Source organism: Globicephala melas, chromosome 5, assembly GCF_963455315.2.
Source record: "Globicephala melas chromosome 5, mGloMel1.2, whole genome shotgun sequence".
NCBI classification, from domain to species: domain Eukaryota; kingdom Metazoa; phylum Chordata; class Mammalia; order Artiodactyla; family Delphinidae; genus Globicephala; species Globicephala melas.
In genome coordinates, this window is record NC_083318.1 from 31,816,696 (window position 1) to 32,105,053 (window position 288,358).

Consider the following 288,358-nt stretch of genomic DNA (forward strand, 5'->3'; position numbering starts at 1 on the left):
GAATCCACCTGCCAATGCAGGGGACATGGGTTTGAGCCCTGGTCCGGGAAGATCCCACATGCCGCAGAACAACTAAGCCCGTGCATCACAACTACTGAAGCCTGTGTTCTAGAGCCCGTGAGCCACAACTACTGAAGCCCGCGCACCTAGAGCCCATGTTCCGCAACAAGAGAAGCCACCGCAATGAGAAGCCCGTGCACCTTAACAAAGAGTAGCCCCCGCTCGCCACAACTAGAGAAAGCCCATGCGCAGCAACGAAGACCCAATGCAGCCAAAATAAAAATTTAAAAAAAAAAAAAAGAATGTATGACTGTCAGCATAACTGATGGCAACTTGGGCCTGTAGAAGTTCCTCCTGTCCTTCCACTGGCCCTACCCAGGACTGTACTCTGCAGTAAATCACTTCTCTTGTCGTCAAGGGCTTTGAAGTTAATAGATATTGTTTAATAATCATTAGGACCCAGTGGCTTCTATGCTATCTTAGTCCCCAGACAATGATGAAGACCTTTGTTGACATATTCCCAGCGCCCAGGAGACTACTTACCCATCCATAAACCTTGACTTAGGAATGCACTTCCTGTTTCTAAGCACTACTCCAATACCCTAGGTTAGCTATACAACTGTCCCAATGTCCCCTCAGCAGTGCGGATGCAGCTGTAAATGCTTCTGGATCACAGTCCTCCATGATCTCACCCTGTAAGTTACTGTATAATAAACAGATCCATTGATTACATGGAGCCACCTGCTTCATTTTCTCAGTCTCGAGATACCTTCTTAGTTTGGTGGGCATTTTTCATTCCCTCTTGTCCTCCAGCAAAGAGGCAGTAATGTCAGGTCTTTGGGATTGGTGTGTATTTGTAGGGTAGGGCTTTGGGTTATGGAGGAGAAGCACTTCAAACAACTATCTTGGTGCCAGGGACAAGCTATGGAAAGTCCCTTAGGGTACTGGGGGTGGAAGGGGAGATAACTCCTAGAGCAGGCTCCCCTCCATCCCCAGCCCATCCTCCCGTGAAGTAGCTGTGGTATACTTCGGTGAATTTGAAAATGTCCTTCACACATGGACATTCTACTCTGTGGTAACCAAGGGCCCTCCTGCAGCCTGGATTTCATTCCTCTAAGGATTTCCTGAGAAGCTAATAAAATAGAGGTCTTTTTCTGGCTTACCGGGTGAGAAGTATCCGACAGAAATCTCCTGAAGAGACATCTGCAAGTGGGGAAGGAGGCACCTTGCAGATAACCACTAAAACCTGAGAGATATTAATTACTGATGTCCCGGGATGGGGTACTGACTTTTTTTTTTTTTTGAAACTGTGCGTTGAGCAGAATTTTAAAGCTAAGTGGAACGTGTGGAGAATGAGCTGTTTAGCACATCTTCCCTCCGCGAAGCTGGAAAATTCCTTTTTAAATGTGGCCAGGGAGAGGAGGGCACAGATATGGAGGATAGGAAACTGGTGGACGGGTTTACGGAGTAAAAACCAGAGGGCCGGGAGACCACCTCAATGTCTTCTGCCATCTAGTAAACAGCAGCACACACCCAAACCCGCAAAGAGGTGGGGAGCTAGTATCTTTCTTGTCCTTCCAAGCCGAGGCCTGGGACGCGTTTCCAGCCTCTGCGCATGCGCAGCGCAAGGCGGCGAGCGGGGGAGGGACCCTGGAAGTTCCACGACTACCTTCTCAGGCCCCGCCCCTACTTCAGAATCAAGAGGGAGGAGCGTCGTGCGCGCTCGCGTCGGTGCGCGCCCTGAAGGCCCGCTCCCACCCCCTGCGTCCGGTTCTCGTCCGGTGCTTCGCCCCACCCCACACACCTCTGTCCCGGACCCATTTAGGAGGCGGGGCCGAGGCGCCGCTCAGTCGGAGCCGCGAGCACGAGCGCGTGCCTACGACAGCGCGTGCCAGCCCGGTCGCGAGGAGACCCCGCCCTCCCGTCCCGCCCACGCCGGCCTCCAGTCCTCCGACTACTCACTGGGCGCTGAGAACGCGGGCACCCGCGCGCTGAGCAGCCATGGAGGTTCCCGGTAGCCTGTGCAAGAAAGTCAAGCTGAGCAATAACGCGCAGAACTGGGTGAGTCGGAGTAGAAGTGCGGAGGAGGCTCTGGGAGGCTCCGGCTGCAGCTTATTTCGTAGCCGCTACCTCCCTTCCGTCTCCTCTGTATCCTCCCTGGAGAATTGGGGGTGGTACCCGAGGCCGCGGCGCCTTCCACCTGGGGCGGTGGGTTGTGCCGGGTGGAGTGGCGCGGCGGGGGCGGGGGTCCGATCCAGGGTCCGTGGGAAGAACTCCCCCTTCTCCAGCTCCTCGCCTCAGAGGAGACCTTGAGGACGCTCTTTCGGCAGTGAGCTGGCGGCTGCTGAAACCTGCATCCCCCTCCAGTGGCCTGAAGGTCTGCGGAGGAGGCAGAGGCAGGCGTCTTTGGTACGTTTCCTGGTTTTTCTTGGCTTTGCCAGTGCAGTGAGCCCAGGTTTGGGTCCATCTCCACGTCTTTCCATTTCTGACTTTCAGCGTGAAGGGAGAGTACTCAACAATGCGGCCATTCATGAGCTGAGACTGCCCTGAACTGAGGTTCTTTGTGATTCGGTGCTAAATCGGAATATCCAGCAAATAACATGGAAACAGTGAAGTGTGGGGAAACTAATGGTTTATAACGTTTAGCAAGGACTGCCAGTTTGCTTTGATGGTTAAGCAACCTCGGAAGGTTGCTTGCTTCCTTAATTATTCTTGGTAAGAAACAGCCTTAAGCTAAGATTTTGTAAGTGTAGAGGGGGTGGGGTGGAGCAGGTGATGTCCAGCTCTGGAGGCCGGAAAGATACTGGTTTTAAGTTTGGGTGGAAATTTTTATTTCACAGTACAGCAAGATCATGAGGTTTAAATGCAGCCTTGTAAATCGTCATTACCCTTGGTGAGTCAAAGAAAAAAAAAGCCATTTCAGACAAATGTTCAAGTCATTAATTTACCACATCTGTTGTTACCAAGTATTCTCACCCGATTCCTTTCCCCTCTTAGTTATTTAACTCTTCCTTAGGTGATAAGGACGGAGAAGAGATAAAAGGGGAATTAGACCATTGGAAAGAGCGCTGGACTAGCGGCCTGGTCTCTGGTTCCAGCTTTGCCGTATAGTAGTTGTGTGATCCTGAGTAAAAACCCTCGACTTCTTTAAACCTCAGCTGACTTAAAGGTATAGTAGTGGTACTTCACTGGAGAGTTTTGAGGAGTAAAGAAGATAATGACTTGGAGGGTGCAGTGATAACACTGCTCTGAAACTATTGATACTGCTCCTGTTACCTTGAGGTGTTTCCTGGTTAGGGAAATACGGTTGGCTGAATTAGGGTATTTACATGTCATTTCAGCTACACTGTAACTCATTTACTGTTCCATTTGCCACATAGTGCGTGTTCTTTGTAGAGGCATGTGCTACTCATGGGGAAGGTGAGAAATGAGGGACTCAGTGCTTGCCTTCCAGTTGCTCAGGGCCTGGTTGGGGTTGTGATTGGCATTTGCCGGATGATGAATATATCATTATAGACCCCAGTGAGTGGGGTAAGACAGCTGTTTTATCACAGTTTAGAGGGGAGATTAGTTTAGTCTGGGCGTGATGGAGGTGAAGTGTGCTCAGATTTTTGAGGCAGAGGGGAACTGTATGAATAAGGTCTAATATTAATAATAATTTATATTATTTATAATAATATATAATATTATTATTATAAATAATATAAATAATAATAATTACCATTATTTACTCCAGGAACAATGAAGAGACCTGTTTAACCACTCTGGAGGGCTTTTGTTGACTGGAGATAAGATTGAATGAGCGGGATGGGGCTAGGTTGTATAGTTGTTAATGTTTGGTTGCTGAGTTGAGACTAGATTCTGTGAGAGATTTTGGATGAGGCTAGAATTTTTAATTTTCAGGGCCTTGTAAATCTTTCTTTGCCCCAGTAGGGAACACCCATCATCTTTTCCTCTCACATACATCAACTGATAGGGACACATGTAGCGAATCCAGACACCTTTAAAGTTCCCATCATATGATGAAATTGGTATTCCAGGAAGACAGGTCTGCTAAAGAAATTAGACACTGTTAGAGCCCAGGTATAGAAGTCCTGGAGAACAAACAGGGTTATAGTAAGGTTTAAATGAATTAATAGACTTGAGGAATGCCTGGTACGTGAGCACCAGTTAAGGTCTTTGTCTTGTTACTGCTATTAATTCATACAGTTGTGAGGGTGCAGAGTACTGGGCTAAGGTGGTAGTGGAAAAGCAGCATAGATCCGTTAAGAGCGTTCAAGGTTGAGTAAGAAGGACCTGACAAGAGTTAGGGAATGAAAGAGGGAGACGTATTAAAAGAGGATCCTGAGGTTTTAATCCTGGGAAATGAGGAGAAAAGTCGCGGCATGCAGGGAATTTGGGAAGTAGGTTGAGGGCTGGAGTGATGGTGATAATAGTTAAACACTGAAGGAAAGTTTACTATGTGCTGGAGGCAGTTTGAAATTTTTTACCTAAATTAACTTATTGAATTTCTGTACCATTTTTGAGGTGGGTATCATGAGAGACAGTGGTTTAAAGCAAGGACCCTGGAACTGACTGCCTGGACTCGAACCTGGGCTTCACTATTTACTAACCGTGTAACCTTTAGGTAGTCACTTAATTTCTCTGTGCCAGTTTGCTCATCTGTAAAATGGGGGTGATGGCCTCACAGGGATATTGTGAAGATTAAAGGAGTTAATATATGAAAAATGCTTAGAACAGTGTCTGGCATATTGTAAGTGTTGTGTGTGTGTTAGCTGTTACAGTCTGAGTATTATGTGTGTTAGCTGTTATTGTTAGTTATCCTCTTTATTCCAATTAGTATCTCCATTTTATTGATGAAGAAGCTGAGGCACAGAGATGTCATAGAGCTTGTAAAAGGTGGACCCGATATTAAGTATGCTGCACGTAAGGGACAGATGGCCTTAGTAGAGATAGTCTGTAGAACAAGGCTATCCAGTAGAAATATAACGTGAGCCACATAATGCAATTTAAATTTTTCTAGAGGTCATAGTAAAAAAAAAAGTAAAAGGAAGAGGTTGAAATAAATTTTAGTATTTATTTAACCCAGTATAGCTAAAGTACTGTCATCTCAATATAAAAATGAGTTTAATACTATCATAATCAATATCAAATTATTAAAAGATATATATAAGTATATATTTTAACTTAGCACACGTCTCACTTCAGACTAACCACATTTTATTTATTTTTAATTAACAACTTTATTGTAGTATAATTGCTTTAAATGTTGTGTTTCTGCTGTATAACAGTGAATCAGCTGTATGTATACATATATCCCCATGTCCCCTCCCTCTTGCGTCTCCCTCCCACCCTCCCTATCCCACCCCTCTAGGTGGTCACAAAGCACCGAGCTGATCTCCTTGTGCTATGCAGCTGCTTCCCACTAGCTATCTATTTTACATTTACTAACCACATTTTAAAAACTCAGTCGGGACCTGTGGACAGCACAACTATAGGGATTGAGTTAGGTTAAGGTCGAAAATAAAGATTTGATGGTTAAATTCGAGTTAGAGAATATACTAGAGAGAAGGGAGGTGTCTCCATGTACCTACAAGAATAGTAAAGAAAATCAAGAATGAGCATGCCCCTTTAGCCTCCTCTTGTCTCAGTCTGACGAAGCATTAGGTGTAATGAGTATCATTTAACATCTGATTGAACCTTTCTCTATTGGGACCGGTTTTCATCTGCCTTCCATAAAACATTTCAAACTGTGTGTTAGCTGGCCCTCAGTTCAGACCCAGGTGTCACTCCCTATTTTGTAGACTCATGTTGGGCCAAATCCCTTGCTTGGACCCGCTTTACAGTGGAGCTGGACCCTACTACCCACAGAGTAGTCTGAGATCTAGCATTGCCGTTTGGAAGCACATACGACAATCTCGTTCTGGTTTGCCGTTCCATTCCCCTCTCTCCTCCATGCCCTAAATTCCCATAGCTCCATATCTCCAGCACCAACTCTCTTTCTTTCTTTCTTTTTTTTTTTTTTTGCGGTACGCGGGCCTCTCACTGTTGTGGCCTCTCCCGTTGCGGAGCACAGGCTCCGGACGCACAGGCTCAGCGGCCATGGCTCACGAGCCTAGCCACTCCGCGGCATGTATGTGGGATCTTCCCGGACTGGGGCACGAACCCGTGTCCCCTGCATTGGCAGGCGGACTCTCAACCACTGCGCCATCAGGGAAGCCCCAACTCTCTTTCTATACCTTGCATCCTCAGGGTTTTACACAAGCCTTTCCTTCTGCCCTGATGCGTGTTGACCTTTATCACTTGTGGAAATCTTAAGAGCCTCGGGCTCCTGTACTGAAACTGTGGCCTCCTGTGTCCACACACTGTTGCACATAGGCTGAATTCTTTGTGCACCTCTGTGTTATGTTGCAGTCTGCTATTATCGTGTATCATGTAATCATATTTCGTTATAGAGGTTTTGCGTCTACACGGAGCTTTTCCTTATATAACAGGATGGGGATAAGGGTTAGGGTGCCGAGTAGGCCTCGGTACTTCTGTTATTAAAAGTCTTAGATAACTTACTAGTAACTTAGCACAGCTTAAGTAAGAGAATAAGCTCCATACGTGGTAGAATTAAAATTATAGCTTTGTCACTTACTACCCGTGTGATCTTGGGCATGTTGCCTAACTCCTCTGTGCCTCAATGTCTTCAAATGTAATAATGTGGATAATGAAACACAGCTTGTAGTGGAGCTAATAGGGCATATCTCATAGGGTTATAATGAGGTTTCAGTTATTTAATACATTTAGAGCACTCTAGTGCTGGCACATGGGCACTGTTTAAGGTGTTCTTATTTATTAAGTCATCGAATATTTGACACCTGCTTTGTGTGTGCCTGTGTTCCAGGTTCTGGGGCTGCAGTGGTAAAAAGACAGCCAACGGTCCTGCTCTCATGGATATTACATTCTACCTGGGAGAGGGTTAATCGAAAAGCAAATAAATGAATAAGATATTTTTCCTTTTTATCAGTTCTACCTTTTCTGAACAATGTGTCCCTCATACTGTTCGATGCCTTTCATAGAAGGCCAGCAGCCCGTTCTGGATTTGGGGGAAGACTGAGGTGGTCCAAAAATGAAGCAAGCATGGAAATGGAACACACAGCATACGGAAAGCCATGTATTCCTCCTTCAGAGCATTGGCCTGGCTGTGTGCAGGGGCAGCTACTGAGTTTCCTTCCCTGGAAGTAGGGAGATACTGCTGGAAGAGTTGCCTAAAGGAGAAGGAGAACTGGACTTTACCAAGAATGCCCTCCGTGTTGACTGAAAACAAGAACGGGAAGAATGACAGCAGGGTCTGGATCCGCATGGTCCAATCTGGTAGCCACTAGCCACCTGTGGCAACTTAAATTTAGTTAAACTAAGATGAAACGTTCCATGTTTCAAGTGCTACATTTCCATAGGAAGCTCGTGGCCACTGTATTGGACTGTGCCGTGTAGAGCATTTTCATCATCTCAGAAAGTTATACTGGACAGTTCTAGATCGTAACTTTGGGATGGCTGCTGACATTTTTTCCTACTTATGTGTGTATTTCTGTACTCGTGTATTTCTTCTTACTTTCTTCCCTGGGGAAGGAAATTTCGAGAGATGGTAGCAACTTTGGAATCACGGTTTTGGGCAATTCTGTAGTCCTGGCTGCAGCAGGGTACCCAGCTGTCAGTTAGCCTCCCCTTTAGCATAGTGGCTTCTCTAAAGTTGAAATATGAAATAAGCTTCCCCAGCTTGGCTCTATTACATTGACCTTTGAGGAGTAGTTTTCTTCTCCAGTGATTTTCAACCAGGTAAAAATTTACTTCCCCCCAGGGGGTGTGTTTGGAAAATATCTGGAGACATTTTTGGTTGTTATATTTGTGTGTGTGTGTAGGGGGGTGTTGCTTCTGACATCTGTTGGGTAGAGGCCAGGGATGCTGCTACAAACCCTGCAGTGCACAGGACAGTCCCCACAGCAAAGCATTATCATTAATGCTGAGGCCCAAAAGTCACTAATGCTGAGGTTGAGAAACCCTGTTCTATTCTTCGCTTTGAGTAAGAAAAAGGGGAAATAAATTAGGTAACTCTGAAATGCAAAACTAGTAATTTAAAATAAAATCCAATACTAGCATTTTCTCCTCCACCAGCTAGGATGTTACCATCTTTTGCTCTGAGATGGATCAATTACTCATAGCATACCAACAGCAAAACAGTAAAATCCAACCCTGAATTGTTTTGAAAGCGAATTACTAAGTAATTAGTTCAAATGAAGAGACTGGGTTTTTTTTTGGTTTTGTTTTTGCTTGTTGTTTTTATTTTGGTATTTACCTAAGTGGTAATTATTTCCGTGAAATATCCTTTCCTAAGGACACAGTTCTCTACCAAGTAAGTTTTAGCTGAGTAAACAGTGGAAAAATTGGACAGTACGTATAGAAATCCCGTTAGATGACTGCAGCCATTGTTCTTATTCTTCTCTGTAGTTTCTTTGATGGTTGCATCCCTTCCCTCTGTCTTTATCTCTCATATGTTTAAGTGTTCAGTTCATTGTTTTTTTAGTATATTTACAGTTTCATAACCATCACCAATATCTACTTTTAACATTTTCATCACCCCAAAAAGAAACCCTGTACCCATTAGCAATCATTCCCTATCCTTCCCCTTTCCCTCTCTGTAGCACCTGCCAACCAATAATCTACTTTCTGTCTTTGGATTTCTTTATGCTAGACTCTCCTATAAATGTAATGATATAATATATGGCCTTTAGTGTCTAACTTCTTTAACTTAGAATAATGTTTTCAAGGTTCATCCATGTTGTAGCATGTATCAATACTTCATTCCTTTACATGCTTGAATAATATTATGTTTTATGGATGTATCACATTTTGCTTTTCCTTTCATTAGTTGATGAACATTTGAGTTGTTTCTCCTCTTCAGTTGCTATGAATAAGGCTGCTGTGAACATTCATGTACAGTAAGTCTCCTACATATGAATGAGTTCCGTTCCGAGAGAGAATTTATAAGTCCAATTTGTTCGTAAGTCCAACAAAGTTAGCCTAGGTACTCAACTAACACAGCCGGCTATATGGTACTGTACCGTAATAGGTTTATACACTTTTCACAAAAATAATAAATAAAAAACAAACAAACACAAAAAATAAAACATTTTCAATCTTACAATACATACCTTGAAAAGTACAGTGCGGTACTGGCTACATCACTGCTGCTTTTATGCTTGCTTCTGGACATCCTGGGCTTGAAATAAAGATACTGTACTACTGTACTCTATACAGTATTGTGCAGTAAAGTACACGAAAGCACAACCACCTGTAGAGGACACATCCCCATCATGTATGTAGGGAAAGCCCCGCTGTCACCGTAGTGGGAGGCAGGGGCCTGTCATAGTGTAAAGGTGTCTTTCTCTCTTTATTGTTTGTCTCCTCCCCTGAAATGTTTTTGATCCGTTTTACTCCCCGTATCTAGGAGGGATCCATCAACAAATGATGAATGAACAGGTCGTCTCAGGCTCATTTCTGACTTCTAAGAATCTCTTCTGGCTGGACTTCCCACCTGGAGGCCATTCAGGGCCCCTTCCATTAAAAGTATTGACAGTTTAAAATATCCATTAAGTAAATATTTAAGTGTTCTTTAATCTTTAAAACAGAATAGTCGGAGAGCCATAATGGATATGCGGAGTGTATGCGTGACAATCGGTGATCGAATAGGCATGCCAGTATCTTAGCTCTGATTCGGGAGATCTGGGGTAGGGCCTGAGATTCACTTTCTGAGAAGCAGCTGGGTCATTGCCAGTGTTGCTGTGCCCCGTGCTTTGTAGCAGCAGGGTTTTAAGTGTAGCCTTTTCAAGTTGTTTTCTTAACCTCCAGGAATGCATGAGCCTCGGTTTTGCTGTTTGTCTTTGGCTTGTTAACGTTAATGTTCAAAAGATTAACTTCAGTTATCAATAACTCAGTGAACGAAAGCTTTCTTCTCACTGTATTCTTTTCAGTTTTATCCACATGGTACTCTACCATCTCTCCAGTTTACTCACAGTATGTCTTGGGTTATAAAAGACACATCCGTGTTACCATTTCAGGTATTCTCTTTGGAAGAATATACTGTTTGGCAGTCAGTTTAAGATGGGTGGTGGGGTGAGTGATCGATGTTGAAGTCCAGAATTATGCTTCATATTGGGTATATTTTCTGTGCCTTTACAAATTTCACTGAAAAATGCAGAGTTCTTCATAAAATCATCATAAACTCACAGACCATGAAATTCTCTAAGTAGCATCATAGGAGAAGTTAATTTGTCCCATACGGAAGCGGATAAAATAACAAAACAGCCCATGTGGAAGTTAAGGTGGGTCAGAAAGGGACACAGGGCCACTCGTGTGGGTGCTGAGGACAGCAGTTTGTAGAATGTGTAGGAAATGTACACCACACATCATGAGAGGCCACCTGGCGTTAGCTTAGTAGCAGGACTGGTAGTCATTTAGTCCCAATCGTAGAAAGAGAAGGAATTCTTTTGAAATGAATTGTCCCAGTTCCGCTATTCTTAAGACTTCTGAATGTCAATCATCATTTCATTTGCAGGTTATACAGAGAACACAAATCACGCTTTAAAATAAATGCCTTATATCTAACTTTTACTGAGCACTGACAAGGCACAAGAAAAGAGGTTGGGTGTTGTGAAAAACACAAAGAACTATAACTCATAGTGCTTGACCTATTCTCCCAAGGAAGTAAAAATTATACACAAAAAGACATCGTATGAAACGGTCCATAAATAACAGACAAATCCTATGGGCAGTAAATGTTACAGGGACTGCCTTGGGTATATGTACAACAAGCCAAATATTACTATCAACCACCCAGACTCTTAGAAAAGAATAAGCCTGATTTCATTGTTCTGTGAATAGAAACTAGGGCATTGAAGACTCTGAGAACAGGAATGGAGAGTTGGAAGGAAATAACTCACTGATGCACCCACTAATGTCATGTTTTCCTGGCGGGATTATAGGAAGGCTTTGGCTAGAGTGGGTGGAAAAGGAAAAGAGGGGAAGGGGAACTAGAAGATTACGTATGGAAGTGAGCTTTAGATTTTTAGTAAAGTTCAGGCATACACCCACCACCTTGCAATTCTAAGAGTTTTAAAAAGTGCTCTTTGATTTATTCTGAAAAACCAGGAGGTAGGAGATTGTGGCAGATCTTTTTTTAAGTTTGTGTTTTAATATGGAAAATATCAAGCATACATAAACAGTAAGCCTCCTTGTACCCAGGCTGCCATATTTACTGCCAGAATTCTTTTAAATGTAGGCGGCAGGAAGCCCGGAGGGAGCATACTTTTCTAGTGATTAAAACAATCTCTTATCCTATATTTGCTCTCAACCACAGCCTCAGCATTTTGTAGCTTCTCAGTTTTTATACATTCTACTCAGTTTAAAAAGAAAAGCGGAAGATATTTTATGGTGCCAAAATGAATTAAAACTCATTAAATACATGTTTCTTCTTGCCCCAAAGCAAAGTAACTTGGAAAAAAATCGCGAAACAAAATGACGAAGTCAAACAGGTTCTGCCAGTGTAGGCAGCTAATGTGTATAGCACCCTCCTTGTCCCCCTATCCCTGTCCTGTCCCCTTCCAGCAGACCCAGCTCCTGTCTCCTCTCCTCCCAGGCTGCCTGCCTGGGAGCTAAAACTGGATACCTCAGGAAAGAGGGGCCGCTGCTTCCCGGGAGACACAGATGTCTGGGTCAGACACCCCGGGTTTTGTTTAAAATCCTGAAAATGCAGAGCTGGAAAGTTATGTTTGCTTCATCAGTTTAATTGAAAGGAAATGGTTTGGGAGACCCATAGTAGAATTCTTTGTGATTATTGGAACTATGGATACATCTGCTAATGAGATGGTTAGTGGGGGAGGGGTGCAGCTTTTGTGGTGGGCCTATTAAAAGAATTGTCCAATTGTCCCTTTGGCTCCCGAGGACACCCCCAGGGCAGTGAGTGAGAGTAAGATGCAGATGGGCAGAGATGCTTTCTCCTGTACACTAGGGGAATTGTGCAGGGAGAGGGGGAAAGAGATCCTGAACCTCAGGCACCTTCTCAGGCCAACCAGTTTTAGAAAAGAACACATCTGGAAGTTGAAGATCTGGATAGAAATGGTCCCTTGACAAAGTCCATGTTCATGTACCTATCAGGGTGTTTGTTCCCCATTTTGAAGACCTCTGGGTCAAGGGTGAATCAGTCTATTTTGTGCCTCAACCTGAGCCACGCACGTGGCTGCAGAAAACATGGTCACTGCTCTTGTTTTAGATGTATGACCGTTGCCTCCAGACGGCTTGTTTGGACTGCCCAGGAATCATTCTGGATTTCCCCAGTTACTTTTTCACTTTTCTTTGCACTTGCTGTTCCCTGTCTGGAAGGTGCTTCCCTCAGAGGTCATCAGAGATCTTAAATATCCTCTTTTTGCTGAAGCCTTCTCTGGCCACCCTGTCTAAATATCATACTTCGTATGATATTTCTTCACTTTTTTTGCTTTATTTACTTTTTCCCCCTCTTTGATACTTATTTCTAACTTACATAATTTCCTTCTTTATCTTGGTGTTTTCTTTTCTCGCCTCTATTTTTCCTCTTAGTCCAGTGGTTCTCAAACTTGAACTGGCATCCGAGTCACTTGGAGGCTTTAAAATGCAGATTGTCAGGCCCCACGCCAGAGTTTCTGACTTAGTCTGTTTGGAGCAGGTCCTGATAGTTTGCATTTCTGGCAGTTCCCAGGAGATGCCAAAGCTGCTGGTTAGGGACCACGCTTTGAGAACCGCTTCCCTGGGAGGGAAGACTAGAGAAGCCCCAGGAGGATGGTGATTTTATTGGTATTGTGCACTTCTGTTTCATCAGCACCTAGAAGAATATCAAGCATGTAGTGTGCATTCAGTAGATATCTTTGAGTGAATGATGAATAAAACTGTCTTAAAAAATATAAGAGCTATACGCAGTATGAAATACAAACACCCTATTAAAAGAATGCTGACACTTACCTATTTCATAAAGGCATAACTTGTTGAAAAGAATCTAAATTATGTTTTTGCTCCATAGGAGGAGAAAATAGAGGCTGTGTGATTCATTTTTTTAATTTTAGAAAACAGCTTTATTGAGATAATTTGCCTACCGTTCAATTTACCCACTTAAAAATGTACAATTTGATAGTTTTGATTATATTTACACAGTTTTGCAACCATCAGCACAGTCAATTTTAGAGCATTTTAATTACCCCAGAAAAGAACCCCATATCCATCAGAAGTCACTCCACATTCCTCTCCCAACATCCCAGCCTGAGGTAACTGCTAATCTGCTTTCTATCTCTTTAGATTTTCCTATTCTGGATGGTTCATATAAATGGAATTATGCAATATGTGGTCTTTGTGACTGGCATCTTTAACTTAGCATAATTTTTGTTTGTTTGTTTTGTTTTGTTTGTTTTTTTTGCGGTACGCGGGCCTCTCACTGTTGTGGCCTCTCCCGTTGCGGAGCACAGGCTCCGGACGCGCAGGCCCAGCGGCCATGGCTCACGGGCCCAGCCGCTTCGCGGCACGTGGGATCTTCCCAGACCGGGTCACGAACCCGTGTCCCCTGCATCGGCAGGTGGCCTCTCAACCACTGCGCCACCAGGGAAGCCCAGCATAATGTTTTTGAGGTTTGTCTGTATTGTAGGTTGTATTAGTACTTCATTCCTTTTTATTACCAAATAATATTCCACTGTATGTATATACCATACAATTAAACAGTTTTATCTGATTATTAATTGATGGACAGATGGGATGTTTTCACCTTTTGGCTTTTATGAATCATGCTGCTAGAACATACGTGTACAGGTTTTGTGTGGACATGTTTTCATTTCTTGTGAGCATCAATCTAGGAGGGGGAATCATTTGGACATATGATAATTATAATTAATGTTTTGTAGAACTTCACTTTTCCAGAGTGACTGTACACTCCCATCAGCAAACGTATGAGGATTCTAATTTCTCCATATCCTCACTAGCACTTGTTATTTCCTGTCTTTTTGATTATAGCCGTCGAGTGAGTGTGCAGTGGTATCTCGTGGTTTTGATTTGCATTTCTTGGGTGGCTAATGATGTCGAGCATCTTTTAATGTGCTTATTCACCGTTTGTATCGTTTTCTTTGGAGAAACGTCTATTAAGATCCTTTGAGAACTATGTAATTTTATGCCCTTTTTGTTTAAGGAGAAGAAAATTTGAGAGAACAACAATTACCTTCCATTTTTTTCATCATGCATTTCATGATACCTGCAGACATCCCTTCCACACTTCATTCAGGAATCTGCTCAGATGCCACCTTCTCAGAGGTTTTTCCTGATCATCCTGTCTAAAGAGGCACTCATCCCCTATCTCTCTTTCCATTCTTACCCTGTTTTATTTTCAGAGTGCACTTGTCACTCTCTGATTTAATAATTAAGTGTTATTGGTCTGTCTCCTGCCAGTGGAATGAGCTCAGTGAGAGTAGGGACCCTGTTTTGTTCACTTGGTGTACTAGTAGGGCCTCAGGAAACAATGGTTGAACGAATGAATGAGTGAGAAGACTGGGCTCTGGAGTCTGCCACTTACCAGTTAGGGGAACTGGGGCAAGTTATTTAACTTTCCTCAGGTTTAACACCTTCATCTGGAAAACCACAGTAGTAGGAGTTTGTGCATCCTTGAGGGGCTTTGCAGACGAATTAATTGGTGTTTGTAAAGAACTGAACACCGTGCCAGGTACTCTAAAGAAAGAAAAAGCTGTTAGTTTTCACCTTTTTCCTTTCTTTTGGCATGTTACATAGGGCAGTTACTGTATGTTTGCAAGGAATATATGTTTACCTTTTAAGGGACTCAGGTAAACCAGAATTCTTTCTTTTTTTTTCTTTTTTCCAGGGGATGCAGAGGGCCACTAATGTCACCTATCAAGCTCACCACGTCAGCAGGAACAAGAGAGGTCAGGTGGTGGGGACCAGAGGTGGCTTTCGTGGTTGCACGGTTTGGCTAACAGGTATGGTCTGGAGAGACAAGCCAGTCTGTTTTGAAAGCAGTGGTATAGACAGCCTTGAGCCAGGAGTAAGGATACTTACATTTTGAGCTCTGTTCTTGTATCTGGAGCACCATAATATGTAACTGACAAAGTTGCTTAATAATAACATATTTTCTTTTGGTGATTCCTTTTGTTCTTTACAAAATTGCTGTTAAAGAGGAAAAATCAGAATGCAGCTTAAAACTACTTTCTAGTTGGTAACTACCGTACATTCTATAAAATTCTGCATGCAAATAGGACCTGGATTCTGCCTTCAAGATGCTAATAATGTAGACCATATGAAGAGAAAGAATGAGTGGTAAAGAATTTCACACAATCAGTTTCTAATGATTCTTCTTTTGCTTTGGCTTCTGATTGATTCTTGTGTTGATTTTCCCAGAATCTCTCTTTGAGAGGGTAAATTGATCCAGGTTTTGGAGGTGGTTTTAAAAATGATGGATCTTTTTTCACTTCTAGGAGTTTTAAATAAAATTTTGTTGCATCTCGCCAATTTACCCATGCTGGAGGACAGAGGGAATGAAAAGTGTCCACTGAATTGAGAAGGAACCTTGAGACTGAAAAGCAAGGCAGGCAGCTTCATATAATCAGTGGATCAGTTTATGTTATAGGGTAACTTATTCACAGGGTGGGAGCTGGCAAACAGTGATCTGGAAACATTCACCGCTGCACTCTGCGCTGCTGAGGGGCCACTGGGACAATTTCATAGTTAACCTAGTGTACGGGGGTACGTGCTTGGAAACAGGAAGTGTATTCCCAAGTCAGGATTTATGAATGGGTAACTATTCTTCTGGGCACCAGGAATATATTAGCAAAGGTCTTCATCATTGTTTGGGGACTAACAGAGCATAGAGGCCACCTGGACCTAACGAACATTAATCTGTTAACTACAAAGCCTTGATGACAGAGAAGCGCCAAGTTGGCATCAGTTATGCCGACAGCCATACAACCCACTAAAATTTATACCTATTTATTTTCCAGAGGTGGATGAGGGTCCATTTTCCAGTGTCTTTGTCAACATGGATATTACCCATCCTTAAAACTTTTGCTGATTGCCAAAAAAACAGCATTCCCATTTTCTGTTTTTATAAATTGAGAATTTCAACTGTAGATAGGTCTGTGTATTTCTGTATGAAAGAAGAGAGCATTTTTGAGTTCTTCCCATCTCCTCATTCTTAAGTCTAGATTGATGTTAAATTGTTATATTTATATTGTCTAGGCTTGTGACACATTCTGTTCCAAATCTTAAATTTCCATAGGTGTTTGTATTTGAGTTCTGTAAGTCAATTGATTCAACCTTATCACCTTCCCATCAGTTCTTTTATTATGGCATGCCCACTCATGAGCTCTTTCTTTGAGTCAGGTTTTTATGGTCTGTATTTTTTTGTTCAGTGGTTTTTATAAGATGGCTTTCCGTTGGATTCTGAATTCCCTGAGTTTTTGTGTTGGAGTAATGTTTTAAGAATTCCAGGACAAAGAAAGTATGAACCAAATATATATTTCACCCAGCCAAGTTGTCATAAGAGGCAGACATTTCTTCTATTAAATGTGGTGACTAATCCAATTTTTTTTTCTTCTTCTAAGGAGCTTTCCTTTTTTCATCTGCATGCCTGAAGAATTACTTCTTTTCGTATATTTTCTTTCGGAAGTTTTGCTTTTCTCGTTTAGGCCCTTTTCCTTCTGCAATTGGTTTTTGTGTGTAGTGTGAGGGGCGGATCCATTTTCTTTTCTTTCCATACGGATAATCAGTTGTCCCAAGATGAGGGTATCCTTTTTCTCTGATCTGCTGTGCCAGCTGTCATAGATCAGGTTTCCACTTATGTGTGGATTTGTTTCTGGGAGCTCTGATCTATTCCACTGGTATACTTACCTATTGCTCTGTTACTGCCACACTGTCTTAATTACTATATATTTGTAGAGTCTTGAAATCTAGTGGAGTAAATCCTCTTACCTTCTTCATTAGGAATGTCTTGACTGTTTTTTTTTTTTTTTTTTGGCTCTTTGTATTGTATAAATTTTGTAATAGGTTTAACTAATTCCACCAAAATCCAGTTGGGATTTGATTTGGGATTACATTGTATCTAAAGGTCAATTTGGGAGGAAATTGATCTTTAGAATATTGGGTACTCCTTTTCTTAAACATGGTATATTCCATTTATTTTACCACTAATGATGCTTATAAATACTTTTATCAGATTTTTTTGGTACTTGCTTTACAGTGTAGGATGTAATCAGTTTCATAAATGTGTATTTGTAAAGAAAATGTGTTCCCCTGATGTGGGCAATATTCTATATACGTCCATCAGATCAAGGTTGTTAATTATGTTGTCAAATTTATAGCCTTCACTTTTTTTTTTTGATATTGTTGGAAACGGAAGTCATGATTTCTTTCTTTTTCTTGCAATTCAGTAGCTTAACCAGATCTGTCCAGGTATGGAGTGGTTTGTATGTCATTTTCTTGGAACACTGTTTTTTCTTACATCTTATTTCGGATAAACTTTCTGGTTTTGTATTTTTACATTGATTGGTATATGAGTTTCCCAGGGCCACTGTAACAAATCACTACAAACCGAGTGGCTTCAAACAACAGAAGTTTATTCTCTCACAGTTTGGGAACCTGAAATCAAGGATGGTTCCTTCTGTCAGCTCTGGGGAAGAATCTGTTCCATGCCTCTCTCCTAGCGTCTGGTTCTGCTGGCAATCCTTAGCATTCCTTGGCTTGTATGGGTACCACTCCAGTCTCTGCTTTCGCCTTCAGATGGCCTTGTTATAAAGATTTCAGTCACTGGATTTAGTGCCCACCGGAGTCCTGTGTGACCTCATTTTAATTTAACTAATTACATGCACAGAGACCCTGTTTCCAAATAAGGTCACATTCTGAGGTTCCAGCTGTATGTGAATTTTGGGGAGGACGCTCTTCAATCTAGTACATTTGGTTTCTCTTTGGTATACCAGTTTTCTTTATCTTAGTTTTGGATTATCTGTCTTGCGTTATCTATTAATTTTCTCTAACCACTTTGATATCCTAGCCTTTTTGTCTACGTTCACTATAATCATCTCAGTGAAATTTTCTGTGTCATTAGTTCAGTTTTCAGCAGTGTCTGTTCTTTGTTTCAAATTAAATATATACATAAAATACGTACATGTACACACGTATGTATAAACAGACACTTTAATTGTAGTTCAGGTTATCTGTGTTTTTTTTTAATTTTTATTTTATATTGGAGTATAGTTGATTAGGTTGTCTTTGGTGTATAAGAAGCTGATGTTTTCAGTGTTTTTTCCCCCTGATTCCTAGTGTTCAACTGGTAGTTAAAAACAACAATAACAAAGAACAGAAAAACCTAGTCCCCCCAACATCCATCTCTTTGTTCAGTCATTGTTGCTATGTAACAAGTTACCCAAAACCTAGTGGTGTGAAACAACCATTTTAACTTGCTCACTGTTTTGTGGGTAAGGAATTCAGGAGTGCTCTGCTGGGCGGTTCCCCCCTGGGTCTTGCTTGGTTGCAGTCATGCTGGCTTGGGCTCCAGTCATCTAAAGCCACAACTGGCTGGGTGTCCACAGTGACTCCCCAGTGGACGCTGCTGGTCAGCTGGGAGCTTAGCTGGCTAAAGCTATCGACAGGAACACCTACTTGTGATTTCTCTAGCACGGTGGTCTCAGAGTATTTGACAGCTGGCTTCTCCACAGTTAAATAGCCAAAGAGAAGCTGAAGAGCCTTTTCTGACAGTCTTGGAAGTCATGTTCATCATTTTCACTATATTGTTTCGGCTACAGGCGACTCCTAAGTCCAGCCCAGATTCAAGGGCTGAGAAATACTCTGCCTCTGGGTGTGACAGTGGCAGTGTCACATTGTAAACAAGCTTTCAGTCAATCTTTGGAAAATACTACCTGCTGTACTCACGTTAATATACATTTTTAATGTAGAAACCATATAACACTATATTGATCCTCTTAACATATCATCCTTTTTAAAATTGATTTTTCAGTTAGCCCTCTATACTAGCATGTCAAAGTATCAGTACATTAGGTTTCAGTGTTTTATCTCTTGTCTCATAACTATCTTAATTTTTTTTTTGAAATACCTATCTGTGTATTTATATATCTGGCTGCGTTGGGTCTTAGTTGCGGCACGCGGGATCTTCGTCGTGGCATGTGGGATCTTTAGTTGCGGCATGCGAACTCTTAGTTGTGGCATGTGGGCTCTAGTTCCCTGACCAGGGATTGAACCTGGGCCCCCTGCATTGGGAGTGCAGAGTTTTAGCCACTGGACCACCAGGGAAGTACCTGTCTTAGTTGTGAATTCTGATACACTCACCAAGGTGGCAAGTATTAGTGCATAAATGTACTCTTTCCTTTTCCTTTATTCCTCATCGTTTAGTGACTAAACATTGGTAGAGGAAGGTGAAATGAGGATATTCTTTTAAGGTTAATTATATTATAAATTGGATTCCCAGGTGCTTTTATCATGGTTGCCTTTGGGAGGTGTTGATCCTGGGATATAGAGGTAACTTTCTAGTATTTATTTCACTTACTTTTGTCCTTTCTTTTTCTTCCCTCACCAGAAATAATTTGGTCATACAACTTTCTTTTAAAATTGGCATGCAGCTTTAGAATAGTGGTAACAAGAGGACAAAGTGAATATCTACCCAGCCATGTGTAATATTAAAATTGGTTAAGCCTTTGTAGCTCGGTGATTTCTAGGATACCTTTGGGGTTAGACAGAAGTTACTAAAAAGATAAATGCTTATTATATTTAAACTACAGATGTTTTTTCTAGCTAAGATGTAGTAAAATTTTACAGAGAAACATTAGACAAGAATGTTGCTAAGAGACTGCTCTGAATAACGAATATAATTAAGCCTGTGGTTAAAATTCTTTATTATTTATCCCCCTAACTTTATATATGGAATCTGTTTGGACTGTTCACTTCTAGGCTTATCGGGAGCAGGAAAGACCACAGTAAGCATGGCTTTGGAGGAGTACTTGGTTTGCCATGGTATTCCATGCTACACTTTGGATGGTGACAACATTCGTCAAGGTCTCAATAAAAATCTTGGCTTTAGTCCTGAAGACAGAGAAGAGAATGTTCGACGCATCGCAGAAGTTGCTAAGTTGTTTGCAGATGCTGGCTTAGTATGCATCACAAGTTTTATATCACCTTATACTCAGGTATGTGGCTTTTGCGCCATTGCTGTTCTAATTACATGTATTGAGAGTATGGTGTCAGGCAAAGTGAATAATTTAAACACTGACATGTACTTTGAGGCTAAGTCCAAATTAAAACAATTAACCTACAACATTTTTGTGCCGCAACTTCCTGAGTAAATTCATTTTTGAAAAGCTTGCTATAACCCACACACCCACCGCCCCCCTCAAAAGTATAATCAAAGTTGTTGAACAAGTCAATGGCCAAATTATTTCAAGTTTGACTTTTCAGTTCAAAAATCCTATAATAAATACTCAACATGTGTCAAACACCAGGGAGAATCTTAGGTTTCTTAACACGTGTCCTGTCGTGGCTTCTTTGCTCACAATCCTTGAGTTTCATCTTTCATCACACTCTTTCTTATTTTAGAGACCATAGAGCACTAATTCACTTTTTTGTATTTCTCTGAAAAAAATCACATTGTTTCTTACCACGAGAATTTTGTTTCCCTCTGCCTCGAAGGCCCTCTTCTCCTTCCTCTTAGCCTCCCCTCAGCATCAGTTGACACCTGTTCATGCTCTGAGACTCAGGTTGGGTATTTCTTCCTCCTAAGTCTCTCAGGCTTTGTTGGGTACCTGTCTTTGGTGCCCTTGTTATTGTACCATAGCACATTGTTTTATTATAAATACCGGTTCTTTGGTTGGTGGTGCTGATAGCAGCAGTAATAATAATAATAATGATAATAATAGCAGCTAACGTTGATTGAACACTTTACTGTGTACTGGTAACGGTTTTAAAGTGCTTTTATGTGAATTAGCTCACTTAGTTCTCATCACCCAGTGAGGAGGGTGGAGGTGAGGAAACAGGTGTCAATCACCCCACCTCACACACTCTACGTGGCAGAGCAAGGATTTGCACCCAGACAGTGTCAGTGGAACCTGTGCTCTTGCCCACTGTGCTCTGCTGTCTCTAAACCCCACTGGCTCTTTGAAGGCTGGGACTACCTCTGATTTATCCTTATAATCTTGATGCCAAGCCCAGATCCTGGAACACGGTAGATATTTAGTGTTTGTTAAATGGTAGCATAGCCCTTAGGAAGCCCAGATATGAAAGAACAGGTGAGTTAGTGTAGTAGTTAAACACAGCGGCTTTGAAGCCAGAAACAGGAGACTGAAATCTCGGCTCTGCCAGTTACTGTTAGGACCTTGGCCGATTTGCTTAACCTTCCAAGCTCAGATAATACCTACCTCGTAGGGTTGCTCTGAGGATTAGGTAAATCGTGCATTCACAGCTTTCAGCATAGTGCCTGATGTGTAATAAATATTCAGTAAGTGTAGTAAATAATAGTGCAATTCTAGTACTGTATCATAAATCTGTCTGGTTACTTAGACTTTTTTTTAAAACAAAAACTAAATTTGAGCGGTAAGGGTTATAGATAAGTGTGAGACTGACTGTTAATCATACAGGTTCACTCATGGCAGGAGTCCTAAAAGGTTCTTTGAGGACTAGGTACTTTTCATTTTCCTGAAACCCTGGGATCGGTGTCAATATGTCAGTTTAAGGTATCCTGAATAATGAAGTGTATGAGAGTTGTTAGAGTTCCTGAATTCTAGGATATAAACAGTTTTCATAGTAATATAGTAACAGTGATTTTCTTGCACTTTCTGGGAAGCTCTGCAACTCTTGGAAAAAGAGAAAGTTAGTAACACCTAATTTGGAGAGCGACCAGCTGAGACCTGGGTATCGAAAAGTATACGCTGATCTGTTTTTTTGGCTCCCTTGTTTCCATAACACGGAGCAACACTTTTCTTGATCTCACCCCCAAAAGCACTAAGAATGAAAATGAGGTTCGGACTATGCTTAGGTCATGTCAAAATTCATGATAGGGCTTCCCTGCTGGCGCAGTGGTTGAGAGTCTGCCTGCCGATGCAGGGGACACAGGTTCGTGCCCCGGTCTGGGAAGATCCCACATGCCGCAGAGCGGCTGGACCCATGAGCCATGGCCGCTGAGCCTGCGTGTCCGGAGCCTGTGCTCCGCAACGGGAGAGGCCACAACAGTGAGAGGCCTGCGTACCGCAAAAAAAAAAAAAAAAAAAAAAAAATTCATGATAATATTTGGACCAAATCATATATTATAGGATATGTGTATTCTCTGTCACCACTAACCTTGGGCATCTTGGTTGTAAAAATAAACCTGATAGTTCTTATCCTTGAGGAGTCAGTAGGTAGTGGGAGCATAGAGATGCGAACAGTTGCAGTATCGTGAGGCAAGTGATTAGGTACATGTATATAAAGGTGCTGTGGAAGATTCGCAGAGGAAGTGCTGCTTGAAATGCGTCATGAAAGATGAGTCAGTTTTCTCGCAGGAGAAAACTGTTTCACAGAGGAGATGCTACAGGATTTGCAAAAGCATGGAAATGTGAGGGACTTAGGTCTTTGGGGAACTGTAGGTTGTTTTGGCTGCTCTGCCGGATGAACGTGAGGGGAGATGAAGCTCGAGCGATTAGCAGAGGTCTGACGGTGAACTCCGGACTGCTCGGGACTTTGCCCCACAGGTGGTCGAGAGTTTGAGATTGTACTGGGGAATAGTGTCTCTGGTGCCTTTGTATTTTAGTGAGGTCACCCTTAAGGCCTGGAATGGGGAGGGTCTGGAGGTAGGAGACTAGTCAGGAGGCTTTTGGAGTGAATTGAGGTATCGGCCATGGGAATAGAAAAGATGGGGCATATTTGAGGGCTCTTGAGCCTGTAGCATCAGTGGAACGTGGTGTCCGGGTTGATTGCTGAATTTGGGGGTGAACATGAAGGATGGTGCTTTCAGAAGAGAAGATGGTATGATTGAGTTAGAAAATATAGGGTAGGAAGGGAGAAGATGACTGTTTGATTTTAGCTGGGTTAGGTTTGAAATGCTGGTGGCGTATCTAGGTGAAGATGACCACTGGGTCATTGGGAAATTGGTTCTGGAGCTCAGGAACGTTGTGTAGAATTAAGATAAAGATTTGGGAATCAAGGGCTTCCCTGGTGGTGCAGTGGTTAAAGAATCCGCCTGCCAGTGCAGAGGACACGGGTTCGAACCCTGGTCGGGGAAGATCCCACATGCGGCGGAGCAACTGAGCCCATGCGCCACAACTACTGAGCCTGTGCTCTAGAGCCTGCAAGCCACAACTACTGAAGCCTGTGCACCTAGAGCCCATGCTCCGCAACAAGAGAAGCCACCACAATGACAAGCCCGCGCACCGCAACGAAGAGTAGCCCTCGCTCGCCCGAGCTAGAGAAAGCCCACGCACAGCAACAAAGACCCAGTGCAGCCAAAAATAAATTTTAAAAAAAAATTGGGGAATCATTAACTTTATCGTTGAAACCTTGATGAAGTTGAGTGTACAAAAGAGTATATAGAATGAGAAGCGAGTCACAGATGGAAACTTGGGGAACACCTTCATTTAAAAGGACAGTTGGAATAGTAGGATCACGACTTAATCACTCTGCCAGATACTAAGGCTATAAAGCTACTGAAATTATTTCAGTATATTGGAATGAGATCTGTGACAGAGGTATATGGTGGGTACTCTGAGAACCCAGCAGAAGTGAGGCCTCAGTCAGCCTGGACATGAGGGTAGGCTTCCTGGAGGACTTAGCATGGAGCTGTGCTGTGGGGGACACATTGCTGTAGCCAGAGGAGAGAGGTGGAGTGTTTTTGGCAGGGGGGATGGCAAAGGCATTAGGCCCAAACGGCCTGGTAGACCAGGCAGGTGTTAATTATCAATAGAACATCAGGTGCAAGACTGAGAATGGTGGGGCCAGGTGGAGAAGGCCTGACGATTCACACTGAGAAGCTTGGGTTTTACCCTGATGGTGCTGGGCAGTCTCTGAAGAGTTTAGTGACGTGGTTGAATTTGCATCCTCTGTCATCCTGGGGACAGTGTAGAGTGTGGCTTTGAGCAGGTCAAAGCTGGAAGCCAGCAGACGTATTAAAAGGGTGTTGTCCAGGCAGGAAAAATGAGGTTGAACCAGGAGCTAGGGAAGAAGTGCAGACTGGGTTAGTGTAATGTCTAGAGGTAAAATCTGAAGGACTTTGTGACAAAATGCAGGGGGTGGGACGGCAAAGGGAAGAAACCAGAACAACTCTGGGGATTCTGGGTGAGTAGTGTCGTCATCCCTTGATTTGGGCAGTATAGGTGGGAATGCAAGCTTGGGAGAAAAGAGAGTGGGTTCAGTTTTGGACGTGTTAAGTTTGAGGTACCTGGGAGATCTCCAGGTGGGTGTATTTTGGAGGAAGTTGGAAAGGTGTGTTTAATTTCGGGAGAGGTCAGAGTTCAGGCTTGAGTGTTGGTTTATATGCTGTAGTTTACACAGTGAAAGCAGTTGAGAAAAGTGCTCAGGGACTGTGCAGTGTGAGCAGTGGTCTCCTGGTAGAATGTGGGCAACACCAGTGCCGCAGGGGAGCATAGGAACGACCGGGGAGTAGCATGACTGCAGTACACAGGGTTAGTAGTATGACATGTGGCAGAATGGCCTGGAAAGTGCCAGGATTGAGGGAATTTTTGTATGATTTGTTAGCTCATCTCTTTTTAATGGAAGAGAGTGACTTTTACTTGTTTGTTGCCAGTGGAGAAGGGGGAGGTTGAAAATTCCAGATGCAGCAGCCATAATGGATTGAGCAAGGTTCATTAGCAGGAAGGGGATTTTTTTTTCTTATGTACAATTTTTAAAAGTTACTTTCCATTTACAGTTATTACAAAATATTGGCTCTACTCGCCATGTTGTACGCTACATCCTTTAGCTCATCTTACACCTAATAGTTTGTACCTCTGACTCCCCACCCCTATGTTGCCCCTTCCCCCTCTCCTACTGGTAACCACTAGTTTGTTCTCCATCTCTGTGAGTCTGCTTCTTTTTTGTTATATTCACTAGTTTGTTGTACTTTTTAAAATTTATTTATTTTATTTATTATTTTTGGCTGCATTGGGTCTTCATTGCCGTGCGTGGGCTTTCTCTAGTTGCGACGAGTAGGGGCTACTCTTCGTTACTGTGTGCGGGCTTCTCATTGCAGTGGCTTCTCTTGTTGCAGAGCACGAGCTCTAGGCACGCAGGCTTCATTAGTTGTGGCTTGCGGGCTCTAGAACACAGGCTCAGTAGTAGTGGCGCACGGGCTTAGTTGCTCCACGGCATGCGGGATCTTCCCAGACCAGGGCTCGAACCTGTGTACCCTGCATTGGCAGGCGGATTCTTAACCACTGCACCACCAGGGAAGTCCTGTTGTATTTGTTTAGATTCCACATACAAGTGATATCATACAGTATTTGTCTTTCTCTGTCAAACTTATTTCACTTAGTATAATGCCCTCCAAGCCCATCCGTGTTACTACAAATGGCAAAAATCTCATTCTTTTTTATGGCTGAATAGTATTCCATTGCAGAGTAGGGGATTTTGAATCCGTGAAGGGAGGAGCGGCAGGAGGGAAGGAGATAAAGGTGGGGGATATAGGTAAATTATATGGCAGAGGGGAGATTGAGAGCGTTCGTGTCTGGGGATTTCCTTTTCTTTTCTTTCTTTCTTTTTTTTGGCCATGCTACACGGCATGTGGGATCTTAGTTCCCCGACCAGGGATTGAACCCACGCCCCCTGCACTGGAAGCACGGAGTCCTAACCACTGGACTGTCAGGGAAGTCCCTGGGGATTTTCTTTTTGAAATGAGAAGTGTGGCCATCTGATAAGAGTGGAAGTAGGCATGGGTTGAGGGGCCGTAAGAAAGGTGGTAAATGATAACATGAGCCGTGTGGGGATAGACTGGAGGAAGGTGCAGGGGCTGGCTTTGAAAATGGTGGCGCTGCCTTGTCTATAGAATATGAACGTGGAGCCTGCGTTTGAGAACAGGAAGATGAGTGAATCCTCAAGGGAGAACTTGGTTTCAGTTAAGACCAGGAAGAAGAAGAGTTTCACTTACAAAGGAAGCAGTGTTCCAGAGAGAGTTGAGGCCGAGCAGTGAAGGTGTTAGCAGAGTTGGGGGTTAGGAGCCATGCAGAAAAGTGAAGTTTTGGGAATGCTAGAGATGTGTAGCGGCTGCAGGGGTTTGTGTTTGGCAAGTGAATAAACTAGCCTCGGGGTTCTGAATGGATCCCTTGTGAAGTTACTTTCACGCTAGCTCAGGCTGAGGTGGAGCCTGTTGTTAAGAGAGAGGCCTGATGACTGACATCTGCATTTAAGCTGGACTTTGGCTCAGCTTCCTCGTAAAATTTAGGTGAAAGTTTTAATGGGGCATCCATTGTTCTCCCTCCTGGAACTTGCCAGTATCTCAGAATAGCAGACCTTTTGAGGATCCGGGGAGGGGGAAGGGTAAGCTGGGACAAAGCGAGAGAGTGGCATGGACATATATACACTACCAAACGTAAAATAGATAGCTAGTGGGAAGCAGCCGCATAGCACAGGGAGATCAGCTTGGTGCTTTGTGACCCCCTAGAGGGGTGGGATAGGGAGGGTGGGAGGGAGGGAGACGCAAGAGGGAGGGGATATGGGTACATATGTATATGTATAACTGATTCACTTTGTTATAAAGCAGAAACTAACACATCATTGTAAAGCAATTATACTCCAATAAAGATGTAAAAAAAAATAAATTAAAAAAATCCTTAATGAAGAATGGGTGTGTTAATCTAATAATTTCTTGGGTTTACTTTTTTTCAGTTTATATTTTCAAAATATAAATTAAACTTTGTCTGTTTTCCACTAACACAGCTGAAAAGCACTTTTACTTGTCCTTGACATTAATACAGTACCCTTGATTCACATGAGCACTCTTCATTACGTTTCTGTATGTGCCTTTTTTCTAAGGATCGCAACAATGCAAGGCAAATTCATGAGGGTGCAAGTTTACCTTTTTTTGAAGTGTTTGTTGATGCTCCCCTGCATGTTTGTGAACAGAGGGATGTCAAAGGACTCTACAAAAAAGCACGGGCTGGAGAAATTAAAGGTAAGCAATATTGTTTTCCCAGTTTGTCTTTCCTTAGATGTTTCATCTTACCGTATCTGAGACTGATAATCTTTTCTAAGAGATGGAAGTTTTCAAACAACTTGGAGCTACTTGAGAAGAGAAAGCAGGTCTTGTTACACTGTTGTATCTCTCAGGCCTACCAGTAGTACCTGGCACCGTGTACCCTCAGTATCATCGATCAGGTTGAAATCCTACTCACAAGGCAGTTTTAGAGGATTGGGACTTTGGGAAGCCTATTTGGTATAATTAGGTACCTAGCATTAGATTGGCTATTAGTCGGATAGTTGCTGCCACTTCTGTTCTCTTTGTTCCAGTGAAGATGTAGGACATTCCATAGCTGCTGGGAAAAATGCCTGAATTACAAGCATCTTGAGAGCAAGGAAAATGTCTCATTCTTATTTACATCATAGTGCCTGGAATGGTCTGAAATTCATTCTATGTATGATTGTTGCAGTAGATTAAATTAACATATCTGTGATTTTATCAGAGTACATACAGCTTGTATTTTCGATTTTATGGTCTGCTCCCAGAGTTTCAACTATGATGAAAATTTGGACATAGAAAGAGACATTTAGAACCCGTTCTGCTGTCGCCCTTGATACCAGTCATTCTGTTTATCTTTTAGACATCCTTTGACATTAGCCCTGGTCTGTTACCGGTATTATTATTAACAGTAACAGAGGGCACGTAGGTTCAGCATTGTTTGGAATCAATTCATGCCCCTAACTTTTGTTTGCCTTCCCAGCAGGGAGTGTGATAGCCTCGGACTCCAGGAGCTCCCAGGAGCTCTAGGAAGTGTAGATTTTAGCACCAGCTTCTGGCCCTAGAAAGGAAAAGGTGGAACAGGAAGGAAAATGCTTGTTATTCTGGGCTCTTCTGTTTGGACCTGGGAGCCCATTAGCAGTTGGGGCAAGTTCCACTGGCCGTGATGAATCTGGTTCCTTGGGCAGGGCTCGTATCCAGTCTTGCCATCATGGAGACTCAAGTTTCACCCATTAAGCCTGTACTTTCTTGACTCAGTGAGAATAGGCTGCCTGACCTGAATAATATATGACAACAGGAGGGAAAACAGTTTATCCATTTAATTTCTAGGTCACCCTCTCTCTGTTGACGGCCAGTGTGCACTTCTGCAAAGAGAAGCAGAACAGTGTGTCCAGGATCCTGAAGTCTGAATCTTTTACTTATTTTAACTGTAGTTGCTTTTGTTGTTTTTGCAAGGATGGATTGGTGAGGGAGGTAGATTTGTTTGCTCAGCTGGAGTAAGCACCCTGTGAGCCAGGACAACATCTTTACCATTTTTGTATTTTTAGAATTTAGCACAGAGCGTGGCCCAAAGCATAATACTTGGTGCACACACACAGTAAATGCTTCTCGAATGGATTAGAAGGTGGAGTGGAAATTGGATGTTCAACACTTTGATCAATGCTTTCTATTTGCAAGGTTTATATCTGGTGCTGGGGATGCAAAGATGAATAATAAGACTGAATCCAAAATACCTTGAGTCACTTACAGTTTGCATTCTGTATCTGGGAATGTGCTTGTATTAGTTCAGTTTTCTATGTTTTACTTGTTTACCAGGTGTTTCGTAACTCCTTTGAATAGACATTGTTAAAATGTTCTTAGGTTAATGTATACTTGTGTGCATGTGTGTACACACGTTTATTTATTTTAGGTTTGCCATGGTTCTAGAGTTCCTGACTGGACAGTTTTCAAAATCATTTACTCATTGTAAGAATGGTGCTTAAAAAGTTTCCTACCAATGCTATTTCGGAGCCTTGATGGTAAACATTTCAGGGACAGGTGAGATTGCATACATTCAGCAGACTTCAGGCTTTTATAGGCCTTTATATGACATTTACTAAACTGTAAATATATGCCTGTGTCAGCTACTCTTAAATACCTAGATTATTTTCATGAGTAACGCTCAAGTAGTTATTATTTACTTAAATATAAACGTTTTTCTCACAGTATACATTTACTGTAATCACTTATGGGCTAAATTAACTAGGAAGAGACTTCCTGGGCTTTTAAAATGTTAAACCAAGTCTTCTAACACAGTGATCCTCAAAGCTTTGCTGCACATAAGCATTATCTGATGGGACTTAAAAGATCTAGTGCCAAGGCTGTACCGCAGACCATTGAAATCAGAATCTCTTAAGGGTGGGACCCAGTGATTCCAGCGTGTAGCCACATTTGAGAATCAGAGCTTAAGAACTAGTGTTTTAACCAGGTTTGTTTTTTCCCCACGTATTTTACTGTGACTCACCACTAATACTGTCGGGAACATTGGTAATGCAAAAATTTCTTCTTGGGTTCAGAACTTCATGTGATACTTAAAAATATGAAATAGAAAAAAAAAAAAAAGAAATAGATGGGCTGTAGACTGGTAGTGTTTATTTTAAAGCTTTTTAGTAATGATTTTAAGTTCATGTTGACCATTCTAACCCAAGAATGACTTGGCATTCCAAGGCAGACAGATCTCGAATGACTTAGGTATGGAATAATATGAAAGATAGGAATAGCATATCTTCAGCTCAGCCGGCCCATTCTGTGGTTAACATCATGCGTTCTTTCTCTTCTAGGCAGTTACACGGTAGCACATGTACAGATAGGGAAAATCTAAATAGTGGTTAATATCTAAATGGGTTACATTTGATTGTGGAACATTTTTGGTGATATAACAGGATTCCTTACTTACGTTCTGCTTAAGCTAATAGTAGTTCATCTGTCTTGCCTGAACACTTCATGTGATGGCAGAAGAACCCTGCAGAGCTTCAATTCGGCTGTAGATAATCCTGGTGAATATAATGGACAGATTGGCTTGGCGTTGGTTTTTGCACTGAGAGGGAAAAAAATCTTGTCGAGTTTGGTTTTCTGCCCAGGGTTTCGGCACTATATCCTGTGTTCCCGTGGAGAAATGGGATGCTCTGGATTACTTGGTATTCATTCCTGTTTTCTTCACAGGCAATGTAGGCATTTACTTAACAGAAAAAAGGAAGGGTGATAGAAATATCATCAATCTTCATTATTGGAAGATTCCAAATTTGCAAGTGTGCCTACTCACTAAAATTTGTTACCCCACATCCATATACCCACAGTACTTTGGCTGTCACTTGTAGACACACACAGAGCAGCAGAATTTTAGTCACCTGGAATATACATTCCCAGCTGAAGTTGAACAAAGCTTTTGTGTATCAGCTCTCATACTGTAAAGAAGTGTCCTTTTCTGTTTTGTTTTGTTTTTTTGGTACGCAGGCCTCTCACTGTTGTGGCCTCTCCCGTTGCGGAGCACAGGCTCCGGACGCGCAGGCTCAGTGGCCATGGCTCACGGGCCCAGCCGCTCCGCGGCATGTGGGATCTTCCCGGACCGGGGCACGAACCCATGTCCCCTGCATGGGCAGGCGGACTCTCAACAACTGTGCCACGAGGGAAGCCCAAGAAGTGTCCTTTTGATGGCCTGTTTAGTGCCATGTGTTTTAACTTTTTTTTTTCTTTTTGTTGGTGATTTTGCTGTTTAAAATGACCCCCCGGCACAGTGCTGAAGTACTGTCCAGTGTTCTCAAGGGCAGGAAGACTGACCTGCCTTGTGGAGAAAATACATGTGTTAGATAAGCTTTGTTCAGACATGAGTTCTGGTGCTGTTGGCCATGAGTTCGGTGTTAATGAATCAGCACTATATATGAAATAAGCTGTCTTTAAACAGAAACACTCATAAAACAAATATATTAATTGGTTGACAAAAATTTGGTGACTAGAGGCCCACAGGAAACCAAACCCACACTTCTCCTAGAAGCAGTGGTTCAGTATTCACTAATTTTGTATGTGTGGCAACTTATTGAAGAGAACTACTGCGAATAAGAAGGATCGACTGTTTTGTGTTCAAAGAAGAAACAAAAGTTTAATTAGAAATCTTCTCCCAGGAAAGAAGTTTCAATATTATAACCCCGTAACTTAGAAGGGGCAGCATAAATATGAACTTCAGCATAGCAGAGACTTACACTGAGGAAACAAACCTATTTTAATTTCCACTCCCTCTATTATCTTTTACCTTTTATAGGTTTCACTGGGATTGATTCTGAATATGAAAAACCAGAGGCCCCGGAATTGGTGCTGAAAACTGACTCCTGTGATGTAAATGACTGTGTCCAGCAGGTTGTGGAACTTCTACAGGAACGGGTAAGAGGAGGTCCAAGAGGGAATCCCCAGAGAATAATTATATCCATCTCATAACATTCCCCCTCCAAAAAAAGGGTGCTGGTAATGTGGAGTAACATTTGTATTTTATATTCTTTTTTTTCTTCCAATTTTATTGAGATATAATTGACATACAGCATTGTATAAGTTTACAGTGTACAGCATAATGATTTGACTTATGTACATCACGAAATGATAATCACAATAAGTTTAGTGAACATCCATCATCTCACATAGGTACAGAATTTAAGAAATAGAAAAAATTTTTTTGTGTGTGTGATAAGAACTCTTAGGATTTACTTTCTTAGAAACTTTCATATATGGCATACAGCAGTGTTAATTATATTTATAATGTTGTACCTTACATCCCTAGTACTTATTTACCTTATAACTGGAAGATTGTACCTTTTGACTGCCTTCATCCAGTTCCCTCTCCCCCCACCCCCTGCCTCTGGTAACTACAAATCTGATCTCTTTTTTTGTGAGTTTGTTTGTATGTTCATTTGTTTTTGAAGTATAATTTATAACACTGTGTTAGTTTCTGTTACACAACATACTGATGTTTTATATACATTTCAAAATGATTACCATAATAAGTCTAGTTACGTTGCCACAAAGATATTACTTAGTTATTAACTGTATTTCCCACACTATATATTTCATACTCATGACTCATTTATTTTGCAACTGTAAGGTTGTACCTCTTAATCACCCTCACCTATTTCTTTCTTCCTCCCCCAGTCCCCTCTCTTCTGGTAATCTTTTTGCTCTCTATCAATAACTCTGTTTCTGTTTTGTTAAGTTTGTTCATTTGTTTTGTTCTTTAGATTCCACATAAAAGTGAAATCACACAATATTTGTCTTTCTCTGTCTGACTTATTTCACTTAGTATAGTATCCTGTGGGTCCATCCATATTGTCATAAATGGCAAGATTTCATTCTCTTTTATGGCTGAGTAATATTTCATTATATACATGTACCACAACTTTATCCATTCATCTATTGATGGGTACTTGGGTTGCATCCATTTCTTGGCTGTTGTAAATAATGCTGCATAGGGGTGTGTATAGCTTTTCTAATTAGTGTTTTTATTTTCTTTGGATAAATACCTAGGAGAGGTATTGCTGGATCCTATGATAGTTCTATTTGTAATTTTTTGAGGACTCTCCATACTGTTCTCCATAGTGGCTGCACCAATTTACATTCCCACCAATAGTGTATGAGGGTTCCCTTTTCCACACATCGTCGACGATACTTGTCATTTGTTGTGTTTTTGTTAATAGCCATTCTGACAGGTGTGAGGTGTTATCTCTATAGTGGTTTTGATTTGTATTTCCCTGATCATTAGTGATGTTGAGCATCTTTTCATGTGCCTGTTCACCAACTGCATGTCTTCTTTAGAAAAACAGATCCTCAGATCCTCTGCCCATTTTTTAATCAGATTGTTTGGTTTTTGTTTTTTTTTTTGCGGTACGCAGGCCTCTCACTGCTGTGGCCTCTCCCATTGTCGAGCACAGGCTCCGGACGTGCAGGCTCAGCAGCCATGGCTCACGGGCCTAGCCGCTCCGCGGCATGTGGGATCCTCCCTGACCGGGGCATGAACCTGTGTCCCCTGCATCGGCAGGCAGACTCTCAACCACTGTGCCACCAGGGAAGCCCTGTTTGGTTTTTTTGATCTTGGTTGTGTGAGTTCTTTGTATATTTTGGATATAAACCCCTTACCAGCTATATCATTTGCGAATATCTTCTCCCATTCAGTACGTGGCCTTTTTGTTTTGTTGATCGTTTCCTTTGCTGTGCAAAAGCTTTTTAGTTTGATGTAGTCCCATTTGTTTACTTTTGCATTTGTTTCCCTTGCCTGAGGAGACATAGCCAAAAAAAAATACTATTAAGACCAAAGAGCATACTGCCCATGTTTTCTTGTAGAAGTTTTATGGTTTCAGGCCTTACATTTAAGTCTTTAACCCATTTTGAATTTATTTTTGTGTATGGCGTGAGAAAGTAGTCCCAGTGTGATTCTTTTTTTAAAATAATTATTTTTTCACCCACACACACACCCACACACAGACACACACACGATGTATTTTATTTTTACAAGAGATAGACTGACACCAAGCATTGTAAATGGATGACCACAACAAAAACAACAATGAATGTAATTACCAAACACGAAACACACTCATACTATGTCATAATATTGACATTCAGTCCAGTAATCCTCCACTGTAACAGCTCCTTTACTTTGCAGTGAAAATTGATTTGTATATTTTTTGCCTCTGAGTCCTTGTGGGATTTTTTTTTTTTTAATTCAGACAGAAAGTCACAAAAATTATAATCATCCTCATCAGTTCACTCAGTCCCATGTAATTAATTTTTTTTTCATGTTGATCTTTTGTTAGCACTTTTATGAGTTCATCAGTTTTCCATTAGAGTTCTGAAAATGCTTATTCATTCAGTTCAGCAGTATAGTCAGTTACCAGAAACCTGTACTTGTCAGAGTCTTTTCCATGAATTCCTTGAAGATGAAACCCTTTTATAGGAACATTTTTGCAAAAGCCTCAGAGTACACCCAGAACTGTCTGTGAATGACAAAAGACTTAAGAATGACCATGGTTAAAGATTTGATGAAAGTTCATAATAATGCAAGTGACAAGGAAATTTAGTTATTTCTGAGATATACATTTTAAAGTAATAACTAGAATTATGACTTATAACATTATACCAGAACATATAAGATTTTTAGAAATTTCATGTAATGTCTGAAACATTTATATTAACATATTTCCATACAAATAACCCAATGAAAGTTTAGTATTAGTTGTTTTGTTTGTTTTTTTATACTGCAGGTTCTTATTAATCATCAATTTTATACACATCAGTGTATACATGTCAATCCCAATCGCCCAATTCAGCACACCACCATCCCTACCCCAATGCAGTTTTCCCCCATTGGTGTCCATATGTCTGTTCTCTATATCTGTATCTCAACTTCTGCCCTGCTCATCTGTACCATTTTTCTAGGTTCCACCTACATGCGTTAATATATGATATTTGTTTTGCTCTTCCTGACTTACTTCACTCTGTATGACAGTCTGTAGATCCATCCACATCTCAACAAATGACTCAATTTCGTTCCTTTTTTATGTCTGAGTAATATTCCATTGTATATATATACACCACAACTTTTTTATCCATTCGTCTGTCATTGGGCATTTAGGTTGCTTCCATGACCTGGCTATTGTAAATAGTGCTGCCATGAACATTGGGGTGCATGTGTCTTTTTGTAATATGGTTTTCTCTGGGTATATGCCCAGTAGTGGGATGCTGGATCATATGGTAAATCTGTTTTTAGTTTTTTAAGGAAGCTCCCTACTGTTCTCCATAGTGGCCGTATCAGTTTACATTCCCATCAATAGTGCAAGAGGTTTCCCTTTTCTCTGCACCCTCTCCAGCATTCGTTGTTTGTACATTTTCTGATGATGCTCATTCTAACTGGTGTGAGGTGATACCTCATTGTAGTTTTTTTTTTTTTTTTGTGGTACGCGGGACTCTCACTGTTGTGGCCTCTCCCGCTGCGGAGCACAGGCTCCAGACGCGCAGGCTCAGCGGCCATGGTTCATGGGCCTAGCCGCACCATGGCATGTGGGATCTTCCCGGACCAGGGCACGAACCCACGTCCCCTGCATCGGCAGGTGGACTCCCAACCACTGCGCCACCAGGGAAGCCCCTCATTGTAGTTTTGATTTGCATTTCTCTAATAATTAGTGATGTTGAGCAGCTTTTCATGTGCTTCTTTGCCATCTGTATGTCTTCTTTGGAGAAATGGCTATTTAGGTCTTCTGCCCATTTTTGGATTGGGTTGTTTGTTTCTTTAATATTGAGCTGCATGAGCTGTTTATATATTTTGGAGATTAATCCTTTGTCCGTTGATTCGTTTGCAAATATTTTCTCCCATTCTGAGGGTTGTCTTTTCGTCTTGTTTATGGTTTCCTTTGCTGTGCAAAAGCTTTGAAGTTTCATTAGGTCCCATTTGTTTATTTTTGTTTTTATTTCCATTACTCTAGGAGGTGGATCAAAAAAGATCTTCCTGTAATTTATGTCAAAGAGTGTTCTTGCTATGTTTTCCTCTAAGAGTTTTATAGTGTCTGGTCTTACATTTAGGTCTCGAATCCATTTTGACTTTATTTTTGTGTATGGTGTTAGGGAGTGTTCTAATTTCATTCTTTTACATGTAGCTGTCCAGTTTTCCCAGCACTACTTACTGAACAGACTGTCTTTTCTCCATTGTATATCTTTGCCTCCTTTGTCATAGATTAGTTGACCATAGGTGTGTGGGTTTATCTCTGGGCTTTCTATCTTGTTCCATTGATCTCTGTTTCTGTTTTTGTGCCAGTACCATATTGTCTTGATTACTGTAGCTTTGTAGTATAGTCTTTGTAGTATAGTCTGTAGAAGTCAGGGAGTCTGATTCCTCCAGCTCCGTTTTTTTCCCTCAAGACTGCTTTGGCTATTTGGGGTCTTCTGTGTCTCCATACAAATTTTAAGATGATTTGTTCTAGTTCCATAAAAAATGCCATTGGTAATTAGATAGGGATTGCATTGAATCTGTAGATTGCTTTGGGTAGTACAGTCATTTTCACAATACTGATTCTTCCAATCCAGTAACGTGGTATATCTCTCCATCTGTTGGTATCATCTTTAATTTCTTTCATCAGTGTCTTATAGTTTTCTGCATACAGATCTTTTGTCTCCCTAGGTAGGTTTATTCCTAGGTATTTTATTCTTTTTGTTGCAATGGTAAATGGGAGTGTTTCCATAATTTCTCCTTCAGATTTTTCATCATTAGTGTATAGGACTGCAAGAGATTTCTGTGCATTTTGTATCCTGCAAGTTTACCAAATTCATTGATTAGCTCTAGTAGTTTTCTGGTGGCATATATAGGATTCTCTATGTATAGTAACATGTCATCTGCAAACAGTGACAGTTTTACTTCTTCTTTTCCAATTTGTATTCCTTTTATTTCTTTTTCTTCTCTGATTGCTGTGGCTAGAACTTCCAAAACTGTGTTGAATAATAGTGGTGAGAGTGGACATCCTTGTCTCATTCCTGATCTTAGAGAAAATGCTTTCAGTTTTTCACCATTGAGAATGATGTTTGCTGTGGGTTTGTCATATATGGCCTTTATTATGTTGAGGTAGCTTCCCTGTATGCCCACTTTCTGGAGAGTTTTTATCATAAATGGGTGTTGAATTTTGTCAGAACCTTTTTCTGCATCTATTGAGATGATCATGTGGTTTTTATTCTTCAGTTTGTTAATATGGTGTATCACATTGATTGATTTGCATATATTGAAGAATCCTTGCATCCCTGGGATAATTCCCACTTGATCATGGTGTATGATCCTTTTAATGTGTTGTTGGATTCTGTTTGCTAGTATTTTGTTGAGGATTTTTGCATCTATGTTCATCAGTGATATTGGCCTGTATTTTTCTTTGTTTGTGACATCCTTGTCTGCTTTTGGTATCAGGGTGATGGTGGCCTTATAGAATGAGTTTGGGAGTGTTCCTCCCTCTGCAACTTTTTGGAAGAGTTTGAGAAGGATGGGTGTTAGCTCTTCTCTAAATGTTTTATAGAATTCACCTGTGAAGCCATCTGGTCCTGGACTTTTGTTTGTTGGAAGATTTTTTTTTTTTTGGTACGTGGGCCTCTCACTCTTGTGGCCTCTCCCGTTGCAGAGCACAGGCTCCAGATGCGCAGGCTCAGTGGCCATGGCTCACGGGCCTAGCTGCTCCGCGGCATGTGGGATCTTCCTGAACCGGGGCACGATCCTGTGTCCGCTGCATCGGCAGGCAGACTCTCAACCACTGCGCCACCAGGGAAGCCCTGTTGGAAGATTTTTAATCACAGTCTCAATTTCATTACTTGTGATTGGTCTGTTCATATTTTCTGTTTCTTCCTGGTTCAGTCTTGGAAGGTTATCCCTTTCTAAGAATTTGTCCATTTCTTCCAGGTTGTCCATTTTATTGGCATAGAGTTGCTTGTAGTAGTCTCTTAGGATGCTTTGTATTTCTGTGGTGTCTGTTGTAACTTCTCCTTTTTCATTTCTAATTTTATTGATTTGAGTCCTCTCCCTATTTTTCTTGATGATTTTGGCTAATGGTTTATCAATTTTGTTTGTCTTCTCAAAGAACCAGCTTTTAGTTTTATTGAACTTTGCTATTGTTTTCTTTGTTTCTATTTCATTTATTTCTGCTCTGATCTTTATGATTTCTTTCCTTCTGCTAACTTTGAGTTTTGTTTGTTCTTCTTTCTCTAGTTGCTTTAGGTGTAATGTTAGATTGTTTACTTGAGATTTTTCTTGTTTCTTGAGGTAGGCTTGTATAGCTATAAACCTCCCTCTTAGAACTGCTTTTGCTGCATCCCATAGGTTTTGGATCGTTGTGTTTTCATTGTCATTTGTCTCTAGGTATTTTTTGATTTCCTCTTTGATTTCTTTAGTGATCTCTTGGTTAGTTAGTAACGTATTGTTTAGCCTCCATGTCTTTGTGTTTTTTACATTTTTTCCCTGTAATTCATTTCTAATCTCATAGCGTTGTGGTCCAAAAAGATGCTTGATATGATTCCAATTTTCTTAAATTTACTGAGGCTTGATTTGTGACCCAAGATGTGATCTATCCTGGAGAATAATCCGTGCGCACATGAGAAGAAAATGTAATCTGCTGTTTTTGGATGGAATGTCCTATAAATATCAGTTAAATCTATCTGGTCTGTTGTGTCATTTAAAGCTTATGTTTACTTATTTATTTTCATTTTGGATGATCTGTCCATTGGTGTAAGTGAGGTGTTAAAGTCCCTCACTATTATTGTGTTACTGTCGATTTCCTCTTTTATAGCTGTTAGCAGTTGCCTTATGTATTGAGGTGCTCCTATGTTGGGTGCACATATATTTATAATTGTTATATCTTCTTCTTGGATTGATCCCTTGATCATTATGTAGTGTCCTTCCTTGTCTCTTGTAACATTCTTTATTTTAAAGTCTGTTTTATTTTATATGAGTATTGCTACTCCAGCTTTCTTTTGATTTCCATTTGCATCAAATATCTTTTTTCATCCCCTCACTTTCAGTCTGTAAGTGTCCCTAGGTCTGAAGTGGGTCTCTTGTAGACAGCATATATACGGGTCTTGTTTTTGTATGCATTCATCAAGCCTGTGTCTTTTGGTTTGAGCATTTAATCCATTCATGTTTAAGGTAATTATCGATATGTATGTTCCTATGACCATTTTCTTAAGTGTTTTGGGTTTGTTTTTGTAGGTTGTTTTATTCTCTTGTGTTTCCCACTTAGAGAAGTTCCTTTAGCATTTGTTTTAGAGCTGGTGTGGTGGTGCTGAATTCTCTTAGCTTTAGCTTGTCTGTAAAGCTTTTGATTTCTCCATCGAATCTGAACGAGATCTTTGCTGGGTAGCGTAATCTTCGTTGTAGGTTCTTCCCTTTCATCACTTTAAGTATATCATGCCACTCCCTTCTGGCTTGTAGAGTTTCTGCTGAGAAATCAGCTGTTAACCTTATGGGAGTTCCTTGTGTATTATTTGTCTTTTTTCCCTTGCTGCTTTCAATAATTTTTCTTTAATTTTTGCCCATTTGATTACTGTGTGTCTCGGCGTGTTTCTCCTTGGGTTTATCCTGTATGGGACTCTCTGCGCTTCCTGGACTTGGGTGGCTATTTTTCCCATGTTAGGGAAGTTTTCGACTATAATCTCTTCAAATATTTTCTCGGGTCCTTTCTCTTCTCTGTTCTCCTTCTGGAACCCCTATAATGCGAATGTTGTTGTGTTTAACCTTGTCCCAGAGGTCTCTTAGGCTGTCTTCATTTCTTTTTATTCTTTTTTCTTTAGTCTGTTCTGCAGCAGTGAATTCCACCATTCTGTCTTCCAGGTCACTTATCCGTTCTTCTGCCTCAGTTATTCTGCTATTGATTCCTTCTGGTGTAGTTTTTATTTCAGTTATTGTATTGTTCATCTCTGTTTGTTTGTTCTTTAATTCTTCTAGTTCTTCGTTAAACATTTATTGCATCTTCTTGATCTTTGCCTCCATTCTTTTTCCGAGGTCCTGGATCATCACTATCATTATTCTGAATTCTTTTTCTGGAAGGTTCCCTCTCTCCACTTCATTTAGTTGTTTTTCTGGGGTTTTATCTTGTTCCTTCATCTGGTATATAGCCCTCTGCCTTTTCATCTTGTCTGTCTTTCTGTGAATGTGGTTTTTGTTCCACAGGCTGCAGGATTGTAGTTCTTCTTGCTTCTGCTCCCGTTTAATTCTTTTGCAAGTAGCTGTCCACTTTTCCCAAAATCATTTATTGAAGAGGCTGTCTTTTTCCCCATTGTATATTCTTGGCTCCTTTGTCATTGATTAATTGCCCATATAAGTGTGGGTTCATTTCTGGGCTCTCTGTTCTGTTCCTTTGATCTATGTCTGTTTTTGTACCAGTACCATACTGTTTTGATGACAGTAGCTTTATAGTGTAGTTTGAAATCAGGGAGCATGATAACTCCAGCTTTGTTCTTCTTTCTCAAGATTGTTTTGGTTGTTTGGGGTCTTTTGTGTTTCCATACAAATTTTACAATTATTTTTTCCAGTTCTGTAAAAAATGCCATTAGTATTTTGTTAGGAATTGAAGTGAATCTGTAGATTGCCTTGGGTAGTGTGGTCATTTTAACAATATTAATTCTAGTCCATGACCAAGGTATATCTTTGCATGTTCGTGTCATCTTCAGTTTCTTTCATCAGTGTCTTATAGTTTTCTGAGAAGAAGTCTTTTACTTCCTTAGTTAGATTTATTCCTATTTTATTCTTTTTGATGTGATCGTAAATGGAATTATCTTCTTAATTTCTCTTTCTTATAGCTCATTTTTACTGTATAGAAATGCAACAGATTTCTATATATTAATTTTGTGTCCTCCACCTTTACGAGATTCGTTGATTAGCTATAGTAGTTTTTGGTAGTGTCTTGAGGATTTTCTGTGTAAAGTGTCATGTTATCTGCAGTGACAGTGTTACTTCTTCCTTTCCAGTTTGGTTGCCTTTTATTTATTTTTCTTGTCTGATTGCTGTGACTAAGACTTCCATTACTATGTTGAATAAAAATGGTGAGAGTAGACAACTTTGTCTTGTTCCTGATCTTAGAGGAAATGCTTTAACCATTGAGTATGCTGTTAGCTGTGGGCTTATCATATATGGCCTTTATCATATTGAGGTGTGTTCTCTCTATAACCACTTTGTTGAGAGTTTTTACCGTAAATGGATGTTGAACTTCGTCAGAAGCTTTTTCTGCCTCTATCCAGATGATCATATAATTTTTATTGTTCATCTTGGTAATGTGGCATATCACATCGATTGATTTGTGGATATCGAACCATCCTTGCATCCCTGGGATTAATCCCACTTGATCAAGGTTTATGATCCTTTTAATGTGTTGTTGAATACACTAAGTGCTGAATACGTGCATTTTAAATTCTTTATAGCACTGACGGTTTTCTGTGCATGTGTGTCACTGTGTTAGGTGCTGTGGGGGGCACCATATATGTATCACATGTGAAATATTCCAGTCAGTCTAAACCACAGGAGGCTTGAGAGACAAACAATCTTTTATTTTACCTGTAATTTTAACACACAAATGCCTTATAGAGGAAATTCAGCCTTGGTTATTCAGCTCTACAACTTGGCATCAGTATATTTTTAAGTTGAGTTACATAGTGTATTTAACTTTTCCTAAACATTTAGAGAGTCCAGATTTCCCCTGTAATAACTTGATGACATCTTATGGTTGAATTTTAGGTAGGTGAAGGTTCCAGGACATAACGACCTTTGTCTCGTTCCTGAACATATGGAAACGTAAAGAGGTTTGATGTTATCAGGCCCACTAGGTGCGTGATTCTCTGAGTTTAGTTTAATCTCAGATTTTAGAAGTTATTTTTCTTCCCTTCTCTGCTCCTTTCTCCATACTTCCCCTTTCCTAGTGGAGGGTCACAGTTCATTTAGCTGAAGAGGATCTGGCCTTCATGTGGGGGTCAGTAGTTCCTTTCTCCCCAGCCATGGGGTTCCTGCCTTTGCTGTTCAGTGCTGCACAGGAACTCCTGATATGGTGGTACACAGTTGGCGTTGTATCATTGCTCCTCATTCTGTCCTAACTGTGGCTTGTGATTTCTCAACCCACTCTTGATTTTTAAAATCCTATTACCATAAAACTCTTTCATCTAGTATTTCTTACTGGATATACTAGGCATACAACTTCTAAATAAAAATTACCTGTATCTGAATATACTATGAATGTTTAGCCTTTGAATTTTTCCATATTATAAAATGTTTACCAGATGATTAGTCTGGGATTTGCTTTCCTAATTTATTTCCCTTACATAAGCATTTTAGCTGAATAGATAGAAATAAAATGAATTGCTAACTGCCCTGCTCTGTTGTTTTTCTTCATATGTATTGGTGTACTCTCTGCAGGTCAATGAGACCTAATCCCAGAAGGTTTCGTACTTCATCTTTCTGCTCTTCTTCATTTTTCTGTTGGTTAACCAACTTCTGAGCTCTTGAGCTAGTCCTGTTGCTCTGCTTCTGGCTTCCCTCTCATCCCTTCATTATTCATTCTTTCATTATCCATCATCAATCCGATATCTGTTAAAAGCCTGCTGCTGTAGTTAGTCACATTCTAGGGCACTGGCACTACAGAGCTTAACCAGCTGTGTTTCTGTCCTTGAGGAATTTACATTGTAGGTGATAGAAATTAGAGTATGTAACTCCTAGAAAGTGTCCTAGAAACCATAGTTTCAATGTATACATAGCATACTGGGAGGCACAGATGACTGAGTTTGGAAAGGCTTTATATCAGATCTTTCTCATCTGTTTGTTCATTTTAAAAAGATGTTTGGGGGAGGGCATAGGATACATTTTAAAAAATTTTATTGAAGTATAGTTGATTTACAATGTTGTGTTTAATTTCTGCTGTGCAGCAAAGTGACTCAGTTATACATATATATGTTCTTTTTCATATTCTTTTCCATTATGGTTTATCACAGGATATTGAATATAGTTCCCTGTGCTATACAATAGGACCTTGTTATTTATCCATCCTATATATAATAGTTTGCATTTGCTAATCCCAAACTCCCAGTCCTTTCCTCCCCCACCCCCCTCCCCCTTGGCAACCACAAGTCTGTTCTCTGTATCTGTAAATCTGTTTTTGTTTCGTAGATATGTTCATTTGTGTCGTATTTTAGATTCCACATATAAGTGATGTAAGGTGGTATTTGTCTTTCTCTTTCGGACTTAACTTTGCTTAGTATGATAATCTCTAGGTCCGTCCATGCTGCTGCAAATGGCATTATTTCATTCCTTTTTATGGCTGAGTGATATTCCATTGTATGTATATACCATATCTTGTTTATCCATTCATCTGTCGATGGACATTTAGGTTGTTTCCATGTCTTGGCTATTGCAGATAGTGGTGCTGTGAACATTGGGCTGCGTATATCTTTTTGAGTTATAGTTTTGGCTGGGTGTATGCCCAGGAGTGGCATTGCTGGATCATATGGCAACTCTATTTTTAGTTTTTGGAGGCACCTCTATACTATTTTCCATAGTGGTTGCACCAGTTTACATTCCCACCAACAGCATAAGAGGGTTCCTTTTCCTCCACACCCTCTCCAGCGTTTTATTATTTGTAGACTTTTTAATAAAAGGCATTCCATCTGGTGTGAGGTGGTACCTCACTGTAGTTTTGATTTGTATTTTTCTAATAATTAGTGATGATGAACATCTTTTCATGTGTTTGTTGGGCAGAGTTCTGGGTTGACAGGTGTTTTTCTTTTAGTACTTTAAAGATGTTGTTCCATGGTCCTCTTGTTTGCATTGTTTCTGATGAAAGTCTGATGTGATTCTTTTCTTTTTTCCCCCTCTCTTTATAATGTTTCTTTTTTTTTCTGCCTAAATTCAACATTTGCTCTTAATCTTTTTGGTTTTCAGCAGTTTTAGTATGAAGTTTATAGGTCTTTCAGTATATTTAGGTCGATTTCTCTCAGTTCAGAGTTCTTTTACTTTCTTGGGTTGGTAGTTTATTCTTTTATTGGTTTTTGAAAACTCTTGACCATTGTGTCTTCAAATATTTCTCTTGTCCTATTCTCTCTCCTCCTTCTGGGACTCCAGTTACGCATATGTTAGACAATATAATATTTTCCCGCAGCCTAAAGATGCTCTGTTCTTTCACCCTTTTTTGTCTTAACTTTTCAGCTTTATTAATTTCTATTCACTTATTTTCAAGGTTACTGATTCCTTAGCTGTATCCAATATATTGATTTGCCCATAGGAGGAATTTTTAAACTCTGATCATTAAAAAATTCTATCATCATTTGGCTATCTTTTTTGTTTTTAGTATAGTGTACATCTCTCTGTTGAAATCCTTTATCTTTTTAGGCATGCTGTCCACTTTTGCACTAGATCTTTTAACATAGTAATTTTAATTATTTTAAAGTCCTGCCTGGTGGTTCTAACCTCTGGGTCATTTCTGGATCTTGCTGTATTTCTTAACAGTGGGTGTTTTTTCTTGCTTTTTTTGATGTGTCCTAATTTTTTATTGAATGCTGGGTGTTGTGTCTGGAAGAACCGTAGAGATTGAGGTAAGTGGTATTTATGCTTTGGGCATTTATGCTTCTTCTGTCACACTGTTAGTGTAGTGAGTTGAGTTAGTTTAATAAGTAGTTCAGCTGGGTTAGGGTTTCCTTATTCTATAGTTATTCTTCATGCAGCACCCGCTTCACATTTCTCCAGGGGTGAACTGTTTTCCTTGTGCTTAGTGTGGGATCTGGCCTGCTGGAGGGTTTTCCCCAGTGTTTCTGCTCCGTCCTCAGCTTTTAGCATTCCCTATATGCCTGTACCACAGAAGGGGTCCCCTTCCAGGCTCTTGCTCCTCTCTCACAGCAGTAAGCTACTCTTGCTTATTACTTAGTGCTAAGCTCATGGTGGAGGAGCAGTGGTGGTTTTCAGTTCTGCTGGTCCAGATTCAGCTTTAAGCAGGACCTCTGCTTCTGGATCTTGGAGTGGGTCTTCCTCAGTGTTGCTTCCCCTCTCTGCGTGGTAGCCAGCCTCTCTTTGAACCTGGGAGGTCTTGGAGGGTGAGTTTTCTGCTCCTCACGTGCAGATCCCTGGTTTGTATCGGTTCAGGATCCTGGGCCAAGAGAGTTTCTTCCACCTCCTTTTGGCAGACCATACTTGCTTCTACCCCTCCCCCAAAACAGCAGACCCTGGGAGGCTAGGGGTCGGGTGGGGAGCGGTTTCCTGCCCTCCCCCATCAGCCTAAGGCTTTTGTCTTGGATGAGACAGTGCTGCAGGGAGTGGGCAGAGCTTTGTGCTGCGCGCCACCGAGGGAGCGTCCTCTGGTCTCCAGACCTGCTCTTCACGTTCCTTCTGCATACCTCCCGTAGGCCTGCTTGTGAGTGAGCACAGAGCTCCTCACGTCTGGGTTCCCAGGGATACTCACCTGTCACACTAGTCCACACTCAGCCTTGAAGAATTTTCAAAACTTTAAAGCTGTTTTCTTCTTCCTGCTTTTCTTGCAGCCATCTCTTCCTCCCAGGCTTTACTAAAGGGAGATAATTCACGTGTCTTGACTTTTCTTGGTGGGACTTGTCACACTTTGGAAGCAGCTCATGTTACTGCTTTAGGACCTCAGCTCTGTGATGGGCTCAAGAAAGTTTGATTTTATAGATTAGCTGGCCTTTCTGCTTGTTAGGTGTGGTCTATTGTGTAATCTCTGTTTCGTTTTCAGTGAATTGTCTATCCTTACTCTACTTTTACTCTGTTGGGGTTGTTTATAGTTTTCTTATAAATTTGTATGAAATCAATAAATATTAATTCTATGCCATTTTCATTGAAACTATGTTTTCAGTATTTTTCCTTTAGATTGTAGTTTTGCTTGCATTTTTTATATGTTGAACCTATCTTTTTTTTTAACTTGAGATTTGTCATATCAATGTTAGAAAGTTATACTTAGTTCTATTTTCTTTTTTATTTTTCTGCTTTTGGCCATGCCATGCGGCTTGCAGGATCTTAGTTCCCTGACCAGGGATCAAACCCTGGCCCATGGCAGTGAAAGTGCAGAGTCCCAACCACTGGACTGCCAGGGAATTCCCGATAGTTCTATTTTCTGTTAGTTTGGATTGTCTGTTTTTTATATCTAATTACTGATTCTTAAGTGTTTTACAAAACTTCAGAAAAATACACATAGATATTCTCATAAAATTTTAGGGGGCTCATGCATCTCAGAAGCCATTTTATGGGCTATAGATAATTCCAGATAGTTCAGACACTTAAGGGATTATTAAACTTAGAGAGTGATGGCTACCCTCCTTCCATTCTTTCCTTCCTTCAATTCCTGAATACTTCTTTGGGGCCCTACTCAGAGTTGTGTCCTTTGAGTTTGACACTTTTACCTACATAGAGACTTTTTTCTTTCTTTCTTTCTTTCTTTTTTTGTAGTGGGAAGATGATTTGCTGTTTTTCAAGAAAAATTTATCTTGAGAAAATTTGGCAGTTCTTCTGTAAATCTAAAAATATTACAGAGCGTTCTTGTATATCCTTCACGCAGCTTCCTCTTAGGTTAATAACTAACATGATCATAGACCATTTCTCAAAACTGAGAAATTAAGCTTGGTACTTTGTACTAAAGCACAAACTTATTTGGATTTCACAAGCTTTTCTACTATTATCCTTTCCTATCCTTGGATTTAATCCAAGATCCTCACTGTATTTAGACTTAAATTATTTTTAACCATGATTCTGTAAAATGAAAATGCAGGCTCATGTGGTGTCTGTTATGCACAGGACTTTGCCTTTTTTTCCCACCTGTAACGGTAAAAAATTGAGTGTTGACTGCCACTGTACAATTGGTCACCCCACCTCCAGTCCTGTCTGCCTTTTATTCCATTTTATATTGTTGGCAGAATCATCTTTCTAAAGTGTAGTCTAATCCCTTCCGTTTTTTACTCTAAAATATATATTGATTTTTTTCCCCATTGTTTATAGATTTAAGGTAATTTGTGTTCAAGCTTCTCCATAGTTTGGTTCCAAGCTGATTTTTAAAAAATTATTGTCCTTATGCCTTTCACCACAGTGTTTACTTTTTTTCTTTTTTTGATGCCATTGCTTGCCTTAGTCTCTGTGGCCTTAATGCCTTGCTCCCAATTTGTTTGTTCCTAATTAATGATTATACCTATTATTCTTCCTTTTATACAGATATTAGTCTCTATTATTCTTGCTAGACAGTCTGATAATTGGACAGTTTCACTCAAGGTTTTGAAAAAGAGGGATAGATAAACTAACATCTAGTGAATACTTATTGTAAGGGACATGTATGTGGGGCTTTGTGTCTTTTAAAATATTTGCTTTGATTGTTAGAATCTCAGGGGAAGTGGTCTTCTGTCCTACTTTAGCTTCTAACCACCTCTCCCTTGAATTACTTTGGTGGTTTCCTGCTTGGTCTTTGCACTGAGTACTTTGTGTATGTTGTCTAATTTTATTCACAGAGTAAACCTATGAAGTATTTCAGAGATATTAACTAACTTGTTCATGAACTTATTAGACTCCATACCTAGGATTCCAGGTACATGAATTCCTAGAATTCATTTTCATATGCCTCTGGCTTTTACTTTCAAGAGTGTTCTTATTACAACTCAAGTACAATATAATTAAATTTACGGCCAGAAAGGTATTCTGGTTATATTAGTTTAAGACAGGGAAATTTTCTTTTGAAAATTACTCATTTTTATTCTAAAGCTGGGTGGTGACAAAAGAATAAATGTAAATGCCTCCTTAATGCAATTGCTTTTTTTGGGAACCACCTTCTTTTGGGGAAAAGATTTCAGTTGTGTGCTTTCCTAAGTAAATGACTTCACTTCCCATTGAAAGTATGTATTTCTGTTTGTACTGGTTGATCCTGTGAGTTAATTTAACAAATACCTAGTGCCATACATGCTAGGCACTGTTGTAAACCACTGTGGATGTGGCAGTGAATTAGACAGTACAGATTCCTGCCCCATGGACCGTAATTTTTGGTCCTTGCTACCATTATTTATAAACTAGAATGACTATATAAATTCTTCTTTTTCTTTTATACCATGATACAGAATTTAAAAGTACAATTGAAGGAAGAAATACGCACACATACCAACTACTTCTGTTCCGGCATATTGTCCTTTGATTTTCTCACAAAGTTGAATCTCAGATGAACATTAGGATACATGGGGAAACCGGTTCATACCTGACGTTCAGCTCAGACTTTATGGTCAGTTGGTGATACAAGGAGTTTCTTTGCCTGCTGCACCCTTATCGCAAGGTGACTTAGCGTAATGTGCTTTTCCTAACAAGCTCCTTCTCCCGGGTGGTCCAGGGGTAGCCAGTGCAATTCAACTTCATTGTCATCACAAAGACATTAAAAAAATATTTTATTTATTTATTTGTTTATTTATTTTGGTTGTGCCGGGTCTTAGTTGTGGCAGGCAGGCTCGTTTAGTTGCGGCTCGTAGGCTCCTTAGTTGCGGCATGCGAACTCTTGGTTGTGGCATGCATGGGGCATCTAGCTCCCTGAGCAGAGATCGAACCCGGGCCCCCTGTATTGGGAGCTTGGAGTCCTAACCACTGCACCACCAGGGAAGTTCCTCAAAGATTATCTGTTAGGTTTTCCAAGGGTGGGTTATGTGAGCTCACATGGTAGAGCTAATATCACAAATACAGATTGCGGGTGGAGGGGATGAAGATGTCGAGTGCAATGGTGTTTTCAGGGAATTGTAACTAAATTTCCATAGCTTTCTAGTGTGTGCTTTGAGTGGGGATGTGAAGATTAGAGGTTCTTCATTGACTAGCATTATAAGAATATAATTGTGAGTGCTGGCAGGGAATGGCACAGGTAGAGATGGAAGAGCAGAACTCTTAGCATGTGCAAAGCCTTTGGTAGTCCCTTCAGTAGCATTATTGCATTTAATCTTTGTTAAAACTCTGAGAAGTAGTTATAATTTTCCTCATTTTACTGATGAGGAAACAGAGTCAGGGAGGTGAAGTTGTTTGTCTCAGGATAGTTCAGGTGTTTGACAAGTGCTGCCTCCTCTGGTGATAAGTGGAATTTTTTCTGTCTGATGCTCCGTATTACTTTGGAGAGACTCTTCTGAAATGAATTCTACCAGGTATTGTTTCTTTAACATTCTTTACCGTCGAGAAAAAATTAATCCATCTAAGAAAGAAATGGAAGGCTTTATTCGAGTCAAATAGAGGATTTTAACCCAGGAACAGGCCCTCAGCAAGCTGAGGACTGTTCTGCCCTTAAAGGTCAAAGCACAGTTATATAGGTTTTTGAGACAGAGGGCTGTACATTAAATGACGTAGATAGTTTGCACAATCCAGATCTGTGAGTACAAAGTGGGGGTCATTGTGGCCCCTTACAAGATCATGAAGGAATGTTATCTTCTTTTTTAAATTAATTAATATATTTATTTTTGGCTGCGTTGGGTCTTCGTTGCTGCGCGTGGGCTTTCTCTCGTTGCGGCGAGTGGGGGCTACTCTTCGTTGTGATGCACAGACTTCTCATTGTGGTGGCTTTTCTTGTTGCGGAGCACAGGCTATAGGCGCACGGGCTTCAGCAGTTGTGGCTCGCGGGCTCTAGAGCGCAGGCTCAGTAGTTGTGGCACATGGGCTTAGTTGCTCTGTGGCATGTGGGATCTTCCCAGACCAGGGCTCGAACCCGTGTCCCCTGCATTGCAGGCGGATTCTTAACCACTGCGCCAACCAGGGAAGTCCCCAAGAAGGAATATTATCTTTTAAGGAGTTGTCTTGTTGGTGCTAGGAGAACATTGCTCTTTATGAGTGAACATGAATTTCTGCCAGTGGGGAAGGTTAGGCCAATGCATAATGCGGATACACAATGCACAGTAGAGGGGAGCGAGGTCAAAGGGCAGTGAAAAATTTTCATGTTTTAATTTTCCTTGATTTGCCTTAGAATATGAAATTTTATCATTATTAAGATATGGAATTGATTTTCACTGTCCAAGAAAAAAATTTTTTTTTTTTGCGGTACACGAGCCTGTCACTGCTGTGGCCTCTCCCGTTGCGGAGCACAGGCTCCGGACACGCAGGCTCAGCGGCCATGGCTCACGGGCCCAGCCGCTCCGCAACATGTGGGATCTTCCCGGACCGGAGCACGAACCCGTGTCCCCTGCATCGGCAGGCGGACTCTCAACCACTGCGCCACCAGGGAAGCCCAAGAAAAAATATTTTTAGTGTGGTCTACAGTGGGTATTTTAGGATGGTGGGTATTTTGGTTCTGTCCTCTCTGGATTGTCTTATTTCTCTTTTGATCTGGCTTACGTAGTATAATTGGTATAGGCAGTGTGGTCATTTAAATAAATACCTAATTTCTCAGTATTTTGTCAGAGCATCTTTATTTCCTCAGTATGCTTCAGTTGGCACATTTTTATCCAAGAAGATAGAAGACACTGGAAAATACTGAGGGTTTTTTATTTAAGTTTTTTCCTAACCCTTGAATGGTCACTAGATGGCCTGCTGGTATTGCATTTTAACTTGGCGGGTTATGACATAAAGAAGTAGGCTTCTTGCTGATGGTTTTAATCTAAAGTGATATTTTAAATACTGTTTTTAAATCTACTAGGAACTCTAGATTTAGTAGTGCTATAAATTATTTAAGGGTTTATCTTCCTATGAAATGGTGGTTTAGTGCTCTAAATGGGTTTTATACTGCATGTAAAACCAGACTTTGCAGCTCAGTTTTAAAGTGATGCCAGTATGCCGTTGGTGTTCATGCTTTGGAGGCATGTAGCTTAGATAATAGAAATTTAATAGTTTCATAAAAAGATGATTGAGCTCTCGTGTTCAAATCTGTTGAGATTTGGCTCAAGAAAAAGTTCAGAAAGTACCTAAAGGAAAAATTTTAAATGTGAAGTCACTGTCTTTATTAACTTATTCACAGTTCTTTAGGAAGATTAAAAAGAGAAGGCAAGAACTACTCTTTTCAGGTAGTGAATGTTGTTTGTTCTGCTGGCCAGTGTCCAGGAAAAAAACAATTTTCTCTTTGAACAAAGATACGGATACAACATATGTTAGGTCTTAGATTGTATTTAGTCAGTCAAGCAAAAAAAAAAAAAAGAAAAAGTTTTGAGTATCCATGTTACATTTTAAAATTAAATTTTAAAGTATTTCTAGACCTCCCTCATTAACGGTAGCATGTGAATTGTTTACTGACCCCCTACTCAGGAGAACTCCTAGGAGCACCCCTGTTTCCTCTCTACCCTTAAATACTTGGCGACTCTGGCGCTCTTAAAACTGGAAGTAAGGGGTTAGGTACATGAACACTTGTTCCTGACCTGGCTTGTGATCTATTTCTGTTTTAAAGGAAATTTCCTGAAATAAAGGGTTTCATTTGTACAGGTTTCAGAAGAACACATGATTTTCTAACAGCTGACTGTTTCTCTGGGAATCCGAATGAATCCCAACTAAAATGGGTAGCTCATGTGGCAGGGACTTCATGTTCTGTTGTCCAGATCTCTTGTCTCACTTTGAGGTGGTTTTGACTCTTTTAGATGTTCAGTAGTGGTTTTGGAAACGAAAACTATTTGTCAGTAGAATGTGCTAGGAACTGACTGTGTCTGCATTTTAAAACCTTTTTGTCTTCCTGATAGTTGTCCAGTCCACAGAGAACTCGCTTCCTCTGAGTATGTGTTCCATGTTCCTGTTGGCTCCTGCTATGTTTGTGTTAATTCCAAAAGTGCTCACTTTATGTACCTTTTTAGAAGAGAAAAACAGTAGCAACCTCTTGAACCTTTATTTTGCCATTGGTTAGATATCAGAAGAATTTTCTAAGTTGTGAGGTTAAAATTCAGTTTAAAATAATTGCAGGGTGTGAATTTTGAAAATGGAAGAATTTTGTGACATGCTTGTAATGAAAACAGTTTTATACTTAAATTTTTTTTTTTTTTTTTGCGGTACGCGGGCTTCTCACTGTTGTGGCCTCTCCCGTTGCGGAGCACAGGCTCCAAACGCGCAGGCTCAGCGGCCATGGCTCACGGGACCAGCCGCTCCGCGGCATGTGGGATCTTCCCGGACCGGGGTTACGAACCCGTGTCCCCTGCATCGGCAGGCGGACTCTCAACCACTGCGCCACCAGGGAAGCCCTTTAAATAATTTTAATTATAAATATTAAGCAATAAAATTTTATGTAATTTAAAATTATTTTCTCGAACGACTTCCCTCCTTTTTGAAAAGCAAGTGATTATAGGGGAATTCCCTGGCGGTCCAGTTGTTTGGACTCCACACTTCCACTGCAGGGGGCACGGGTTTGAACCCTGGTTGGGGAACAAAGATCCTGCAAGCCATGTGGCATGGCCAATAAAAATTAAAAAAAAAAAAGTGATTATAGCCTCTAAGTTCATGCCTACAAAGCAGCACATTACTAACATGCATTACTAAAGCTGTGGCATTGTTAGCGTACAGAACATAAAAAAATAATTTGGTTGGATTTATAATATAGATACCACTCTTTTGTGTTCAAACTAGTTCTCTTGGATTTGCTCACAAACTGTAATTTGTTTTTTAACTTAGGGTGTGGTTGGAAGGAAATAGACACGACATATAGAAAGAAACATTTGTTGGTTCTCAGTTCTTACTTTGAACAGAGTCTCTTCAGAGGGAGCAGATTCACATACCTGAGTGTACACTCCAGTGTCCTGGCGTTCTACAGAAGGGGGGATTCCAGGGTGGAGGCAAGGCGGAGACACACCCAGCCTCGTGCTGGGAGCATTACAGTGCGCAGTGTGCACTGCTGCTATTCATTAGTATTTGTGAGCTGACTCTGGTGATGATGGCTTAGGAAACCAGCTAAAAATGCCCTGTTGCGTCCAACAGAGATGAAAAGATTTAGTCTATTGGATGCGCTCCTCTGACCCTCCAAGATTGTTGACAGCTATTAGTGGTAAATGGGGGGTGGGGGAGAGTAGTCAACACACATCGCAAAAAAGGCATCTCATCCTTACAAAATAATATAGGCTTCAGAGATGGCAAAGAAAGCTTTACGTAGAGTTGTTTGTATCAGTGAAATTCTTCTCTTCCCTGGAGTTCCTGTGTCATTTATTCCCAGACTGTGATTCTGGTTTTCAAAGTTCTAAGGGGTCTCAAGTGGTGGAAGTGGAGGTTTTCAATTTATTCACAGTGATGGAGTTTGAGAAAGTTGGTTGAACATCGTTCACTTGTTATTAATAGAAATGTTTAGATGTAACTGAAATGTTGAATATCTTTACTTTTTGTCTAGGACTTTATTAACACAGAAAGATCACACACTGACCAGAAACCCTGGGAACTGTAAATGTTTAATAAAATCATGAAAGTAAACTAAGAACAATTTATGTGGCAAAATGTTTCATAACTTAGTTTTATGGGAAAAACAGTAAAGGTTTTTCTTTTAATTTTTATTTTTTAAAATTTGTTTTCTTATCTGGAGGAGAATAGTGTTGGGACCTGAGTTGGAATCCCAGTTCCAACACTTATCAATTAACTGTACGACCTTGGAAAAAATAACCTGATTTCTCTGGCTTCAATTCTCTCATCTGTGAAATGGGAAATAAAAATAGTACCTGTCTCAGAATTGTACTGAGGATTCTATTAATAAATGTAGAGTGCTTAGGACAGTTCCTGGCATGTAGCAAGCACACTATAACTATTATTTATTGAGTATTTATTTGTGTGGTAAGCACGTTGGAACACAGTACAACAGGGATTTGGGGCACGTTATTAACGTCTCCTGAGCCTTAATTTCCTCATCTGTAAAAGGAGGATAGCAATAGCTTCTTCTATTTTCATAGGTAGGATTGCATGAAAATTAAATGAATTAGTTCACGTGAAGCCCTTAGAACATTGCTGGTATTGTTGTTAGCATCCAGTAAATGTGAGCCCCGCAGTTTACATACTTTAAGTCATTTGTCACAGCAGCCCTGTAACTACACACACACACACACACACACACACACACACACACACACACACACACAGTTTTTGGTGGCAGTGTTGTTAAACAGCTGAGACGGAGACAAGGTGAGAAATGTTAGATAACCTGCTCAAGGTTGCACTGTTAGAATCTGAACTCAGGTCTTAAGTACAAAAATCAGAAATAACTGACCTATAGACCTGTGTTGCGTTCTTGTAGCTCTTTTTGGTTTTGAAAATGTTGTGTGTCTAATGTTTTGTGATTAATGCAGATATTTAATTTCAAGTGTGTTTTGTGAAACTACCGTACTCTTTCTCACAAAAGCCCTAATGAATGCCTGACTTTTTGTGTAATTTAATTTAGCATTTGTTCCTAGTGTGGAGGACTTAAATTCTTTATTTTACAAAAATGTGTGTTCCTCAAGGTACCTTTCAGAGCTTTACATGTCCAAGAAGCTAATTGAACATATAGGGAGTGTGTGCAGTTCCCTTAATGCACATCATACTGTTCTGGGAAAAGTTGATTCTGAATTTTTGTTTTCTGGTTGAGGGAGTAATAGCCTTTGTAGAAAATGCTGAAACTACCAGTTGCCCTGTAATGCCCATGGGTGAAAAACGCTTGGCGGGGAACATATATAGGGTGATGGGTTTTTCTCCTTTCCACATTCTCTTTATTGCTGTTTTATAATTTAAAATAAATGTATTAAAAATAATTCCTGGAGTTAGAAGGTACAGAATGGACTACCTTAAGCTATTTCTCTCGCTAGATTTAAAAAAGAGTCTTTACAAGGTTGTACGGTATTTACATCTACAAAGAGAAAATTGAGGCTGTCTCTCTTCTTCATCATTATTCTTTGATGCCCTCATGTCGTGTTTACCTTTAGTAAATACAATAAGTAGCCGTCTGCTGTGGGTACCTGCTGCAGGCTTAATTGCAGAAGGCGGTCTGGAAGGTTTATGAAGTGCCCTGTGCTGTGCGGAGTTTGTGCTTAACACACACTTTCTACTTTGCCGTGAGTGGTGGGATGCTCAAAGGACACAGGGCTTCCAGAGACCTAGCTGAACGTGGTGTGGTAGTAAGCAGTGCTTCTTTATTTATGTCTTTTAATTTTATTCTTTCTTTCTTTTTTCCTTCATGTTTACTCTTCTTATTCATTCTTGGGTTTTTCATGAGAAAGATCAGAGGCCTTGAATTTACTGGTAGGAGGAGCTTGATTTTGGTACATGATTTAGCCAGTGCTCTTCCATCTTTGAGGGAACAGAATATCAGAAAAATGTAGTAGAATAATTCTTTCTAGATTCTCAGAACCCGTACGGACTGCTTGAGTGGTAGCACTCAGGCTTTCATGAGATCGTCTAGCTTTGAGACACATATCTGACTCTGCTTTTTTCTACTACTGAAGATATTAATGAAAGTCCAAATGTAAGTTGAAGTTTCTTCCCAAACATTTTCTTTCTAAAAGTAGTAGGTATTGTCCTTAAACACCTGGTTCTTCCATTAATATTCATTTTGAATTACTTTTTCTGTTGTTATGCATTTTTTAAAATGGGTTTTATTTTTTAGAGCAGTTTCAGGTTCACAGCAGAGCTTGAGTGGAAAGTATAGAGAATGAACTCCCATGGCTCCCTTCCCTGCCACACACAGCTTATCCTGCTACCAGTATCCCTCACCAGAGTGGTACCTTTGTTATAATTGAAGAACCTACATTGACACATTGTTATCATCCATAGTTCATAGTTTACATTAGCATTGAACCTTCTGTGGGTTTTGACAAATGTGTAATGACATTTATACACCATTGTAGTATCATAGAGAATAGTTGCACTGCCCTAGAAAATCCCCTGTGTTCTTCCTATTCGTCCCTTCTCCCCTCCCCTGTAACCCTGGGCAACCACTGATGTTTTTACTGTCTCCATAGTTTTGCCTTTTCAGAATGTCACATAGTTGAAATCATACAATATGTAGCCTTTTCAGACGGGCTTCTTTCACTTAATAGTCTGCATTTAAGTTTTCTCCATGTCTTTTCATGGCTTGATAGCTCATTTCTTCTTAGTGCTGAATAATTAATATTCCATTGTCTGGATGTACCACAGTTTATCCATTCATCTACCAAAGGACTTCTTGGTTGTTTTCAAGTTTTGGCAATTATGAGTAAGGCTGCTATAAACATCTGTGTGCAGGTGGATGTAAGTTTTCACCTCATTTGGATAAATACCAGGGGGCATGATGGCTGGATTATTTGGTGAGAGTATGTTTAGCTTTGTAAGAAGTCACCAGATTGTCTTCTAAAGCAGCTGTACCATTTTGCATTCACACCACCAGGGAATGAGAGTTCCTGTTGCTCCGCATCCTTGTCAGCATTCGATGTGGTCAGTGTTTTGGATTTTGGTCATTCTGATAAGTATATTCTAATAGTGGTATCTCATTGTTGTTTTAAATTGCATTTCCTTGATGATATATGATGTAGAGTATCGTTTCATATACTTATTTGTCATCTGTATATCTTTTCTGTGAGTTGTCTGTTCAGGTCTCTGGCCCATTTTCTAATAGGATTCTTTTCTTACTGTTGAGTTTTAAGAGTTCTTTGTATATTTTGGGTAACAGTCCTTTTTCAGATATGCCTTTTCCAGCTATTTTGTCTCAGTCTGTGGCTTGTCTTCTCATTCTCTTGAGAATTAATTTATTTTGCATAAGAAATTATTGCTTGGATACATATGGAAAACCCTTAATCAGTGCCAGTTTTGGATGCTTATAGAGATTACTTGATTGATTTGACTGGAAAGTTTTAAAGTAATTAAACACATTTGGTAGGATTTCCCAGGTGGTCCAGTGGTTAAGACTCTGCCCTTCATATGTATAGCTGCTTCACTTTGTTATACAGCAGAAACTAACACAGCATTGTAAAGCAATTATATCCCAATAAAGATGTTAAAAAAAGAAGAAAAAAGAAAAGACTCTGCTCTTCACTGCAGGGGGCGCCGCTTTGATTCCTGGTCAGGGAACTAAGATCCTGCATGCTGTGCAGTGTGGCCAAAAAAGAAAAAAGGAAAAAAAAGGAAAACCCCCCAAAACACATTTACTAATTATTCCTAGGTATATGACAAGTGTGAATAGGCCTTGTAAAGGTCACTGGATGAGCCGTGTATAAGAGCAGTATATAAGTTTGTGGTAATTACAGACAGGTACTTGTGGGACAGATGAGATAGAGCACTGTCCCAATGTGATATAAATGAATACTAGGACGTTTTGTTAAAATTTCCGGACTACATTTCGTAAGACATCAGAGACTGCTGTTTCTCAAACTGCAGTGGTGGGAGTAGAGCTGACGTGCTCTGGAATACTGTGTTACATGACTAAGAAGGTGACTTTAGTGACAATGGTGACAAAGATGCATGTGGAAGCTGGACTGAAATGGTTTTATAATATGTTACAGAAAATAATGATTATGTTTAGAGTGCTTTTTTTGTTTATTTCTTTGTTTCCAAATTATTTTTATCATTACCCCTTACTTGAGGTTACCTCTTCTTTGCCGTTGCATGATCTTGACTTATATGGCATATTCCAGGAATTTGTCTCACTAGATAGTGGGAGATTAGATTAATGAAGTCTTGCATGTGGGATGTTACCTGCTTGCAAGTAGACCAGCTGTCACTAGGAAAATTGATTGGGAGGTACAGCATTAAATCCCTGTCTTACACGTCGTTTTTTAAGTGTCATTTTGAAATGTTAATTTTCTTCATTAAGATACCCTTTGGGGAAAGCTAAATTGTTGAATCAAACATTTAACTGTACTTTTGTGGATGTATAGGATATTGTACCTGTGGATGCCTCTTATGAAGTGAAAGAACTGTATGTGCCAGAAAATAAACTTCATTTGGCAAAAACAGATGCAGAAACATTACCAGCATTGAAAATTAATAAAGTGAGTGCTTTGTTCCTTTTCCTACTGAGTGATTTAACCTTATGTATAGTGGTTAGTCTATAGAATTTGTGATTTTATTTTTGTGTTTGAGGGTGTGGGTGATAGTGGTAGTTGTGTATATCACAATTCCCCAGGGATGGGAAATATGTTTTATTTGTAAAACCGTATTTCCAAATTACCATGGCTTTGATTTCATTTTAGTCATAACATTTATTTATTATGAAATATCAAAGAACAAAGATTATGTAAGATTTTTAGGCTTATCAGAAGGAATGGATTCTAAAAAGTTAAAAACCTTTAATAATTAAATAATTAAAATGAACAGTTTTTCCCTTTAAACATGTTTCCTAATCCCTTGTCAAAACCCTGACTTTCCCTTTCTTATATCGTGAAGAATAATTCTGTTGTGTATGTTAGCTCTAATAATAGCATTAGGTGTTTTTCCCAATAAAAAATTGCTTAGTTAAACTAGATATGACAATGGTGACTATAATTTATCACTTTCAAATCTTAGAGAATTTTAAATTGTGTCATTCAGATATACTTTAAAAATGGAGAGATTTAGGAATAAGAACGTGGACCGGGACTAGAATTTCCCAGCCTTTCTTTTAATATAGTTAAAATCCCGAACACCCAGGGAGGTGCCAAATGTGCAAGTAGGAGAAAGAAAAATAACCCCCCAAGCCTTCTGAGGTCGGAGGAAGACTCTTCAAAGACTTACCCACATTCCTGATAGGAGTATATTATCTAGGTGATTTGTGTGATTGGGTTTCTGACCAGAAGCTAAGACATGCTGCAGGGGAGCAGAGAGAGGGAGAGTTGGAGAGCAGAGGCACTCAAAGCTGACTTTGCAAAGGCACAATAGATTTTGTCACTGACAGACTGTGCATCAAATGAACGAACACACACACACACACACACACAGGGCAGGGAGGAGGGAACGGGAGAGAGAGAGAACGAAACTGAGAATGAATGCATATGAATCCAGGTCAGTTAGACTCAATAACCCAGAAAAACAGCTGCCTTTTCTAAATGTGATCTTTTTTTCAATACGGTAGTTTGTTCTTTGCACAGCAGTATGCAAAGTAATTAATTAAAAAAATTAGGTTACATCATATAATGTATGCTAGGCTGCCATAACAAATACCATACCCTGGATGGCTTAAACAACAGAAATTTATTTTCCCATAGTTCAGTAAGTTAGAAAGTCCAAGGTCCAGGTGCTGGCTGATTTGTTTCCTGGCGAGGCTCCCTTGCTGACTTGCTGTCAGACGCCTTCTCACCTTATCCTCACAGTGTGTCCGTGGGAGCTCTGGTGTCTCTTTCTCTTATGAGGGCACCAGACCTGTTGGGTTGGGACCCACCCTTTAGACCTCATTTATTCTTTATCACCTCTTCAGGGCCCTATCTTCAAATACATTCACATTGGGGGTTAGGGCTTCAACATATTTTCAGGGGGACATAAACATTCAGTCCATAATAGATACCATCTAGAATTAGATTCCAATAGAGAAGAATAGTGGCCATTGTCAAAGGTTTAGGAAAAATTAGTAAGAGGAGAACTTGAAAGTGAAACAATTTGGTGCACGAATATAATTTTTTCCTGTGAATTGAAGGAGGGGAATGCTTTACCATTATTTGGTTTTTCAGTGGAACATGCCAACCTAATACTTTGGGTATACATGGTAAGTCACATCATAATGCACACCTCTTGGCCAGGTGCTTTATCTTTTCTCATATGAGAATCACTGCTCCGTGTGTATATATATACACACACACACAGTTAAAAAATGAGCATATCCAGCTTGCGTTAATTCATCAATTCTTTAATATTCTGATGGGATCTACTAGAAATCTTAAAGTTCAAGAAATAATATAGTGTTTGTAAAATGAAGGGTACTCTGTCATTGGTGAGGGATTTTGTTTTGGTAAATATTTTATCTAAAGTTTGTTTTAGTTCAGGACAGTGGTTGTTAGAGTGTAGTTTCCAGACCATCATTGTTAGCATTTTCTGGGCACCTGTTAAAAATACAAATCCTTGTGCCACAGCAAACTAGCTAAATCAGAAACTGGGGGGTGGAGCAGTCTTCATTTAACAAGCCTTCCAGAGGTTTCTTAATACATATTAAAGTTTGAGGACCACTGGTTTAGGAGATGCTATTCTTATGGGAAGCCTAATGTTATTCAGATTTATTAAGAAAAATACATACTTTCCTAGTGACCTTATTGTTTATTAGATTTGTAAAATCTATAAACATTCTCGAGAAGTTCGTTTCCATTGCTTTCAAAATTAAACTCCAAAAAGCCATTAATGCTTTTGTTCATAAGTACATGAAATAAAGCATTTTTCTTTACTGTCTCGTTTACTAGGTGGATATGCAGTGGGTGCAGGTTTTGGCAGAAGGTTGGGCAACCCCGCTGAATGGCTTTATGAGAGAGAGGGAGTACTTGCAGTGTCTTCATTTCGATTGTCTTCTGGATGGTAAGACATTTAAAAATATTCAAGTACATTGAGTATGGAAAAGAAAGCACACAGTTGCAGGGATTCGTCACTATTTATAGAGAGTACTGGTAACATCTTAACGGAGATAGTACTTAAAGACTAAATTATATCAGTACTGAATATTTTAAACGTATCATGAGATCTTTCCATTTTTAGTTTTCTTGATTGTGACTTATTGCAGGGGGAGAAGGACAACCTGGGGATTAAGGCTGAAAATGGATTTAAAAAACAAATACAGTTTCCCTATGCCATATCTACCTGATCACGGTAAAAAGCCTCTCCCCAGAAAGTGTACATACTTACTAATTGTGCTGTGCTGAAGCCCATGCTTGCTTAAGCTGGGTGTTCTAACAAGGAATCAGGGAGTCCCAAGTTAAGGAGTCCTGAAATAGGTGGTTAAAAGGATGGTTCTTCCTACTCTTTTAAAACACTAAAAAAAAAAAAATTGCCAAAGAAATTGATATTTAGGGTATTGTAATTACATTCCAGCTACCTTAAACTTTGTATATTGTTGGTAAGATTAATGTACTACAATAAAGAAAATATTGCTGAATGTTAAAGAACTATGCCGTATGATCCGGCAATTCCACTTCTGGGTATTTATGTGAAGAAAACAAAAACACTAACTAGAGAAGATAGATGTTCACATATGTTCATTGCAACATTATTTACAATTGCCAAGATATGGAAGCAACCTAAGTGCCCATCAGTAGGTGAATGGATAAAAAAGATGTGGTGTATGTATATATATATATATATATATACATACACGCACACACACACACACACACACACACACACACACACACACAATGGAATACTATGCAGCCATAAAAAACAATGAACTTTTGCCATTTGCTGCAACATGGATGGACCTGAAGAGTATTATGCTAAGTGGAATAAGTCAAACAGAGAAAGATAGATACCATATGATTTCACTTATATGTGGAATTTAAAAAACAAAACAAAAGAACAAACAAAACAAAAACAGACTTGTAGATACAGGAAACAAACTGGTGGTTGCCAGAAGGGGGTGGGGGTAGGCTAAATAGGTGAAGGGGGTTAAGAGGTGTATAAACTTCCAGTTATAAAATAAATAAATAAGTCACAGGTATATAATATACAGCATAAGGAATAATATGGTAATAATTTTGTATGGTGACAGATGGTTACTAGACTTATTATGGTGATCATTTCTTAATATGTTTAAATGTTGAATCACTATGCTGTACATCTGAAATGAACATAATATTGTACGTCCACTATAATACTTAACTTTTAAAAAAAAGTCATAGAACGCTGCAAAGTTGCGACCACGTTCTTCTGTGTTATAACTTCTTTTGACTGGGGAGTAAAATAGATACTAGAAGATGTAATTCCTACTCATTGTTCTCAAGAACCTTTAACATAAGAATTAAATTATACTTCTTGATTTTCTTCCTTGGAAATAATGGTAAAGTCTTTGTGAACTGCCTTCTTAGTTATGACTTAGTCTTGGGTGTGGTGTAAATCTACCTATTAATTTTCCATTTTGAACTCCACCTTACGGTGGTAATTTTAAAACAACCAAACTGTTATCATGGATTTTGTTGACGTTTTTTGCCCAAAGAAGGCATGCCATGATTTCCCAAAAAGTGTGGTTTCTCTTTGATAACGTAAATAATATCCACATATGAATCTGAGAGTGTATTTTATTTTTCTAACTTGCGCATAACGAATAGGAAAGAAAAAAACACTTTCAGAGCTTGAAAGGTTGGGAACTGAGAATGTGCTTTTGGGCTCACTGGCAACATATTTTGGTTTAAATGGAGCCACTGATTATTTACTGCCTTTGTTTCCTGACCAGTATTGCTGGCATCAGTTCCATTCTGATTAAAAAACAAAAAACGTTTTGAGTGTTTTCGTCTTCCTCTCTCAAGGATATCCAGGTATACCAAGTATACTCAAGTTACTTAACCAACTTGCCACTCAAAATGTAGTTGTCAGCGGTATCAGTTATAATATTTTTCCTGTAAAGGCCCTGAAGCATAATTCTTTGTCTTACTCATGTATTTCTGGTGATGTTAGGCTTAACCCGCTGATTCTTCCTTACTCAACAGTTGCTTAAACTTCTGCGCTTCTTCCCCCTAAAGACAGTTTCATGAGTGGTTGTGAGGAGGATTGCTGCACACAGTGTTGATGTTCTTAATTTTTGCTGTTTTGTTTTGTTTTCAACTCTGGGTTTGTTGCTTGTTCTCTCCCTGCTTTTCTGTGCCAGGTACCAGTGGAACACTGTCACTGGAGCAAGAAATCTTTTATTATTTGAAGAGTGTCTACTGAAGTGTGAAAGGTAGATGTCAGGCCCGCTGAGTAATGCAAGCTGTGTGCTTTATGTTCTTTTGTGCCCTGCAGGGGGTGTCATTAACTTGTCAGTACCGATAGTTCTGACAGCTACTCAGGAAGATAAAGAGAGGCTGGACGGCTGCACGGCTTTTGCTCTGATGTACGAGGGCCGCCGCGTGGCTATTCTTCGCAATCCAGAGTTTTTTGAGCACAGGAAGGAGGAGCGCTGTGCCAGGCAGTGGGGAACAACATGCAAGAACCACCCCTACATCAAGGTCCTGAGTAAACCTTGCCGCATTTTATCTTGATTTGCCAGTAATGTTTGTGCTGAAATGTGAGGCATTACCTCTATATCAACTATGCCATTGGAACTGGTAATATTCTGCAGAATCAAGGCTGGAACTTAGTGTGAACTTTTAAAGAAACTAAGCGAAGGGGTTCCCTGGCAGTCCAGTAGTTAGACTCAGCGCTTTCACTGCCAGGGCCCTGATTGGACCCCTGGTCGGGGAACTAAGATCCTTCAAGCTGCATGGTGCAGCCAAAAAAAAAAAGAAAAGAAACTAAGTGAAATTTTAGTAGCTTTACCTAGAAACTTTATATAGCAGCTGTTTAGATCATGGAAGTGTGTTCAATTTCATTTCATTGTCTTATGTAGGACAAAAAAGCGATAAACTTAAAAAACAGGCAAATATATTGTTTTATAAAATAAAGAGGTTGAACTAACGGTGTCAGACATTCCTTCAGCATTAAAATTCTACAGTTATTAATAACAAATAACATAGTTTACAAACCATGCTTATGTAAATTTTTTGAACCACATAGCAGACCTATAGGATGGGTGGCATTTCCATCTTACACATGGAGAAATTGAGACTTTATGGGGGCCAAAGTTAGGCAGCTTATGGTTGGGATGAGGGTCTGATTTGAATCCAGGACCTTGGGCTTTAAAGCCATCTTCCATAATCCTTAGCAGAAAGTCATTATTGGCTTATGTAGAGCTTCCCGTACTCTGTAATCCCTACCACTAGAGAGTACTTTTTGTGTGAATTCATTGGAGGAGACATTTTTTAATCACTGAACATATGTGAATGCTGTTTATATTGTGTGCCACTTTTATTTAGAGCAGTCTGTAAGACTTCTTAGGTTAGTTAGGACTTGGTGTGCAGCCTTGAGGAGCCAATAGGATTTGGAGAGGAGGGAGCTGTAAGAAACGGCTTCCCAGGTTTCTGCGGCAGGGCGAGCAAAGACTCGGTGTGTTTGAGAGAGGGTTGGTGGTTCGAGTGGGAGAGAGGACCTTGGGCTTCAGTTTCTACTCCAAGGTGTTAAAATTTTGTTCAGTCATAATAACAGTTTACATGTATTTATGCTTTTCAGCCACGTTTCTGCTTTTCAGTCCTTACAGTGACCCTTAGAAGTAGACAGGGTTATTTTCTTTATTCTGAGGAGTCTTAGAGTGGGTTCAACTTGCCCAGAGCTGCAGAGGTACCTGTGAGGTGTCAGGATTAGAGTCTGTCTTAGGTCTTCTGTGCTCTTTCCCCTATGCTGCTCTGCCTTCCTAGGAACAGAGAGGTGGCAGGCAGATTTGACAGGGTCACAAACGACGTGGTGATTTGGGAAGCCAGCTGGGTGGTCTAGAGCAGGGTGTCCCTCCTCCAGCCCCATGCCCCCCGGTACCAGCCATGCCCTCCCGGTCTCCTGGCTGGAGTCCAGCTTCCTGTCATACTCATTGAAATCCATTCTCCTTAGTGCAGCCAGAGTGAGTCTTTTAAAATATAGATCTGAACGTATCACTGCTCCCTTTAAAACTCTCCAGTGGCCGCTCATTGTAATCAGAATAAAACCTGTGAGGCCCTGTGGGACCCGGCCCTGGCCTTCTTCCACCATCTCTTCCACTACCGCTGCCCCTCTCCTTGCTTTGGCCTTTCTGACCTTCTAGCCACATTAGCTTTCTTTCTGTTCCTCAAAGACAGAAATGTGTTTCTCGCCAGGACTTTGCAGTTGGTGTCCCTCTGCATGAACTACTTTACCTCTGTGACGAGTTCCTTTTCATCATCTCCGGTTAAATGTCACCTTCCTCAGAGAGGCATTTACTAACTCCTTTCTCTTAAATGCCATTCACTCTACTCCCTGGACACTGTGTTCCAGTGCCCTGTTTGTTTTCTCTGCAACATTTATTTATCACTAGCTGATAGTTCTCTGGTTTCTCCTCTGTCTTGCCCACTAAAATATAAGCTCCATTGGAGTAAGATCTTTCTCTCTCGTTTTCTGCTGTATTTCCCATTGCCTAGCACAGGCCCTGACACATACCAGTGCTCAGTGAATATTTGTTGAATGAGTGGTTTGGTGGATGGGTAGAGACCTACTAGTGAGGGAGACCAGGCAGGAAGTGACTACGCAGTTGAGGTGCATTGTTAGCAGGTAAGTTGAAGCCGTGGGGGAAGAGCTTGAGCTGCATTGCAAAAATGGTTGGGTCCTAGAGGGTATATCTTCTCCTCTCAGATGCAGAGAAAGGACACGAGTGGAGCCGAAAGAAATTTGAGGTGGTGTGGAGATAGGAAGGCAAGAATTTGTGTTCAGCTCCATCATCAATACTTTAATTGCTCAAAAGTTTAGGATTGGAGAACACAAGAGGGCGGGATGACCCAGGCTCACACACTTTTCTGTTAATCGACATACAACAGCAATGAAAAGAATGTTTAGGTTGCTTAAAAAAGTCGTAATTATTCATTTTGATTTTGTTTGCGTTTCATATGCAAATATAATAGCTGCGTCACAAATCCTTTGCAAAATTATAGAATATATTCTAATTCTACAGCATCTCTAATGCCAGTTCAGTTGATAAACCAAACAGATTTACCATTGACCTTAAGATGAGAGTAGTTTACAGGTATATTTAGCTTGTATGAGAGAAATGTTCTTACTTATTTTGATATTGGTTCCTGTTAAAAAAAAATTATCTCCTTTCTCTTGCCATTAGATGGTTATGGAACAAGGAGATTGGCTGATTGGAGGAGATCTTCAAGTCTTGGACCGAATTTATTGGAATGATGGTCTTGATCAGTACCGTCTTACTCCTACTGAGCTAAAGCAGAAGTTTAAAGATATGAATGCAGGTAAGACATGGACCTAATTATCTAACATGGGATTACTTGGAGTTTCTCCTTGATGGGGAGGTTCTCGAAGATTTTTTCCAATGCTTGCTAAAATGTAAGGCAGAATGAGGAGTAAAGATAAATTTAGCAATGGAATATGTAAGGAAAGGTAGTCAATCTGAATCACCCTACGTAGTTCACTCATATCAATGTGCTTTATATCCCAGAATGTCTTATTGGAGTGGAATGTACCACTGCAGAAAATAATAGAACAACAGTATCACATTTGCTATTCATTCAGCAAGTGTCTGTTTTGCATCTTGATATGCCAGAGTACCAAGTGCTGAGGATTCATAAATAAATAAGACAGGAGTTTATGGTGTAGAAGAGAGAGACTGTCAACAAATAACAGAAAAAGTTGTTGAAGAGTAGGTTAATAATGATTTCAGATTTCTGGATTAGGAGGAAATGGAGCAGTAAATATAGAGAGTTTGTAGAAACTGTTCTTTATAGTACTGTCTTAGAAAGTGCCCCAGGACAGGGATTTTTATATTAGACATCTGTGATTAGCAGATGTTTTACACAGAAGTAGGTAAATGATGTGTTTACACGGGTGCGCCCACACTTGCAAATTCCGGGGGCCTGCCACAGCATTCGCTGTAGATTTTAGGAGGCTGTTTTTTAAGGTCTGAAGAATTTGAAGCCTCCTACAATCATGCTGCTAGTGAATTCTCACCCACTACAGAAATGGTTAAACACTAAGCCTTGGTGCTGCTTTTTAAAATACCTTCTGTGTACAAATTGAGGAGATGTGGCCGAGAAAAGTCAGGTGGGTATGGATGCCTTTTAAGGGACTACCCGGCCACCCAGCCGTATTTATTAAGCAGAAGCCCGCCTTCCCAAGTGACTCCAGAATCTGGGCAAGAGCTCCCATTTCATCAGTTGTGTTTAGGTCCTGTGACCTCTCAGATCCTTGGTAGTCATTCAGAGTCCTGTGTGCACACTGCCCCCTACTTTACCACTTAGAAGTTACGTGGTTGTGGGGAAAGGGGTTTCCTCTCTACGGCTCAGTTCCCTAGTTGTACAAATGAGGACAGTGATGGTACCCGACACATAGGTTTTTATTTTTAAAAAGTGAAATGAGCTAAGATGCTTAGGCACCGTAACAGTACCTGGCACACAGCAAGAGGTTAAGGTGTCATTATTTCTGTTACGTGAGTTGGAAGCTAGTTTTACCAGTAAGTAAAGGGCATACAAGTAAAGGGAAGAGAAAGAGTATCTGTTTTTTCTTAAGCTGTGTCGTAATTAGCTGATACTTGAAATGATGTGAAAGGGATCAAGCACTGGAGGCCCGAGATGGACACACACTCTTCAGACCTCCACAGTCCCCACCAGCCTGCCTCGTTCATGCACATCTTTTGCTTGGCCCCCTTACGGTATTTGATCGTGTGGTGCCCCGTTCTTCCTTCCGAATTTTATTCCTCTCCTCTGAATTTGAAGCACATATTTGGCTTAAACTACTTGTGCAGGAATTTCTCCGAATATTACACTCGGCGCTTGCTAATACAGCAGCTTGTTTTCTTCTCTTGCTAACACGTTTTGGGCCCAGTCGTAGAGGACTGTGTCATGAACTGTATTATGACTGCTGTAAGTCAGTGACGGTGCCGTATTCTCTTTTGTCACTGTGTGACTTAAAGGTCCGTGTGTAAGTCAGTTTTGACCTTTGAGATGTAAGCAAGTGGGGCTTCTGGGAAAGGTTTTCCTTCCTGAAAAGAAACTGGCTTAGGACAAAAGTTATCCTTTCCCATCCTTCCTCTTCCTCCTGCTTTGGATGCTGTCATGTAAGGGTGCAGTGTTTGGAGCTCTGGTAGCCATTTTGTACCGTGAGGATCCATAAGAATCTTATACTGTTTGAGTTTCTGATCCAGCCCTTGGGTCATCTGTATCCAGATTTGTTATTCAAAGACCTAATGCATGTTTGAGTTGTATAAGACACTTCTAGTTGGGTCTTTGTTTATTTCCATCCAGAAGCATCTGATAGTTTAATATGTGTAGACTTCTCTCTTTTTTTCTGGTGAACAGGACATGTTTCACTGAGGACTTGCTGAGACCGCCTTGCTTACTTTAATTTGTTTTCAAAATAATTTATATCTGGAATTCGTGTTACTAAATAAATTTTTTGCACTGTTGAGGGGTCTTATCAAGAAATTATCATTCATAATCCAAGACTTTATATTACGTCTGTTTTACATTCTTCCTTGTGTACCAAACATTTTAAATCATTTAGAGGATTTGTTGCATAATGAGTGATTGCAACTTTGTTTAAAGTAGCTGAGAGCTGGTTATTAGCCTTAAATCCAGCAAAAAAGATGATGGAGTGTTATTTTGTTTACTTTTCCATTTTAGACTAAGGCAAATAAGCAACAGACTGAGGAGGTCCCTTTATAGTTCTTATTCAACTCTTTCTGGAAGCCAATAACAAGTCATCTACTCTTGTGTACAAATCATAGTTCAAGGGGAATATTTTTTTTTCTTTTACTTAGGGTTTCTATTCTTACCTCTCCCTCCTTCTCCTTCCCTCGTCTTAGGGAATATTAGGTAATCTTTGATTACCCTGTGTGGGTTGTTATCCTGTGCACATTGATATGATCAGTTTTGCTGTTTCTAGACCATTCTGTAGCTGGAAGGATTGAGAGGTCTTTAATACCCACGTCAGTGATTGCAAGGTGACACGGTTCCAGATGGCAAGTTCTTTGAACCACCGATGGTTGACCACTATCCTGGGAAGAAAGACTGAATTTCACTTAAGCCAAGTAAGAGCCAGTCAGTGTTTATTACCCACAGGGTACTGGTGTCCTGCTGGGTTACAAAGGGAAACGCTGACATCATTTCTCTCAAGCTAGTATGTGGTAGCACAGTGTTGAATACATCTGAGAAAGCTTTGTCAAGTTGTTGAACCACAGACTGTATTTTAAATGAATGGATAGAGACGGTAGATGGATATATTAGGCTAAGTGGGGAACAACAGATGCCTGAGAAAGCTGAGGTAGAAGCAGATAGTTTGCCTCTGAAGGCACTGGGCTTTCTTGCCTGTATGTGGCAGTGGGCTGGAGATGCTGTAATCTGAGATTGGGTGACGGAGCCTCTTGTCAGTCAGGTCAAGGCCCACTCAGATGAGGCTGTGAACATTATCTGACAACGTGAGTGATTAAAGGTGGGCGGTCAGGGCTGAGGGAACCGCCAAAGAATGATGAGGCATCCGGGGACTAGCAATTTGGGGTAGTATGACCATTCCTGCAGGGCATCGGAAGGCAGCATTGTTTCTGAAGTGGGATAAGAGGAGCTGGAGCTGTGGCAAGGGGCTGCCGGGCAGGAGCTAGTTGTCCGGGGTATAGACCCCGCTGGGATCCCAGCGCTGAAGCAGGATGCTACTGGGGCGAGACTTCTGTCCTCCGTCCTCTGGTTGCCTACTGGTGTCTCCCGTATGGAGGCAGGAGTACAGCACTCCCACCCCCAAACACGCACACACATGCACATGTACACACATGCACATGTGCACTCGCGCACAGAGGCACGAGACAGGACTGGACAGGAAGGGGAGTGGAGAACAGGCAGTACAGTGTCCAGCTGGCAAAAAAGCTTTATTTCCAACATTATTTTTCACTCTAATTTGAAAGCATTTCTAGTCCTGAGAAAGAGAAACAACTTGCTGCCGTATTATGGGGTATGAGAGTGCCTGTTGGTGAAAAATTCTAGTCTATTCATATTTACTCAAGTAGCCTAGCCCTGTCGTGTTGATTTCTTTTCCCCCCTCATGAGCAGTTTAAGTAAAAGAAATGACAGTCCCGAGGGAGGAGGGGGATCAAACTCTTTCTCATTTCCAGCTCTCTTCAAAAAACTCCCACAGAAACATAGCGTGCGTGCACCCCAGCCTGCCTCCCAGCAACGCTGGAGTGATTGTCAGGACCCTCTTGTTCAGCTACTGTATTGATTTGGGGAAAATCAGAAATGCCTGTACTTAGAGCTTTGGGGTAAAGTGGCAGATAATAGAGCTTGCGTAGGACTGCAAGAGAAGACTTATCAATTACTGCTGTATGCAGGCCAGTTTTCAGAGAAGTTGAAAGGAAGACAGCAGGCGGATGTTGTAATTCTGGGTCTAGTGGTTGGGATGCAGGCCGGGGCTCTGCCTGTGGGCTGGGCAGCGAAGCGCAGGTCTGAGAAATCTGGGGGAAGGAGTTAGCAGCGCTCCCCTGCTGACCAGCTCATTCGTTGCCCACAGCTGCCCTGCTGGGGAGCTGCAGTTGTCCCCGGACCCCTCGCTGAGAAAGTGCAGCACAGGGGTCCAGCCCAGTGTTTGTACTGTGCCACATCAAGGTTCCGTGGCCGTGGCGCTAGATTAGGCAGCCTGTGTCCTGCACGTATTCTGGGGGTCAGGGCCCAGCCCCCTCCCACCACCAGAAAACACTCACGGTTGCCGTTCTTCCCCTGTCAGAAATCAGCGCATCCTGAGAAGAACCTTCTTCACTGTCTTCTTCCCCTTCCGTCTGCTGGAGGGAAAGGGATCAGACCGTACTTGTTAACATGGTGTGTTGGCTCCTGGACTGGATGGTGTCGAATCCGGAGGAGAGGGAGAGAAACTGTAGTCCGGGGCTCTTCCTTTACTTAGACATGAGGTATAGGAGAAGGTGCAGGTTTCAGCAGCTGGACCTGCTTTTGGCTTGAGATGTGAGGGTGGTAAGTGAAGGTGAAGGAGTTGAGGGGTGGGGTGGTAATGAGCAGCGTCTATTGAAACATTGTTAGTAAGTCTCTGTAACTGATGAGTTGGAAGCTCAGGACTTAGGGATGCAGCTAACAGAAGCCATCTGTATGCACGTGGTAATTGAATCCAGGCGAAGTGGGGTAAGTTTCCTGAATGAGTACGTAAAGAAAGAATTTCCTAGGACCCAGCAATGAACTCTGTGGCTCTGAGAGGACTACAGGATGTCAGAAACAGGTGACTAGACCAAAATGGGCCAGGCAGAATATAAAATGTCATGTACATTTGATCACATCTATGTAAAAACGTGTGCGTAAGGAGAAAAACTAGGAGGCTATGCAAAACCCCCAAAACAGTTATATTAAGATAGTGCATTTGGGGTGGTTTTTCCCCTCCAAGTTTTCTTCAGTGTTTCATGGTTTTTACTAAAGAAAAAGCATAAAGAGGCAGATGAAATAGAAAAGGTTGGTGCCACGGTTAACAGGCCTTGAGGCTATGAAGACAGTGGCATAGTCTTTTTTTTTTTTTTTTATGTCAGAGGCAGCAGAGAGGTCAGGACTTTAAAACAGGAAAGTACCTTTTGGGTTTGCCAGGGGTTTCATACTCACCGTGTGGCAGAGCAGGAAGGAATTAGTTGAAGGAGTGACTCCATTCCCGTTCTTTTCTTCCATCACTTTATCCTTCACATTGTCACCAGACTTAGCTTCTGAAAACAAAGATCTAATCATGTCCTCTTGGAGCTGAAGGAAGTATATTCCTTCTAACATGGATTTATTCTCTGATAAGTGAATGTTTGCTTCTCCTCCGCTGACTAGATTGTAAGCTCCTGGGGGCAGGACCAGTTTCACTGTCCCCCCAGGACAGCGTATCTAAAACAGAATTTTCATCCTGTCCCAACTCCTTTCTTCCCTGCCCCCCTGCCTGCTTTGGCTGCTGGATGGAGGCTAGATGGGGTTGCGGGGGGGACCAGTTGCCTCATGAAGCAGGGATGAAGGGCTGATGTGGGCACGGGGAGTGAAGAAAGCAGGGTTTAGTGAGGTTTAGGGAGCAGAGCGATGTGGTGCGTGTGGAGGATGGCAGTGGTCCTCCAGAGTCTGAGGCTCTGCAGTGGGTAGTGGTGCCTGCGCTCAGAGGTCGTGGAGGAGGACCAGAGGTGCAGGAGGAGGCTGGCGGGAGTGCTATGAGGCAGGTGGAGAGACGGTCTGGAGCTTAGAGGAGTTTCGGTCAGATGACGTAGACCTGTGAGTCAGTAACACGTAGAGCGCTGCTCAGTGACCTCAGCACCGGGGAGGGGTTTGAGGGAGCGGGCAGCGCCAGTCTCTGCTGTTGTGACCCCATTCCCACTGTGTAGGTTGTCATTGGTCAGACGAGCCTGTCTGTATCCTGGGGGAGGAATAGATTGAGTGAGTGGGGAGAATGAAAGAGTTGGTGGATGGTTTATTTTATATGGAAAATATGGGAGCACGTTTCTGCGCCACAGTCTTCTGACTTTGCTGTCTCCCCACTCCACCCACTGACCCTCCCCCAGCTCAGTCCCGCACAGTCTACTAGCCTAATTTTCTGGGCAACATTACTGATTAACTCACAGTCTCTGTTTGGAACACAGTATCCCTCCTAACCTATCATTCAAAATTCTGCGCGATCTCACGTGCTAGGCTTCGTATCCATGTTTGACAAGATGGACGATTCTGTGTCCTCAGACGCATCTGCTTTCCTGCCTCCACACTTCTGCTCACACCAGGCGTCTTGGTCGCAGTGCTCTTACTTCCATCACCCGAATTTCATTTGTCTTTCAGAGGTTGGTAAACCACAGCCTGCACGCCAAATCTGGCCCACTGCCAGTTCTTGTAAATAAAGTTTTACTGGGAAATATCCACAGTCGCTTATGCATCGTCTGTGGCTGGTTTTGCACTGCTCGGCAGGGTTGAGTAGTTGCAGCAGAAGCCGCGTAGCCTGCAAAGCTTAAAATATTCACTCTAGCTCTTGAAGGAAAAAGTTTGTTTTTGTGCACGGCACCAGCAGCTTCACAGTGTAATTTCTGTAAATCACAATTATGGAATGCCTGGTCCTTTCCCAGGGACGGCGGCAGAAGGCTAGAAAGAAATGGAAATCATAAATGTTAATATTAAATTCCAGTCATTTTGAAGATAATGTCCCATTTTCAAACACGGTTGAAACCCTGATCTTAGGTAAAGCAGTCTTAAACTAATCCGTAAAGAGTTATAAGCGAAAAGACAAGTATTTTCTACCAGTTATGGTGTGACAACGGGGAATTCGCTTGTCCTTTAGAAAATGGGGATGAGAATGTGAAGAATTACTGAAAGTTGCTCTAAGTGTCAGTGGCCCCAGGTCCATAGTGGCCCATTATTCTTTTTCCATCCTTGATGGAAAATTGTTGGAGGAAAATGTAATGGTGATGCATACTGGGTTATGTTAGTTGGGACAATACCTTGGGAATGTAAGCTTCCAGTGGATCAGGTGCTTCCATTACATTGTTCATCCACATAAGTTCTCTAGTGGGGAAACCAGATGGTAGGGATGAAAATGCAGTCTGGAGCTACAGGCAGTTAAAGCCATTTGTGTAATTCATTGATAAATAGTTACAAGGGATTGAAAAGGCTGGAAGTTTAGGAAAGACCTGTTAATATTGGCAAGAAAAAATGGGCAGACAGAGCAAATGATCATTGGATTTCTGAATGGAACTGATAATAAGGAAATAATTCTACCTGGAAGAAATTTTGGCAGCAAAATCCTTTATATGCTGCTAATGTAAACTTTTAATAAGTCATTCATCTTAACTTTATCTGTTAAATGTCCAGTGTGGAGCTAGATTAATTCTTTTTGGAAAGGAAACCTAGGTAGATGAATTATTAGAATCTGTGAAATACGTATATTTGAGACAGAATTTATTTATGTTTCCTTTTGCACATGCTGTTCATATAAATAATCTTGCTAAATGGCAGTTTTACAAAATCAGGTTTGACCTGATTGGAGTCTAGGAATGTAGTCATCATACACCTGAGATGTATTACCCAGGGGTCCTATTCACAGTTAGGCACCTGTTCCTGATTAAGGAAGGCGAAGGCTGCATATTGCAGCACAGAGCTAATGCACCCTCCTCTTGGAAACACTCACTGGAGTGTTGGTTTGTACTAGAGTAGACCTTGAGTCACCAGTAGAACAGTGGGTTCAATTTCCTGCCAGGAACTTTTAGATATGGTGTTTTTTTGGTTTTTTTTAAATGAATTGGCACTGTACATCTCACCGTGCTGGGTACTTTATATTATTTTATCTTCATAACAGTAACCTTAGTATCATCCCCACTACGAAGATGTCAAAAGTGAAATTAAGTCCTTAAAGACCACAGTCCATGGTTAAAAATTGTTAGACCTGTAATTTGAACCCGTAAATATCATGTTCCAAAGCAGTGCTGCTTCTACATGTATCTTCTCTTTTAAAAATTATTAGGGAAAATTTGAGACATATGATACTTAATCGGTAAGTAGATACAATAGTGTGAATGAATCCCTATATACCTCTAACCCAAATTCAGTGGTACCAACTCTTGGCTACTCTTGTTTCACCTGTACCCCTACCTACCCCACTGCATCCCTGCATATTATTCTGAAGCAAATCTCAAACCCTATGTCATTACCATCTAAATATTTCAGAAAGTATTTCTTAAAGGTAAGGACTTTAAAAAATACAACCATGATATCACTGTTGCACCTAAATAATAATAATATCAATAGTTTCTTAATACTATCAAATATCTAGTCAGTGTTTATATTTCTGATAATTTCATAGTAGTCACATTTCTTTTTTTATAGTTTGTTTGAATCAGGATCTAAATAAAATCTACATGTTATAACCAGTTCATATGTCTCCTGTCATAATTTTTTACTTTGTTTTTTAACTTTTTATTTTGAAATAATTTTAAATTTACAGAAAAATTACAAGAATAGTACCAAGAACTCCTATATATTCTTCACCCAGTTTCCATAATTAACACTATATTTCTTTGCTTTCTCATTCTCACTTTCTTTGAAAGTTGCAGACATGATGCCTCATTACTTAGTTATTTCCATATGTATTTCTTGAAGATAAGGACAGTCTCCTACCTAACCTCAGTGTGCTCATCAAACTCAGGAGAATACCATTGATAAAATACTGTCTAATCTGTGCACTTCACTCACATCACGCCACTGTCCCAATAATGTCTTTTATCACAAAACCAACAATGACAACTAAAATCTTCTCTTTGCCACCTTTCCTTCCTGGTTCGGGATGTCAGTCATGTCTCTTTCGTCTACTTCATTCGGAACAGTCGCTGAGTCTGTCGTGTCTTTTACAACTTCGGCATTTTTGAATAGTCATGTCGTTTACTTTCTTGACTGTCTCTCAGTTTGGGTTTATCTGCTCTTACCTCATGATTAGGTTCCGGTCACACGTTTTTGTCAGGAATCCTGCAGGAAACAATGCTGAATTCTTGGGGCGTCATATTTGGTGGCTCACAATTTTGATTTTGTCCTATTACAGATGAGGCTAACTTTTTCAAAGTTAACTTTTATCATTTAAGATCACGTTTACCAGGTTTTTGTGCTGTAAAGTTAACAAATTATTTTGTATGTACTAACAGGTGTTTTGGGGGAGAGATCTTGAGACTCCATAAATATCCCCTTGTCATCAAACTTTTATCCGCTAGTTTTAGCCTGCTGCACATGCTACCAAATGGTGATTTTTCTAATTCCATCATTCCATCTACGTTTATTAGTTGACTTTCTACTGTAAGTTAACGTTTCCACTTCTCCATTCGTTTTTTTTCATTTATTTTATTCTTTCTGGATTTACAGGTTCCTATTTTACTCGGTGATTTACAATCCATTAATATTATTATTTACTTGATATTTAGCTTGTCCTAGGTTGGCCTTTGGGACCGTGTCAGGCTGGTTGCTGTATCCTTTTGACAAGTCCTCGTTATTCTCTGAGCACTTCCTTTCCTTATGACACAAAAGACGTTCCAGCTCATGTTGTACTTTCCGTGCCCTAGCCCTAGAATTGGCCATTTTGCCAAGGAACCCTGCTTTAAGTGAGGAATAGTATTTAGAAGGTAAGATTTGGGCTTTAGTTTTGCTCATTGCCACTGGGTAGTCATTGCTCGTAGGACCTTTCAGCAGACAGAACCAAGAAATGTGCATAAGCACGTACACTCACACACATTTATATCTGTTCCTGTATATATCTCTCTATGTAGCTGAAAACCATGAGGTCACGCTGCCATTTTCAACCCTAATCCAATACCACGCGGTCTTTTCTAGCCTTCCTTCTTTTTGGTATTTTTGCCTCCTCCCCTACAGTGAGAATCCTGGCTGCCATTCTACTCAATCTATTTACTTATTTGCTCTTATTTGCTCTGTTTACGCTCCCAGGCAAATGAGCTGTCTTCTCAGCCCTGGCCCTGTTTGCCCCTACCACGCAGGCATCTCCTCGGCCCTGGTGCTACAGGCTTGTGCTGGGCCAGAGTCCTCTTACTCTCTTTCCTCCCCGTGGTGCGAGCCTGGAGCCACTCGCCCCCAACCTCTCCATCAGTGCAGTAACTCACATTAGCCCAGTAGTAGGATTTATTAATGCTTAGTAAGTGTCTCTGTTGTGCTTCAAGGCTGTTTACAAAGAATGGGCAGTACAAAGGGAAGGGAAGAGAGGGGAGAGCACTAAACTTGCTGATGAGACTTAGGCCGGAATCAGAATGCAGGTTCAGTTCAGGCAGTAATCGCCCCTGAATGGAGCAGCCTTAGTGCTCATATGCAGGAGACAGTCTTCGTCTGTTCTTTTTTGGAAGGACTGGAGTATAATAGAGTCAGGAAGTAAAATTCCTTCTTGGTCTTGGGGAAGGGGAGTTCTGGAGTTCTACTTAATGGCTAAAAGGGATGTTTTGAAATCTTTTGAAATCCATATACCATCTCCAAAATTTGAAGTGATTTCAGAAGGATAGAAAAACTTTCCGGTCTGTACCCCTCCTCCCATTTCCTTAAAGCAGCATAATTTTAAATACTCACATATTTGTATCAAGACTTCTTTTTTGTACCTTATGTCATATAAGGAGGAGAAGTGGAAACTCTAACTTATAGTAGAAATTCAACTAATAAATGTGGATGGAATGATGGAATTAGAAAAAAATCATCATTTGACAGTATTGGCAGCATGCTAAAACTAGCAGATAAAAGCTAGCAGCTATTTCTTTGGTGAAAACCAGCCTTGTTTCTCAAGAAGAGGTAACTTGAGAACTTCAAAGCATAGTGAAAATGCTCTAAATCTTGGAATATCACAGGATGTGTCCCCAAAACTCTCCTGGTCAAGTAGGGCGCCATAGTTTTCTTTCTGTGCCTTTTGTCACGGTGATAGAAGAGGGTCAGAACTGAGACTAGATTGGGGATGTTGTACTATTCGGCTTAAAATTATGCAGGAAGAGGAAGTGGTTCCTCTCTGAGTCAAGATTGGGTCAACACAGCGTGATGATGTATCGGATATTGTGAGGGCATCAAATACAGAGCTCCTCTAACTGCGTTGTTAACTCTGTTCTGTGAAATTACTCTATGACTCCAAGGAACCGTGCCTTCTAAGAAGGGTCTTCTGATAGCAAGAGCCCCATGTAGGAGCGGAGCCAGGGTTGTAATCAGATGTTACATAGTTAACCAGTTTAATTAATCCAGCAGTTTTCAACATTTGAGTAATAGCAATGGTCCTTGTAAGGGATACTGTTGTTGCTAAACTATAATCCAAAATCGAGACCTGGCATCACAAAACAACATTGGGTTCCAGTCAAGCAGAGTAATCAGTAGAAATGAGCTTATTTGGGTAGTAAGTAAATTTTTTAAACTCTACATATCTCTGTCTTTCTGTCTTCCTTCAATAAAGGAGTATCTTAGATCCAACGGCAGGATTGACTTGATGGGTAATTAAGGCGTAGACCAAGAATTTATATCCACTGCAAGCAGTTGAACCGAGTTGTTAGGGCCAGAAAGTCTGATTATCATTCTCAGGTTGCCCATGAATTCAGAAAGTAATTGTTATAAATCCATCACTACTATGTGACACATGCTCAGGCTTGTAAGATTTGTAAAGTAATAATTACTGTATCGTGTTGCCTTGGAGTAAATGGTCAGTGCGGTACATGTTTTTCACCGGTTTCTGATTCTGAGGCATGCGTGTTTGCTTAATCCTAAGTACCGAGCTTCAAGAAGCATTGCTTATCCTTTGGAAGGTAATCTGTTAGAAAAGGACTATTATTAACTCTGAATATTCTCTTTCAGATGCTGTCTTTGCATTTCAGTTACGCAACCCGGTGCACAATGGCCATGCTCTATTAATGCAGGATACCCATAAGCAACTTCTAGAGAGGGGCTACCGGCGCCCTGTCCTTCTCCTTCACCCTCTTGGTGGCTGGACAAAGGACGATGATGTTCCTCTGATGTGGCGTATGAAGCAGCATGCTGCAGTGCTGGAGGAAGGAATCCTGAATCCTGAAACCACAGTGGTGGCCATCTTCCCATCTCCCATGATGTATGCCGGACCAACTGAGGTATTCACGGCAGCAGTGCTGAACCACTGTTACTGACACAGCAAGTGTCAACAACAGACCTGACTTTTGATTTTTCTCTCATCTGTAGGTCTACTCTAAACACAAGGCATGCTCGCATGGGCGAGCTTGGGAAGGTGTGACACAGGCTCTTGTCTGACCATGTTATGCAGATCTGATAACACTCATCTTATCCCTTTAGCAAAGTCCAGAGTAACTCTTCCCAGGGGACAGATTTGGTCTGACTTTTGCTTCTCATATTTCAGTGGGAAGGAAAGCATGGTATCTTTTCAAAAAACATTCAGAAGACATTTTTCATCTGTTCTTTATTGAAGGACTAATAGGGTTAGGAAGTAAAATTGCTTCTTGTTATGGGGTGGAAGAGAGTTTTCGAGTTCTACTTAGTGGTCAAAAGGGAGGTTTTGAGATCTTTTTATAACCATATATAAGGAAGAGGAGTTAATTAGGTTTTTGCTTCAAAGTAGAGTTGGCTTTCCAAAAATATTTGTTTGAATAAATGAATAAATCAATAAATGACCTAAAAAACACTGTGGGAAATTCCTAGCCAGCTTCTTGTTGAGTGTTTAAGATAGAGAATGGAATGCATGTTATTATTGCATTCTTTTTCATCCCTGCCTTGAAGGGAGATGAATTTACTTAGATTTATCTGAGAGGCAAACCCTTTTAGAAAGAATTAAATAATTTAGTTGTATATACTCTGAGATATCTTCCTTCCAAAAAAAAAGTTTAAAAGGAAATACAAGTGTGTTTGGCTATTCTTTGGGATCAAGCCTAAAATTTTGTGTTTTTTTTAACATCTTTATTGAAGTATAATTGCTTTACATTGTTGTGTTAGTTTCTGCTGTACAACAAAGTGAATCAGCTATACGTATACATATATCCCCATATCCCCTTCCTGTTGCATCTCTCTCCCACCCTCCCTATCCCACCCTTCTAGGTGGTCACAAAGCACGGAGCTGATCTCCCTGTGCTATGCAAGCCTAAAAATTTTTATTTGACCTTAGTTGTGGGGCTGTGCAACTCTTTAAGAAATACTGACAGAAAACTACAATAACAACAAGCTAAAAGATTACAATGTATTTGACTCTTCTCTTGGATCCAGCCTAAATAATGCATTAGAACTTCCATATGAGGTAAAACTCCTCATATTCTTCCCTGGTTGTTGGTATAAAATGTTCATGAGAATTGGGCACCAAAAGCCCTTTTAGTTTCCCAGAGACCACCATGGTCTTTAGTTCTTACATCTCAATGAACTAAATTATTTTGGAAATAAAGTAACAATTTTGTTCCAATAGTTTCTCAACTTTTTTGGTGCTGTCTTCATCATCATTATTTTAAGGGAATCATTTGGACTGAAGTTTTCCAGAATTATAGGGTGGGTGCTTTTCACTGTGGGAATGATGTAGGTGAATTTAGGGTCAGGAATGAGTTTATCAATAATCTCATTAAGAGCCAGTGAAGAAAATGAAGGAATTTATCTTCCCTATTGAGGACATATTTTGTCCTATTTGTGTTTTTTATTCCCTATGTAAAAGGGGAAGATGTGACATTTTATTACCTATATAAACTAAAAGCTGCTTTTGAGAAGGAGGCAATGAGGGGATAGATAAATAATAAAAGCAGCCAGATGGGACTTCCCTGGTGGCTCAGTGGTTAAGAATCCGCCTGCCAATGCAGGGGACACGGGTTCGAGCCCTGGTCTGGGAAGATCCCACATGCCGCGGAGCAACTAAGCCCATGTGCCACAACTACTGAGTCTGCGCTCTAGAGCCTGCGAGCCACAACTACGAGCCCCTGTGCCGCAAACTACTGAAGCCCGCACGCCTAGAGCCCGTGTTCCTCAACAAGAGAAGCCACCACAATGAGAAGCCCGTGCCCACAACGAAGACTAGCCCCCGCTTGCCGCAACTGGAGAAAGTCTGAGCGCAGCAACAAAGACCCAACGCAGCCAAAATTAATTAATTAAAAAACAAAACAGAACAGCTATCGTAAGAGAGAAAGGCCTTTCTTGAGATAACACCACAAAGGGTCAAGCATGCTGTTTTGTCTACACTAGAAACATTTTTAAGCATTTTGATTTCAGAGCCAGGTGTGTTTCTCAAGATTCAAAGGTGAAGGTGCCTGAAGGTGCCTTTGGAGTGCTTGCATTTCGGCTAACCTCAGAGTCTCCCTCCTTGCAAGGCAAAGCTGACAGCGAGGTGAGCAGGCTGCAGCAGGCCTTTCCCCGGCCTCGGATTTGACTCCTGTTGCTACCCACAAGAGTGTGGTCTGGTCAAGGCAACACAGGCTGTTGTCGAAGCCTGGGCCTGTTCTTGGCCTGGTTTGTCACCAGCTGGTCTGTAATAGCAGGTTAGACTTTGCTGAGCTATGTTTAAGTGCACAGAAAAGGGTTATTTAAGGGATGCACAAGGAGGTGAGACTAAATATTCTTTAAGGTTCTGTCCCATTCTCATCATTTTCTTATTTGCCTTATTTTCTTTTAACTTTGTATTGAAGTATAATATACGTAGGAAGAAGTGCATATTTCATAGGTTTACAATTAAATGAATTTTTCCCATTTGAACAGTCACAGGACCAGCACCCAGATAGGTAAAAAGCCTTTTACCAGCACCCTAGATGGTCTCCTTCCTGCCGTCTCCTGTCATTACCTGCTCTCCCCACGGTAGTCGTCACTGTTCTCGCTTCTCGCATCATAGAGCTCATCTGCTTGTTGGATACTTCGGGAGGCAGACTCTAAGAGTGAGAGATTAGCGTTCAGGAAATGTATCAGGGATGGCTCTTGGGATCAACGCTTGTGGAAGAGAAGAGATAGGAAGGGAGCAAGATTGGGCAGGGGGAGAAGTTGAGCTGCAGTTCAGTCTCAGTGGAAGCCTCAGTTGACCCCATGTGGAATTCTGGAAAGGCCCTTCAGAGATGTTCTGAGTTGCACAAGAAGGGCATGATGCCTTCGGGCACTGCTGCTCTTTTCCATGGAGGCAGTTTCTAAGGAGGGCTGACAGCTGCTGGGTGTTGTGTTGGCAACTCCTAAAGCTGGGGGAATAATCCTTCCTTCCTGGGGGGACCAGGGCGTTGCATCACAGCATCTAGTCCAGCCTGTCCTAGTGCTTTTCATAACCGAAATTATACAGTGTATATACTCTTTGGCGTCCGGCTTCTTTCGCTTTACATTATGTTGGTGAAACTCACCCTTAGTGTTGTGTGTAGTTAGTTGTAATTGGTCACTCAGTACTGTGGAGTGCCCCATCGTGTGACTGCACCCAGTACTGTGGATGGGCGTTTGTGCAGTTTTCAGTTGTTTGCTATTAAGAATAGTGCTGGTACGAAGATTTTAATGCATGACTTTTTGTGGGCATTTATGTTGGTTATATACCTAGGAATTCTAGACAATTTAGGGGTATGCCTTTGTTCACCTTTAGTAGATGTTGCCAGTCAATTTTCCAATGTGGTTGTACCATTTTATATTCTCGTCAGCAGTGTATTTCTTCATCTAAACTTGATGACTGTTTTCATTTTAGCCATTTGGGCCCTCTAGCCCTATTTAACCAAAAGTTCTGTAATACTTTTACTATTTCTTAACGAACCTCAAAATTTTTTTCATTGAAACAGTTTCACTGAAGAGGAAATGGAGAAGTAAATTATATACCATGATTGAGAATATAAGAATAGCCTATTTTTATTGCGCTCTTACTGTATTTGCCAGGCAATGTTCCAAGTGCTTTACATGTATTAGCTAACTTCATCCTTAGGACGACACCAAGAGAATAGGTACTATTATTATTATTCTCACTTCAGAGATGAGGAAACGGAGGTAGAGGGGTTAAATAACCTGTTCAGGATCACACAGTAGTGTCGAGATAGTCTGGCTCCAGAGCCAGGTACTATAACTGCCACAGAATATTTTTTATCTTATCGTATAATATTAAAATATGTGGCCGCAGATTTTTGGAAAACAGACTGGAAATAAATTCTTAAAATATCCTGTAGGAGTTCCAGAACGCTGAATTAGGATGGCCTTGGCTGACATTCATTAGAGGTGGAATCTCTAGTACAGGGCCTTTCAAACGTACTTTTTGTTTATCATAGCCTAGAGTTGTGGGTTGTGATCTTTGTTTAGCCTGTATTCATCCCCACAACAGCTCAGTGAGATAGGTTTTATGTCAATTTTATAGCTGAGGTTACTGAAGCTCAGAGAGACCAAGTAACATAACTTTGGTCTGTCCAAGAAAACCAGAGCTGGATAGTAGTTAAAGCAATAAAAACAGATTTTCATTCAGGAACTACTGAGCAGGGGAAAAGAGACCTCAGCAGAGAACTGGGCTCAGTTGAATACATCATGGTCAAGTGGGGATTTATAGCCAAGGAGCAGAGTGGGAGTCAGTGGATGGAAAATTACTAAGAGGAAACATCAGAAACAGTGGGCATGGGATAATTATAGTGAAACAGACCTAGCAGGATCCTTGCGGAAGGCAGGACAGCCTCATCAGATATCACTTGGGGGGTGGGGAGGATGAAGAATTTGATCAGATATCGAGGATGGAGGGTTTCAAGACTGACTTAGATTTTTGCTGCAACTGGGTGGTACAGGCCCTACAAGGATAGACACTGAAGGTCGAGGCATAGAGGGCTTGGAGGAACCTGACCAGAGTTAGGTCAGGGAGAGAGTCTTGGTCAGATCTTACAGCCAGCAAGACACAGAGCTGGAACTGAAACTCAAGCCTTTCTGACTCCAAGGCCTGTGTGTTCTTTGCACAAGGCTCCTTGCTGCCTGGAGGCCTCAGAGGGGCCTTAGCAGTCGGTGGGAGGGCAAAGAAGTTAAGGATCCCCTGAGCCTACACAGAGCTCCCAGGTTTCCTAGAAGGGTATAAAGGTGTGTTAGAGTAGTTTCTGTCCGTAGATCTCTGTTTGGAGTGTCAGTTACATGCTAAGAGGTGTAGCTCTTCTCAGGAAGCACTGCATCTGGTGCTTGAGCAAAGGCCATTTTTAACTTCTGAACTTTTATAGAACAAACTTTAGAAATTCTGATAAACGGCTTCCTTTTTTTTTTTTTTTTTGTGGTACGCGGGCTTCTCACTGTTGTGGTCTCTCCCGTTGCGGAGCACAGGCTCTGGATGCGCAGGCTCAGCGGCCATGGCTCACGGGCCCAGCCGCTCCGCGGCATGTGGGATCTTCCCGGACCGGGGCACGAACCCGTGTCCGCTGCATCGGCAGGCGGACTCTCAACCACTGCGCCACCAGGGAAGCCCACGGCTTCATATTTTTAAACCATTAAATATATTAATGTTTATGAACTGGCAGGATTTAAACTGTTAGATTGAGTGGATTTTGAAAACTATCCATTTCTTCTTCTCAAGTGCCTCACTTGTGTGTTTGACTTATTTGGCTTATTCACAGCCTCAAGTGAAGAATTTTTTATAGTTCAAAAAAAAAAAAAACCAAAACACAACACTCATTTTGTAGCTGACCCAGTGACATCAGGAAAAAGTCTGCCAGTAATGCTCATTTGCCAACTAATAATAATAAAATAAAAAACAGTGACTCTTCCTTTAATCGTTTTCTGTAGGTCGTTTAGAAGGCATTGGTACTAGATTTGCTTCCGCAGCACAAATGCTTCTCAGAACAACGAGCAGCTGTTAGTCTGTTTGGTTATCAACAGGATGTCCCTGATTTTTCAGACTGTAAAGATTTAATGGCTTGATTCCTAAATTCCGTTTTAGGAATTGGATAGGTGGGGTGCAGGGCAGCATGTGGGAGAGCTACTTTTCTAATGCTAAAAATGTGTCATACGTGTACTTTTTTTTGAGGCATTAATCTACTATGTAGAAAATTGTCCCATCTCACTAAATGCTAAATCCATTTCTGCAAAGGACAAATAATACTTTTTAAGACATGTTACATGAAAGTGCTGAAAGTAAGATATATCTTGGAATGTGGATATGTACAAATAATAAGTTCTGTCTTGGGCTTAAGGCATTTGAGTGAAAATTACTGAATTTTGGAGAAAATGCATTGTTAGAAGCTGGGATTTTTCTTTGCCATGAAAGTTATCCGTGCACTTGGTAAATGACTCCTTAATAGCAACTGATTGTGTTTAAGTGAGCAGATGCCCGTAAACAGCTACAGTAGGAACATATTGCCACATGATGCCAGTATATTTAATTAGTTCCTGCTTTACACCAGTATTTGGAGTAGTAAATAGGATGTCTGTTAGGGTATAAACCCTGTTCTTCCCCTTAAACACTTCCAAGAGCTTTAACAACCTAAAGGGACACTCTTAGGGTCTGAGCCTAATTATAGGAGCCATAAACTCCCAAGTTTTAATTGTAACCTTTGACTCTCTTTGAGGTTTTTGATAATTTTGTCTTCTGCTCATTTATTTTATTGATGTATCTGGAATAGCGTAACACAGATTCACAGTCTCTTATCCAAAATACTTGGGGTCATGTATTACTACTTAATTCTCCTGATGGTTCTGAGACATAAAACACATTAATATTTCTGTAGCAAAGTGAATGACTTTCCACAGTAACTGGGATCAGCAAAGGCCATAGATAACTTCATGTCAGTTTTGATCAGGTTCTGCTAAATTAGTTAAAAAACTGGGCCTTTGGATTTCAGATGGATGTGTTGAGTAGTCTTCTTATGGTAACCACTTCAAATATCAAATCATCATGTTGTATACTTTACACTTGTTGTATACTTTACACTTACATAAAGTTGTATGTCAATTATATCTCAACAAAGCTGGAAAAAAATTGAACTTGAGATTTTCTGGTAAGCAGTTGTAGATCTTTATCACCAAAACACTTAGAGTCTGTTGATTTATTTAAAAAATAATTTGGGGATTCCTATAGTCTGTTTTATGTACTTTTAGCTTATATGTGTCTTAAGAACTGAAATTACTAACTTAATTCAGAAACATTAGATTTTACAGGTGTTTTAGGATGCTTTTCCTGGGGGAGTGGGAAACCCTGTTTTTCTCCTGACTTCTCTGTAGATTTCCAACTCAGAATCTCTTTCTGCCTGTTTCTTACTCAGGCAGCATCAAGTTCAGATACTGTGTTTTAGTTTGGCTTTTCACTTTTTTTTGGCAATTGTAATCTATGCTGTTTCTTCCTTAAATGTAGTACTAACTTGTGTTTCCTGTCCTGCTCTGATGTCCTGTGTCGTAGGGCGTGATGCAGTGTAAGTAGCTCAATAAGAGTAGGTATGCATGGACTTTGGGGTCGGAAAGACCCAGTTCAAATATTCCGTCTCTTAGTCGTTCGTTTTGCAGCTTTGAATGTGTTATTGAAAGTTTTCTTATTTGTGAAACAGAGATATTATCTTACTGATTTGCTCTAAACATTAAATGAGGTATTTATAAAACACTTTGTTTTCATATTAGGAAGAACTCAATAACTGGTACCTATTTTTTTCTTCTCTTACCCCTGTAAGGGATATCACGAAATGCTTTCCAATGACACACCACCATGGTTGCCTTCCTTTGCTTCTTTAATAATCAGTGAGGGGGTGGAGAGACAGAAGATTATCAAGGACTTTTGGCTTTTTTTTTTTTTTGCGGTACGCGGGCTTCTCACTGTTGTGGCCTCTCCCGTTGCAGAGCACAGGCTCCGGACATGCAGGCTCAGCGGCCATGGCTCACGGGCCCAGCCACTCTGCGGCATGTGGGATCTTCCCGGACCGGGGCACGAACCCGCGTCCCCTGCATCGGCTCAACCACTGTGCCACCAGGGCAGCTCTGGCTTTTTTTTTTTTTTTTAATTTAATTTGTTTATTTTTGGCCGCGTTGGGTCTTCGTTGCTTCTCACGGGCTTTCTCTAGTTACGGCGAGCGAGGGCTACTCTTCATTGCAGTGCACAGGCTTCTCATTGTGGTGGCTTCTCTTGTTGCAGAGCACAGGCTCTAGGCATGCGGGCTTCAGTAGTTGTGGCACGCAGGCTCAGTAGTTGTGGCTCGATGGCTCTAGAGCGCAGGCTCAGTAGTTGTGGCGCACAGGCTTAGTTGCTCCGGGGCATGTGGGATCTTCCCGGGGCATGTGGGATCTTCCCGGACCAGGGCTCGAACACGTGTCCCCTGCATTGGCAGGTGGGCTCTCAACCACTGCACCACCAGGGAAGCCCCTTGGCTTTTATCAAAAGCAAATTTTGTGGTCGCTGTGCTTGGGAGGCAGGAAGAGGGAGGAAGATACTGGATTTGCTCTCTATTCCATGACCCTCTCTCTTCACACCTGCTGGGGACCTGGGCTCAGCCAGGGCAAGGTAATTTACAAGAATAAAATCAGTTTGGTTGCTGATGGTTCTGAGCAAATACTTCTCTTACATTTGAATTGTGTTATTTTGAATCCTGAGACAGCTGAGGTTTATCCTTGAAGGTAAAGGAAATCTTTGGGAAAGTCTGTATTTTGTGAGGAATCAGGCCTCAGATTCCTGGCGTGCAGACTGAAGAGTTTGGATTCCACAATCTAAATTCCCTTTCAACTCTTAAAATTCTCTGATGGGAGTAATTATAAGGTGTGTCTAATTCTCTCCTACAAGCTGGAGAATGGAATGTCTAAGTAGATTTCATAATTTTTGCAAATCAGAAATGTGACTCTCATGACGACTGAATACTGTTCAGTGCCTGTACGGAGGGATGGAAATTCTAGAAGCATTTAGAATACTTAGTTGTACAAAGATTGAAAGTCATAAGTACCCAGAATCTACATGATGGGAAGGATGAACCTTGTCTTTCATTTGCCTCTCTTGATTTTCCCAGTCAACTTGAAGAGTTTAAAATGGTTCCTACCATTGAGAAATCAAGAGGCAGACCATTAAGATTTGGGAATTTCAAGAAAATAGGTTAATACTAAAGTGATGTGATAATGTACAACCAAGTATTTTAATGTGAAATTCATGAGATGAAGATATAGATTATTTTACCCAACAAAAATAGATAATTGATATGACCTTCTAAAGAATTTTCGTACATTAAAACAAGTACATTTTTGATGATTTAGAAAAAAAAATTTGCACATTTACAAAAAAAAAAAAAGTCCCTGTGCCTGAAGTTCTTTCATAAACCAGTTGATATATGAGTTTGGGTTTATGGAATGTTGACTTTAATAAAATTCATTACACTTGAAGAAAATTTTGATGTGAAATGTATAAAGAAATAGGTTATTTAAATGGGGACTTAAATAACTGTTCTATTTATTATCTTCAGTATTTTTAATTAAACAAAATTGAAAATATTACATACTTAACCAGGCTTCTAGGACAGTGGAATTTCTCCATTGTGGGGTACGAAGAAGATGGTGTAGTACTAGTGGTGTTGTATGTAAGTGTATAGTCCAGTTTTATAATTTTATAATGTAATATTTTAAATTTGGAAAGTAATTTGTTTATTTTTCTCTTGGAAACTACTGAAAATAAAATTTACCAAAATCCTTGCTAGGTTTGCAAGTAGAGAGGTAAATGATAGGTACTGTTTTCTAATGGAGTCAGGGAGCAAATGAGACTTTTATGTTTATAAAAAGGGGCGTGAATTAAAAATGGGGGAGAGACACACTCCGAGGTAATATGCCATAGTGGGATGATTCAGGAACAGTTCTAATTCTAAAGCATTTACATTATAAATATTATATGTATGGAGATGGGTAATTTAGGTTTCTATATATCAATGATTTTTGGTTTGTTAGTCGCACAGTATCTTTTTTTTAAAGAATATTTATTTTTAATTAATTAATTTTATTTATTTATTTTTGGCTGCGTTGGGTCTTCGTTGCTGTGCGCGGGCTTTTCTCTAGTTGCAGCGAGTGGGGGCTACTCTCCATTGCGGTGCGCAGGCTTCTCATTGCGGTGGCTTCTCTTGTTGTGGAGCACGGGCTCTAGGCACGCGGGCTTCAGTAGTTGTGGCACATAGGCTCAGTAGTTGTGGCTCGTGGGCTCTAGAGTGCAGGCTCAGTAGTTGTGGCGCACAGGCTTAGTTGCTCTGCGACATGTGGGATCTTCCCAGACCAGGGCTTGAACCCGTGTGCCCTGCACTGGCGGGCGGATTCTTAACCACTGCGCCCCCAGGGAAGTCCTGCACAATATCTTAATCTATGATGGCTGGTAGGGAGAAGCCATTATAGGATTTGCATAGATCAGTCTCATTTCTTTAAGAGTTGATTATAATTTTAATCATGAACTACTCCCCTGTTAGCACTACTGGGTAGCAGAACTTAATTCTTACTTCTATTACATTGTGGAAGTTAAGTAAAGAGTCAAGTAAACATTAGCTGCAAAAATGTATTTGGGGAGGAAATTCTGAAACAAATATTGATTTATTTCTATGACTTATTCTGAGTAGTCATTATTCTGGCATCCATTTTATTTTATTTTACTATAGTTGATTTGCAATATTGTGTTAATTTCAGGTGTTCAGCTTCAGATTCTTTTCCATTATAGGTTATTACAAGATATTGAATATAGTTCCCTGTGCTATGCCGTAAATCCTTGTTGTTTATTTTATACGTAGTCATGTGTATCTGTTAATCCCATACAGTACTCCTAATTTATCCCTCTCCCTCCCTTTTCCTCTTTGGTAACCATAAGTTTATTTTCTGTGTCTGTGAGTCTGTTTCTGTTTTGTAAATAAGTTTATTTGTATCATTTTTTTAGGTTCCACATATAAGTGATATAAAATATTTGTCTTTCTCTGACTTCACTTAGTATGATAATCTCTAAGTCCATCCATGTTGCTACAAATGGCAGTATTTCGTTTTTTTGTCATTGAGTAATATTCCACTGTATAAATATACCTGTTGAGCTGAGAAGGCAGAGATTGGCTTTTAGGGCTGCTGGAGGAGCTGAGACTTGCAGTATAGAGCTAAGGCAGCAGAAGACTGTGAGGGTGTTCCCCATGGTTCCTTGGACTGCAATCGTGCAGGGCAAGACTCTGAGGCCTGGTAGAGAGTGGCTGCAGTAAGTTTGAGAGTGGATTGAAGACACCAGAGGTTATTCATTGTTGGAAGATGACATTCCAGCTCAGCTAGAGTGGAGAAACCTTGCTAACACCCTTGGCATTCAACTAAGACATCAGAAACACATGCTTTAGGAACAAAGACCACACCCTAGAGAAACAGTGTATCAATTTGGGTACAGTCAGGAGGTGGGAAATCACACAGAATTGGACAGGGGAAGTTTAAAGAATTGTTAAGCTTTAATAGAGAAGTAACTATAAAAATGCAGAGTGAACTCTAAAGGGTGTCCTGGGGCTGAGGGAGATTACCAAAGGAAAAATAGATACACTTGGAAAAGGGATCCTCTCCCCAAAGCTGGGCTTCAGATCTCATTGGAAAAGGTATGGTTTCATCCCACTGGATGGTGAAGTTCAGTGGATTGCCTGGACCGCACTGGTTCACAGGTGCCACATAGCAGGGAACAACCCTCTGGTTCACAAGCTAGCTGGGGCTAATAGACTGGGCTCAGTGCGGGTCAGGGCATTGGGAGCTGGCTTGCTGCCAGATTGGTGCACGGTGTGATACCCATGTTGGAATTAATGCAAGAAACAACCCTCTGAGGCACAGGTGAGCACAGGGTGGTGAGTGAGTGAGCAGAGGGAGTCTGGGAGCTGCTGGTGGTAGGCTTGGAGTGCACTGGTTTTTGCATTAGGAGGGCTGCAGCAAGGTGGCCACTGGACTCAGGCTAGGGCGCTGAGGTTGTTGAAGGATTGTGCACTTTGAGTTTGCTGCTGGACCAGACTGCCACCAACTATCCCCATACTCAGGTACCACTACACACCCTTCCTTCTACAATGTCCCTCTACTGATAAAACTTAACATTTTGCTCACTGTGAAGGGGAAAGGCTTAGTTTTCAATCCGTTATCTCAGAGCAAATACTGAGGGTGAATTTGGATTTGAAAGGCAGTGGGTTGATAATTGGCCCCAAAAGCTAGACTGGACCTGCCCAACAAGGTTTAAAACTGAGCCTCAAAAAGATAAGGAGAGGTGCCAGTAAATTACCTGCCTGCTAGAATCAGGCTCTTAACATTCTAAAGGAAAAAAGCACCATTCAGACTCCTTAAAACAAGTCATTCGGGCTTCCCTGGTGGCGCAGTGGTTGAGAGTCCTCCTGCCGATGCAGGGGACACGGGTTCGTGCCCCGGTCCGGGAAGATCCCACATGCCGCGGAGCGGCTGGGCCCGTGAGCCATGGCCGCTGAGCCTGTGCGTCCGGAGCCTGTGCTCCGCAACGGGAGAGGCCACAACAGTGGGAGACCCGCGTACCGCAAAAAAAAAAAAAAAAAAAATTCAAAGGAAAGCACAATTAAGCACATAGTAGTCAATCTGCTGAAAATTTATGATAAAGAGAGGAACCTTAAAAGTAGAGGGATGGGGAAGGTGAGAGGAAGAGGGAACAATAGGGAAATAATAGGAATGATGGCTGACTTCTCGAGCATTATGAACTAGAAGCAACGGAGTAACACTTTTAAGCGAGAAAAGAAGTAAAAACAAGTCTGTAATCTAGAATTCTGTATTCAAGCAAAAATAAAGGTGAAGTAAAGACATTTCAGATAAATGAAAGTTGAGAATTTTATTAGGGAGGAAAAGTTTTTCAGAACCCTCCAGCAGACTTCCCAAGAGATTCTATTATTTGCTTAGATGCTCATGCTGTAGGGCTGTATGTCAGGGAAGGCTGAAAAAGCAAGGACCCGACATTTTCATCATTTAGGGTGCTGTTTCTGTCATCAAGGAATAGGGAGATCAGGGCAAAGAGAAATCAGTTGTTGTGGAGGCAACTAGCAGTCTTTGCCACCTTTGAATTAAATTACTTTTATAATCAGAAAAAGAATGACAAAGCTATTTGTTATTTGCTACACAGGTGCAAGTAAAGCCAAAAATAAGTCATTTGTTGTTCAGTTGGCCATTTACAGATTCTTAGAGGGGCTTATAGGAAACTTATAGGTATCATCTTGTGTTCCTTCTTCACTGTGCATTCAGTTTCCCGATAATGATGCTAGCCACTGGGCATGAAAAGATAAATAATACATCTTGACCTCAGTCTGCTGGGTAGATAGATAGCTCTTACTGATTTTTAGCAGCCGTCTTCTGGGTAGTATGTCACCTTTAGAGAGTGAATGAATTTTCTTTAGAAACACTGGTTAGGAAGCAATTAATTCAACTGTGATTGTCAGAAAATACTTTACAGAATAATACTGACAGCAGCAATATTTGTGACTGTCCTCTATTGAGGGCCGGGTGGTGTCCTGAATTTTTTCAAAACTCCCAGCAATCTTTTGCATTAAGTATTATCATTCTCATTTTTATAAACTGGGAAACTGAGGCTTATATAAGGAAGTTGCCTCTAAGGGCATTCCATCACCAAGGGGCAAAGCTAGGATTCAAAGCTAGGACAACCTGACTCTAAATAAAGCCTGTATTCTTAACCAGATACTGATGGCTGTGGGCTGACTTGCATTCTCTGGATGAAAACATATTACCTGTTCAGTAGGTTGTAATGACTCACACTAGGCATTCTTGGAAGAGTTACGTGTGATTTGCCTGTTCATGGCTGTTAAAATTTAAAAAGTATTCTCATAAGGGAACCATTCACTAAAATGCATATTGAAATCATTCAGGTCACCTGCAGGAGAATGCTGACTCCATGTTTGTTGTATTTACATTTAATTTACTCATATACCTTCTAAAAGAAGTCAGAGAAGCAGTTTAAATTTCTGGCAATTTTACAAGACAGAATTAGCACTGGCCCCTGTCACCAATATGCTTTTGAAAAATATTCCTAGTTTAATGGCCATTTGGCCCTTGAATGATTTAAGCATCCAGACATAAATACTTAATGAGAAAAGTAAGTTCACCTAAATTCAGAAAACTTAGACTGCCCTTTTAATTTAACTCTGTAAGCAGTAGCTATTTTTCCTGAGGCAGAAAAGATTTTCCATTTAAGTGGAGTTGCAGAGTTAGTTAATTGATGATTTGGTTCTGACTGACCCCTCGATAAAAATTCTGAGTGTGAACTAGCAAAGGTCTTCTGTGGGTCTGTTGTGAAGGGGCAGAGGGGAATGAGCTGAAATTTCATGAAGAGCTGAATCTGGGATGGGTGGGTGTATGTGGGGAACAGAGCATCATGCTTTGCCATCTTGTTCATACAGAACTGCTGCAGCTCAATGCAAGCAGAAGTAATACTGTAGTAGGAAAATAGGTAGTTTATTATAGGGCCTTAGGGTCCTTTCTATTTAGTTGGCTTATGGGGAAAGCAAACTAGGATAGCGCTCTGGAGGCTCTTGAATGGTCTGTGTTTGGAAGTGGCACACGTCACTTGGGCTCTCATTCCTTCCGCCAGAACTCAGCCATATGGCCACGCTGCAAGGGAGACTGAGAATTGTATTAAACTGTGTGTTCAGGAAGAATAAGGATGGTACAAGGTACATAGAAACAGAGGTATACGGAAAACTAAGCAAGTGGAAGAAAATCAAGACAATTATTAACTCTAGGAAAAGCAAACAGTTGTACAAGGAGAGGAATAAAATAAAGATGATAACAGCTAACATTTGTTGTGTACTTACTTGATACCAGGTACTGTTCAAAGTCCTCACATGTTTCACGTGTTAAATTTCTTAAAAATTGAATGCGATAAATATTATTGTAATTCCCATTTTACAAGATGAATGTTTATTTCACCAAAGTATTGGTATCACTGTATTTCTTGAATAAATTGGATAGGGAATGAGACAGTGGAGTAAGAGCCAAATATCTTCTTCTCTTTTTTTAAAAAATGTATTTATTTTTTTATTTATGGCTGTGTTGGGTCTTCATTGCTGCCCGCAGGCTTTCTCTAGTTGCAGCAAGCAGGGGCTACTCTTCTTTGCGGTGCGTGTGCTTCTCATTGCAGTGGCTTCTCTTGTTGCAGAGAACGGGCTCTAGGTATGCCGGCCTCAGTAGTTGTGGCTCGTGGGCTCTAGAGCACAGGCCTCAGTAGTTGTGACGCACGGGCATAGTTGCTCCATGGCATGTGGGATCTTTCCGGACCAGGGCTCGAACCCACGTCCCCTGCATTGGCAGGCGGATTCTTAACCACTGCGCCATCAGGGAAGTCCCATATCTTCTTTTACAGTAGGAAATATAAGTCATGTGGGAATAATGGCTATGTTACAGTTGATCCTTGAACAATGCAAATTTGAACTGTGCGGGTCCACTGATACACAGGTTTTTTCAGTAAATACCTGCGGTACTACGTAGTTTTTGGTTGATTGAATCCATGGATGCAGAACCTTGGGTGCAGAGGGCTGACTGTGAGACATGAGCATCCACAGATATCGAGGATGACAGTATATAGTATCTAAAATTAAACAGTCGAGATGCAGCAGTGTACACATGCTGCTTAGAAATATAGAGGTAAGGACTTCCCTGGTGGTCCAGTGGTTAAGACTCCGCACTCTCAATGCATGGGGCCTGGGTTCAATCCCTGGTCAGGGAACTAGAGCCTGCGTGCCCCAACTGAAGATCCCGCGTGCCGCAGCTAAGACCCGGTGCACCCAAATAAATAAATAAATATTTAAAAGAAAAAGAAATACAGAGGTAAATATCTGTAGAAACAACTAAAAAAGTTGAAACTCCTCAGGGTGACCAATTCAAACGTAGGGTATGGGATTGCCCCTGTGCTCTTGCACTTTCTGAACTATGTTAATAAAAATAAAGTACTTGGTAGAAGAGAAACTATCAAGAGAGATAAAATGAAAGTGATGTGTAGTGGTCATCATTTATACCTCTTTTCACACAGAACCGAGATGGTTTTGTAAATCACTAAATAATGGAGCCACACACTGAAAGGGAGCTAAGACCAAGTTTGTAGACCTGGGTTGGTCCTACACTCTATTGGCCGAGTCACTTAACCTTTGAGGGTTTACTTCCTTGGAGTTTTAATGAGAACGATGGTCTCTTAGTTACTTTAACTTCTAAAGTTCTATAGTTCTAGGTGTCAGACTGACTAATTTTTGTTTTTAAACAGTATTAATGTGAAAGTATAGGCTACAGAGGTAGCTCTGGATGCAGCCTGGCTATTAGTCACAACCAACACCTTGTTTTATTCTTACCTGTATCTTAGGTAGTAATCATTTAGGTGACAGGATTTTCTCAGTACCGGTTTATGTAAATATTCATATAACTTAAATAATTTTCATCCAGTTTTTTTTAACCTATTAAAGTATAACATAGAGAAGAGTACATACATCACAGTGTACACACAGCTCAGTGAACTCTTACAGTGAGCATGCTCTGATTACCAGCACCCGGATTGGATCCTGGGTCAAGAAACATTACCAGGGACTCCTAGAACTAACATCGAAGTGGTTTAGGTACAAGCTTTTATTTCCAAGGTTGGTCAAAGTAGTCAAACTTTCAGTTATAAGATGAGTAAGTTCTGAGGATCTGTTGTACAGCATGGTGTTTGCAGTTAATAATACTGTATTGCATACTTGAGATTTGCTAAGAGAGTAGATCTTAAGTGCTCTCACCATAGGCACAAAAAGGTAACTGTGCCGTAGTGAATGTGTTCATTAACTTGATTGTGGTATTTCACGATGTATATGTGTATCAAATCATTGCGTTGTAGGCTTTAAATATAAACAGGTTTATTTGTCAATTATACTCAATAAAGCTGCGGAGAAAAAAAGAACATTATCGTTACCCCAGAAGCCCCTTTCAGTTGCCTGTCTTAGAGGATCAACCACTAGCCTGATTTCTAACCAACATATTAGATTTTGAACTATATATAAATGACATCTAGTAGTTGTATGAAATCCTACACATAGACACAGATGTACATTCACATATCTCTTACCAGTAAAACAAATATATAGATACGTATACATAAACATCCATACCACATATACTTTTAGATTTTTTGGAAGGCGAGGGGTTGCCAGTTTTGTTTCTCGCTTCCCAAAGTGAACATTTTAATCTGTTGAGATTTCCTACTGATACTGACTGTATAAGAAGTATATGCATTTATTATCCACTTATTACTCCTAAGTGCTGGTCATAAAATCATGGTTATCTAATGGGAAAATTTTTGTTCTAGGTCCAGTGGCATTGCAGAGCACGGATGGTTGCAGGAGCCAACTTTTACATCGTTGGACGAGACCCTGCTGGCATGCCTCACCCAGAAACAGGGAAGGGTCTCTATGAGCCAACTCATGGCGCCAAAGTGCTGACCATGGCCCCTGGCCTAATCACCTTGGAAATAGTTCCCTTTCGAGTCGCGGCTTATAACAAGAAAAAGAAGCGGATGGACTACTATGACTCTGAGCAGTAAGCTTTACAGTCTCTGCACGAATCTGTGAAACACTTTGTGCTCTAAGCTGCTCCGAGGGCTTTAACGCATTGTCTCATCTTTACTATAACTTATCAGTGACAAGCTTTGTTGTACCCATTTCAGAGAAAGGCAAACCAGGGAAACGAATTTCTCAATATTTCAGAAGTTAGAAGTAGAAATAAAAATTGAATCTGGTTTCATGGTTCATGATCTCAGGAATTTTGTTGTGAAGTGTTTAAGGGCAGTAATGACATTTCTGTCTGCCATATTACTGAGCACATAGAAGTGCTTAGGACTTAGTACCAAGGCCTAATGATGATTTTGCTGGTAAGCCCAGGGGATCTATGTAATGAGAGTGAGTTTAACTAATGTTTGTATAATCGTTGGGTGAACAGGCACTGTCATAATTGCTTTACAGGTATTAATACCTGTAATTAATACCCCATAATAATCCTGTGCAGTAGGTGCAATTATTATCCCCCTTTTGTAGGTTGGTAGTAAGCTGAGGGCTACAAAGTTCAAATAACTTGCATAAGGTCACAGAGCCAGTAAATGGCAGCTCAGCACTTGAACTCAAGCAGTATGGCTCCAGAGCCTGTGCTCTTGACCACTGAGAGTGCAACTTCTTTCTTCAAAGATCTTAGAAGGAGCAAAAAAATAACAACCTTTTACTACAAATTACTGGTAGTATTGAGCATGTATGTATCTTCCTTTGACTGACACACTTTTATTGCTATCTATAGATAATATTGGTACGGACATACCTCAGAGATACTGTGGGTTCGGTTTCAGACCACTGTAATTAAAGCAAGTATCTCAAGCAAGCAAGTCAGACAAATATATTGATTTCCTAGTACATATACAAGTTGTGTTTACACTATACTGTAGTATATTAAGTACGCAATAGCCGTATTTCTAAAAAAGCAATTTACATACCTCAATTAAAAAATAATTTATTGCTAAAAAATAAACTTCATTATCTGAGCCTTCAGTGAGTTGTAATGTTTTTGCTGGTGGAGAGTCTTGCCTAGGTGTTGAGGGCTGCTGACTGATCGGATGGTGGCTGCTGAAGTGGGGGGGGGGCTGTGGTGATTTCTTAAAGCAGAACAGCAGTGAACTTTCTTCCTTCCACAAATGGTCTCTCGATAGCGCACAACGCTGCTTAATAGCATTTGACCACAAGAGAGCTTCTTTCAAAATTGGAGTCAGTCCTCGCAGACCCTGCCGCTGCTTTTTATCAACTAAAGTTTATGTAATATTCTAAATTCTTCGTTGTCATTTAAAAATCTGTACAGCATCTTACTGGGAGTAGATTCCACCTCCGGAGACCACTTTCTTTGCTCATCCGTTAGAAGCAACTCTTCATCTGTTTAAGTTTTATTGTGAGATTGCAGCAATTCAGTCACATCTTCAGGCTCCACTTCTGATTCTAGTTCTCTTGCTATTTCTACCATATCTACAGTTTTTTCCTCCACTGAAGCCTTGAACCCCTCCAGTCATCCATGTGTGTTGGAATCAGCTTCTTCCAAACTCCTGTGAATGTTGGTATTTTGACCTCTTCCCAGGAGTCACAAATGTTCTTAATGGCATCTAGACTGACGAATCCTTTTTAGAAGGTTTTCAGTTGACTTTGCCCATGTCCATCAGAGGAATCACTATCGATGGCAGCTATAGCCTTATGAAATGTATTTCTTAAATAAGAAGACTTGAAAGTGGAAATTAGTCCTTTATCCACAGGCTACAGAATGGATGTTGTGGTAGCAGGCATGAAAATAGCATTACTCTCGTTGTACATCTTAATCAGAGCTCTTCGGTGACCAGGTGCTTTGTCAGTGAGTCGTCACATTTTGAAAAGAATCTTTTTTTCTGAGCAGTATGTCTCAACAGTGGGCTTAAAATATTCAGTAAACCATGTTGTAAACAGATGTGCTGTCATCCAGGCTTTGTTGTTCCATTTATAGAGCACAGGCAGAGTAGATTTAGCATCATTCTTGAAGACAGTAGGATTTTTGGAATGGTAAATGAACATTGGCTTCAACTTAAAGTCACCAGCTGCATTAGAGAGGCCAAAGGACAAGAGAGCCTGTCCTTTGAAGCTTTGAAGCCAGGCATTGACTTCTCTTTAGCTGTGAAAGTCCTAGGTGGCATCATCTTCCAAGAGGAGGCTGTTCATCTACATGGAAAATCCGTTGTTTAGTGTAGCCACCTTCATTAATGATCTGAACTGGTTCTTCTGGATAATTTACTGCAGCTTCCACCCCAGCACCTGCTGCTTCACCTTGCACTTGTATGCTATGGAGGTGGCTTTCCCTTAAATCTCATGAACCAGCCTCTGCTGGCTTCAGACTTTTCTTCTTAAACTTCCTCACGTCTCTCAGCCTTCATAGAATTGAAGAGAGTTAGGGCCTTGCTCTGGGTTAGGCTTTGGCTTAAAGGAATGTCGTAGCTGGTTTGATCATCTGTGCAGACCGGTAAAACTTTCTCCATATCAGCAATAAGGCTTGTTTTGCTTTCCTGTCATTCATGCGTTCACTGGAGCAGCACTTTTAATTTCCTTCAAGAACTTCTTTGCACTCACAGCTCGGCTGTTTGGCACAAGAAGCCTAGCTTTCAGCCTGTCTTGCTTTTCAACATGCCTTCCTCACTAATAAGCTTAATCATTTCTAGCTTTTGATTTAAAGTGAGACACGTGCAATTCTTCCTTTGACTTGAAAACTTAGAGGCCATTGTAGGGTTATTCACTGACCTAGTTTCAATATTGTTGTGTCTCAGGGAATAGAATAGGGAGGCCCAAGGAGAGGGCGAGAGACTGGGGAACCGCCAGTTGGTGGAGCAGTCAGAACACACACATTTATTGATCAAGTTCACCATCTTATACGGGCGTGGTTCACGGCGCTCCAAAACCATTGCAGTAGGAACATCCAAGATTATAGATCACCAAATATAATGATAATGAAAAAGTTCGAAATATTGTGAGAATTACCAAACTGTGACACAGAGACACGAAGTGAGCAAATGCTGTTGGAAAAATGACGCTAACAGACTTGCTTGATGCAGGGTTGCCACAAACCTTCAATATGTGAAAAGCGCTACAAAGTGAAGTGCAATAAATGAGATAGGCCTGCAGTTAGTACACTCTGTAAATTTATAGTGGCAGTGTGAGGCTCTAGAATCAGAAGGTGTGAGTGCTAGCCCTGTGCTTGCTGCGTGACTTGAGATTCCTGTGTCACCTCTGGCCTTGTTTCTTCCTCTCTACAGTGATGGCAGTGGATGAGCTGATTCCCTTCTAGCTCAAAACCTGTAGTCATTTCCGGGAATCGTAGCTCCTAGTTATTTTTACATTAGTAGGTGCTTCATGCTTTGTTGATTGATGCTTATTTAGTACAAATTACATCTGCTTATTTAGTACCCCTGCTTTTTTAGTATAAATTGCAATTCATGTTCAGTAAGTAGTTGTCTCTCAGTATCTGGGGGGGGGGGAATCGGTTCCAGGACCCCCCACAGGTAACAAAATCTGCAGCTGCTCAAGTCCCTTATATAAAATGGTGTATAGTATTTGTATGTAACCTACACACATCCTCCTCTCTACTTTAAATTACCTCTAGAGTACTTACAGTATCTAATACAATATAAATGCTGTGTAAATAGTTGTAAATGCTATGTAAGTAGTTGCCTGCCCATGATAAATTCAAGTTTTATTTTTGGCCTTTTGTGTTTTTGTGGCATCAGTTGTTTATTTCTCCTCATTCATTTCTTATTTTGTTTATTTGGGTCCTCTCTCTTTTCTTCTTGGTGAGCCCGGCTAGAGGTTTGTTGATTTTGTTTACCCTTTCAAAAAACCCGCTCTTGGTTTTACAGGTTTATATTTTGGAACTTTCTGGAATTCTCCCCTTACCTCCAGATGTTTTCAATCAGAGGTTGTTTGAATCCTTGGATGTGGAAACCATGGATATAGAGGGTTGGCTCTATTTTTAATTTATGTTTTATCAGTTCACCTCTACTGGCAGGTGCTAATTAAAAACTGACTGAGTCTAATAACTTCTAATCTGAGAGCGCTCATCTTTTTTCCCTTGATACTGTGCAGTTGACTGCGATTCAGGAATAACGCTGATCCTAACCCTGTGTCCTCATTTGTTGTAGCCTTTTTTGTAATGGTGCAGACAAGAAGGAAAAAGAAACTTTTTAAAAACAACACATTCTCTTGTTTCTGAAAGGGGCATAAAATTTGGTGTCATTTCATTAAATGATAAGTTATCTGGATAAAGAAATACTACTGTTAACAATGGAGTTTGAGGGATTTGTTGGCTTCTCGTTTAAGGATAATAATTCTGGAGAAAATGCATAATTTTAGATGACAGCAGTCTTCTCTGAGTGATGGACTGTAGCAATATACAGGAAAACCTTATGAGTCAATGAACAGAAAAGGCTTATTGGATAGCTGGTTTGGGGAAATATGAAAGAACTCCTGACTGTTCCCAATAGCCTTGGTGTGGCCACTCGAGACTATTATTTTCTGAAGATCCAAGTTGTGGCCCAGGTTACAGTATACTTCAGAACCACACCATGAGAAGAATTTGCAATAAACCAGAATATTTTTACCCTTGTACAAAATCAGGGTTTGCCAATACCTAGAAATAGCTCTAAATCGTGGCGTGTTTTGTTTTGCCCTAAAAATAAATGTGTTTATGTATGTCTATATATATATACTTATATACATACATACACACATTCTACAATTTCACTGTCTAAAAAAAAGTGCAGCTATAAAAGTGATGTGCTGAGAGCTGTAAATGGACCAAAGAGATGCCTTACAAGCTTAAAGAAAATTTCTTTAAAGAAAAAGCAATTAGAGTAAACCTTGAACTATATTACTGCAAAAGGTGATTGAAAGTACAAATTAAATGTTAAGGAAAATAAAAAAGTTTCAAATATAGGTCTGTCCTTCTGTGGTTCAAAATATGTAGAGCCACCATCAGAGATTTTAATTTCCTTAGACTGGAGAGAGGATTACCCGTTGACAGTTCTTTTGAAAGCCCCCCCCGGGCCCCCCGCCCCACAGAGGGTAGCCTTGCCTTCCTACAAATCTGTAGACTGTATAGTGTCAGAGATGGAATCCTGGGCAGGGCAACCCTTCACTTCTCACCCAGCATGCAATTTATTTGTATACTTTGTGTACAAGATGTTTGAGCATAACCTTGTTCTGAAAGTAACGATTAATCACTTATAGAGTGAGGGGTGAGAAATAGAATTGTTCTGCTAGTGGCCAAATGCTTAAAACTTAGGTGAGTTTCCATTTTGATGAGTTAAGGAAGCAAAACTAAATAGAGTTGAGCTTTTCTTTTACACTTCTTGTGCCGCTGTGTTTCCTTCCTGTGGTTTCTTTGCGTGATCAGCTGATTTAATCACACACAGGATCCTAGAACCCATCTGTATGTAGCTGAATGATGTGCTGGGAAACCCTTGATAACTTTCATGTTTTGTTAAATCTGTGTAATATTTCTTTAAGTCTCTCTTTTAATCATTCAAAAGCTAAATAATTACATCAGTTCTCATAAGATTTTCCAGTGATGAATTCTATATTAGTTGCATAACTGTCTCATTTTCTTGGAATTTTTTTTGAGTTACCAAATCTTTATAAATTGTAACTTGGGAAGCTTTAAAACTGCCTTAGTTTTCTAATTTTTTTATATTTATGTTCAAATATAATTAAGTTGATGGGGTGTGTTGGAAAGTGATTAAAATTTTGTGGAAAGGCGATAGTCTTTGATGTAGTGAGAAAACACAGTTATTAATTATGCACATATGAGGTTGTCTTATGTTTGATTAATGGATGTTATTCAATGCCAGATTTTATGTAATTAATGATTTTGTAGCTTTTGATTTGATTAAATAGCAGTGTAAGGCAAGGTTTAGGGAGAAAGAAACAAACTTCATCAAGATTACAGGCAAGATATTATTGATAAGAATTATGATAAAAATCATCTGTTTATACTTAGGAAGTTAAGTAGGTTCATATTAGCTGTAATAATGACTCAAGGAAATATAGTTTTAGGAGTACAAGATTAAAGCCCATTCTTTCAGATATTACAAACTTTTAGAGATAATTCAGCTATTTCTATTTTTTTCTCCTTTATGCAGTAAATCTTCTTTGTATTTGGATAGATAAATGCAAAATTTAGGTTGAGATTATTGAAGTAGCAACTCACCAAAAAGAGAGTGCACATGAGTGAGAGTGCCTGGTGGAAATGGGTCAGTGAAGGGACAGGTGGACATAAATGTTTGCTGTCTGGTTATTTCCATGTTATCAGTAGAGTACTTCTTTCATACTTTTTAATGCTAGAGTATACCTTAAATCATGTACTATTAGTGTCTTTTTTTTTTTTTTTTTTTGTGGCGTGTGGGCCTCTCACTGTTGTGGCCTCTCCCGTTGCGGAGCACAGGCTCCGGACGCGCAGGCTCAGCGGCCATGGCTTACGGGCCCAGCCGCTCCGTGGCATGTGGGATCTTCCCGGACCGGGGCACGAACCCGTGTCCCCTGCATCGGCAGGCGGACTCTCAACCACTGCGCCACCAGGGAAGCCCTATTAGTGTCATTTTTTAAAAGCATTCTACTTAGAGGCGTCCTTCAAGGCTTTTCTCATGTATTCTTAACTTCTTTTATTTACTTTCTACAGGAAAGCTCATCTGTTCTAGTGGTTTCTGTGTGGTGACTCTTAAAGCTATTCCTCAGTGTTTCCAAGTTGCTAATTATGTTAGTTTTCTATTGCTGTGTAACAAAGTGACACAAATTTAGTGGCTTAAAACATGACTCATTTCTTACCTCACAGTTCCTTAGGTCAGAAGTCTGGGTGGGCCAAGCTGGACTCTGGCCAGGCTGGGCTCTTATCTGAAGGCTCTGAAAAGAATCAACTTCCAAGATGACCCTTGTTGGCAGAATTCAGTTCCTTACGGGTTTAGGACTGAGCTCCCCATCTTCTTACTGGCTATCACAGTGCGGGGGAATTGCTCTCTGCAGCTAGAAGCCACGTTGAGAGTCTTCCTTGTGGACCCCCTCATCTCAGCAGTAGAACCTCCCTCAGGTCAAATCCCTCTCAGGCTTCAAATCTCTGACTACTGCTGTCATCTGAGAATATTTGCTTTTAGAGAGCTTTAGTGATTAGGTTAGGCCCACTCAGATAATTTCAGTATTTTAGATCAATTGATTAGCAACTTTAATGGCATCTGCAAAATTCGTTTTGCCATATAAGGACATATCATGGTAGTAACACCATGGGGTGAAGGTCATGAAGGCCATCTTAGAATTCTATCTACCACGCTAATGGGTGTTTTCTGCTTAGATTTCTTGTTATTATTTAAGATGCCCAGAAGCAACTTTACCTTTCCCCTCATATATCTCCAAGTCCTAAATTTCCTTAGTTACTTGTTCTCCCCGTTGTGTAGAATCTTGAAGTCCTTTATCCTTCCACCTCACTCTTCACATCCAGGTCTTGTCATATTGACCCCTGAAATATTTCTTGTGTGAATTCTTTTCTTTTTCTTTCTTGCTATGTAGTCTTTGCCATACATAAATATTTCTGTTAGAGTACTGGGGAACTGTCTTTTCCATTCATTTATAACGTGCTTTGTTTTTATTAATTTTGATGTTCCTTTTAAAAACTTGTAGAAGTCTGACTGTAACTGCATGAACTTGCCAATGAATCTTGTCCTGTGTTTGTAGATTTTGCACATATTTTATTGCAGGGGGTTATTGCATAACCATTAACTGATAAGGTCTAATTTAAAATCTATTGCATTGTCTTTTCCTACTACACATTTTAATCATAATTAGGGACATAATACTATGTATATTTTTGAAAGTCAAATTATATATTTTATATATGCTGTGTCTTGTTTTAAAGTCAACATGTTACATTGAAATTAGTGTAAAACTTTCCAACTTTGCTATGCTTTATTCATTTATTAACTATTTGTTGAGTCTTTACTACGTACATGTCATTGCTAAATGTGGGCACTGTGGTTGGAAACAAGCAGATATTGTTGTTGCCTTCATAGGACTTACATTCTAGAGAAGACAGACAGTAAACCACTTAAGGATGGCATGTGCTTTGCGGAAGACTTGTGGGAAGCTCTGCTAGCACTTGTGTGACCAAGTCTGGGTTATCAGGGATGGGTTCCTGGAGCAAGAGACATTTGAGCTGAGCTCCAAAAGATGAGTTAGGCATTCCCTTGGTAAAGAAGGAGGTAATAGCATTCTGGACAGAGGGATAAGTGCATGCAAAGGTGCTGAGGTGAGATAGACTCAGAGGGTTTGGGAAGAAGGCCAGGGTGGGCCGGAAAAGAGAGTGAAAGGAGGAGGATGAGACGGGGACTAGATAAGGCAGTTCTTTGAAAGGTACACACTGGAATAGATTTTGAAAAGATAGTGTGTTGTTACCATGTACATTAAATATTGGGAAGTTCAGGTTTTTGGTAATTAGGTAAGTTGGATTATACAGGTTGATTCTCCTGAGAAATGAACTAAAAATTCTGGATAAAGGAAAACGTTTTCATGAAAGTATTGTGGTGCTGCTAAGATGGTAAGAACGGTGAGGCTAAGCCACTAAATGAAGGTTAGAACTTCAGGTAAGTTGAGTGTTGAAGTTGCTTCTGTCCTGGTTGACCTAGCAAACTTGAGTGTTGATTTCCATGGTCTTGACCGAGGTGGGGAGTCCCAACAGGAGACACTCCCATTAAGCTGATGCTCCCTCCCACCTTAGGTAGTTAAGAGAGAATCTGAAGGGAACCCCACCCATTCCCCTACCCCAGGAGACTGAGCACAGCCCTGAGCTTTAGACTTCAAAGCTCAGAACTGTTCACATGGGCCAAACTCATACTACCCGGGTTGTATCAAAACAAAACAGATAAACAACCCAAAAGCCCTCAAGCCATGAAATTAGTTTTTGGTGGTTCTTAACTGGACATGCTTCTAAATATTCAGCAGAAGCAAATGTAGACTGTCGCTAGAGCATTACTCCTGTGTCCTAGACCTCAATTTATTCCCACAAATAATTATACAAGCGTAATGAACAGCTTAAGTAAAAAATGATAAAGTATACAAGGAAACATAGCACCAAAGCAAGGAAAAAAAAAAAAGGGAAACTACAGTTGGCACAAGCAGACCTGCAGAGACTTCACATACTAGAATTACCAGACATGGATTACAAAGTAACTATACTTGCCGTGTTTATTAAAACAAAAACAAGTTTGAAACTACTACACGGCACATAAAAGTATAGAAATGACCTAGCAGTATAGAAAAGAGAAAGATAGGAGGGAAGCCAGCGTGAAGGTGTGCATTAGTGCAGGCAAGAATGAATGAAATGATGGTTTAGGTTTAGGTAGCTTGCAACAGGGGGGTTGGAAGAAAGATGAGTAGGCTTCCCTGGAAGCTTCTTGTTTGACTGAATGTCTGATAGGAGCTGTTCTCTAGCTTTTATTTATAAGATTTTTGAGGGGAGGAAAACATGATGAATTAAGGATTTTGATAAATTAGTTCGAGACAATTAAATTTTTCATGTATTTCAGTTGGTCTTTGGTTTGGAAACAAAAATTGTTAAATTTGTCATGCATGATGCCATGCTTTTTGGCTCCTGGAAAGAAAGCCATAAATAACTAATTATCTGGTTTTGAACAGATGATTTGTATTTGAAGAGAATTCTTAGTGTTTTTATGTATACTGTATTATATATGAGTTTCTTTCGAGTTAAATGAAAGGTAGTTAGCCCCCAAATAGTTAATTAGATTCACTTATAAGTTACTACCATTATTTTTAGTTCTATCAGAGAAGCTCCCCTTTGCGTCTCTGATTGCTTATCATCTAATTAGTATTTTTTAAAAAGCTGGTCTAATTGAATATGAACTTTTGAGAGATAAAATTGAAGGCCCCTGGGCTGACCCCAGCTTCTTGTCTGACAGCTTGTGCTGGTGGCTCTGATGGCCACATATGTGAACCGAGAGACAGCAGATATTTGTAAAGAATTAAAATCTTCAACAAGTGGCCAAGAGCTGTTGTACTTTGCAGCTGGTCAAGATGCTGGCCATATGTAGTTGTGTGTCCCACATGGGACAAGATGCTGGACCCACAGGGGTGTGCTTTTTCTGTCCTTGCGTTCTAACCCCTTCCCCTTCAGTTGTTTTTGTTTTGTTTTGTTTTTTGGTGTGTGTGTGTGTTTTGAGAGGAGGTGTTCTGTCAGCTGTGGATTGTAAGAATCTGTGACCAAGTGGTTTTGAAAAGGGAAGAAAAAAAAGCAGACTTGCATTTCCTTTTTCAGGTGCCATGGAGATGGGTTAACGAGTGTAATTGATGGACTAGCTAGGATTGCTTTGTAGTGAAAGCCTAAGCTTTAGTAGCCTTTTCTGCTTCTGCCAGATTCCCGATTACTCACAGGTAAAGAAGTTCAGAGCTCGTTTTAGAGCATTCCCCAAAAGCCTCAGTTTTTAACTTGATTTATTTTTTTCTGTAAAATGCTATCCATTTGAAGATGTAATTGTGAAAACTGTGATTGGATTACAGATAGTGACTCTAGTGTCAAGTCCTTGCACCTGACTTCTGATAAAAAAATAAAATCCTCATGTGAGGGATAGAAATACAAGTCTGAGGCAGAGGGAAATAAATGTTTTCCGTAGCCAGGGTGGAGTGGAACCACCAGCATGTGGCAGCAGAAACTCCCGTTTCATGCGATGAAGAAATGCTTGTGGCATGCGGGGCAGATAGAGTGTGAAATAGCATCAGGAAAAGAGGTACCCAGGGACTTTGGTTTTAAAATTCAATTTCAGAAGGAATGCAAGCCGACTTCTGGATTTCAGACTGTTTGGCATTGTGAGGAAAGAAAGGACTTTAATTGGTCTGGCTTTTTCCGTTTAATCACAAAGTCAGGACAGAGTCATTCTACAAGCTGCTCCCTCATTTCTTTTTCATTGCCCCATCAGGAACAGGTACTTTATGCATGGGACACAGGGTTTCCTTTCTGAATTCAAAATTTTAAATTGACATGGCCAGAAAGATCTACGGTCATAATTTTCCTTAATGACACTTATTTAGGGAATTGATAAGTGACCCTCCTAAGGAACTAAAACATTCAAGCAATATTTGTCAAATGATTCTCAGCTGAACTAACCAGTTTTACATCAGGTTGGAATGAGGGTTTTTTAGATGCAATTGGAGAGATCTGGACCCCTCCACACCCTTGACTTCCTCTCCAGACGCTGCTTTGCCGAGCCCTGCCCTGAGGGGTAACCTCTCTAGCCTAGAGATAGTCACCAAACTGTGTTGATGGATCCTATTATCAGTTCATTCCCACACAGGTTCTGTTTACCCACAGGAGACAACCTTACATTTTTATTGAGAAGGTTGAGACCATCTTGCATTAACCGCCTCATCTTTTTCTAACTCCACGTCATCACTATTTCTTCTTTTCTTCATTTTTCACCCTCCTTGTCAGAGCTCCTTTCTGTGTGTTCTTCATCCCAGACTTCTCCGTCTTTCATTTCTTTCCTGTTACCCTCTCCTGGCTTTTCATCCTCCTCCCTTGTCTCATTCTATGCCACTATTTTCTTCTGCCTATACACATGCTAAGACCTCCCTTTTCTTGTAAAAAAAAAAGAAAATCTTTTCTCCACTGTGTGTCTCCGCCACTTTACCACTCCATCTCTTTCCTTCATCATCCACTGAAACTCCTTGATTAAAGAAAATTTAAATTCTGATGCGTTTATCCAGTGGATTTTTCCGCCCCCCCATGGTCATCTTCCTTAGCCCCTCTGTGGCCTTCACATTAAAATTTTTTCTTTTTCCATGACCTGCATATAATCATCTTGGTTTTCTTCTTACTCTTTCGACAAATGCTTTCCCTTTTGGCAAGTCTTCTTTCTTGGAGAGCTTATCCATTTTCTCAAACTGGGTTTTCATTTTAGTGTTGATAAATTTAAAAATTTATCAACCTTTCCTGAATTTTTTGGAAATCTCCTCTTATAGTCTTGCTTTCTTCCTAGGCCCATCTCACATGCAGTCAATTCTTTTTCTCCCCTTAAGTTTGTAGTCATTTATGTAAGAGAAAGATGATAGCTTACTTCATATTTGAACTATTGTAACCAACACATCTGCATGGGCCAGTTTATTATAGTAGATTTGACTTTCCTTGCACATTGAACACATGATAGAAGTGGGAGATACTCCCTAGATTTAAACTACTTGAATCCATCTTGCTTTGGAGCAATATCTGTTAAACTTTCCTTTTCTTCGGTCATCTTTGAAAATGTGAGCAGACATTTAAAAGATGTTTTACCTAAGAAGATGAGAGCTGTTGAAATATCGAGTTGAACTTATATCTTCCTGTCTTTCTGGTAGTGCAGGGAATAGAAGAGCGGACAGGTGACTAGGGGAAGGTGTCACATGCCTGAGTTAAAGAAGTACTGACTTCTGCTTAATAGCAAGAGATGGGATTATAAAGCATTAACGTTGATTCTCCTGTGGCTGATTAAATGAGTTACACTTTTTTTTTTTTTTTTTGCTGTACGCGGGCCTCCCACTGTTGTGGCCTCTCCCGTTGCGGAGCACAGGCTCCAGATGCGCAGGCTCAGCGGCCATGGCTCACGGGCCCAGCCGCTCAGCGGCATGTGGGATCTTCCCTGACTGGGGCACGAACCCGTGTCCCCTGCATCGGCAGGCGGACTCCCAACCACTGTGCCACCACGGAAGCCCACTTTTTAATATTCTTATCCTGTATGTGTAGCATTCCAGAATAAAACTCTCAGACTCTTAGGTGTTTCAGAGTGGGGTAGGACATTCATTAAAGTCTGGGTACCTCACTGGGGAGTTGGAAAGGCCAGAGTTAGGGACAGCAGCAAATATGAGAGGGAAACCTAGATCCAGGACCAAGAGTCAAGTTGATCTTAGGAACTAACAGTAGTGGGCAGGCCTAAGGACAGGCCAGATGCAAGATACGTAGAGGCTGGTGATAATATAACCAAGTCCAATGTTCAGAAGACCAGTGAGCAGTCGGGTCATTGAGCACACAGACAGTGCAAATTAGAAAAGCAGGAGAGGCCAGAAACTGGGGCACACTGGATCATGAGGAAATCACAATAATTCTTCCTTGGTCTGGAGCTCAGTCCTACCAAGTGGACAACCCAAGAGCTCATAGATAGACTAAGTGAACCAGGTTCCCCCAAATAAAGTGGAGGTGAGCAAGGTCAAGAGAGAAGCTAGATCGGAAGATGACTATTGAAGAGGTCATGAAGGGCATGTAGAAACCTCTAGTGTGAATAGTCCAGATTTAGAGGAAAGGGAATATATAAGGAGCTCAGATGAACCACAGCAATCAGAAACCCCTTCTTACCCGTTTTTAGTGACTTGTATAAGACTCTAAATGGTTCTATATTGAATAAAAATTTTCTGTACATATACCTTTTCACTCTTTCATATTTCACCAAATATTTACTGAGTTCCTAGTTAGAAAGCTAATAAAGTACTTGATCACTGGTCATTATTTACTGAATATGCTGTATGTCCCAGCACTGTTCAGATATACTGTTTACTGCTGATGTCTGTCATTTAGGGGTGAATCAATAGCCATTGTAACTCCTGTTGGGCCAGAATAGGGAGTGTAATGCTATGTCATCATCCTGTTTATCTGCTCTCATCAGGGCAGTGTTCTAAATGATTGAGGTTTCAGATCAGTTAAAGGTCACATTATTTAAAATTTGTAAATCACTTTTGGATAGAGATTTTAAAAATAAGCTCTTATTGATAATAATATATTATTTAAAATTTTATTTTGATATTGATAATATAAATCATCATTGTAGAAAACTGCAGAAAACATCATGACAAAACTAAAAGCACCTGTGATACCACTTCATAGAAATAACCACTATTAACGTTTGGGTGTATTTCTTTATGATCTTCTCCTCCCCGCACCCCCTTATTTTAACAAAATTGCATTGGTATTGTATATAAAGTTTTGCGTCCTGATTATTTCACTACCCATTATTACATCGTGAACATTTTATCCAATCTTTAACTATACTTTAATGACTATGTAATTCTGCTCAGGACTGTACCACAGTTTACTTAGACCTTCAACTGTTAGATTATTTACAACATTTTAACTATCATAAAACAGTTTTCAGACAGCTATCTTTATGCATAATGTTTGTTGGCATCTCTGATTATTTCCTTTACGTAGATTCCTAGAAGTGTGATTATTAGTTAAAACATACCTGGCTTACCTCTAGAAACAAGGGGCATTTGCAGTTTATGGTTTCACTCAATTCTCAGATTAACTCCACAAATAGCAAAGTGGGGATGGAACATACAGTCGCTGACTAGGAGTAAACAGGGGATGTGATCTGGTGACTTGAGTGACCCAGAACTCTTGCTCTGTTCTTGGGTCTGCTATCTAGTCGGTTCCCTTGTTTGAGGGAAGAGGTTGAAATTACCAGTAGACAGTATGTGTCATAGCCATAGGTGCTCTGTGCTTAATGGTCTAAGGGCTCTTGTGTGTTTTTGTAGGTGTGAAGGTGAAAAGAACTAACACTACCTTTGTGTAATAGCTTATCAATGGAATAATATTAATTACTGCTACTTACGTGCTGTTGTTATAAGTTCCAGTTTTTCTCTTAATGTTCCAAAATGCATTTAGCTTTCCAGATTCAGACTTCCTAAAAAGTTTTCAATATGTGCATCTAAATTAGATGTTTTTCTAAAAAAATTTCTAAATTATTAGTTGCCAGGGGTTGGGGAGGAGGGAGGGAAATGGGTATGTCTATAAAAGGGCAACCTGAGGGATCATTATTGTTTTTTTGTTGGTTTTTTTGGGTAAGTTTTGATAATGTGGTGTTTTTTGCTCAATGACAAACTTAAAATCAGGTTGATATTCATAAGTAGTACATTTCATCCAGATATTTTTTTCATTAAGCTTGTCTTCCATGAACAGAAGGAACGAATGTTTTTTTAAAATTTCACTATAACTAAGTTTTTTAAAATGTGAAATATTTTTCTTTTTTCTCTCCCTTTCAGCCATGAAGACTTTGAATTTATTTCAGGAACACGAATGCGCAAACTTGCCCGAGAAGGCCAGAAACCTCCTGAAGGTTTCATGGCTCCCAAGGCCTGGACCGTGCTGATGGAATACTACAAATCCTTGGAGAAAGCTTAAGCTGTTAACCCAGTCATTTCACCTTTGACACCTCACTGAGTAACAAGAGGGGACCATGTAGTTACTGTTGGCATTTCTTTGTGGTGGTATCTGTATGGACATGCTTCCTAAAAACAGACCCTTTTCCTTAACTAGCATCAGTTTTGGTCTGCCTTATGAGTTCTGTTCTGAACTAGTGTAACACACTCCTGGTTTTAATGTATCTTTTCCACTTACTATAGTTAAATATTCCTACAATACAGTCTTTTTGTATTATATTTATGCTTCTGTCTCATTATTTTTCAAGCTGTTATATCAATTGTAACCAATAGTATACACATTGAATCTCACTTTTCATCTCTTGAAAAAAGAAAAAAAATCCACTAAACAATAAACTTGGCTAGACCTTGTTTTGGGAATTTTACAAGACGTCTGTAGCATTTAGATTTTTTTTTTCTACATTGAAAGTACAAACTGCTTTCTTCCTTCCTTTCCATCAGCTATTGATCTCTCAACTGTTATAATCTAAAGTATATTAATATCTATGTAAGCCCTGAATGAACTTTATTCAATAAAATTAAACTTTTTGGCTTATTTATGTGACTTTTTAAAAATATTGTTTTGTTTACACATACCTTATCCTTCTTGTGAAGAAGTTTCTCATGGAGAAGGGAAAATACAGGCGTCAGGCATCTTTCATTACTGGAATCTGTTGATAATAATTAGTTCCAAGCACTGTTTCAGAGTGAATTTTTAAGTGGGAAAATAATAATGCATTCTCATTCCATCCAAAAGCTCAACCTGTTTCCCCAAATATCTCTCTAATATTCTTAAATACCTAAGATGGTGGTACTAGTAATAGAGACATGATAGAGGGAGGTTAGTTCATGGCAGGGGGTGGGCAGCATATCAAGTTTGCTTTTGTAGTATATCCTCAAGTACAATATTCAAGAGGAGATGCTTATTTAGGGGCTGGATATTTAATTTTGGTTGAGATGCCAGCATTTTTGATTTGCAGTCGTATTTCCTATGATGAAATAATCTTGCGTGATCTGGCCTTGAAAATTCAGCATTACAAAGACATGGCAGATTATACACAGAGAGAGTGTATTGTCATTAATGCAAATGGGAATAAAATACCACTAGGAAAAGAAGTAGAAGGAAAAACGAAAACAAAGTAAAAGCAGATCACTGAGGGAATCAATTAGAAAGTTGATAAATAGAAAAAAAATGGAGAATATGAGTAAAAGTTTCTAGTGGATGGATTTATTCACTAGTGGATACTGAATGAAAATATTCATTAGTGGACAATGTAAAAAGTATATGAATGCGTATGTTGATGGGAAGAATTAGAGGTGATAGTTGATATGAATTTTTTGGTTACACATTATCTAGATCTCTTTTAGGGAGATCTCCTTTATATAAATCTTGTATACATCTTCAATTTTTATGTATATATAGAGGTTGAAAGATTGCAGAGCGGCTCTCCAACCACAGACAGCTAAGGTGTGACATAGCGCTTCAGCTCAGCTAATTCAGAAACTCCAACCTGAAGTGTTGAATGTGTAGGAATGATGCAAAGTTGTAAGGACAGAATGAGTCGTGGTTTCATGGTGGCAGCGACACTCAAGATTCTGGGCGCAGTGGTGGTGGTGCTCATGGCAGTGGGGGTCTCCTGTGCAAAAGTAGTACCCTATCTTGAATATTCCAGGGCATGATTTTGGCTGAGTCCTCTGCCACTCACCTCCTTTCGTTCCTGACCATTTTCCAAGCCTCATTCTTTTGCATTTTCTATCAATTCTGTAAGAGACCCAACAGCCTCCCCATATATTCCTTTGCTGCCTAAATTATCTAGAGTTTCTCTTGTTTGCCAAGAACCTGATTGTAACAGGTGATGTGAAAAAAATGTATACTTCACATTAAAATCTTGATACTGCTAAATTCAAGGTGATTTTTACTGTTAGCATATTTTATTTATTTTAAAATTTATTTATTTATTTATTTTTGGCTGCGTTGGGTCTTCGTTGCTGCGCGAGGGCTTTCTCTAGTTGCCGTGAGCGGGGGCTACTCTTCATTGCGCGGGCTTCTCATTGCGGTGGCTTCTCTTGTTGTGGAGCACGGGCTCTAGGCACGTGGGCTTCAGTAGTTGTGGCACGTGGGCTCAGTAGTTGTGGCTCGCAGGCTCTAGAGCGCAGGCTCAGTAGTTGTGGCTCACGGGCTTAGTTGCTCCGCGGCATGTGGGATCTTCCCGGACCGGGGCTCGAACCCGTGTCCCCTGCATTGGCAGGCAGATTCTTAACCACTGTGCCACCAGGGAAGTCCCTGTTAGCATATTTTAAAAGTTTAAGTATAGAGAAAAAATTTTAATACTTAGCACTCAGAAAACTTATCCTTCTAAAATTACAAAAATATACTCATAAAATCAAGCTGAGAACGTTTACAACAGAAATCAACAGCATCAGGGTGAAATGTGATCGAAAAAGGAGCTTTGTGTTCTGTCACGTAATTGTCCTTTCTTAGTCCCATAGTGCCCCTTGTCCTCAACCCACCGGAGTGGGACATGATAAGAACATGATTCTAAGCCCCTCTGCTCTTGGGATTGGCCACCCACTTGTGTGTTTTAGAGAGACGGAGAAGAAAATAAAAGTACCCAGTGATTTCTACCAGTCCACAGGTTGGTATGTGTGTCTTTAATTTACAAATAGGAAATATGTAGAAATTTTATTTTCCTTTCCCAGCTCATAAAAATGACCCCAAACCAATCTTTATAAACCTTTACCCCTTACACCAAACCTCTACTGCCAAGTGGTGTTGGAAATCTGAATGCCATTTTTATCTATCCATCAGCTGGAAAAATGAATGGAAAAAGAATTATTTTTTAAAAAAAGGAGGAAAAGAAAGTGCAGAAATGTTTTGGCAGAAATATAATGTTTTAAATCTGTCAATTCTGTATTCCACTCTGATAAGACCACGTATTTAAGTTTCATTTCCATCCAAGAGGGGAACAATTATGTCCATATCTTGGAAGTTAGCATTTAAATACCTTATCAGGAAAAATGCAGAAGTCATGCTTCCCACATATGGTAGATTTTTATTAGCACGTATGTATCCAGGGGTGAGTTGGCTCACAAGGTAAGGAAGTATGTGCCGACCGGGCTGCTTTTATGTGTGGGCTCTATTTCTTAGAGGGCCTATAAGCCTCTTTGTATTTCTGCGGATTCCATTTCCTCCTCCACACAGTCTTGTCCTGAATATAATTATATGTAAGTTGTGCAAAACACATTCTGCCCTCCTAACTCTCAGTCAGTCTTTTCTGGACTAAGGTAAAAGCTGGCCTCCCTAAAGGTAAGTACTTGAGGACTATAATTGAGCCAGGGGTGTGTTGAGATTGGAACCTCTTTTTCCTAACTTCCTGTTTCAACAGATCCTCAGGAAAATGGCACTAGAGTTTAGGGCCTAGATTTGAAGAACTGAAATTAGAAACGTGAAAAATCTCATCATGGACCTTTATTTCCCAGACCTGCATCAGCACTGAGCATCTATAATGATCTGCCTTTGTTAGGAAAAGAAATTACGGTTACCAAAGAGGAAGGGGGGGGGAATAAATTGGGAATCTGGGATTGACAGATACACTCTCCTATATATAAAATAGGTAAACAGCAAGGACCTATTGTATAGCACAGGGAACTACATTCAATATCTTATAATAATCTCTAATGGAAAAGAATCTGGAAAATTGAAAAAAAATACAGATATAGGTGTGTAAAACTGAATTACTTTGCTGTACACCTGAAAATTGTAAATCAACTATACTTCAATTTAAAAAAGGAAAAGAACAGGAAAACCTCTCCACTGAAATGAATTAGAACACCGACTCCCTCTCTGCTTTTCTTCCAACAGCTCTGGCTTGTCCTCTTTGAAAAGTGTCTGTTCTCTCGGAGAGCATAACCACTTCTATTGCCCAAGAGAAAGTAATTATCTGTTAAAAGTAAACTGGGGCCTTGCTGCACAATCAGGTCCTCAAGAAAAAAAAGCCAAGCGAAGGAGAGACTGAGTTCTGTCTGACCCATGACTGGTTCACCACCTGGCTGCCCAGAGCCTGCCCCGAATGACTTTGAACCTCAGTGTGTGGCTAGTGCTATTTTGTGTGATCTATATGTTGTACATAGGTGCAGTTATAGCAATATGACTTTTGATACGTTGTGGGCAATTCTAGTGGGCATTTGCAATCAGAGAGTTTTGAATAAAAAAAGTTTATTTAGGAGCCATTTAGACTTAAACAGAAGCACAAGCGTAAAAGAGAGAGTATAGTTTTGTGGTTAAGAATTCAGGCTCTGAAGTCAAACTTGACCAATTTCTTGTTGATTATGTGACCTTCAGCTTCATGAGGCCTTGATTTCCTTATCTGTGGACGAAAGGTTTTAGTCAGGAATTATATGAGGTAATGCTTGTAAAGCACTGCTCCTTTATTATTATTACTTTATTTAAAGATGTAGTCTTTTGGCCAGGAAACACAGTGATATCAATATTTATGAGACTATACCTTGTAATCTTTGCTTCAAAAAACCATTCTCTAGCCCACTGAGCAAAGTGACTAAATACAGATATATGTTAGATACAAATCTAAAGGCAGACACAGTATCCCTGTTTCAGCCATACTTTCCCCTCAGTTTTTCCCTGTGTCCAACTTCTCCTGTGTTTTCTAGATTAAGAAAACTAGTACATTTTTGCAAAGAGAAAAAGCAGAAAAATATACACATTTGCCTAAAGCAAGCATAGACTAATCCTGTGAAAAAAAGATAGTCCTTTGGGAAAGCATCATCGGGAGGAAGATCAAGATTAGAAAGGTAGTTTATTCTCAACATTAAGTTTACTGAAGAAGGCCTGCCTTAATTAATGTGGTCATTACCTATATTAAAGCTGCATTTTACAAGTGTTAACACTTTTCATTTAAAAGTTCAGCTTGTTGACACCTCTGATCAAAGCATAAAATCTTAAATATATTTAACTTTTAGAATTGAACTGTAAGTGGTGTTTCATGTACTAGAAAATTATTTGTATCTTCTATGGACATAGCAGGAATTAAAGGTATTAGGAATATGAAATACAAAATAGTATACTGTTTCCCAGAGTTTTCCACACAGGGATTTTTTTTTCCTGTTTATATAGCCAAAAGATCTCATAGCTAAGAGTAGGATAATGAGTAAAGAATAGCATAAAATTTAAATTTATCTTGAATAATCAAAACCATCATAATAGCTAACATTTGCTAAGTGCTTACTATTTTATTTGCCAGACACTGTGCTAAGTGCTTTACATGTATTATTTTGGTTAATGCTTATAACAGTAACTGGCATAGTAAGAAATATTAAGAAAGGAGAAGAAAAATTTTTTTCAAAGAATTGCAGTAGAAATTAACAATATAATTTTGTTAGAAGAGAAATTAACATTAAAAGTTAACTTTGATAGAGGTTGAGTATAAGAGAAACGTGCAAAAACCAAAGTCACATAAATGTGCAAAAATCAAACTCTGTATTAACAATCATTGACTACAAGTGAAAATGTCTGTTGCAGGGGTCATCAAAAGGACATGACTGCCAGTTGACCTGCGAACTGGACGCAGGCAATCAGAGATTCCTCATCCCTCTCCATCCTTGGAATGTACATTCCGCTCACCATTCCCACAGCCAGAGCCATTTCAAGGATGCAGCCTTGAGAGATAATGTGTTGTTGAGACCATCTGGATGGTACGCGGGGCTGAACCCTGTTAAGGCTGCTATACACGCTCAAGATTCTGACGGGTGGGTGTGGAGATGTACTCATTTTGCAGCCTTGGGAGACAAGCCTTGTAAGTTTCCCTTGCTTATTAAAACTGCCGCCTAGGCATCTGGAGTGGCTGCTTCTTTCTTTGCTCCCTGCCCTCTGTGTTCAGGAGCTGTTTTCAGATTTCACTGGGGAAATTCCTAAGTTTGTAAACCAGCAATGTCCCAACAATGACAGTCACACAACCTGTCAAATACTTAGGAACAGAATTAAGAAGAAAAGAAACGGTCTACTTGAGTAAAACTATAAAATTTTATGAAAAGACATAAAAGCAAGATCTAAAAAAGTGGAACAGTATACCTTGGTCCCAGGTGAAAAGGCTTAATAGCATAAAAATGTCAGTTTTCCTAAAATTCATGATTTTGAGTCAATTAAAAGCTCAATGAATCTTTTAGGGGGGGAATTACAATTTTATCAATTCATTTGGAATAACAAGTACTAAAAAGGCAAGATAATTATATGACCCAAAGACTCAGGAAAAATAATAGTAGTTGTTTTTAAGCCACTGAGTTTTGGGGTGCTTTGTTATACAGCAATAACTAATTAATACAGGCATTACAGCCCATGTATCAATTGTACTCACCAGCTGATGATGGCTGGGGAAATTTGGGTTGTGGTAAAGGTAAAAAAAGGAAGGGAAACTGGAGTAGCCCCTAGAAGCTTTATGATTAGAAAGATAAATGGTAGAACCAATTAAAACAGCAATGGCAAGATAAAACAGAATTAGGCAACACTGTATATAAAAAAAAGTGTTGAGTTACAGAGCTATAAAATAGAATATATCCTTGATAAAATAAGAAAAAAACAGAGAAGCAGAGTTCTCTAGACCAGGAGTTGGCAAACAGTGATCTGGCTTGCTGTCCGTTTTTGTAAATAAAGTTGTGTTGGAACATAGCTACACACGTTTAAGTATTGTCTGAGGCTGCTCTGTGCTCCAGCAGCAGAGGTGAGTAGTTGAGACAGGCACCCTATGGCCTGAAAAGCTAAAAATGCTTTTCATCTGGCCCTTCACAGGAAGAGTTTGCCGACCCCTGCTCTAAGCTGACAATTACTTCTACAGCAGGGTTCCTACTAAAAGAAGGGGACAGACTTGGGGAATGGAGCAATACACTCAATATTTAGTCTGTATAGCTCACCCTTCTATTCCCTTCTTCATCTTGGATGGGAGTGAGATGGCAACGGGGAAGAGACCCAGACCCTCAGCAGGTTTAACCTGCAAAGTCAGAGAAATCAGAGTGGTACATGCTCAACTGCCTCCTATCATGGGAGTGAGATTGGATGCTTCTGATAGTAACATGTCCAAATAATTCAATTCAGTGTCAGACTTGCAGTCTGACTCGATTTGGAGCTATGTTGATTGAACTGTTTACTGAATAAAACAGTGTTTATTTTATTTTACTTATTTCTTTTTTTTTAAATTAATTTTTATTGGAGTATAGTTGCTTTACAATGTTGTGTTAGTTTCTACTGTACAGCAAAGTGAATCAGCTATATGTATACATATATCTCCTCTTTTTTTGGATTTCCTTCCCATTTAGGTCACCACAGAGCATTGAGTAGAGTTCCCTGGGCTGTACAGTAGGTTCTCATTAGTTACTTATTTTATACCTAGTATCAATAGTGTATATATGTTTTTTGCTTAAAACAACACACATTTATTATCTTATAGTTTTGGAGGTTGGAAGTCCAAACTTAGTCTCATGGGCTAAAATCAAGGCATCCAGCAGGACTGCATTTTTTCTGAAGACTTTAGGTGAGAATATGTTTCCTTGCTTTTTCCACCTTCTGGAGGCCACCGGCATTCCTCAGCTAGTGGCCTCCTCTTCCTTCTTCAAAGCCAGCAGTGTAGCATCTTCTGATCTCTCTCTCTCTTTGACTGTGATTCTCCTGCCTCCCTCTTATAGGAATTCTGTGATTACTAGAACAGAGTTTTTAGCATCATGTTGATCCAAAAACATTTCTTCTTCTTCTTCTTCTTTTTTTTTTTTTTAACTTTTTTGCCGCACCGCGCAGCATGTGGGGTCTTAGTTCCCCAACTAGAACCCTCGCTCCCTGCAGTGGAAGTGCAGAGTCTTCACCACTGGACCACCAGGGAAGTCCCCCAGCAGTATTTCTTCTGGTGATGGGAACTAAAAATTTGTGAATCCAAATAGGTATATTTTTAAAATACATACAAGGCAGAGAATAAAAATAAATGCAAATTTTAATAAGCAGTGGTTCCAATAGTAGTTCTTTCACTTTTATACTTACAATGACTGTCCAGGCAATTACAGATTCACAATGATTGGTGACAGGAACATCAGGTTTATCAGCAGAAACACACAATGTGTAGTGCTGACAGATCATCATGCGTGTGTTCAGGGCATATGAGCTGAGGTTCCTATGAGAACATTCACCTTTGCATTTCCTGACTTCCATGTTTTAATTTGTATCCTGTGCATTGTATTAACATTTTTCTTTGCTTTTAGTTTCCTTTTAAAAAATGAGAACAAAAGAAAAATTTTAATATCCCAATCTCTCAGGACAATCACCATATACCACAAAATAGCTGCTTCGAGAGTCTTAGGTTTGGAACATTGGGAAGGGATTTGATTCCTTTTATTCATATCTCTAATGGATTAAAAGTATTGTCCTCAAAGCTTGCATAAAAATTTTTCTTTTACTGCCAGAAATAAACAAAAGAGAACAAAGGACCTCAATCAAGAAAAGAAAATGTAATACAGCTTAGAGACAAACTTGGAAACTCAGTTTTGAGTGATTAAAATATATTAAATGGAAACTTTTAAAAGGCCGTCTTTTTAGAAAAGGGACTGGGGTGATGACACTGTCTACTGTGATAACTCTGAAAGAGAGCAGAGGTGATGTGAAAGCAAGGGACTTTGGGGTATTATGTTAACTGGGATTTTTAAAAAATGTGAAAGTACTTGATCCAGACCTTTCCATACAATAGGTATTCAACATATGTTTGTTTCCTCCCCTTTTGAAGTAGACACTACGTGTTTTCCAGACTCTCTCGTAACTATCATTGGTCATAGGACCAATTTGGGCCAAGAAGACATAAGAGGAATTCTGTTAGGGTGGGGGCTTTGCTTTTCTTATAGAGAGGACACAGCTAGCCACATGGTATTTCCTTCCTTCCTGTCTGGTAGGCAGACTTAAGAATGCTTCATTGGCGAACTCGGTAACAAGATATGGTGCACGGTATTTAGCAATTTCTGCTGTATTTGAAAAAGTCTAAAGAAATGTTTTTCAAATTGTGGCCTTGACCCATCTATTAAAGATACCTGGGTTGGTATCGCTGGGTGAAACCAGGAATATACATTTAAATATGTGCTTTGTGTCATTCTTATGCACCCTAAAGTATGATATTTGGTGGCATAAAAGCTCAGGTAGATAGTTCTTTTTAATCGGTTTGTTTAAAAGTTATAACATGTTTTGATTTGCATATACATTCCAATTAAAGATTTTAATAAGCTTCGGTCTTGGCTATCAGCTCCAGAAAGTGAGGTTTACGGAGACGTTATTGTTGAGAACCACTTAGTAAAGCCCTAGTCCTTTGAACATTTTGAGAAATATGTTGAGAATTTGCAACTAGAGACAGAGGTGGATCAAGGATGGTCCTCACCTGACTATGGCTTTGATAAGTCTTTTTCCCTTTGCTAAAAGGTTAAAACCTATTTGCTCTCCCCTAAATAATTCTCAGGGATTCCTGATACTAAAAGTCCATATAATCTTTTTAAGGAATATAACGAGACCACCGCTAAAAATAGAACATTAAAAAAATTTCTTTTTTTCTCGGATCCTAGATTACCTCTTCAGGTGATTGTGGTTTGCTTGGTTCAAGACTCCATCCAGGAAAGGCAGAGGGGGAATCAGAGAAATCAAATGCAGTAAAATGTTAACATGTAGAGACTCTGAGTATTTGGAAATTATTTGGACGACTTTTCTGTACACCCAGAATAATTTTTAAAAAAATTTTATTGGAGTATATTTGCTTTACAATATTGTGTTAGTTTATACTGTACAGCAAAGTGAATCAGCTGTAAGTATACATATATCCCCTCTTTTTGGATTTCCTTCCCATTTAGGTCACCACAGAGCACTGAGTAGAGTTCCCTGTGCTATACAGTAGGTTCTCATTAGTTATCTGTTTTATATATAGTAGTGTATATATGTCAATCCCAATCTCCCAGTTCATCTCATCCCCCCTTCCCCCTTGGTATCCATACATTTGTTCTCTACTTCTGCTTTGTAAATAAGATCGCCTATGCCCATTTTTTTTAGATTCTACATATATGCGTTAATATACGATATCTGTTTTTCTCTTTCTGATTTATTTCACTCTGTATGACAGTCTCTAGGTCCATCCATGTCTCTACAAATGACCCAATTTCGTTCCTTTTAATGGCTAATATCCCATTGTATATATGTACCACATCTTCTTTATCCATTCCTCTGTTGATGGACATTTAGGTTGCTTCAAAATAAAAAAAGTTAATAAAGAAAAAAACAAAAAATGAAAAAACACACACACAAAAAAAACAAGACTCCATCCAGGAAATGACAAAATACTCCCTAGATAGCCCAGCGTCCTTACTTGAAAAACTTATAATCAATTAAATGGAATTTTAACTTTTTATTTATTTATTTATTTTTGGCTGCGTCAGGTCTTAGTTGTGGCACGCTGGATCTTCGTTGAGGTATGCGGGATCTGTCATCGCGGTGCATGGGCTCTTCATTGTGGGGTGCGGGCTTCTCTCTAGTTGTGACATGCAGGTTCTCTCTTTCCCAGTTGTGGCGTGGAGGCTCCAGGGAGCGTAGGCTCTGTAGTTTGCAGCATGTGGGCTCCAGCTGAGGTGTGCGAGCTCAGTAGTTGTGACGCGTGGGCTTAGTTGCCCCATGGCATGTGAGATCTTAGTTCCCTGACCAGGGATGGAACCCGCGTCCCCTGCATTATAAGGAGGATTCTTTACCACTGGACCACCAAGGAAGTCCCGGATTTTAACTTTTAAGAAGGAAAAGTTAACAGGCATATGGAGTACCTATAGACATCTCCAGATTCCTCCAAATCAATCCTGCTTTAGAAGACCCTCCAACACTAGGGAAATAAGCAGATGTAGCCCCACATGGGGTAAGGCTTCCCGTTGCCCTTTCAGGAACTCAATACAGGCCTTTTTCTCTTCAGGGCCAAGCTAGTCTCCCAGTCTCTCAGCATTTCCACCTCTCTTTCTTCATGACAATCCTGCACACTGGAAAGGTTTTTAATATGAGAAGAAAGAACACTTCAGTCTCAGAAAAATGCTTAGCACCAAAGTCCTCTAGGCAAGCTCTTTAATATTTACAGGTTTTGTTTTTTTTTTAAGTTTGCTTAATACTCTGAGGAATACAAGGCAACTCTCTCACACCTCACTCAGTCTGGGCATCCCCTTCCCATGAGAGACATCTCACTACTGCTTCAACTGCCAAGAGTCACTTGTGGAAGATTCCCACCCTCCAGTCCTGAAGTAAGCCACAGGACAGGCTTATGGAAGGACTTATTATGTGACATGATTATAGGAGATTCCTACAGTGTGTCTAAGCAAGTGACTTTTTATGATAACCAGGGCTTCCAGTTCCAGGAACTTAAAAATGAAATCAATTGAAAAGTGTTAGAGAAAATTTTGTCCAAAAAAAATAAGAATAAAATATAACCAGTGGAAAAATACAAAAATGGGAAAATCTTCAGCTATACTAGATGTTTTTAAATTGCTTCTTGAAGTTTGTTTTGTTTTGTTTTGTTTTTGGCCACGCCTCGCAGCATGTGGGATCTTAGTTCCCCAGCCAGGGATGGAATACGTGCCCCCTTCAGTGGAAGTGTGGAGTCCTAACCACTGAACTGCCAAGGAAGTCCCTAGGATTTTCTTTTTAAAAAGTTGTTCCTTCTAGTTTTATTGAGATATAGTTGACATACTGCACTGTGTAAGTTTCAGGTGTACAACATAATGATTTGACTTACATACATAATGAAATGATTACCACAATTTAGTGAACGTCATCTCACATAGATACAAAATTAAAAAACTAGAAAAATAATTTTTTTTCCTTGTGATGTGAACTCTTAGGATTTACTCTTAACAACTTTCATATATAACATACAACAGTGTTAATTATATTTATCGTGCTGTATATTATATCTCCAGAACTTATTTTATCTTATAACTGGAAGTTTGTACATTTTGACCACCTTCATCCAGTTCCCTTTCCCCCTATTCCCTGCCTCTGGTAACTATAAATCTGATCTCTTTTTCTATGAATTTGTTTGCTTTTTAAGTATAATTGCCCTACAACACTGTGTTAGCCCCTGTTACACAACATAGTAATTCGATATTTCTATACATTTCAGAATGATCAGCACGATAAGTCTAGTTTCCATCTGCCACCATACAAAGGTACTACATAATTACTAACAGTATTCCCACACTGTACGTTTCATACCCCTGATTAGATTTCTTATTAATGCAAATTAAAACAAACTAAAGCGTCTTGTTTTATCCTGGCTAGGATGCACTGAAATGAGGTATAAGGTGTGAGGGCCTGGGGGAATTTTGACGACTCCAAACCACGTAACTAGGCCCCAGTTGGAGGATGACTGATGTTCCTAATGAGAAGAATTTCATGCGTGTGGAGGGGTGAAGCTGATTGCAGTAAGAATGAAGCATTTCCGTTGAACCCAACAGGATCAGCCACTGTAGGTTTTTACCCAGGAGTGTGACATGAGGCAAACAGGGTTTCAAGTTTCAAGTAGATAACTCTGGCCACAGTGTGCTGAGTGGAGAGGAGGAACTGCAGAGGGATCAGTTAAAAAGGGCTGTGTTTTTTCAGACAAGGGGCTAGGAGGGCCTGTGTTGGAAGAAACAGTGGAGAAGAGAGGATGCCTTTACATCTTCCCAAATGACTCCTGGGCCTCGCAGCTCTGTCTGACCTGTTCTTTGGTGTCCACATACACTTTAACATCACCTGTTCACTCACAGGTGAGCTTTTGACAGTATCATTCAAATTTATTCCTGTTGTGGCAGCTGCAAATACCAGATGTGTCTGCTTTTAGGTTCTGTGCCTCAGGAAAACCTCTAGTGGCCTCTCCCTCTTCTCGGGTGGCCCTCCCTCTGATCGCTCCAGCAATATTGTCATGTTACAGGATACTCCCTGTATATACTAAGAACACCTGTGATGATGCGACCTTACCACTGAGTTTCTAGATTGTTTCTTGTAAAAATGCAGGTGTCTTTTCCTAACTGGAGTTTCAGGATGTATGAGAAAGAGCCCTGGGACTTCCCTAGTGGTCCAGTAGTAAAGAATCCGTCTTCCAATGCAGGGGACACGGGTTCGATCCCTGGTTGGGGAACTAAGATCCCACATGCTGAGGGGCAACTAAGCCCACACACCACAACTACAGAGCCTGTACGCCACAAATTCAGAGCCCATGCGCCCCAACTAGAGAGCCCTTGTGCCGCAACTACAGAGCCCACGTGCTCTGGAGCCTGCACGCCACAACTAGAGAGAAGACCACATGCTGCAACAAAGAGCCCGCACACCACAACAAAAGATCCCACATGCCTCAACAAAGATTCTGCATGCCACAACTAAGGGCTGACACAGCCATTAAAATAAAAAAGAGCCCTGAGGAAATAATCCTAATAGATAATACTTACTGTGGGTTACCATGTGCCAGGCGTTGGGCGAAGGGCTTTACATACATTAACTCTTCTAATCTTCACAACCTTATGGTATAAGGTAATACCTTTGTCCCTGTTTTACAGATGCAAAAACAGACTTATGTTAAGTCTCAAGGTCACATGCTAATAAGAGGTAGAGTTGGGGACAAGAACCAAAGTGTGACTGATTCCAGAGCCTGACTTGGTGTGAGACAGGGTTTTTGTTGAGGGATTTGGCATTGTCCAGAAATGCACATTAGCCCTTTGGGAGGAGTAGTTACTTAAAGAGGACAATATAATAATGAATCAAGGATAATAAACAGTTGAACATCTACTGTGACCCAGGTTCTGTGTTGAATGCTTATACAACTTATTTAATTTTTACAGAAGACTAAAGAGCTAGGTAAAATTCCCATTTTACAACTAAGTAAACTGAAACTCAGAGAGGTTAGGGGAATTAAGATCACAAATCTAGTAAAATGCAAAGTCGGGACTAGAGTCGAACCCAGGAATTCTGCAAAGGTGACACACATTTTAGACTATGAGTGAACACTAGTTCTTATGTATTTTCTGATTCTTATAATATGCTTAGAGTTGAGGCTGCTTCATAACCAAGACTCACAGGGTTTCTGAAGTGTTATCTGAAGATTTCCTGAGTCAGAATTGCTTCTGATGCTTGATAAAAATATAGACCTCCGGACCCAATAAATCAGAATCTCTGGGGAAAGGGCCTCAAGGATCTGTATTTCTAAGAAGCCCCTGCTTGATCACCTGGTGGCTGAATTTCAAGTGTAAGAGTAGGAGCATGAGATGCCTAGAGGCCCAGATTTGAAACTCGCATCCTGGTGTTCCTGCCACATTCCACTGGCTGAAACAAGTCACAGGGTTGCCCAGATTCAAGGGAGGGGAAATAGTCTATCTCTCAATGGAAGAAGCTGCAAAGTCAAATTGCAAGGTCACATTGCAAAGGATAGAAGGAGGGAGATAGTATTTTGTGGTCACTTTAGTACTTTGTTACCAATGGGAATCCCACCAAGCAGCGGGGCTTGACAACATCGCTCCCTCTTTCACTTACTACAATCCTATCCTGAAGTATTGCCTTTTCCATGATACAGAAGGTACTGATGCACTTAGTTTTACAGAAACAAAATAAAACAGTGGATTTTGTAATGAGATGGGAAGAGACTGTGGAAATCTTCTGTACTATAACAGTTTCACCACATTTCTCATGGCAAAGTACTAAAGGGTCGTTTAACTTAAAAATGTATTTTGCCTTTTTTAAACAAAAAGGCAAGTGTTCCAAATTTGGTATCTTCTCTGATGACAAGTGGCTGTCAGTAGTATGCTACACAGCAGGCATTTTTTGAAAATATAAACACAATCTATCCTTCAAGTTTAAAGTGATGTTTTAACAATGAAAGAGAAAGTAATTGCTTTTCAAAAGAAACTCCTGCTATGAACAAAGCATTTTGAACCTGGATGTTTGGAAATGTTCCATTGTTATTTTCTTGTCAAAAACAACATAAATGTGTCACATACACATTTTCTCATATCTAAACTGATAAAAAACATCCTTCAAATTGAGAGTTTTAGTGAGTTTTGAAACTATTTGATAATAATTAAAAAATTTAATACTTTCTGATTCATTTACAAGAAAACAGATGTATCAGAAAAAATGAAAAAATATCCCTAGTAGTGGTATTTTAACAGAAAAATTGGTAGATGAAATTGAAAATTAAACTCCAGGATTTACAACCAATGATACAGTTTTTCCCATGTGGCTCTAAATATCGGTGCAAGGAACTTTTTGCAGATGACAGCCATTAAAACTCAGTGACACCACAAAATGTTGAATTAAGGTTTAAACATATAACAAAGTATTGTTACCGACCTTCCCCAGACAGTCCCCAACAAGGGTCCTCCTGCCTGGTGTCATCTGGGCCAATAGAATGAGACCAAGTTCGGTTCAGGAGAAAAGGGAAGGCAGCTTTATTCTTTGATCAGAGAATTGGAGAGGTATGAGACCGAGCTCTAGAGCACAGGCCAGGGGAGGGGCTGCTTTACGGGAATCTGGGCGGGGGGAGGGGCGGGGTGCTTGGACGTGCCAGGCGCCCTGTCTCTGCGCACTGCCTGCTGCCGCCATCTTGAATTGCAGTGTCTTGCGATAGTGTTTCTGCAGGACGCCCGCGGAGCTGAAGTGTGGAGTGCCGCCGTTTATCCCAAGGGACTCTGCTCTGAAGTGTCGGGTGCGAGGCCTTTGTATGCGGCATCCTGTGAGCAAGTGAAACTAGACTAAGCCAAAGGAAAAAAAGGTTAGACTTCATTACCCAGATTCTATTTTTTTTCCCCAGGAATTATTAATGGGCTTTGCCTGTGACAGTATACTTAATCACTTTGTGTTCACTAAAATCATTAGTGTTGGGCTTCCCTGATGGCGCAGTGGTTGAGAGTCCACCTGCCGATGCAGGGGACACGGGTTCGTGCCCCGGTCCGGGAAGATCCCACCTGCCGCAGAGCGGCTGGGCCCGTGAGCCATGGCCGCTGAGCCTGCGCGTCCGGAGCCTGTGCTCCGCAACGGGAGAGGCCACGGCAGTGAGAGGCCCGCGTACTGCAAAAAAAAAAAAAAAAAAAAAATCATTAGTGTTAAATTTTTAGTATAAAACAGTGTTCTGAGAAATTTATTTAAAAATATAGATATTATCTATCTTTTTCAAATTTAATCTATTCTTACCTTTCATAATTAACAAAGACTAATTACAGTGGACACATGTATAAAAATAAATATCACTTACATTACGTTGGCTATTATAAAAACAGAAAATAACAGGTGTTGGTGAGGATGTAGAGAAACTGCCACCCTGGTGCACTGTTCCTGGGAATGCAAAGTGGTGCAACAGCTGTGGAGAGTAGTATGGTGGTTCCTCAAAAAGTTAAACCTAGGATTACCATAGGATCCAGTACTCAACTTCTCGGTATATCTCCAAAAGAACTGAAAACAGGGTCTCAGATAATTGTGCATCAATGTTGGGAATTCTGCCTGGAACTGGAAACATTCCCTTGGGCTTAATGACCTATAAGTTTGTATACTTTGCTAGGGTTTCAAAAATTATTTTTTCCTACCTTTTGTTTCCCAGTCTTACAAGATAGAATAATATAAATTTTCTTACTATATAATCAGGATAAGCAATGCTAACTGCTATAAAAATAATATCTAAATCTCGATGGTTAAATACAAAAACAGTTTATTTTTTGCACTTATCACAATCTGCAGGTAGATGTAGATCATTCCATTTTTTGATATCATTACTTTCAGTCTGTGGATTCCTTGATCACTGTGGAGGAACAGAGAGAGCAGAAATAATCATGCAAGGGTTTAGGGCCAGGCCTTGAAAGTGGTCTTTATCTCATCCTATCTTCATTCCACTGACCAGGATTGGTCACATAACTCCAAACTAACTGTGTGGGATACTGAGAAATGTAGTTTCCCTGAATTCTCAGGAAGCATTAAAGGAATTATTGAACATTTAGCTAGTCTCTGTCACAATTAAAAAAATAAAATCTTGATTTTTTTGTCCAGAAAGATATGAGCTATATTATGAGGATGCAAATGAGAAAACATGATACAATAATAATTGAATGAGGACAATGAAAAAATGAAGGTGAGATATTTTGTACTAAGCATTTATGTTTTATGAGCTTGAAACACTTTTCTTACTTAGGATACAACCATAGTTGCTCTTCCTTTTCTCATTGTGCCAGCTCAGAATTTGTACTCCAAAACAATTTCCCTGTGCCTGGGTCAAACAAGACATCTACATGGACATTCTGTTTAATTAGCCACATCCACATAACTTATTTTTGCTCTTGATATGAGCTCAGGAAGTAGAAAACAGTCTGGTATTGCCTTCCCCATTTTATAAAAAACAGAAGCATAGAAGCCTTAGCTAAGACAAGCAATTGTCATGCTTACGTCCCCACGACAGTTGGTGGAGGATGGGTCTGGGAGAGATCCCTTAGTAAAGTTTTGTTGAGGGATTCTGAATTTAAGCTTATAAACAGATAGTGTCATTAATTGTGTGTCATGGTTGGCTGCGGTTAGAAAGCTGATTTCAGTAGGACTGTGAGCCAAATGCTCTATTTCTCTGAGCAAGGGTCAAGGGCAGGTGTGACCCTGGGAAAGTCACTTGACTTCTCTGAGCCTCTAGGTTTTTTCTTGCCTATAAAATGAGGATCTCACAGGGATTTGGGGTTTGGTAAGATAAAATATTTGAAAGCCGCTCACTCAAAGTTCCTGGCGCATAGTAAGGGGTTCATAAATGTTCATTCTGAACTTTATTGTAGGTGTCCCATATTTTCTAGTCAGAACCTGCATCCCCATCTGATGCGGCATGGGGTAGGCAAGGAGGATATAGAGCATGGCTGCAGAGGGAACAAACATCAGTTTAAGCGCTACCACCTGGTCCTCCAACTCTGTGCTACAGCACGTGGTAGTCCGCTTGTTCTGTAACACATGAGATTCCAGATATTTCTATCTATAACCTTAAACATCACCATGCTTTGAGTCAGTTTTTTATTCTTGTGGGGTTGGGAGGGGAAAGAATGATGGGATGGGGGGAGGCAACATAAATAGGCTCATAGTCATAATCCAATGAGTCTGTTTTGGGATTTGGAGCTAGGATGAGAGAATATGGCTAAACACGTATGAATGATGATCTGGCCCAGTGTGATGTGCTGGGAGCTTCCTGGCAAGCACAGCATGGAGCATGTCAGGGCCCTGAGGGTCTCCTTTGTTCTCTCCTTCAAGTATCTCAGATGCACTTGCCAGGGAAGATCTGAGCAAGAAAGGTTGGTCTCATGCCTGGAGCTGTCTCATCAGCTTTGTATTGCTATATTTCCATTTTTATCCATCTGGGTTCAGGACTATGTACAGGGAAGAATAATTGTGAAGAATTCTCTTTTATACAATATACAGAGGCAGTAGGGATTTATCATTGACCTTGAGGAGTTCCTTGCACGTTTTCTGGGTGTGGGAAGGAAAGGATAAGATCTGCCATCCTTGAAAACTTCACAGTGGACAACGAGTAGTGCTATTTCCACTGTCTTTGTCCTTTTTTGTGGGATTTTACTGAAGCTTGAGGAGAAAAAAAATGTTTGTCCTAAACACTCCTTTCTGCATAATTAAGCTGTATTTTTTCCAGCCATTTAGCTACTCAGTGCTAGTCTGTTGCTATCTAGAATTCATGTTCGTGTAGGCAGGGATTTAAAACCAGGGGTATATGGGTAGGCTTCATAGATTTTATGAATTAAATGTAAAAACAAACAAACAAACGCTATATGTGTGTGTGTTTTTTTTTCTGGCTTTCAGCAGATTCTCAAAGGCATCTGTATCTTCCCCCAAAATGTTGAGAATCACTGTTAATATGTTATCTGTCTGGTAAGTGTGGATCTCACTGTTGGACATTGCTACTATATTTTTTAGAGAGGATTAGTTACTGTTATTCTTATTTGTAACTAATCATATATGTGTAACCCTACATGTATGTATGGTATAATTTTGTGAATTTCAGAAGTTTGAATTAAGAAGAATGGGTTCAAATTCTGGCTCTCCTACTTCTTGATTGTGTGACTTAGGCCAAGTTACTTAAGCTCCGTGTGCCTCTATTTCTTCAACTGACCAAAGAATGATAATCCTTCTCTATAAGATTCCCAGGAGGCTTTGAAGAAGTGAGACACTTGAAACTCCAGCATATTGCACAGTCAAATATAAATAAGTCTTGTTAAGTCATAACCATATAAAAGGTCTCCCCAAACTGGACAGCAGTCTATTTTTAAAATATTTTAAATTCATAAGTGCTAATTAGAGGAAAATAGACAAATCACATCAAACATGAAGAAGAAATCAGCTGTACTCCTATTACTCAAACTCACTTTTAACATTTTATTGTATCTTTCAAGTCTTGTTTCCATGGATAGAATGTTTTTAAAAACATAGTCATAATTATACTACCTTTATAGTTAGATCAGATCATTTATAAACACAATTTAAGCCATTTTCTTTGTTGTTGGATTTTAGGTCATATTAATTTCCAAAGTAGTAATAATTTTTCAGTGAATATCATGAGGAATAAGACATTTTAAAGAGATTATGTCTATAAAGTAGATTTCCAAAGGTGGAATTTGAGGACCAGAAAGTATTAGCCTTTTCTTAAGACTCTTGAAATATAATTGGATTCCCAAGTTATGTCTTTTCCAGCTTTACATTATGCAGTGAAACACACTGATGGAAAAGTGCCTACACCCATAAGCACAGTTTATTTCTCACCTATTTACTGCAAAGCAAACACTAGTTTACTTATATTGTCACTGGTCCAGAAATACCCTTCATGCCCCTCTCAGTCATTATTTCTTAGTGTCTCCACAAAGGAAACCACAGTCTTTTTTGGGGATTTTGTTTCTTTGCTTTTATTTATAGTTTTATCATTGAAGTGTACATCCCTAAATATCAGAGCTTGGTTTTGCCTGCTTTAAAACTTGATGTATACGTCGTCATACAGTATGTATTCTTTCATCTGGATTCTAATGTTTGGTTTTATGTTTGTGAGAGTCATTATTGTTGTTACGTGTGACTGGTAAATTGTTCATTTTCTTTGCCATAAAGTCTCCCAATCTGGGTAATAATTATGAGCTGTGGTCTACCCTTATGACATTACAATACCTGAAGGGATTTTATGTTTTTATATTTCTTTATAAAGAAAGGAAAGAAACAAACATTGGAGAGTATCTAGTTTAGACACCACAAATCTGAATGTTTTTGGAAGAAGAAAGCGAGTGTGTTATGTGCATGTGCTTCAGTTTTTATACATGGAGTGTTCGATAAGAGAAATAACTAATACATAACATATGGAAGATAATTTACGTTCTATGTCGTTGCTCCTTAGCTTGAAAATATAAGATCATGCAGATGTGTGTGTGTGTGCGTGTGTGTGTGTGTGTTTGCCCGCATAACTATGAAAACTTCTTTTTTTTCCATGGGAAGAAAAAAATATTTCTTTTGGAGAGTAGATTGTCAGCCCCTTTTTAAAGTGTGATGAATGTTACCATATTTAGATATCTTAATTTTTTTTTTTGCGGTACGCGGGCCTCTCGCTGTTGTGGCCTCTCCCGTTGCGGAGCACAGGCTCCGGATGCGCAGGCTCAGCGGCCAAGGCTTGTGGGCCTAGCCGCTCCGCGGCATGTGGGATCTTCCCGGACCGGGGCACGAACCCGTGTCCCCTGTATTGGCAGGCGGACTTTCAACCACTGCTCCACCAGGGAAGCCCAAGATATCTTAATGTTTTGATAGGACAAGTAGGAGTTTACTTTGCATTGTTACCAACTTAGACTAACAGTTGTAATCTTTCCTCCCCATGAGCAAAGATAATAGAAGATAAGATTTTTTAATAAAATCCATTAAATTATATATATTTGATTTGAAAAGAGAAACACAAAACTTTCATGTTTATAAAGTACAGAGATTTTGAAGCAGAAGCCTTCCTTATCCTCTACATGTCTTAAGCAGATTCATCTTCATGTACTGATTCTTTTAAAGTTAGACTGTTCTTTAGCTCATCTGTTTGCAAATGAAGATGGGATGGATTTTAAGAAATAGTAGCACCTCCCCCATCATTCTCTCTTTGTCTAAGAGGAAGGATTTTTTTGTATCTTTGACAGCATCAAGGTCTAAATTAGGAGTGTCATCAGGCAAGGTCCCAGCAACTTTAAGCACATTTTCATGCTCGGAGTTCACAAAAGGGAACTTATTCATTCACAACGTGGTGAATATATAAAGAAGTTCTCGCAGGCTGCATCAAGGGACTTCATCCACTTCTGAAAAGCTGCCCCAGTCCATGTCCTCCTTTTTGTGTTCATTTTTGACTCCAAGGGAAGAGGAATCAGGACTTTCTGTGTATTACCTGTATTTAAACAATCAACATAATCCCAGTACAGTGATCACTCAGTAAATATTTAAAAGTTGTTACTCTAGGCTACTGAATCCTAGCAGTCAGCATCTGTGCAGACAACAGTTGTTTCAGGCTCCACAACCTTCCACAGGAGTTTGGCAACATCACAAAGGCCTTCCTGCCACCAAAAATCTTGCTCGCCACCACGGTGCACGGTGTTTGCTGACAGGGAGAGGGAAACCGAACAATCTGCTGACTTTGTTAATCCATTGATGTTCATGATTCCAAGGGAATCAAGTCCCAGGATGAGGTAGCAATGAAAGCTTCCTGATGTCCAGGGTGTAGGAAAGGAAATGGATACTTTGTATTCTTTTAAGATAGGGTGATCCTCGCTGCTACCTAAGTTATTGAAATAAGATTGCACATAACCTTCTTAATATCAGAAATTCATTTCTGAAACTCAGATGTTCTGTGCAACAAATGTTGACTTTCAGCTCGTTCCCCATTACTTTAAGTAGTAAATATGAGTATGATATACCATTCCCTTACCACCAATTTCCTTAAATAGAACTAAAACAGTTATTATGTATATTACTTACATACATAAGTAATCATTGTAAAATGCTTACAATATTGCTTCCTGATTCCCACACAGTAAAAATAGTGGTTATAAATAGTTGTTTTGCATACAGTAACATTGCACTTCCCCTCTGTTTGCACTCTTCAGCTTTTAAAAAAAGTCTGTAGAGTCTGACATTTTAGCAATTGCACTTGGAATTGTAGAATTTTCCTATACATCATTTTGTTTAATATGTTGTAATGAGTGTGGTGGTTAATTTTATCTGTCAACTTCAGTGAACTAATGGTTGCCCAGATGGCTGGTAAAACATGATTTCTGGGTGTGTCTGTGAGCATGTTTTTGGAAGAGATTAGCATTTGAATTGTCAGACTGAGTAAAGATGATCATTGTACCAATGCAAGTGGACATCATCTAATCTCTTGAGGGCCTCAATAGAACAAAAAGGCAGAGGAAAGGTGAATTTGCTCTGTTTGAGCTGAAACATCCATCTTCTCCTGCCGTCTGACATCAGCACTGCTGGTTCTCTGGCCTTTGGACTAATACCAGGGCTTACACCCTCAGCTCCCTAATTTTCGTGCCTTTGGACTTGGACTTATACCATCATCTTCCCTGGTTATCAGGCCTTCATATTTAGACTGAACACCACCAGATTTCCTGGGTCTCCAGTTTGCAGATAGCAGATCATGGGACTCCTTGGTTTCCATAATCACATGAGCTAATTCCTGTAATAGATCTCCTCTTATATATATCTGTATATATCAGCTACCAAGTCCAAAATTGTTCTGCTCACCACACAACAGGCCAGTAAATTGGGAGATGAGTTGTTGGGGCAAAGAAAGGCAGCAGACCTAGAAGATGGCAGACTAATGTCCTAGAGCAGCGGTCCCCAAACGTTTTAGCACCAGGGACCAGTTTCGTGGAAGACAGTTTCTCCACGGTCGGGGGTGGGGTGGGGGGATGGCACAGGCGGTAATGTGAGTGAAGGGGAGCGGCAGATGAAGCTTTGCTCGCTCGACCACTGCTCACCTCCTGCTGTGTGGACTGGTTCCTAACAGGCTGTGGACAGGTACTGGTCTGTGGCCCAGGGGTTGGGGAGCCCTGTCCTAGATAATGATCTTACCTGAGTTAGAATTCAGGCTTCTTTTATACTAAAAGGGAAGGGGGTGTGGTTGGTTGCTGAAAACTTCTTGGTGTCAGAATCCTTTGTTCTTGCAGCTGTCCAGCATAGGTCAGGTCATGATGTTCCTGTAACAAATGTTATTCTCTGTTCTGCAGCTTTTTATCTCTATCTGAATGGAAGAGTGTTATACCTTTAAAAGTCAGAGCCTTGAGAATGGGGCTATCCTGTATATTTCAGGCTATAGGCAACAATCTTTTACAAAAGGTGCAGAGGCAACATGACTAAGCACAGGCAACAGAGCACAAAGGTTAAAGTAAAAGAAACAGATCCAACATGGAGTCAGATTTGTTCTTCCTTATTACGTATCCTATTAATTCTGTTTCTCTGGAGAACCCTATTAACACAATGAGTTTTAGGGATATAAATATAGATTCGTTTTATGTAGACGTCAGCCAAAATAAGTTGTGCTGAAAGATACATATGTTCCATAAAGGTTGGGTATTGAAAACCAGAAGACATTCCGCCATAAAACATTATCCAGGGAGATGCTCTTTGCGGTGTGACTGTACAAGACTCTATTGTAATTGCACGGTCATTAATGGATTCAATTCTGGTGTCTGGGTGTTTACAGTCATCGAGCGGTCTGTAGAGAGAGCCATTTTTTATTGCAGGCATGCAGGTGCCGTTTTGTAATGGAGTTAGTTCCTTTTCTATTTCTCCCTAACCTCCTGAGTCTTCTAGCCTATCCACAGAATAGGGATAGTGCATCTTGAGATTTTGTTACTTTTACCAACATATGTGTATGCAGGGAGAGTTGAGCACATAACTATAAGGAGGAAGGATGGGACAAGGTACTGGCACTGACAGTGTTTCTCATAGGTTTTCAGGAGCAAACCTCTATTTGACTGATGTTACCAGGGCAAATGCCAATATTTCCCAGTGTGGGAAGATGAGAAAAACGCAGTTTTTGGAGTCAAACAGATCTGATTTCAAATCCCAGTTTCCCCCACTTACCTGTGCAACCTTCAGCAAGTTACTGAACCTCTAGGATTCATTTTCCTCATCTATTAAATGATTAGTATGCTTACTTCAGAGGGTTATGATAAGGATTAAATGACAGTTAAATTTTATGGTTTTTTTATTGAAGAATTTAAGTATAGTTGAGTTACAAAGTAATTTGGTTTATATATAAATATGTATATATGTTAAATAAAGTATAATAAAAGTATACATATATACAGATATATACATACATATACACACACACTCACTCATATATTCTTTAAAAAAATTCTTTTCCATTATAGGTTATTACAAGATGTTGAGTATAGTTCCCTGTGCTATACAGTAAATCCTTGTTGTTTATCTATTTTATATATAGTAGTGTGTATCTGTTAATCCCATACTCCTAATTTATTCCTCCCCCCACCCCTTCCCCTTTGGTAACCATAAGTTTCTCTTCTAAGTCTGTGAGTCTGTTTCTGTTCTGTAAATGAGTTGATTTGTATTATTTTTTTAGGTCCCACATATAAGTGATATCATATAATATTTGTCTTTCTCTGTCTAACTTACTTAGTATGATAATCTCTAGGTCCACCCATGTTGCTGCAGATGGCATTATTTTATTCTTTTTTATGGCTGAGTAATATTCCATTATATTTACATATATATGTGTATATATATATATATATACACACACACACAAACATATATATGACACATCTTCTTTACCCATTGATCTGTTGAGGGACACTTAGGCTGCTTCCATGTCTTGGCTGTTGTAAGTAGTGCTGTTATGAACATTGGGGTGCATGTATGTTTCTGAATTAGAGTTTTCATCTTTTCTGGATATATGCCCAGGAGTGGAATTGCTGGATCATATGGTAACTCTATCTTTAGTTTTTTAAGGAACCTCTGTACTGTTCTCCATAATGGCTGCAAAAATTGACATTCCCACCAACAGTATAGGAAGGTTTTTTTTTCTCCACATGCTCTCCAGCAATTTTTTGGGTTTTTTTAAACATCTTTATTGGAGTATAATTGCTTTACAATGTTGTGTTAGTTTCTGCCATATAACAAAGTGAACCAGCTATATGTATACATATATACCCATATCCCCTCCCTCTTGCATCTCCCTCCCACCCTCCCTATCCCACCCCTCTAGGTGGTCACACAGCACTGAGCTGATCTCCCTGTGCTATGTGATTGCTTCCCACTAGCTATCTATTTTACATTTGGTAGTGTATATATGTCAGTGCACTCTCCCACTTCATCCCATCTTACCCTTCCCCCTCCCATGTCCTCAAGTCCATTCTCTATGTCTGCAACTTTATTCCTGTCCTGCCCCGAGGTTTGTCAGAGCAATTTTTTTTTTTTAGATTACATATATATGTTTTAGCATACAGCATTTGTTTTTCTCTTTCTGACTGACTTCACTCTGTATGACAGACTCTGAGTCCATCCACCTCACTACAAATAACTCAATTTCGTTTCTTTTTATGGCTGAGTAATAGTCCACTGTATGTATGTGCTACATCTTCTTTATCCATTTATCTTTCAATGGACACTTAGGCTGCTTCCATGTCCTGGCGAATGTAAATAGAGCTGTAATGAACATTGTGGTACATGACTCTTTTTGAATTATGGTTTTCTCAGGGTATATGCCCAGTAGTGTGATTGCTGGGTTGTCTGGTAGTTCTATTTTTAGTTTTATAAGGAAACACCATACTATTCTCCATAGTGGCTGTATCAATTTACGTTCCCACCAGCAGTGCAAGAGGGTTCCCTTTTCTCCACACCCTCTCCAGCATTTACTGTTTGTAGATTTTTTGATGCTGGCCATTCTGACCGGTGTGAGGTGATACCTCACTGTAGTTTTGATTTGCATTTCTCTAATGATTAGTGATGTTGAGCATCCTTTCATGTGTTTGTTGTCAATCTGTATATCTTCTTTGGAGAAATGTCTTTTTAGGTCTTTTGCCCATTTTTGGATTGGGTTGTTTTCTGATATTGAGCTGCATGAGCTTCTTATATATTTTGGGGATTAATCCTTTGTCAGTTGCTTTGTTTGCAGATATTTTCTCCCATTCTGAGGGTTGTCCTTTTGTCTTGTTTGTGGTTTCCTTTGTTGTGCAAAAGCTTTGAAGTGTCATTAGGTCCCATTTGTTTAGTTTTGTTTTTATTTCCATTTTTCTAGGAGGTGGGTCAAAAGGGATCTTGCCGTGATTTATGTCATAGAGTGTTCTGCCTATGTTTTCCTCTAAGAGTTTGATAGTTTCTCGCCTTACATTTAGGTCTTCAATCCATTTTGACTTATTTTGTATACGGTGTTAGGGTGTGTTCTAATTTCATTCTTTTACATGTAGCTGTCCAGTTTTCCCAGCATCACTTATTGAAGAGGCTGTCTTTTCTCTATTGTATATTCTTGCCTCCTTTATATAAGGTGACCATATGTGTGAGGGTTTATCTGTGGGCTTTCTATCCTGTTCCATTGATCTATATTTCTGTTTTTGTGCCAGTACCATACTGTCTTGATTGCTGTAGCTTTGCAGTATAGTCTGAAGTCAGGGAGCCTGATTCCTCCAGCTCCGTTTTTCTTTCCAAGATTGCTTTGGCTATTCGGGGTCTTTTGTGTTTCCATACAAATTGTGGAATTTTTTGTTGTAGTTCTGTGAAAAATGCCATTGGTAGTTTGATAGAGATTGCATTGAATCTGTAGATTGCTTTGGGTAGTATAGTCATTTTCACAGTGTTGATTCTTCCAACCCAGGAACATGGTATATATCTCCATTTGTTTTTACTGTCTTTAATTTCCTTCATCAGTGTCTTATAGTTTTCTGCATTTAGGTCTTTTGTCTCCTTAGGTAGGCTTATTCCTAGGTATTTTATTTTTTTTGTTGCAATGGTAAATGGGAGTGTTTCCTTAATTTCTCTTTCAGATTTTTCATCATTAGTGTATAGGAATGCGAGAGATTTCTGTGCATTAATTTTGTATCCTGCTACTCTACCAAATTCATTGATTAGCTCTAGTAGTCTTCTGGTAGCATCTTTAGGATTCTCTATGTATAGTATCATGTCATCTGCAACAGTGACAGTTTTACTTCTTCTTTTCTGATTTGGATTCCTTTTATTTCTTTTTCTTCTCTGATTGCTGTGGCTAAAACTTCCAAAACTATGTTGAGTAATAGCGGTGAGAGTGGGCAACCTTGTCTTATTCCTGATCTTAGAGGAAATGGTTTCAGTTTTTCACCATTGAGAATGATGTTGGCCGTGGGTTTGTCATATATGGCCTGTATTATGTTGAGGTAAGTTCCCTCTATGCTTACTTTCTGGAGGGTTTTTTTTAATCATAAATGGGTGTTGAATTTTGTCAAAAGCTTTTTCTGCATCTATTGAGATTATCATATGGTTTTTCTCCTTCAATTTGTTAATATGGTGTATCACATTGATTGATTTGCGTATTTTGAAGAATCCTTGCATTCCTGGGCTATACCCCACTTGATCATGGTGTATAATCCTTCTAATGTGCTGTTGGATTCTGTTTGCTTGTATTTTGTTGAGGATTTTTGCATCTGTGTTCATCAGTGATATTGGCCTGTAGTTTTCCTTTTTTGTGACATCTTTGTTTGGTTTTGGTATTAGGGTGATGGTGGCCTCGTAGAATGAGTTTGGGAGTGTTCCTCCCTCTTCTATATTTTGGAAGAGTTTGAGAAGAATGGGTGTTAACTCTTCTCTAAATGTTTGATAGAATTCAGCTGTGAAGCGATCTGGTCCTGGGCTTTTGTTTGTTGGAAGATTTTTAATCACACTTTCAATTTCAGTGCTTGTGATTGGTCTGTTTGTATTTTCTATTTCTTGCTGGTTCAGTTGTGCTTTCTTAGAATTTGTCCATTTCTTTTGTGCTTTTCTTAGAATTGTGCTTTTCTTAGAATTTGTGTCCATTTCTTCCAGGTTGTCCGTTTTATTGGCATATAGTTGTAATCTTGTAATAATCTCTTATGATCCTTTGTATTTCTGCAGTGTCATTTGTTATTTCTCGTTTTCATTTCTAATTCTGTTGATTGGATTCTTCTCAAATTGATTCTAATTCTGTTGATTTACTTTCTTGATGAGTCTGGCTAATGGTTTATCAATTTTATTTATGTTCTCAAAGAACCAGCTTTTAGTTTTATTGATCTTTTCAATTGTTTCCTTCATTTATTTTTCATTTATGTCTGATCTGATCTTTAATATTTCTTTCCTTCTGCTAACTTTGGGTTTTTTCTCTTCTTCTTTCTGTAATTGCTTTAGGTGTATGGTTATGTTGTTTATGTGAGATATTTCTTGTTTCTTGAGGTAGGATTGTATTGCTATAAACTTCCCTATTAGAACTGCTTTTGCTGCATCCCATAGGTTTTGGGTCATTGTCATTTGTTTCTAGGTAATTTTTGATTTCCCCTTTGATTTCTTCAGTGGTCTCTTGGTTATTTAGTAGTGTATTGTTTAGCCTCCATATGTTTGTATTTTTTACAGTTTTTTTCTGTAATTGATATCTATTCTTAAAGTGTTGTGGTTGGAAAAGGTACTTGATACAATTTCAGTTTTCTTAAATTTACCAGGGCTTGATTTGTGACCCAAGATATGATCTATCCTGGAGAATGTTCCATGAGCACTTGAGAAGAAAGTATATTCTGTTGTTTTTGGATGGAATGTCCTATAAATATCAATTAACTCCATCTGGTCTAATGTGTCATTTAAAGCTTGTGTTTCCTTATTTATTTTCATTTTGGATGATCTGTCCATTGGTGAAAGTGGGGTGTTAAAGTCCCCTACTATTATTGTGTTACTGTTGATTTCCCCTTTTACGGCTGTTAGCATTTGCCTTATGTAGTGAGGTGCTCCTATGTTGAGTACATAGATCTTTACAATTGTTATGTCTTCTTCTTGGATTGATCCCTTGATCATTATGTAGTGTCCTTCTCTGTCTCTTGTAATAGTCTTTATTTTAAAGTCTATTTTGTCTGATACGAGAATTGCTACTCCAGGTTTCCTTTGATTTCCATTTGCATGGAATATCTTTTTCCATCCCCTCACTTTCAGTCTGTATGTGTCCCTAGGTCTGAAGTGGGTCTCTTGTAGACAGCATATATATGGGTCTTGTTTTTGTATCCATTCAGCCAGTTTGTGTCTTTTGGTGGGAGCATTTAATACATTTACATTTAAAGTAATTATTGATATGTATGTTCCTCCTGCCATTTTCTTAATTGTTTTGGGTTTGTTTTTGTAGGTCTTTTCCTTCTCTTGTGTTTCCTGCCTACAGAAGATCCTTCAGCATTTGTTGTAAAGCTGGTTTGGTGATGCTGAATTCTCTTAACTTTTTCTTGTCTGTAAAGGTTGTAATTTCTCCGTTGTATCTGAATGACATCCTTGCTGGGTAGAGTAATCTTGGTTGTAGGTTTTTCCCTTTCATCTCTTTAAATATGTCCTGCCACTCCCTCCTGCCTTGCAGAGGTTCTGCTGAAAGATCAGCTTTTAATGTTATGGGGATTCCCTTTTATGTTATTTGTTGCTTTTCCCTTGCTGCTTTTAATATTTTTTCTTTGTATTTAATTTTTGAGAGTTTGATTAATATGTGTCTTGGCGTGTTTCTCCTTTGATTTATTCTGTATGGGACTCTCTGTGCTTCCTGGACTTGATTGACTATTTCCTTTCCCATATTAGGGAAGTTTTCAACTATAATCTCTTTCAGTATTTTCTCAGAGCCTCTCTTTTTCTCTTCTTCTTCTGGGACCCCTATAATTCAAGTGTTGGTGCCTTTAATGTTGTTCCAGAGGTCTGTGAGACTGTCCTCCATTCTTTTCATTCTTTTTTCTTTATTCTGCTCTGCGGTAATTATTTCCACTATTTTATCCTCCAGGTCACTTATCCATTCTTCTGCCTCAATTATTCTGCTTTTGATTTCTTCTGGAGCATTTTAAATTTCATTTATTGTATTGTTCATCATTGTTTGTATGCTCTTTAGTTCTTCTAGGTCCTTGTTAAACGTTTCTTGTATTTTCTCCATTCTATTTCCAAGATTTTGGATCATCTTTACTATCATTACTCTGAATTCTTTTTCAGTTAGGCTGCCTCTTTCCTCTTCATTTGTTTGGTCTGGTGGGTTTTTACCTTGCTCCTTCATCTGCTGCATATCTGTTTTCCCATTTTGCTTATCTTACTGTGTTTGAGATCTCCTTTTCGTAGGCTGCAGGTTTGTAGTTCCCGTTGTTTTTGGTGTCTGTCCTCAGTGATAAGGTTGGTTCAGTGGGTTGTGTAGGCTTCCTGGTGGAGGGGACTGGTGCCTGTGGTCTGGCGGTGGGGCTGGATCTGTCTTTCTGGTGGGCTGCATCCGGTGGTGTGTTTTGGGGTGTCTGTTACCTTAGTATGATTTTAGGCAGTCTTTCTGCTAATGGGTGTAGTTGTGTTCCTGTAGTTGTTTGGCATGGGGCATCCAGCGCTGGAGTCTGTTGGCCCTTGGGTTGAGCTGGGTCTTAGGGATGAGACAGAGATTTCTGGGGGGCGCTCTCGCTGATTGATATTACATGGGGACAGGAGGTCTCTGGAGGTCCAGTGTCCTGAACTCGCCTCTCCCACCTCCGAGGCTCAGGCTTGACACCAGGCCGGAGCATCAAGACCCTGTCAGCCACATGGGTGGAAATATATTTGCTCTTGATTCATGCATGTTTCTGACCTGCGAACATAAGAGACTTTTCTCCTGCAGGTGTTAAGATGAGTAGTTCTCTGCACCTGCCTGCCAGCATCTTAAAATTTTATATAGAAGCTTTAACTGGGTTTCAGTCACATATTCAGTGCTGATGGTCTCAACACTCTCCAGCAATTTTTACCTGTAGACTTTTTTTTTTTTTTGTGGTACGCGGGCCTCTCACTGTTAAAGGCCTGGTACGCGGGCCTCTCAATCAGTTAAAAGCCTGAATAGAACAAAAAGACCAGCCTCCCCAATCAAGAGGGAATTCTACAGAGTCTGCCTTCGGACGTCATCTGCATCGACTCTCCTAGGCTTCTAGCTTGCCAGACCACACTTCAGATTTAGACTTGTCAGTCTCCGTAGTTGCGTGAGCCAGTTCCTTATAATAGATCTCTTTCTTTGTATATATACATCCTATTGGTTTTTTTTCTGACTAATACATAGACCCATAGTAAACTGAGGGCTTAAATATGGGAGTTATTTGAGGTTAGCACCTACATGTCTGTGACATAAAGCTGCCACGCAATATCAACAAACACCCCCTAGTTTGAGAGTACAAAGTACCATTAAACAAGAATAAATTCTATAAGCTCAGAAACCATTAAATTAACACTGAGTTAAAATAGTTTTCCTTTCACTTAATGCAAATTTTTTTCAGATTACAGCAGGCAATAATATTTTCTGTAAAGTCAGAGATCTGAATGACTCTGTTTTTTTTGTTTGTTTGTTTGTTTGTTTTTTTTGCGGTACGCGGGCCTCTCACTGTTGTGGCCTCTCCTGTTGCAGAGCACAGGCTCCAGACGTGCAGGCTCAGTGGCCATGGCTCATGGGCCCAGCCGCTCCGCGGCATGTGGGATCTTCCCAGACCGGGGCACGAACCTGTGTCCCCTGCATTGGCAGGCGGACTCCCAACCACTGCGCTACAAGGGAAGCCCGACTCTGTGGTTTTTAAGAGTGGATACTTTTGGGTTTTTTTTGTTGGTTGTTCCGTGTATCATGTGGGATCTTACCCTGATGAGGGATCAAACCCATGCCCCCTGCACTGAGGGGTGGAGTCTTAACGACTGGACTGCCAGGGAAGTCCCAAGAGTGGATACTTTTAAAGCAGAAGGAATTAGCATTCTTTTTTTTTCTTTTTACTGGAGTATAATTGCTTTACAATATCGTGTTAGTTTATACTGTACAGCAAAGTGAATCAACTATACGTATACATATATCCCCTCTTTTTTTGGATTTCTTTCTCATTTAAGTCACCAAAGAGCATTAGTAGAGTTCCCTGTGCTATACAGTAGGTTCTCATTAGTTATCTATTTTATATATAGTATCAATAGTGTATATATGTCAATCCCAATCTCCCAGTTCATCCCACCACCGCCCCCACTTCCCCTTTGGCATTCATACGTTTGTTCTCTACGTCTGTGTCTCTATTTCTGCTTTGTAAGTAAGATCGTCTATACAAATTTTTTCAGATTTCACATATATGCGTTAACATACGATATTTGTTTTTCTCTTTCTGACTTACGTCACTCTGTATGACAGTGTCTAGGTCCATTCATGTTTCTACAAATGACCCAATTTCATTCCTTTTAATGGCTAATATCCCATTGTATATATGTACCACATCTTCTTTATCCATTCATCTGTTGATGGACATTTACATTGCTTCCATGTCCTGGCTATTGTAAATAGTGCTGCAGTGAACATTGGGGTGCATGTGTCTTTTTGAATTATGGTTTTCTCAGGGTATATGCCCAGTAGTGGGATTGTGGGGTCATATGGTAATTCTATTTTTAGTTCTTTAAGGAACCTCCATACTGTTCTGCATAGAATGTATGTAAGAAAATTTTATAAAATAAATAACATAGTAATTTATAGACCATATAGGTCTTTTCTTTTATTATTCACATAAACATCACTGACTCATCAATAGGACATTCAGACATGCAGAATGGTATTTAAATTCAGTCTTTTAAAATATTTTGCCAACTTTCAGTCATATAAAAACCATGGCTTTATACAGTCTTTTCAGTTTTGTTGTTATGAATGTATTTATCAAGGAAAAGGGATTAAACATAATTTGTTTGACAGTTAGGTTGATTTTTAACTTTTAAAGACTTAGATAAATGATATATGGGTGTCCCTCTGTCCCAAGAAGGAGGAAAGCCGTTCCGGACATCTGAGAGCTGGCTTCAGGTGGCTAGGAGCTGACCTGGTACTTGCAGCTAGGTAATGGCGTTCTCCATGGAACATGGGCAATTTCATAGAACACCATCATCAGACAAGGTCAGTCTGTGACCATGATGGAGCAAGATGGAAACAGGACCACCTGAGAATCATGTTCTGAGTACAAGAACATTTTCCAAACCAAAACATGGCCAAACCTCCCCTTCTAGTTATTGTGAGAGGCTGCTACTTCTTTATGGATACAACTTAGTTTCTGCTCTTGTGTTCGTATTTTCTAAATAAGAATTACTGAAATTCCCAAACATAAAATTACATCTGTTTCCTGGCAGCACACAATCCTAGGCAAAATCCCACTTCCCTAAACTGTCCTCAGAATTACTTAACATAGCCCAGATCCTGTACGTCCCTTCTAACACCTTCTTAATAAGAAAGCCCGTGTTCCCCATAAGCCCAACACACTACAGAGGCCTTCCTGGTGGTCTTTGGCTGGAGGGCTTTGCCAATACTATTTTTCTATCCTGTAAATATTAAAGGAGGTCCTGCCTGGAATGTGGGTTCTGATTCCAGTATGGCTTCCCCACCAGCTGGAGTTGTTGCTGCTTCCTCACTCGTTACCAAGGACCAAACCTATCTCTAAGATCATGACTAATTCCTCTCCAGATGGCATAGGAAAGGAAATTCCTCTGTTAAGATAACTTCAACCCTATTCCTTGTGAAATGATAAAGCTGGTGTTAATTAATTATTCATGGAAGAATTCAATAAATATTTATTGAATATTTATTAAGCACCAGTTATGAGCTAGCAACTACAGTTGATGAGTACATAGCTGTGAATAAATGGACAAAAATCCCTGGGTTCATGGCACTTACGAGCTATGGAGCATCATGACTCAGTTCTGTGTTTTGGTTTTTATTAACAGAGTGTCTATATTAGATGTAAATGGCTCTTTCAGTTTTTATTAACAGAGTGTCTATGTTAGATGTAAATGGCTCTTTCTTTGTTATTTAGGATGGGTAACACCAACTAAATGTGAAGCTTTTTGATGACCAGTCTTAACTGCTGTCTATCCCATGCTCCCTCCCCCCTGTGTCTCACCCCGTTATTGAAGATGTGGGAAGAAGACTTCAGTTTCAAAACACACAGAGTTGAGGGCTAATTCTCTGAATGTTAGTCTGTTTTGGTAGTTTAGAGTTACTTGTTATTAGCAACGTGTATTTGTACACAAATCATTTATTCAACTTAAAAAAATTGGTTTCAAATTAAATATGCCCACTTTCATCTCTAGCATCCTGGTGGCATTACTTAAGGAAATCAGAGCTTTTTTTGGTATTTAGAAAAGATAACCTTAATTCTAGCACTGGTGAGGTTATCACAAAATCTGAAATAATGCAATCCAGTTTAATTCATTGCCACAAATTTTATTGAATACCTTCTATGGGAAAGGATCTTTCTTTTGTACCTTTCCTTATGAAGGTTAAAATGCTTTGCAAACATTAGTGGACATCCTCAAGGTAATGCATAGAGCTGATCTCAGTAAATTTGTAGCATACAGTATATATATGTAGCTTACTATATATATGAAGCAACAGTTTTAGTAATGACTCATACATAATAGTGTCTGCAATGTGGTTTCCATTATAACTTTAGTCCTCATCTGCTAGTAACTTTCTCCAAATTTAATCTTTTGGGTTGAAAATTTCCATGCCTGGTTTAAACTCAAAGGTATTTAAAAAAAATAATTTTTAAAGACGCAGGGCAATTCCTTTGGCTATCATATATACCTCTTCTAACTTCAATGTAGGCAAGAGAAAAAAATAAAAAGGAAAGATTTGAGCATGTGGGTATGGTATTTGTGTGTTCAACTAGAACCATAAAATGGCCTTTATACCCTAGACCTAAGATCATTTCACTCAGCTCATTTCCTAAAGTAACTGGAGCAGGTTAGCTATTATCCAGTATGCCTTTGTCACTGCAGGACTATTCCTCCACATGGAAACAGTGGCCAAAAGGATCCTTAGAGATTAGATTCCCATGACATTTAAATATGTATGTTTAGCTTATTATTGTGATGAATTGCACACAATTCCTTGACTCTGGGGCCCTTGGGATGGGAGTTCAGGCCTCCATCATGTCTTTTGCCCCCATTCCCTGTTCCATGTAACAAATATGTTATTTAGGAAATTAAAAGTGGCTTCTCTTCAGAAAATGTGAATGATTATAGCCTTTTTAGGTGTTTATAGTGAAAAAGATGTCTCTTTGGTTTCAGTTCTGGTAGTTGCATTGCCAAACTTGGAAATGTTCTGTAGATATTATTTTTGTCCAGGATATCTATAAATGTAGCAGTAAGTACACCCTCCCCCCATCCAAAACATAAAGAATAAATACGCATCCCTCATAAAGGTGTTTTGTGTGTGTGTGTGTGGCTGTGCTGCTTGGCTTGCAGGATCTTAGTTCCCCAACCAGGGATCCAACCCATTACCCCTTGACTGGAAGCACAGAGTCCTAACCACTGGACGGCCAGGAAATTCCCCCTCATAGAGGTCTTTGGTGGTTGAGGCTTATTGGTAATTAAGATTAACAGCATTCTTGAGGGGGAAAAAAAAATGAGGGGGAGCACAGGCAGGAGTTCCTTTTGGGCCCACATGAGAGAAAAAGAAATATACCCTGTATCTTACATTCTCATGTGTCTTGAATCTTCACCTTACACTTGACTTAAGCTTTAGTCTGATCTTAAATGTTATTAGAAAGTCATCACTTTTGAAATTATGTAACTTGATCTTTACCTCAAAAAAATCATCCAGTTGCCCCAAAGGCATTTAAAAAGATGACATCTTAAGGATCCTCTTTCTGAAGACATACCCTTTTGTGTATATTTACATAGCTGCTTTGCGTGCCTAACTGTCTATTCTCTCTTTGTAGCTCTCCCATGTAGACATATACATATACATCCGTGTAGATTCAGAATTTTCCACAAGGAACAAAGGGTATCTCATAATGAAAAGCAACATTTTTTATGGATCCATGCCAAGGTACCAGATTCTTGTTCTTTTCCAGTTGATTTATCTTAATGATTCTCTGTCAGGCAAAAGCCTTTATGAATTCTGCATAATGTCCTATTCAATTATAGCAGCATGCTTGCCTTAGCTTTGCAAGGCTAAGCTTGAGATGATTTTTTCCTCTAAGAATCTACCCATATTCAGGGACAAAATGAGACCAGCTACTACTGGAGAAACGTGATTAACAAAATTTTCTTTTTTTAAGACTCTTGCTTACAAAAAAAAAAAAGGGCAGAAGACCTTAACAGACACACATGCGTACACACACATACATTAAAAAATATAAAAATAACTGGAGTAAAAGTTTTGCAAATTATTCTTAGCATTTTTATGTGTCATTCGGTGTAATAAAAACCTGTTGTTGAGCATGACTCTCAAATAAGAAATTTTAATGCAAGTAACTGTCAACCTGAAACAACTTTGTAAAAGAGATTTCATTTTTATCAAAAGAGTTACATTCCCTGCCTTTGGGTTCAATGCTTGCAATAAGGAGTAATCTTTGAAATACAATTTATAAATTCACAGTGGTGACACTGTCTGAGATATTTTTAGATAGTCTTAGTAACCCAGGTACAAAGAAGGTCATCAGTCAAAAGTGACAAAGAGAAAAGAACTCTTCTTTTGAAGGAAGCCTTGATTCTCATTTCACTTTGCTGGACTTTGCTGTGTGCACGTTGTGCTTGGCCAACCCCAGATTTACATGAAAGGGCTTCATCAGCTTTTAAAACACCATATGGTAAAAACATCCACACATATTTCTTCTGATACCTTCAGGCACTGCTAAGCAGCTGGTATTAATGAATAAGAATGGCCAGTGAAATCATGGTGTGTTGTTGCTAGGAAGGAACAGTTTATAGCCAGGAGAATTATAGATTACTAGGCAAGAACGCACAGGAATGGAAGGGATGTGTGATTTCTGCATTTCATCCAGATTTGGCCACCTCTACTGCTTAAGGCAATACAGTGCTGGGCTGATTAGCGAGTATTAATTCTATTCCTACTGATGGTGGTCCTGGGAGATGGGACCAATACCTTCAATACTTACCCAAAGTATTTCAGAGTCAATGTCCCTAACTGAAGCCACTGGGGGAGCTATGAAAAGAGACCGTGGTTAAACAACAACATTTTGTAAAGATAGATTTTTTTATTTTTCCTTGCAGAAAGCATATTTATTTCCTTCCACTATATACATTAAAATTTTTATTATGTTGAGACACAATTCCTACTATAACCTTTTAAGAGATCCAATTCCTGCCATAACCCAGACGTAGGAATTGCCCTCTGTCTCCATGCAGTACTTTCCAGCTTCAAACAAACTTTGATGCAAAACCCCACCCTTTCACCAGTTCCACAAAATAATCCAAGCATACTTTTGGGTAGTTCTTGGTAGTTTTCATATTATTGTGCATTTCCCTTTGCAACCACCTTATTAGTATAACTCAAGTGTCTCCTTCAGAGCCCTGGCCTCCAGCTTCATCTTCTCCATCATCCTTTGCCCAGGCTGTGCTCAGTCTCTCTGACTGCTCTTTTTCTCCTCAATATTATTCACAGCAGGGCCCATTTTTAGCAGGAAACCTGGCTGACTTTGACCCATAGGCTTAAAAAAGCGTTTCTACAGCAAATGTTGTTGACCAACAATAGATATGACAAAAATTTCACTAAACTGTACACTGGAATATATTGGAGTTGGTGTCTCCTCTTCCTTTTCCTTCTCTGTTTCGTTTTTCCCCATCTCCTATTTGCTGACAATTTGATTTTTTTTAAAAAAAATTATTTGGCTTAGAGGATTTGACTCAGGTTTCAGAAATAGTAAAGTAAATTCTCTAAAGGAATTTGACTTGGAAGCTTTTCCTTCTTAATACAGTTCTTTTCGTATAGTTGGAAAAAATTATAGTATAACGCAATTAAACTCAAAGTACTTAAGCTTGTTTTATACACAGATGGGTATGCGAGTGTTCCCCTCGTCCTTCCATACAGGTAGCAGTCAAGAGTTTCACCTTCTCCTTTGGAACTTAGACTGTTCTAGGATACTGCAAAAAGATTTTCCAAAATGGACAGGAAAGCCAGGAACCAAACATATTCTCAGAATTTGCACAGACATAAATTCCACTGGGCAGTTTGTTGTTGCAGGGAATTTCTTATCAGACGTGGATGGAAAGGACGGTTATCTTGGCTTTTGAATGGAGGCTATAAAAATTGCTAACAATGTCTTTGATTTTATTATTACTGTTATTATAAAATACAATAAAGGAATTTTTGGACACACAACCAAGCCAGAACCCAAAAGAGGTTCCAGAAAGTTAGAGGGGTGTGTGGAAGGTGAAATCAAGTTGGATGATGGAGTTATGGAAAGTAGGTAGAGGTCTGAATGCCTGGCGCCTAGGATTTTGATGTCTGCAGGGAAGAGAAGGCTATGTTGAAGGCCCTATGGGGATGAGAGCTAGAGCCGAGTATCTTAAATATATAATAACAACAGCCAACGTTTATGAGTACCAACTAGGTACCAGGAAATGTTTGAAACACCATAACCTTTGTTGTTTTGTTTTTTTTTTTTGCGGTACGCGGGCCTCTCACCATTGTGGCCTCTCCCGTTGTGGAGCACAGGCTCCGGATGCGCAGGCTCAGCGGCCATGGCTCACGGGCCCAGCCGCTCCGTGACGTGTGGGATCTTCCCGGACCGGGGCACGAACCCGTGTTCCCTGCATCGGCAGGCGGACTCTCAACCACTGCACCACCAGGGAAGCCCCACCATAACCTTTTAAAACTCTTAATACCTTAAAAATTATTTATTTAATTTATTAAACTATATTTACAATATTATGTTAGTTTTAGGTGTAGAGCTTCAGATTTTTTTCCATTATAGGTTATTATAAGATACTGAATATAGTTCCATGTACTATACAGTGAATCTTTGTTGTTTGTCTATCTTATAAAGAGTGGTATGTATCTGTTAGTCTCATATTCCTAATTTATCCCACTCCCTCCCCTTTCCCCTTTTGTAACCATATATTTGTTTTCTGTGTCTCTGAGTTGTTTCTGTTTTGTAAATAAGTTGATTTGTATTATCTTTTTAGATTCCACATATAAGTGATATCATATAAAATTTGTCTTTCTCTGACTTCACTTAGTATGATCGTCTCTAGGTCCATCCATGTTGCTTCAAATGGCATTATTTCATTCTTTTTTTATGGCTGAGCAATATTCCATTGGATATACTTCTTTACCTATTCGTCTGTTGATGGACTTTTAGTTCACTTCCATGTCTTGGCTATTGTGAGTAGTGGTGTTATAAATGTTAGGGTGCATGTATCTTTTCAAATTAGAGTTTTTGTCTTTTCTGGATATATGCCCAGGAGTGGGATTGCTGGATCATATGATAACTATTTTTAGTTTTTTAAGGAACCTCCAGACTGTTTTCAATAGTGGCTTCACCAATTTACTTTCCCATTAACAGTGTAAGAGGGTTCCCTTTTCTCCATACCGTCTGCAGCATTAATTATTTGTAGACTTTTTGATTATGGCCACTCTGACTGGTGTAAGGTGATACCTCAGTGTAGTTTTGATCTGCATTTCTCTAATAATTAGCGATGTTGAGCATCTTTTTTATGTGCCTGTTGGCCATCAGTATGTCTCCTTTGGAGAAATGTCTGTTAAGGTCTTCTGCCTTTTTTTTTTTTTGAATTTTATTTTTTTATACAGCACGTTCTTATTAGTTATCTATTTTATACATATTAGTCTATATATGTCAATCCTAATCTTGCAATTCATCCCACCACTCCCTGCCCCCCCCCACTTTCCCCCCTTGGTGTCCATACATTTGTTCTCTACTTCTGCCCATTTTTTTGATTTTTTTTTTAATTGATGTTGAGTTGCATGAGCTATCTGTATATTTTGGAAATTAATCCCGTGTTGGTCGCATCATTTGCAATAATTTCTCCCACTCTACAGGTCGTCTTTTTGTTTTGTTTATGATTTTCTTTGCTGTGCAAAAGCTTATAAGTTGGATTAGGTCCCATTTGTTTATTTTTGCTTGTATTTCTTTTGCGTTGGGAGACTGAACTAAGAAAATATTACTGCGATTTATGTGTGAGAATGTTTTGCCTCTCTTCTCTTCTAGGAGTTTTGTGGTGTCACAGCTTATATTTAAGTCTTTAAGCCATTTTGAGTTATTTTTGTGTATGGTATGAGGGAGTGTTCAACTTCATTGATCTCCATGTTGCTGTCCAGCTTTCCCAACATCCCTTGCTGAAGAGATTGTCTCTTCTCCATTGTATTTTTTTGCCTCCTTTGTTGAATATTAATTGACTGCCAGTGTGTGGGTTTATTTCTGGGCTCTCTACTGTGTTCCATTTATCTGTATGTCTGTAAAACTGTTAATACTCTTAAGTACATACCTATGAAGTATTAAGTACATACTCTTATTATCTTAGAAATCCAGGAGTCATGAAAGAATAATTTGGGAAGGAAATCTCCATGGGAGAGTTAAACATATAGAGTTGAAGGTAGAATTAATGAATTACAAGATTCTGAGAATATTATACAGCAGAAGCAAAGAGATAGAAAATAAAAATTAAAAATGATATAAAATTATGCAAATACAAATGAAAAATTAAGAGAGATATAAGGTAGAATGAGAGAGTCCAATACATGTATAATATGGGTTCTGAAAGGAGAGAGGAGAAAAATAAGAGGGAGGAAATGTTTAAAGAGATAAAGGAGAGTTTTCGTTGGCTCTAGGATAATGATGGCCACCAAAATCCAGAGCTCTCTGCAAACCCTCCTACAAAACTATAAAATAAAAATGCAACACAAAGGAGCCATAAATGACCCATGTCTATAGTATTTCTAGGAGACAGAGAATATCACAAACTTCAAATTACCTAGAAGTAGAGAAATAAATACTAGTTTAAGTAGAGCTACCAATGGAGTACCCATTGCCACTGCTAGTCTGTACATACCCAAGGTGGGACAGAGGAGCATGAAGGACAAAGATGTAGCATAGATTTAAGAAATTTCCACCAAAAAGTTCTGATATTGTGAGCTAAAATGTCAAACTAAGGTCTTGGACTTAGTTTATAGCAGCAGCCACGAATAGGGGGCTTGAATGTGAGTGTAACTGGAGGTAAGAGCCTTACAGAAGCATTGCTTCTGGAGACTTAGTTTATAGCAGCAGCCACAAATAGGGGGGCTGAATGTGAGTGTAACTGGAGGTAAGAGCCTTACAGAAGCATTGCTTCTGGAGACTTAGTTTATAGCAGCAGCCACAAATAGGGGGCCTGAATGTGAGTGTAACTGGAGGTAAGAGCCTTACAGAAGCATTGCTTCTGGATATAAAGAGGTAAATAGAGAAAATGGGGTTTTCCCTGAAGAAGTAGGAGAGAAGGAAAAGAAGGAAGAAGAGGGAAGAATTAAGAATCACACAGAAATTAAAAGAAAAAGAGTACACCAACTCCTCCCTTTCACTCTACCAATATTGTCATCTACTAAAGTAACTGCAATTCACTCTACTGACAAATGAGGTTGATCTTGAAGAAGTAATCCTAATGCCTAACACAGGAAAAATCAAGTTTTAAGGTTTAAATGTAAAACCTTAAGTGTCAGATAAACCCAATACTACTCAAATTGTTTTAGAGTATAGAAAATAAAGAAAATGAGGAAAAATATCCAAATTCTTTAAGTGAATTTAGTGTAACATTGATACCTAAGCCTGATAAAGATAACGATACTATATGACTCATGAATATTAATGCAAAAATCCTTGATAAAATATTAGTGAACAGACTCCACCACCACATTAAAGAATCAATAAGCCATGACCAAGTGTGATTTTTTTTTTTAATGAAGATGTTGGGGGTAGGAGTTTATTAATTAATTAATTTATTTTTGCTGTGTTGGGTCTTCGTTTCTGTGCGAGGGCTTTTTCTAGTTGTGGCAAGCGGGGGCCACTCTTCATCGCGGTGCGCGGGCCCCTCACTATCGCAGCCTCTCCTATTGCGGAGCACAGGCTCCAGACGCGCAGGCTCAGTAGTTGTGGCTCATGGGCCTAGTTGCTCCGCGGCATGTGGGATCCTCCCAGACCAGGGCTCAAACCTGTGTCCCCTGCATTAGCAGGCAGATTCTCAACCACTGTGCCACCAGGGAAGCCCACCAAGTGTGATTTATATCAGTAATGGAAAGATGATTCAATATTAGAAAATCTATTAATATGAATCTCTATACAGTATATCTCAGGAGAAAACAAATTTATATAAATAGTTCCATAGCTGTTGAAAAAAGACTTTGACACAATTCCATCCTAATAAAAACACTTGAGAAAGTAGGAATAAATGGATACTTCCTTAATATGGTAAAAAATCTACACTTAAATTCAAAATTGGCACTCCCACAGAGGCCAGCAGCATGACAAGTAAGCTCGCCACTTCCAATATTATTTAACACTGGATGTATAAGCTGATGTGATTGGACAAAGGGAAACGATCAAGGACATAAGGATTGGAAAAGAAGAAGTGACTATTTGCAGATGGTTTACTTAAAAAACCTTAGAGAATCAATGATAAAACTAACTTAAGCATTGAAAAAATTTAATAAGGTAGCAAGATATAAAATTAAAAAGAAATAAAAGAAATAGCTTTCGTACACACAAATAACATTATTTAGGAATTATAATGGAATACATTTATAATACACCCCTCCCCACCAAAACTAAAAATGCTTAGGACTAACTTAAGAAATGTGCAAACCTTATATGGAGATTATGTAGTACCCCTAAATAAAATAAATGGGACATCCTTGGTCTCGGATAAGACATCTCAGTATCATTCTCCTTAAGTTAATTTATACATGGATGATCCCAACAAACATACCTCCAAGCTTTTTACCTGGAGGTAATCAAGTTGATACTAAAATATATATGAAAAAAACCCATAATCATGGCCAATAAACATTGAAAAGGAACTGCTATGGGTTGATGTGGGGAGGGACTACAATAACTCTCTATAAAAAAAGGTTTTCAATAACTAAGGTAATCAATAATAAAATAATGAGGTACTGGTGCATAAAAATTCAGATCAGTGAAATAGAATATAAAGTTCAAAATACCCAGGTACATACAGAAGTTTATCATAGGATAAAAATTATTTAAAATTGCTGGGGCAGGGATGAATTTTAAAATTGTTAGATTTATTCCTCATACCATACAAAAGAATAAACATCAAATGGATCAGAGATGTAAACATAAAACTGAAACTAGAAGAAAACATTGGTGAATTCATCTATAACCCATGTGTAGGAGAGAGTTTTCTAAATATGACTTAAAATCCTGATGCAGTAAAAGAAACGATTTATAAATTTTACGGAATTACAAAATATCTTCATGGAAAAAAGCACCATTAACAAAATCAAAAGACAAGTGACAAGTTGTGAAAAAAATCTGCAATTTATATCACAGGTAAAGTGTTGACACCTCTAATATACTTAAAAATAACATTTGAGGAAAAAAGATAAAATAGTTGAAAAATAAGCAAAGAGACGTGAACTGACAATTCACAAAAATGATATAAAATGGCTCTTCAACATGTGAAAATATGTTCAACTTTATTCATAATAGGAGAAATGCAAATCGAAATTGTGCTGAGATAACATTTCTAACCTACCAGGTTGACAAATATTTAAAGGCTTAACAACATACACTGTTGGCCAGACTGTGAGGAAAGAGCCACTCTTATTTATTGCAGATGGGAATGCAAAAATGGTATATCTTCTATGGAGAAGAATTTGGCAATGTATAACAAATCTACATATGCATTTCCTCTTTGACCTAGAAACCCCACTTCTAGGACTTTACACTAAAGATATACCTCACCAAATTGAAAATATATATGTAAAAAATTATGCATTGAGGCATTATTTGTAATTTGCCCATACATTAGAGACTGGATGACTAAGTTATGGTACATTTATACAGTGGAGTACATATAGCTGTAAGAAAAGATAAAAAGCAAACCTATGAAACTCATAGAGTGTGCTTTTAAGATGTATAGTTAAATTTAAAAAATGAAAGCACAAAAAGTATGTGTATAATCTCTTGTGTAAGAGAAAGGGGAAATAAAAAAAATATATGTATCTGCTTGTGTGTGCAAAAAGAAATATAGAAGAGATAAAGCAGAAACTAATAAATTGCTTACTTACAGGGTGTGAGGAATGTCATAAATAATAGACCAGCAATAAAAAATTTGATAACTATATATAGAAAATTTTAATGATATGCTTAACAAGTTCATTTAGATATGATAGAGCTCAGAGATTAGAGAACACACATGTTTTTCTAAGAACAACATGGAACATTAATAACAATTCCCCAACTAATTGATTTTGTAGAGACCACAGTCCCTGTCCAAAATACCCATAGATTATAAATCAACAATAAAATAAAAACTATTGTTATGCATTTGGAACCTAGAAACATAATTCTAAGTAAACTAAGGATTAAAAAGGAAATATAAATTGGAATTTTGAAACACATGACAATACAACTAGTGCATGTGAAAATTAGTGAGATGCAATTATAGCAGCACTCAGGAAGATTTATAGCCTAAAATGTATTTCTTTAAAAAAATAACATAAAAATATTAAGCATTTAACTCATAAAGTTAGGAAAAGAATACGGAAGAAACATGAAAACAATAGAAAAAAGAAATAATAAAGATGACATAAAAAGCAAGGAAACAAAGAAAAACCAACAGAGATGATCATCAAAACTGAAATCTAGTCCTTTGAAAATTTTAATAACAGTAGTAACTTTAATAACACAGACAAGTTTCTGGAAGGACTGACCATGAAAAGTAAGCAGAAGGAATAAATCCGTAATATAAGAACACCAACAGCAAGGTGGCTCTAACTGCCATCCAGGAAGGAATGATGATGGGGTTATTGAGCAGAGGTCATATTTAATATTCTCTCAAGTGCAGCCCAGATGCTGACTCTGCTTTCAAAATGGCTCCTGCATTTCTGTCTCCAGGTCTTTTAGGTCCAGCCTCTTAGCCTGGCCACTCTCCTCACTATTTACATATATTCCATTTGCTTACCCACAGCTGTAGAAACCCACATGTTCAAACTCTAACCCTCAAACCATTTTTCTTTTCTCTTGGTTCTCCTAAATTCATTGTTTTTGAAACACGAAGCCAAGTGGATCCTCCCTTTGAATCTCTTCTACTGTGCCCTTTCCCTTCCCTCTGCAATAAACCCAGGAAAGCATTGTTCTAAAATGTGCTTTGGGAGGGAAAAAAGTAAATCTCTAAGAAAACAAATCTTATTTAAGATCTAAATCTATTCTTTACCACATATGTTTTGTACATGTGGATCATCCACTAATGATAATACAATAGCTGTCTTAGGTGCCGAAGCTCAGCCACGGTCAGAAGGCAAATATTATCTATCTTATTAATTATTTATCTGAAACTCCTATTTCAGAATAAAATTTCTTTTTTATAATTATGCAATTGAGTGGTTAGCTTAAATACAATAAGGGAATGTATTAGACCCTTGGCAGAAATAATAAAGGCAGATACCTAGAGGTGATATTCACATTCTTAACATATAGATATGTACATATAGCTATGTAGGCATTCCAGTTAGAATGAAGTCAGATTGTTTTCCTCTATCCAGTGACTTTTTCTTTCAAACATTTCAATTTGGTAAACTCAATGTGTCTTATTAGACACTTTTGCCTGAAGTTCTTTAAAACCATGTGTGACTTAATCCATATGCTTTTCATTCATTTACAATCAAATCATCAAAATACAGATGCTATAAAGAGATATTTGATTTCAAAGAACATTTTTAATAAGCACTTAAAGCCCTTTGAGAATAAAAGTGGGATGCCACATTTTTCCAAGAGTAAACACAGCACAACCAAAAACACACTCATGCCCAGAGAAATCCAAGCTTCTGAATTTTAATTCTTTTCCATTCTTGACTAAATGAGCCATCTTCTGTCTCCCTTTAACTCCTGGTGAAGCATGAAGTGTTTGTATTTTTCAAATTACTATTTAGAAATCTGTTCAGCTACTATTTGGGCAGCTTCTGTTAAAAACTTCTGCCTCAGTTCTACAGCAGCAGTTCTGAAAGGGTAGTTTTTTTTTTTTTTTAAGAAGGTGTTGGGGGGGGTAGGAGTTTAATTAACTAATTTATTTTTGCTGTGTTGGGTCTTCGTTTCTGTGCGAGGGCTTTTTCTGGTCGTGGCAAGCGAGGGCCACTCTTCATCTCGGTGCGTGGGCCTCTTACTATCGTGGCCTCTCGTTGCAGAGCACAGGCTCCAGACGCGCAGGCTCAGTAGTTGTGGCTCACGGGCCTAGTTGCTCCGCGGCATGTGGGATCCTCCCAGACCAGGGCTCAAACCTGTGTCGCCTGCATTAGCAGGCAGATTCTCAACCACTGCACCACCAGGGAAGCCCAGAAAGGGTAGTCTTAAAACCAGCAACATCTTGGAACTTTCTAGAAATGCACATTCTTCAGCCCCCATAGCTGATGTACTGAATCAGTAATGGGGGCAGAGCCCAGCAGTCTGTTTAACTAGTTCTCCAGGTGATTCTGATAGACACTCAAGTTTGAAAACCACCGTTATAGGGCCCTGGTTTACTCTTCCACCTGAAGGACATGCCTTCAGGAAAGCTATGAGCTCCATCATTCACATCTTAGTTTGAATAATTTTATATATGTATATATATAACCTGTTTTGTAGCTAGATTAAGGATTAAAGAAATTTTAGGTATCATGAGGAGAAAGCTTTTTGCTATTAGTTCCCTTCCTTCTTTCTTTTCTTCTTTCCTTCTTTCCTTCCTTCCTTCCTTCCTTCTTTCCAGGATATATGTATTATCAGGCCACTCAAGATGGCTATTCTCTTGCTCTCTGTACATCCCTTGCTCATCCAATGCCTGCTTCACCTATACCCTACATATCCTACATACTTGCTCTAGGCCCCAGCTAATCATTGTTCTAGCTTTAAATCAGAACATCTCCACAAGATAGCTAATCAAAGGTGTGGTGAGGGGGTGTGTCCCTCTGCTGGTTTCCCTGGTAACTGATGAGCCAACCTGATGTCAATTCCCCCTATAACTAGTAACCACCCCTTTCTCCCAGGGAGTGAAGCCTGCTGCCATGTCCTGCCCACTGTCGGCCACACACAGTGGGGTGTTGTTCCAGGACCTTGCTTCGGACCTTAAGCTTCCCCATCCATTAAACCATTGATGTCTCTGTCACTGACTCTGGGCTCTTTCTTCAGTCTTGAAGCTGGGTGAGTACAGGGCTTGTAGGCCTGTGTGGTACAGCCCAATAATATAGATAATCTTTTTATTGTCTCTGAAACTCAGCCCCTTGGAATGATGATATCTCTTCTCTTAAAATCAGAAACATCCTCGAAGATTTTTTGGTCAAGAAGTCAGGAGCTACAAGCTTTTGTGTCAAATTAGGACCCATAGCTCATGGTTTCTGGATGCTAATTTGTTGTATGTTGGTGGACGTTGTATTTTGAGCCCTTTAAACATTGCTATTTTGTGGCTAACACCTTTTTTTTTTCCCATGATGGAATGTTAAGATGATGAGAAAGTATAAAAAGTGAGGCACAATATTGTAAGGTTTTACTAGATATTTGTTCCTTATATTAGATCTAATTGTGTTTAGAGGTAACTTTGAAACCAGTAACACCTGGGTGAAAATCTCACCTTTGCAATTTGTGCTAACTTGGGCAAGTTATGTAAGCTTTCTAAAACTTGGTTTCCATGTCCCTCATTTATGAAAAGAAGAGGAAAAGATTTACCTTCTGTGGAGTGCTGTGAGATTTTAAATGAGATACAATATGGTATTTAGCCTGGTGCTCAGTATATGATAGCGATTATTGTTTGGTAGAATAGGATAGCTGATGACTTAAGAAAATGTGTGTGTGGGTGGGTGGGGGAGTGGGGAATGGTGCTGGTTGTTCAGTACTTTAAAAAGAGAAACAAGATTTTGTTTAGAAAGGAACTTGCCAGGAAGCCATTTTGCTCATAATCACCACCTTCCTTTAGGCCACGGTACATGTTTTTACTTCCTTTTACCTGAGCGATGCCTGGTATAGCTCCTGAAATAAATTCTCATTCCTCATACTTTTATTTCCTTACCCTTCAACAAAGAGTATCTGTGAGACTGGCAGGCCAGCTGATTGACTTAGTGTGTGTTTTATAAAGTGAGCTGACTGGAAACCTGATACCTTATAAGATGACAAAAAATCCTTTTCCTCAGCTTCCTTACCCGTGTAAGGCTTCAGGGCCCTTTGGGCTCCAGCTTTTAAACTCCTGTGATTATTTATTATACAATCGGTAATAACAGTGATGGGCTTAATTGTCAACCATTTGGTTGAATTAGTGGTTAAATTTAGTCACTGTGTATATAAGCAGAAAGTTCAGAGAGTTTATCAGAGTTAAAATAAAAAATAAGTGATACACCTGTTTTGAGTTTGTGTTGGGAGAAGAAAATAGCTTTGACTGGGTGTCTTCCAGATTGAGCCTTTTGTTACCTTTTAGCTCATTTTCTGGATTGTTAGATCCTGAGGCTCCTTGAGAAGAGAGCCCTAAATTGGACTAATCTGCCCACCTCTTCCTGAAGGTCTGCCTGTGGGAAACCACCCTGTCATTAGTTGTCTTGCATTCCAAGCTCGCCTTCAGAACGCTGTGGAGTCCCGCACTGTAAGGGGTTTAATCAAAAGAAAATTCTTCAAACAAGTAAGGCAGGAATAATGGAACAGAGTTATGATTCTGGGACTGTTTTGGCAAGGAACTGGCTGACTGAGCACCCTGGTTATAGACGTCACAGTTTAGCTTAATTTTTCTTTCAATTTGTTTCAAGGGGTAGTGCCAATATTTTTTAAAACAGTTTTTTTTTTTTAAATCCTATTGTTCATAATGACCTTTCAAAAGCTTGGAAATTCTCTTCGTACCAGTTTTGTCCTTTTCAATTTGGCAAAGAGAGCTTTGTGCGTTTCTAATGGAAATTTTAATTATAATTTTAAAAAAGACTATATTGACCATCTCAGTAGCAATGGAGACCTAGCTTTCAGTTCACTGTTTATCTGCTAATTGCTGAGCACATGCCAATCCACTTTGCTAGTACTTAAGTGACAATTTTGTCTAATGGAGGGACGTAGTGGAAGGCTTGTGGTACTGATCAGAAAGCATGGTCCATTAAAATATGGCCAAAAATGAGGGCTCTCTGGGAATATGTATAAGCTTGAGACCAACCCTTAGATTTGAATCTTTGAATGTTTTCGAGAGGGAATGTCCAAAAAATTTAAAATAAACCCTAGGGGTATGCAGAGAGAAGCAGATTGTGAAGGTCTTTGAGGTCATATGATCAAAGTTTATTCCTTGCATCATACAGATGTATAAGAGTTCACTGACGAGAACTTCATTGAGCTCCCAGCCCTTTGAGCCTGCTATAATTTATGCCTTGGAATTTTTCAGCTACTTCTGATGTCAAGTTAAAATAGAAAGTCCTATTAAGTACTGATGAGAAGTGAATACTCTTGTGTTGGAGGAGGGGAGAGATTGTTATCAAGACTAGTTGATAGAACTGAGATGTATTAAAATAGAAGTTTAGTTCAAGGGTTATAAGTCACACTAGGATGTGGTAAAAGGTCTTATGAAATACATTGGAAGTTGAGTTTTTTAATTTAGTTCGTGTTGAATTAATAAAAATAAACTATATTGGGCTTAGGATTTTGAGTGGAATAACACTTATAATATCATTTATTTTTAGCAGTAAGATAAATCTGGCCAATGAGATACAGAGAAAGGACTCGGCCCTGTTTCGGGTTACTTGTACCCTGGGAATGGGGTGTATGGATATTTGGGGGGCAACCAAGTTGGGTACAGATTTCTGCAAAGACTTAACTGTGCCTGCACTACTGAGTTGGCTTGGTAAGAGGGCATTTTCCTTACGTTAATCATATTATGAAGAGACAAGTCTTATGTAAATCAATAGATTAATATTTAGGAAAGATGTGAAACCTGATTAAGTTAGCTCCGTCTTGAGAAAAATTTAGCAAAAGCAAGTCAGATGTTTACGTAGCAGAGGATGATGAGGAATCATAGGGGGTAGGCCTGGGTTGTGCGTTCAAGGATTGATGGGGTCTGTGTGCTCAAGTGCTTCTGGATACCCTGCTTGCTTTTCATCTCACCTGCCACTGAGTTGCAACCAATATGCTAAACCAAGGGTCTGCAAGTCTGTGTTGCCTCAGTTGGTTTCCATTGTTCCCTGAGAGGGGCTTCACGTGGGAAAACAGTTCATTCTCCTGGTGGCCTATATAAATTGGTGCGTGATTGAAGTCATTATAGCTGCGTACTGTTTAGATTGAGTTGCCTTTTCCTTGCATTACCCAGGACGGTTGGACCTAAATAGGAGTAATGGGAAGAGGAGCAAGTATCCGTCTGAAAGAAGCCGACACCTGGAAAATTAGAGAAATCTGATTAGAGCCCCAGTTATGCTTTTTAGCATCTGTGTGACCTTGGGCAAGTTAATTTAGTGAACCCAATTGCCTCACCTATAAAATAATAGAATCTAATACTTACATACTCTTATTTTGTTCCAGGCATTATGCTAAGCGCTTGACAGATATTTTTAATGTAAAGTAAGGATTATTGTTATTCCTTTTTACTGATGAGGAAGAAAATACTGGAGAAGTTAAATAACTTGTCCTTGGTCATGTTGCTAGTAGGTCTTAGAGCCCAGAGCCTAGATTTGAACCCAAGTGCTTGGACTCTGATGTGGATTCTCTTGACCACCACAATACACTTCATGGAATTGTTGTTTATGAGTTTATGTCTTACACTGTTAGTATATCTATACATTTTAAGCCCAACTTATGGTGCACAGTAAACATGTAATAAATATTAGCCATTATTGCCATTACATATTAAGCACTACATATATTTAATTTATTTTATTATTTATTTTTTTAACATCTTTATTGGAGTAGAATTGCTTTACAATGGTGTGTTAGTTTCTGCTGTATAACAAAGTGAATCAGCTATACATATACATACATCCCCATATCTCCTCCCTCTTGCATCTGCCTCCCACCCTCCCTGTCCCACCCCTCTAGGTGGTCACAAAGCACCGAGCTGATCTCCCTGTGCCATGTGGCTGCTTCCTACTAGCTATCTGTTTTACATTTGGTAGTGCATATATGTCCATGCCCCTCCCCGTGTCCTCAAGTCCATTCTCTATGTCTGCGTCTTTATTCCTGCCCTGCCTCTAGTTTCTTCAGAACCATTTTTTTTTTTTTTTAGATTCCATATATATGTGTTAGCATATGGTATTTGTTTTTCTCTTTCTGACTTACTTCACTCTGTATGACAGACTCTAGGTCCATCCACCTCACTACAAATAACTCAATTTCGTTTCTTTTTATGGCTGAGTAATATTCCATTGTATATATGTGCCACATCTTCTTTATCCATTCATCTGTTGGTGAACACTTAGGTTGCTTCCATCTCCTGGCTATTGTAAATAGAGCTGCAATGAACATTGTGGTACATGACTCTTTTTGAATTATGGTTTTCTCAAGGTATATGCCCAGTAGTGGGATTGTTGGGTTGAATGGTAGTTCTAGTTTTAGTTTTTTAAGGAACCTCCATACTGTTCTCCATAGTGTCTGTATCAATTTACATTACCACCAATAGTGCAAGAGGGTTCCCTTTTCTCCACACCCTCTCCAGCATTTATTGTTTGTAGATTTGCACTACATATATTTTAATGTACACAGCCTTGATCCTAAACTTTATCAGATAAGGAAGCTGGGAGTCAAATAGGGTAAGTTCATGTAGATCGTAAGAGGAAGACCTGTGAGTTAAACCAGATTTTTCTGACTCGAGACCATGTCCTTTTTCCTCTATTAGGAGTTTGCGACATGTAGGGAGAGGATTTCCGGAGGGCCCAGAGTTAGTACGAAGGCTCTATAAATCCATGACTGTGCTAAGCTTGTCTGTAAATTAAATGTACGATGTATTTCACACACAAATGTACCATTTTCAGACGTATGCTGTGATTAACATACACAAACCTACTCTTGTAATTAAGAAAGCAAAGGTTCATTAATAGGACTTTATAATCCATAGTGTCTTCCTGGCATTTGTTTTCTCAGTGTTCAGAAACTAAAAGTGCAATTACCCTTAAGTGGAAATTCATGAGTATTTTTGAAGTTAAAAGGGCTTCCACACTTAAAAAGTATTAGACGTAACAAATCACACGAGTTCATGAGCCTCCATGATTAGTAGGATTATACCTATTACACGTGAGTTTACTACTGCACATTTCTTGTACCACGTAGAAGATTATTGGAAGAAACTATAGTGCTACGGACAGACACAGTGGGAGGAGGAAAGGGAAGCTGTACGCAGTGTCTTGTTCACGGATATGCATCATAAATATCTTACAGCGGTTTTACCGGGAAAATAAAACCCAGAGGAAATAAAAAGCAACAGCTTTGGCTGTGGAGATGTGAATCCCTAAGTTGCTAAAGCCCTTTGCAGGGTCTGAGAAGTGTGATTTCCATTAAGACGATGGGAATCACATGGCCCTCACCCTGAGCAAGTGTGAGAATTTCTCACTCAAGGGTCAGGTGAGTTATGAGCATTTGAAAAGAGGAAATTCAGAGTTAATTTTCCAGCTCGCCATTATACCGCGGACTATTGAAGAGGAGAAAACCCTATTATGGTACGGGGCCGTGTACAAGAAGCAAAACAAAGCAAGTGTTCACTTGTGTCTTCAATGATGTGGTGTGTCATGAATAAACAGGTTGAGATACCTGTCAACTCTCAATGCTGCTAATTTAATGTTAAGCCTTATTTCTAACTTGGATTATGCATTGTTTGTAATTTAATTTTCTCTATGGTTTTAGTGTTTAAATCAAATTTGGTGAAAAGGACTTTTAGAGAAAAGGTCTTGAGTGATTAGTGAGAGAATCACTGTAGCCTCTAACTGTTCATTTAGGGCAAGGATTTCAAATTTTCTTTTATCCTAAGAGTGTTTCTTCAAATGAGATCCAGTGTAGAGTCCAGTGTAAACACAGAAAGTGGAACTGCTCTGATCCAAGCAGCGTGAACTCCCATCCATCTCAAAACATCACCTCTCTTGTCCTGCCCGCCTTGTGGCCTTTGAGGCACCACTGAGGATCCCCTAGGTCTGAGAACTAGTTTAATAACTACCACTTGAGAGCCTTTCAAGACTTTTAAAAGGGTAAATATCCTATACAGTCATTTTCCAAAAAGATTTTCACTCTAGTAGAAAGTTTAATGTGCATATTTTTTCTGCCTCTTTGAAGGAATAATTAGTTATTACCCAAGAGATAATAACTTTCTTATGATCTGTCAGCTTCAACTGATTGTGGGAAACCACTTCCTAAGGACTGAATACCTTATTGTTGTGCTTCTGTGCAATGAAAGAATATTGACGGAGAGTAGAAAATTTGTAGTAATGTAAATCAAAAGACATACCTCATTGTTATTAAAAATCAATGCCTATGTTCTCTTCTAGAAGTTTTATGGTGTCATGTCTATGTTTAAGTCTTCAAGCCATTTCCTAGAAGAGAACATAGGCAAAACATTCTCTGACATAAGTCATACCAATGTTTTCTTAGGCCAGTCTCCCAAGGCAATAGAAATAAAAGCAAAAATAAACAAACGGGACATGATCAAAGATATAAGTTTTTGTACAGCAAAGGAAAGTATAAACAAAATGAAAAGATAACCTACAGAATGGGAGAAAATATTTGCAAGCGATGTGACTGACAAGGGCTTAATTTCCAAAATATACAAACAGCTCATGCAACTGAACAACAAAAAAAACAAAGAACACAATTGAAAAATGGGCAGAAGAACTAAATAGACATTTCTGCAAAGAAGATATACAGGTGGCCAAGAGGCACATGAAAAGATGCTCAACACTACTAATTATTAGAGAAATGCAAATCAAAACTACAATAAGGTACCACCTCACACCGTTCAGAATGGCCATCATCAAAATGTCTGCAAATAATAAATGCTGGAGAGGATGTGGTGAAAAGGGAGCCCTACTACACTGTTGGTGGGAATGTAAATTGGTGCAGCCACTGTGGAGAACAGTCTGGGCGTTCCTCAGAAGACTAAAAATAGAGTTACCATATGATCCAGGAATCCCACTCCTGGGCATATATCTGGAGAAAACCATAATTCAAAAAGATACATGCACCCCAATGTCCATAGCAGCACTGTTTACAATAGCCAGGACATGGAAGCAACCTAAATGCCCATTGACAGATGAATGGATCAAGAAGATGTGATACATACATACTATAGAACACTACTCACCCATAAAAAAGAATGAAATAATGCCATTTGTAGCAACAGGGATAGACCTAGAGATTATCGTACTAAGTGAAGTAAGTCAGAAAGAGAAAGACAAACATCATATGATATCACTTATTTGTGGAATCTAAAATATGACACAAATGAACTTATCTATGAAACAGAAACAGACTCAGACATAGAGAACAGACTTGTGGTTGCCAAGGAGGGGTGAGAGAGGGATGGATTGGGAATTTGGGGTTATCAGATACAAACTATTATATATAGAATGAATAAACAACAAGGTCCTACTATATAATGCATGCAACTATATTCAATATTCTATAAGCCACAATGGACAAGAATACATATAAAAATATGTATAACTGAATCACTTTGCTGTACAGCAGAAATTAACACAGCATTGTAAATCAACTATATTGCAATAAAAAAATCAATGCTACCATTTACTGAGCACACTGTCTGTATGCCAGGTACTTTCCCTACATTTTTTACTGATTTATTCGTTATCACATCCTGGTGAGCTGGACATCATTATCTCCACTTTACAAATGAGGGAAATGAGACTCAGGAGCCCAAGGTAACATGTTAGTAAGTGATGGAGCTGGGATGTCATTCCTAGTTTTCTCTGGTTTCAGTACTTTCACTCTTTCCACAAATCCAGTTGTGTTTATGTACCGATTTATATATTCTGCCAATGTCCTTCAAAATCTGTATGTGTTTACAGACATTATCTCCTCCAAAGTAGTGCTCAGGGTAAAAAAGTTATGTTAATATTGATTACACTCTGATAGAACCTCAAATTATAAAAGTGAACAGTCAAATGCAATTTGTGACTGAAATTATAACTTTTAACTTACTTTGGTGTGTTCCTCAAGATGGCATTTTTGGAGAGGGTGGGAGGGAGACACAAGGGGGAGGAGATATGGGGATATATGTCTATGTATAGCCGATTCACTTTGTTATAAAACAGAAACTAACACACCATTGTAAAGCAATTATACTCCAATAAAGATGTTAAAAAATTACCTAATATAAAAAAAGATGGCATTTTGAAAATTTCTGTAATAATTTATATTGTTCATGAATTTAGTGTCCCTGGGAAGTAAATTAACTCAGTAGGTTAGGGTAAAGGGTAAAGACAAATATTGACAGAAAGTTAAAGATCTGACTTAGCATTGCTAAACAAGTTGGTGTTTGGGAATTTCAGTGTGTGTGTGTGCATTTGTGTATATGACATTTGCACATCAGTGCACTGCAATAAACGGTGCAAGATTTATCTTTGTTATTGTTGCTTGACTTGCATTGGCCATGTATTACATTTATAATGTTTCTCATCTTACAAAAACACCTCTCTTGATCCCATGTTCTCCTGTAGCCAGTACTCCATTTCTCTGCTGGAAGAACTCTTGGAAAGGATCTCTTTTCCACTGAAACAAGTCCATTTGCCAAATCTCATGGTTCATTCTCAGTCCTCATTTTACTAAGTCTCTCAGTGTCATCTGACACAGTGTATTGGTTCTTCTCGAAACTGTTTCTTTTGGCTTCTGTGATGTCACACACTCCTATTTTCCTGACCTCTCCTTCCCCTCTTCTTTCTGAGAGGACATCATCCAGCTCCTGCCTGATTTTCCTGTTTCATTATTTACCTTTCTCTCTTTCTCTCACTCTCCTCCAATCACACTGACCTTGATGATTCTTGAACACACCATGCTTTTCCTGCCTTAGATCATCTGCATTGGGCTTCCCTGGTGGCGCAGTGGTTGAGAGTCCGCCTGCCGGTGCAGGGGACACGGGTTCGTGCCCCGGTCCGGGAAGATCCCACATGGCGTGGAGTGGCTGGGCCCGTGAGCCATGGCCGCTGAGCCTGCGCGTCCGGAGCCTGTGCTCCACGACGGGAGAGGCCACAACAGTGAGAGGCCCACGTACCGCAAGAAAAACCCAAAAAAACAAAACAAAATCATCTGCATTTGTTTTCCCTCCATCTGGTACACTTTCCCCTCATACATCTGCATGGTTAACTCATTTCATTCAGATCTCTGCCCTCTCTCCTACCCCATAGTCATTATGAATTCCCTAACTCTGCTTTACTTTTCTTTAAAGAAATTATCATGATCTGAAATTACATAATTAGTTGTTTACCCATTTCATCTGTCTACGCTGCTTGACTGTTAGCCTCTTGAGAGCAGGGACTTGGTCCATCTTGTGCATCACTGTATCCCTAATGACCAGGACGGTGAGTGACGTTTAAGAAGAGCTCAAAAATATGGACTAATACATTTATGTGCTAAGCAGCTTCATGTGAAATGACAATGCTTTATATTACTTTTATGCAGATTCACCACTTTGATTTTCTAATTTTCATTTTGTTCTATAGTGGCTACTTTAGACCTAATATGTGGGGTTTTTAAGCTCCATCTTGATTTTATAACCTTGTACATTGTCTCTTCAGGTTTCATTTCTTCCTATTTCTGTGTGTATATACTTTAATGTAACAGTTTTACTTTGAAATAATTTGGATGTATATTCATACATATGTGAATCCTCAGTGATACGTTTGGATTAGTTATGTATGCGTTTTACCCAAGCACAAGCACACACACACACCCATTGGGAAATGGAGCCCAAGAAGAAATTGAAACCAGATGATACACAAAGAACTCCGTAAAGGTAAAGCACCAAATCCTTCATTCAGAAGAAATAGTTCTCATCCCGAACAATGGATATATTTATTAGATCGTATAGTAGCTCAAAGATAGACTTTACTGTAGGAATCCACTCATATACTAAGTGTTTTCATTTAGGCAATTAACCAAATTAGGACTATCTTCTTAATAAGTACCACTGAACAAGATAGTCCTAATTTAATAAGTAGTTCCTTTTGTAACATAGTGGGCAACTTGCATGTATATATTTGTTTGTAGTAGGATAGCTAAAGTCAGTCATCATCAGATATTTTCTTGGAGCAAAGTCATAATTTGATTCCATTCCATTAGAGACTTCAATAAAGCAGTTGAATAAAAAATGCAAAAGGGGATATAAGAGAGAAAGAATGTCTTCACTATTTTGAAGTAGAGGATTTAGGTGTGGCCATATGTAAGCATTGCTCCAAATCAGACACGTTGATGCAGCTTCTCCAAAATATGGGTTTCCAAGTCATCCTTTGGACTCATCTACTTTGACATGGTGGTAGTAACCTTTCTCTTTTAAAAAGGTTAGATCACTTGTTTCAGTGTAATGGATGCAACTGATATTCCCTGTCATCCCCGATGCCGTCCCCATTTTCTTTTTATTTTATCTAATCCTGGAAATTCTTTATGCATTACTTTTGTAAATAGAAAAAAAACCCACTGAGAGCTGCTAGAAAATAGATTGAACATTTTCTGTGTAGAAAAATATCACAGTTCAAATATTCCCCCCTGTTTCAGTGTGCTATATATATGTATCCAATCAAATCAAGTTTGCATAATTAGGAAACGTCCGAACTCAGAGGTATCCACAATTGAGTTCTCTAGATGTTCAAATGTAAAACAGATGTAGTAGTATTTTTACACAGACAATTCTGTTTATTCATGAGTGTAAAGGAGTATGCCCATTGTCAATTTAGCAGACTGTTTAAGATATAAATGAATTCTCAGAGAATGAGCAAGCACTTTGCTAAGAATGATGGATGGCCCTCTCTGAGATGAGTAAGTGTGGTAAACATATAACTTCTGGTCACATAGAGTTTGTCTGCCAGACGATACCTAACCTCACCCCATCCCTCATCTTCAACCCATCTCTGACCCCACCTTATTCCAGACCCCCACTTAATCCCTGCTTTCTACCCCAGGGGGTGGGTATCTACAACAGGGTGAGGTTCAAGGCTGTGGAGAGATTTTAGAATGGGAAGAATGTGCGTTTCACACATTACTTGTTAATAGAAACAGCTGAAAGTTTAAGTGTTTGTTTTGGGGGCTGTGTTTAAAAACCCTCCGCATGAAAACAGCTGCATCAGTGCACAGCTGTGTCAAAACCACCTTGTCAGAAATGTCATGCATGCACATATTTTTTTCTAACCTATTTTGGACAAATCATACTTCTCAACGTATTTCTTTTCTTCATGGGCCTATAGTGATGTGTATTTTATAGCATATGCCTGGTAAACAAGTTTATAAAATATAAGGATAAAAATGTGATGCACACTTGATATACTGCTGTTCAAGTTAAATCATATTATCTCTTTTTGGACTCCGTCTACCTGGGATATCCAGGTGTGTTTCTGGGCTTTATAGCTTTAATATTTAGAATGTAGTATGCAAATCTTAGAAGAATTAAGTTTGCCTTAAAAGAGAATCCCTTTGAGTTTAGAAGATCAGAGAGCAATTGAATATGCCAGAGCAAAAAAAAAAAATCGTTTTATTTTGGACATAACCACAAATTCAGTAATAAATAACCACCTTTCCCCTACCATTTGCAATATGATGAATTTCTAAATTCCTATTGCTTTTCTTTTAATGTTTTACATTTTAAAATGGAAATGAGTGCACTGCATTTTAAATCTCTTATATTTTAAAGTTGAAGTGAGTGAAAGATTTCTGGTGAAACAATTGTTTCATACCAAATTTTTTGAAGATTGGTCTTGGCCATGATTTAGATACTTATGATAAAATTGGAAGTTATGTTTAATGTTACTTCTAAAGTTTTGAATGCACGGAAAGCTACAGGGCACTTACTGATTGAGTGATGTTGGGTGAGTCACTTAACCTTTCTGAGGGTCAATCTGCTCATCTTCGAAATGAAAATAATATTTGCAACCCAGCACTGTGGGGAGGATTAAACTTGGTATGCATGTAAAGCACTTAGTACAGGGTGAATAATCAACCCTGGAAGCCACCTAATTCACCAGCCTGGAAGGTCCCTGGGGCCCTGCTTCTCTCATTTATGGCCTGAGTTGAGACTTCCTGTGTACCTGTTCCCATATTTAGTAGCTCTCAGTATTTATCCCTGGTTCGTCGTGGAGTGATCTGATTGCCAAAGGGGAGTGTTCCTGGGTAGATTTAAAAGAGACGCTCAGGGTCTTTCACGTTCCTTGTCCTCAGCTGATACAGGACCGCTGGGGAGCAGCGAACTGCAGCCATCCCCCCTTAACTCTGGGAAAGCTCAGACAATCACTTCATCCCTCCCTTCTCCAGGCATTTTTCCAACTCCCCTAAAAAGGTCTGACTTGAGACCTTGCTGCAGGCAGAAACTGAGTCTCACTAACACAATACCCTATAAATCTTGAGCCAAACCCAGGTTCTATTTGCAAGTATGCAGGGAGAGAGCCTATAGTTACACAATTAAAAATAAGAGCTTAAAATGCTGTTTAGGTAACACGTTGTGAATGAGATACAGATGGAAAAAAAAATTCAGAATTCTGCCTGTTCCCTTACAGATAGTAACTTAGGGAATGGGGTTGGGGCGGAGTGGGGTGGGAAGGTAGCATCTGAATTGATTTAGAGAAAGGCAGGAAAGACTGGACGTCCTTTACAAATTCTGTATCTTTACCATGATCAGCCCTGTTTATCTTCAACTAAAATATAGCCTGTAAGAGGGAGTTATTTCATATCATGCACAGGAAAATGAAACATTCGCTTGCTTACTCTTTACACTTGGAGATCTTTATAGCACATTTATTTCATACTAAATATCCTGGAATTTTTGACTGGCGCCTAACTCAGTGAAAGATCTACTGGAAGATTAATAGTTATTCTGTTTGATATATAAAATTGATGAATGTACTTCAGTTGAATAAATTTTCTCATTTTTGATGGTTTGTGTATCAGATGAGCCTATGTCAGTGTTCTCAACTATGACGGCCGATTGGGGAGCTTTCAAAAAAAAAACACTGTTACCTGGATCTCAATGCTAGAGATTCTAACTTAATTTGTCCGAGTCATGGCTTGAGGAGCAAGAGTCTTAAAGCTCTCAGGTGATTCTAATATTTAGGTGACGTTTAGAACCACTGGTCTAGATCAAGGTTTAAGGTGCTTGGGCTAACCCTGTAATTTACATAACCCGGCAAAATTGTTTCTTCCACTTAGTTCAGTGAAGACTTACTGAGATCAAGGCCCTTTTAACCCTAAGTTTGCTGTCTTATGAATAGGTACCATTGGAAAGAAAATAAACAGAATCTGACAATTTTATTGTTTGAAGTGTGGTTATAGGCAATCTAATCCAAATCTGTTTTTCTACAGAGAAGTATCAATTCGTGAGAAAATTCAGAAATGTTAGTGCAAAACCACCTTTACAACTGAAAGAGAGAAGGAGAGAGAAACAAAAACTTATGAACTTTCCTCAGTAGGTCAGTAGATAACATTTATAAAAAATGTGGCAAAAAACACACAACATAAATTTACCATCTTAACATTTTTTAAGTGTGTAGTATAGTAGTGTTAACTGTGTACACATTGTTGTGCAGCAGATTGCTAGAACATTTTCATCTTGCATGACTGAAACTCCATACCCATTAAAAAACAGTTCCTCATTTCCCCCCCTTCCCAGTCCCTGGCAACCACAATTTTACTTTGTTTCTATGAGTTTGATTCCTTTCGGTGCCATGTGTAAGTGCAGTCATGCAGTATTTGTCCTTTTGTGATTGGCTTGTTTCATTTATTATGAGGCCCTCAAACTCTGTTCACGTTGTTGCGTATGATAGGGTTTCCTGCTTTTTAAAAGCCAGATAATATTCCGTTGTATGTATATACTACATTTTCTTTTTTCTTATTTATTTAATTAAAATATGGTTGATAGGGCTTCCCTGGTGGTGCAGTGGTTGAGAGTCCGCCTGCCGATGCAGGGGACACGGGTTCGTGCCCCGGTCCGGGAAGATCCCACATGCCGCGGAGCGGCTGGGCTTGTGAGCCATGGCCGCTGAGCCTGCGCGTCCGGAGCCTGTGCGTCCGGAGCCTGTGCTCCACAACGGGAGAGGCCACAACAGTGAGAGGCCCGCGTACAGCAAAAAAAAAAAAAAAAAAAAAAAAAAAGTATGGTTGATTTACCATATTATTAGTTTCAGGCTTACAATATAGTGATTCAATATTTTTATACATTATACTCCATTTAAAGTTATTATAAAACATTGGCTGTATTCCCTGTGTTGTACAATACATCTTTGTAGCTTATTTATTTTATACATAGTAGTTTGTACCTCTTAATTTCCTACCCCTATCTTACACTTCCCTCCTTCCCTCTCCCCACTGGTAACCAATAGTTTGTTTTCTATATCTGTGAGTTTGTTATATTCATTCATTTGTGTTTTTTGTTTGTTTTATTTATTAGATTCCACATCTAAGTGAACACATATGGTATTTGTCTTTCTCTGTCTAACTTATTTCACTAAGCAGAATACCCTTCAGGTCCACCCATGTTGTTTCAAATGGCAAAATTTCTTTCTTTTTTTTTTTTTTTTATGGCTGAGTAACTCCAGTCTCTGTGTGTGTATCACACCTTCTTAATCCATTCATTTGTTGATGGGCACTTGGGTTGCTTCCATATCCTCCCTATTGTAAATAATGCTGCATTGAACATGGAGGTATATGTATCTTTTCAAATTAGTGTTTTTGTTTTCTTCAGATATATATCCAAGAGTGGAATTGCTAGATCATATGGTAGTTCTATTTTTAGTTTTTTGAGGACCTCCATACTGTTTTCCATAGTGGCTGCACCAATTTACATTCCTATCAGTTTGTACTAGGGCTCTCTTTTCTCTATACCCTCACCAACATTTGTTATTTGTGGTCTTCTTGATGATAGCCATTTTGAAAGGTGTGAGGTGATGTTTCATTGTGGTTTTGATTTGCATTTATTTCTCTGATTAATGATGTTGAGCATCTTTTCATGGGCCTGTGGCCATCTGCATATCGTCTTTGAAAAAATGTCTATTCATGTCTTCTCTTTTTTTAATTTTTGGTATTAAAAAGTTTTATTGTCATCAAAGATATGCATATACATAGTTCGAGGAGTCAAAGTTTTAAGACTTGAAACAAAAAACTAGCTGTCTTTTGTCCCAACCCTCTTTACCCACGATTCCCACAATCCAGGGTGGAAGTCTTTCCAGCTTCCAATTTTCTAGCTGAAGCCTTTGATTTTGCCTCCATGGTTCTAAATATAAAGCTTATCCTGCTTTGTCTTGATTTTTCAGATTTAAACATTATCCAATGAATTCCTACAATGAAAGATGAGGATTTAGCTCTCATGACAGCTGCATGCTTCCTGCCACCTCCAACACACGTTTCACCTTTCTGTAGTCTTCGAGTATAGTTATATCCTAGTTTTTGGCATTGTAAATGTTTTAATCTGAGTAATGACATCTTCAGTTGTTAAAAATTTTTAAGTATCATCTTTGCTGACTTTTATATCATTTTGGCTTTTAAGTCCCTCTCTCACACAGTGGGCTCTTTTTATTCATTTTTTTAAAATTAAGATATTATTTATACAGAGTGAAATCCATCCTTTTTAGTGTGCAGTTCTGTGAGTTTTGACAAAGGTATACGATTGTATAATTGCCACCACAACCAGGATACAGAACAGTTTTATCATTTCAAAAAATTCCCCCATACTCATTTATAGTCAACCCTTCCCCCACTCCCAGCCCCTGGCATCCAGTGAACAGTTTTCTGGTCCCATAGTTTTGCCTTTGCAAGATGGTCATATACATGGAAATATCCGGAGACTTCCCTGGTGGTCCAGCGGTTGAGAATCTGCCCTCCAATGTGGGGGATGCAGGCTCGATCCTGGTTGGGGAACTAAGATTCCACATGCCATGGGACAGGTACTGAGCCCGTGCGCTGCAACACAGACCCAGCACAGCCAAAATTAAAATAAATAAATAAACAAAAAAAAAACACATCCAGTATGTAGTCTTTTATTTATTTATTTGGCTGTGCAGCAGGATTATGGGATCTTAGTTCCCTGACCAGGGATTGAACCCGGGCCCCCTGCAGTGGAAGCAGAGTCCCAACCACTGGACCTCCAGGGAATTACCCAGTATGTAGTCTTTTTTTTCTTTTTTAATTTAATTTTATTTTTTATACAGCAGGTTCTTATTAGTCATCAATTTTATACACATCAATCGCCCAATTCATCCCACCACCATCCCCAGCACCCTCGCGGCTTTCCCCCCTTGGTGTCCATACGTTCTCTACATCTGTGTCTCAACTTCTGCCCTGCAAACCAGTTCATCTGTACCATTTTTCTAGGTTCCACATACATGCGTTAATATATGATATTTGTTTTTCTCTTTCTGACTTACTTCACTCTGTATGACAGTCTCTAGTTCCATCCACGTCTCAACAAATGACCCAATTTCTTTCCTTTTTATGGCTGAGTAATATTCCATTGTATATATGTACCACATCTTCTTTATCCATTCGTCTGTCGATGGGCATTTAGGTTGCTTCCATGACCTGGCTATTGTAAATAGTGCTGCGATGAACATTGGGGTGCATGTATCTTTTTGCATTATGGTTTTCTCTGGGTATATGTCCAGTAGCGGGATTGCTGGATCATATGGTAATTCTATTTTTAGTTTTTTAAGGAACCTCCATACTGTTCTCCATAGTGACTGTATCAATTTACATTCACACCAACAGTGCAAGAGGGTTCCCTTTTATCCACACCCTCTCCAGCATTTGTTGTTTGTAGATTTTCTGCTGATGCCCATTCTAACTGGTGTGAGGTGATACCTCATTGTAGCTTTGATTTGCATTTCTCTAATAATTAGTGATGTTGAGCAGCTTTTCATGTGCTTCTTGGCCATCTGTATGTCTTCTTTGGAGACATGTCTATTTAGGTCTTCTGCCCATTTTTGGATTGGGTTGTTTGTTTTTTAAATATTGAGCTGCATGAGCTGTTTATATATATTGGAGATTAATCCTTTGTCCGTTGATTCATTTGCAAATATTTTCTCCCATTCTGAGGCTTGTCTTTTTGTCTTGTTTATGATTTCCTTTGGTGTGCAAAAGCTTTGTAGTTTCATTAGGTCCCATTTGTTTATTTTTGTTTTTATTTCCATTACTCTAGGAGGTGGGTCAAAAAAGATCCTGCTGTGATCTATGTCAAAGAGTCTTCTTCCTATGTTTTCCTCTAAGAGTTTTATAGTGTCCGGTCTTACATTTAGGTCTCTAATCCATTTTGAGTTTATTTTTGTGTATAGTGTTAGGGAGTGTTCTAATTTCATTCTTTTACATGTAGCTGTCCAGTTTTCCCAGCACCACTTATTGAAGAGTGTCTTCTCTCCATTGTATATCCTTGCCCCCTTTGTCATAGATTAGTTGATCATAGGTGCGTGGCTGAGCTTTCTATCTTGTTTCATGATCTATGTTTCTGTTTTTGTGCCAGTACCATATTGTCTTGATTACTGTAGCTTTGTAGTATAGTCTGAAGTCAGGAGTCTGATTCCTCCAGCTCCGTTTTTCTTTCTCAAGATTGCTTTGGCTATTCGGGGTCTTTTGCTTCTCCATACAAATTTTAAGAGTTTTTGTTCTAGTTCTCTAAAAAATGCCATTGGTAATTTGATAGGGATTGCATTGAATCTGTAGATTGCTTTGGGTAGTATAGTCATTTTCACAGTATTGATTCTTCCAATCCAATAACATGGTATATCTCTCCATCTGTTGGTATCATCTTTAATTTCTTTCATCAGTGTCTTATAGTTTTCTGCATACAGGTCTTTTGTCTCCCTAGGTAGGTTTATTCCTAGGTATTTTATTCTTTTTGTTGCAATGGTAAATGGGAGTGTTTCCTTAATTTCTCTTTCATATTTTTCATCATTAGTGTATAGGAATGCAAGAGATTCCTGTGCATTAATTTTGTATCCTGCAACTTTACCAAATTCATTGATTAGCTCTAGTAGTTTTCTGGTGGCATCTTTAGGATTCTCTATATATAGGGTCAGGTCATCTGCAAACAGTGACAGTTTTACTTCTTTTCCAGTTTGTATTCCTTTTATTTCTTTTTCTTCTCTGATTGCCATGGCTACAGCTTCCAAAACTATGTTGAATAATAGTGGTGAGAGTGGACATCTTTGTCTTGTTCCTGATCTTAGAGGAAATGCTTTCAGTTTTTCACCATTGAGAATGATGTTTGCTGTGGGTTTGTTGTATATGGTCTTTATTATGTTGAGGTAGGTTCCCTCTATGCCCACTTTCTGGAGAGTTTTTTTTTTTATCATAAATGGGTGTTGAATTTTGTCAAAAGCTTTTTCTGCATCTATTGAGATGATCATGTGGTTTTTATTCTTCTATTTGTTAATATGGTATATTACATTGATTGATTGCATGTATTGAAGAATCCTCGCATCCCTGGGATAAATCCCACTTGATCATGGTGTATGATCCTTTTAATGTGTTGTTGGATTCTGTTTGCTAGTATTTTGTTGAGGATTTTTGCATCTATATTCATCAGTGATATTGGTCTGTAATATTCTTTTTTTGTAGTATCTTTGTCTGGATTTGGTATCAGGGTGATGGTGGCATTATAGAATGTGTTTGGGAGTGTTCCTTCCTCTGCAGTTTTTTGGAAGAGTTTGAGAAGTATGGGTGTTAGCTCTTCTCTAAACGTTTGATAGAATTCATTTGTGAAGCCATCTGGTCCTGGACTTTTGTTTGCTGGAAGATTTTTAATAACAGTTTCAATTTCATTGCTTGTGATCAGTCTGTTCATATTTTCTATTTCTTCCTGATTCAGTCTTGGAAGGTTATACCTTTCTAAGAATTTGTCCATTTCTTCCAGGTTGTCCATTTTATTAGCATAGAGTTGCTTGTAGTAATCTCTCTTGATCCTTTGTATTTTTGCAGTTTCAGTTGTTACTTCTCCTTTTTCATTTCTAGGTCTGTTGATTTGAGTCTTCTCCCTTTTTTTCTTGATGAGTCTGGCTGATGATTTATCAATTTTGTTTATCTTCTCAAAGAACCAGCTTTTAGTTTTATTGATCTTTGCTATTGTTTTCTTTCTTTCTGTTTCATTTATTTGTGCCCTGATCTTTATGATTTCTTTCCTTCTGCTAACTTTGGGTTTTGTTTGTTCTTCTTTCTCTAGTTCCTTTAGGTGTAAGGTTAGATTGTTTATTTGAGATTTTTCTTGAGGTAGGCTTGTATAGCTATAAACTTCCCTCTTAGAACTGCTTTTGCTGCATCCCATAGGTTTTGGATCATCGTGTTTTCATTGTCATTTGTCTCTAGGCATTTTTTGATTTCCTCTTTGATTTCTTTAGTGATCTCTTGGTTAGTTAGTAACGTATTGTTTGGCCTCCATGTGTTTGTGTTTTTTACGTTTTTTCCCCTGTAGTTCATTTCTAATCTCATAGCGTTGTGGTCTGAAAAGATGCTTGATATGATTTCAGTTTTCTTAAATTTACTGAGGCTTGATTTGTGACCCAAGATGTGATCTATCCTGGAGAATGTTCCGTGCACACTTGAGAAGAAAGTGTAATCTGCTGTTTTTGGATGGAATGTCCTATAAATATCAATTAAATCTATCTGGTCTGTTGTGTCATTTAAAGCTTATGTTTCCTTATTTATTTTCATTTTGGATGATCTGTCCATTGGTGAAAGTGGTGTGTTAAAGTCCCCTACTCTGATTGTGTTACTGTCAATTTCCCCTTTTATGGCTGTTAGCATTTGCCTTATGTATTGAAGTGCTCCTTTGTTGGGTGCATAAATATTTACAGTTGTTATAGCTCCTTCTTGGATCGATCCCTTGATCATTATGTAGTGTCCTTCTTTGTCTCTTGTAATAGACTTTATTTTAAAGTCTATTTTTTCTGATATGAGAATTGTTACTCCAGCTTTCTTTTGATTTCCATTTGCATGGAATATCTTTTTCCATACCCACACTTTCAGTCTCTGTGTGTCCCATGGTTTGCAGTGGGTCTCTTGTAGACAGCATATATATGGGTCTTGTTTCTGTATCCATTCAGCCAGTCTGTGTCTTTTGATTGGTGCATTTAATTCATTTACACTTAAGGTAGTTATTGATATATATGTTCCTGTTACCATTTTCTTAATTGTTTTGGGTTTGTTATTGTAGGTGTTTTCCTTCTCTTGTGTTTCCTGCATTGAGAAGTTCCTTTGGCATTTGCTGTAAAGCTGGTTTGGTGATGCTGAATTCTCTTAGCTTTTGCTTGCCTGTAAAGGTTTTAATTTCTCGATCGAATCTGAATGAGATCCTTGCTGGGTAGAGTAATCTTGGTTGTAGGTTTTTCCCTTTCATCACTTTAAGTATGTCCTATCACTCCCTTCTAGAAGGCTTGCAGAGGTTCTGCTGAAAGATCAGCTGTTAACCTTATGGGGATTCCCTTGTATCTTATTTGTTGCTTTTCCCTTGCTGCTTTGAATATTTTTTCTTTGTATTTAATTTTTGACAGTTTGATTAATATGCGTCTTGGCATGTTTCTCCTTTGATTTATCCTGTAAGGGACTCTCTGTGCTTCCTGGACTTGATTAACTATTTCCTTTCCCATATTAGGGAAGTTTGCAACTATAATCTCTTCAAATATTTTCTCAGTCCCTTTCTTTTTCTCTTCTTCTTCTGGAACCCCTATAATTCGAATGTTGGTGTGTTTAATGTCTCAGAGGTCTCTGAGACTGTCCTCAATTCTTTTCATTCTATTTTCTTTATTCTGCTCTGCATTAGTTATTTCCTCTATCTCCCAGGTTCCTTATCCATTCTTCTGTCTCAGTTATTCTGCTATTGATTGCTTCTAGAGAATTTTTAGTTTCATTTATTGTGCTGTTCATCATTGTTTGTTTGCTCTTCAGTTCTTCTAGGTCCTTGTTAAAGGTTTCTTGTATTTTCTCCATTCTATTTCCAAATTTTAGATCATCTTTACTATCATTATTCTGAATTCTTTTTCAGGTAGACTGTCTATTTCCTCTTCGTTTGTTTGGTCTGGTGGGTTTTTACCTTGCTCCTTCATGTGCTGCATATTTCTCTGTCTTCTCATTAGTTTTTAATTTACTGTGTTTGGGGTTTCCTTTTCACAGACTGCCCGTTCGTAGTTCTCATTGTTTTTGGTGTCTGCCCCCAGTGGGTAAGGTTGGTTCAGTGGGTTGTGCAGGCTTCCTGGTGAAGGGGACTAGTGCCTGTGTTCTGGTGGATGAGGCTGGATCTTGTCTTTCTGGTGTGCACGGTCATATCCGGTGGTGTGTTTTGGGGTATCTGTGAACTTAGTATGATTTTAGGCAGCCTCTGTCCTAAAGGGTGTGGTTGTGTTCCTGTCTTGCTGTTCTTTGGCATGGGGTGTCCAGCACTGTAGCTTGCTGGCCGTTGAGTTGGAGATCTTTTCCCATTTGAGCTTTTCCCATTTGATATTACATGGGGCTAGGAGGTCTCTGGTGGACCAGTGTCCTGATCCAGGCTCTCCCACCTCAGCGGCTCAGGCCTGACACCTGTTTGGAGCACCAAGACCCTGTCAGCCACACGGCTGCTAGTGTTGGCATGTCTCCCGCAGAGGTGAGGGGTGGCTGTGGCTCACCACGGGGACCGTGACACTGGCAGCAGAATTCTGGGAAGTACTCCTTGGCGTGAGTCCTCCCAGAGTCCGCCATTGGCCCCACCAAAGAGCCCTCTTTGCAGCTCTTAGTGTTATAAAATTTTGTGAGTCCCTGTGTTATCACAAATACCGAATAGGTAGTACTTTTAAAGCTTTTAAATAGTTTGGTCTTAAGCCAGGGATATGTTTGTAAATCAAATAAATCAAATGTGTTTTCCTAGATAACAAGAGCAAGTTATCCAACCTAATGGCTATTTTTCTTTTTGTACTGAAGCTCCCTTGTGCACATAGTTTAACTCCTCAGTATACATATGTGTGTGTGTGTGTGTGTGTGAGTGTATGTATGTGTATATAATTCTTTTTTAATTGAAAGAAGAGCTCGTTTATCTGAGCTCTCTGTCCGATTTACAAATTGTTTCCAGTGTTCTCCACATTCAGTAATTGAACATGTATTTTACATTCCAGTCTTTCCAGAGAGAAAAGGCCTTTCTTTTTTTTTTTTTTTTTGTGGTACGTGGGCCTCTCACTGTTGTGGCCTCTCCTGTCGCGGAGCACAGGCTCCGGACGCGCAGGCTCAGCAGCCATGGCTCACGGGCCCAGCCGCTCCGCGGCATGTGGGATCCTCCCGGACCAGGGCACGAACCCGTGTCCCCTGCATCGGCAGGCAGACTCTCAACCGCTGCGCCACCAGGGAAGCCCGGGCCTTTCATTTTGAGTTGGAGTTGAAAGCTGATATCCCTTTGGGCAAGCCTATATGCTACTTGACAACTGTTTTTAAAACATAAAATATATTTTCCTACATTTTATTGCTAATATTGAATCAATTTATTTTATAGGATTCAGAGTAATTAAAGAGGTCTAGCATCACATGCTAAATGAAATAGATTTGATTTGTATAGTACTCGAGATTTCTTTAGGAAATCACCTTTGGTAAAATGGACTTTGGTAGTCAAATATCCAAATATGTGATGAAAACGATGTGTGTAGTATGATAAAAACAAAAGTTCTACTACTCTAAGGGTTATTTGAAATCTCGAAACTGACATTGAAGTAAGGATGAGCAAGTTAATCATTTTTGTGTCTTTTCAACAACAGCAATTTGGAAATTCTTCTCTGCATGTTTTTATTTCTTGGTCATTCTCCTGAGACCTACCCCCTGCCCGTAGACTGCTTAGCATTGCAGCTGGTAACAGCATTTCTGAAGGCCATAGAATGTAATTTCTTCAGCTCATAATGACAGAACAGATTCAGCGGTAGAATTTCCTCTGGATATTAATATGTGTATGACACATTACTTTACCTATTTCTTATATCCCCTGTGTCTTTAAAGTGTTATTTTTTTCTGGGTGCAGATTAAAATTTCTTGATGTTCAGTATTTAGCTGGGTGTGTGTGTGTGTGTGTGTGTGTGTGTGTGTGTGTGTGTGTGTGTGTGTGTGTGTGTGTGATGTATAAAGGACTGTGTAGCTAGAGATCAAGCTGAAGTTTTCCCCCCCCGCTGAGTTTTTCCTCCTTCTCTGAGTAGCACTTCTTTGAAGTAATTTTGTCCTCTCAGAGGGGAGGGAATCATTATGTGTACTTCATGTTGAATATGGCCTTGTGTGTCTGCAAATTGGACTACTGGGAAGCATTAGAATGAAGAAAATATGGGCTGCTTTTACCTTGTGTGTATTTAACAACTTTCACATGAGGGGAGAACCTCACATTAGACGAAACATGATTAAAGGCAGCAGTTGAGTAGAGAGGATTACACTAATGCCCTCCAGAAAGTGGCATAGAGAGTCTTATTTGTTGGGTCTGAGGGTTGCCTTTTTTCTTAAGTTCTTTTTGGTTTAACGTGTGTTTTCCTTTCTTTTTAATTCTTCAAATTGAGACATATTCAGTAAATTTTGTCCAGCGAAAAAGATACTCACTTGTGTATGGTAGTGTAATGGAAAGAAACTGGAATGGAAAGCCTGTTTTCAGGATTAACCTAGAGGATCTTCCACTTTCTTAGACTGGGTAAAATAGCATGCAGAGATAATAGAAACACAGGAGAAAATGGGAAGCTTATTACTTGTAAGCTAAGAACTACATTAAGTGAGACATGTATGAGCGCTTAGTCTGGTGGAAACATGTAGAACTGGAGCTTATGGGTGCTCATGCTGGGACGTTTCTGTGGGGACTGTATATATGAAGGCAGAAAGTGGCAGCAAAACCACAATATGCCTGCTGACTCGTCTTGTTGTAAAGTCAGATTCGGGCTTCAAAGCCCTGCCTTATCTTCCTTCTTGGCCCAGGTATCGGTAAATTCCTGAGAGGTTGTATTAAATTTTGCCTTCTTCTGAGGAATGTAGGTGGCTTTGCTTGCTTGTTTTTTAAAAAACAAAACAAAAAAATACCTGAGGGTTTGTAGAGAGTGTTTGCAGTAAGGACCAGCAAGGAAGCAGGGTATTGCATCATAAGGATGCTTTTTGTTGCACATAATCGAAGATGGCAGTAGGTTCCATGTGAACTCTGGGACAAGGTAGACTTCCTGATCTGGGGAAGGAGAGGAAGCAGCAGGTAGAAGCTGAAGGAGGCACAGCTGAGCTTTCCTTGCCAGGCTGTGGAATCCACCTGACCATGCATCATCCAATTAGATGTCTGAGTCAGAAGAACACAGAAATCTTCCTCAATGGTGATTATGTCCTATTTTGATTAATTTACTTTTGCTGGAAGAAGTCTCTAAGTAAGGTTTTGAAGTGTTTTTTTTTTTTTTTTTTTTTTGTGGTACGTGGGCCTCTCACTGCTGTGGCCTCCCCCGTTGTGGAGCACAGGCTCTGGACGTGCAGGCTCAGCGGCCATGGCTCACGGGCCCAGCCGATCCGCGGCATGTGGGATCTTCCCGGACTGGGACACGAACCTGTGTCCCCTGCATCGGCAGGCGGACTCTCAACCACTGCGCCACCAGGGAAGCCCTCTTATATCCATTTACTGGGTGAGGAAACTAAGGGACAGAAAAGTGAAATAATTTGTCCAAGTTCATGCCGTTGGTATGTGACAGAGTTGAGATTTGAACTCTGTTTAGTCTGACTTCAGGGTCCAGAAGCTTAACGGTTACACCACATGCTCCTCACACATCGCCTACCCCTCTTCTCCCAGTTAAGTCTTATGTTAGTCTTTTCCACTCACATCCTTCAACTCCTCATTATGTCTTGCCTGGGTTATTGTGTAATTTGGTAACCAGTCTTCCAGCCTTCAGTAGAGCTTCTATCAGATTGGTGAGCCTTAATACTATTGGAGTTATTCTTGGGTAACTTGAATAATTGAGAGAGAGCTGATTTCATTTCTCCCTAGCCCACATGCATGGTTTGACCGAGTTAAGCACTCTTTACTCCAGGCGTTTAAAGATGAAAAAGAGACCTATCTGTTGGATTCAGAAATACATAAATGGGAAAATGTTGAATTGGTATTAATCATCATCTTCTTCTAGCATCCCCATTCTTTCATGTGTGATTCCAGGCTAAAAATCTTTTTGGTATATGTGTTCTTCCCTACAGACATGTTCATAGGTGGGATGGGCTTAAAGTTTCCTTCCAGTTGGCTTCACTGTGCAGGTTCCCATATTTCCTGTCCAGGGGAAGCAAGAGGAGTGGGTTTTGGTTTGGACCATCACCCCAGCAGGTTGCCAGTATATCCTTCACAGGAATCCCATTCTTTTCCCAGGGCCAGTTCCCATAGGTGGCTCCCTAACTTTAGATCCATTCTAAGAGTCCAAGGCTAGTCTCTTACTGGATTATCTGTTCTGAAGCTGAACATTAGAAGGAAGTAAGTCTCTTCTTTTTCATTGGCTTATTTAACCCAGGACCCACACAGAGGAATCAGAAGATAGTCATATAGGGAGATAACTTTAGTGACGGATGATATAAAAACATTTCTCTGGCTAGGTCATGTTGACCTAAAATTTTAATCCATTGTGCGTTTCTAACCCCAAACATATTTACTCTCCGAATCTCACTAGGTCATTGTGACTTTGTTTTCTTTGCTCAGGGTGAGAAAAAAATATAATATTCTTTGTAGAAAATGCTCAAACCTAGTCTATATTCCCAAACTTGCCTCTTATTTTCATCTTAACCCCCCACATTAATCATGTACAGGACTTTAAGAAATGTCCTATAAAATTACCTTGCTAAATTGAAAATTGGATTGTAATAGTCACAGCCAGTATTTATTGAGTGATTTCTTTGTGCCAGGCACTGTTCTCAGCACTTTGTGTGCAGTAACTCACACAAATTTACACCACAGCCCTATGAGATGGGCGCTATTATTATCCCAAGTCTACAGATGAGGAAACTGAGGCACAGAATGGTAAAGTATCTCCGCAAATGACCAAAATGACAAGTGACAGAGCCAGGATTAGGTCAGAGCAGTCTGGCTTCGGAGGCCGTGCTCTTGCCCACTCTGCTAAATAAGTCCTATTGGTGATATGATAAAGTCAATCTTCCTTAGCACAGAACACATTCCTCTCTAGCTCCTTAAGTGTTAGATTTATCAGAACCAAACAGCTTATTGCTAATTACGTGTACCATGATAATCCACACTTATGTGCCTCTAAGCCTTCCTTCCTATTGGCTCTGCCTCCTCTCTGTTGTCCAGCTGGTGTCTCTCTGTCTCTCTCTGTCTCCCTCTCTGCCTCTCCCGCTCCCAACAAATTATTTCTATCCTGGGCTAGTTCTTTTGCTTCCTTTTTCTTTCTTTCTTTCCCATCCCCTTTCTCCACTCCTAAGAGAAGAGAAGTACACTCATCCCTGAGTATCGCAGGGGATTATTTCTGAACCGAAATCCATGGATACTCAAGTCCCTTATATAAAATAGCATAGTACAGTCAGCCCTCTATATCTGTGGGTTTCACATCGGTGGGTACAGAGAGCCAACTGTATTATTTTAGGGGTGTATGGTGTTTCCTTAAAAAGTGAAGATTGTGTTCAGTATCTAATAAAAAAGTAAGAGTAGTGACTTAAAACCCAGTCACCTTGAATAATCCTTGAATAGCCTTCTCCAGCTATCCTTGAATATGATTTTGATTTTTAGAACCTAAACCATCCCTGGAATTATCTAATTATCTAATAATGTTCTAGTTATTTTATTTTAAGTAGAAGGAAACTCAGTCCCAGGGAAGTTGACTTGGCCAGGATCACACAGTTAATTCCAGCTTTTCTGATTCAGAAGAGTATTCTCTCCTCTGTACCTTTTAATCCTAGTTGGAAAAGGGAGAGAAAATGGAAAATATTCTTCCGTTACTTCCTGTTCCACATTTTTTTTCTTATTCTGCCAGCAATTAGTTTTTCCCCTTTGGCCTAAGTTTGTGATATGTAAATGTCTGCTGCTCTTTTTTGAGAGGGTGCCAGGCAGACTCTCTTAGCTCTCTTCTTTCTTTTCCCCTAATCTTCCCCTCAGGCTAACCCTTTCTCTTGTCGTATCTCAAGTTCATGGCTCTGATTGCCCATAAGAAAACATCATGCACATCATCATCTTTATTAATCTCTGAAGTATTTAATAATACTAGTACAGAAATGCAGAAATCATGTGCTTGTCATATGGATGGCATGTGTACTTTCATTGCCCATGATTACAAAGAAAATGTTGCTCAAGGTTTTATTTGTGTGTACGTAGTAAATAGAACAGCTTGACCCTTTGAGGAAATAGAAATGTAGATTGAGTCGGTATCATGGATATGCTTCCTTTCTCATTAAGATTAAGCAGTAAAAGCATCTAACAAGCACCGTATGTGTGGACCAGAGTCCACAGACACGTACATGTGTATGTGGCCTCAACGAGAGGTACCATAGGTAAAAGTCACAGGAAAGAAAGCAGCTTCACAGACATCAAGGAAATAGCAGCTACTTACTGACAGCCAGACATTTCAAATAATATCATGGGTCCCAGAACCACTTCAAAGGCAACCGGCCAGGAAACAGACAAATCATGAATTTGAATACTTCTGAGATTCCGGCAATTCAAAAGCAGAGCCTTCAGATATTTGCATTGAGGTAGATTATGAGCAATTATTTTATTTCTCAAAATTGCTCAAAGCCTTTTGTGGAAACAGAAGACTAAGACCATTTTCTGCCTTTGAATGATGCCCGTATACTGTTAGAAATTTGAGGAATGTTTAAAGAAATAAATCCTGAAATCCTGAAAAATGTGTTTTGTGCCTAAAACATAAGATTTTTCTTTCAAAAAGTAGTACTCTGTGAAATGTACTTTCTCTACCGGGTAAATGAGGATTGATCTTCTGGGTGTTTCTCAAACTGGTTGTACCATTTCAACTTGCAGAAGTGCATATGATTTTTTTTTTTTTTAGGTTTGTGAAGCTCTACTTCAGGGGAAATATATAGGCAGGGAACAATTATTAATTTTGATGACTATACTGATTTTTTGATCATTATAATTAAATATTTTAAAAACTAAGAAAAAACGTTACGTTTGGTACATAGCAAATGGAAGGCCTGCCTTTCACAATTTTTGATTTTTAGGGACATGATCTTATGATCATATTTTCCTCATAAGTAAACTAAACAGTTGAGACCTTTAAAGTATAATTATTCAAAGTAGTAAAAACAAAACAATTAGATTGTGATTATTTCATTTCTTGGTCTCGATATTTCCAAAAATTGTTCCCAGGACTACTTATTTTTAAATGAACAAAAATGTTTCTATTCCAAATCCATGAAAGTAGGCATCACTCTTTCAGAAAACAAGTCACCCCACTTTGCATCATTCATAACCTAGTACTTGGGAGTAGACTTTTGGTATAAACAGACATAATATCTAGCTACAACCCCTCTACAATTGTGTAGAGGCTTTGCTTTTCTTTAGGCACATCCTTGCCCAGAAAACCTCCCACAGGGAGGCAGTATGGTCTAGAGAATAAAACGCCCATCTTACCTTCCTTCTAGCTTTGCCTCTGACTTCTATATTACCTCCAAAGCTTTAGTTACTTTTATACTCTACTTTTGCCATTCTAGTCACAAAGGCACCCTTTTCTTTTATGTAAAACTCAACTCTTCTGGTTAACTAGATTTGTCTTTTAATTAGAAATATGCTTGTATGAGAGATGAGGGAAAAATTCCTTATCCATGTTTAAATGAGTGATTGACAGAACCTCAATTAGGACCATGCCAGTAGTTACATAGCAGTTGATACTTTGTGCCATGTACCTTACTGCCCCTCAAACAGTCATAGCTCCCTACATCACAGGCTTATTACAGGTGAGTAAGGAACTCTGGACATTCTTTTGAGAGCCTGCTAGTCTCCTGGCATTGTGTTGGATTTTGGGGATATGCAGGTGAAAGACATAGTTTCTGATTTCAAGGAGTTTGCAATATCAAAGTTCAGAAATACAGCTCTGAGGAAGAGAATGCAGCATGCTGCTAAAGCTGATTGTAGTGCTATGCTGGTCCAGAGAAGGAGTACTCGAGAAGGTGAGCAGGAAGAGAAGGCTGGAAGAGTCTTCTGGAGGCACAGAAAAAGCACGTGCAAAAGCACTGTGGTTTGAGTGTTGTGTGCCTAGGGAAATGCGTACAGGTTAGTGTTGGTGCTGTGTGAGAAGTATAAGAGGTACTGTCTGGAAACACTGGAACTTTTTGTGAGGATAGTTGATAGTCATCAAAAGATTTTAGCAAGTGAAGGACATGATTATATTCGCGTTTTGGATAACTTGGCTGAATCCACAATGAGAGGGAGGGAGGAGAGCTGAGGTTGCTACGTAAACCATGTGGAACATGATAAGGGCCCGAATGATGGCACTGGAGGTGAAGGTATAGAAAAAGGATCATAATCTAAAATATTTTTGAGGTAGCATCTGAAATGTCTTCCAATCTGAAATGTCTTCCAATGTGTGGTGAAGTGAGAGCGAGGAGTCTAGGTTGACTCTTCTTCAGTTTCTAGTTTTGGTGGTTGGGTGGAAGGAAGGTGGAGCCATGCAAGACATGATGCATATGTAAGAGGAGGTGGAGTTTGGGGGTAAAGAGCGAGAGTGAGGTGAGTCTGAGGTGTTGGAGCTTTGTGGACCCCCAACAATGCTTGTTCATTCTTTTCTCCTGTTTCTTTTCCCCGTGGAATATTTGTAGATGCCTAGTAGGCATTAGACATCTGAGTCTGGGCTGGAAATAGGTCTGCAGTTAATCAGCATTTAGATGGTAGTTATAGCTATGGAAATAGATGAAATTGCCCAGAGACATGTATCTAGAGTGAAAAGCAAAGGATCAATCTCTGGAGCAAATCAGTATCAAAAGGATAGAGAGCTGTGCCGTTATTAAAATATGTTGTTTTCCATGTTACATTTCTAACTATATATTCCAAGTGGATAGAAGATCGGGTGTTTTGAATTTGACTTGAGAAACATTTCAAGAGTTTTGTGAAAATCAGTGAAAACAACTAGTTTCACTCTGTGGAGTCCAGTAGTGACATAATGTTGAGATCCTTTTTTATGGTAACAATACAAAGAAAAGGGCAACTAAAGTGCTGATTATTATTGGCTCTAAAAGTGTGCTTACTGATAAGCCCAAATTCATGCATCTGAATTGATGCAACTCACAGAGTGTGGTTATGAGCTTTACGGCCGAGAATACATTTACTTGATATACTGTGAATACCTGGATGGATTCTCTACCATATCCAGGGAGATTAGATCACGTTTTTGTTGTTGTTCTTCTGCTTTTATCCTTTGTTCAATTTAGTACTCTACACAGAAAAACTAGTCTTAAGACCTTTTTTCCCCCTCTCCTGGTTGTCTTCATTTTCAAACCAAGAAGGTCATCTCTAGCCAAATTTTTCTCTGAAAGGCTTCCTTCTCTTCCCCCCTCCCCCCAAATAAAAAGCTATGGTCTAAGTATAAACAAATACACTAGAAGGAACTACACATACCTGCTGGGTTTTCAAAAAATATTCATTTATTTATTTATTTGTTTGGCTGCACCGGGTCTTAGTAGCGGCAGGCGGGATCTTTCATTGCAGCATGTGGGATCCAGTTCCCTGACCAGGGATCGAACCTGGGCCCCCTGCATTGGGAGCACGGAGTCTTAACCACTGGACCACCAGGGAAGTCCCACCTGCTGGGTTTTTTGAGGTGTTTTGATGGTGGGCAATGGGACTCTGTGTGGCTATAAACTAGGCAGACAGCTGGGCCCTTAGAGAAGAGGAACGGGAGACAGAAGAGGCAGCTGGGCAGTGAGTAAGAAAGGTTCACTAATGCAAGTTAAATTGGAAATGGGATTTACTTAGTATATAGAAAAAAACAAAACAGTGATTATCAGCCTTGGGAAATGTAAACAGATTTTGTCCCTTTTGATTTTTATCCTTGAGATCAAATCAAGGAGCCTGCTGTGTGCACTCTTGGGTCCTCATGCTGTCTTCATACTGCCTTCTGAGCTGCCCAGGATTTGGTTAGTGTGAATCTCATGATGAGTCCTGGATACATGAAGACACCTCTCTGGCTTGCTTCTTTCTCTCCCTCTTTTCCCTATGGAAACACAATTTTCCACCTTACCTCCATCTCCAACCCCAAGTCATTCTGTGTCCAAGCAGGCATCCAGGTTGTTGACTCTTAGCTAATCTGAAAAACAAAACTTGTGCTAAGATGTTCATGGCTAGGAACTAGAACTCCAGGGTTCTCTATGCATATCAAGAGAACAAGTTACTGGAGATAGCAGCCACCGAGACACAGTGAGTTCTTTTGTCTTTCTTACCCAATAGGATGACTTTATAGGTAGAGATGTCAGGGAAAGCGTTTAAAACCTTGGCAGTAGGGTTATGTAGACAACTAACTGATGGATTTAAGCAAAAACTTGAATTTTTCTCAAGTCACCTTCCTATTTAGGAAATTAAATCAGAACTTCACAGACCAAGCCTGCTATGGGTCGAAACACAGGAAATTAAATGTAACCTATAAATGCATGTTGAGGAAATAAAGCTTAAGGAGTGAAGAGAGTAAGACCCACTGTAATAAGCTAACTCACTGTAGCAGTATTGCCCCAACCACACTAGCTTCCTTCTCTTCCTTGTATACAGAACACACACTTGTTTCCTCAAAGCTTTCCACTTGCTGTTCTCTCAGCCTGGATGCTCTCTTTAGATACCTACATGCTTTGCTCCCTCATTTCCCTTCTCAGATCTGACCACCCTATGTAAAATAACATCACTCCCATCACTCTTCATCCCCAACTCTGTTTTTCTTCAGAGCACTTACGTATCACGGAACGATACGTATTTATTTGTTATTGTCTGTCTCTCTCACAAGCCCACTGAGGTCAGGGATTTGCCTACTGCTGTATCCCTAGAGCCCAGTTCAGTGTTTGCTGCACATTTTGAATAAACGATCGCATGGCGGAGATGCGCACTGAACCCAGGTCTTTGGAATTCTAATCCAGTTTTCTTTTCATGTGGTTTAGTTCTCATCTCATGAAGTCATTCTGTCCTCTTTTCTTGACCTCCACATAAACCCTTTACACCTACACAGGCATAAACGCACTTAATAATCTCTTCTTAGGGGAATTGCCTTGGCTGGCGGTTTCCATTGTTTAGGCACAGGAGAAACAACTGGGAATGGTAAGACTGCAGATTTCCAGGCCTCAAGCCTGTGCTCTTGATTCAGTAGGCTTGAGATGGAGCCTGAGAAGCAGCATTTTAAACAACACTGTAGGAGATTTGGAAACTGGTGGTCATGTGACCATCTTTTCAGATATACCTTTGTGACATCCGATTCCTTCAGGCTCTGTTAAACCCCTTCTTTTAGATTTTTACCATGGGCCAATTAGACCACAAACAATCAGCAAATTCTATGCTAATTCCACCATAAAATCCATTTAGCAGTGCTACTGCTCTGGGCCATAGGTAGGATAAAACAGAACAGAAGTGACTGGGGGGAGGAAAGGATGAAATTTAAATTGACAGTATGTCTGACATGTGTGTCAGTATGTCTGAGGGCAACATGGAGGTCGTAGCAAAGTCCCCTCAAGCCTGGAGCTGTTTCTACCTTCAACTCTATCTACTGAAGAATGGAGACGTTTTGTAGATCCATAATCACCTTGGGTTATATTTCTAGGATTGAGATGGTCATTTCAGTGGTTAACTGCAAGAGAGGAAGAATAGGAGAAGACATAGAGGGACAGTAAGAGAGGGGTTACAAAGTCTTCCATATCCTTGGCCATTTATCTGGGGAGGGCATGGGGTTCTCAGGAAAGCAGGTAAATTGCTGACTTCAGTGAAAGTCAACCTTTTATGGCTGTTATATAGATCAAGGGAGATCCTGGGTATAAAACACTTAGCAAAGTGCCTGAAAAATAATCATCACAGTGAATGATAGTTATTGTTATTAATACATGTGGTATGGTTATCTCCATGCTTCATTCTACCTCATGAATTTCCCAAATTTGTCTAGCTTATGGTGAAAAAAAAGGTTAGCATGTATGCAGTGTGTCGAGCTTTTCTAAAGCAACCAAACAACACTTACTTAAATGATGGTATACTTATTTTTATCAGCACTGTGATCCTTAAGTTCACTGTGTACTTCCAACCATTTTCCTAAAGACTTAAACTCAGTAAAGTCCAAAATACATTTGGCCAAATGCTTTTGTCCTTCATTTTTGAAGCTGAGTGCTTGGAAGAAAACTTATTCACATGCTATTAATTATTTGACACGTAATTAAGCACTTCCAAACAGTTCAAAAACATTTCCAAGATTTATTTTCCTTGAGAAATTGGAGTTGCCTTTGGTTTTGTTTTGGATGGAAACACTAACCATGTGAGCTCTCTTTAGGCAGGAACAACTCTTTGCTTACCCATGTGTTCACAGTAATTAGCACAGGGCCTGACAAATAATAGGTGCTCACTATTTATTGAACGAATAAACCATCAGGTGACTCTAATTTTGTGATCCCAGTAAGTATTTGCGTTCAAGAGTCTCAACTGGAGTGTTTTCATCCTAAATAAGCTCTATGTAATCATAATAGGTCTATTAGTTTCCTAGGACTGCTGTAACAAACTGTCACAAAGTGGGTGGCTTAAAACAGCAGGAATTTATTCGCTCACAGTTCTGGAGGCCAGAAATCCAAAATCAAGGTGTTGGCAGGGCTGTGTCCATTCTGAAGGCTCTAGGAGAGAATTCTTTCTGCCCCTCCAGCTTTTCATGACTCCAGGCATTTCTTGGCTTGTGACTGCATAGCTCTAATCTTTGCCTCCCTCTTCACAGGGTCTTGTTCTTTGTGTGTCTTCTATCTCTTATAAGGAAACTTGCCATTGGACTTAGAGCTCACCTGGATAATCTCAGATGATCTCATCTTGAAATCCGTAACTTGATTACATCTGCAAAGTTGCTTTTTCCAAATGAAATCAAATTCACAGATTCTGGGACATGGACATATCTTTTAGGGCAGGGGTCCCCAACCCCCGGGGCCACGGGTTGGTACTGGTCTGTGGCCTGTTAGGAACTGAGTGGCACAGCAGGAGGTGAGCAGCAGGTGAGTGAGAGAAGCTTCATCTGTATTTACAGCCGCTCCCCATCGCTCGCATTACTGCCTGAGCTCTGCCTCCTGTCAGATCAGTGGTGGTATTAGATTCTCATAAGAGCAGGAACCCTACTGTGAACTGCACATGCGAGGGATCTAGGTTGTGCTCTTCTTACGAGAATCTAATACCTGATGATCTGAGGTGGAGCTGAGGTGATGATGCTAGTGCTGGGGAGCGGCTGCAAATACAGATAATCATTAGCAGAGAGGTTTGACTGCAAAGACACCATAATAAATCCATTTCTTGCAGACTCATCAAAATCATATCAGTGAGTGGCAAGTGAATACAAGCTCAGGGCTCCCACTGATTCTGCATTATGGTGAGTTGTATAATTATTTCGTTATATATTACAATGTAATAATAATAGAAATAAAGTGCACAATAAATGTAATGCACTTGAGTCATCCCATAACCATCCACCCCCTCCCCGGTCTGTGGAAAAATTGTCTTCCATGACACCAGTCCCTGGTGCCAAAAAGGTTGGGGACTGCTGTTTTAGAGGGCCACCATTCAACCAATACAATGAGTTAATGGAAATTTTTGACATTTATAGTGGGGTTATCTTTCCCCTGATGTTTTTCTCACTATATCACTGTATATAGGTTTTTGAAGTTTTTGTAGCTGAGCAGGTTGGGGACATGGTTTTTGTTTTGGCCTAATTAAGGATAGAAAATTGGGGGGAAAAAATCAGCATTTCACCTACAGATGGGAAAAATACGGTGAATGTTGGTAACTGGTGGATAGAGAGAGGAAGTTAAGTAAGTGCTCTAAGAAGTAATGTTACACCCAACCTGATGAGGTCTGCATGATATATTAGGGATGGGTATTTGAAACATAGTGATTTGAGTGATAACAAATGTAAAAGAATAGTGGTTATGGTGGTATAAGAGGGTCATTTTATAAATATCTCAGTGTTTTACCCTTTGAGAGGGAAAGTAGTTTGTGTAGAGAATTGACAAGTCATAGAGACAAGGCCAGAGACTCTTGGGATCAACAGTTTGAAATGAAAGTCCTAAGAAGAATTCTGATCAGGAAAGAGACCTGGGGTAGATGTGGCTTCTACACTGAAACCATCTGCATTCGATTTGGCAGTAGTGAAATGCAGTTGTAGAATGTATGTTATCAAAAGAAATAGTACATCGGTGGTAAATTATTCCAACGTTAAACAAAGAACCAGTGAGAACACTTTCAGAATTATTGTAATTCTGGTCAGCATTTTATTGAGAGGAAACTTTGGAAATTGAAAATGGTTAACAGGTGGCAACTGCAGTAATTTTTTTTTTTTTTTAGCCTGGTGAGGATAAAATTTTTGCTAAAAAATGAGCCAGTATTGTTTAAGTGAAAGAATTCTTGAGAGAAGGGAGATGTCATGGAGTAAAAAATATCCTGAGAGGAGAAGAGTACACTGAATAGGTTAGAAATAGAACTTTAGCACCACAGAAGAGCTTGATGAATAAAACACTTGGTGAAGAACCCAGTAGTAATTGGAACAGAGTTCCTTTTGTTCTAAGGCTTAATCGCTGAAGTGGGATTTTAATGCATGGCCTTTTATAAAAAATGAAATAACTAAAATTTATAACATCCAGTGGTGGACAGGTCATACAAAAATGTATTTGTAAAAATGGAAAGCACCTGCAACTTTGAGGGTTAAGAAAAACTGAATTTATATTTGATATCTCAAGGGAAAATTGTAAATCTATCTTTTCCTGTTACTGGAAATTTCTTTTGGTGAATTCATTATCAAACTCAGGCAGTGGAAGTCAAATAGTAAGGATATTATTGAAGATATTGGGGATTTATGCAGAAATGAAGGTGTATACTTGTCATCTGAATGTCCTTTTCTATATGCAAATAAAATAGATTCTTCCCATTTAATTTATGTCATCTCAAAATGGCTGAGATAATGATATTCCTATAGCTTCGGTTTCTGCTTATGCCATTCAGATTCCCTTTTCTTTTGGTCTTATGTAACCGGTATTCCCTCTCCCCATTTTCTCACCTCTGGCTATATAGGCACGGGGGTATCCACCCTTTTCTCCATTCTGACAGCATCTACATTGTAGGTCAAATTGTCCCAAGTATTTTTTTCTAAGTTTGTTTGGAATTTAGTATTAAAAAGAAATAAATGTTATATACGGTACATATAATTCAAGAAACCCATCCTTGATTGCTAAAAAATATAATCATCCCATCAATTCAATGACTTGTTTTTTTCAGTTTTAATTCACAGGGTGAGAATGAGTTGCTGATTATGTCCCCATGGAGGCTAAATCAACCTGTCCATCTAATGTTCTCTTCTCTCTCAAATATCCTGCCACTTATTTTCTGATGTATAAATAAATCTTGAAGATTTATTTTTGAATTTTCAAACTCCCAGAGCAATGGTCCACTATAAGGGCACCGTGGAGGTTTGGGATAGTACATGATAATTGAGAAATAGAAAAAAAGGAATCTATTTGCATGTTTTTATGTTAAAAAAAATCAAGAAGGAAATTAAGTTTTACTAATATTCTATTGTCTAGGTAGGTAGCACATATATATACTTTACAAATAAATATACGTATTATATGTATGTATTTCAGAAAATCCCATTGGTATTTTAAAGCATTTTTTTCTTTATGTTTTTTAGCATTAAACTTTAGCCTTCAAAATAATTTTTTAAAATAAGAGACTTATTAAATAATACCTCAGAACTTTGAACTTAGGTTCCTCTGACATGCATTTTTCTTTCTGAAAGTCTTCCCTTTCTGACATATAAGCAAGCATACTACATTTCTGGGTCTCCGAAGCTCTGTCAGAATTTCTTCCTGCTGCAGTACCTGGGCCGTGAGCAGCAGTGCCTGAAAGCCTTATAAAGGGACCCCTGCAACATTGCTGGTCCTAACAGGCTGAAACAATGACTGTTTTTCACTTTTACGTGGTCTGTTATATTCCTTTCTCTCTCCTTTATGTTTTCTTCCCCCCTGCCTAATTACTACATTAAATCACAGAATCATTTGAAATTTCCTTTTTGAGTACTGTGGTCTAGCCTAGCTCAAATCCAGTAATCTTGACAAATCTTAGTTTTAGCAGGAGGTTCCAGGGCTGTGGAGTGTTTCTGGGGTTCCTAGAGCTTCAGGTGGCAACATATGAGTAGGTCAGCTTCAGCATAGGTGTGTTCTCTTCCCTGCTCAATGTCACTGGTAGTTCTGCTATTGCGGTTTGTCTTCTGCAACAGTTAGTCTCTGCTTACAATATACATTTTACATTTTTATCCCACTGAAAATAAGACTTACAGCAGTAAGTGTGGTGATACGGTCACAGTGTTAGAATTTTTTTCTTACTGTCTTTTCTGCATTTATGACTTTCTTCTTAGTCTTTCTTAGAGAAAGAAATCCCTTTTTCTAAAATGTTTGAATACTCAATTTGTCCTTACTTCAATTAAGAATAAATATTGAGCATATACTATATTCCAGGCATTGTGCTAAGGCATAGCGCATGGAACACTCATTAAACAGAATCTTTCCCCCTCAAGGAATTTATAGTCTATCAAGCAATTCAGACAATAAAGAAGCCATTGCATATGTAATGAATGCTGTAAAAGAAGAACTAAAAGGTGCTACGAGAATGCCTTTTTTTTTAAAAGACACTCTTCAATCAGATTTCCAGCAGAATGAGATCAAGAAGCTCTCTGGGTCCTATTTTTCCTGCTCTCCTTCAGCCCACATGCTCCTACTTTCAAGACCTAGATAAGGAGGACGATGAAAGTACTGCTCACTTTCCTGCGTTTCTTTGAATGTGATTTGTATCCAGTTATAAAAGTGGGATCAATTTTAGATTATTTTAAAGCAATTTTTGTGGGTGTAGCTAGTTGTTTTCCCTGGGAATGTGGGAACTTTTGATGACTTTCCTCAAAAGTTTCATTGATCCAGTCTCCTTTTACCCATTGTCTTAGGCCAAGTACGGTGATGAATGGAAGGAGACTGGGATGTGGAACTCCTAGATATGACCTTGCATTTTAGCAAACAAATAGAAAGTTAAAATTTGACAATATCTAGAACTACACAGTGTTTACAGTTGTATTTAAAGCGAACTATTTCTCAGGTATTCTTAAGGTGTGTAATGATCTGCCTGTACTCTTCCTTTATGCATGGATCAGTTAGCTTATGTAATCAATTTGGATGACTTGAGAGCTCTTACAACAGAATTTCTTCATTTTAACTCACTTCATTACACACACACCCCTAACCCACACTTCCCCGTGTCAGTGCTCAGAGAAAAGCCCACTTGAGGACTACAACAAGAAGGCAGCCGTCTATAAACCAGAACCAAACCCTGCTGGAATCTGATCTTGGACTTTCTACCTGCAGAACTGCGAGAAAATAAATTTCTGTTGTTTAAGCCACCCAGTTTATGGCAATCTGAGTAGACTAAGACAGGCTTTTTTTTTAAGTGAATCATATGTGTTTTTTTAAAAAATTCCATCGGTATTTTTATTTATTTATTGGCTGCGTTGGGTCTTTGTTGCCACGCGTGGGCTTTCTCTAGTTGCCGTGAGCGGGGGCTACTCTTCGTTGCAGTGCACGGGCTTCTCATTGCAGTGGCTTCTCTTGTTGTGGAGCATGGGCTCTAGGAGCGTGGGCTTCAGTAGGTGTGGCATGTGGGCTCAGTCGTTGTGGCTCGTGGGCTCTAGAGCGCAGGCTCAGTAGTTGTGGCACACAGGCTTAGTTGCTCCACGGCATGTGGGATCTTCTCAGACCAGGGCTCGAACCCATGTCCCCTGCATTGGCAGACGGATTCTTAACCATTGCACCACCACGGAAGTCCCAAGACAGGCTTTAAGACTAAAAGATCACTATAAGACTTTCAGATTTTGTTTGAAGCAAATGGGAAAAATTACTCTTGCTATAATTATTGTCAGGTGAGGTTCCCAAGGTAGAAAGGGACAGGAGGTTGCCCTCAGACATGGAAGAAACAGAAGTGAGGGGAAGCGTGAAAATCCTCAAAAAAGGCTTCATATTTGTGGTCTCAAGATATATTCTCCTTATCTTTTAATACCAAGTCATTAAGTCTCAAGGATTGAGTGGCAATGTGGTGATGGAAGAGCAATGATGGTAAAGTGGCATGAGCAGCATGAAGGCAGCATGTACTGAACAAGGAGCTGTCCCCTCACATCAAGGTAGCCTTTGGTGAGCCCTGCTCTCTGGCCAATTGAAAATTAGAATTCTAGACCTCAGATTCAACCTCATTAATTCCTGCTTCTTGAACGATGATGTCAATGATTGAGCTCTCTGAATGTTCACAGTGATTGAGGTCCCAGCCTGGCCCCAGCTCGCATCTGGTATTCCTCTCTAAGGTGGTCAGGATACAAGATCAGAAAAAAGAAAGTAGTTTCAAAGCTCAGTTCTTTTCTGTTTTTTTGTTTTGGAATTTAACGACATATGTGGGAGAGATCTCACAACCACCCACCTTGCAAAAGACTTAGAAAACTTAAACAGAAAAGAACCGCAGTTTTTACACTACTCTTCAAAGGCAAATGGGTACGTGTGTGAGTGTGTGTGTGCATGCACACATGCAAGGGATCCACTTATTACTGATTTTAAGGGATCCACTTATACTGATTCAGTTGTAGAAATTTAAAATTTCATGCTTTTAGATTATATTTTATGAATCACATCAAAATATCTAACAGGAACTAGTGGTTTTAAAAGTATTCCTCATAAAACGCAAATGTGCAGGCATGAAAAGAATCATTTGGCTTCTGATATGATATGCCAGATGATTTCTTCAGGTGAACAAGAATGGACATCTGAGTGAGGCTCAGAAGAGGCCAGAGTCTGTGGAAGGATTGCTTTGACTCTCAAACACTGCACAGACCTGTCTTCACATTGGAGATCTAAAACAGTGCATGAAAGCAGAGACACAGGTGTTGACCAGGCCCGTGAACCAAGCCCGCTTTGTTTGTATTGCACACAGTGACCTCTTCTCCTGGGAGATCAGATTGCGAATGGAAACTGGGAACAGCACTTGGGAAACTAACAAGTGCTGATCTCTAGGTGATGCCCTTTTCTTTTTGGACGTGAGCTTGCTGCATTTCATGAGAACATCTTATCAGTGAGTCAAGGACATTCCGAGTCTCTTTCTTGCATTGGTGCCCTGACTTGTGTACTTAAATAAAACCCAGCAAATGAAAGCACTCTAAAGCAATTAAGTATGCATCTCATTTTAGGAAATTCTTGTCACGTTCTAGTCACATTTTGATGATTCTATCTGATGTTACTTTTGTCCTGTAAGTCACCACTTTATTCATCTTGGGGAAACCATACTATAGCCTAGAATCTTCTTCAGAACTGCCTTGAAATCAGAAGCATCCAGATAAGGTGAACATGAACAAGGGTACCCCGTTTGGAGCTGGTAGTTTCACTTCCTTTTGCTTCACTCTATCAATGTCACGAAAGTGGAAAGTAATTACTTGACATACACATATTCAAATCAAAACACTGGATTTCTTTCTCTGGAAGAATTGCCCTAAGAAAGAGAACCTTTGGACATAGATCAAGCTGCTGCCCTGAAGGAACAAAACTGAAGACCAGTGAGAGGTTAGCACCAGTGAAAAGATTCTCGCCATCTGCTAAATACGCTATTCCATCGTGGTGATTTAAGAAACCGAGAATGTCCTTAAAATCTGCTTTGGAAATCTTTTCCTCTCAAATCCTCTTAGCAACCGACATGTATGACAGTGCAATGTGACTACAAAAACTCATGTATCCAGGTGAGAGAGAAACTTGTAACACAGTTCAGTCCTAGAGGCTGAAATCACTTGAGTCTCAGGAGAGGGGCTGTGAGGGTAGAAGCTCGTCCAGGTTTTTTGTGGAAGGCTAACAGTGCCCCTAGTCTGCCTCCCTTCATTGTTTTTCGTTGAAAGTTGTTCCTTGAGAAGTGGAGGTGACTGGACTTAGTGTTGGTGGGAGCTTGGCATATGGAAAGCTGTCTCTGGCAGGAGAAAGAGCCAGCAGCAGTCAGGTTTCATTCTTGCTATAAAATGCAGCAGTATGACACACACATGGTTTAGTGAGCTGAAGAGGTTGTGATAGTAATCTCCATGAGTACTTTTCCAAACATTCCAAGCTCCTTCAGGTAAATTCCATCCCCTCTTCTTTGATGTTTGTTTTGGTGATCTCACAGGAAACCAGTCTCGGGGGATTTTTCTAGAGGCCAAATTGATATTTCAACAGGGTTGAAATAGAATCTCATCTACCAGGGTAAAAATGTCTTCCTTACACGTTCAGGTCCCTTCTGTAGAGACCTGAGCTTTGAGAAGAATGGAGCAGGGGACTCACCTAGCCAGGATTTGCCTACTTATGGAAGCTGCTAAAGCAATCCATCTTTAATTCAGAGATTCCTGTGTACACTGAAAATGTCAACACATTAATCTTCTCACCGCCCTTAAATGATGATTCTATCTCTTTTCCACACATGAACAGAGTAGTAGCCAAAATAGAGAGCTTATATGCTTTGCGTGGTACTGCAAAAAATGCTTAAGTTCGACATTTGGGCCCCAAGCAAAATTTAAAATAAGTATTCTTTCAATTCTCAACATCACCCCATTCTATTTAATCCCACCTACCCCCAAAAAGTCTACCTCCCAATCTCTTTACAACTGTAATTTCAGATTATTTGGGAAGTAGGCTTCAGAAAGTGAACATCTCTCTTAGAGGTGGAATAAAGGATCAAGACGAGAACTCAGGCTCTCCCTCGATCTCTGAGAAGGATGAAACTGCAAACATAAGTTGCTGGAGAGAATACAAATATCAGCCAGGCTGGGGAGCAGTGATCTGGACTGTGGTGGCTGGAAACAAGGAAAATTCGGAAAGGGAAAAGCCGTGGGTGGAAGTTGCATTTCTTTTGTTCTCTAAGATGTTCTTAGACAAGAGGAGATGAAGGGCAGGGGCACAGGAAGTGGGTTCTTGTAGTAGAGTGGAGCGGTGAAGATGTTACGACTAGGAAGAATTTTAGGTGCCCCAGTGGTGGTGGTTTGTGCTGGCAGTGGCCGTGCTGGCAGGGATGGCCGTGGAGGAAGAGGACCACAAAGGTGAGGCGGTGCCTGTAGCTGCTCAGCACAATGCTGGGCACATAGTCTGCTGGATGGTTTGTACCGTGAAGGCAAGGAGAAGGCAACCTGAGGCTTATGTTGTAGAAACAAGTCACAGCGTCACAGTTCTCTACTTTCAAGCTTGTGCAATCTAAATGGAAGGCAATATATTCCTAGCTTTTGAGAAAATCTCAAAATCTTGACAGTCTCTTGGTAGAGCCAAAGAGAGACAATTGGTAGAGTTACTCTGTACCAAGTAAGGAACAAGAATTTGCAGAGCTCCGCCTCCCTCTTGTTTTTTCCTATTAGATGCAATGTATTATTTGAATTTCATTGCATAATTAACCATGCATTTCCACATATTCTTATTTAATCCTCATAAAAATCCTGTGACATAGGTTTACCATTATTTTTATTTCACAGATGAATGAGGTTCGGAGAATTGCATGTGAGTTACCTAAGATCAGCAAGTGCTGGACTCAGTCCCTCTAGCCACCGTGCTGTAGGCCAAAGTCCTGGCGACTGTTCTAGTACCTTTCATCAGCCACCATATTACCCTCTACTGTTGCCCAAAAGTTAGAACTGTTTTCAGAGCTGCTTGAACATTGGTGCCCTGAACCTTATTCTGAGCTTAGATGACAAAATGACAGATTTGTAAATTTAGCACTGCAGAGTTTTGAATCAAGTCATATGGAAAACTCAACAGACAATATTCTTGCTCCACAAATGTACTTGAATTTTTTTCACAAGTACATATTTTGGTCATTAAATGCCATTAAGAGAAACTGGACTTGCTGAAATGTAAGGTGGGGCACGTTTGGTAGACAACGTCTTATGGAATAGTTTCACATGGATGTTATTTTAGAAAAAGCAAGAGGAAAGTAAAATGGAAAGAAAAACGAGGGGTTCACACATTTTAACGTGTGAAATAGATTGCATTAAACTGATACAGCTTTTAAGTTCGACTGTATTTGGCAACATTTGGAACTTAAAATCTCTTAGAGAACGTGACTGTAAGTGGGGGCTCCTTTAAATGTATGGAGAAGCAGCAGTCTTAGATTAACAGACACTCGGGAAAGCTCGTTCTCTCAATGATGGGGGTGTTTAATACACATCAGTCTTTGCTCTGCACAGCACTCACTTTTTCCCAGAGCAAAGCAGTTTATCGCACGGGCCAGAATCTGCTAGAATTTCAGCCTGCCATTCTGGGCACTGGCGAGGTCCTGACCATATGTACAAAAATAAAGATCAAAGAGCTAATAAGTAGCGGTCAACATGCCTCTAGTCAGTACAAAAGAAGAAAAACAGGGCAGCAGCCTTCTTTTCAGCGACTGTGCTAGAAGGAGCCCCAAATCACTACCACACCAGGAACTGCAAGTAATGCTGGGAACAGAGGCTATAAAACATGCAATATGTCTGTTTCAAAACACAAACAGCAAAAAAAAACCCCCAAAAATACACCCTAAATAAAATCAGTGTTCTTCGGCACACCCTAAGCAACATTTCAGCAACATTTTATTTATTTTTCAGTTTTTTTACTAAGCTTAAAGAGCTTTCACAGATCGTTTATTTTGAACTCATGCAAATGGGGCAAATCATTGGAGCTCTAAGACATAGAGAGCCACAGGACTTTGGTCCACCTTGTTTCATAGGAACAGAAAGAGTGTTGACAATTAAACACAGTATTTTATTTTCTGGGTCCCACTCTCTTAACATCTGCCTGAAGTCTGCCACCTATATATAACTAGATGCATAGCTTCTTTGTGCTGCTCTGTCACTCTCATAATCAGGCCTCTAGGGAGTGATGACTGAATGCCAAAGAACAGGCTATCCAAATCCATCATTTTCTTTGTCTCTCTTGTGCTTTCTGAGAATACAACTGAGAGTGAGTGATTACAAAGGAGCACCACAATGATGTAATAACTGACGTGACAAGGAGCTAGCAGTGGAAAAGTTAAACAGAACAGAGTATGAGTTGGGCAGAATGTAAAACTGCATTTGGTTACTCTGATAAGATTCCTCAGCTGCCCAATCTTGAAGGACCAATATTAAAAACAGTTAAAAGAGTGATCTGGGGGTTCCTGGAGAAGAAATAGGGCAAGAGGGGCAGATTTTCATGCATGTGTGGATCTGGAGTCAATTTGACAGGCAGAAAAGGTGGTGAGCGCCAGAGCTCTCTGCCCACCCACCTTGATTTGGAAGGAAGTCAGGGAGCTATATGGTTTTGTGAAATTTCTCAAGTGTCCTTGGAGATAATAGGTCTTTTAGGCATAGTGACTTGTTACAGATGTGTGCTTCTATTCCACAACTGTCCACAAGAACTTAGCATCACAGGGGAAAGGATCGTAACAAACTCATACCAAATTGCGGCTTGTAGGCTTTTAGGGGCAGAGCTGCAGCCATTGCTGCATTTATTAATTCATTTCCCTTTACTGATCTCTTGATAAGTGAAGGCACTGAATCTGGTTTTGGGAGGATAAAGACAGCCCAGACACCTTCTTGTCTCTGCTTACTAGATAGTGTCAGCCTGAGGCCACCTCCTCCTGTGAGACACACTCATAGTTCTTTCCACCAGGTTCTAGTAGCAACTCTTCTCTAGATGCTGCAGTTTCATGCACCTCCACTCCATCACATAGACTCTCTACCTCTTGAAAAATGAGGGATGAGAAAATAAGGCCTCATAGGTGCTAGCTCAAACCACCAATTTCCAAAACACAAATTCATATCCTCAGAAACTTTTTAAGGATTCACATGCAGCAGTGTGGAGAGGGGAAGAGCGTTAATTAGTGACCTCTGATATTGAGGCCTAGACGCAGGTATTTTTTTTCCAGAAAGGTGGTGATAGTGGGAATAATTTTATTCTCTTGTTCTTGGGGTTCTTAGTCTATAAAATACCTATCACTGGCTCCTGAATTAGAGAGGTCACAAAAGTCCCCCCAAAATAGCAAAATGACAGATTTTGAGGGGCTCCAAATTCACTGAAGGTGATAAATGGAATGTTCATTCCACCTTTAGAATTGAAATTTGTTTCAGGAAAGCATGCATACCCACATTTAAGATGATCGAACAATGTTTTCTGGGATACTGGCTAAAAGTTTGTTGTTTGTTGGTGGAATACCTCACTCTTCTTGTTAGTTTATCTTAATTCTAGTCTCCGTCTCTTGGCTTACCAGGCCCTTCCCACCTGGGATGCCCTAACGTGTTCTCCTTCTGCATGTCTCAGCACTGCTCCCCCAGGATAGCTCCCCAAGGCCCTTTTACTGTATGCACATTGGTCTCTCCCCTCTCTGAGCTTCTGGAACCGTGCTGCCCATTATGGCAGCCACTGGCCACATGTGGTCACTGGATGTGTGAAATATAGCACATTCACATTAAGATATGCTGTACGTGTAAATACACACTGGATTTTGAAGACTTACTACAAAAAAAGAATGTAAAATGTCTAGATTATTTTTCATTGATTACAGGTTGAAACGATCCTATTTTGAATCTATTGGCTTAAATAATATATATTAAATTAATTCCATCTATGCCTTCTTTTTAAAGTGTGGCTACTAGAAAATTTAAAATAACATATGTGGCTTACATTGCAGGCTATTAGATGGTACTGTCCTAGAGGACTTGGAGTCTGAAATAATGTACCATTGAATTATTTTTTGGTCAGGAGTCAGGATTCTGGGGTTGTAACAGAAACCACTCACATTTGGTCATGCCCATATAAGGGATTTATTGTGAAAACATGGAGATAGAAGAACGAGTTGCAGTCAGGCCTTATGAGAACAGAAACAAAATGGGAAAACGTCAAGGACCCAGGCATCTGCCCTCTCTCTGTCTTTCTCTCTCCCCCACATCTTTCCCTCCCTCCCTTCCTCCCTTTGCTTTTATGGTTTTTGATCTCTGCTTCTGCCTGCATATCTGCTCTGTCCTCTGCTGTATAAACAAGCTTGTTCACTGATTCTGTTTCTCCATTATTGCAGTTTGCAGGGGCTTTTGCCTATGATGGTGCAAACTTGCGATCTGATTCTCCATGACCTTTTAGTTCATCTCCTCACAGCTGGCTGGCTTGGGCTTATCAGAATCTCAATTGCAAAATTGCAGGGGAACGGGATTGACCCCATTTTTTTCAGATTTCTCTGTGACTCTTGGGGGACATGGTCACCGGGATAGGGATAGTACATTCTGGGACCATGGATAAGGTTAAACTAGAAGTAGTTGAGTAAGACTGATAAATTGAAATATTGGACATTTATGTATTTCCTGGCATTGTTTGTTTACTCCTTTGATGATATAGGCAAAATGGGAGATAACCAATCCTTCTCCTTCTACTGGATCATTTCCATCAGCAAACAATCCTGCTCTAATCTCTTCTCTTTAACCAACTAGTCTTGTCATTGCCCTTTTCACCCTGCTGTAACTCAGACTTGGATATTATCTTCAAGAGACTTCTGTTTGATTCAATTCAACAAACATTTATTACACTTCTGTTGGTTGCATGGCATTGTGGAGGATGCTGGGGGTATCTGAGGGTATTAGAACAAAGCAGATGAGAGCCCTCAAGGGACCCATTCAGGAAAGCTCTGACTCCAAGGACAAATACACATTGTCTTCTTCACATGGTGCAGGAAGTTCTGTAGATTTTCAAATAAGCCTGTTTCATTTTGCTGTGTTCTAAGTTTTTGGTTGATTCTTAGAAATAGTTATGGTTTTGTCTTTTCATTTCAAGTATTTATAACTTTATTCTTTTTTTCTGGCTTATTCCATTGATAACAAATCAATATGGACTTAAATATTAGTGGAATCATGGCATCCTTGCCTTATTTCTGTCTTTATTGAGATGTTTGTTATAGGTTGTTGGTATATACCCTTTACAAAGTTAAGAGTTGTTCCCTTTTGTTGTAACTGTGGATTACATTATTAAAAGTTCCAGTGAATGTTCCCTGCTTCTTTGCATTAAAACTATTTTTTCATAATGTATTATTCTTTTGAAATTGGTCAATATTTATTATTTTTCATCTAGGTTTGTAAGTGAAATTTTACTTTTCATGTTTGATGCTGGTTTTGTTATGTATTACAGACAAAATAAGTTTGAACAGAGGTCTGTGGAAGATAACCGAAGTGTGTACTGGGAAGTAATGTGTGTGTGTACATCTCTGTCTCTAGGGGAGGTGGATTGAAAGAGGTTGGGGAGAAAGGTTGGAATTTGTATTCTGGAGGGGTTTAAACACATTTTAAGGAAGTTTATTCTTTGTTCTGTGAGGAAGTTATTAGGGTTTATGTACAATAGAGGCATAATTTGATTTGTGCTTTGCAAATTGGAGATGATAAAAGTATTGCCTTAGGCAGAGAGATTGAATATGAAAAACACAAAAAAGAGCAATTGGATTGAGAGCCACTGGATATCATGACCTTTTACGAGAACAGTATGAGAAGAGGGTCATGGGCATGAGAATGAACAAGACAGCTATTAAGTCATTAGGAAATTTTGAAAAGAAGCTTCACAAAACATGTCTCATAGCATTGTCACACTGTTCAAGAAGTGTTGCTTTCCTAGGTAGGCACTGATAAAAATCTAGCTATAAAGAAAATGGAGGTGCTTATTAAGCGGGATTGTACTTAATTTTACTGACATGCAGTAAAATGTGGGGGAGGGTTACAAATATAATTTGTCCATCAAATGTCATCACACAGCAAGAAGGTAGATTTTTTTTCACTCTATACAAACGATTGATGCACCTGGGACTTATCACTAGAGTGAGGCCAAGGACATAAGCCTAAGGTCATCGATTACAGAGAAGTACTCCCCAAGGACCTACTATATAGCACAGGGACCTGTACTCAATATTTTGTGATAACCTATAAGGGAAAAGAATCTGAAAAAAAATAGATATATATGTATGTATAATTGAATCGATTGCTATACACCTGAAACTAACACAACATTGTAAATCAACTACACTTCAATTAAAAAAAAAAAGTTTCAAAATGCAAAAGGGGAAAAAAAGAGAAGTACTTCCTTACTTCCCCCGGGGGTGGTTTGTTTCTGTACAGTTGCATTCCTTAAAAGCCTTTTTTTATGAACTATAACAGATAAAGTACACAAAACAAATGCATATCTCAATCATCACAAAGTGTAAACTTGTGTAACATTCATTTTGAACAAGAAATAGAACATTGTCAGCACCTCAGAAGTTTTCCCTCCACCCAATTACTATCCTGTTTCTGCCCCAAAGGGGACCACTATCCTTCCTTTTATGGGAATCATTTCTTTGATTTTATTTGTAGTATGTTAAATGCATTTCTAAACAATACAGTTAATTTTCCCTTTTTTGAACTTCACTTAAGTGGAAATATACATTATATATTATTTTGTATCTGGCTTCTTTCACTAAATATTACATTTTAAAGATTACTCCACATTGTTGAGTGTAGTTGTATGTTGTTTACCATAGTATTACATTTATGAACATACCAAAATCTGTCGTTCATTCTATAGTTGATGGACATAGTGATGCTGTGGTCCTTGTCTCTTGGATCGTGTATGCATGCACTTCGGTTAGGTAGGAGTAAAATCAGCCTGTGGAGGATGCATATTTTCAACTGTGGTAGTTGATAAATGGTTTTTCAAGGCAGTTGAACTACCTTCCCAAGAGCACCATAAAAGAGTTTCTGTTGATCTGCATGCTTGCCAAAACTTGCAATTGTCAATTGTCTACATTTTAGCCACCTGGAGGCTGTGCAGTGATAGCTCATGTCATTTTAGTTTTCATTTTCCTGATTATGATGAAGTTGTGCATCTGCTTACATGGTTATTTGCTGTTTGAATATCCTCTTTCCAAAAATATCTGTTCAGTTCTCTTGCCTATTTTTCTGTTGGGTTGTCTGTCTATGTCTTTTTCCCATTAGTTTCAAGGAATTCCTTTTATATTAACTTACTAGCTGTTTGTTGTATATGTTAAAAACATATATTTTTTTCACCCCGTGGTTAACCTTTTAATTGCTTAGGGTTGTATTTTAATAAATAAATATTCTTAATTTTAGTGTTAATATGGGCCAGTATATCAATCTTTACCTTTACAATTAGTGATTTTTTGTTTTGTATTTTATTTTGTGTATTTTATTTTTCCAGCTTTATTGAGATATAATTCACGCATAACATTATGTAAGTTTAAGGTGTACAATGTGTTGTTTTGATGAACTTATGTTTTGTGAAATGATTACCACAAAAGCATTAGCTAACACCTCCATCTCGTCACATAATTACCATTTTTTGTGATGAGAACATTTAAGATCTACTCTTTTAGCCACATTCAACTCTATAATACAGTGTTATTAGCTATAATCACCATGCTGTACATTAGACCCCCAGAACTTTTTAAATTAGTGATTTTTTCATTACCAATCTTTCCCTTTCCTGATATTATGAACTTATATTCCTATTCTAAATGCTTTGTTTGCCCTCCTTCTCTGAATCACTCCCCTTGTCTTTCACTACTGTACATTGGAACTGTACATGATTTTTTGCCTCAATTCTGTTTTCTGGGGAAATCAGGCAAAGAAAATGTGTTTTTTACTGAGCACACAGATAAATTTTCCTTTCTGGTCTGTCTCTGTCTGGTGCTTTAGGCCTTTTACACTTAGTGTGATTACTGATCTATGTAAGTTTAAATCTAACAATTTACATGTTCTTTTTTTTGTTTATTTACAAATTTTTTCTTGTCTAGTGTTCCTTTTATTTTCTTACTGCCCTGATTAAATTATATTTTATAATAATTTAGTTTGCAAGATATACTACATTCTTTTTTCCCAAACTTTATTTTTTTTTTAAATTGAAGTATAGTTAATTTAAAATGTTATGTTAGTTTTTGGTATACAGCAAGATGATTCAGTTATATATATGTATATATATATTTTTTCATATTCTTTTTATATTTATAATTTATAAGATATTGAATATAGTTCCCTGTGCTGTAAGTAGGACCTTGTTGTTCACCTGCTTTATATATAGTAGTTTGTATCTACTAATCCCAAACTCCTAATTTATCCCTCACCCCCCTTTCCCCTTGGGTAACCATAAATTTTCTATGTCTGTGAGTCTGTTTCTGTTTTATAAATAAGTTCATTTGTATAATATTTTAGATTTCACACATAAGTGATATCATATGATATTAGTCTTGCTCTGTCTGAATTACTTAATTTCATATGATGATCTCTAAGTCCATCCATGTTGCTGCAAGTGGCATTATTTCATTCTTTTTTATGGCTGAGTAATATTCCATTGTGTGTGCGCGCGCGCGCGTGTGTGTGTGTATACCACATCTTATTTATCCATTCATCTGTCAATGGACATTTAGGTTGCTTCCACGTCTTGGTTATTGTAAATAGTGCTGCTACAAACATAGGTGTGCGTGTATCTTTTTGAATTAGAGTTTTCTCTGGATATATGTGCAGGAGTGGGATTGCTGGATCATAAGGTAGTTCTATTTTTTACTTTTTTACAGAAGCTCCATATTGTTCTCCATAGTGGCTGCACCAATTTACATTCCTACCAGCAGTGTAGGAGGGTTCCCTTTTCTCCACACCCTCTCCAGCATTTATTATCTGTAGACTTTCTGATGATGGCCATTCTGACTGGTGTGAGGTGATACCTCATTGTTTTAACTTGCATTTCTCTGATAATTAGCAATGTTGAGCAGCTTTTCATGTGCCTATTGGCCATCTGTATGTCTTCTTTGGAGAAATGTCTATTTAGGTCTTCCTTCCAGTTTTTGATTGGGTTGTTTGTTTTTTTGTTATTGAGTTGTATGAGCTGTTTGTGTATACTCTAAATTAATCCCTTGTCAGTTGCGTCATTTGCAAATATGTTCTCCCAGTCTGTAGGTTGTCTTTTCATTTTCTTTATGGTTTCCTTTGCTGTGCAAAAGGTTATAAGTTTGATTAGGTCCCATTTGTTTATTTTTGCTTTCATTTCTATTGCCTTAGGAGACTGACCTAATAAAACATTGTTATGATTTATGTCAGAGAATGTTTTACCTATGTTCTCTTCTAGGAATTGGTAATGTCCTGATTTATATTTAAGTCTTTAAGTGATTTTGAGTTTATTTTTGTGTATGGTGTGAGGGAGTGTTCTAACTCCATTGATTTACATGCGGCTGTTCAGACTTTCCAGCACCTCTTGCTGAAGAAACTGCCTTTTCTCTGTTGTATATTCTTGCTTCCTTTGTCGAAGATTAATTGACTGTAGCTTTGTGGGTTTATTTCTTGACTCTCTGTTCCATTGATCCATATGTCTGTTTTTGTGCCAATACCACACTGTTTAGATTACTGTGGCTTTGTAGTATTGTCTGAAGTCTGGGAGGGTTATGCTTCCAGCTCTGTTCTTTTTCCTCAGGATTGCTTTGGCAATACTGGGTACTTTGTGGTTCTATATAAATTTTAGGATTATTTGTTCTAGTTCTGTGAAATATGTCAATGTAATTTTATAGGGATCACATTAAATCTGTAGATTTCTTTGGGTAATATGGCCATTGTAACATTAATTCTTCCAATCCAAGAGCATGGGTTATCTTGCATTTCTTTAAATCTTCTTCAATTTACTTTATCAGTGTCTTATAGTATTTAACATGTAAGTTTTTCACTTCCTTGGTCAGGTTTATTCCTAAAATAACCTTAATTTTATATTTATATCTTAATTTTAGTGTTAATATGGGCCAGTATATCAATCTTTACAATTAGTGATTTTTTGTATTTTAGTGATTTTTTGTATATTATTTGTATATCAAAATATAATTTTGATGTGATTTTAAAAGGCATTGCTTTTTTATTTTTCCTTTCTGATATTTCATTGTTAGTGTAAAGAAATGCAACATATTTCTGTATGTCAATCTTGTATCCTGCTACCTTGCTGAATTTGTTTATCAGTTCTAGTAGTTTTTGTGTGGAGTCCTTAGGGTGTTCTATATGTAGTATAGAATGCATGTAATGACACTTTTACCTCTTCCCTTCCAATTTGGATACCTTTTATTTCGTTTTCTTGTCTGATTGCTGTGGCTAGGACTTCCAATACTATGTTGAGTAGAAGTGGGGTGAGTGAACATATTTGTCTTGTTCCAGATTTTAGTGGGAAGGCTTTCAACTATTCACCATTGAGTATTATGTTGGCTGTAGGTTTGTCATAAATAGCTTTTTGTTATGTTGATATATGTTCCCTCTATAATCTTGGTAAGAGTTTTTTTTTTCCTAATCATGAATGGACATTGAATTTTGTCAAATGTTTTTTCTGCATCTATTGAGATGATCATGTGGTTTTTCTCTTTACTTTTGTTGATGTGGTGTATCATATTGATTGTTTTGCATATGTTGAACCATCCTTGTGACCCTGGGATGAATCCAAATCCAACTTGGTCATGGTGTATGATCTTTTTTATGTGTTGTTGGATTTGGTTTGCTAATATTTTATTGAGAATTTTTGCATCTGTATTAATCAAAGATATTAGCCTGTTATGTTCTGTTTTGGTAGTGTCTTTGTCTGGTTTTGGTATCAGGGTGATGGTGGCTTTATAGAATGACTTTGGGAGTGTTCCTTCCTCTTCAGTCTTTTGGAAGAGTTTGGGCAGGATTGCTATAAGTTCTTCTTTGTATGTTTGGTAGAATTCCCCAGGGAAGCCATCCGGTCTTGGACCTTTGCAGGGAGATTTTTTTTTTTTAATTACTGTTACTATTTCACTTGTAGTGATCGGTCCTTCAAATTTCTTTCTTTCTATTTCTTCTTGATTCACTTTTGATGGGCTGTATGTTTCTAGAAACTTGTCCATTTCTTCTAGGTTGTCCAGTTTGTTGGCATATAATTGTTTATATTATTTATTTATTTTTGTATTTCTACAGTATTGATTGTTATTTCTACTCTTTATTTTCTTATTTTGTTTATCTGGATCCTCTCTTTTCTTCTTGCTGAGACTGACCAGAGGTTTGTTGATCTTGTTTACTCTTTCAAAAAAACCAGCTTTTGGTTTTATTGATTCTTTTTCTTTTTTTAAAAAAATCTCTATTTTATTTATTTCCTTTCTGTTCTTTATTATTTCCTTCCTTCTGATGATTTTAGGTTTTGTTCTTCTTTTTCTAATTCTTTTAGGTGGTAGGTTATGTTTTTCAAATTTATTTAATCTATTTATTTTTATTTTTGTCTGCATTAGGTCTTCATTCCTGTGCACGGGCTTTCTCTAGTTGTGGTGAGTGGGGGCTACTCTTTGTTGCGGTGCGCGGGCTTCTCATTGAGGTGGCTTCTCTTGTTGCAGAGCATGGGCTCTAGGCACACTTGCTTCAGTAGTTGTGGCATGTGGGACCTGTAGTTGTGGCTCACAGGCTCTAGAACGCAGGCTCAGTAGTTGTGGTGCACAGGCTTAGTTGCTCCGTGGCATGTGGGATCTTCCTGGACTAGGGCTCAAACCTGTGTCCCCTGCATTGGCAGGTGGATTCTTAACCACTGCACCACCAGGGAAACCCCAGGTTATGTTGTTTACTTGAGATTTTTTTTTCTTGTTTTTTGAGGAAGGCCTATATAGTTATGACCTTCTCTAACAGGACTACTTTTGCTGCATCCCATAGATTTTTTTATGGTTGTGTTTTCAGTTTCATTTGTCTCAAGGTATTTTTTAATTTCCTCATTGATTTCATCACTGACCCATTGGTTTTTTAGTAGCATGTTGTTCAGTCTCCGTGGAATCATTTTTTTCTCATTTCTCTTTCTGTGGTTGATTTCTAGTTTCATGCCACTGTGGTCAGAAAAGATGCTTGAAATAATATCTATCCTCTAAAATTTGTTGAGGCTTCTTCTGTGTCCTAATATGTGGTATATCCTAGAGAGTGTTCCCTGTGCCCTTGAAAATAATGTATTTTCGGGGTTTTTTTTGTTTTGGATATAATGTCCTGAAAATACCAATTATGTCTAACTGTTCTGTTGTGTCACTTAGGATCTCTGTTGCCTTACTGATTTTCTGTCTGGAATATCTGTCCATTGTTGTCAGTGAGATGTTAAAATCTCCTCCTATTATTGTATTCCTGTTAATTTCTCCCTTTATGTCTGCTAGTATTTGTTTTATTTATTTAGTTGCTCCTATATTGGATACATATATGTTAACCAGTGTGATATCCTCTTCTTGTGTGATCCTGTTATCATTATATAGTGTCCTTTTTTATCTTTCTTGATGGCCTTTGTTTTCAAGTCTATTTTGTCCGATACGAGTATTGCTACACCCACTTTCTTGTCACTTCCATTTGCATGAATTGTCTTTTTCCATCCCTTCACTTTCAATCTATGTGTGTCCTTTGCCCTAAAGTGGGTCTCTTAATACTGTAGACTCTTGTTTTATTATCCAGTGTGCCACTTTATGTCTTTTCATTGGAGCATTTAGTCCATTGACATTTAAGGTAATTATTGGTAGATATGTATTTATTGCCATTTTAAACCTTGTTTTCCAGTTGATTTTGTATTTCTTCTTTGTTCCTTTTTGTTTTTCCTTTTGTAGTTTGATGATTTTCTTTTTATTATGCTTGTTTTCTTTTTGATATACGTGAATCAATGGAATGTTTTTCATTTATTGTTACCATGTTTTTGAAGCATGTTAACCCCTTTATCTATTGCTTTAGACTGGTAGTCATATAGGCTCAAAGACATTCAAAAAAAAATCTACTTTTTCTTACTCCCGTCCCCCACATTTTATGATTTTGATGTCCTCTTTTACATCTTCATGTTTATCCTTTTGCTGTTCATTGTAGTTTTCATCACTTACACAAAATTTTTTTTGATTTTTTAAAATCTATGTACTGCCTTAATTTAAGTGATTTACTTTCCATTTGTAACTTTATCTTTTCTATAGATTCTTTCTTCTTTTCTATTTAGATAAGACCTTTCAATATTTCTTTTAGGATTGGTTTAGTATTGCCGTATTCCTTTAGTTTTTGCTTATTTGAGAAATTCTTCCTCTCCTTCTGTTCTAAATGATAATCTTGCTGAGTAGACTGTACTAGGTTGCAGGGTTTTCCCTTTCAGGACTTTGAATATATCTTGCCACTCCCTTCTGGCCTGCAACGTTTCTATAGAGAAATCAGCTGATGGCCTTATGGGGGTTCCCTTGTAACTAAACCTTTGTTTTCCTATTGCTGCTTTTAGAATCCTGTCTTTAACTTTCACCATTATAATTATAACATGTCTTGGTGTAGGTCTGCTTGGGTTCATCTTGTTTGGGACCCTCTGTGCTTCCTGCACCTGAATATGTTTCCTTCTTTAGTTCTGGGAAGTCTTTAGTCATAATTTCTTCAAATACATTTTTGATCCCTTTTGCTTTTTCTTCTCCTTCTGGGATCCCTATGGCTTGCCTTTTATTATCCCATAGGTCTCGTCTATTGCTTCATTTTTAAAATTTGTCTTTTTATCTGCTGTTCTGATTGGGTGATTTCCATTATTCTACCTTCCAGATCATGTATTCATTTTTCTGCATTATTTAGCTTGCTGTTTATTGCTTTTAGCTTGGATTTCATCTCAGCAAATGTGTTTTCTAATTTTAATTGGCTTCTCTTTATGGTTTCTGGTTCCTTGTTACAGTGATCTGCATTTCTATTGATAGACTTTCTAATTCCTTCAGTATTTTTATTACCTCCCTTTTGAATTTGGGATCTGGTAGACTGGAGAGGTCTGTTTCATTGTTTGTTCTTTCAGGGGATTTCTCTTCTTCTTTTAATTTGGAGTGGTTCTTCTCCTTCATTTTACTTATATTCCTCTGACTCAATGAATTTAGGAGAAACAGTTATCTACTGAGGTCTTGAAGGGCTGTTTTTGTGTGGCAGCATCCCTGTGTAGCCAGTGTGAGTCTAATATTTTTGGTGCTATGACTGTTTTTAGTATGGATGCCTGCCTTTTGTTTCCTTAGTGTGTGCTGGCCATTATCCCCTTGAGAGTGGGTGTGATTGGTGGTGTGGTGACCAGAGCCTGTGCTGGATGTTGAGTGGGGCCTCCTCTTTGCTCTGTGGTTGTCACAACCCTCTCAGGGGCAGGGTCTGCTCCCCAGTTGTCAGAGTAGAAGCTCCCAGATCAGTTTCTGAGCTGTGGTATGAGGTAGGTGGGACTGGAGTGCTTCTGCTGGGAGAGGAGACACTGAGTATTCCTGTGCGGGAGCTGTCCACTGGGAAGTGCACTCCGTGGTGTCGCCTGTCACCCATGTACACTGCGTTGGCACTGCCCTTGGCCCTGCCTTGGCCTTGCAAATACAGGCAGTCATCTCAGATGTCCCTCAGGCACTTTGCTCACAAATCGGGCAGTGCAGATCTGCTGGCACGAATCTGCTAAAGCCAAGCACCAGGATCCAGCATAACTGCAAGAAGTTGCGCACCTGGACCTGCAGTGGGAGCTGCAGGGTCAGCCCAGACCTCAGCCTTGCCTGTCTGTGTGCACAGGCCCACAAAGCTCACAGCTGCTCATGCCAGATCCGCCCAGCCAGGTAATCTGCTCAGATGTCCCGCAGGTGCTGAGCTCACAGAGGTGCTGGTTGCATAAATCCTCCAAAGCCATGGAGACATGGCTCAAACTTTAGCCCCACTTCCAAAGTCCCTGGGGAATTGGCTCGGCTTTCAGCCCTGCCTCTGTGTGTGGGCAGCCTGTGGAGCTTGTGCGTTCCCAGAGCTCAGGTGGAGCTGCATCCACTGTGAGCACACTGAGAAAGAGGCTATGAAGGGAAGGGCAGAGCATGCATTGATATTGGGGTTTCAGTGGCACAGCTGGGCTCTGTCCTGCTTCCCCCAGAGTTGTGGCCCAGGCCACACTCCAGCTCCTTTGGGCTGTCTTTGAGCAGCCAGCCCCAGTTCTCTCCCCAGGTCTTTCCACTGAAGCCCAAGTTTCAGCACTCAGCCTCTGCATGCACCAGCAGACACTCATCTTGGGCTGGCTTCAGTGAGGTGATCTGGCCTCTCTTCTGCCTGCCACAAGCCTGCTGTACTGTCCTGAGCCTCTGAAGCTCCCTATCTGTCCAGGCTGATCTCCTAGCCGTTGAAGGGAGTTTCCAGGGTGAGGGAACCTTTCCTGTTTCACAGCTCCCTCCCAGGGGCACAGGTCCTATCCCAATTCCTTTTTTTCTCCCTTTCGGCCTATCCAGTTACCTGGTGATCTTTCTTGAAATTTTGGTCGTATGAGATCTTCTGCCAGCGTTCAGTAGGTAATCTGTGAGAATTGTTCCACATGTAGATATATTTTTGATGTATTTTTGGAAGGAGGTGAGCTCCACGTCCTTCTGTTCCACCATCTTGATTTCTGTCCTCTATACTACATTCTTTTATTAAATTTTAGTGATCATTTTAAAGATTATAACATGTATGTTGGTTGGTAATTTTACACTCTTCTTAGTAAAAATCATAGAACGTTTCATTTATCAATCCATGGACGTTTATGTTATTGTTGCTCTGTATCTTATTTCTATCTATATTTTAACTTATACAAGGCATTGTTATTATTATTGCTTTAAACCATCAATATTGTGTTAGGTTGTATTCTTTCAAAAGTAGACCTAGGACGAGAATTTGGTGATCCTTTATAGAGATCCCTTATAAGGTGATCCCTTATAGAGATCACCTCTAGAAGGGAGGTGATCTCAGGAAGGATGATAGGAAATAAGAAAAGGGAGAAAAGTTAATAAAGGATGCATCAATGAGTGGGTTACTATGGTAGGCAATTGTGGCTCAATACTGTTCAATGAAGAAACCATGTAGATCACATCTCAGTCATTCCATGAATGATGGGGAATGACTGCTGGTGATTCAACAGCCCAGGATCTTTACCGTTGAGAGTTGCCTCTGGGGTGTTGACGCTCCCATACTTGCAGGTTGTACCTGCTTGTAGTTGAGTGAGCTTCCAAGGTGCTAGAGAAAACACTTAGGCAGAGAGGAAAAGAGAATAGGCACCTGGGAAGGGAAGCTATCAGCATGTTTTAAATTCTCTTCCATTGCTTTTGCTATGGGGGAAATGGTTTAGAGAATCAACAGTGCCTGTGACAGAGCATCTGTTGTGTTACCCAGATACATTCATACCCCATATGTTGTTTTCCACTCTGTTATTGACACTCAAGGGTGGTAGCTGGCCATAATTTCTTAAAGATAAAATAAAGCAAACAGAAACCAAAACAACCCACCCCCCCAACCAAAAAACAACCCTTTTAATGGGAGTGTTAGTGCAATAAGCCACCGTACTCATTGTTGAAGCTGATCCCAAGGTGATGGACCCATATGTCACCTCCATCCCTGACACCATGGACACTCTATTTATGAACCCATTGTGCTAACCCTGGGGTGGCTAAGGACAAAATCTGGCTTATCTACTGGATGAGTTATCTTGGTCCTCAGGATCTTCGTGTCTTCTCTGCTATAGATGTTCTCTGGTGGGCATGAATGTGAGGCAGAGATCTGTACAGTTTGTCCCCACTTCCGTACGTTGTCCACGTGCCTCAGACATACTTGTCTCTCATCCTCTAAAGGTCTACAATCATGTATCCTTTTATTCCCTCTCTTTTGGAAAGGATATATTGGTTCTCTGAATGGGGGCATAAAAGGAAGCAAAACCTTGAATCTTTTGACTCTGAGGATAGCAGTAGCATCCAAAATTCCAAACAGAGATGTGGTATTGCTTTTGATATACTATATTGGATGTTGGGGACAGTATTAGGGGCTTCACTTGACCCTTTCCACTCTGATGGCTGTTACGCCACATGTCAGAAAATAATGTGAGAGTTCTAAAAGTTGCTAAACATACCCATTCTGATTATGCACTCAGGGACAGGGGAACTTGCCAGGAGTGGACCCATAGACTCTTTGAACCAATTACACTCAGTTTAATAGAGGAGTTCGTACGGCATTTTGTTTCCACTAGTATATCGGTGTCTGCTATGACTCTATATCTAATAATTTTCAAAAGATCTGGAGATTTCCTTTTTTCCTATGTAGTTATCCTGAAACATGGCTGTAGGTCCCTTTGGAGCATAACGTAATACACATTATATATAATTCTTTTGGCTTGTAGCTGAGTGAGCTTCCAAGTGGAGTCCTTTCTCAGGGCAATTTGACTTCCTTTCAGTTGACTGGCTCTGAATTAGTTTAGAACCAGAGATGGGTGAGGAACCAAAGAACAAATAAGTTGGTTGACTTTGGCCTTTGCTCACCAGCTCTTGATCTCGTATGTTTTCATAGGTCTAGAAACACTCTCATTGGCTGCGCATCTGTCTTGCCTCTGGGAACAGGATGGTCTTTTAGTCGTTGCTATAGGTTCCAATGGTCAAGAGATCCTGCTTTTTACTCTGGTCTTCCTACCTATTACAGTAATTTATATCCATGTTGCTTCTAATTATTGAATGCTGAAATCTGGCCTTTGTTATTCTGGAATCATGTCATACATATTGACATTAGAGAGTCCCATGGAAGTCCCATGGAAGCATACCCTACTCTTACTCTTGGCCCTCAGAAAACAGCCTCTCTGAGTTTACCAATGTAGCCTCAGTGAAGGGAAGGTCCTTTAGTCCCTCCTGGGAATACAGTCAACCGGTAAATTCTTTGGTCTCATATAATTCATCTACTGTAATCTTTCTACTTCTTTGAAGTTCCTAGCCCTTTCTTCAGTATTCTTCTATGGCAGACTGGCACAGTGGGTCTAAAACTTTGACTATGAACAAGATCAGTTTAAAAAATTCTGGTTAATAAATGTAAGCACTTCAAAATTAATTGAAAAGTTGTTGACAGTCATGTTCAGCTTCCTCACATACATGATAAATTTCTGTCTTGTAAAATAAAAGAGGCTCATGCTCACTGAAATGTGCTCAATAATCATTCAAAGACGTAAAATACATGATGGCATTTCTCTCTGTCTGCCTTTTTGTCTCATTTTTCCTCAATAAAGTCAAGTTTTTCTTTCTATCCCTTCATTCCCAGTCATTCTTGTCCTTAAAGAAACATTTTTTTTTAAAAAAAGACACATTTGAATGAGAATGCAATCATCCTATATTCCCTACTCAATAAAGCAAGAGATTTCTAGATGAAAATGATAGAGGCTGTTGACCCAGCAGGTGAGATGTCAGTGAGGGTGATGCAGAGAAGTGGTGATGGCACTGATGTTCCTACCTCCTCAAGTTTTCTTAACTCCTGCCCACCCTGGGCAACACGGCTGAAAAGGTGGAACAAGCTGCAAGAAGCTACATGACTTCAAAAGCAACTATACCTTCTCTTTTCTTTCCAGTCTTGTGATATTTGCTTCTCTTTCTGTAGCATGGAAATGCACCAGTCAAGATCACCTGCTGTGGGGCTCCAGATACTACCCTCTGGATTCACCACCACATTTGTGTCAGGAATATGATTCTTTCAGACTGCTCTCAGCCAGTGACTGACCATTGTCATGGTCCTAAGGCAGGATCATTCTGGCAAGAAGTGGGCCTCTTCCAACTTTGCCTAGGACTATACCATAGTACTGGACTCTTGCAGCCCCATTCTCCCTCCTTCTCTCTATCCTTTATTAGATGTCAGACCCAAATCATAGTTAGAATGCTCTCCTTGCCTTTTTTTGCTTCCTTCCCCAATACATGACCTGCAGATTGTATTAGTCATCTGCTGCATAACAAATTATTCCCAAACTTACTGTCTTACAGCAACACACATTATCTCATAGTTACTGTGGGTCAAGAATATGAGTGTGGCTTAGCCAGGTCCTCTGCTCCAGGATCTCTCACATGACTGCAATCAGGTGCCAGCCAATCCTGGAGTCTTATCTGAGGTTTGATTACAGAAAGGTCTGCGGGATTTAGTTTCTGTGGACTGTTCTGCTGAGGGCCTCAGTTTCCTGCTGACTGCTGCCTGGAAGCCTCCCCTAGTCCTTTGCCATATGCGAGTTCTCACCGTGATGGCTTGCTTCATCAAATCCAGCAAGAGGAAGAGAGAGAGAGAGACTTCTAGCAAGATGGAAGTCAAATATTTTGTAGCTTAATCACAGAAATAACATCTTATTACCTTTCCAATTCTATTGGTGAACCACAAGTCACTTGGCCAGCTCACACTTAAGGCTTACACAGCACGAACACCAGGTGGTGGCAATCATTGTGGGCCATCTTAGAGGCTGCCTACCTTACACATCTCATACCATCTTGATGCACGCTTCCCAGAGGACCCGTGCTCCTCTGAGGACCCAAATTAACACATCTCTAAAAACAAAATTTTAAAAATCAGCTCTACTTCCTAGGACATTTGATTCTAACTATGGGATAATCTCTCATCAGAAATGGAATTTTTTTGTTGCTATTTTACAATATTGCTTCTGTTTTATGTTTTGGTTTTTTTGGCCCTGAGGCATGTGGAATCTTAGCTCCCCGACCAGGGATCAAACCTGCACCCCCTGCATTGGAAGGTGAAGTCTTAACCACTGGACCACCAGGGAAGTCCCTGTTGCTATTTTAATGTGTCTGGATAACAAGGATTTAAGATAGATTGTTTTGTGTAAGATATGACGTTTTGTTACATTCACTGGAATAACGTTTTCTTCCTCAGTAACTGCAAATTTTAGTAGACAATTTCATTTCTAGGACTGGTAAGGAAAGATTATTTATGCATTATAAATTGATAGATTTTTGTTCCATAACTAACTGCAAATGGAGTGGAACTCAAACTGAAACCACTATAGGCAGCAATACTATTTCCTTGGTGTGGGTCAGCCTATAAGCATTGTCCATCTGTCTTTCTATGAGTCAGATGATTTGTTTCACATCAGTTGCTCAAACAATTGCATCAGAGCATTTCCTGCCATTGATAGCAAATTCTTCAAGATTGGTGCATGGGAATATGGGTTGGTGGGGTTAAAGACAGTATAAAGGTGAAAATATACTATTACTTCATTTGTCATGACAAAGTACAATGTTATGAAACTAGCAACAAATTAGTTTGAATCCTCACAGTACCAGATTAATAGGAAATCATTTTTGTTTGGGAGAAAATCCAGTGTTACAAGAGGCAGGTAGAAACCACAAAGTCTTATTTTAGATTTTATGAATAGGAAAACCGAGACATATAGCACCAAGTCATTTCTTTTCTCTTAATAAACATGTGAATAGTAGTATAGAGAGCAAGTTGCTCCCTGACCAATCAACTGTTCTTTCTATTATAATACATCTATTTTGGATTTTAGAATTACCTGAGGGAATTTGACAAGCTGGCCAGGTTTCAGATAAAAGTGACCAGTGTATCAAAGGAGCAAAGGCAAGAGCTGCAAAAGGGTAAGAGCTAAGTAAGAAAATCTAGGTATAATTCCACAGGGAGATGGGATTTTTTTTTTTCAGTTTTGTCTGAAATAAGGAAAGAATGAAAAACTAAAATTGGGAAAAGATAAATCCAGACTGACTATCCAGTCCAAAGCAGGGGGTTGAGGATTATTAAAGGAAATAGTGCAAGTTCATTATATGAGACAATGAAAACCTAGACCAGCTGTGGGGTTCCAGAATGCACCCAGAGTAATCCTATCTGAGCTCCAGGGAGTAGCCTGACCTGGGTAGCAATTTCCAGCTTTACTTAGAATCTCTATTATTGCATTAGTTTTGTGGATTGGCTCCAGGCATAAAATAGTTTACAGTGGTGACTGTCTATTATTTCCTGTAGTTGAATCCATATTTTTGTGGGCTGCCTCGTGTTCAGGGCTGCTGAAATCTTCTACCTGCTTCATGGCTCTGGGGAATCTAATAGAGGTTTTCACGCGGCAGTTTGGACAGCTTGCAAAATAAAAAGCTTGCAATGGGGTATGTGGTGTTCATGCCAAGGATATTCATCACTCATTGTTACCTGTGGGTTCAGACTGATCCAGGAATGTCCTTGTTCAGAAACTCTTCCATGTGCCCCAAACTCTCATATAGAATACAGCCTTTTATTGTGAAGTGGCAAATTTAGTGCTAAAGTGATAGGGAAATAGCTCATAAGTTTGAATGAAAGCTTTGGTCAGCAGTGTATATGAATGATAGATAGGAGGTGGGATTACTTTCCTTCCATGAGGGTTTATGCAGCCAGTTTATTATTCTTATGCAAAAATTTCCCTTTTTTTTATTTTGGAGTTTGAACTCAAGCCTTAATTCCTTAAAGCTCTGTTTTCCTCTCCTCCATAGTAGAACAACTGGAGAGAATGGGTTATAGATATACAACCTACTGTTGGTCTTAGCCCTCAGGGTGGCTCAGGGCAGCTGGAGCCCCTGGGACAGTGACCTTGGGCTGGAGATGACTTGTCCATTTACCTCATGTTTGCCATACAACCATTGTCATGTAAGCATGTTGCACCACATGCAAGTTGGAGAAACACTGCTCCTTCCTGTGTATAATTCTTCTAGATTCCTTTGATGCCCTGAAACATACAAAGAGAGGTCAAGGGTCATATATGTTATGCCTCCCTTTATTGACTATTTCTCACAGTCTGCTTTCTGCCATCAAAGATTTCCCTTGCATCTGTCCAGACATAAAAATATATACATGTCCACTTCTGAGTTCTGAACATTTCGAATGATAATAAGTCTCCAATTTGACTTTATTTCAAAAAGTCTTCTTTAGCCAAAATGACTTACATTCTTGTTTAGGATGTAGTAGGAAAATAAAATGTTAGATAGGAAATTTTGAGATCTAGCTAGACTTGTTGCTATTGGGTAAATCACCTAACCTCTCTGGGCCACATCTGTGGGAAAAAAAAAAAATTGATGATCTCCAATGTCCTTTTAAGAATTATGAATCTACGGAAATGATCATTTTTGTCATGCTGCCATCTGGTGTTTACTGTTATTGTACGTGATTCATGGTCATAGAACATATGAAAACACTGTAAATATTAAAATAAATAATTGCAGACAATGTAAGTGTCCATATATTCAACACTTGAGTAGATACTTCATCTCCGGCACCGTGCTTGTGCTGGGGATGCACAGGTGACTAATTCATAGCCTTTGCCCCCCAAAAGTTCATCTTCTAGTGGTTAAAAAATCTGGGCTCTTTACCCATACCCTTCCTGGGCTGTCATCTGGGATTTACCGCTTACTGTTCGAGCTAAGCCAATTTGTTTAACCTTTTAACCTCTTTCTCTCTCAGTTTTTCATCTGTGAAGGTGCAGCTTTATAATAGAACATATCTAACATCTAAAAGGATTAAAGGAAACATCTATATAAAGCACTTGGACAAGTGCTCGGCTTTCGAAAGCACTCAGTAAACCTTAGCTTTATTATTCTCCATTGTGAAGCCCTTTCCTCAATGCACTTTCACATCTAGCATCTCATCTGACCTAATTTCACTGCAAAATATTACGTGGCTTTCACTAATAAAGGCCTAGAAAGGTTAAGTGGTTTGTCCAAGGAGAAGCAGCTGATGAAGTACAGATTCATTGTTCTTCCTCTTAGGCCACAGCAATCTCACAATAAAAGAGACTACAAATTATGGCTTGCTGATTCTTCTAGGCCTGGCTAAATCTTCGCTTTTCCTGGTCAAGTCTCAGTCTAGAGAGATGTTTTCATTCATTTCTCATAGCTGTCACTTACCGTCAGCTCTAGTGTAGCATCTTACTGGACTCATTCTGGCTGGGTTGTGAGCTCCTCGAGGTCAGGATTGTGGGTAGTTTTTTACTGTTTTTGTCATTTACTGTGCTCAGCTAGGTAGGGTTCAGTCTCGGTCGATCAGACTCCAACGGCTGTGATTTTAAGCACAGCTGAGTCTGTGATTGGTGAATAACAGAATAATGTCAGATTAAAGTGAAAGCCGGGTTACAATTTTCCTATGGCAAAAGGAGCCAGAACAGTGGAAGTAGAATGAGAACTTTCAGCAGGAAAGGACATCCTTCAACTGAGCTTCTGCAGACTGGAGCCCTTTCCGCTCTATTTCATGAAAGTTCAAAATGAGCTGTTGTACTGTGGGCTCCCTCCTCAGAGAGGGGCACCTTCAGTTTTGCAGGACCCTGAGCTCCCAGCCAGTCGCTGTTCCCCATGTTCTCAGATCTCCCCCTGTTCTGTATCCTCACTCGATGTTTTTGTGCACTTTCAGCATCCCCTGAGGAAGCCTGCAGCCTACTGAGATCATAAGATATTTATGTTTATTATTAGTTGTTTATTATTTTTGCGATTACCTCATAAGGTAACAGTGTTTCCTTCTATTACTCTCCTGTTCACTAACTTGCATAGAATTTGCATGACGGGTTGCACTTTATTTTCCCACGAGCAATTTTGCGGGATATAAAGTTTGTCAGGAATGCATACAGGTGCTATGGAAGAAGAGCCTGTAAAGTCACTCTCAGTTTTCAATACAGTTCCATCTCTCTTATCTGAAGCCATTGGGGCCAGGTGTATTTTGAGATTTGTGCGTATTTCTAGATTTTCGAAAGGCTGTGTATCATCTGTATGTCACGTATAGCCAGCACGGTGTAATCAGACACATTGCAGTAAGTGGATAAATGACATACATTATAAGTAGCGTTGTATTAGCTTAGTCATATCTTGCCATCAGATGAGTTCGGAAAGCACTTTTGGTTTTCGGAGCCTTTTGGAACTGGCTGCCTAGACACCTCTTGGAGCTACTTCCTTTCTGCTGCTCTGACTCGATTGTCACATGGTGCCTTGTGAAGGCTGGCCTCTCAGAGAGGGTGCAGGTCATGAGCTGCTAACCTTGGGCTTTCCACCAAGCGCATTTGGGTGATTTGACCACACGTTTCCACCAGAGGTGCACGCCTGTCTGAGTAAGGGAAAACTAGGACACTGCATCTAACTTTCTGTCCCTTTCCATCTATTCCTAGTGGCTCCTTTCTCCTACGTGCCCAGCAAAGACTCCTCTGTGTCCTATTGTCTTCCCGTGCTACCCTGTGACTTAAGATCTGAGTCCAGATGTGCTATAAGGGAGCAGCTGTTTGAGTAAAACAAACTAAGCCTTAAAATTGACTTAGTCTGTTTGGCTGCTATGACAAAATACCACAGATTGGGTAGCTTATAAACAAACAACATTTATTTCTCACAGTTCTGGAGGCTGAACGTCCAAGAGCAAGGTGCAAGCACTATAATCTCATATGGGGGAAGGGGCTAGGGAGCTCTGTAGGGTCCCTCTTTCAAGTGCACTAATTCCATTCACGAGGACCCAGCCTTCACAACCTAATCACCTCCACCACCAACCCAAACACCATCACCTTGGTGGTTGTTTTCCACACATGAACTCTGGGGGCGGGGGGACAAGCATTCAATGTATAACTTCTCTCTTTGAGGCTGAGTTTCACTTTCCCCAAGAACTGGAGATAATCAGGAATAAAATATTCAGTTTAATATTAAATATTCAGTTTAATATTAAAACTATTAAGCCCATTTTATTAGCGTGACAGTGTTTAAAAAGTGAATCACATGACTATATGTATATGTTTTATATATACATATACGTGTATTTCCTGTATGTATATATACATATACAAACATATTTATGTTTTGGCATAGAATGTTTCTAGATTACATAGAAGTTCATGACAGAGCGGAGCCTTATATTTTAGCACCTTTTAGTGTAAGAGCCATTTTACTCATCAACCACTTAAAAACTTTTATGGGAATCCCAGTTTTAGGCGTACTCTAGCTGCAAGAGTAGTAAACTGCAAATATCTTATTTAGTGGTAAGATAGTGTTCTCTATCGCCTCAGCCTGGTATCTCCTTTAATCTAATCTATTATTTAATGAATTCTAGAGTTAATGTGTTTTTGAAGTGGAGGGATTAGTTTAGGTATCTCATGCTCAGTACTTCAAAAATCAGTGCTGTCATCTCTCTCTCTCTCTCCCTCACACACACACACACACACACACACACACACACACACACACACACAGGCAAACTAAAAGTGACCCACTCAGCCACTTTTTGGCAGGGTTGGTAGTTGAGTAGTTTATGATAGAGATGAAACATTGATTTAAATTTTGGAGAAGGGGATAGAAAGGTGCTGAGGGAGTGCCTATGCTGAAATAGAAAAGTTCAAGTAACATAGAACTTACAGGAACAAGTCCCTTCAGTACCTGTGGACTGTTTGTGTAAGGAGGAAGCAATGTCTACTCATCATCAGTGTGATTGCTTCAATAAACATATCTGTGAGTGGCAAGCTGAACTCACTGCCAACACTTGCCAGATGAAATATGTGGCCTGACAACCACAGGGAGAAGAACTATTTCGCCAAGTGTTCTCCTCTAGCCATAATAATATTACAGGGATCAGAGATTTTGAGCCCTGCTTCCTGTTAATATGAAGGGAGGATATGATGAGCCCTGACAAATATACCCACATGTTTTCAATATAGTATGTTTGAACCTTGGAATAGGGACATCCTAATAAATACTACTTCATAGTTTTAAGAATGAAAAGCAAGAATCTGAAGAAAGGAGAATGCTTAGATTTATTCACTTGCCACTGTGCTCTGTGCTGATGGGGGATTTATATTTTTATTTTAAAACGTGTTGGAGACTCTTTATTGGGCTCTTGGCTTCAAAGCAAATCAAGATAAAGTAGGTCTATTTTCACTCTTTTAAAGAAAGGATTACTTAGTGAAGTCCATAGAATCTCATCATAAAGCACATTCCGTAGAACCTGGTACCAAAGCCTGGGCATCAGGTTTGGCATCCCATAGTATTTCTCTTATTTGTTAGAAGTCATTTCTTCTACATACATTTTAAGCATGGATTCGTACTAGTTGACATATAAACTAGTATAACTTTCCCTGTACTAAGTCTTTGAATCTACTCCTTTCTTGATGGACACTTGGATTGCTTCCATATCTTGGCTATTGTAAGTGGTGCTGCTGTGAACATTGTGGGGTGCATGTATTTTTCCCAATTCGTGTTCTCGTTTTTTCTGGATATATACCCAGGAGTGCAATTGCTGGGTCATATGTTAGTTCTATCAATATTTTTAGTTTTTTAAGGAACCTCCATCCTATTTTCCATAGTGGCTGTACCAGTTTACATTCCCACCAACACGGTATGAGGTTTCCCTTTTCTCCACATTCTCTCCAGCATTTATTTTTAGACTTTTTGATGATAGCCATTCTGACCAGTTTGAGGTGATACCTCATTGTGGTCTTGATTTACATTTCTCTAATAGTTAGTGATGTTGGGTGTCTTCATGTGCCGGTTAGCCAACTGTATGTCTTCTTTGGAAAAAACTATTCAAGTCTTCTGCTCATTTTTTGATTGGATTGTTTGTTTTTTGGATACTGAGTTGTATGAGCTGTTTACATAGTTTGGATAGTAACACCTTGTCGGTCGCATCATCATTTGCAAATATTTTCTCCCATTCCATAGGTTTTCATTTTGTTCATGGTTTCCTTTGCTGTGCAAAAGCTTTTAAGTTTAATTAGGCCCTATTTGTTTATTTTTCTAAGCAGGCAGTTTTTTTGCCTGGCTCAGGGCATGGTGGTTAAGAGAACAGGGCTGTAGAGGCAGAGTCCCTGTGTGGAAATTGCAGCGCTACATTCAACAGCTACATGAGCCTGAGCAAGTTACTGAACCTCTCTGTGCTGCCATTCTTTATGTGTAAAGTCAGGATAATAATAGTGCTAACATAGTAGTATTTTTTAAGAGACTGGTGATATATGAGGATTAAATGAGTTAATCCATTTAAAACACTTAAAACTGTACCCTAAACGAAAATGAAGCAAACACTAAAATTACGTACTACTTCCACTAAGTTTAGAATTGTCTATTTGCACCTACGTTCTTTTCACTTTTTGACAGTTTTGCAATTTCCCTTTTTGCCCCATCTCTTTTCCTGTGTTTTGATTTTATAACTGGGCCTTGCAGGTGATGAAGAGTGGGAGTGACAGAGTTCCAGTTCTAGGGAAGAAAATAGTGAATAAGACTGGCTACTCATCGAGCCTACATGGTAAGGGGAGCACACAACAGAAAGGAACACGGTAAATTCACAGTGATGGGAATGGGATTCACGAGGGTGAAATGCGTGCAGTTACTTTAGATGACGTGACTAGAGATCTAAATGTTGAGAAGAAGGCAGGCATGCAAAGTTTTGGTAGAAGAACATTCCAGAGAGAGGAAGAAGGATTAGCAAGTTAAAGAGTTCTGAGGTACAGACTGGCTTGGGGTGTCCAAGGAATACAAAGTATATCCTGCATGGCGGGAGCATCAGGAGCCATGGAGAGTGAGACCAGAGGGAAGGCAAAAGAGAGAGAGGCTGGAGCAAGGCTACGTGAGCTTGCAAATCAGGGGAAGGAATTTGGATTTAGAGCAGAGTTTCTCAACTGCGGCATTATTAACATTTGGACCAGGTACTTTTCTGCCACGGGGACTGTGCTGTGCACTGTAGAATGTTTAGCAGCATTAAGACTCTACCCACTAAATGCCAGTAACATTTACCCCTAATTGTGACAATTAAACATCTCCACATGTTGTCAAATACCCCTGGAGGGACAAAATTGTCCATGGCTGAGACCTACTGGTTTAGAGTATTTTCAACAGGAAATAATATGATCTGATTTACGTTTGAGAAATATAATTTTGGTCAATTTGTAGAGAACAGAGTGTAGAGAATAACAAATGGAAGTAAGGAGATTGGTTCTAGGAAGGAGATGGTAGTGTTTGCAGTTGTGTGATGTCAGTGGAGATATCGATATTAACAGCTAGTATTTCTTCTTAATAAGATGTGAATAAAAATGTAAAAAGCAACAGCACAACACCTGGTACAAGAGTAGACACTCAGTAATTACGTATGTTGAATGAGTAAATGAATGAATGAATTATGGTTATCTCAGGATATAAAGTCTATGTTCAATATAATGGTGGCTTTGGCTTAATTTTGAATAATGAGCTGATAGATGAGAATGTTATGGTTGTTGAAGATTGACTCTGTCAATAGTGTAGGGCCCTTAAATACAGACTGAATCATTAGAGGGAAGTCCTAAGCCTAGAAAAGACTCAATTTTGCAGTCTCATCCTAAACTTGATTACAGAAAAAAACATTAAGGTAGTTGAACTATTGTCAGGGAAAACATATAGTGATTATTTGCAGCAATGGATAAAAGCCATCTTCCTTTTGCATTTTGCATTCTAAAACATGCTCTGTCTGAGAATCAAAACCTTTTAACCTAAGCTGACAAAATTGCCTTGGACCTGCACTGAATTTTTTAAATCAGTTTTTGGTTGGGATGACTCTTGAGGCTATTTATTGTGGAATATCCATCTGCCCATTAATACAAAAGTGTACAAAATGACAGAGGACACTGTCCCATAGTGAGGGATGGATGACAAAAGGTTTGGAGGCTCCAGTTTAAATGTTTCTTTGGATTTTTCTGGAGGATGCAAAGCTGTGCTGGAAATCTCATAAGAATAAATTTTCCTGTGATGTGTCTTTACTTTCTCCTGCCAACTGGATTGGAAATATCACAAATAAAAGTGTTTCTTGTGGTATTTTCACATATCTTATTCTAGTTCCAGGAAAAACAATATATGTGAAATACATAACTATAAAAGACTTCATCTGAAAAATGATCAATCTTCAGGGATGTTTAATTCATTTCAGGATTTAGGTAAAAGCCAGTGTCTTCCAGTTCTGTTAAATCTAAATTTACAGTTGGCTTCAGGTGGTTGCCATTGGTTTGCCAAAAGATTACCGTAGCAAGGGTACCTCCTAGTTCATGAGATCTGGGTACTTGGTGAATTCTACAAAACTTGCATAAAGTGCTGTTTTGAAAAAATTTTTAAGGCATTGATTCTCGTTAGGGATTTGAAGGGCAAAAACCTGGGAAAGGAAGTAAAAACATTAAATGTGATCAAGTGCCTTAAAATGAGGTTTGAAAACTCGAATGGGATTTCCAGGAAACACTGAGAAATGGTGGTACTCTTTATCAGTGACTGGAGGGCAGTCTGGAGGAGAATGACAAGTCTTTGACAATTATTTAGTAATGCTTAGTGGACTGGGCAGCTGTTAAAATAATGTGCCTCCACCTTCTTTATCATTTAAAAATTATAGAGAGATAATTTCCTACATAATCTACTTTATCCCAGGTTTAAGTAAGACATTGAATCAAGGACTATGAATCCCCGTAGTACTAGAAAGAAAATATATTTTGCTATTAATACTCTTAGTTTGGGAAACAAGTAGAGACATTTAGCATAGGTCATTTGCACTTTCTACCCCTTCATCCCATGCCTATTAAGATGACTATACAAACAAATAACTATTGAATGTGCCAGACTGAAGCAACATCAAATAGGACATCATTATTGGGGTTCCTAGTCATAGCCAAAAGAATGTTTTGCAATGTTTATAGTTTTTTTTTTTGCAATCACTTTTATTTCTTTCACTGACAGGAAAGTATTATCCTTTGTTCATGCTAGGGCCCAAGTATCATTATCCAGTTTAATAAAATATATATTTACATAGGCAAATTCCAACCAAATTAACAGCCTTGGAGCATAAAATGTGATAGGTGTGACCTATTTACACAAAGGCCACTTGTTCTTTCTTGGGGTTTTATGCTCTTTATCATGGGTAGTCAGGGAAAAGCTCATAGGTGAGCACTCATCACCAGGAAAAAGAAGAACTTTTGCATATGGGGGTATTGTGATCTTCTCAGGCAGTAGGGGCTGAATTGTCTCGGGGGTTGGTGAGGAAGGGGTGGCAAAAACAACATAAACGGGGAAATGAGTTGTACCCACCACAGGGAGAAGAAGGAAGTTGAACAATTTAAAGTCTTTCAAGATAAATTAATCACCATGGCATGAATGCTAAAGACTGAACAGGTTATATTTTTAGTTAATATATGTGACCAATGGGAAAACATGCTGATGAAATTAACAGACTAGTAGTTTCTTTTCTGTGGTCATGGTTTTTGAATAATTACTTTCACTGTGCCTCCAAAATAAGTCCTGATCTGGGGATGCTGTTTAAACTGTTCCTTTGTCAGTGTATCACGAAGTTGCTGGAGAATGTATGCCCTCACTTTCCATCCCCTTTTATCCAGTTAGCTGCTTCCCTTCCCATTTAAGACTTCCTCAGAGAAGCCCACACTGTCTATCTCTGTACCACCCCCTCTCCAGCCCAACTAGGCCAGATTCTCCCTTTGTATCTTCTCACAGGTCCCTAAACATTTTTTTACATTGTTTCAGTTATATTTAAATATTTATTGGGGAGGTATTTAGATGGCGGAATAGAAAGTCATAGAATTCTCCTGTCCACACAAGTACATCAAGAATACGTCTACAGGGCTTCCCTGGTGGCGCAGTGGTTGAGAGTCCACCTGCCGATGCAGGGGACACGGGTTCGTGCCCCGGTCTGGGAGGATCCCACATGTCGTGGAGCGGCTGGGCCCGTGAGCCATGGCCGTTGAGCCTGCGTGTCCGGAGCCTGTGCTCCGCAACGGGAGAGGCCACAACAGTGAGAGGCCCACGTACCGCAAAAAAAAAAAAAAGAATACATCTACAACTGGAACAATTCTCATAAATATTTATTTTGTGATTTTTTAATCTCTATCTTCATTAACTATCAGAATGAGAATGTTTGTCATTTTTGTCACAACTGTCCCCATTTCTTGGTTCAATCTTCGACACATATGGACCTAAAGTTTTCCATGTACAGGCATACCTTGTTTTATTGTGCTTTGCTTTACTGTGCTTTGTAGATACTGCATTTTCTTTTCTTCTCTTTTTAACAAATGGAAGGTTTGTGGCAACCCTGCCTTGAGCAAGTCTGTCAGCACAGTTTTTCCAACAGCAGTTGCTCACTTCATGATTCTGTGTCACATTTTGGTAATTCTTGCAATATTTCAAACTTTTTCATTATCATTATATCTGTTATGGTGATCTTTGATCAGAGATATTTGATGTTACTTTATAATTGTTTTGGGCACCACTAACCGTGCCCATATAAGATTGTGAACTTAATGGATAAATGTTGTGTGTGTTCTGACTGTTCCACCCACTAGCCATTTCCCCATCTCTGTCTCTCCTTGGGCCTATCTATTACGTGAGACACAACAGCATTAAAATTAGGCCAATAAATAACCCTACAGTGGCTTCTAAGTGTTCAAGTGAAGGGCAGAGTCTCGCGTCTCTCACTTTAAATCAAAAGCCAGAAATGATTCAGCTTAGTGAGGAGGACGTGTTGAAAGCTGAGATAGGCCAAAAGCTAGACCTCTTGCCCCAGTCAGCCAAGATGTGAATATAAAAGAAAAGTTCTGAAGGAAATTAAAAATACTACTACAGTGAACACACAAATGATAAGAAAGCAAAACAGCCTTATTGCTGACCTGGAGAAAGTTTTAATTGTCTAGATAGAAAATCAAACCAGCCACAACATTCCCCTGAGCCAAAGCCTAATCCAGAGCGAGGCCCTAATTCTTCTCAATTCTATGAAGGTGGAGAGAGGTAGGGAAGTTCAGGAAGAAAAGTTTGGAGTTTGGTCCATGAGGTTGAAGGAAAGAAGCCATCTCTATAACATAAAAGTGCAAGGTGAAGCAGCAATTACTGATGTAGAAATTGCAGCAAGTTATCCAGAAGACCTAGGTAAAATCATTAATGAAGGTGGCTGCATGAAACAAGAGATTTCAGTGTAGATTAAACAGCCTTCTATTGGAAAAAGACGCCATCTAGGATTTTCATAGCTGGAGAGAAGTCTATGCCTGTCTTCAAAGTTTCAAAGGACAGGCTGAGGGCTTCCCTGGTGGCGCAGTGGTTGAGAGTCCGCCTGCCAATGCAGGGGACGCGGGTTCGTGCCCCGGTCTGGAAAGATCCCACATGCTGCGGAGCCTGTGCGTCTGGAGCCTGTGTTCCGCAACGGGAGAGGCCACGGAAAAAAAAAAAAAAAAAGGACAGGCTGACTCTTATTAGGGGCTAGTGCTGCTGGTGACTTGAAATTGAAGCCAGTGTTCATTTACCATTCTGAAAATACTAGGGCCCTTAAGAATTATGATAAATCCACTCTTCCTGTGCTCTATAAATGGAAAAACAAAGACTGGATGACAGCACATCTGTTTACAGCATAGTTTACTGAATATTTTAAGCCCACTGTTGAGAACTTGTGCTCAGGAAAAAAAAAAAAAATTCCTGTCAAATATGACTGCTCACTGACAATCCACCTGGTCACCCAAGAGCTCTGATGAAGATATACAACAAGATTAATATTGTTTTCATGCCTGTTAACACACCATCCATGGATTAAAGAATAATTTCGAGTTTCAAATCTTCTTATTTAAGAAATACATTTCATTAGGCTATAGCTGCCATGGAAGGTGATTCCTCTGATGGATCTGGGACAAGTCAATTGAAAACCTTCTTGAAAGGATTCGTCAGTCTAGATGCCATTAAGAACATTTGTGGTTCCTGGGAAGAGGTCAAAATACCAACATTCACAGGAGTTTTGAAGAAATTAATTCCAACCCTCATGGATGACTTTTAGGGGTTAAAGTTTTCAGTGGAAGAAGTAACTGCAGATGTGGTAGAAATAGCAAGAGAGCTAGAATTAGAAGTGGAGTCTGAAGATGTGAGTGAACTGTTTCAATCTCATGATAAAACTTAAACAGGTGAAAAGTTGCTTCTAATGGATGAGCAAAGAAAGTGGTTTCTTGAGATGGAATTCTACTCCTGGTAAGATGCTATGAAAATGATTGAAATGACAACAAAGGATTTAGAATATTACATAAACTTAGTTGATAAAGCAGCGGCAGGGTTTGAGAGGATTAAGTCTAATTTTGAAAGAAATTCTGTTGTGGGTAAGATGCTATCAAACAGTTTTGCAATATGCAACAGTATTGCATATTGATTTTATGAAATCATTCATAAAAGGAAGAGTCAATTGATGTAACAAATTTCATCATTGCCTTATTTTAAGAATTTACCATGGCCACCCCAGCCTTCAGGAACCACCACCCTCATCAGTCAGCAGCCCTCAACATTGAGGCAAGACCCTCCACCAGCAAAACGATTACGACTCACCGAAGGCTCAGATGATGATAAGCATTTTTATTAATAAGGTATTTCTCACATTGTGTTTTTTTTTTTTTTTTGTTTTGCGGTACATGGGCCTCTCACTGTTGTGGCCTCTCCCGTTGCGGAGCACAGGCTCTGGACGCGCAGGCTCAGCGGCCATGGCTCACGGGGCCTAGCTGCTCCACGGCATGTGGGATCTTCCCAGACCGGGGCATGAACCCCTGTCCCCTGCATCGGCAGGCGGACTCTCAACCACTGCGCCACTAGGGAAGCCCCTTAATGGTCTTTTATATTAATGCTCTGAACTCATTTTTCCCCTCCTATAACAAAACCAAAGTATTATTCTATGACCTAGGATTGACTTCTTGTAAATGTACATTTTACTGATAAGTTATAAATGGTTTATGATGATTTTAAATTAAAACCAGAAGTTAAATTTGGAAAATGGAAGAGATAAATAATTCAACTCTCAAAAATGTAGTGTCTTAAAACTGCCATATCATATATCAAATCAAAAACTTTCCAGGGACTCTCTCTGGCTGTGATCAGACCTATTCTTAGCAGGGCCAGTGTCTACTCTCGTCGTTGGAATCTATGAGTTTTGCTTTGGTAATTTTATAGTCACTGGGGTTGTTTACATTGAAACATCCACTCTGACTCTCACATTAATAATTGTTAATGATATAATAGTTAAAAGTGGGAACTCAAGTCCCTGGGCATTTGGGGATATTTCAATAGACTCAAACAGTCCAAAGCATAGGTAATTATGTATCGGGGCTGTTTATAATGATCACAGGGGACAAATAATTACCTCTAAAGTACTGGGAATAAGATGAAGTGTAGGAATAAATAATGTGCTAATGACTGGACGAATAAGGCGTTGGTGAGGAGGGGTGAGCTCCTCGAATATACAGTATTGGTCCCTCTGTCCCTTTCAGAGACATGGTGGCATGGGAGAAACTACGTAACTGACCTTCCTTAATCTCAGTTGCCATATCTATCAAATGGGGTTACTAAAGTTTATTTTGTAGGGTGAGTATTAAAAGATGCAATGTAGTACATGACTGATGCTCTATAAGTAGGTGCTTAATAAATGATCTATATTATTTAAGAGGTGGTGTAATGGAATGATTTGGCGTCCTTGCTTTACTACTTACAGCTTTGTGATAAGATCATTAATTTCTTAAGGCTTTTCCTGTCATCTTTAAAATGGGAAAAATAACACCCAAATTGCAGAACTATTTGAGGAGTAAAATGAGTTAACATCTGTAACATTCTTAGCATATTAGCTGGCATGTGGTTAGCTCTAAATAATGGCAGCTTTAACTGTCATTGTTAACATAATAACCATAACAGTGAATAGTGATATACATCATTCTTGATATGCCTGAGTTTTTTTAATCTCTAGAATTAAATTTCCCTAGAGCAAAAGTGCTCTTTGCATCAGGTGACAATACTATAAAGAAAAATCTAGCCATTACCACTATGCAGTAAACAAGGAGCAATGACTTTGGAAACTGGAAAGACTGCCCAGTGGGAATTTGGCCTTTGTGTTTTATAGAAAGTAGGGATAATAAGCATTGTTGTCTTCAAATATATATTTTATACTTTGTTTTCAGTGTGCTTTGAGGCAAAGAGATGCCAGACTGTAAGTCCTAAAGACCTAACAATATTTTTTTTTTTTAAGAAAGGTCTTGCTATTTCAGTCATTTCTGTCACATATTCGTTGTTTTCAGGAAGTGGCTTTAGTTTTCATTTAATTTATATACAAACTGGATTAGGTGTGTGCTATGCCCATCATGACCCCAGAAGCGGTAGGTGGTAGCTAATTACCATCCTAATGTTTAGTGACCAGTTTTCCAAAATATAAAACAGGACCTACTAGAGAATATAAGAAGCATTAACAAATTAGCTAACTAGTCCGAAACACTGCTATGCATACAAGCAAATACTTTCAACATTACCTTTGGCTACTTGAGTCTTCAAGGTAAACATTACATTAAGAGAAACACTCTTGGGGCTTCCCTGGTGGCACAGTGGTTGAGAGTCCGCCTGACGATGCAGGGGACGCAGGTTCGTGCCCTGGTCCGGGAAGATCCCACAGGCCGCGGAGCGGCTAGGCCCTGTGAGCCATGGCCGCTGAGCCTGTGTGTCCGGAGCCTGTGCTCCGCAACTGGAGAGGCCACAACAGTGAGAAGAGAAACACTCCTTTGCATTCAAGTCTTTACACTGTGACACTCATTTGTATCCATTTAGTAGTCTGATTCATGCTAATATAACTATAAGGAGAATTCTTATCTATGCATATTTTTATTTTCATTGCTAGAGCTCTCCAAATGGAAAAGTAAGATAACCAATCAATAGGTAATATTCTTAATTTTAGAGTTGTTACTCTGTATGATCTAAAGTATACACGTACAATCTGTCCACATTAAACACCAAAAAAGAAAAAAAAATGTTGGGAGTGGAGTGGGGCAATGACAAAAATTTTTACTTTTTCAGACTTTCAGTGTCAATTATGATCCTGAACTCTGAGTGGCCAACGAACTGTATTCCCTCCCAGGGAGAGAGAGTTTCCTTTCTAAACTATGAACTCTTTCTGGGATCTAGGTCACTGTTTAACACCATATACCTTTGGTAGTGGGACAAGTTGGTGTTCTTTAAAGACTGTACAAGGCAAAGAATTTCTGGCAGACTGCTCCAGTATTACAATTACGGCTAATGTGGGGATGACAGGCATGTAAATGGGCTTCAAGGAGAGGTTTTGTTTTCATTTCCCTACGTTAGATTGTTAGGGGTAAAAAATGTTCAGATATCAGCAACTTCACATGCCTAATAGTTTGTGAACCAATAGTGTGTTAGGTTTTGCTTTACTCCTGGGAGGATCTCTGAATGAAATAGGAGGATCTCTGAATGAAAATGTAACATGCTGAGAATACACTTAGGAAGGTTATTTTCTTAGTTGATAGAACGTTTAATCACTGTGTTTACTGGTCTTTTATTCCAATTGTGAGGATCTTGAACATAGAAACTGACGTATCTTTTGGGTCTTGTCTCAGCTCAAATTTAACTTCTACAGAGAAGGATTCTCAGACTCTCCACCTCCATCTCTATTTTGTCTCAGAATAATGCTCATCACAGTTTTAAAATTCTGTAGAATATTATTTGAGTGCAGTTGCAGTAACCTTTACAAACTGCTCCTTTCTTCCCTCAGGCTACTGGACAGAATCCATAATTTTACAGACTCCTCAGTCCTAGGTCGACTCTTAGACGTTTGTGATGCAAAATCTGAGAGAAAGTGGGGGAATTTGCTGGAGGTTAAAGCAATCTGCACAGTAAGGAAGTGAGAGAGAGTGAAGGGAGTGAGGATATGGTGTAAAAGACAAAAGGAACGAGGGTACAGAGCAGCTGCTTTAAAGTGAGTCTATTAATATTTGCCACTAAACATATGTATATAAATATATTTGTATATTACTATTATTATTAAAGAAATGACCAGTACTTTGAAAATATATTTTATTTCTAGAGGAAAAAAATAGTAAAATCTGAAACTTAAAAAAGATGTAATATTATAGTTCAAATCTCACACCATAAAATATCCATATAAACTAGACACCCATTAAATTGAAAAGTAAGAAGTAAATAAAAAGTAAGAGTGTTTTGCTTCTATAGTATATTTGGCTGTAAGTAATAGCCCATAAGAGAACTTTGTAGTTGTGGCAACTCTTTGGCAAGATACCTTTATTCTTCTCAGATAATAATTTGCTGGCAAAATGCAGCCATTCTAGCTAAAAATAATATAAAAAATTTAAAATTATGTGCAGAAAATTACTTATATAATCCAAATTGTCCACAGGGAAACAGAGTTAATGACCTTGGAGAAAAACGTTTTGAAGAGATAACTATTTAAACATATAGAAATAAAATCTAAAATTAACCATAAAAATACTGTGCTTGAAAAGTATAAAAGTTTGAGTGGCTCAGGTCCCCTCAAGGAATTTGAATTCATATGGAAGTTGGATTGGGTCCAACTGCTTGAGATGTATCTTTATTTTAAGGGAAGGTTTTCCCAAAGTCAGAATGCCTCCCTAATTCTGCCTTCTTAAAAATAAAAAGTGTTACCATTTACTGGCAGAGCACTGACTCAGACTCCAAGCAAAAATAGAAAGTCAAAGGAATTGAAGGTCACATTAAACCTAATGCCACCACTGGACCATTCATCAGTTCATCATCTTTTGGGCCGTTTGATTTGAAAAGATCTGTCCTGCAGCTGGCTGTTTTGGGAGCCTAAAAGCATTGAGGAGGGCATAATTGTATTCCAATGACATTTAGACTTGCTGGTGATAGTTTAATTAATATTTTATATTCTCAAATCTTTCATCAAAGGAGAGATTTAGAAGAGTTCGAAGGAAGGTTTTTATTATACTAGCTATGAGAGGTAAAAGCATTCATTGATCTTAGAGGAAAAAGTAAGCTGTGCAAAAAAATTTTTTTTCCTAAGTTAAATGTGAAGGCAGGGCAAGGGTTGATAGTCAAATCTTTTGAACAGTTCATTAGTCTATACTGGGGTCTTAACTTGTAATTTCATAAGGGAAATTATTTGTAAGGGAAACCTATCTCAGACTTCAGAATTTTCTTCAAAATGCTTTCTCTGAAGGCTATATCAAAGCAGAAATTGTTTGACATGGCTCAGTATTAATTTATTATACTAAGTGAGAGGCTTGGGGCTAGCAAACCTAAGTTCAGTTACAAATCATGGTTCAAATGCCATATTGAAAGGAGAGGGAGGTTGGACCAGCTGCTCAAGGTAGAGCTCCCACTCAGTATGAGAGTTCAGGAAGTGAAGCTGCTTCCTCATTCATAATGCTAATGAAAGGAAAATCCTAGGACTTGGTTTAAATAGATTAATGGGCTGCTATATTTTAAAATTGCTGACAGTTTGTTTTGGCGCTTCAAGAAGCACTGTAGCATTCACGCACAATAAATTATGAGCGATTAGTGATCATCCAATTTAGAATGAGATAATGGTGTGTTTATGTCAGAGAACTTAATTTAGGCAGTCATGTTCCCGGCACTAAGCAAACATGCCAGGCTTGGGAAACTATGAAATGGCCATACGAGAACCCAGGGGGGTGAACATGGTGGTAATCAAGGCCATAAAGACATGGACTACCTTTCATGTTTTAATTTGCATCAGTGCATTTGAGGTCTAAGAGCAGAAGCTGTTCTCCAGCATCTGTCAGACAAACCCATGTGTTTCATTTTGTTTGTTTGTTTTTTAGAAGATAAAAAAGTTGTAAAACATGAGGACTTGCCTAAACAGCTGGACTACAGTCTTCGCTGGGCTAAGCCTCTTCCTAATTCCGTATTCGTGACTGTAGATTTGCAGGAATCAAATTCTCATGTTTTGTGACTTCAGTCTCTAGAAGACATTATAGGATGAAAATTGGGTCATTCTTCAGAAATAAATATCTAGTAAGGGCATTATTTAATTCCAAACCACGATGACACTACATTTGGCTTTCTCTTCCAAGGAAATGCTACTCAGAGAATTTGGCATGGTCCTACTTCTGTAAGACTAAGTCTTTTCTATCTTATGAGATTGAGGTTCTAGGAGTCTTTTATCACTGGTCTTTGGATGTCCAGCACGAATCCCCTTTTTGATTCACCTTTTCTGCTCCCTTGAAGGTTTCATTCTATGTAGCACTGGCATCAGATAGGATACTTTATTTAATCATTTATTTATTCAGTAATATTTATTCAATATTGACTATGTGCCAGACATTGCTGTATGCCTGTGCTTTCCAATAGGGAAGCCACTCACATGTGCCTACAGAGCCCTTGAGATATGGATAGTCTGAATTGCCATGCAAAGTATGCACTAGATTTTACAGATATACCACACAACAAAGAAGGTAAAATATCATATGAATATTTTTATATTGATTATGATTTAACATGTAATCAGTATAAACCTTGCTTTTATTACAATAAAAGCGGTAAATTTGTTTTACCTGAAAATGTCTACAAAGCAAAGGCTCTGAGTGTCTTGGAGCTAGTCTGTCATTGGCACAAGGTGAAAACCGCAGGGTTCCCTCATGGTCAGAAACCACCTTATCTAGATGCAAAGATCTGAAGAGGAAAGATGTTGACCCGCGGATGTCCACTGTCTTGGGTTGAATGGTGGACTCCCCATAAGATAGGTCCGCATCTAAATCCCTGGGAGTTGTGTATACGACCTTATTTGGAATAAGGGTCTTTGCAGATGTAATTAAGTTCAGGATCTCAAGATGAGATCATCCTGCATTGCCTGAGTGGGTCCTAAGCCCAATGACAAGTGTGCTTACAAGAGATGAAGAAAAGACAGAAATCCAGAAAACAAAGCTATGTGAAGAAGGAAGGAGAGATTGGAGTGATAAAGCCAGGAGCCAAGGACAGCTTGGAGCCACCAGAATCTGGAAGAAGCAAGGGAGGATTCTCCCCTTAGGGCCTGCAGAGGGAGAGCCTTCAGTGGCTGCTAACACTTTGATTTTGGGCTTCTGACCTCCAGAACTGTGAGGGAATAAATTTCTGGTTTTTTTAAGCCACTACATTTGTGGTAATTTGTTGTGGCAGTCCTAGGAAACTAACACACATGCTCTTCTTTTTTCCCCCCTAAAACTCACGGACTAGGTAAATCACTCCACTTTACATTGAGAAAAACTGAAAGAATTAATCTAAGGTCCTTCATATAGAAACAAAGATATTCCTTCCTATAAAAGGATGGTCTCTTTGCACTTTACCCTGTAGTTCAGTTTCAGCCTTTACTCACATTATTTCGCCCACGTTCTTATCCTTAGTTTGTGACAAACCCTATCCAACTTCTTCTTAAATCCTACCCCAAGATCAAAACAACTCCTTCACACATTGCTCTACATTTTACTACTGTTTATTTCATTTACTCAACAAATATTTTAAGAATCATTTCTATATGACAATAAATTGAAATATTTTTCTTGGGATACATTGTGAACAAAACGAAGATCTCTGCCCTCTGGGATCTTAATTTCTAGTAGAGGCAGAGACGATATATAACAACAATAAATAATAGAACATATTACGGATTAGGAAGTGTTGTGGAGCACAGAAGAAGTCGAGCAGGGTAAGTGGACCCAGGAGTACTGGGGGTGGGAGACTGGTTGCAGTATTGATTAAGGTGGTCAGGGTGGGCGTCGTTGAGAAGATGACATTTGAGCAAAGACTTGGAGGGGAGGAGTTAGCCAAGCAGATATCATTGGGAAGAACATTCCAGGTAGAACAGCTACTGAAAAGACCTTAAGGCTGGAGTATCCCTGGTGTGTGTGAGACAGAGGCCAATAGGGTGGGAGCAGAGTGAGCAAGGGACAAAGGTAGGAGAAGAGGTAATGCTGGGCAGCGTGTAGGACCCATGAGGCCATTGTAGGGAGCTGGCATTTTCTTTGGATAAAAGGGGGAGAGCTTTAGAGGGCTTTGCACAGGGAGAAAATACTCTGACAAATTTTAAAAAGTTATTTTGACTAGTGTTGAGAATGGGCCACGGAGGTGGCAGGGGTGGGAGCAAGGATAGAAGCCGAGAGGCCTGTTAAGAGGATGTCGCCGTTGAGAAATAATGTTGGCTCAGACCTGGGTGGTCAATGGAATTGGTGAGAAGAAGTGGTCTTATGTATATCATTTGAAGGTACAGTCAGCAGGAATTTTGATAGATGAGATGCAAGGTGTGAAAGAGAAAGAGGAATCAAGGTTGATTCTATAAGTTTGGCCTGAACATCTGGAAGAATGGAGATAATTTCAATGACAGAGGAAAGACTGTAAGGAGAGTAAATTGGGGGGTTATTATTCATTTCCAAGTGAATTTTCTCTTAATTAGCCTGAGTTAGTGGCTCCATCAGCAGGGAAATTAAGAGTGATGCATGTATAGTTCATTCTCATTGAACTCTAGGGTGTTCTTGGCTCACCCCATTATGGTAACGGCAAAGATCCAAGCTTTCTGTGGTTTACCTCTTATGAGTCTGACTCTCTGTGAAATCCTGAGGACCTGCAAATGGTCTCTTGAAATTATTGACTTCATAGTTAGAATTTCTTTTGGCTAATCTTCATTCCTTTCCTTCTCTAACATGATAGATTCTCTTTTTAATTAATAATAGCTGCCTTTCACATTTTTCTGAAGAGCGTTCCAATTTTCTTTCAAGGACTCCTCTCCCCTGTTATTTCCTGCATTGTTGGTTATCATCTTAGTGAAAGTTAGAACCTGCTTCTTCAGCTTCCCATTTATTCTCTTCTCCTACACTATTCCAATAAATTCCCTTTCCTAAGACAGTCAAAGTTGGTTTTCATGATTACAGTGAAGAACACTGGCAGATAGATATATCTTTATTTAAATGAGGGAAGGGATACAATTTACTTTTTAACATTAGAATTCCATGTTACAAAGGTTGTTGAATGCTCATTTCAGAACGTTAATTTACATATCTTATGCGGTTTTATGTGCAACAGAACCCATGAGTTTTAATCCTATGACATCGTCAACGAATATTATCAGAGTTAAATGTGATGGCTTCTGGTCAGCTCCCTAGGCTGAGTTTTCTTTGCCCAGACTAAGCTCAATTGTGTTCATGAGCTAAGTTGTCTCTACAAAGACAGTTCTGAAAGGGATTTTACACGGGATCATAATTTAGTCACCACTGGCATATATTCAGTCATTTAATAATTCTTCAGCTTTGTCTCTGAACTTATGATTTATTCTTCTCTTTGTCGTAACTTAGGTTTATGTTTAGTACTTTCTTCAGCTCTTCAAGTTGTTCAATACAGTGAAAACAGCAATACAATGAACCCTAAGGAGAAAATGTTTCTATTTTCTTTCAGATTCTGAGTCTACTCATTTTTAGATCCTGAGTTTAATCCTGAGTCATTATTATTTATCTTCTGGGTCCAATGGACCCCTTTTATTAAAAAGACACTTTTAGGCCATTTAACAAAGAAATTATAGAAGTAAGAATAAGGGGGATAGTGAAAAATAGCTATATTAAGATTTTTATTTTTTATTATTAATTTTTTTGGCTGTGCTGTGTGGCTTGTGGGATCTTAGTTCCCCACACCAGGGATCGAACCTGGGCCCAAGGCAATGAAAGCACTGAGTCCTAACCACTGGACCACCAGGGAATTCCCTATATTAAAAATTTTAAGAATTTAAACAGCAATTGCATTGCCAGATACAATACTTTTGAAAACTTTGATGACTTTTAATTTTGTTGAAGAGAGGATTTCCATCTTCTTTCCTCCATAATTATAAAACATTTTTATTTTTATAAACACCAATTAGAATGATTATTTCAGTGAATTTTTTTGTTTATACATTATATATTTCCTTCCAATTATCTTTGTATACAGAGCTGCCTTAGTAATTTTTCATTTATGAATCATATCAAGTAAATTTTGGTACACGAACCCCCCTAAATGAGAATACTCATCTTTTTAGAATACCAGTATGGTCTAGGTTCTTGTTGGGAGTTGCAAGATGAAGTTTCTCCTGTTAAAGGATTAGCTGGTTAAGAATGCCATATTTTCTTATTGTCAAGCACTGTTATGAGCACTTCAAATATATTAACTCCTTTAATCATTTAATCTTCCCAGCAACCACATGCAGTAAGCACGATCAGTATCCCATTTTATAAAAGAGGAGACTGAGGTACATAGAAGATCAGTAACTTGTCCAAGGTCACACACTTAGTGAGTCGCAGAGCCGTATTCAAACCCAGGCAATCTCCTCTTAACCACTACCCTTACTCTCTATAAGAATAAACAGCCTGGCCATATATGCTCACAAATCCTGTAACAGTCTGGAAACAACGTATTCAAAATGGAGGGCAAGCCTTAAAGGAGGGCTATGTGAAACTTCCCAACCTGTGCATTACAAGTGGTTAGCAGGTCTTTTTGTACACTGACTCTATCAGCCTATCAGAAGTTTCCTCTTAGCGCATGAACAGGTGCCTCTCTTTACCCACAAATGCTGCATTATTTTCTATGTAATATGACCTGAAAATGGTTGAGAATTTCTGTTTTTCTCTACTTATATCAACTCTCAGTATACCATCAGGGCCCATTGGATCCAATATTAGTTTTTAAGCTTCATTTTTGGTCACTGTGTTTGTAAATATTGATATTTCATGAATTTTATCCTTTCTTAAAGATCTTGCACAGAGCAAAGAGAAGACCTAACAAAAAGAGGGAGACTGGATATATGAGAGAGAAGGGTAAAAGGTCAGGTTCACTCACAGAGTAGGAAGTGAGGACGAGGGGAGTTCAAATGGAGGCAATACTTTGGGTTAATGTATTATTTGACTTATTCATTCAACAAATATTTACTGATCACCTACTATTTACTGGGCCCTTGTCAGGCTCAGAATAAAGCAGTGACTATTATATACATGGATCCCAATCCTCATGAAGCTTAGAGTGTAGCAGGAAATATGGACATGAAACCAGTAATTACAAGTGTGATAAATGTTATGAAAGGAGAAGCATGTTTCTGGATCTCCTTCCCTAAATCCTTTTCTTCCACATTAAGCATCTGTGAGCCCTAGGGCTTTCTCCTGTGTCTTCTTAACGTTTTCATTCAAAACCTCTCTTAGGACTCTCATCTAAATGCAAAGTCACTTAGCCAGCATACATGATTGTTTTCCAAATATGCATCTCTTGCTCTCTCTCCTGAGATTTAGATGGATATATTCAGCTGCCTGTTCTCCCTTTACCCACTGAGGTCTAGCTGGCATTTCAGACTCAGCTTGACTGAAAATGAACTCATTATTCTTTCCTCAAAAGCTGTTTCTCCTAACATACTGTACCTGATGTTAATGAATGGCAATGTGATCCACCCATTTCCCAACTGAAAAGCCTGGAAGTTTCTAAAGGCACCTCTATCTTCTTCAGCTCCCATCTCTGATGGCCACATAGTTCTATCAGTTCATTGTTTTTCCTTTCTCATTGTCTTATTTCAGGCCATCATAGTTTTGCCTGCGTCACTGCCATTGTATTTTATGCTAAATTACACTGCAGGCAAGTGGTAGAGGTCCTCATTTACTTACGTGTTTTTAAAATTGCTTTTGATCAGAGACTCAACTTCACTATTCCTACTTCTTGGAATTTATTAAAGTTTTCTTTGTGGCATAATATGTAGTTAATTTTTGACAATGTGCTGCTAGCATCGATAAAAAGTGCATTCTTTGGTTTTAGGTTATAAAGTTGGATACCTATCAATTGAATAACAACTATATTACCTTAGTAATTATGTTATTTAGGTCATTCCTATCTATACTTATCTTTATTTGTCTACTTGATCCTCGATGGACAGAGATAGGTAAAATAAAATTTTGACTATTAATAATTAGCCTGTTCTTGTATGTTGCATATGAGTGTCAATGCTTATTCAGTTTCCTTGTGATTCACGTAGTTTCTGTGATTTCTTTCTGCCTTTTCTCTCCAGCCAACAAAGATCAACCTTTGCAATACTGCTTGCTATGCAGAAGCCATCTATTTGACTCTGCTTCACCAATAGATCATTCTTGGGAGAGTAGAGTGTGTGATTTCTCCTTCTTCCTTGTTTTTGTTCCTTTTTTGGCCGGGGGGTGGTCCAGGGAAAGTCCTTCTGCTAGTCCGTGCACATACCTGACATGGTTGTAAATAAGGTCTTGTTAGTGTTTCCCTTAGCGAGTATCACCTGTTTTGGGAGAATATCACTCTGTGGCCTTGTTCGAGGTACAGCTGCAGACATGTATCTCCCCTGGAGTGTCCCTCATCGCGACATTCACTGCATCTGGGACCTTTGTCTAATAGTGCGGTCAAAGTTATATACAGTTTTGTTGAAATGGTGTCTATATTTCTGTTTCTCTTTGTGGTTCAGGAGCAGTTTTTGAAAGGAGAAAGGAGTAGCATCTTTTCTGTTTCACTGTTTAGAATCCCTCTTCTATTTCACTATTTAAATACCATTGCTGTCAAGCTGGCTTCTCAGTCTGCAGACTTGTTCTCCCATTGAACCTCGAAGCTGCTTTCAGAGTATCTTCTCTCAGTGAAATATCTGATCAGGGCATGTTCTTGCTTAAGGCCCTTCAATGACTCTCTACCACCTGCAAGTTACAATTCAAACTCCTTAGCATGACACAGATGCTCTTTATGATCTGACTCTTGTCAAAATCTTTAGCCTAATTTCCTCCCTCCCTCTGTCCTTCACAACACACACATCGTACTGAACTGTTTTCAGTTTCCCAATGGCTATGCCTTTTTATATTCTATTTGCTTGGCCAGGAATGGAAGCTTATCTTCAGACCCCGCCGAAGCATTGCATTCCTTGGTTTCTTTCTCATTGTGAGGTCTCATGCACAAGCCTTGACTCTGATAGCATCCATGTCCAAATGCCACTTTACTCCTTTATTTATTGAATTTTTATTATGTACCAGGTCCTATTAAATCTTGGATGTAGAGTAGTGAACAAAATAGACAAAAGTCCTGCCCTCAAGTTTTCTAAGATGAATGTGGGATTATCGTTTTCTTCACTAGCATGTGAAATCCTTGAACGCAGGGATTGCATTTTTAATCTTTTTGTCCAAAGTGCATGGACTATAGTAGATCCTCAACAGCTGTTTATCAATCGAGCAAATAACTAGGAGGGAGTCCAAGTAGTTTGTAATAATCCGTGTGAGGGGGTATTGGTTGCTGATTCCAAAGCAAGGAAAAGTTGTACAAATGTTTACACTTCTGAGGTGTAAGCATTAAGTTTTGGCAATGGAAGGGCTTTTAGCATAGCTGAGCTTTCTAGATTGGGCCACTAATTGAGGGAACATGGTAGGGTGAGCAAGTTGGGAGTTGAGTTTAGCTTTGTACTCTGAAGCACATTCTGAACTTTGAGCTGAAGCGTCATGATAGAGCACGTGCTGCATTCCAAAAGGGGTACTAGACCATATGCCGAAACTTCAAAGGTATGAAAAGATTCCGCGAGTGAAAACAAAGGATTTTTATGAGAAGGGTTTGGGGAAACGCTGTGATGTCAATTTCCCCTCCTTGCTCCTCCTCTCCTTACCCAGGGTTGTAGAGTTGGGGTTGGAAGCTACTTCTCAGCTCAATACACAGTGAGAGGGGCTTCACTGGGACCCCATGGTGAGCTTCCTGTATGTGCCTTGAAAATGGGGAACGTAGGGACTTGGTGATTGACATGAACTTGAGAAAGCTGGCACAGCTATTGTCAGCCAGCCGACCATCTGGGCACTGCACTCCCCTCTGATGGAGGGTCAGAGGTGTTCCAGGGGCTATAACACATGTAACCTTTGGTAGGAAAAGGGAGCCTTGGGTGTTTTGCAAAGAAATCCTGACCAAGAGAGAAGGCCCTTGGACTAATGGCTTCCTAGTAAGAGGCTCTGGAGACTGAAGCTGAGGCTGTCAGGGGCAGCCATGTGAAGGACAGTTATTGCCTATCATTACGGGAGTTGCAGTTTGCAAGACCCAACAGGGGAATCTTGGAAGAACCCACCAAAGTACATGTGAGAGAAAGAGTCAACTGCAAGCATCTGCTAGGTCCGGGGGTTAAGAATAAACTTTATACAGTGACAGATATCATCGTGTTTCCTATCCCTCTTACCCCTGCCAGGACATACTCAGCAGGGAAAAGACCAAAAAAGCCAGGCCCTGTTCTCCTAGGGCAAATGACTGATTTATAGCGGTCCCCAGGTGGGCAAAGAGGAAGAGTTGTAAAGTGAGATCAAATTTGGAGTTGTGAATTCGATTGGTCTGAGATTCTTAATTTCTGAATCTCGATCATGTGACCTAAGACACCTTGAGGGCTCGAAGCTTCCATCATCAGAGGCAGGGTAAGTGTTATCACCATCCACAGAGAAGGTTTAAAGGGACACGGAACGCCAACATAAAGCTGTCATGTGATTATACCCCAGGAGTGCTGCTTGTTAAATGTACCAAGTACATGTACATTTAGGAGCCATTAGCTTACAGAGGACAGTTGAAATAATAGCAAGAGTTGGAAGCAATGGATTGGTGGATAAGGTTATAAGAGGGTTTTTTTGTTCAGAACCCTGGCGGTTACCAATATTAATAGGGTGGGCAGAGGGAGAAGAATGTAGAGAGTAAGAAGGCATTGCCGGAGAGGTAGAAGAAGGCAAAAAGAATGATATCATGGAAGTAGGAAACCTGGAAGATCCAGGTTCCGAGGAGCCTGAAACTTATTCAGTTATAACTAATCGAAGCTTATTTAATTACTAATACAAATTAGGTACAAGTAGATATTTATAAAGAGAAAATAAGTACCAAGAACAACATAATATCTAGAAAAAACAGTATGACATTTTTATTAGTAAATTATTAACACCTCTACGTAGTATTTTCCTTATGCTTTTTGACTGCATAATATTTGATTACCTCCTCTCTCTAGAAAGACAAGAAAGAATTCAGTCTTCCCCTTAGGATGGTTGATAAAAGCTCAGTTTTTATTATCAATGATTTATTTAAAATTAATTTATTTTTTGGCTGTGTTGGGTCTTTGTTGCTGCGTGTGGGCTTTCTGTAGCTGCAGCAAGCGGGGGGCTACTCATCGTGGTGCGTAGGCTTCTCACTGCGGTGGCTTCTCTTGTTGCAGAGCACCGGCTCTAGGCACATGGGCTTCCGTAGTTGCACAGCCTGCACACAGGCTCAGTAGTTGTGGCTTGCGGGCTCTAGAGCTCAGGCTCAGTAGTTGTGGCGCACGGGCTTAGTTGCTCCGCAGTGTGTGGGATCTTCCTGGACCAGGGCTCGAACCCGTGTCCCCTGCATTGGCAGGTGGATTCTTTTTTATTTTTTTTAATGATATAATGCATTGTTAATTATAATATACAATATAATGCAATGTGTATTACACTTCAACACAATACAGTATAGGGCTTCCCTGGTGGCGCAGTGGTTGAGAGTCCGCCTGCCATTGCAGGGGACACGAGTTCGTGCCCCGGTCCAGGAAGATCCCACATGCCGCGGAGCAGCTGGGCCTGTGAGCCATGGCTGCTGAGCCTGTGCGTCCGGAGCCTGTGCTCCACAATGGGAGAGGCCACAACAGTGAGAGGCCCGTGTACCGGAAAAAAAAAAAAAAAAAAAAAAGACACCGTTAGAAAATGAAACGGTAAGCAACAAACTCAGAAAATATTCACAATACATACATTAATCTGTAAAAGACATGTATATTCAGCATATATAAAATAAGCCTTACATTTGAATATTAAAATGACAAACCATAACAAATGGGCAAACAGCCCCTTCATTTAAAAAATGATATATGAATAGTCAGCAAGCACATGAGAAGATGTTCAATATCATTTGTCATCAAGGAAATGTAATGTAAAACCAGAAAGAGATACCACTGCACTCACTAGCATTGCTAAAACAAAAAAGACAGGTGATACCAAATGTTGGTGATGATGTGGAGAAAGTCAACTCTCAATTTCTAGTGAAACTGTAAAGTGGTACAACCATTTAGAAAAGCAGTTTAGTAGATCCTAATAAAGTTAAACATATGCCTCTGAGCATATGTTTAACATATGCATACTAAGCCTGTACAAAGGAGCAATTCCACTCCTTTGTATTTGCCCAAGATATATGAGAAAATGTATCCAATAAAAGCTTGTACATGCATGCCCATAGTAGCTTTATTTATAAAAACAAATAACTGGAAACACGTGTCCATCAATAAGAAAATAGATATCAACTAGTGCTATATTCATTTGATGGAAAAACAACAATAAAAATGATGATACGTTCAACATTATGAATGAACCACAAAAATATTATACTGAGCTGAAGACAACATCACAAAAGAATACATACAGTGTAATTGTATTTAGAGGAAAGTCAGGTGCAAGCAAAACTAGTCTATAGTGATAAAAACTTTAAAAAAAAAAGTTCCAGGGAGGGGTGAAGATGGGAGGTTGGTATTGACTGGAAAGAGATCTTTCAACGGGTAAAGAAAATCTTCTATATCTTAATTGGGTGATGGTTACAAAGGTGTGTCATTTGTCAAAATTCATCCAACTCTACTCATGTAAGCTCTGCACATTCTACTGTGTAAAATATATAAAATAAAAACAAAAATAAATTTACTAGTAAAATGCGTTGAGCAATAAGAGGGAAATGCGAAAAAAAGGGAATAATTATGCCTCAGAGTCTGACTGAATGTAAAAGGGTCAGGTGTGAATTCTGTAATTTAACCTGACTTATTTGGGAACGCTTGTTGGGCCCAGACAGAGGATTGGACTCACTTGACAGTAGTATTTCACTCTACCAGGCACATGGACCAAGCTCAGTGGCTGGATACCTCTTCCTTTTCCTCTTACCTTTTAAGTAAAAACAAACACTGTAATAACTACCAGGAGATTCTGACCTAAAGAAGAATGTAGATTGAGATTTATGATGAGATATGAATCCTCCCATTAGTAGAATCCATCAGCTTTGTCAGGTCCTGAGTTTGAACTCTGCTGGAAGGGTGGAGAATCTTCCACTTTGGAGCTTGTTTCTGTTGTTTTTCTGTTGCAGCCTGAAGAATGCTAACTTCCAGGGCACAGAGCAAGCCTCATCTGTTTAGCCTCATTATTTATTTATTTGTTTATTTTGAATAATGATATTTATTTATTTATTTTTTAACATCTCTATTGGAGTATAATTGCTTTACAGTGGTGTCTTAGTTTGGCAGGCAGATTCTTAACCACAGTGCCACCAGGGAAGTCCAAATGACTTATTAATAAATTTACTTTTCGAGATTTTTATTATGTATTTTAGCTTTATTATTCATATTGGTTATGGCAAATAAATTTTTAGGATTATTATCAAATTTGGGAAGAATTCTATAAAACTTCTTTCACATGCAAACACTAAGATTTCAGGGCATTTAAAGTATTCCCATGTAGTTGCTGTGGCAATTTTAAAACATAGTCACAAGTTCTTTGACTCTTCTCCCATTTAGAGGTAGAGTTATATGTCCCTTCCTGTTGAATCAGGGTGGGCTTTTGTGTTTGTTTTATTCAATAGCATACAGTGGAAATGAAGCTATGACACTTCTGCCGCTGGGTCAAAAAAAGGTCATGCACTTCCCTGCTTGGTTACAGGAATACTTGATATTGTAGTCCTGTGCCTCAGTGTTAGGAATCTGATTACACATTGGCCACCGTGCTGTGGGGAAGCTCAAGACACGTGGTGAAGCTATGTGTAGGCTCTTTGATTGACAGTCTCAGATGGGTCCAGTCTTGAAATCATCCCATATTAGGTGCTAGACATAAAAATAAAGGAAACCTACAGATAATTCTAGGTCCTGCCATTTGAATCTTTCCATCTGAGCTCCCAGGTATGGTGAAACAGAGATCAGCCATTCTTCCTGTGCAAGTCCATATTCCTAATCCACATTAAAAAACTGTTTTACACTAGTTAGTTTTAAGATGATCTATTACACAGCAGTAAATAACATGAAGACATACTAATCTTAAACTGCTGGAATTAACATACATTAACCTGTTAGTTGTCAATGTTTTCCTCATTGTAGTGGCAGATTATTTAATGTTATTTTAATTGAAATTAATTTTTCCTGTCAAATCAGTAGGAAGTTAAGAAAAATGAGTACAGATGTGACTGAACAAGGCCATTTCAGGCTGCGGTAAGGACATGAGCAAAGATATGGTCTAGCAAACAGAGAGAATGGTTTTGGATACAGTGCAGTGAACACATAGCATGGCAGTGGGTGATAAAACCAGACAATTTTGTTGAAGCCTGGAAAAGAGGAGTGAAATGGTGCCAAACTGTAGCATGTGCCTGAGACTAGACTATCCAATTCTGATGAGAGGCTGAGGACAGACTAAGTTAAGGAATCGGGGGCCTAAGGATGGATCACTAAACAATTGAAAAGCAGTATAGGGGGGCTAATGGTGGACTCCGGCAGGGCTCATACCAAGGAGTACTTCACAGAAATTCTGCTGCCAGTGTCCTTGTCCCGGTGGTGAGATGCAGCCACCACCCACCTCTGCAGGAGACTCTCCAACACTAGCAGGTATTTGAAAAGAGGATGTATCTTTTCTTGAAGGACACAAACTAGATTCATTACTGCTGTGTGGATGAAAGGCACTTGGTACTGCTGCCAGGAGTCAATGCTGTGCCTCTGAGGTGGGAGAGCCAACTTCAGGACACTGGTCCACAGGAGACCTCACAGCTCCACGAAATATCAAATGGGGAAAATCTCCTAGAGATCTCCATCTCAACACCAACACCCAGCTTCACTCAACAACCAGCAAGCTACCATGCTGGACACCCTATGCCAAACAACTAGAAAGACAGGAACACAACCCCACCCATTAGCAGAGAGGCTGCCTAAAATCATAATAAGGCCACAGACACCCCAAAACACACTGCCAGACGTGGACCTGCCCACCAGAAAGACAAGATCCAGCCTCATCCACCAGAACACAGGCAGTGGTCCCCTCCACCAGGAAGCCTACACAACCCACTGAACCAACTTTAGCCACTGGGGGAGAGACACCAAAAACAATGGGAACTATGAACCTGCAGCCTGCAAAAAGGAGACCCCAAACACAGTAAGATAAACAAAATGAGAAGACAGAAAAACACAAAGCAAATGAAGGAGCAAGATAAAAACCCACCAGACCTAACAAATGAAGAGGAAATAGGCAGTCTACCTGAAAAAGAATTCAGAATAATGATAGTAAAGATATTCCAAAATCTTGGAAATAGAATAGAGAAAATGCAAGAAACATTTAACATGGACCTAGAAGAACTAAAGAAACAAGCAACGATGAACAACACAATAAATGAAATGAAAAATACTCTAGAAGGGATCAATAGCAGAATAACTGAGGCAGAAGAAGGGATAAGTGACCTGGAAGATAAAATAGTGGAAATAACTACAGCAGAGCAGAGTAAAGGAAGAACAATGAAAAGAATTGAGGACAGTCTCAGAGACCTCTGGGACAAAATTAAATGCAACAACATTCGAATTATAGGGGTCCCAGAAGAAGAAGAGAAAAAGAAAGGGACTGAGAAAATATTTGAAGAGATTAGAGTTGAAAACTTCCCTAATATGGAAAAGGAAATAATCAAGTCCAGGAAGCACAGAGAGTCCCACACAGGATAAATCCAAGGAGAAACACGCCAAGACACATATTAATCAAACTGTCAAAAATTAAATACAAAGAAAACATATGAAAAGCAGTAAGGGAAAAACAACAAATGTGACACACAAGGGAATCCCCATAAGGTTAACAGCTGATCTTTCAGCAGAAACTCTGCAAGCCAGAAGGGACTGGCAGGACATATTTAAAGCGATGAAGGAGAAAAACCTACAACCAAGATTACTCTACCCAGCAAAGATCTCATTCAGATTTGATGGAGAAATGAAAACCCTTACAAACAAGCAAAAGCTGAGAGAGTTCAGCACCACCAAACCAGCTTTACAACAAATGCTAAAGGAACTTCTCCAGGCAAGAAACACAAGAGAAGGAAAAGACCTACAATAACGAACCCAAAACAATTAAGAAAATGGGAATAGGAACATACATATCGATAATTACCTTAAATGTAAATGGATTAAATGCTCCCACCAAAAGACACAGACTGGATGAATGGATACAAAAACAAGCCCCATATATTTGCTGTCTACAAGAGACCCACTTCAGACCTAGGGACACATACAGACTGAAAGTGAGGGGATGGAAAAAGATATTCCATGCAAATGAAAACCAAAAGAAAGCTGGAGTAGTAATTCTCATATCAGACAAAATAGACTTTAAAATAAAGACTATTAGAAGAGACAAAAAAGACACTACATAATGATCAAGAGATCGATCCAAGAAGAAGATATAACAATTGTAAATATTTATGCACCCAACATAGGAGCACCTCAATACACAAGGCAAATACTAGCAGCCATAAAAGGGGAAATCGACAGTAACACATTCATAGTAGGGGACTTTAACACCCCACTTTCACTAATGGGCAGATCATCCAAAATGAAAATAAATAAGGAAACACAAGCTTTAAATGATACATGAAACAAGATGGACTTAATTGATATTTATAGGACATTCCATCCAAAAATAACAGAATACACATTTTTCTCAAGTGCTCATGGAACATTCTCCAGGATAGATCATATCTTGCGTCACAAATCAAACCTTGGTAAATTTAAGAAAACTGAAATCGTATCAAGTATCTTTTCTGACCACAATGCCATTAGACTAGATATCAATTACAGGAAAAGATCTGTAAAAAAATACAAACACGTGGAGGCTAAACAATACACTACTTAATAACGAAGTGACACTGAAGAAATCAAAGAGGAAATTAAAAAATACCTAGAAACAAATGACAATGGAGACATGACGACCCAAAACTTACGGGATGCAGCAAAAGCAGTTCTAAGAGGGAAATTTATAGCAATACAATCCTACCTTAAAAAACAGGAAACATGTCGAATAAACAACCTAACCTTGCACCTAAAGCAATTAGAGAAAGAAGAACAAAAAACCCCCAAAGTTAGCAGAAGGAAAGAAATCATAAAGATCAGATCAGTAATAAATGAAAAAGAAATGAAGGAAACAATAGCAAAGATCTATAAAACTAAAAGCTGGTTCTTTGAGAAGATAAACAAAATTGATAAACCATTAGCCAGACTCATCAAGAAAAAAAGGGAGAAGACTCAAATCAATAGAATTAGAAATGAAAAAGGAGAAGTAACAACTGACACTGCAGAAACACAAAAGATCATGAGAGATTACTACAAGCAACTATGCCAATAAAATGGACAACCTGGAAGAAATGGACAAATTCTTAGAAATGCACAACCTGCCAAGACTGAATCAGGAAGAAATAGAAAATATGAACAGACCAATCACAAGCACTGAAATTGAAACTGTTATTAAAAATCTTCCAACAAACAAAAGCCCAGGACCAGATGGCTTCACAGCCAAATTTTATAAACATTTAGAGAAGAGCTAACACCTATCCTTCTCAAACTCTTACAAAAATAGCAGAAGGAGGAACACTCCCAAACTCATTCTACGAGGGCACCATCACCCTGATACCAAAACCAGACAAGGATGTCACAAAGAAAGAAAACTGCAGGCCAATATCTCTGATGAACATAGATGCAAATATCCTCAACAAAATACTAGCAAACAGAATCCAACAGCACGTGAAAAGGATCATACACCATGATCAAGTGGGGTTTATTCCAGGAATGCAAGGATTCTTCAATATACGCAAATCAATCAACGTGACAAGCCATATTAACAAACTGAAGGAGAAAAACCATATGATCATCTCAGTAGATGCAGAGAAAGCTTTAGACAAAATTCAACACCCATTTATGATAAGAACCCTGCAGAAAGTAGGCATAGAGGGAACTTTCCTGAACATAATAAAGGCCACATATGACAAACCCACAGCCAACATCGTCCTCAATGGTGAAAAACTGAAAGCATTTCCACTAAGATCAGGAACAAGACAAGGTTTCCCACTCTCACCACTCTAATTCAACATAGTTTTGGAAGTTTTAGCCACAGCAATCAGAGAAGAAAAGGAAATAAAAGGAATCCACATAGGAAAAGAAGAATTAAAGCTGTCACTGTTTGCAGATGACATGATACTCTACATAGAGAATCCTAAAGATGCTACCAGAGGACTACAAGAGCTAATCCATGAATTTGGTAGAGTAGCAGGATACAAAATTAATGCACAGAAATCTCTCGCATTCCTATACACTAATGATGAAAAATCTGAAAGAGAAATTAAGGAAACACTCCCATTTACCATTGCAACAAAAAGAATAAAATATCTAGGAATAAACCTACCTAAGGAGACAAAAGACCTGTATGCAGAAAATTATAAGACACCGATGAAAGAAATTAAAGATGATACAAATAGATGGAGAGATATACTATGTTCTTGGATTGGAAGAATCAACATTTTGAAAATGATTCTACTACCCAAAGCAATCTACAGATTCAGTGCAATCCTGATCAAACTACCACTGGTATTTTTCACAGAACTAGAACAAAAAATTTCACAATTTGTATGGAAACACAAAAGACCCCGAATAGCCAAAGCAATCTTGAGAAGGAAAAATGGAGCTGGAGGAACCAGGCTCCCTGACTTCAGACTATACTACAAAGCTACAGTAAACAAGACAGTATGGTACTGGCACAAAAACAGAAATATAGATCAGTGGAACAGGATAGAAAGCCCAGAGATAAACCCACGCACATATGGTCACCTTATCTTTGATAAAGGGGGCAGGAATGTACAGTGGAGAAAGGACAGCCTCTTCAATAAGTGGTGCTGGGAAACCTGGACAGGTACATGTAAAAGTATGAGAATATAACACTCCCTAACACCATACACAAAAATAATCTCAAAATGGATTAAAGACCTAAATGTAAGGCCAGAAACTATCAAACTCTTAGAGGAAAACATAGGCAGAACACTCTATGAGGTAAGTCACAGCAAGATCCTTTTTGACCCACCTCCTAGAGAAATGGAAATAAAAACACAAATAAACAAATGGGACCTAATGAAACTTAAAAGCTTTTGCACAGCAACGGAGGAAACCATAAACAAGACCAAAAGACAACCCTCAGAATGGGAGAAAATATTTTCAAATGAAGCAACCAACAAAGGATTAATCTCCAAAATTTACAAGCAGCTCATGCAGCTCAATAACTAAAATACAACCCAATCCAAAAATGGGCAGAAGACCTAAATAGACATTTCTCCAAAGAAGATATACAGATTGCCAACAAACACATGAAAGAATGCTCAACATCATTAATCATTAGAGAAATGCAAATCAAAACTACAGTGAGATATCATCTCACACCAGTCAGAATGAGCATCATCAAAAAATCTAGAAATAGGGCTTCCCTGGTGGCGCAGTGGTTAAGAGTCCGCCTGCCGATGCAGGGGACGCAGGTTCGTGCCCCGGTCTGGGAAGATCCCACATGCCGCGGAGCGGCTGGGCCCGTGAGCCATGGCCACGGAGCCTGTGCTCCGTAAGGGGAGAGGCCACGACAGTGAGAGGCCCGCGTACCGCAAAAAAAAAAAAAAAATCTAGAAATAATAAATGCTGGAGAGGGTGTGGAGGAAAGGGAACCCTCTTGCACTGCCGGTGGGAATGTGAATTGGTACAGCCACTATGGATAACAGTATGGAGGTTCCTTAAAAAACTACAAATAGAACTACCATATGATCCAGCAATCCCACTACTGGGCATATGCCCTGACAAAACCATAATTCAAAAAGAGTCACGTACCAAAATATTCATTGCAGTCCTATTTACAATAGCCAGGAGATGGAATCAACCTAAGTGTCCATCATCGGATGAATGGATAGAGAAGACGTGGCACATATATACAATGGAATATTACTCATCCATAAAGAGAAACGAAATTGAGTTATTTGTAGTGGGGTGCATGGACCTAGAGTGTGTCATACAGAATGAAGTAAGTCAGAAAGAGAAAGACAAATACCGTATGCTAACACATATATATGGAATCTAAGAAAAAAAAATGTCATGAAGAACCTAGTCGGCTTCCCTGGTGGCACAGTGGTTGAGAGTCCGCCTGCCTATGCAGGGGACGCGGGTTCATGCCCCAGTCTGTGAAGATCCCACGTGCCGCGGAACGACTGGACCCGTGAGCCATGGCCGCTGAGCCTGCACTTCCAGAGCTGTGATCCGCAAAGGGAGAGGCCACAACAGTGAGAGGCCCGTGTACCGCAAAAAAAAAAAAAAAAAAAAGAACCTAGGAGTAAGACGGGAGTAAAGACACAGACCTACTAGAGAATGAACTTGAGGATATGGGGAGGGGGAAGGGTAAGCTGTGACAAAGAGAGTGGTGTGGACATATATACACTACCAAACATAAAATAGATAGCTAGTGGGAAGTAGCCGCATAGCACAGGGAGATCTGCTTGGTGCTTTATGAACACCTGGAGGGGTGGGATAGGGAGGGTGTGAGGGAGGGAGACGCAAGAGGGAAGAGATATGGGAACATATGTATATGTATAACTGATTCACTTTGTTATAAAGCAGAAGGTAACATACCATTGTAAAGCAATTATACTGCAATAAAAATGTAAAAAAAAAAAAAAAGAAATATATTGTTTTGTTAAGTTGTCAATATTAGAGTCAGACGATCTTTGTTTTGAATCCTACCTCTACCATTTCCTCGCTTATGAAATCTTGTTAGTAATTAATTGTATATTAAACTGATTCCCAGCCATACAAATACATCCTTCTAAATTTAAACTAAATGTGTTTCCAACTGAATTTCTCCGTAGCTGTTTGTCAAAATGCCTATGGTTATTCAAATGCCACCTACTATGAGGGTTATGTGCTGGAGGGGGTGTCAGGGGTGGATAGAGACAGTAATTTTAGTTAAGTGAGGTTAAATAGCTCATTTTTTCAAGTAGGAAAATATATGATCATGTGAAAAAATTATTCCTAGGGCTCCTCCCAACATGTTAATCCTCTGTATTGTGAAGGGCATTGAAGCTTAAACTTCATTATCTTTGTGATCAGTCTACCTCTGCTAATGGAGATGTGTGTTTTTAGAATTAGATGGTGTCAGAATTATAAAAGGGGTATAAAAGGGGTGTAGTAGCATGAAGACTGAAAACTGTTTAACTGCTAACTGTTTTTAGCAGTTAAGTGTCCACTACTGAAATATGAAAATGATTTTCATGAAAATTAGTTGGGGTGCGAGCATGGAAATCATTTTGGTGAAGGTCCAAAAGTGAAGAGTTTAGCTGAATGAAATCCTGGAAACGTCCTTCTGGACCTGGGGTTTAATTATTTTCCTGGTTCAATTCCCAGGTATGAAATTCCCGGATATGGAAATTCCTTAGATCATCCCCTAAGGAACAATCAGTAAAGCTTCTAGAGCTAAAATTGTAATCAAATAGTCAGTTGTTATGGTTATGTAAGTGCTCACTTAAATTTTGAACAAAGGAGAGTGAACCAGCTGGGCACCTCTGCAGCTAATAGGAACCAGAGTTAGCCTCATCAGAAGGAAAGTGCTTTGTCCCTCTCAGCAACTGATGCTGCAAGAACACTTGCTGTTGCTACAACTGCTGGGTATCTGATGGAAGGGTTTGCTTTTGTCTGAATAGCAAAAGATGATCCAGGCCCTAGGGGACCTCCAGAAGTCCTAGACTACTCTACTCTTTAAGAAAACTTGATTATGAAGATGACCCAGGCCCTAGGGGACTTCCAGAAGTCCTAGACTTCTCTACACTTTAAGAAAACTTGATTATGAAGAGGCAGGAAGGATAAAGGGCCCCAGATAGTTAAGAAAGTAGGATCAAAGAAGAAAAGTTTATTTTAGGATGGAAAAGTCCTGAACTTGTTTTTGACTCAAGGGGAAGGAAAGAGGTAAACTAGTAATGGAAGAAACAGGACAGTGGGGAGATAACTAGTAAAGCAAGGGAGATGGCAGAAGAGGATAGAATAAATGTCACGTCAGAAAGTTGCAAATGAAGGTAGCTGTCATTTGTACCTTTACTGATTTTCTGTCTGTTTGTTTTATGAAGTGTTATATCTTCTAGATGAATTGGCTTCTTTATCATAATATTGATAATAAAATGTTCCTCCTTATCCCTGGTAATATTCCTTATTGTGAAGTCTGTTTTGTCTGATATTAATATAGCTACTGTAGTTTTCTTATGAGTAGCATAGCATTTTGTATCCTTTTCCATTCTTTTTATTTTTAGACTGGATGTATTTTTATATTTAAAGTGGGTTTCTTGGAGACAGCACACAGCCAAGTCTTGCTTTTTTATCTAATCTGACAATCTTTGCCTTTTAATTAGAAGGTTTAGATTATTTAGATTATTTACATTTAATGTAATTGTTAATATAATTTGTCTTAAATTATCCATCTTGCTATTTGTTTTCTATATATCTCATCTCCATATGTTCTTTATTACTTTCCCCCTTTTCTGATTATTCCATATTGTTAGTGCTCCATTTATTTACTTTAATTTCCATTATTTTCGTATTAACTATATCTTTATTTTTAGCAATTTCTTTAGGGTTTATACTATGCATCTTTAACTTGTCACAGTTTACCTTAAAAAATACTGAGTCAATTTACATATGATGCAGGAAGCTTATAACTGTAGATGGGCAAACCTCATTTTATTTCACCTTGCTTTATTGTACTTTGTAGATAATGCCCCCCGCCCCCGCTTTTTAAAAACAGATTGAAGGTTTGTGATAACCCTGCTTCAAGCAAGTGTATTGGTGCAGTTTTTCCAACAGCATTTGCTCACTTTATATCTCCGTATCATATTTTGGTAATTCTCAGAATATTTCAAGCTTTTTCATTATTATTATATTTGTTATGATGATGTGTGACCAGTGATCTTTGACGTTATTATTCCAAAAAGATTATGACTCACTGAAGGCTCAGATGATGGTTAGCATCTTTTAACACTAAAACATTTTAAAATTAAGCCATGTACATTCTTTTTTTAAGAGATAATGCTTTTGCACACTTAAAAGACTACGGTATAGCGTAGACATAACACTTATGTGTACTGGGAAACTAAAAAATTCATGTGACTCACTTTATTGCAATATCTGCTTTATTCCAGTGGTCTGGAACTGAGCCTGCAATATCTCCAAGTATTTTATATCCCTTCCCATCCTTTGTGCAGTTACTGCTCTAATCATTTTACTTCTATATATGTTATAAACAACACATACATTTTTTTCATTGAATAATCACTTAACTTTTAAAGAAATTTTTTAAAATGAGAAATATTTACCCACATATTTATCATTTCTGGTATCCTTCATTCATTTGCACAGATCCAAGTTTCCATCTGATATTTTCCTTGTGCCTGAAGAACTTCAATTAAAAATTACTTGCAATAAGAGTTTACTAGCAACACATTCTCTCAAATGTCTTTGCTGAGTATAGAATTCCAGGTTGAATCCACAACCCTACCCTTGTCCTGCACTTTAAAGATCCCATTCTGTTGTCTTCTAGCTTGCATAGGTTGCAATAGGAATTCTGTAATTATTTTAATTTTTGATTCTCTGTATGTAACATGCCTTTTTTTTCCCCTGCTGCTTTTAACATTGTCTCTTTATGTCTGCTTTTCAACAATTTGATTATGTGCCTTGGTATAGTTTTCTTTGTGCTTATCCTGTTTAGGAGTCACTGAGTTCTAGAAATTGTGCATTTGTAGTTTTCATTAAATTAGAAAAAAATTTTAGATGTTCTTCAACTATTCTGTCCCTCTCCTACTTTTCTGTATAATTGTGTTTCCAATTATGCATAGGTTAGAACACTTGATATTGTCCCTCAGTTAACTATGGCTCTTTTCTCTTTTTTTCCAGTCTTTTTTCCTCTCTGGATTTCATTTGGATAATTTCTATTGTTTTGTCTTCAAGTTCATTCATCTTTTGTTCAGCTGTGTCTATTTTAATTTTAGATACTGTATTTTTTATATCTGCAAGTTCTATTCATGTTTCATTAGTCTGCTTATTGTATCCATAATTTCTTTTAAATCTTTGAGTATATTGAAACTAGACATTTTAACTGTGTTGTTTGCTAATTCTGTCATCTCTGTCATGTCTGCTTCTGTTTCTGTTGATTGATTTTATTTCATATGTCTAGAAATTCTTTTTGCATGTCTATAAATGTTTCTTTTTTTTTTTTTTTTGGATGCCAGACATTGTGAAGGTCTTGTTGACTGCTTAATTTTGTTGGTGGTCTTTAAATATTTTTGTTATTGAAGTATAGTTGATTAACAATGTTGTGTTAATTTCTTCTGTACAGCAAAATGACTCAGTTATACATATATATTTTTTCATATTCTTTTCCATTATGGTTTGTCATAGGATATTGAATATAGTTCCCTGTGTTATACAATAGGACCTTGTTGTTTACCCGCCTATGTATAATATTGGGTTGGCCAGAAAGTTCATTTGGGTTTACCCATAACGTCCTATGGAAAAACCGAAGCGAATATTATGGCCAGCCCAACAGTTTGCCTCTGCTAATCCCAAACTCACAATCCTTCCCTCCCCCACCCTCCCCCCTCTTGGCAATCACAAGTCTGTTCTCTATATCTGTGAGTCTGTTTTTATTTCGTAGATATGTTTATCTGTGTCATATTTTAGATTCCACATATAAGTGATATCATATGGTATTTGTCTTTCTCTTTCTGACTTACTTTGCTTATGATAATCTCTAGGCCCACCCGTGTTGCTGCAAATGGCATTATTCCATTCTTTTTGATGACTAAGTAATACTCCCCTGTATATATATTCCACATCTTCTTTATCCATTCATCCGTCAGTGGACATTTAGGTTGTTTCCATGTCTTGGCTATTGTAAATAGTGCTGCTATGAACATAGGGGTGCATGTATCTTTTCGAACTATAATTTTGTCTGGGTATATGCCCAGGAGTGGGATTGCTAGATCATATGGCAACTCTATTTTTAGTTTTTTGAGGAACCTCTATACTGTTTTCCATAGCGGCTGCACCAATTTACATTCCCACCAACAGTGTAAGAGAGTTCTTTTTTCTCCGCACCCTCTCCAGCATTTGTTATTTGTAGACATTTTAATGATGGCCATTCTGTGGTCTTTAAATATTGTTAGATTTTGTTCTGGCAGGCAGTTAGGGTACCTGTGGATTACATAGATCCTTTCAAGGATTGTTTTTAAAATCTTTAGGGCAGGTATAGAGTAACCCTTACTTTATGGCTAGTTAAGCCCTTCTACTGAGGTATAACCTTCTGGGGCTATCTACTCAATTCCCATGTATGTAATGAGGTCTCTTCACTCTGAATTGTGGAATTCTTCATGATGACTATCAGTCGTGTGTGCTCTGAAAATTGTTTAGCTTACAGCTCTCTGGCAATTATTCTCTTCCCAGACTCATGGTATTTTATTCTGTGCATGAAAATGTGTTACTCAGCTAAAGTCTTAGGGAACCCTTAATTAGATCTCTAGAACTTTTAAATTTCTCTTCTCTACTCTGCCCCCTACAGTTTAGAGATTTTAGCTTCTCTGGACTCTGATTTGTCTCCTTAATTCAGCTAGGCTTCAAGGCACTATCTGCATTCTGCCTTCCTAGTCTGTGGTCTGAAAACTGTCCTCAGTCAAAATCTGGGACAATTGTAAGATCACCTCATTTGTTTCCCTTTTCTAAGGGATCAGAGTCCTGCATTGTTGCTTCACTATTTTGTCTAGCTTTCTAGTTATTTATGATGAGGGTGTAATTCTTGACCCTGTTACTCCCTAAAGACTATAAATGGAGAAAGATGCAGTGATTTTATCAAGTGATTAAAGGTGGTGGCAATTGGTGAAAGTAAAATTAAATATGGGATTATTTATGAAAATGTATGTGTAGCTTTATGCATTGAATGGCCTGATCTTATAAATGTATACTCAGTGATTAAAATAAAATTATTATAAAGAAATGGTGATATTTTATAATACAGTGTAATTATAATATTTTAAATTCCTCATAATAGGGCTAGAATCTTTATAAGGTAATATTTAGTATAGCATTTCTCTACAGACTTGTTTCTTCCTAATAGTGCTGAATTTCTAGCAAATAATTGAACAAAACAAAGGCATTAAGGACATTTATTTTTCAGAAATTTGATTTTTCAAGGGAAGCATCAAAATTATAGTAGTAAAAAAATCAGATTTTGTGGCATTTCTTTACATTTAGTACTGTGTGTGTGTGTGTGTGTGTGTGTGTGTGTCTGTCTGTCTGTCTGTCTGTCTGTCTGTGTAATCATATGAGTTTGCAGGCTTTTCAGGATCCTTTCTGTAATTAGGGGTTCTAAAGGTCTTAATCTCTTAACCTAATATTTAAAAATAGTAGATGATAAATCCAACTATAAATTTACTATCAAATATCTTACTCCTGATAGTCTCATGCAAAATTTGAATATTAAAAGTAGAGATTACTCATATTTTGATGTTATTATAGTCCACTGCTTTGTCATTCTTTATTAATCTCTTTGGATATTTATAAAAACATGTAGAATTATTTAACGATTAGTTAATTGGGATCTTGTGTTTCCAGCTATACATTCTTCCTTCAACGAATTTAGGTTTCTAACTCAGGGCATACTTTTGTTTTATGGACCTGAACAAGCCCATAGACATAATTTTTCAACTTGTGCATGGTTGGCACATACAGTGTTTTTTTCCACTCCCAGAGCAATCCTGACTTGCAACAATGTTTTAGAGCTACCCACTTCAGATGGGACATAATTTCTCCACATTGTCATTCTCATAATAACTCCCCATTCTAGCCATTAATGTTCACTTAATTCACTCAGCAGTTATTTATTTGTGGCCTTAGACCTGGCCTCTTCATGCATTTATGTTACATGCTTGATCCCTGGTCTAGAGTGAGAGAGAGAGAGATAGAAGTAGGGAGAGTGAGACGTATTTCAAAGGACTGAAAAGTAGTCCTTTTATAGGTTTATACATGGTTTATATAGTTTTCATTTCAGATTGTGGATTTAAGGTCCTTAATTCTTAAAGAAGAAGAACCAAGCCTTTGTATTCATCTTAACTCAGTGCTCATTTGCCCAAGTGATTGGAAGTGAATAAGGGGACAGATAAACCTGCATTCTTCAACTACAGAAAATGGAAGAAAGATTGGATCAAGTCAGAAGTTAGTAAAAGACAACTTTCTATGGAAAAAGGCTGGAGGGTAGAGAATACCTATTTCCTTTTTTTCTTCCATCAGTCAGGGGCACAAACTTTCTGCTCCCTTAATTTAAACCTTTGTCATGGCAAGACATTTGCTTAGAGAAAAACCTGCTAGTACTGTAGCTGGTGATTCGATGTGTATGAAAATTACTATGTAGAACATAGATTCCCTTTTAATGTATATATATGGGAAATATGTAAAAGGAAAGTATGTGAAAAGATATAAAGCTATTTTATTTTACATTTACCTTGGAATAGAAAGAAACCAGGAAGGCTCAGAAAAATTTTGTTCTTAGAGTGGTCATTTCTTTCTCCATTAATTTGTATTTCCTTTGAGCAACATGGATAACTCTGCATTGTGAAACATATTGTGTTTGGAGAAGCAGTACTATAGGTTGGCCCATCTGGTGGGAGAACTTGTTCCCTTTTGTAAAAAACCATGCCTGTGTGTTATGACATCATTCCTTATAAAGGTAGAGATAGATTATTGTGCACATATAACATAATGAATTTATATGAGATATAGTGACTATCCCATGAGTGAGGGAACAAGACATAATTTGGAGTTGGAGCCTAGAGTGATTTATGAAGGTCATTGTCTTACAAGTTCAGATGCTTTCCATATGGCGTTGGAGAAACCCCCTTATGTACTGTATGTATAAAACATATGTAGCAAATTAGTTTCACTTACATTTTTTTCCCGAAATATGTTTTGGTTTAAAAATGGTGGTGTCTTTTGTTTATCTGGTCTGTAAAATGCTATATCTTTTTTTTCTAAGAGAGGGGTTATTTGTTAATAACAACTGAAAGTTTTTAAGTGAGTCTGACAGTACTGAGTGTGAGCCCTTTGACACTGGGCCTTGCTGTGGCTTGGGTGCCAAAGTCTCCCATCTCATTGGATTTATGGCTTAACTTCTGTATCACGCTTAACTTGAGTGTGCTCAGCAGTGTGACCTTGTCTGGGAAGAGGAAAAATGGATTGTTCATTTTCCAGCTGTAGTGTATCATATTTCCATCTAATTGCATTTTCAAGTAGATGTGAAGATGCAACTACTTCCACTTGAAAGGAAATTGCTCTACTTAAAGAAAAATGGAGAATGGATTAGGAGTAATAATCAAAGTGGAAAGTATTTTATACCTAAAAGAATAAATTTTTGTTTGGCTTAAGCAGCAATCCCCCTGATGGATTTGTGTGCGTGTGTTTTTTTTCATCACTGTTTTAGTTGTGAAGACTTAAAGGGTACATGCCCTCAGACTCCAGTCCAGTTTTTCTAAAGCTTTATGAATTGTCTGACTTTATAAAACTTTCCCCTGCTAAAATCTGTAGTGTACATATTCCATTTGAACACTAAAAAGCATGAGTGGTTTTCCAAATTTGATTTCATATTTTATTTGAAAAAAATTGTAACATAATTTAAAAATCTGGAAACTCACTGCGATGTGACAAAAATAAGACTGGAAATCATTGGAGCTTTAACCCCAATCAAGAGACTACCTAAACATTTTTGTTGGAGAAGAGTTTCTTATGTTATTAAACATGTCTGGCTGGATGTATGCAGTTGATCTGTATCTCATTTATGGTATCTATCAAAACTGAAATATTCAGCTAGAATTATAGAATTTTCACAGTTGTATATAGTCTAAGTCACACATTACAGTAGTGTAACAATTACTTTTTGGTTTGAAAACCCTGATAATGCGTGTTTGAAAAATATTCTTAGAAGATAAAAATAAAATCTAGGAATATATGACTTTCATTTTAGTTGGGCCAGAGCAAAGTACCTAGAAAATCATTAACTAGAGTGAGGGGGGCAATTAGAATTTGAACACAAAGTTTTTTAGTTTTCATCTCCAAATTTAACTTAAAATGGATGTGTATTTGTGCATGCATATATACTTGTATATGTGCACACATTCAAAATTCAGCAATAATATTAAATTATCATTAAGTGATTAAAATATGTCAGTAGTCCATCTTGTCAAGGTGACTCCAATCCAGTACCACCACAGCCTGATAACTGTACCTTAATTTCTATGAAACATTTAGTGTCTGTGCACCAGAATGTGTGAGCTATCTACTTATCTTTGGAGAAAGAAAGAATTGTTCCAGTGAAGTTTTAACAATTGTTTTGACAAGTAGCTTCATAGATAATGCTTTTCTTGCAGATAAAGATTGGGTGCTGGTCTTTACAACTGTCAATTTAGCTCTTTCAGAATCACTATGATTCATTTGCTATAATGAAATTTTCCCTTCATGTAAGCAGGCAAATTTTGATCTCAGTATAAATCTTTCTCTCTTTTTTCATTCTTCTTCTAGCAGACAGCTCATGCAGCTGTGCACTGTATCTCCATAGCAAAGTCATTTGCAGCTACAGTAGTATGATTTTGGGTGTGAGGAAGCAGTACAGTAGCAGGTCCTCTGGATGTTTTTCTCCTTGTTCTCTGTTTTAAAGCTGTGTGTGTGCCACATTCCTTAACAGATTTCCATGGGATCCTGGTTGGCTTTGGAGACTGAAGAAGAAGGATACAACTCTGTGAAGCCTGAACATCTGCTAGAGTCATGAATGGCTTTGGGGATGAGCTCATCAGCGGGTAGGTCAACTAACTACTCATCCCAGCTATCATCAGCCAGATTCACTACCGTTGCCCCATTGAGAATCCCTAATGTGTCTCAGTGGACATGAGATTGGATAGTCAGCCAAAGAGCTGATTTCCTCCTGTCTTGGGATGGGGGTGGGGAAGAAGAGGGAATATGAAAAGCCATTTCTGGAGATATATTTGAGTTGCTCACACCATGATGTGTAAAACAAAACAAAACAAAGAACAACAAAAAGTAGAGATCAACAAGCCTTAACTCTGGTTTGTCGTCCAGAGGTAGGACTTACTAGATCTTGAGGGGGGATGTCAACCTAGATTCTGTTTCTGTCTTTGACCATTATTTCTCAAGCTGTGCTCACTGAGAATGCTGGTGGCTCACTCAATATGGTTTATCACTAAAAGTTAAGAAAGGTGCTTTTCTTTAATTCACAAGTTAACAAAAAAAAGTAACAGAAGGAAAATATGTGAAACAAACTGATATCATGGCAAGAATCTTCTCAATATTACTGTTTTACCCCTTAAATTTATCCTAAATGTTTCTAATTAAGTCCAATTTATTAAACACTACTATTTGGTAGGCAGAGTGCTAGGTTGGAAATATGTATGTGAATGATACACATATCCTGTCCTTAATGATCTTCCAGTCCAATGGAACAGACACACAGATAATTTCATTTTGTTGAGGAGCAGTAGCAGAGGAATCATAAACAAATGACTATGAATTGAATAATTTTGAAATTAGATTTCTTAAATGTTTTTGAAGATGCCGTGATTTACATACATGTAGCATATATGTATTTTCCATTAACCTAGTTTTTGTGATGACACTAAATGATGATACGGGGAAACTGTACCAGCTTTAAAGCTGGGCTTACATCTCTGCTCATGAGCAGAGTGAATTTTTGAGCTTCAGCTTCTTCATCTGCATTAATGGGATGATAAAGCTTTTGCACAGGATTGTTGAGAGAGAGAGAGAGAGAGAGAGAGTGTGTGTGTGTGTGTGTGTGTGTGTGTAAGTGCCAGCACCTGTCTGCAGATGTAGGAATCTTCTTTGCTACATCTCAACTTGGTGGTGATATAACACACTTCTGGATACTCTAGTGATGGCGAATAAATTTTCTGGTGACAATATAGTAATGGCTAGAAATAAATAGGGACTCAAATGCTAACAATTCCCCAAGAATTATGGGTTGAGACATAATATGGGGCTATGTTATTGCTGGAGAATTTACCAACTTTCAACTAAAAAGTTCTCCAACCTTTGGTGGTTGGTATATCATTCTTTCATCCTCATAATTACTTCTTCTGTGTATTTTCTCATAATATTGCAGAATGGGTTATAAAGCACCATATGGGTCACCTAGTGCTGCTTCCTCCATTTTGGAATTGAGAAATGGAGGCCCCAGTCTGTTAATTAGTGATAGACCTGGGAGAACTCAGATGTGTTGAGATCAGAGATCTTTTCTTTATCCCATCAGTTCTCTTAACTGTGCTTCCTGCAGGTGACCTACTGTTGTTTGTGTGCACACAAACATATTTTGCAGTGTGCACGTGGTGCCTTACACATCAGGCTTCTAGGTGGCATTGATAATTACTATTACTATGGTTGGTTACTGTCTTTATATTACCTTTTACCAGAACTTATTTTCTTAATTTTTCAAATCAGTGTCAAATATTGCTTACTTAGACTGAAAACGTTAATGCTTGAAATAAAACTGTGTTCATTTTTTCAGTAGACTCATCCCCACCCCCCAACAGCTGGCTTTGTTTCTTCTAAGTCCTAAACTTTTAAAAGCATGTTCCTTTTCACTTTTTTTGTGTTGATAATAATTTTTCAGAAATGTTCATTAAACGGATAAATTTTTCCACCCCTTTCAACACTAGAAAACAAAACAAGTTGAATCATGTCAAAAGCAAGTAGTCCACAGGGATAATATAAGCATAATGTTCTTTCTGGATACAATTTAAAACTTTGAGGGCCATATCATTTTGTGAATTCTATAGGGGCTAGTTAAATACCACTAGGGAAGCAAAGTTTGTTATATAGAAAAGCAAATACATTTTTTATAGCTTTGAATCCCTCAGCTTTGAAGAATTTATTATGAAAGTGACCCAGTGATCCATAGACTGGAGATTTTATACTAGGTTGTCATGTTATGAATAGAATACCCCATTATATAATACAAAAATATTTTAAGATGTATTGCTTTTAAAATACATAATAAACTTATACCAATATATGACACAGATTCCCTCACAACATATATTATTGCTAAATAATTAAACATATTTTGGTGTGTGGAATGTTTGTAACCTCAGTATTTCAAGATACCTCATGGTCCAGATGTAGCTGTTAATTAAGCATTGCTTGAGGGACAAATACTTGTCTAGGAATTGCCTCAGAAATCGTTCAAGAGGGTTTTGGATCAAGATGGTAGAGTGAGAGGGTGTGGGGCTTACCTTCCCCCACGAACGCATCTAAAATACATCTACATGTGGAACAGTTGTCACTGAAAACTAACTGGAAACTGGCAGAAAGACTCCTGTATAACCAAGGCTGTAAGAAAGATACACAAATAATTGGGAAGAAAATCAATTGGGTTAGGACCTGTGCCCCAGGGAGGGGACTCGGAGGAAAAGGGAGAATACTTGGGCAGACACCAGCCCTGGGGAGTGACCGGTTCAAGCCACAGATTGGGTGCCCCAGTCCTGGGGTCCTGCCCAGGGGAGACAGGCCCCCTTGCCGGACTGCTAAGACTAACAAAAGGGCCGTGGGAAGCCTGGACTCCACTTGTGAGGAGCACGTGTGCACTGGCTTGCCCCCAAAGTAGGACAGAGTGAGGCCTGCTCTAGTGCTTTCTGGGTTTCTCCCAGTGGCCTCACCATAAGCCCAAGCCAAGCCAGGGCTACGGCCCCACTCACTCCATGTCACAGCAAGGCACTGGATCTGAGGCAGACATATAACTGGGGAAAAAAAACATGGGACGCAGGGATTACCTGGTCCAGGGGCAGAGCCTGGGTGAGGGGGTGATGGCCATTTACCAACAACTTAATCAAGCAGTCTCAGAAGCAGCCCAGATCTCTGACAGCAGCTGCCCCACCACGGCTCACCCCTGGCACGTGCTGAGAGACCGTGGGGCCCCACCTGCCCTGAAGAGTGATTCCACAACAGGGCGGGGTGACAGAGGCTGGAGGCAGTGGTCAGCTGTGAGGAGCAAAGGGGACTTGCACCCAAGGCTGCGACTGAGTGGAGCCACCAGCACCTGCACAGGCAGCACAACGAACCTCTGTCTGTGGCCAGCACAACCTGAAAGCCCATAATGGTTCCCCTTGCTTCAGCACTCACTCACCTCTGGGGCAAGAGTCCCAGTGCGGAGAGAGGGAAAAACACACAGTTAAAGAGAACAGAGCCAGCTCAGGCTGGCCCTCAGGACTTTCGGCTCCAGCAACTTGGGATCAGACCACACACCTGATAGAACTGTGATGGCCACCAAGCAGAGAGGAAGTCCTGCCTCACCCAGTGCCAGCTCTAGCCTTTCCATTTTCAGCTCCACCCGCTCCAAGGTGATAGCTGCCGGCACACCCTGAGGAAAGACGTAACTTGAATCAACATCAAATCCAGCTCTCCCACCAAGGCATGGGCACACGCAGTCTGTATAGGGATGCTCCCACATGAAATCACCTGTTCAAGACTGCAATAGGTGACTGTTTCACCTGAATTCATAAAGGCAGAGAATGTTAAGCAAAATGAAAAGGCAAAGGAACTATCTCAATTGAAAGAGCTAGAGGAAACGTGAAAAAAAATAATGAAACAAAAATAAACAGTTTACCAGATAAAGAATTCAAAGCATCTGTAATAAAAATGTTAACTGAATTAGGGAAAATAATTGATGTACATAGTGAACACTTTAACAAGGAATTAGAAAACATAAAAAAGACTCAATCAGAAATAATTCAGTAGCTGAAATAACACAGTAGAAGGAATGAATAGCAGACTAAGTTATACAGAGGAATGCATAAGTGATCTGGAAGATAGAATAATGAAAATCACTCAATTGGAACAGCAGTCAGAAAGAAAAATGAAAGGAAAAAAAAAGAGCAACATACAAGCTCTCTGGGATACCATGAAATGTGCCAGTGTTCATGTTACAGGGGCTCCGGAAGGCGAAGAGAGAGATGGGTATTGAAAATGTATTTGAAGAAATTATGGCTGAAAACTTCCCAAACCTAAAAAAGAAAGCAAATATCCAGGTACAGAAGTCACAGAGGGACCCAAGAGACCCACAGCAAGACATATCATAATTAAAATGGCAAAAGTTAAGATAGAGACTTCTAAAGGCAGCAAGAGAAAAAAAGTCATATACAAGGAAATCTCCGTAAAGCTATCAGCTGATTTCTCTGAAGAAGCTCTGCAGGACAAGGGAGTGACATATGTTCAAAGTGCTGAATGGGAAACCCTGCAACCTAGGATGCTCTACCCAGCAACCTAGGATGTTCTACCCAGCAAAGAATGAGAGAGAAAGAACTCAGACAAGCAAAAACTGAGTTCATCAATACTAAACCTACCCTAAAAGAAATGTTAAAGGGTCTTTAAGTGGAAAAGAAGTGAGAGCCTATAGAAAAGGGAAAATCCCACTAGGAAAGGCAAATAGATAGTAAGCACTGAGGATCAACCACTTAAATAAGCCAGTACAAAGGTTAACAGACAAAAAATTGTAAAAAAAAAAAAAAAAAAAAACTATAATTACAATAAACAGTAAAGGGATAAACATGAAGACGTGAAATATGACATCAAAAACCACAATGTGGGGGAGGGGATTAAAAATGTAGGTCTTTCAGAATGTGTTTGAACTTAAATGACTACCAGTTTGAAACAAGTAGATATAGTTATAAGTCAACATATATGAACCCCATGGTAACCACAAATCAAAAACCTACAATAGATGCACAAAAACTAACAAGAAAGGAACAGAAGCACATTACTGAAAAAAAATAAACCACAAGGGAAGAAATGAACAGAGAAAAACTACAAAAACAACTGGAAAACAAGTAATAAAATGGCAGTAAGTACATACCTATCAATAATTACTTTAAATGTCAATGGATTAAATGCCCCAACCAAAAGACATAGGGTGGCTGATTGGATAAAATAACAGTACCCTTCTGTATGCTGCCTACAAGAGACTTCAGAGCAAAAGACACTTACAGGCTGGAAGTGAGGGGCTGAAAAAAATATTTCTTGCACAGAAATAATAAGAAAGAAGTGGTAGCAATATTCATATCAGATAAAATAGACTTCAAAACAAGGGCTGTAACAGAACAAAGAAGGGCATTATATAATGAAAAATGGATCAATACAAGTAGAAGATATTATGCTCATTAACATATATGCACCAGATACAGGAGCACCTACATATGTAAAGCAAATACTAACAAATACAAAGGGAGAAATTGACAATAATACAATAATAGTAGGGAACTTTAACACCCCACTTACATCAGTGGACATATCATCCAGAGAAAAATCAGTAAGGCAACAGTGGTCTTAAATGACACAGTAGACCAGTTGGACTTAGGTATCTATAGGACATTCTATCCCAAAATGGCAGAATACACATTCTTTTCAAGTGCAAATGGGAAGTCCTCCAGGATAGATCACGCACTAGGTCACAAGATAAGTCTCAACAAATTTAAGAGGATAGAAATTATATCAAGCATTTTTTTCTGACGGCAACAGTATAAAACTAGAAATCAATTACAGTGTACAGAAAAAAAAAACTGGGAAAAGAACTAACACATGGATAGTAAACAACATGCTACTGAAAACCAGTGGATCAATAAAGAAATCACAAAGGGGAAATCTGAAAATACCCTGAGACAAATGAAAATGGAAACACTACAAAAATCTATGGGATTCAGTAAAAGCAGTTCTAAGAGGGAAGTTTATAGCCATACAGGCATTCCTCAAGAAACAAGAAAAATCTCAGAAAAACAACTTAACATACCACCTAATGAATTAGAGAAAGGAGAACAAACAAAGCCCAAAGTCAGCAGAAGGAAGAAAATAATAAAGGTCAGAAAGGAAATACATGAAATAGAGATTAAAAAAACAATAGAAAAGATCAATAAAACCAAGAGCTGTGTTTTTGAAAAGAAAAGAGAAGACCCAAATAAACAAAATAAGAAATGAAAGCAGAGAAATAACAAGTGATACGACAGAGATTTAAAAAAATCACAAGAGAATACTATGAATAGTTTTATGCCACCCAATTGGACAATCTAGAAGAAATGGACAAATTTCTAGAAACATACAACATGCCAAGGCTGAATCAAGAAGAAACAGACAATTTGAAGACGCCAATAACTAGTAGTGAAATTGAACTTGTAGTAAAAAAAAAAACTCCCAGCAAACAGAAGTCCAGGACTAGATGGCTTCAAAGGGGAATTCTACCAAACATATAAAGAAAAACTAATACCTATCCTTCTCAAACTATGCCAAAATATTGAAGAGTTTAGAACACTCCCAAATTCATTCTATGCAGCCACCATTACCCTGATACCAAAACCAAAGACATTACAAAAAAAGAAAGAAAATTACATGCCAATATCTAATGAATATAGATGCAAAAATCCTCAACAAAATATTAGCAAACCAAATCCAACAGTATATAAAGAGGATTATACACCATGATCAAGTTGGTTTTATTCCAGGGACCCAAGGATGCTTCAATATTCACAATGTGATGCACCACTTTAAAAAAAAAAAATCACATGATCATCTCAATAGATACAGAAAAATCATTTGATAAAACTGAACAACGATTCATGATAAAAACTCTCATCAAAGTGGGTATAGAGGGAAATATCAATATAATAAAGGCCTTTTATGACAAACCCACATCAGACTAATGGTGAAAAGCTGAAAGCCTTTCCTCTAAATTCAAGAGCAAGACAAGGATGCCCACTCTCATTACTTCTATTTAACATAGCATTGGAAGTCCTAGCCACGACAATCAGACAAGATAAAAAAAGGCATCCAAATTGGAAGTGAAGAAGTAAAACTCACTATTTGCAGATGACATGATACTTTATATAGAAAACCCTGAAGTCTCCAGTCAAAAACTATTAGAACTAATAAATGAATTCAGCGAAGTTGTAGGATACAAGATTAATATACAGAAATCTACTGCTTCTCTATACACTAATAATGAACTATCAGAAAGAGAAAGTAAAAAACAATCCTGTTTAAAACTGCATCAAAAGAATAAAGTACCTAGGAAGAAATTTAGGAGGAGGTGAAAGACCTATACTCTGAAAACCATAAAACATTGATGAAGGGATTTGAAGATGATATGGAGAAATAGATATCCCATGCTCTTGGATTGGAAGAATTAGTGTTGTTAAAATGGCCTTGCTACCCAAAGCAATCTACAGATTAAATGCAATCCTTATTAAAATATCTATGACATTTTTCACAGAACTAGAACAAATAATCCTAAAATTCATATGGAACCATGAAAGACCCACAGTTGCCAAAGCAGTCTTGAGAAAAAAAGAACAAAGCAGGAGGTATCATGCTCCGAGCTTCAGACTATACTACAAAGCTACAGTAATCAAAACAGCATCATTGTACTGGCACAAAAACAGACACATAGAGAGCGCAGAAATAAACCCACGCATCAATGGTCAATTAATCTATGACAAAATAGGTAAGAATATACAATTAAAAAATGACAGTCTCTTTCTTCAATAAATGGTGCTGGGAAAACTGGATAGCTACATGTAAAACAATGAGATTAGCACATTTCCTCACACCATATAAACAAATAAAGTCAAAATGGATTAAAGACCTAAGCGTAAGACGAGAAACCATAAAAATCCTAGAAGTGAACATAGGCAGGACATTTTATGACATAAATCATAGCAATACTTTTTTGGATCTGTTTCCTAAGGCAAAATAAATAAAACCAAAAATACATAAATGGGATCTAATTAAACTTAAAAGCTTTTGCACAGCAAAGGAAACAATTGACAAAATGAAAAGAGAATCTATGATATGGGAAAAATATTTGCAAATGATATGACAGACAATGGGGGTAATATCTAAAATATATAAACAGCTCATACAACTCAATGTCAGAAACCATCCAATCAAAAAAATAGGTAGAAGACTGGAATAGACAGTTTTCCAAAGAAGACAAACAGATGGCTAAGAGGCATGTGAAAAGAAGCTCAGTGTCACTAATTATTAGAGAAATGGAAATCAAAACAATGAGATATACCTTACACTCATCAGAATGGCTATCATTAAAGTCAAAAAATAACAAAAGTAGGCAAGAGTGTGAGAAACGAGTGTGAGAAAAGTACACTGTTGGTAGAAAGTAAATTGGTGCAGCCAATATGGAAAACAGTATGGAGGTTCCTCAAAAAACTAAAAATGAAACTATCACATTATCCAGCAGTCTCACTCCTGGGTGGATATCCAGAAAAAACAACACTAATCAAAAAGATACATGCACCCCAATGTTCATAGCAGCACCATTTATAATAGGCAAGATATGGAAACCACCCAAGGGCTCATCCACAGATAATGGATAAAGAAGATGTGGTGTATATATAGACACACACACACACACACACACACACACACACACACACACACACACACACAATGGAATATTACTCAACCAGAAAAAAAGAATGAAATTCTGCCATTTGCAACAACAGGAATGGACCTAGGGAATATTATGCTTAGTGAAATGAGTCAGAGAAAATCAAATACTGTATGATTTGATACATATACACATACATCATTTAGATGTGGCATCTAAAAAATAAAATGAATGTATATAGCAAAACAGAAACAGACTCAAAGATACAGAAAACAAATTAGTGGTTACCAGTAAGGAATGAGAAAGAGAGAGGGTCATGTTAGGAGTATGGGATAAAGAGAAACAAACTACCTTGTATAAAATAGATAAGCAAAAAGGATATATTGCATAGCACAGGGAATTATGGTCCTTATCTTGTAATAGCTTTTAATGGAGGATAAGCTGTAAAAATACTACACTGTGCTGTGCATCTGAAACTAATATAATATTGTAAATCAACTATACTTCAAAAAAAATTTTTTTTTAAGAAATCATCCAAGAGCACTCTAGGAAAGGAGTCACAGTACTCGATGATAAAGGTTCTTTTGATTCATTGAAAACTGTTTACTGTATGGTTTCTGGTATTTCCTTTTATATATAATATTCAGTTAATAATAAACTTAGTAGACTTATTTGCTACAGATCCATTATTCTGATAATTTCAGGCTCGTTACTCACAGAGTTCTATTCTTTTTGAGGAAAATGTAAAAGAAAATGGAGAACAATCAGGAACAAGAGAGAGAGTTATTGTCAGCAGCCTTTCTCAACAGTTATTTCCGAAGTTTCCTAAGAGTTGCAAGACAATCGGAGACTTGGCTGGATGAGTTAAGACTACTTTTGAATTTAAGTTACAGTTCTAAGTTTCAAATTTATGCTACTAAAGTGATGTAGAATTTCCTTTTTCATGTTTGTTGAGGTCATAGACCTCATCAAGTCAGATGGGCAAGGTTTACCATATCATTTTCTCAAGGGCATGTCTGTACTTGAATCACCAAACACCATGACCCTGCCTGGTGCCCTGAGCAGATGAGTGGAAGACTTCCTTGAGTGTGTTGTCTTAGGATTTGGTTAGGTACTATGATTTAATAAGAGGAACAAGGGACTAGGACATAGGATCTGCATTTTATCCTGGGTTGTGTGGTTTTGGCAGAGTGGTCTAACCTCCTTGAATCTTGATTCCCATCTCTAAGACGGGGATAATACCTTCTTAGCCTTCCTCACAGAGTGGCTATAAGGATCAGGTGAAACACTGGGGGTTCTTTATAGGCTCTGCCATACTAAAACGTCAGCTGCTGTCATTGGTAATATAAAATTGCAAGCCTGGCTTCTTTCTTTGAGTTCCTTTTATTTACCTTAGCATTCTGTCTGTTCTGCTGTTGCTACAGTGGCTGCTTTGATCGGAGGAGCTGAGTTTTTTTTATAGGTTCCAGGCCTCTTTCATGGCATGTTCTTTGTCGTAGTGGGTATCAGTGTAACCTTTCCTTTATGTGAATTGAGGTAATCCTTGAAATAGGTCCTTAGCCTCTGAGTTGAAAAGTTTTTCCAGGGGTCTACTCTTTAAGCCATTTAAAGACAGCTATAGTGATGTCCCCCACTGTCTTCCATTTCATATAGGATGAAGCCCAAACTACCTTCTGTGGCCCACAAGGTCCCTGCATGATGTCCCTGGCCTCTGCCTGCTGTTCTGGTCAATTTGTACCACTCTCCCTCTTGCTCTTTTTGCTCTGGCCACACTGGCTTTTCTAGTCCTCCAATAAACCTAATGCATTCCTGTCCAGTGCATTGGCACTGATGGTTTCCTCTGCTTAGACAGCTTTCCTCTCTTCTTCCTCCCCTGCAGATCTTCTCATAGATCGTTACTTCTTGTTATTCTGTTCTCAGCTCAAATGACCCTATTCTCAGACAACCATTTTTAAGGCTCCAGTCTCAAGAAGGTCCCTTACCTGACACTCTTTCACGTGACCCTGCTTTATTTTTCAGTACCTAAAATTCTTTTGTTCATTTATCTGTTCACTTAGTTATTATCTGCATTTCCTGCCATTCACTAGAATGTAAGTTGCGTTATGAGGGCAGGGACCTCTCTTGTATTGCTCCAAGCTGGGTACCCAGGCATCTTAGAAGGGTGTCTAATGTATTGTAACACTTCATTATTCTTGTAGAATGGGTGAATTAATGAATACCAGTATCTCCATTTAAAAAAGAAAATAACATTAAATTTTAAACCAGCATGCAAGTAAGTGACTCTCAATGCAATTATGCTTATTCTTCTTTTGTGAAAACATTTTATTTTTAACCCAGCTTTTAGATCATAGGTTGTCTTAGTTATCTTTTATTTTGTCACAGACCACCCTAAAATTTAGTGGCTCTTCTGCTGGGACCTTGGAGTGGGTAGAGCTGGAGCATCCAGGCTAGCTTCAGGCATTGCCTCATGTTGCCTTCTCTTTCTGTCTGAGAATTGGACTTCTTACATAATGGCTCCCTTCTAAGAGAGGGCAATCCTAGCAGACGAAAGCACAAACTGAGATCTCTTAAAGCGTAGCATTTCTCCTGCTACATCCTATTGATCCGAGCAGTCATAGAGCGAACCTAGATTCAAGAGGGGGAGAAATAGATGAGAAGAGTGGCAGGAAAGGTGGAGCCGTCTGTACTTCACCTCAAAAGTGGTGTTTTCCTAACAGAAAATAAATAAAAAGTAATGTTTTCTTGCATATTCACTGCAGTATGCTAGACACTGGGAATAGAAGAGATTTCCAGTCTGTGGGGAGGTGTAGTATGTAACTCAGGGTTTGAAGTAAAGAGACTTGGTCTTTCATTGATGGCCAGTGTGTTTTCTGAGGCTTGACAGTTACTGAGAAGTTTATCTCCTACTTTGCATTTCTTGGCTGAAAGGAATTGGTATCTAGTCTGCTTCAATCTACAGTGATCATGTAGTATGTTATGAAAATGAGAATAATCCCTTCTTCCATTCTGGGAAATTAGGAATTGGGGTATCTTTATAGGATTTTAATGAATCTTTAAAAAAATTTTCTATATAAGCAAGTCTGAATTATCCATGTAAGTATAATTGCATCCCTACAGTTCACTGATTCACGTGATTTTAATCAACAACTTCAGTGTTTCTCTCTTATCAAATCCTTTATCAGAGCTGCTAAGTATTCCCAAGAGGACTGATTCAGTTTTTCTCCTGTTCCTGCCTATTATTTGGTATAGGTGCAAAGGCACAGTGTGAGGACAGGTAGGCAAATAGCAGGAGAAAGGAGAGGGGCCAGGGGCCCAGGTAAGTAAGTACTTGCAACCCAAAGTATCAAACTACCAGCTCTTATCTAATGTCCCAGAAAAGTTTTATCTACCTCTTTGATACCTCTTTTATCCAGTCTCCAGAAGGGTCTCAGATTCTTCCTTGAATTCCACTGTACTGCTGGATCCCAAATCTTTTGCTCCTGCCATATCTGTTGAGCTCTGGGTGCTCATTTCCAAATATCTAAGAGACATCTCTGCTGGCATGCCATATAGTCACCTTAACTTCTTCCAAATGAATCTTTTTATTTGCCACCTTCAAGCCTGTTTCCTTTCAATATTCTACACCTCAATTAATGCCACTATCATCCACCAGTCATCAAAGTCAGAAATATTGAGTCTTCCTTGCTGCTTCTACTCATATTCAGTTTTTATTTAAAATGGACTCTTCCAACCTCCTGAATATGTCTTGAATATTTTTCTTCTTCTCTACTCCCACCACCACTGATTTAATTAAGGCATTCATCTTCTCTTGCCCACAAAATAGCAATAAAGTGGTCTCCTTGCCTCCAGTCTCACTTTCTTCTAGATTATCTTATACGGTTTTGTCAGAATTACTTTTAGAAAAGCTAGTTGTCTGCTTAAAATCCCTCATGAATCTCTGTTGCCCACTGGTTAGAGAACCAACATATCTTGGTAGTTTACAAATCACCCAAGGTAGTTTGTAATCTTACCAGTCTTTGACTTTTCAGTTTCCAACTCTTGCCACTGCTATTCACTATCTCATTTAATCCTTGTAATTCCAGAAAACATAAAGCTTTCATGTGTCCATGCCTCAACATATGTTGTTTCAACTGCATGGGATCCCTTTCTTTATCATATCTGTGTGGTATACCCAATTCATCCCATAAAACTTATCTCAGTAGTTTATAATGGACTCTTGAAACCATTTGAGAGCTCCCACCACTATCCTATCACTATTTTAATGAGGAAATAAAAAGGTATCTCCTCATTCATGTTCTGATAGTACTTTTGTAATTAATTGGCTTGACATTTGAATCCCCATTATTCCTCTTCTGCCAGTGTTCTGCAGAATTTGAGTTGAGCAGTATCATTAAATGTCTAAGTTTAAATATAGTGACCCTATTAATTAATAGTACCTAGAATAGTGTCTGGTATTCACCATGCCTTGCCCTCACTGTGGTTAGCATGTTCTCCTCCACCAAGCAACTGTAAATTCAGATCCACAGGAATCACGGTCAAGCTGTTCTTGAACAACTGATAGAGTCCCATATAATTGCTTTCCATAAATGCTAATTCCATAAATCCTGCTTTAATCTGGTTTGAATCTGGTTAACCATATGCACTTATCAAGGAAACCATCTTCCATTTTGAGACCCTCCCTCCGTTTCTTCCCATATATATCAGGAATTAATTCAGCCACCCACATTTGTCTTACCCATGGCGGATTGAACAAAAGCAGTATTGTTTATCGAAGTCATTATAAGTGACTTTGGCTTTGGTATTTAAAATATTTTAAGTCTACTTCAGTAACTCATAGAGGATAAAAAAAATTAGTTTGTACAAGTTTTCTAAACTACAAATTATTTCCTTTATTTCCTATTGTAACATAAGGCAATTTAACATCCCCAATTTTCCGAGTTATAAGATTTCGAGTTAATATGAACTACTATGTATTTTAACTAATAGGTCGATTTTACTTAATTTAAACTTAGACGTTTAAAAGTACTGCCCGACTCAAACTGTGTAGAGCACAGGCAGAATGATAAATACCGGATGTCAGTGTTAAATGATTTCCCGATAAAAGAGACAGATTACTGACATCACACCTTCTCCCCATTCCTTCCATGAGTGTGGAGGTTCTTCACAGGACAAAGCAAAAGACTCACAGAGGTGCTACCCTTGACATACCTGAATCGCTCAAACCAAGAATAAGCAGCTGTGTATTTAATAACTTTTGCCATGTGAGAAAAAAACCTAACTTGTATGTGTTCGTAAGGGTATTGAAGAGAAGGGTGTTCCCACAAAACAAAACTGAAAGAAGGAAAGGAGGCTATTTCAGGTGAAAGAGGGTTTGTTAAAGCAGCTTGAGTTAATTAAATCTCGTGTTGGCCTTATTTATTTGCTGTCTTGTCTGCATGCCTCTCTCCCTCTCTCAGCTCAGTGTTGGCCATCTTGAAGTTGACTGGCTTGAATAGGAGGACCACACCCTTAATTTGATCTTTCCCCCGAGTCATTTTCATTCAGCAAAGAAATTTTACTGGGATTTTTTTCTTCAAAGTCTCTTTTAAATGCCACATCTACTGTGTCTAGGGAATAACTTGGGGTGTGGTTACTGGTATACAGAACATAGAACTTACTGGAAGCAAAATGATCAGAAGTCTACTGAATATTTGAGGGCATTAATTCCCCCCCACCAAAATTCAACACTAGTTTAGAAAGCCTTTGACTGATCATGACAATGTAAACACTGGAACCCAAAATTTTCATGAGTGTAATATAGCTTCAGTTATTTAAGAGCCTTCACAGAGGGCATGCTCCTCAGTACCCACTTTATATGGGAATCCTCCCAGAGGGCAGAGCCAAGGGCCAAGGAGGACTGTGGGTGAGGGAGTTCCTCACAGAGAACAGAACTGGTATTAAATCAAGGAGCTCTTCCCCACCCCAGAACAGGGGATCAGTACGATGTCTGCCCATTGACAACTGTATGTATCCCATTCTTCCTCTTTCTGGATGGGGTGTTTATTGAAGTTATCCTGTCCCTGTTTCACCATTGAATATATTGAGTGTTGAGTATATGTGGGGAAAGGGGGAGCAGAAAACACATCATTTTAGTGGAATGAAGGAATCTTTCACAGACTGATGTAGTGGATTGAGCTGACCTGAAATCTATGACTGGAGAGGATTTGGGGTTGTACTTCTGGGGAGTGGATAGATATGGTCTATATGTGGGAGGAAGATCAAAATGGATATTTGGTGACCAGAGGGTGGAGTATGGAAGAGCCTGGAAAGATACCAACTTGCTTTCAGCTTCTTAGACAGACAAGAAAATTAGATTTTTCAGTTTCCCTTGTATTTAGAAGTTGGAGGCATGAGTCATGTGACTAGGTATCATATAAACAATGGAATATGGGTGGAAATGGTTTTTGCCAATTCCAGGCTTGGCACAGCATCTTGTCTCTTAAACTTGCTGATTGGTTGGGTGAAGTGGTGGATTCCAAGAAGACTCTGGGGGATAGTGGATCCACCTGGCGGAAGAGGTCAGCTCAAGAGTATGTTATTCAGGACTTCCCTGGTTGCGCAGTGGTTGAGAGTCCGCCTGCCGATGCAGGGGACACGGGTTCGTGCCCCGGTCTGGGAAGATCCCACATGCAGCGGAGCGGCTGGGCCCGTGAGCCATGGCCGCTGAGCCTGCGCATCCAGAGCCTGTGCTCCGCAAGGGGAGAGGCCACAGCAGTGAGAGTCCCGCGTACCGCAAAAAAAAAAAAAAAAAAAAAGAGTATGTTATTCAAGTGGAGCAGTTTTACAGTATTAAGGTGATTATATAATTTACTTTCCAAACCAGAGCAGTTTTAAGAGTAAAAGGGGGTGCTATTAGTAATTGTGCTGAGACAGGCATATTCCATGACTGCCCAGGGCTGATTTGATGTATGACTGTTCTGTGTAATGTAGGCGTCTCGGGTGTGGGCTAGGTGAGGCTAGAGTCCCTAAGAAAGAACTGGACAAGAGAAAGAGGCAGCAGTTGAATGTCTGCCCTGACAAAGGGCATTTCACTACCAGGAGGAACCTCAGACAGGACTAGCTAAGAAAAATGGCTTTCCCCCTTTATCTCTAATTCTCCCTCCTGACCCTGACCCTGGAGATTCTAGAAGCAAAGTATTGAATAGGAAAAGAATATTGAAGAGGAAGTTAGAAAAACATTAAAAAGCATTAATCATGTCTGATTTCCTCATTGCTGGTTTGCAAAAGCCCAGATCAGTTCCATACTTTGAATTGGATGGATAACTGGACTTTTAAAGATCAGAAAATGAGGGTCGTTTTCTTCTTAAAGTAGCTGAAAAAATTATAGGATCTACTTGAAATCATAGTAATAATAGATAGCATTTATGTGGAACTTTTTTTACATTATTCTTTATACATTATAGTACTTTTTAATACATCTCAAATGCTGTTCTAATATTTATATTAGTTCAAATATGCATATTAGTTTAATATGTTACATTAACTAAAATGTATATTAATTATACTTAATTGTGGGAGCTAGGAGCTGGGATTGAGACTCTGATGGTCTAGTTCTCCTGGGTCTGAGCTTTCTACTACTAAGTACTGCTTCCTTCAGCTGAACTGCCTCTGCAGAGAGCAATCAAAGATAGTAGTGGAGAGAAAGAAAACTGCTTTCCAACTGCACCTCACTGAGTCCAGCCTATTTAATTAAACTGTTAGACATGCATAAGAATGCAGTGTCAGTCTTCAGGAATCAGTGATAACCAGAAAACGGAAGAGAAAATAGTGATGCTAGAAATGTAGATCTGGTATAATATCCCCAAACTATCAAAACTCAGAGAACAAATGAATTTCTTACGGTGTGGATACAAAGCATTCAAGTGTGAGTCTGTTGAAATATTTCCTGTCAATCAGCATGCCATCTCTATAGAACAGGGAGAGGCAAAGGGGATGTTATGAGAATGAAGAGCTTGAGAAGAGAAACAAGAGAAGCTGAACAGTGTGTCCCTGGAGACAAGACTTCCAAGGAGAAGAGTCATCAGTGTTATAAAAAACAAAAAGGATACTAGTGCAAATAATCATGAATAGAGCTTTTGTTAGTTCTTTTTTATTTCTTAAAGGAAACAAATTTTGCCTTGTTAAAATCAATTTCCTGCCTACAGAATTTGAGTTTCTTTAACTTCAAGTACAAAATGAGAGTCAAATTCAAATGAAATATCCTTTTTTTTTCGATTCTACCTAGACTCTGCTGAACATGTGGCTGGACCTTAGCTGGACCATGTCCAGCAACGTTAAATAATCCTGATAGATGTGGTACTCTCTTGCTTTATCACAAATAATTTGCCTAACTTTTATGATTCACGACTGTGGGCTACGCCAAAGAAGCAACAGGGTATCTGAGGCTTTTCCTGATAAGGATAAACACAATTGAGAACAAATTAAGGTGTTCTTTTTCTCAGTGAAATAAATTCAGTGTCACAAGTCTGGGTCGGAAACTAGGTTTATGACAGGGCGTCCGGATGTCTCTGCAGTTTCCTCTTTGCATCAGACGCCAGAATCTAGTCAACTTGGTCCAGATGGTTGCCAATCGGTGCAGCTGCTCCCCCCACTACTTCTCCCCCTGGACAGCCATCAGTTGAGTTGTACTGAGCCTTTATGAGGTCTCCAAGAATGTTTGCAAACCATGCACTGCATCCTCATAGACCAGGGAGAAAAAAGCAAGATGGAGGCATTACTCTATATAGTTGAAACTGCCACAACTTGAGATTAAACTGATGGAATACATTTATAATTTGTTGGGAGTGTGAAATGACAAACTAGAGCAAACAGGCACTAACCAAGCATATTCCCCTACTCTTTTTTTTTCTTTTTGTGTTTACTCCTCAAACATCAGGTTCACTTTGTCTCTTACCACTTTGAAGGAGCTAGCCTCCTTTCTGGGTACCTTTAAGGTAATGGCTTTTAAGCTCTTTACTTTTATTTCTTAAATTACAGATTTAGTCAACAGGGTTTTGCTTTATTGCTTTGTTATTCTCCATTTGGAATAAGGAAGGCAAAATGTTTCTTTTAAGTCCTTTTTTCGTATTTATTTTAAAGCTGCAGACTGACTGTGAACGTTTTTCTGTACTGCAACTCCACCGTTGAGAGAGAGGCGGCAGTAAAAGAAGTGGCGGAAAGTGGGCTATAGCCATTTCTCATTACCTTAGGACTGTCCTGGTTTAGAGGCACCCCGTTCACACCCTGAAACGTAATTGATTTAGCTTCCACAGTCTGGCTCCCTAATTCTCTGCCTTAGAACCGTTAGTTCACTAGATTGTTGTGATGGGTAAACTCTCAGATGAAATAAGTGCTTAACTTTTACAATTATTAAAAGACATTATCTGAGGAAATAATGAACTTAATTCTTCTAGTGCCTGAATTGCTCACCCGTCTTTTATATTCTTCTACATATCCTCAAGAGTTTTATCTTACATGCACTATTTTGGTATCTTATTTGAATAGTCTGAGGAAGGTACCTGAAGAAGAGTCCAAGTTAGCCAGGCCTAATTGTAAAGATCCTAAGGGTATTCTAAAGAAATAAATCGACTTAGCAAATTTGACCACAAGAATTCTACTCATTCTTTTATTCTTAATGATTGGACAAATTCATGCTTTTCTGCATACAGAGACAAAATCTATGCAGAGATTGTAAGTCGTGAGATCTGATGAATTTATCCGCAGTATTGGCTCTTCAAAATGCCACATTCTTAAGGAGAATCCTGAACGAGGATCATGAAGAGAAACAAAAGATATCTTGGACATCCTTTTAAAAATTTTAACATTTTATAATGATTTAAGTGTAAGCATATCAGAGACACATGGATTACATTTCCCTTGGAATACACATGGGTTTGAAAAATTAAGAGAAAACAGGCTTAGCACATTGTGGTTGGGTATTACTGAACGTAAAACATTTGGGGAAAATATTTAGTTTTTTTTGACAAGTGCCAAAAGTGACTGGACTCAACTCATCTGCTTTCCCTCTCCTTTGCCTCTAACATCAGCCTGAAGTTGGAGGGCTTTCGAGGTGAGAGGATGTAGGTTTTGTATTTCTTTGTCGGGAAATGAACCTTGCCTTATCTCTCTATTCCTCCATCTTCTTTTCCATATCTCCCACTACATAGGGGGATGAATAATTTCTCACTGAAAAGAGTGATATAGTTTTGGAACAGTGTGTTTCAGAGCTGAGCGAATTCACATAGTACTGAACTCTGTAGAGGCCAAGTTAATAAATCCTTACTGAGTCAAATTGCCTGAATAACTTAGAAGAATCATCTGCCTCGTAGCTGTATTGTGCAATTGTTAGCTGCATCGTGCCTTGCTGCAAACTCACTCCTTCCTTACTCCTTCCCTCTTCCACAGATATTTATTGAGCACCTATTATGTACAAGGCAATGTTCTAAATACTGCCAGGAGCTGAAGATTTGATCTTTAGGTATTTCTGGGAGGCGACAACCTTAGTATAAACATGTAGTAGATAAGTGCCAGGTTGAATGTTTTGAGGTTTCATTTCTCTTTCAGGCATTTGAGGTGATTATGAATAACCCGTTATTTGTTCTCTTGTTATTCGTCAAATCGGCATCTATTATATGTGGTGTTTCTGGCAGATATGCCTCTTTGATACTGATTCTATAGTAGAAGAAACAAATGTAATTCACTCGTAAATGGATGGTCTGATTCTGCGTACTAGAATGGTGTTCTAAATGTGGGTCTGCAGACAGGAAGCCATCTCAGGGTGATGTCACAATGGACAACACATGGCCTTGGCCGAACCTCTCCTTGGAGCTTGGCTTTTAAAGCTCTCTACTTACAGCAACCCGCCGCCTCCACCACGAACTCCACCCACTTCCCTGTTACCAGGGTTCATTGGGATTATACCTTTTAAAAAGTGACGAGTACCAGCAAGTTAAAGAAATAAGAGACTATATGTAACTCATAATAGGCAAGATATTTATAGGCAGTCTATTCTTCCAAATTAAGGGAAATTTATCTTTGACATAAACAGTTGAGTCTACTTTTCTGCCCTTCACTATTGTATACATGGAGTCTAGAAACAAAGGCCAAACCTGGAAGTGCAAAGATTCATTTTTCGAGGTTTTGGGGAAGGGATCTTACAAGTCTCCAAGTTTATTAGGCCTGTAGAAATAAAATTCAGTCAGGTTTAAAGCCTGAGTCCACTGGGGTATGAAGCCTGAAAACTGACCTTTGATCTACTTAGTCTTACTGTAAGCACACCAGGATGGGCTACTTGAACTTGGTGGGTGAGCAGGCATGCAGTCAAAACTTTCAGAACAAGAGGACATCAAGATCCTGTGAAAACGTCAAAGGGAACTTCTCAAAGGACCTGGCATTCCTACCATCTATACCTATGTCTCAGTCTTTGCTTTTTTCTTCTATTTTAAACAGATGGTTGCCATTGAACAAATATCTCTTTGCTTAACAGTCTATTCAAATTTTGCAATATGTGAAAGATACTGCCAATCACTTTAATGGAGAGATAGATTCTTGAAAAATCATTTGCTTCCCCTTTCCCTGTCTCAGAAGAACTTCATTTCCATGACTCTCTAAGATGTTTTGTTTGCTTTTGTGGTCTCCCTCTATTTTAATTCATTAAAAGTCACCAACTAGATTTGGAGTCTGTATCTATTATATGCTTCTCAAACTTTCAGTTAAGCCAAGATGAGTTAATTTTTATCTATGTTTTAAGGTTTTTAAGGCTTTAAATATTAAATCCAAATCTCACTAGAAAAGTTTATCAAAAGTTTCTAGATAACATAGCAACCAGTACCTTGGCAATATCTCATATAATCACCTGTATGCATCTCTCCTCACTTTTGCATCTCATTCATCTACAGGGCATTAGTAGGCACATCCCTTTATGGCAAAAAAGAAAATTAAAAAAATGAGTCTATAAATATTTATCTGTTCTTTGGCAAGATAGTAGACTTGAAAAAATGACTAGAGTTGACGAATTTTTCCAATTGCTAAATTGGAGTTAAAACACACACACACACACACACACACACACACACACACACACACACACACACACGCACGCACACCACTGTCTATTGTGACCTCCACAGAGGTTTTACATCCATCACTTACATACTATTAAGTAGTGACAAACTATATTTTTCTTAAGACCTTTAGTCTTCTCTCAGATATTGATATTAATAAAAAGTCTCCAGAGTATGTCCATGGTGTTTAAATCTGAGTTCTTAGTCTAGTGAAACGTGTGTATCCAAAAACAGATAATGTATGCGAAACTCCAAATATATGTGACAAACAATTAACATTTCTGAGGAAGATGGATGTGTGCAATTTCATGTTAAAAACTCAAGCCAGATTCATTGAACATGTAGGTGTTCAACAGGATTTGAATGAGTCCTAGATGTATGTGTGTGTATCAGTTATCTACTGCTGTGTAGCAACTAACACCAAAACGTAATCACTTAAAACAACAGTCACTGATTATCTCACAGTGTCTGTGGAGCAGGAATTGGGTGTGGTTGAGCTGAGTGGTTCTGGCTTGATCATGAGATCAAGCTATGAGCCTGAACTGCCTTCAGTGTACTCTGAAGATTCAAGGATCCTAGCCCTGGCTCTTGGCAGCAAGAAACTATACATCTTTTTTTTATTTCATTTTTCCAGCTTTATTGAGATAAAATTGACATACAACATTTTGTAAGTTTAAGGTGTCCAGTGTGATGATTTGATGCACTTATATATTTTAAGAGGATTACCACAGTAATGTTAACATTTCCATCACCTCACATAATTACCATTTCTTTTTTGTGGTGAGAACATTTAAAATCTAATCTGTTAGCAACTTTCAAGTATATAATATTGTTAACTATAATCACCATGCTGTCGATTAGGTCCCCAGGGCTTAATCATTTTATAACTGGAAATATGTACCTTGGACCAACATCTCCCAATTTCCCCCATCCCCCAGACTCTGGCAACCACTATTCTACTCTCCGTTTCTATGAATTCTGCTTTTTTTAGATTCCACATATAAGTGATATCAGACAGTAGTTGTCATTCTGTTTGATTTATTCCACTTAGCATAATGCCCTCAAGGTCCACCCATGTTGTCACAAATGGCAAGATTTCCTTCTTTATCATGCTTAAATAATATTCGTATATCTATCTATCTGTCTATCTATCTATCTCTATGTATATATAGGTGTGTGTGTGTGTGTGTGTGTATATATATATGTATATCTCACATCTTCTTTATCCATTTATCATCCGTAGGTGGACACTTAGGTTGATTCCATAACTTGACTAGTATGAATAATGCTACAATGAACATGGGAATGCAGATTTTTTAAATTTTTTCAAAATCCTGATTTCATTTCATTTGGACATATACACAGAAGTGGGATGGCTGGATAATACGGTAATTCTATTTTTAAATTTTTGAGTAATCTCTATACTGTTCTTCATAGTGGCTGCACCAATTTACATTCCCACCAAGAGTGCAAAAGGGTTCCCTTTTCTCTACCTCCTTGCCAACACTTACTGTCTCCTGTCTTTTTGATAAAATAGCCATTCTAAAGGTGTGAGGTGATATCTCATGGGGGTTTTGATTTGCATTTCCCTGATGATTGGTGATGCTAAGCATCTTTTTATG

General features: G+C 39.3%; 1 protein-coding gene across 2 annotated transcripts; it reads left to right on the forward strand.

The window, feature by feature from the left end:
* The first annotated feature begins 1,778 nt into the window (after positions 1-1,778).
* PAPSS1 (3'-phosphoadenosine 5'-phosphosulfate synthase 1) lies at positions 1,779-110,686 on the forward strand. Of its 2 annotated transcripts, none has more exons than XM_030864114.3 (12): positions 1,779-2,061; positions 14,924-15,038; positions 20,014-20,249; positions 27,052-27,190; positions 31,269-31,387; positions 57,245-57,358; positions 59,729-59,840; positions 62,253-62,458; positions 65,161-65,296; positions 77,342-77,610; positions 94,686-94,915; positions 109,975-110,686. In XM_030864114.3, the coding sequence occupies exons 1-12, from the start codon at positions 2,002-2,004 to the stop codon at positions 110,111-110,113; spliced, it is 1,875 nt and encodes a 624-aa protein (XP_030719974.1). In that variant the 5' UTR covers positions 1,779-2,001; the 3' UTR covers positions 110,114-110,686. The 2 variants fall into 2 exon arrangements, with proteins under 2 accessions (XP_030719974.1, XP_030719978.1); XM_030864118.2 differs by lacking the exon at positions 1,779-2,061 and adding an exon at positions 2,331-2,409.
* The last annotated feature ends 177,672 nt before the right edge of the window (positions 110,687-288,358 follow it).

What these genes read in the sequence shown, in the direction of transcription:
- PAPSS1 (XM_030864114.3), top strand. Translation starts at nt 2,002, where the DNA reads ATGGAGGTTCCCGGTAGCCTGTGCAAGAAAGTCAAGCTGAGCAATAAC. An exon ending in TGGAACTTCTACAGGAACGG is followed by an intron (nt 31,388 to 57,244) that starts GTAAGAGGAGGT and finishes GTGGATGTATAG; the next exon opens with GATATTGTACCTGTGGATGC. An exon ending in TGTATGCCGGACCAACTGAG is followed by an intron (nt 77,611 to 94,685) that starts GTATTCACGGCA and finishes TTTTTGTTCTAG; the next exon opens with GTCCAGTGGCATTGCAGAGC.